This window comes from Nomascus leucogenys, chromosome 10 (genome assembly GCF_006542625.1).
Source record: "Nomascus leucogenys isolate Asia chromosome 10, Asia_NLE_v1, whole genome shotgun sequence".
Lineage (NCBI taxonomy): Eukaryota > Metazoa > Chordata > Mammalia > Primates > Hylobatidae > Nomascus > Nomascus leucogenys.
In genome coordinates, this window is record NC_044390.1 from 9,073,067 (window position 1) to 9,361,424 (window position 288,358).

Below are 288,358 nucleotides of genomic sequence, written 5' to 3' on the forward strand. Positions count from 1 at the left end.
TTTTTTTTTTTTTTGAGATGGAGTTTCACTCTTGTTGCCCAGGCTGGAGTGCAATGGCCCGATCTTGGCTCACCGCAACCTCCACCTCCCAGGTTCAAGCAATTCTCCTACCTCAGCCTCCCGAGTAGCTGGGACTACAGGAATGTGCCACCATGCCCAGCTAATTTGAACCACACCCAGCCAAGAAAATATTTTTATGTAACAAATTTACTTAATAAGATGCATTTACAGGCTGGGTACAGTGGCTCACACCTGTAATCCCAACACTTCAGGAGGTCGAGGCGGGCGGATCATTTGAGGTCAGCAGTTTGAGACCAGCCTGACCAACATGGTGAAACCCCATCTCTACTGAAAATACAAAAAATAATTAGCTGGGTGTGGTGGTGGGTGTATGATCAGGTTTCAGAAAAATTGTCTCATACCGCTCAAACCCCAAGAGCCTGTTTTTTGTTTGTGTTTGGTTTTGGTTTTGTTTTGAGACGGGGTCTTGCTCTATTGCCCAGGCTGGAGTGCAGTGCCTCTATCATTGCTCACTGCAGCCTTAAATTTCTGAGCTCAAATGATCCTCTCACCTCAGCCTACCAAAGTCCTGAATTACAAGTGTAAGCCTCCTCATCTGGCCCCAAGAGCATGTTTGACATGCTCAGCTACTCAGGAGGCTGAGGCAGGAGAATTGCTTGAACTCGGGAGGCAGAGTTTGCAGTGAGCCGAGATCGCGCCATTGCACTCCAGCCTGGGTGACAGAGGGAGACTCAAAAAAAAAAAAAAAAAAAAAAAAAAAATGGCGGGGGTATGGGCAGTTATTATACAGAATAAATAACTATGTATTATGATAGTTCAATAGTGCTTTCTTGGTAAGAATTAAAATTATATGTGGCATTATGTTTACAGATATCTACTTATATCGCATGTAGCTAAAACTGAAAGAGCAAAAAGTGCTTCTAAGCTTAGGTATCCCTTGGTTTGATATGCTTTGCTAGAAGGTAATGAATGTGAAAGCCAGATTGCTTACTGAGCACCTTGATTCTGGCTCATGGCAGCTAGCAGAGAAAGAACTGAAAAAACAAAAACAAAAACCAAACTTTTATATTACATTATCCTAAGAATTCATGAGACAGTGTGGTGGTTTTGTTGTTGCTATTGTTGTTTGTTTATTGTTTTGTGAAGAAGATTTAATCTGAAAAGGCTGGAATTTTCCAAAAGCTTGTATTTGCCCTAACACTTCCCATCCTGAAACATCTCACAAGGCTTCTAATTGCATTGCTAGGCACAGGAAGCCACATGTAATGTAAGCCTCATACTTTTTAAATGGTCAAGTTGAATTATGACTTGGAATAAAGGAATATTAGGGAATTAGCACCTTTGCCAAATAAAATACTCTATTCTGAATTTACTGACATTTCATTTATTATTCTGAATTAGAACATGGAGTAACTTGCAATTATGCCATTTCTGTTTTGCAAAAAAGTGCCATATCTCAGTTCAATCATTTTCTAATGCTTATCTGTCATATATGGGTTGAAAATTTTAAAAAGAAATTTTGTTATTCCCTTTTGGAAACCTCAAAGGTTCTAAATTACTTAAAATGGTAGAGAGTTACTTCTTCAAGTAAAAACTCTAATTGCAAACAGAACCTTGAGACTATAGTACACATGCAGTGTTTGGCAATGCATCTGGTTTTTCTGCTTTGATGAAGAAAGAAGCTCAACACGTCACTATGTGTCACGGCTGTCTATAGCATCTTGCATAAGCATTAAAGTCCCTGCCAATAGTCCTGAAAGATGTTTTACCTATAGCTGCAGATGTCATCAATTTCTCCAGATCCCAGGCTTTGACTCATTGGTGTTTAAAGAGATTTTTGTCAAGAAATAAAAGCAAAGTACATGAATAAGGTAAGGCTTTTGTTCAGCATAAGATCCTGAGGTTGCCATTTTGGAAACTGACCAGAAAAAAAAAAAAAAAATCCATGAGTCCTTTTGGCTAAGTTGCCACTGTGGGAGAGGAGATTGGGAACAGACAAATATGAACAACTTTTCCACGCCAGAGGATATTCTCCTGGCTCTGTTTAAGAGTGATGAAACATGTTGATTTCTCACAAGGTAGAAATCGACAGACTTCCGGAAACACTGCATAATACTTCTAAAGGTTAAACTAGTTTGACCTTAAAATTGGAATAGTGATTTTAACCATTTCCTTGCTGACATATGCAACATAGATGACGCAGACTTTGCAAAGATGACCAACTTTGTAGATGTGAGGAAATGATGCAACTGCATTAGCTTGAAGCGTCCTAGAGAAATCCAGTGCATCTGGACTTAAACCTATTCATTTGCGACAACATACTTTTGCCAATCTGGGCTTTCTTACATTTGTTGCTATCAAAATTGATAGACTTATCACAAATGACAAGCATATTACCATGTAAGACTATGCTGTAATTTCTTCTCAAGTCAAGTAATGGCAGCCTTCATGTTGAAATTTGCTTTGGGGAAGAATTTTAATTTTTTTCTTTTGTATTTGCTCACTGAATTTATTTTAGATTACTCCATTTACGTGAATAAACAAGAATGAGAGAAGAAAATTTTTTATAGGATTTTTTTTCTGTGTGAAGAAGTCAATTTCTAATACAATAAGATAAAGTATGTGCCAAAATTAGGGGGGATGTTTATGTGCATTTTTGTGAGAAAGTGATTCTTATCTTTGATCAGGTCAAAAGAGGTGAATGACCCTCCCCCACCAATAAACAGGTTTAAGAATTGTTCGTTTAAACATCCACTTTAGGCTGGGAACAATGACTCACACCTATAATCCCAGCACTTTGGGATGCCAAGGCTGGAGGATTGCTTGAGTCCAGGAGTTTGAGACCAGCCTGGGCAATACGGTGAGACCCCATCTCTACAAAAAATACAAAAATTAGCTGGGCTTGATGGCATGCACCTGTTGTACCGCTACCTGAGAGGTTAAGGGGATCCCTGGAGCCTGGGAGGCAGAGGCTGCCGTGAACTATTATCATGCCATTGCACTCCAGCCTGGGAGACAGATGGAGACCCTGTCTCAATAAATAAATAGCGACTTTATTTTATAGTGAATAAGCAGAGCCCCTGGAACATCAAACATTTGCCTAAGGTGACACAGCTAGTAAGTGTTAGGACTGGAATTTGAACCCAGTTATCTTATGTCTAAGACACAAGAGACATGTACTATATGTACTACTATACATGTAGCCATTACATTTCCTCAGTGGGGCATCCCATAGTGACATAAGAAAGTTATTTGGAACCAGACCAAATCAAACCAAACCAAAACAAAAAAACAACCAATAAAACAAACAACAAAATTATGCGAAAGTGAAGTCTTTTGTTCCAAACGTGTGACTATCAGATTTTCTCAACCTTGACTTCCAACCTGTCCAAACCTGCGCTGCCAGCTGCTTGGAAAATCCATCTGCCACCTACCGCATCTTGTTCCTGCTTGTTTTTCTTCTTTAATGACAGATGTCCCAGTTACAAATCCAATAGCAGATTTAAGCATCTGAAATAACCAACACCAGCCTTTACCTGGGTGTGTCTCTATTCTCAAAACCCAAACTCTGGCTTTTCCTGTCACTTTGCCATTGTCTGAAACTATAAATATAAAAAGTGTCACTTTGCCATTGTCTGAAATCTGCATATAATACTTTATACTAGAGTTTGGTGAGTTCTTGGGGCTAGATGTTGAAATAGACCCATTGCTTTAAAGACAAAAAGGTACAGGAAGCTAATTTAAAGCTTTTTTAATTTTCAGGTATAAAAAAGTCATACATTTTCACATTTAATTCAATAAAATATCTTTTCACAGCCTGAATTTGTTTTTTTGAGTTCAAGAATTTCTTTTTTTTTCTTTCTTTCTTTTTTTTTTTGAGATAGAGTCTCACTTTTGTCGCCCAGGCTGGAGTGCAATGGTGAAATCTTGGTTCACTGCAACCTCCGCCTCCCGGGTTCAAGGGATTCTCCTGCCTCAGCCTCCTGACTAGCTGAGATTACAGGCATGCACCACCATGCCCCGCTAATTTTTTTTGTAGTTTTAGTAGAGATGGGGTTTCACTATGTTGGCCGGGCTGGTTTTGAACTCCTGACCTCAGGTGATCCGCCCGCCTCAGCCTCCCAAAGTGCTGGGATTATAGGTGTGAGCCACCGTGCCCGGCCAAGAATTTCTTTTTAATTGCTGATCAAAACAACAAAACAAAGTTGAGATTTTGACTCCTGGTACTTCCTGTCTGCCATTTTGAAGATGGGGTAGGCTATTTGAATTACGTCTGCTGTTAGTATACGAACAATAAATAACAATATTAGCTATCAATATCAATATGGTGCTGTGATGCTGAGAACTATATAAGCATGGCTCTGGCCTCCTTTCAACCACTCTGCAAAGCAGAAAGTATTATCCCAATCTGCAGATGAGAAAATGGAGATCAAAGAAGTTAAGTGACTTGCTAAGTAGGAATACACGGTTATAAATGACAGAGTCAGATTTGGAACCCAGGAGTAAATATTTTTAAAAAATTCATATTAAGCCCAGCATGTGGACGAAACCTTTCTTTTCATGAATGAGTATAATTTAAAGGTAGTCTAGGAAAAACAGGTACCTACTGCTGGGAACCCCAACGGCCTTTGTTAGTTCCCAGTCCAATTTCCCCACTGTAAGCAGGAATCCTTTAGTTTGTAGCAGCAGTGGGTGAAATCAAGGTAGCTGGTTTGGGAGGATAAACTAAAATGGAAGTCCCATCTGGGAAGTTAATAGTATCCAGGGAAATGGTGGCAGAGGCAGCCATCCATGTATCTGATTTCTCACAAAAATGCACATAAACACTCCCCACCCCCAATTTTGGTAAACACTTTATCTTAATGCATTAGAAATTGACTTCCTTCATATAGAAAAAAAATCTTAGAAAAAATTTTCTTCTCTCATTTTTGTTTATTCACATAAATGGTGTAATCTGAAATCAATCCAATGTGTGCAAACACAAAAGAAAAAAATTAAAACCCTTCACTCAAAGCAGCATGTGCAGACTCCACTTGCATGAAAACACTGTGGTATCCAGCAATGGAGAAGGGGAATTAAATGATCTAAATGGTAGCTGACTGGGCAGGACCCCAGCCAAGGATGGCACTCCTTCACTCCAGTGACTCCTAGGCATGTTTTGGGAAAGACTTTGCAGGGAGATAGGGAAGGTTCACAAAACACAGGTCACAGAGTATTAGGCAGCCAACAAATAGAATAATCATGCAGACTCTATAGCAACAGGAACAAGTATTTATGATAATGATAAATGAAGAACATAATACAAATCTACCTGTATACTATTAAAACATATATGAATATGAAATAAAGGCTAAAAAGAAATATTCCAAAATGATACAAGTTACTGTGTTGGAGTTGTAAAGTTACGGGCAATTTTCTTTCATTTCTAAATTTTTTTATGATGTTGTTAATGTATGCTTTTAAAAGTGTTTACCCAAAAAAGATAAAAGGGAAGAGATAAATTAATATTTTATATTATATGAGAAAAGTAGAAAGTTCTTAATAACCTAATGACTTTTTCTTCCATTCTTCCTCTATCATCTTTTCAAAGTCTACTTAAAGCTTCTTCTCATTCCAGTTCATTCTCTGTTTTGAATAAAACTCATCAGTCCCCCTCAGGCTCAATTCCAGCATAGCTTGAGCCTGTTGTATTTTGCTAGCTTGGTGTCACTTGTGTGAACCATACAGACTTGTCTCAATCTGATTTGGAAGTACGTGACCTGCAGGAAAAAGCTGAGATATTCAGTTTGCAAAACAGCAAAAGGCATGAATCAGATACAAAAAGAAAGGCAGTGTTACTCAGGTAAGCAAATAAAAAACCTTGGATGTTGTTTTACTGTTAATAAACAATTAACATTTGAAGTAAATATGTCAAAAGCTATAGAGCGAATAGAAATAGGTTGACTTCCTTGCAAATTCTGCTTTGTGCTAAGATATTTGGTCAAACTACATATTTTGCATTCATTGAGGCCAGAGATTGCCACTTAAGGCACTGCTGCATTCTCTATAGCACTCAATGCCTGATTCCTAATTAGGCACCAGTAAGTGCTCGTTGACTTGTCTCTTAAGCAATGTAACCTGCTTTGATTTCCTACTACTTCTCCCAGCTAGAAGTCCCCCTCTTCTCCTGAGCAGCATATTCAAACTTTTATCTTAGGCTCTTAGCTCTTTTTAAGTTATGGCCAGACCTTCTTCACCCCGATAGACACTAAGCCCTTTGAGGACCGGGACACTGCCTGTGTCATGTTTCCATTATTTACAGTGCCTGGTTCATTGTAGACATGAAATATAAATTGTTTGAAGGAATTCTTGAAGGAAATGGTAGTTGAAAAGTATATATGAGGCCAGGTGCGGTGGCTCATGCCTGTAATCCCAGCACTTTGGGAGGCCAAGCCGGGGGTGGATCACTTGAGGTCAGGAGTTCGAGACCGGCCTCGCCAACATGGCAAAACCCTGTCTCTACTAAAAATACAAAAACGAACTGGGCTTGGTGGCGCACGCCTATGGTCTCAGCTACTTGGGAGGCTGAGGCAGGAGAATAGCTTGAACCCAGGAGGTGGAGGTTGCAGTGAGCTGAGATCCACCACCGCACTCCAGCCTGGGCAACACAGCAAGACTCTGTCTCAAAAAAAGAAAAAAAAGTATATATGACAGTTAGATAACTTCTAGTTTCCAATCCTAAAATTGTTTGAGTACCTCCGATAAAATAAATTTAGATTTATAGCTGTACTTGTAAATACAGGGTATAGAAAGCAGGTAAATAAGAATCTGTGGTTCATGTGCTTTGGTCCCCTTACAGGAGAATCTTTTCAGATCACAAATGACATGTATTTTGTTCACAGTAGCTATTACTGACCTTCATATTCCGAATGTTAGGTAATACTTATGATGAATAATACACTAAGAAATAAACATTGATTTTTTTTTTTTTGGCCTAAATGGGGCTGCAAATCTTCAAGCAAAAAATGTTTATTTTTCTGCTTTACTTTTTTCTAAATATTGTAGTGCATCTCCATAGAAGACAGATGACTTCTTTTGAGCATTATAAACTCTGACTTCCTAGATGCATTTTCATCAAAGTATCTTTTTCCATGACTTTTGCAGTCATGGTGTGCGGGAGTGGAAGGAAGAACACTAACGTTTATTCATTGCCTATAAAGTGCCAATTACTGGTGGGCACTTTTATATTTGGTGTCGTGTTGAATCCTCATGAAAGGCCCTATGAGATATGAACATTTTACATATGAAGAAACTGAAGCTCAGGAAGATTAACTGTCTTTCTCAATATCTTACAATTAATAGTGGAGCCAAGATCTAAACCCAGGTTCAGGTTCCTATCTTTTTTTTTTTTTTTCTAGAGATAGAATCTCATTCTGTTTTCCAGGCTGGAGTGCAGTGACACAATCATAGCTCACAGTAATCTTCAACTCCTGAGCTCAAGTGATCCTCCCGCCTCAATGTCCTGAGTAGCTGGGACTACGGGTGTAAGCCACTGCATCAGGCTAATTTTTTTTCTGTTTTAGAGACCAGGTCTTGCCATGTTACCCAGGGTAGTCTGGAAGTTCTGGCCTCAAGCGATCCTACCACCTTGGCCTTCCAAAGTGCTGGGATTACAGGCATGAACCACCACACCTGTCCCACTTTGAATTCTATATTCTGCTGCATCATGCTAAAATTTTTTAGAACATTTATGTGAAATAAAAAAGGCCTGAAATATTTTATTCCATCCTGCCTAGCAGTTGATAGAAAGTAGTAAAGGAGTAAAGCATGATGCACAGAGAGGCACTGACTACCTTATCAGTGGGTTCATTTAAAATGATGTGAATGACCCCAACATGTAAAATAACTTTTTATTTTATTTTATCTTATTTTTTATTTTTTCATTACACACGATGATTCTTCAAAAATCTTTTAAAACAGATTACATTACTAAGTGTTTTTTCTTAACACTATAAGAAAATGATCTTGTAAACAACACAAGTGGTCTTTGGAAATGTCTTTGCATTTGCAGAAGACATCAGCACTTCTGATGCCTTCCAATCAAACTAGAATTTGAGGATAAGTAATTGTTACGAGCTCAAGAAAACAATTTTAATTGTGACTTATCTAATGACTTTGAGTATCAGGGTGCTCAAAGAAATAGGATAGCCTACCTAATGGCAATTTTCTCCCTGCCTAGAAGGAAAGCACCTTTAATTGCACAGATGATCTACAGTTCAGACTAGGAATATAAAAAGAGGAAAATTTACATTAAATAAACACATGAGATGAAACAATATCTCAAACTTTTCAGATTATTTCCACATTGAGGAAGTAGAGGGAGAAGGGAACTGACATTTATTGCATATTACAGTCTGCTTTAACAGGATATCCTGGATTTACCAGGTCAATATTTTACATAGAGTTAAGTAGGTTTCAGGCATGCCTCACTAACTGTTGTCCACTGCTACACTCTTGCACTACAGAGATAAAATGTCAAGAAAAATATTTTGGCTGGGCACGCAGTGGCTCACGCCTGTAATTCCAGACTTTGGGAGGCCGAGGCAGGCAGATCACGAGGTCAAGAGATCGAGACCATCCTGGCCAACGTGGTGAAACCCCCTCTCTACTAAAAACACAAAAATTAGCTGGGTGTGGTGGCAAGTGCCTGTTAATCCCAGCTACTTGGGAGGCTGAGGAAGGAGAATCACTTGAACCCCGGAGGTGGAGGTTGTGGTGAGCCAAGATCATGCTGCTATACTCCAGCCTGGTGACAGAGCAAGACTCCATCTCAAAAAAAAGAAAAAAAAAGTATTTTTAAAGTATATTTATAGCTTATATTAACCTCTTCTTTGACCCTGAGTCTAGAAACCAACTATGGGTTAAGTGATGTGACTTCTATATAGATATACTTACAGAAAGCCCACATTTTTAACACTGTGTTTTGAAAAATTCAGGCTTGTACAGACAGGTCAGATAATACAGTGGTTTCAAATGGCCATTAAACAGCACAGTGTTTTGGATCCCATTCTCTTTCTGTTTTTAACCGAAAGATTAACATGCAATAAACTGCACATCTTTAAAGTGTCCAGTTTGATAAGTGTACACCCATAAGGCCATCACCACAATCATTTTAAAAAGAGAACACATTTGTCATCCCTCACAAGTGTCATGCGCCTTGGTAATCCTTCCCTCCTTCAGACACAGGCAATCACTGATCTGCTTTTTGTCACTATATTTTGCATTTTCTATAGTTTTATAACAATGTAACCATACAGTGTGTGCTCTTTATTTGGTCTGACTTCTTTCACTCAGCATAATTATTTTGGGATTCATCCATGTTGTTGGATGTATCAGTAATTCATTCCTTTTTATTGCTGAGTAGTATCCTATAGTATCAATTTGTTTATCCCTTCACTTGTCCCTTTTTTTGGTTTGCCCTCCTATACTTGTCAAAATTTATAGTTTCTCTGATTTTCTTTTTTTCTTTTTTTTTTTTTTCGAGACGGAGTCTCGCTTTGTCTCCCATGGTGGAGTGCAGTGGCGCGATCTCAGCTCACTGCAACCTCTGCCTCCCAGGTTCAAGCAATTCTCCTGCTCAGGCTCCCAAATAGCTGGGATTACAGGCGCCCACCACCATGCCAGGCTAATTTTTGTATTTTTAGTAGAGACAGGGTTTCACCATACTGGCCAGGCTGGTTTCGAACTGCTGACCTCAGATGATCTGCCCATCTCAGCCTCTCAAAGTGCTGGGATTATAGGCATGAGCCACTATGCCCAGCCCTCTCTGATTTTCAATTTCTGATTATGCCCTTGGCATTTACCCAGGTATAGTGGACACCAGTGGTTTCTGACTGTCCTGCATTCCACCCCACACCTGTTACTTCTGCTAGAAGCACCCTCCAATCCTTTGGACAACTGCGTCTTCCCCATTCCATGTAGTCTGGTGGTACCCTTCTGATTGGTATGACCCAGGCCAATCAGAGTCTTTCCTTGGAATTTTCTAAATGGACCTCCTTCCCCTTGGATTAGGAACTGTGAGGGCGTGATCTCAGAGCTGTCAGTGAACTTATAAAGAATGAGGTTCGCATAGAGACAGAAGCCCAGATGAGAGACAATCCTCCTGAATCTGGCTGGTGATAAAGCCCACTCATCCCTGGCTTTCTGCATTTTAATTAAGTGGGTGCCCCGCATCCACCACCCTAGTTACAGTAAGAGCACCTGTTTTTTGTTTTGGGAGAACCTCCCTTCCCATACACTCAGCACATGTGATTCAGCTGAGGCAGACTCCACCCTGTCTTTGGGGTTAAGCGTATGTCCAGGCCCTAGCCAATCACTTATCTGCCTTGGCCACAGTAACAGTCAGTGATTTAAGCTGAGCTAAGTAAAGCTAATATTTGTGCTACTAAGAATGTTACTCCCTTTTTCCTGTGAGACTTGAACCTAGAAGCTTGGAGCTATAAATATTACAGACATCTTTTGACCTAATGGGTGGAGAGCCAAGGCCACGAAAAGCAGAACTGAAAGGAGAGAAACCAGGTCCTGATGACAACGGGACAGCTGTTGGCTAAGATGACCTTAAAGTCTGCGCCATCCCTAGTCTTTTTTTTTTTTTTTTTCTTGAGACAGTCTTGCTCTGTCACCCATGCTGGAGTACAGTGGCGTGATCTCAGCTCACTGCAACCTCCACCTCCCGGGTTCAAGCAATTCTCCTGTCTCAGCCTCCCGAGTAGCTGGGACTACTGGCGCCTGCCACCACGCCTGGCTAATGTTTGTATTTTTAGTAGAGACGGGGTTTCACCATATTGGTCAGGCTGGTCTCGAACTCCTGACCTCAGGTGATCCACCCACCTTGGCTTCCCAAGATGCTGGGAATTATAGGCGTGAGCCACCATACCCAGCCCCTAGTCTTTTCAATCACACAACAACAAAATCCCTTTTCTGTATTGTTTGAGTTGTTATTCATATCACTTACAACAGAAAAACTTGAGATACAGCGCATTACATTCATTATCTTATTTAATCCCTACAACCTGGCAAGTAAACTGTTAACCCAGTTTTACATATGGAGAAACTTTTAGTTAAGTAATTTAGCAAAATCTCCTGGTGACAAAATTAGGACTCCCATCCAATCCAACTGATTGCAAAACTATGCAATGTTGCTTCAGGGCTAGAACCCTGACCTGCTTAATTTATGCTTTTCTACTCTTTCTTTCGTTTACATGAAGTTTAACACTAACAACATCTGCAGCTTTCTTATTGCTGAAATAAAACTTGTATAAGACTTAATTCTCCCTTTTCCCTGCTTCTTACCTTTTTTGTCTTCTTTCCCCTCTTCCTCATTTTTTATTTTTCCATTTTTCCAATATCTATATTCCAAATATTTGTTCTAGTCTTCTTCACAGATCATATCAATTCTAGGATGGTCCTGGGAGTCATGTAAGCTTGGGCAAGGCAAAGTTAGCTTACTGAAATTTGTACTTCTGAACTAACACTAGAAGACTACAAATCAGTCCTATTAGCTTACCTAAAAGCACATCACTGGGCCAGATTTCAAAGATGACAAACCATCCCTCCCTTCTCCCATTAAAAGGATGAAAAGGGCTGGGCACAGTGGCTCACACCTGTAATCCCAGCACTTTGGGAGGCCGAGGCAGGGGGATCACCTGAGGTCAGGAGTTTGAGACCAGCCTGACCAACATGGAGAAACCCCCGTCTCTACTAAAAATACAAAAATTAGCCGGGCATGGTGGTGGGCACCTGTAATCTCAGCTACTCGGGAGGCTGAGGCAGGAGAATCTCTTGAACCCAGGGTTGTAGTGAGCCAAGATCGCGCCATTGCATTCCAGCCTGGGCAACAAAAGCAAAATTCCATCTCAAAAAAAGGAAAAAAAAAAAGGACGAAAAGGCCAGGTGCGATGGCTCATGCCTGTAATCCCAGCAGATTGGGTGGCCAAGACGGGCGATCACCTGAGGTCTGGAGTTCGAGAGCAGCCTGACCAACATGGAGAAACCCCATCTTTACTAAAAATACAAAATTAGCCGGGGTATGGTGATGCATGCCTGTAATCCCAGCTACTTGAGAGGCTGAGGCAGGAGAATTGCTTGAACTTGGGAGGCAGAGGTTGCGGTGAGCCGAGATTGCACCATTGCCCTTCAGCCTGGGCAACAAGAGTGAAACTCTGTCTCAAAAAAAAAAAAAAAAAAAAAAAAAGGATGAAAAAAGGCCAGGTGAGGGGGCTCACGCCTGTAATCCCAGCACTTTGGGATGCAGAGGTGGGCGGATCATTTGAGGTCAGAAGTTTGAGACCAGCCTGGTCAACATGGTGAAATCCTGCCTCTACCAAAAATTAGCTGTGCGTGGTGGTAGTCACCTGTAATCCCAGCTACTTGGGAGGCTGATGCAGGAGAATCACTGGAACCCAGGTGGCAGAGCTTGCAGTGAGCTGAGATCACGCCACTGCTCTCCAACCTGGGTGACAGAGGGAGACTCAGTCTCAAAAAAAAAAAAAAAAAAAGATGAAAAGATGAAAAAAGATAATGATAATTCCCACAAGCCCCTGGGGAAATGGCCAATTGCCACATTCTTCTTCTCAACCTGCTTAAGAAGGGAGAATCTATACTGCCCCAGTTCCCACTTTCCAACTTTTTTTTTTGTTTGAAGCAAGACATTTGTTAAAGCTTAAAGATGACTTCATCACACCTGTAATCCCAGCACTTTGGGAGGCTGAGGCAGGTGGATCACTAGAGGTCAGGAGTTTGAGACCAGCCTGGCCAACATGGTGAAACCCCATCTCTATTAAAATACAAAAATTAGCCAGGCGTGGTGGCGGGCACCTGTAGTCCCAGCTACTCTTGAGGCTGAGGCAGGAGAATTGCTTGAACCTGGAAGGTGAAGGTTGCAGTGAGTTGAGACTGTGCCACTGCACTCCAGCCTGGGTAAGAGAGCGAGACTCCATCTCAAAATCTCAGAACAAAACAAAAACAAGAACAAAACAAAAACAAGAACAAAAAACGATGGCTTCATGTTATGCTTCATTTTTTTCAAAAAGCTCAAATAAACTTTAAATGTATTGTATTTGATTAAGACCCACATCTGGTTTTTCTCAGAGGCAGAATATCAATCTAGTTAAGAGGTATTAATATTACATTTAAAAAAGAAAGGAAGAAAAAACTAGTTAATCCCATCTTAATCTCATAATAGAGACGTGTATGCAGTCTTACTGGAAGCCTGGAAACTAACTCTCCCTAAGCATTTTGTCAGCAACTAGAGAAAACTTTCATTTTAAAATAAAATGTTTGAAAATTATGTCCTCCTTAACTGCCAAGATTCAGTTTGGTTCCTGGATTCATTTCCCTTGTAAGGACACATGACGTCACTCTGCTGAAAGCTTTTTATAATGCTCCCTGGATGAGACCAAATGTCTCAGATGTTATTCATCCTCTAGGGTTAAATCTGGTACACCAAATTTGAAATTTTACATGTAAATAGGGAAGAAATTTCCCTCCCCAATTTGTAACTTGTAAATCTATGGAGGTATTCTGATAATCTCAAATAGATCTGCTCTGTAAAATCTCTACCGTTAAGCTTTAAGTGACAGGATACAACTGTATCATTATGCAATGGTATATAGTTGTTTTGCAGGTGTTGGGATGGTACAAAATATTAAAAATAAATGTTAAGGCCTGGCTAGATGTTTCATTTTTGAAGCAGGTTTTAAAAAGCCTTTGACGAAACTCCTTTCGTGCCTACAGCTTCATTTTTGCCAAATGTAAAATTATTTTGCTATTGGGGGAAAATTGTTGATTGCTGTCCTTAGCTTAATTTGCTTTACTCTTCTTGCAAAACAAACAAACAAACATACAGACTTCCTATATGACTCAGCCTAGTAAAATAGGGAATGAACCCAGACAAAAAGTGCTTTTTCTATTTGGTCGGTTATCTAATTTCTTTGAGAATTTTTAAGGAATATGAAATAATAATTAGAAATAGTCCAGAAATTCAGACATATAGAAAATTGTTTTGTAAATAAAGCTACGTATTGATGTTGTATAGAGCAGTGGTTCTCAAACTTTATTGTTCAGCAGAATCTTAGAAAATCTTGGTCAACAGTTTGCTGGGCCCCACCCTAGAGTTTCTGATTCAGTTGGTCTGGAGTGGGAACTGAGAATTTGCATTTCTAAGAAATTCCCAGGTAACACTGCTGAGAACCACTGATGTAGAGCAATTGAAAACCAGCTTAAGTGTTTCTTGTTTGTATCTTATCTGAAAGTTTCATATTTGTTTTCCAGACAGTGTCATTTTCAGAATGTGAATCCCAGCAAAGATTTTCTGGACTTACCACCTTTAACTCTCTTTGTCCAAAGTTCAATGACCTTCAAAATTTTCTCCCCTCAATATTTTTATATATGTCACGTGATATAGCTATTCTATGGTGAAAACATTTTGGGATATACTTGTTTCACTGGAAAGAAAACTATTTTTCAATCTCAGAACTTCTAAGAGCCTTAAATATGTAAATGTATATTGTGAATTTCCAAAAGGGAGATAAAGTATGTGGCATTCCTCAAGTGGATTTGATCTTGGAATTCTTCCTCAATCTTTCTCCTCCACTAAGCACTATGGAATATCTATTAATTACAGTTAGGGAAATATTCTAAGTAAATAATTTTATAATTTAACATAGTTTTACAAGGTAAAAAAAAAAAGCCTATATTACAACCTACGGAAAAAACTACTAACAGGCTCACAATATTACATATAATTTTTTTTTTTTTCAGACGGAGTCTTGCTCTGTCACCCAAGCTGGAGTGCAGTGGTGTGATCTCAGCTCACTACAACCTCCACTTCCTGGGTTCAAGCGATTCTCCTGCCTCAGCCTCCTGGGTAGCTAGGATTACAGGCTCCTGCCACCCCGCCTGGGTAATTTTTGTATTTTTAGTAGAGACAGGGTTTTGTTATTTTAGCCAACCTGGTCTCGAACTCATGAGCTCAAGTGATCCACCTGCCTCAATCTCCCAAAGTGCTGGGATTACAGGTGTGAGCTATGGCGCCTGGCCAAATTTTAAATCAGTTTAGAAAAGTAATTAAATAGGCCAGGGGGCTGGGTGCTGTGGCTCACCCAGCACTTTGGTTCACTAGAGCTCATGAGTTCGAGACCAGCCTGGCCAACATGTCCAAACCCCACCTCTACTAAAAATACAAAAATTAGCCGGGCGTGGTGATGGGCACCTGTAATCTCAGCTACTCAGGAGGCTGAGGCAGGAGAATTGCTTGAACCCGGGAGATGGAGATTGCAGTGAGCCGAGATAGTGCCACTGCACTCCAGCCTGGGTGACAGAGCAAGACTCCCTCTAAAAATAAATAAATAAATAAATAAATAAATAAATAAATAAATAGGCCAGGGGTGGTGGCTCCTGTTTGTAATCTCAGCACTTTGGTAGGCTGAGGTTGGAGGATTGTTTGATGTCAGGAGTTTAATACCAGCCTGGGCTATCAGCATAGTGAGACTCCATCTCATTTAAATAAATAAATAAATAAATAAATAAAAATAAAAAGTAATGAAATAAATATTGTGCAATCTGTAATTTTTTTTTTCATTGAAAGAACAAATCCTCCAGGGGCGGTGGCTCACGCCTGTAATCCCAGCATTTTGGGAGGCCGAGGAGGGTGAATCATCTGAGGTCAGGAGATTGAGACCAGCCTGGCCAACACAGGTGAAACCCTGTCTCTACTAAAAATGCAAAAAATTAGCCGGGCGTGGTGGCAGATGCCTGTAATCCCAGCTACTTGGGAGCCTGAGGCAGGACAATCGCTTGAACCTGGGAGGTGGATGTTGCAGTCATCCGAGACCACGCAACTGCACTCCAGCCTGGGCAACAAGAGCAAAATTCTGTCTTAAAAAAAAAAACAAAAAAAACAGAAACAACAAACCAATCAATCAAATAATCACCTAAGTTTTCATTATGAATTCGTCTTTTTTTTTTTTTTTTTTGAGACGGTGTCTTACTCTGTCACCCAGGTTGGCGTGCAGTGGCACAATCTCAGCTCACTGCAAACTCCGCTTCCCAGGCTTAATGGATCCTCCCACTTCAGCCTCCCAGTTACGAATTCTTTGTTATGCTAATGAAGACGTAGAAAGAGGAGAGGTGCTTTGGATGAGACAGAATAATCTTTTTATTTCTCATGGAGTAATTTTAATCTAATGGTATGAAGGTATAAGTATTAGTGCTGAAACTCAGAATGCCATTTCATAGACTCCCTTTTTTGGTGATTTTTTGATATTTACTAAAGTACTAATTTAGATGAGGCAAGTATATGAAAACCCTTGCATATAAATAGGCCTTGTATAAATATCAGTGTTTCTCTTTAACTTAAAAAGAACTCTGAAAATGATGCTATGTCTTGCTATATTATAAAGTTCCAAGTTTGGCTTGGACAAATCTAAAAATCCTCATTAACAGTGCTTTTAAACAAAGCGCACTTGTTCTAACGGAAAGCTTGTTATGTATATTTGCATTCTTGGTTGGTAAACAAGTGTTAAATACGTGTAGAGCATAATTGTTGCTAATTTACGGGTCCTGGTAATTTTAGAGGCATGGGAAAAGCCTGATTGACACGTACGATCGTTGGATATAACTGTAGATGCATTTAACTTTGCCAAACAAAATAAGAGAAAGATGTCAGCATACAGCATTTTTAAGGGGGAAAGGATTCATCCCTAAATCCAAAAAGATAATTCTCCGAAGTTCTTAACACATAATGTGATTTGAAACTTCAATGCAGCTTCTACTTCCGGGTGTTAACATGGGAACAAAAATTTATCTCACTTCACAGGACTTTTATGTGGTTTTTTTTTCTTGTTTATGTTGTCTACATCCGGTCCCTACTCTCTTCTTTCAATCCTCTCATTATCTCCCTCTAGGGGTTTAAGTTTAACTTTATGCTTTTATCCTTATTAGTGGAAAAAAGTGGGTCAGTATTACTTTAGTTTGTCTTCACTGCCACTCTGCTGTTCATTCCTGAACTAGCTTTTAGCCTCTGGGAAAGGAGAAAGTACAAACAGTTGCAGAAACTGGGCCAACCTCTCGCGGCCCGCCTCCCCCAAGAAAACAAAACCTAACCTGTGCAACAGTAGTCCTTTCTGTTTTCATAGCACCTTGTATTTCTCCGCTCATAACGTTCAGATTTTTATGACAGTTATTGATCATCTTTCATTCCAGCTAGACTCTCCGTCCTTAGAGGACTCAGCATATTGCCTGGCACATGATAATATATACAAAACACTGTACTGTAGTTTAAATGAATAGATGCTGTGTGTGTGAGACTGCGGCACTAGTACCCACGTACCCACACACAACAACGGAGAAAAGTTGCAGCCATCAACATCTTTCAGTGTGGGGCCTTTGACATGGACTCTCTCGAAAGCCAGTGGAGAACTGTGGCATGGACACCTTGTACAATAATTACTTGTATAACTGAAGCACGAGTTTTGGTTTGGCAGCGGGAAGTTGAGGGGCAGGGGGATGTTGGAGGGGTTGAATTATTCACATAATTTCTCCCACAGTCGCTGCAGACAGGCACTCATTCCGGTGGGGTCCCCTGGCCCCCTCCGCCGCTCCCCCCACGCGCGCACTTCGGAGCGGGGAGTTTCCCGGGGACACCCGCCCCGCCCTGCAGGCCCCACCCCCGGCCGCCGGCCCCGCCTCCGCCTCCGCCGCCGCCGGCAGGGGTCGCGCTGCCCCCGGCGAGCCGCTCAGGCGGGGGTGGGGTAAGTTCCCGCGGCCGGTCGCTTTTCTCCGCCGCCGCTGGTTGGATCGTTTCAATAAAAGTCTTTTTTCTCTTGCGCTCGCTCTCCTCCGGGGAACAGGCGGAGGCGTCAATCCGCAGCCGCCGAGTGTGAAAGCGACGCACACGCAAGGAGCGAACGCGGCCGCCCGCAGTCTCCTGAGCTCCCCGCGGGCCGCCGCAGAGCCGCGGAGAAGAAGGAGCCAGCGCCCGGCCAGACCGTCTCAGCCCGCCGTCGGCGCCCGCCCCGCTCGCGCCCGGCTACTCCGAGGGGATTAGTGGGCCGTCCGCGCGGCTTGTCGGCGCGGGAGCCATGTTGACCGAGGGACTTGGCAACGCGTGAAACACCCGCGGCCCCTCCCGAGGCTCCGGACCCGCGGCGAGAGCCGGAAGGCGGCTGTGGCGGCGGAGGCCTGCGCTCGGAGGCGCCTCACGTCTGCCGGCCGCTGAGACCCGGACCTGCATCCGGTCGCCGCGGGCGTCCGCGGAGCAGCTTCCCGCAGCGCCTCTCTTCGCCTCGCTTCGGGACCCGCGGTCCCCGCTCTTGCTGGTGAGTTGGCGGCTGGCGTCCGCGCCTCGCTTTCCCCCGGTGTCGGGTCGGCCGCGGGGCCGGGAGGCTGCGTGGGACAGAGGCGGGGGCGGGGGCTACTGGGGGCGCGGGTGGCTCAGGCCCGGTCGGGAAGTTGAGCGAGGAGGCGCGGCGCGGGGGGCTAGCGTGCGCCTGTCACCTCTGCGGTCCAGCGAGGACCCTGGGTCGCCCGGGGATTTCCGGGGCTCGGGTGGGGTGTGAGTGTCTGCGAGTTGCCTCCCAGGAGGCGCCGACAGATATAGACGCCGCCGCCTCCGGTGCTCGCTGCCGCTTTGGTCTGCGGGGGAGGCCGGTCTCCCCGCGAGGCGGAGGAGGGGAAAGAGGCAGAAAGTCCCCCGAGACACAAAGGTCCCCTCGGCGGGGGTGGAGCTGGAGGCGCGGGCGACGCTGCCCGGGAGGGGAAGGAAGGGGCGCGGGTCCGCGGTAGGTGGGCGAGGAGGCGGCGGTCGCGGCGCCTGCAGCTCCTTGGAGACGCCGGGGCTGTGCGCGGGTGGGGAGCGCGGAGGAGGAGGAGGAGGAGCCCGCGCGTGGGGAGCGGGCAGAGACAAAGATCAGGGCAGCCTCCTGCTGGCGGGTCACACCCCGGAGTGTTGGTCAAGAGCGGAGGTAGAGGGAATGTGGGAAACCCAGCAAACCGATGGGGAGGGGAAAATGGGGGGAGGAGGGTGCCTTGTGCTGTCGTCTCCGTCGCAGTTGCTTTTCTCAGCATTTTTGTGCCCGATGCTATGCCCGATGCTTTTGCTCCCCAACTCAGCTGGATAGCTCCAGATTCCCTCCCTCCTGTCACCCCCACACTGCCACATTGACTCTCCTGTGGTTTTCCCCTCATTCTCCCCCTACTTTTCGCCCACTCCTTTTCGGGTAAGCGGTATTTTGCGTTCAGCTTGGGGAACGTTTGTTAATGACAGGATGCCTGAGCTTGTTCTGACCCTGAACTGCCTTGAACTCCTCTCTCTTCCTCCCACCCTTTCCTTTTCTGGGATCTATAATGTCACATGGCCGTTAACAATTAGCTTTTCTTTTGCAAAAGTGGCAAAAAGCATTTAGCTGAAATCTGTGGCTCTCGCCTCCTTTATATGAATATGTCCACCAAAGACACCTCGTTGGTCATGTTCTATCACCTCTTCGTCAAATTGACATCAGGTCCTAACAGGTCACTTTAAAGATACAGAAGAGGCAAATTTTGTTTTGAGACTTGGCCGTTCCTAGGGTCAGCAAAGTGTATTCCTGGCAGCCAGACCTTCAGTCACTTATCAGGAAATGCTTGACCTAAAGACAGACAATTCTTCCCCTAAACTTTGCTGTTTCTTTTTTGAGTCTTTGTTGAAAGATTTCTTTTAAAAGGCGTTTGTGTGAGAAGATCACGGTAACAAATCTGGCTTATTCTGTTTTAGACTTACTTTCTTAACTCTTGGGCAGAAGAAAATAAATGAGATTTGAAGACCTTTGATACCTTGAGTAGACAGAGCTTCCGTTGAAACTAGAAATAAGACGAAACTAAATTTTAAGGGGAAAAAATTTGCTAGTGGTAATATAATTGGTTTTGTTTCTTTTTTTATGAGTCTGAGGAGTTGACATTAAATGTTGGGATGTTGCTTTGTTAATGAAGTTATTTCAGTTTTTGCAACTCTTAACATCTGCATGCTTCCATAAACAGTGGGTTGGAACAAAAGAAAATGTGACTGAGGGATATTCCTTAAATTCTTTTTTATGTTATGAGAGAGAATATTGGAATATAAGGAATGTTACTTTATCTGGTAAACCATCCCATAGGCCAGAAGCACTAACAGTTTGAATGGTTGGCTTAAAAAAAAAACGGGAGTCTTTGAATTTAAGCTTATGTAAAATTACTATGCAGATATAGGTTATTATTTATTTTTACAGTGAAAATAAAACATTATTGAAGTATAAATGGAAAGAAAATAAAAGCAAAGCCTGTTTTAATGTAGAGACATTAAGTACGAACAGTCATAGCGTGCTGCTCACTGCCATTAAAGGGTTGACATATAAACATTGTGGAAGAGATTTCAGTTTCAGGACTAGTGTCTGAATTATGGGACTCCCTACCCCCCCAGCACTTAAAACATTTTAGAGACTTTTGTGAAACTAACAGGTCATATAATTAATAATTGTTGTTTTATGTACATTTATTGAAAGGCCATATTTGAGGATACACTGATTTTTTTTCCTGCATATTTATCAGTATCGAATTAGAAAATTGAACCTTCAGTGTTACTAGATGGAAATCTACCAAAAAGTAGCAAGGTTTCCGAATGGTGGGATTTATTGGTGATTAAACATTTTTTTTCCTGTATTTTACAAGTTTCACGTTACATTTACAATGAGAAAAAAATGTAAACGTAGAATTAAAGTTTTGTTAATATCGTAATTTGCCTATTGCTGTGCTAAAAGAAGCTTCTATAAAATGTATCATTCTCATCCTTAGATTCAGGCCCGAAAGTAACTTTCAGCGTTAGGTATTTGAAATAACGCAGCCTGTCATATGTACTCTGGTTACCAGAATGAAAAAACAAAAAGAGATACATATATAGTAAGGAAACATGAAATTGGAGGAATTGATCCCTATGTGTATTGTAGCTTCGTATACCAGTAGTCTCTCATAAGTGATTGTTTTCATTTAAAAAAAAAAAGAAAATTTAAATTTTATTTGCCCTGTAGCACAGGATAGCTGTGTTGACTAAGCGCAGATTTTAACGTGTATGTTTGTTGATACATTTAGTTTTCAGATACTAGTTCAGTCCTACAATTATGGTGGAACTAGATGACATATAAAATCATTTTGTTTGCTTTGTCGAGGCTTGTTTTTTTCCTTATTTTCAGCAATATTTTCCTTCTTTCCTTTCACTGAAAAACAATGCAACTATTTTATTTTGAACAATGGAAGCTGTAATGGCAACTGGGGTAGCTATTCAAAAGTGGAGATGACGATGTCCCTTAATATTATAAGTTATCTGTGAACACAAAAATTTTTACCCTATGATTTTCTTTGTTATTGCCTACTAATGCTGAATATTTATAAGACATTACATTTTGAATCTTTATTGATGTTTCCTAGTCTTTAGAAAATTTTACCGTCATGGGCTGGCATTCTTTTACATGGCATCTAGATTTCCAGAATGTTCTTTGTATTTTTTGTTTGTTTTATTTGTTTTAGACTTTGAGGATGGATACTTTATTGCTATATTGTAAAAATTATATTCTTTAGGGAATTTTACCTATTTAAAAAATTGTCTCAGTTTTCATACATGGGAAGGATGAATAGTTTTAGGTTCTTTTGCATTTTGAATGGATAATTTTTGCCTAAACTTTAAAATAGGAAATCGGCATTTAAAGTATATTTCATAAAGTGATAATGGCATTTTGCATTTTAAATGCAGAAGATAAACAATAGGTTTATGGTATTTAAAAATGTGCTTTATATAGCATTTTTGAAGTAAAAAATGCCTGTAATAGCGAACCTAGTGTAGTTCACTAGCATTCAATCTACAATGTTGGCAGTTTCTTTGAACTGTTGGGGAGAGGACCAGTTAGACTGGCTTTTAAGAATTTTTATTGTCATCAGTGGATTCTTTGTCATTATTTTGCTTTCAGTATAGTTAGTTGGTGGTTACTTTTGATATCTGCAAAATATTGACCTGGCAAGAGGAATTGCCAAGGGCCAGAGAAGTGTATTGAATATACCTGAGTGTAGTTTATTGTTCCTAGTCTGTCTGCCTCTCCCTGTTAGCCAACATGGAAAATCAATAGACATCTACCAGTAAATCTAATAAATAATGTTACCGTGTTCTGCAGTAACCTGCAATACTGAATACTGTTTGAGGATGTAGATTTACAGATCTATGGCATATCGGGATGAGGTGAAAATTATCTTGCTCTCCAAAGTCTCCTTTTGAAAATATTTTTGATATCACCTTATTTTACTTGGGCTACTATAACAAAATACCATATGTTGAGGTGGCTTAAAACAGAGATATTTTCTCTCAGGTCTGGGGCTGGAAGTCTGAAATCAGGGAAGCACCTGCCCTCTCAGCTCTCTTCTTCCTGGGCACTTTTAAGGCCTTTCCTCCCTGCCTGCAGGTGAAGTGGGAGGGAGATAGGAGGAGGGAGAGGTGAGGATGTCTTTTTCTTTTCTACTTAAAAGGGCACAAATCCCGTCATGAGAGGGTCTCACTCTTAGGACCTAATCTAAACCTAATTACTTCCCAAAAGCCCACCTCTAATAGCCATCACACTGGGAGGTTCGGACTTCAACATGTGAATTTTGGGGGTACACAGATCTTCAGTCCATAACATAAACCTTGTGAAAGAAATTAATGTTAATTAATTACCATCTCTACTAGGCACTATGCTAAGTATTATTTTGTGAAATCTTCACAATAAGCACTTCATATAGGTATTCTGCCTGTTTCAAATGAAGAAACAGACCTTAGGTTAAGTCATTGTTTCCAGGGACCGACCTCTGTGGTAACATTGACATTCCAGTTTAGGCATTCAAATCACTACTCTACACTGTCTCCATGAGGATGAGAAGTTAAAAAGTCAGTGTTACTGTCTGCACTCTATAAACAGTGAGTGAGAAATTAGAAAAGTCATCAAAAGAAGATTTAAAGTACATCGAACTGGTTTTACTACATTAAAAGATTGTAGTATATAAAATATGTAAGGTAGAACAGGTTGCTCATAATGATTTAAAAATCAAGATGCTAAAAAGATTTAAAACATTTATATGGGTCGGGCCTGGTGGCTCATGCCTGTAATCCCAGCGCTTTGAGAGGCCGAGGCGGGCGGATCATGAGGTCAAGAGTTCCAGACCAGCCTGGCCAACATGGTGAAACCCCGTCTCTACTAAGAATACAAAAATTAGCTGGGCGCGGTGGTGCATGCCTGTAATCCCAGCTACTCGGGAGGCTGAGGCAGGAGAATTGCTTGAACCTGGGAGGCGGAGGTTGCAGTGCGCCGAGATCGCACCATTGCACTCTAGCCTGGCGACAGAGCAAGACTCTGTCTCGGGGGAAAAAAATTACAGATTTTTTGAATAAATAATAAATAAAAATAAAATAATAAATAAATAAGTGTTTTTTGTCTACTTTTTTTTTTTTTTTTGAGACGGGGTCTCTCAGTTGGCCCAGGCTGGAGTGCAGTGTTGCAGTTGCGTGATCTCAAGCTATTCTCGTGCCTCAGCCTCCGGAGTAGCTGGGACCACAGGTGGTGTGAGCTACCACGTCCAGCTAATTTTTGTATTTATAGTAGAGATGGGTTTTCACCATGTTGGCCAGGCTGGTCTCGAACTCCTGACCTCAGGTGATCTGCACACCTCGGTCTCCCAAAGTGCGAGGATTACAGGCGTGAGACACCGTACCTGTGCTTGTCTGCCTTTTAGTAGCACATTTTTGTTTCTTTTTATGCATTTGTTAGTGTAAATATATTCAATAATTCTCTAAATTTTGTGTACATGTTTGTAAACAAGGGAAAAGGACCCAAAGATAATTTCTCTTTCATTGTATTCTAGTTTAGTTACTAACTTTGGCCTTCTCAAGTCATATTAATCCTACTGTTCTTATAATTCATGGGTAATGTTTTAGTATGTGTTAATATTCATAATGTAAACAAAGTTGGTAAAAGTTGATATTAATACTTGTGAGAATTTTTTTCTTTTTTTTTTTTTTGAGACGGAGGCTCACTCTGTTGCCCAGGCTGAAGTGCAGTGGCGTGATCTTGGCTCACTGCAACCTCCGCCTCCTGGGTTCAAGTGATTCTCCTGCCTCAGCCTCCCAAGTAGCTGGGATTACAGGCGTGCACCACCACGCCCAGCTAATTTTTGTATTTTTAGTAGAGACAGGATATCACCATGTTCGCCAGGCTGGTCTTGAACTCCTGACCTCGTGATCCACCTGCCTCGGCTTCCCAAAGTGCTGGGATTACAGGTGTGAGCCACCGCGCCAGGCCTTAAATTAGTTTTAAGAAGTGGTCCTTTATGGCTCAATTTGGGTTAATAAATGTAATTTTTCAATTCAGGTGTGCAGTTGGTAAGTATTTTTAAAGTATTTGTTACGTCCTCAATATTGTATTAGCCATTATCTGTGTTGTAACAATATAATTTAATGTGGCAATAATGTAACATATAAAATAACAGCAATGTTGGTTGTCTGAGTGTTCTGTCCACAGCCTTCCTTCCAGGTTTTATGTGTTCCTGGCAATCTCATCTATATTTAGGGCTTTGTTCTCATCACCCATATGCAATAATCTCCACCTCTTTATTTCTAATCTAGACCTCTTTTTCTGAGTTGCATTCCAGCTTCCTACTCGATATTGCCTTAGTGCTCCCTTACCTAAACTGAACTCGAATCCCCTACTTCTATTCCCAATCTCAGTGAATGCTACCACTGTCAGCCTAGTCACGTAAGCCAAAAACTTTGGCAGCTTCTTTCTTATGCTTTTCTGTTATGCTCATTTCCCCTTAGTCCAGTTAGTCACACCAAGTCCTGTTAATTTGAATTCCTAAATATCTTTTAAATTTATTTTTTCCTGTGTCACTTTCTTACATAAGGGTTTTGGAATCTCTTATCTGATTTACTGGCTCCAGTTTTGTCCCATTTTAATCTAACCATATTCTTTCTTTATGTTTATATATGTATCTTATTTTATCCTTTTTTCCGTACTGCCATCCATTCATCCATCCATGTCTGAAGTACCTGCCTACTCTATACTAGACACTATAGTAGGGGCTAGGATACAAAGATGAAGAAACTGGTATGTTGATATTACAGTGCTGTGACACTTGTAGAGAAATTCTCATTTTTGAGCCCAAACGTCGCTTCCTCCAACGTGATCTTTGTTCCATTCTGACAGAGTTATGGTGGTTCTGCTATATAGTATTTATGTATACTGTAGTACTTAATATGTTGTATTGTAATTAATTATTTTCAGGTCTCTCCCTCTTTTGGCTGGCTTTGTGCTCCAGAGAGGCCATGTTTTTTTCATTTCTGTATTTCTTCCCATATTATCATACTATTAAATTGAATGAAGTGATGGAATTAGGAGAAACAACACCGAGTTGGTAAATTAAGGTCAGAGTAGGCTTAGATGCAATCAAGAATACATTTTAATATAGTAGATAATAAAAAGTGTAAAAGGTTTCGAATATTGGAGCTATTCAGTTTTGGTGGTATTTGTGTGACAGCAATCTAGAGCAGTTTGTAGGCCAACTTGGAGGGACAGTAACTTGGCATTGTTGAGACTTTTTAATTGCACGTGAGCTGTACTAACTTGTTAGTGAAAATAGAAAAGGGGTGTGGCCTTCAAAGATTGTTGTCTTTTAGACAAAATGGAAATATAAAATTATAATGTTAATATGTAAAGAAAGTACTCATTTCTGAAGGTCTAAAAACATTGGTCAATATATCAGGAGTAAAATTTGGTTTAACCGAAAAAAACTGGCCTGCTGGCTGGGCGCAGTGGCTCTCGCCTGTACTCCCAGCACTTTGGGAGGCTGAGGCGGGCGGATCATGAGGTCAGGAGATCGAGACCATCCTGGCTAACACGGTGAAACCCCGTCTCTACCAAAAATACAAAAAAATTAGCCGGGCATGGTGGCAGGCACCTGTAGTCCCAGCTACTCGGGAGGCTGAGGCAGGAGAATCGCTTGAACCCAGGAGGCAGAGGTTGCAGCGAGCTGAGATCACGCCACTGCACTCCAGCCAGGGCGACAGAGTGAGACTCCGTCTCAAAAAAAAAAAAAAAAAAAAAATGACCTGCCACGGTGGCTCACCCTGTAATCCTAGCACTTTGGGAGGCCAAGGCGGTCAGGGGTTCGAGACCAGCCTGGGCAACATGGCGAAACCCCATCTCTACTAAAAATACAAAAAATTAGCCGGGCGTGGTGGCGCAGGCCTGTAATTCCAGCTACCTAGGAGGCTGAAGCACGAGAAAATTGCTTGAACCCAGGAGGTGGAAGTTGTAGTGAGCCGAGATCATACCACTGCACTCCAACCTGAGTAACAGAGTGAGACTCTGTTTCAAAAGAAAAAAAAAGAAAAAAAACACACCCCCCCCCCAAAAAAAAAATCATCCCTAATGAAATCTAGCTCTTTAGCTGTGTAGTATTGGCTTAAATGCGCTTACTGAAGTGCAGAATTGTACTGAAAGGATCAGACAGTGCATTTAATGTTATTCATGCTGCTGTGGTAATTTATGTGTACAGTTGACTAGAAGCTTTGTTTTTCTTTCTTTTTTTTTTTTTTTTGAGATGGAGTCTCCCTCTGTCGTCTAGGTTGGAGTGCAGTGGTGCAATCTCAGCTCACTACAACCTTCACCTCCCGGGTTCAAATTCTCCTGTCTCAGCCTCCCGAGTAGCTGGTATTATAGGCGTGTGCCACCATGCCTGGCTAATTTTTGTATTTTTAGTAGTGTTGGCTAGGCTGGTCTCTAACTCCTGAGCTCAGGTGATCCACCCACCTTGGCCTCCCGAAGTGTTGGGATTACAGGCGTGAGCCGCCACGCCCGGCCTTGTTTTTAAATGGAATTACAGTAATGAAATAAAAACTGTTCTGTGGTCTACTTTTAAACTTGAAGGATTTTTTTTCTTTTTCTTTTTTTTTTTTTTTTTGAGATGGAGTCTTGCCCCATCGTCCAGGCTGGAGTGCAGTGGCGCTATCTCTGCTAACTGCAACCTCCATCTCACGGGTTCAGACGATTCTCCTGCCTCAGCCTCCTGAGCAGCTGGGACTACAGGTGCACGCCATTGTGTCTGGCTAATCTTTGTATTTTTAGTAGAGAGGGTGTTTCACCATGTTGGGCAGGCTGGCCTTGAACTCCTGAGCTCAGGTGATCCACCCACCTAGGCCTCCCAAAGTGCGAGGATTAAAGGCGTGAGCCACCGCGCCTGGCCAACGCTTTTTTAAAATGCCTGTAATCCCAGCACTTTGGGAGGCCTAGGTGGGTGGATCACCTGAGCTCAGGAGTTCGAGACCACCCTGACCAACATGGTGAAACCCATCTCTACTAAAAAATACAAAAAAATTAGCCAGGCGTGTTGGCACGTGCCTGGAGGGAGGAGAATCACTTGAACCCGGGAGGTGGAGGTTGCAGTAAGCTGAGATTGCCTCACTGCACTCCAGCCTGGGCGACAGAGCAAGACTCCATCTCAAAAAAAAAAAAATCGAGTTTTAAATTATACCTCTTTCGGCCGGGCGCGGTGTCTCACGCCTGTAATCCCAGCACTTTGGGAGGCTGAGGCAGGCGGATTATGAGGTCAGGAGATCAAGACCATCCTGGCCAACATGGTGAAACCCCGTCTCTACTAAAAATACAAAAATTCGCTGGGTGTGGTGGCGCATGCCTGTAATTCCAGCTACCCAGGAGACTGAGGCAGGAGAATCGCTTGAACCTGGGAGGCGGAAGTTGCAGTGAGCCAAGATCACACCACTGCACTCCAGCCTGGTGACAGAGTGAGACTTCGTCTCAAAAAAAAAAAAAAAACCCTCTTCTATAGTAGATGTGTTATAAGTAATTTATTTTAAACAGTAGTTCGAGATTATGGCTTGGTAACATCTTGTTTGAAGTGTGACATTTAAAATGAATTTTCATAATTTGTGGGAGTCAGTGCCTTTTTAAATTCTCAACTTAGTCTTCTTAAAACACTTTTTATATTAAGCTTTTGAAATCATGGTTTATTAACCAACATTTATCATTTCAGAAACAGTGGGGTATTGTGTGTTGCAGTAATTTTTGCCCAAAGTTGGTGAGCATGGATTTTTTTGTTGATCCCTCCGTTCTCTAGATATCATTTACATTTCCATTTTGCTCTGATCCCCTTTCTTCCCAAGAAGCTATAAAATGGTTGAAACATTTATTTCAGGTACAAATTTTTAATTTTTGGAAAAGATCTGCAACTTAGGTTTCTATTGTATAAAGTTTAGAATTGGTTATATGTTTTCAGTTTTCTTTTCATAAAGGCTACTTCAGTAATAACTGATAATAACCATATTACCATAGCTCGTTACTTTAACTCTTGGCTGGGCAAGGTGGCTCATGCCTGTAATCCCAGTATTTAGGGAGGCAGACTGGGGAGGATCACTGGAGCCTAGGAGTTTGAGGCCAGCCTGGGCAACATAGGGAGACCCCATGCCTACAAAAAAATTAAAAAAAAAAATTAGTTGAGCATGATGGCACATGCCTGTAGTTCCAGCTACCCAGGAGGCTGAGGCAGAAGGCTCTCTTGAGCCTGTCTCAAAAAAAAAATAATAATAATAATAATAAGTGAGGCCTGGTGGGAGGTATTTGGATCATGGTGCAGATCCCTCATGAATGGCTTAGCACCATCCCCTTGGTGAAGAGTGAGTTCATGTGAGATCCGGTTGTTTTAAAGTTTGTAGCTGCTTCTCTGCTCTCTCTTGTTCCTGCTCTCACCATGTGACATGCCTCCGCCCACTTGGTTTTGCACCATGAGTAAAAGCTTCCTGAGGCCTCCCCAGATGCCAAGCAGATGTTGGCATTATGCTTGTACAGCTTGTGGAACCATGAGGCAATTAAACCTCTTTTCTTTATAAATTACCCTGTCTCAGGGATTCCTTTATAGCAATGTAAGAACAGCCCAACACAGCATGTAAAACATTGATTGTTTTTGCTGCAACTCTTTATAAAATAAGAACTATTGGTAGTGGTAATAAAATTGTTTAATCCATTGCTTCATGTTGAAGGAATGTCTAAATCAGTGATTCACAAAGACAATTGAATGAAAATCATCTCTGGCTTTTTGAACTTTGCATATTTCCCAGATTTTCTAATATGCCTCTACTCCCACCAGATTTGAGTGTAACCGTAGCAGTGAGTTTGCATTATTAATGGGTGTGTGTTGCATCCTTCTTGTATGTTTGGGGGTGGAGGTGGCACATATAGACATACCTGTAGACTAAACAGTCTAAGATGTGCATTGTTGTTTCTAATCTAATGACCATTAGGAATAAATAGGCCATAATCTTTTGTAAGAATATCTTTAAGCTTTCCTTAGGGCCAACCACATGTTTCTTTGAACCATTTTCCCTGTTCTGTTCCACTTCTTTTTTTTTTTTTTTTTTTGAGACGGAGTCTTGCTCTGTCACCCAGGCTGGAGTGCAGTGGCGCGATCTCGGCTCACTGCAAGCTCCGCCTCCCGGGTTCACGCCATTCTCCTGCCTCAGCCTCCGGAGTAGCTGGGACTACAGGCGCCCGCCACTGCGCCTGGCTAATTTTTTGTATTTTTAGTAGAGACGGGGTTTCACCATGGTCTTGATCTCCTGACCTCGTGATCCGCCCGCCTCGGCCTCCCAAAGTGCTGGGATTACAGGCGTGAGCCACCGCGCCCGGCCCTCTGTTCCACTTCTTTAGGCCTGTGCTTTATCATTTACTTGACATCTTAATAGTCTAGACAGTATTTGCTTTCCTTGTTAATGACTCTTGTATGTGACTCTAGAGTTTTTCTTTTCTTTTTTTTTTTTATATACAGATGAGATGTCACTATGTTGCCCAGGCTGGTTTCCAACTCCTGAGCTCAAGTAATCCTCCCACCTTGGCCTCCCAAACTGCTAAGGTTACAGGTGCGAGCTACCACACCTGGCTGATTGTTTTTCTTTTTCTCTTTTATTTTATTATTATTATTTTTTTAGAGTAACGGTCTTACTTGCCCAGGCTGGAGCACAGTGGTGCAGTCCCAGCTCGTTGCATCCTCAACCTACTGGGCTCAAGCAATCCTCCCACCTCAGCTTCCTGAGCAGCTGGGACCACAGGCGCACACCACCATGCCCAGCTAATTTTTTACTTTTTGTTTTTTTGGTAGAGACAGGGTCTCACTATGTTGCCCAGGCTAGTCTTGAACTCCTGGACACAAGTGATTCTTGAGCCTCAGCCTCCCAAAGCGCTGAGATTACAGGTGTGAGCCACCATGCCCCGCCTCACGTTTTTCTAAAATCAAAATAGAATAACTGGTTATAAAGTTTACCCATCAAAAGAAGAAACTGACTTTGCATTTTATTCTTCGTCATAAAATCTGCCTGGATGCTTAGTATTACATTATTGTTTACTATTATATGTTGTTCCGGAGTAATGGCTTTAACCTGAACTTCAGGATCATTCTTGTTGACTAAAATAAGAAAAATCTAAAGGCATGCTTGTATGTATGTAATCTCAAACCCTGTTTCTGAATGAGAATCTCTGGGTTTGGGTTTTTAATGTTTCAGACAATTTTTGATGGATCCTGGAGTTTTAGAAACACTGTTCTAGGGTTTAGCATAGTGTTAAGGGAAGGAACGACTCATAGATTAAATTTAAAGTAGATTCATACTTCTAGTGGGTTGGTCGGTCCTTGGTTGCTGGATTCTGTGTGCTATTTGACCCAAAGAATGACGGCACTGCTAGAATGAAGCTCATGAGATTTTTGATGAAATGATTCATGAAACTGTAACCTTGAATTGAAAAGTGGAACACAAGTCTATGGAACAGTCACAAGTGTGGATATCACTGTGAATACACATCTTAAAGTGTGAAAATGACCCTGAAGACAGAGAACCTGCACAGTTGGAAACACAAATTTGAGGAAGTAACATTAGATATTTTACTCTACCAGACAGTTTACCTCTGGATACACTACTTGTGGATGTTGAGCCTAAGGTAAAACCTAAGAAAAGGGAAGCTGTTTGTTGCAGGAAGAGGCCAGTGCAGAAGTAGAGGTAGAGGAAGAGTACATGGCCATGGCAGAGGAAGAGGGGGTCCTAGGTGGTAATGTCTCTTCAGATTACTGTTTCAAGGTAATATGTAATTTGAGACAATTTTCTGTACAGGTTTTCTTCACTTATGTCAATTTTTATTTTTAAATTTTTTTCTATCAAAAAATTTACCATTATGCAGTATGTCCATGTAATATGTCAGTTTTTTTGTTGTTTTGTTTTTCATTTTGAGACAGGGCCTCTTTCTGTCTCCCAGGCCGGAGTGCAGTGGCACGATCTCAGGTCACTGCAGCCTCTGCCTCATGGACTCGAGAGATCCTCCCACTTAAGCCTCCTGAGTAGCTGGGACTACAGGTGCTGCCGCCATGCTTGGCTAATTTTTTAAAGATTTTTGTGGAGAGTAGAGATGAGGTTTCACTATATTGTGCAGGCTGGTCTCAAACTTCTGGGCTCAAGTGATCCTCCCACCTTGGCCTCCCAAAGTGCTGAGATTGCAGGCGTGTGCCACTGTGTCTGGCCAGTATGTCAGTTTTTAACAAACATAAATGTGTGGAAAATTTTTTGAAGTAAAGGCAAAGTGATTAAACCTTTCTATGTGAGTGTGGTGGCTCATGTCTGTAATCCCAGCACTTTGGGAGGCTGAGGTGGGCAGATCACCTGAGCCCAGGTGTTTAAGACTAGCCTGGGCAACATGGCAAAATGCCATCTCTTTAAAAAGTATTTTAAAAAAAATTGGCCAGGTGTGGTGGCACATGCCTGTAGTCCTGGCTACTCCTCTGGAAGGTAAAGGCTGCAGTGAGCTGTGATTGTGCCGCTGCTCCCCAGCCAGGGTGACAGTTAGAGACCCTATCTCAAAACAAAACAAAACCAAAAAACCTTCCCATCGTTCCATCTTATTTTTCCCTCCCTTTTTTTGTTCTACTTGGAGCCTTTTAGTTTTACCAGGAGTTGGCAGTTTTCTTAATTTTATGTATAATTGTCTTTTGTTTCAATTATTTTATGTTTTTTCCTTTAGTGGATGTTTTTGTCTGACTCTTTTAGCCTGTTTCTTATCAGTGATACTGTTTCCTATCTGTATGGTCTCAGTTATTAGTTTTAGAAAATTATTTTTAAAATGTGAGAATGTATAATCATATAAAAATGTACAGTGTACGTTTTCTAACATGGTGGTTATTATCTTCAAATATTATCTTGGCTTTTCTCCAATATGTTTTGTATTTTTGTTTAAGATCCTTTTTATGTTTTTTTTAAGGTACCAAATAATTATGGCCGTTACTTTTAGTGTTTGCAAAAGAGGCTTAACCATTTCATGTTGTTTGATAATTATTACTTTTTGTTTTTCATTGTTTTGTTTTAAAAATAATTTCAACCTTTATTTTTGATTCAGGACATACAAGTGCAGGTTCGTTACATGGGTATATTGCGTGATGCTGAGGTTTGGGGTATGTATGGATGAGCCTGTCACTCTGGTAGTGAGCATAGTATGTGATAGGTAGTTTTTCAGCCCATGCCCCTATTTGCCAACCCCTTCTAGTCATCTCCAGTGTCTGTTGTTAACATCTTTTTTTGTTTTTTGAGACGGAGTCTCACTCTGTCGCCCATGCTGGAGTGCAGTGGCACTATCTTGGCCCACTGCAACCTCCGCGTCCTGGATTCAAGCAACTCTCTTGCCTCAGCCTCCTGAGTAGCTGGGACTACAGGCGCCCGCCACCACGCCTGGCTAATTTTTGTATTTTTAGTAGAGACAGGGTTTTGCCATGTTGGCCAGGCTGGTCTTGAACTCCTGACCTTAAGATCCACGCACTTCGGCCTCCCAAAGTTCTAGCATTACAGGTGTGAGCCACCGTGCCTGGCTTTTTTTTTTTTTTTTTTTCCTTGAGAAAGGGTCTAGGTCTCACTCAGACTAGAAGGCAGTGGCATGATCATGGCTCACTGCAGCCTTGACCTTCTGGGCTCAAGTGATCTTCCCACCTCAGCCTCCCACATAGCTGGGACCATGGGCATGTACCACCACACCTGGCTAACTTTTTGATTTTTTGTAGATACAAGGTCTGTGTTGCCCAGGCTGGTCTTGAACTCCTGGGCTCAAGCAGTCCTCTTGCCTCAGCTTCTCAGAGTGCTGGCATTACAGGCATTAGCCACCCTACTCAGCTGTTCCTATCTTATGTCCATGTGTGCTCAGTGTTTAGCTCCCAAATATAAGTGAGAACATGCAGTATTTGGTTTTCTGTTCTTGCAGTAATTTACTGAGGATAATGGTCTCCAGCTGCATCCATGTTGCTGCGAAGAGCAAGATCTCATTCTTTTTTTATGGCTATACGGTACTCCATGGTGTGTATGTACCATGTTTTCTTTATCCAGTTCACCATCAGTGGGCACCTAGGTTGATTCCATGTCTTTGCTATTGTGAATAGGGCCGCCATAAACCTATAAATACATGAGTCTTTTTGATAAAATGATTTGTTTTCTTTTGGGTATATACCCAGTAATGGGATTATTGAATTGAATGGTAGTTCAGGTTTTAGCTCTTTGAGAAATCTCCAACTGCTTTCCACAGTGGCTAACCTAAGTTACATTCCCACCAACAATGTATAAGCTTTCCCTTTTCTCTGCAGCCTTGCCAACATCTGTTATTTTTTGACTTTTTAATAATAGCCATTCTGACTGGTGTGAGATGGTATTTTGTTGTGGTTTTCATTGCATTTATCTCATGATTAGTAATGTTGAACTTTTTTTATGTTTGTTGGCTGCTTGTATGTCTTCTTTTGAGAAGTGTCTGTTCATGTCCTTTGTCTACTTCTTAATGGGATTTTTTTTTTCTTGTGGATTTGAGTTCCATATGGATTCTGAATATTAGTCCTTTGTTGGATGCATAGTTTGCAAATCTTTTCTCCCATTCTGAAGGCTGTCTGTATACTTTTGATAATTTCTTTTGCCATGCAGAAGCTCTTTAGTTTCATTAGGTCCTGCTTGTCAATTTTTGTTTTTGTTGCAATTGTTTTTGGGGACTTAGCCATAAATTCTTTGCCAATGCTGATGTCTGGAAGACTGTTTCTTGGGTTTTCTTCTAGGATTTTATAGTCTAATGTCTTTAATTCATGTTGAGTTAATTCTTGTATATGACACAAAGTGGGGGCCCACTTTCATTCTTCTGCGTATGTCTATCCAGTTATCCCAGCATGATTTATTGAGTAGAGAGTCCTTTTCCCATTGTTTATTTTTGGCAACTTTGTTGAAGATCAGACGGTTGTGGTTGTGCAACTTTATTTCTGGATTCTCCATTCTGTTCCATTGGTCTGTGTGTGTTTTTGTATCAGTACCATGCTGTTTTGGTTACTTTAGTCCTACAGTTTAAAGTTGGGTAGTATGATTCCTCTGGCTTTGTTCTTTCTGCTTAGGGTTGCTTTGGCTATTTGGGCTTTTTGGTTCTGTATGAATCTTAGAAGAGTTTTTTGTTTTTTTTTTTTCCCTAATTTTGTGAATAATTATATTGATAGTTTGATAGGAATAGCATTGAATCCGTATATTGCTTTTGGCAGTATGGATATTTTAATGATATTGATTCTTCTAATTAATGAGCATGGAATGTTTTTACATTTGTTTGTATCATCACTGATTTCTTTCAGCAGCGTTTTGTAGTTGTTATTCTAGAGATCTTTCACCTCCCTGGTTAGATGTAATACTGGGCACTTCATTTTTTGGGGGGCTGTTGTAAATAAGACTGTTTTTAATTTGGCTCTCAGCCAGAATGTTGTGGTATAGAAATGCTACTGATTTTTATTCATTGATTTTGTATCCTGAACCTTTACTGAAGTTGTTTACAGTTCTAGGAGCCTTTTGGCAGAGTCTTTAGGGTTTTCTAGATACATAATTGTATCTGCAAAGAGAGATAGTTTGATTTCTTCTTTCTCTATTTAGATGCCTTTGATTTTTTTTTTTTTTCTTGCCTGATTGCTCTGGCTAGGACTTTCAAGTACTATGTTGAATAGGAGTGGTGAGAGTGGGCATCTTTGTCTTGTTCCAGTTCTCAAGGGAATTGTTCCAACTTTTGCCCATTCATGAAGGGATGCTGGGTTTTATCAAAAGCTTTTTCTCTGTCTGTTGAGAAGATGATATGTTTTTTGTTTTTTAATTCTGTTTTAGTGGTGAGTCACATTTATTGTTTTCATGTGTTGAAGCAACCTTGCACCCCAGGAACAAAGCTTACTTAATTATGGTGAATTAACATTTTGATGTGCTGCCGGATTCCATTTGCTAGTATTTTGTTGAGGATTTTTGTGTGTATGTTCATCAGGGATATTGTTCTGAAGTTTTCTTTTTTCATCGTATCTCTGCCAGATTTTGGTATCAGGCTGATGCTGGCTCCCTAGAATGAGTTAGGGAGGAAACCCTCCTTGATTTTTTGGAATAGTTTCAGTAGGATTGGTACCAATTTTTCTTTGTACGTCTGGTAGATTTGGCTGTGAATCCATCTGGTCCTGCACTTTTTTTGGTTGGTAGGATTTTTTATTTTTTTTAATTACTGATTCAGTTTTGGAACTTGTTATTTGTCTGTTCAGGTTTTCACTTCCTTCCTGGTTTAATCTTGGGAAGTTATGTGTTTCCAGGAATTTATCCTTTTCCTCTAGATTTCCTAATTTGTGTGCATAGAGGTGTTGATAGTAGGCTGAATATCTTTTGTATTTCTGTTTCCACTATTTTAAATTGGTGCTGTGACAAACTTGAACATGAGATATCCCTTTCCCACCCACCCCCACCATTTTGCATTTCCTTAGGGTAGATAGATGTCTAGAAGTGGAATTCCCAAACCAAAGTCTGTGAACCCTTTTCTGATATTCTCTTTTGTACCAGTACCACGAATAATGTGCCACATCTGTTTTTAGTGATATGATTATCTAAAATGTTTGCTTTTGATCATTGGTTTTAGAAAAATATATTTGAATTTCTTCGATTTCTGGGATGTTGGTCCTCCTCCCACCCCCATTATCCCTACAGATTGCTAAGGAGGAGACTTTGCTCCCTGAATCCTGGCATCTTCTTTTTTTTGTTGTTTTTTTTTTTTTTTTTGAGACGGAGTCTCGCTCTGTCGCCCAGGCTGGAGTGCAGTGGCGCAATCTCGGCTCACTGCAAGCTCCGCCTCCTGGGTTCATGCCATTCTCCTGCCTCAGCCTCTCCGAGTAGCTGGTACTACAGGCGCCCGCCACCATGCCTGGCTAATTTTTTGTATTTTTTTAGTAGAGACGGGGTTTCACCGTGGTCTTGATCTCCTGACCTCGTGATCCGCCCGCCTCGGCCTCCCAAAGTGCTGGGATTACAAGCGTGAGCCACCGCGCCCGGCCTGGCATCTTCTTTTTTTAATTTTTTCTGATATTTGGTTTCTATCAAATTGTTATATAATAAAAAAAAAACCTAGATAACTTGTTTTGGTGATCCATCTCTTTTTATATTCATTCAGCTTATTTTAATTATCAATGCTTTGTAATATATTTTAATATCTGGTATGGCAAAACACTTAATTTTTTTCTTCTAATAATTTTGATATTCTTATATATGTATTTTTAATTCTACTTTAGTAAATGGCAGGCAAAAAAAATGTAGATCTACAGACAATAGTAAAGTTTATGGGAGGAAAATTGCAGATGATGCTTTCAGCTCCCTAGAAGTCTCTATTTTTTTCTTCAAAACTGGTCTCCCTATTATAAAATTTGAACTGTAGGTATGTCAGTATATCTATAAGAGTTGCATCAGGAATTGAAATAGACTTCCTGTTACCCGTTGTCTAGGTTGTACCCTGTAAAGAACATCTTTTTTATTTTTGTAGGAAAAAATGGTTTTGTACATGGGATGAAACAATATAAACTCAAAACTTACAGATAAGGGTTAGTTCTATCACTCATCTCTTTAAAAAGTTTATATGAATATCCAGTCAAAACCAACAAGGTATCGCCCTTGAAATGTTATCTATATGGATTTCCAAGGAGATTATAGGACTGTATACTGTCTTGGAATGTCCCCAGAAGGCTTAGAGAGCATCTTGGTAAAAGGTTATGTGGTTTATGATAGAGTGTATAGTTTATTTGTGTTATTACCACAGATGAACTTATGGTTAAAGATGAATTTAGGATTAACATGAAGAGGAGAGAGTAACATTTAGCTGAGGGTATTAAGTAGATGTCTCAGATGAACTGACGCTAAAGGTAATTATCTTTACAAATAGAGAGATGAGAGAAGAGAACCACTTCCTAGGTAGGATAAAAGAACATGTAAAAAAGGGATATGAAAAAAATTTATATTCCTTTAAATATGCTATTCTCTACCAGCCTAATGAGTATTTCCATGTGATAGAAATAAAGAGATAAAGGTTGCTCATAGAGGTAGTGGCAGGAAATGAGATCAAAGAGGGAGATATTCCAGTAAGGAGGCTGTTGAACACTTTTTAGGCAGAATATCATTTTTTTCTATAGTGAAGCCATTGGGAAAGTTGTGTACAATTACAAATGAACTTCTGCAAGTTAAATGGACAACCTTTTGTGGTGTTGGTGCTTCAGAAGTACTCTCAAAGGGTTGCTTTCCAAATATTGAAAATGCTAAAAAAAATGGCTGGGCACAGTGGCTCACGCCTGTAATCCCAGCACTTTAGGAGGCTGAGGCGGGTGGATCACGAGATCAGGAGTTCAAGACCAGCCTGGCCAAGATGGCGAAACCCCGTCTCTACTAAAAATATAAAAATTAGCTGGGCGTGGTGGTGGGCGCCTGGGTGCCTGTAATCCCAGCTACTCGGGAGGCTGAGGCAGAGAATTGTTTGAACCCGGGAGGCAGAGGTTGCAGCAAGCCGAGATCGCACCACTGCACTCTAGCCTGGGCAACAGGGCAAGACTCTGTCTCAAAAAAAGAAAAAAAAAAAAAAAGGTAAAAAGAGCTACTTGTGCCTTTTTTGGGTAATTTTTTGGTTCACCTCAGAGACATGAGAATTACCGGTTTTCTTTTTCGGGTTGTTGTTGTTTTTTTTTTTTTTTTTTTTTTTTTGGGACAGAGTCTGCCTCTGTCTCTCAGGCGAGAGTGCATTGGTGCTATCATGGCTCACTGCAGCCTCAACCTCCTGGGTTCAAGTGATCCTCCCACCTCAGCCTCCATAGTAGCTGGGACTGCAGGTGCATGCCACCATGCACAGCTAATTTTTGTATTTTTTGTAGAGATGGGGTCTCACTGTGTTGCCTAGGCTGGTTTCAAACTCCTTGGCTCAAGTGATCCTCCTGCCTTGGCCTTTCAAAGTGCTGGGATTAAAGATGTTAGCTACGGCGCCCAGGGAGAGTTGTTTTACTGTCTTTTAGGAGCACTTGGAAGTGTGTGTTTAATTTAGAAATTCTGCCATTTTTATCTTCCGATGAGGAAATCTTTCGATATGTTAGAAATTGGTTTCACCGTTTTGTTTGGGGAAATAAGAGATATAAATAGTAGATTTACTTCTGGACATGGTGGCTGATGGCTGCAATTCCTGCAAATTTGGGAAGCCAAGGTGAAAGGATTGCTTGAGCCCAGGAGTTTGAGACCAGCCTGGGCAACATAGTGAGATCCCCATCTCTACAAAAAATGTTTAAAAAAATTAGCCAGGCATAGTAATGTGTGCCTGCAGTCCTAGTTACTCAAGAGGCTAAACCTGTGGAAGGATTGCTTAATCCCAGGAATTTGAGGTTGCAGTGAGCTATGATGGCACTGCACTCCAGCCTGGGGGACAGACTTGAGACCCTGTCCCAAAAAAAAAAAAATTAGATTTACAAAATGTAGAAATGATAGATGCTTTTGTTTAACTATAAACATCAGCATATCTTATAATCAAGAATATAAACGTTGTTTCTATGAATTATTTTGCATTTCTTCAGCCTTTATCTCCCTGCTAATATAGGTGATCATAAATCACTTTATATTTAACAGTAATTCAGTAAACTTACATACAGGTTCTGATAATATGTTAATTTTAGCAGCTGTACTGCATTTCAGCACTTTAAATTCAACTGAGTTTGACTTGAAATACCTCCATTTTACTAAACTTAGACTTTTGGTACATAATTGTCCCTAGGTTCGAGCTACTTTGTCTCATAGTATGTATTTACGCTTCAGAAATTAATACCTTTTTCTTTCTCAGTATTTGAACCATTCAGATTCTTCCACTATTGTAACCATTTTAAGTTCTTTTTAAAATTAAACTTATTTTTTGGGGATAGATAAAACTCAAGTATGTAGAAAGATGTACACAAAGTCTTATTTCTTCCTTTGCTTGCTACTTTGTTTTCCTCCCACAGTTTTTGGTATCCTGTTTATCCTTCCAGTGTTTTCTTTTTGTAATTACAAACAAATGTATATTTTATTCTGGAGATCTTTCCATATCTAGATGAAGATCTTTATTTTTAATAGCTTCATAGTATTTTATTATGTAGATGTACCGTAGTTTAGTCACTCAGTCCTTTGTGGCTATTTGTGTTGTTTTCTATTTTTTGCTGTTACAGTGCCAAATGAATAACAATATACATGTAACATTTTCTGTTTGAACAAGCAATTGTAGATCTTTAGGTCACATATTTTCCTCCTCTGTCAGCTGAGAGAACCTAGAAGCAATGATATCCCTGTAGCAGTGAGCACACATGGTGCCCAGATCTTGGTTTCTATCACCATTCTTCAGTAAAAGGAACCAGGCCTCTGTGGAGAAATGGCTAATTCTAGGACTGGGGCAGGCAATAAAACTGTAAGATCAACCTGGAGTATCTTGTAGTGCTGGAAAGGAAGGAACTATTCAAACAAAAACATGAACGAGTTATGTCAAAGGGACACAGCCAACTGAAAGAGTTCCCAGTAGCCAATACTGGAATAATTTGAGCAACAAAAAAGTAATATTGAATTATAACCCAAAGTATAAAATAATATCCATGAGTTCATACTGATAGAAATAAATGATTGACTAAATAAATAAATGGGGGAAGAATAGACAAATCTGTGCATAATTAGATACACAGCCCTCAAGGAAGTATAATACAACTCCCCAGTCTTCAAGTGTGAGCTACATGAGGTGACTTCTTGCCAATGAGTACCATAGTAATGTAAGATCTTACTAGCGGAAACTGAGTGTGTGGTCTAAGGGAACTCTGTTTATGATTTTTCTGTAAATCTAAAATGATACTAAAAGTTCACTTTTAAAAAACTGCTTCTGGGCTGGGCGCGGTGGCTCACGCCTGTAATCCCAGCACTTTGGGAGGCCGGGGCGGGCGGATCACGAGGTCAGGAGATCAAGACCATCCTGGCTAACACGGTGAAACCCCATCTCTACTAAAAATACAAAAAATTAGCCGGGCGTAGTGGCGGGCGCCTGTAGTCCCAGCTACTCGGAAGGCTGAGGCAGGAGAATGTTGTGAACCTGGGAGGTGGAGTTTGCAGTGAGCTAAGATCGTGCCACTGCACTCCAGCCTGGGTGACAGAGCGAGACTCCGTCTCAAAAAAAAAAAAAACCTGCTTCTGTAATTCTGATACTGCCAGATTGCCATTTTGTACTACCACCTAAATGTGCAACAGGCCTGTTTCCCATAACCTCAGCAACTGAATGTGTTGTCAGACTTTTTGAGTTTTGCATTTGATAAACGAGAACTGGTTTAACTCGTGTTATTGTATTTTTCTCATTATCAATGACATTGTACATTTTTTTCATATGTTTAAGGGGCATTTTACGTTTTTTCCCTTCTTTGAACTCTCGTGTCCTTTATTTTTCTCTTAGGTCATTGGTCTTTTTGTTTTCAGGAATTTTCTGTTGGGAGATTAGCCCTTTATTTGTGATGTGGGTTGCAAATACGTACATTTTAGATTACGTTTTTTCAAGCATAACTTTCGACTTTTATATGGTGAAGTAATTTTTTCTTTTATGTCTTTGGATTTTGAAATATATTTAGAAAAGTCTTCACCACTCCAAGGTTATAAGGAAGTTCATCCACATTTTCTTCTAATACTTGTAGTTGTGTTTTTCACATTTGGATTTTAAAATTTGGATCCTTCAGTTCCTCTCAATCTTTGAGGCATTTTAAATGCTTACCCCTTGCTTTCTAGTTATACCTGCATCAGCATGGTTGTGGCCATATAGGTGATTTAAATGACTTATAGTAAAAGAAATACTTAGGCATTTACTCTTGGTAAGAAGTCTCAACTTTCTGATTACTGATAATGATTATTATAGTAAATGGAAACTCCTTTAGAATTTCTTTTCACTGTTAAATTGCAGTATATTTCATAGTATTTTTTCTACTGATTATCAATATTGTGGATTATTCATATATCCATTGGTTTTTTCCTTATTCTGTTTCTCATAGGATTCCTTTTTAGATTATTAAACCTGTCTGTGATCTGTTTCTCATCTTCTTTAGAACTCCTACTGGTTTTATGGTCCTCTGATTACTAAACTCTATTTTATAGTCTTGAGAAGTTTAATTAGTAGGCCAGTTTGCTGTTTTAACTCATTAAGAAACTGGCCAGTAGTGTCAGTGGATACTGCCTAATATAGGGTGATGATTTATCTTAGTCTTTTATAACAGTATTAATATTTTCCCCACATTGCTTGTGATGAGACTAGTGTCACTGAACTGAGCTTGTAACAGACATTTGGGAAGCTGTCTGGTAGTACTGTGGAATTTTGGCTCCTGGAAAATACCACCAAAAATTATCTGTTGAGTATATTGCTTATAAGCATTTGTAGGGGGCCATGTGGGTGTTGATAAGAATGGCAAACCAGAAAGGAACATCAAAGTTGGAGTGTTTATTATTGACGGTTTGGAGTCTGGTTTAAGTATTTCAAAGCTTTATTAGAATTAGGTGAGGATCATGATATAATAGTTTAAGATTGGAAATGATGTAATAGTTTAAGATTAGACAGACATACCAAGGCAAGAGTTTTGAGGTAAGCTTTTTCAATGTCTTAGAAAGTGAGCAATCATTTGCTACTATTTATTGAAAAATTGAATAGTCTGATGTTGGTTTATATGGGTTTTTTGGGAAGTTCCTGAAATGAACAATGAAGTTTTTCATAACTCTTATCTGCCTGAGCAAGAGTTTCCTGGAATAGCAAAGTCATGTTGTTGAAGACAGCTGTATAGTGATAGTTAATATAGATTGTAAACTCGGTGTAGACAGTTTCAGTTCTCAGTGTCCATTTAGAACCACAAGAAACTTGAACATGTATTTGTAACAAGTCTGATTCTTGGGCTCATTTGCAAAGACAGTGCATTCTCTTGGTGAATAGTTTGACTTTCAATTTTTTCCTCTGGGGAATGAGGCCTGACTTTAACAATTAGGTGTCAGACATGCCCAAGTAGGCAGTTGGATAGGTGAGTCTGCAGCTTAATAAAGAGGTCAGGATCACTGTAATACCAGCAGTTTGGGAGATCAAGGCAGGTGGATCACCTAAGGTCAGGAGTTTGAGGCCAGCCTGGCCAACATGGTGAAACCCCATCTCTACTAAAAATACAAATATTAGCCAGGCGTGGTGGTGGGTGCCTGTAATCCCAGCTACTCAGGAGGCTGAGGCAGGAGAATCACTTGAACCCAGGATGCGGAGGTTGCAGTGAGCTGAGATCGCGCCATTGCACTCCAGCCTAGGCAACAAGAGCAAAACTCTGTCTCAAAAAAAAAAAAAAAAGGTTAGGATCAGCGATGGAAATTTGGGACTCACTGTGTGTAGATGTTGTCCACCCAGAATGAGCTTGCCTAAGGAGGAAACATAGAAGAAAAATGCTTGTGCCAGGACTTAGGCCACACTGGTGTGTGTGTGTGTGGCTGAGGGTGGGGAAAAGGGGTGGAATAAATCTGCAAAGGAGTGGCCAGAGAGGTTGGAAGAAAACCAAGATATTGTTATAGAGAAGCCAAGGAAAATGTTTTTAGGATAATGAAGGACCGGTCAAACTCCTATAATTATAGGCAAGGAGCTGTGAAGATAACTGGTGTAGGTTAGTTCAGGAAATTTTTACCTGAAAGCTCTATGTTTAACTCATTTTTGTGTACATATGTATATACACAGGCACACAGTATGGGTTACGGAAAGGGTCATCAAAAAATTGTGGCTAGTGGAGATGGTTTGAAGTAGACATTGGGGAGAGTAGGAGACCAAGCGCAGCAGAGAAATATAGTAAGATTATTGGCCAGTGTTGAGGCCCATTTAGGTTCGCTGATCAAACTGCTGTTATGTGACTGACTGTTCAGCAGTGCTGCAATGAACTGGTGCTGATGTGGAGAAAGTCTTAGGTGGATTAGGATTGGGATGGACAAGGATATATTTGTGCATTGCAGTAGACCCAAGTATATGTACCTTTCTGCCTTTGGAGTGGCTGTAGCGTTGTGTTGTTTCATTTATTTCTGATGGACTCTTCTCATGACCTCACTTGCTCGAAAGCTTACTGCTTGACTGGTATTCAGCCCATCTGAACTTATTTTACTTCTGGGGAGAAGTAAATTAGTTCCCCCATTTTCCTGGTTTCCACAGAGTCTTGAGATCTCTGGTGTTGCTTCTTAGGAAGAAGGGGCATTTGACTAAATTTATAAAGGAAGTATAAGAATTTGCCAAGAGGTCAGAGAATGGGATGAAGGGGAAGGGGTTAATTGTTCCTGGTAGAGGAATATGCTTGTGCAAAGTTAAGAGGCCTGAGCAAAACACCTTAAGGGAATAGAAGCTACAAATAATTTCTTTGAGGCAATGAAGCACTCACTGTATATCTCTGGAGATGGAGCTGAAAAGTAATGGGGTCAGAACACAAAGTTCTCGTAAGCCTAGGTGAAGAATGACCTGTTGGCCCCAGAGATTAATTTTTACTTAACAGTTTTTCTACGCATGTACAAAATAACGGCTATTCACAGAGCTATTCAGTTCATGACATTCTTCAACTAAGAATTGCCTAGTGGGAAAATCTGTTTGCAGATTAGTTATCTGAATTTGATAATATTTTCATAGAAATAATTTTACCAATTTGGTTGCTGTGTTGCTCCATAAAAGTTACTTAATTTCTCATTTTGGCTGTTAATGAGGAAAGAGGGTTAGTGATATATAGCTTGCAATTTTATATACAGTACATAAATCGGATGTTCATAATTTGGGAGTATACAGTGGCAAAAATAGTGTATGTTAAATGCTTACTGTGTGCTAGGTACAATACATGCATTCTGATTTAGATCTCACATCCTTTTGGAGTAATTGTTTTTTGTTTTTTGAGACAGAGTCTTGCTCTGTTGCCCAGGGTGGAGTGGTCTCACTCTGTCACCCAGGGTGGAGTGCAATGGCGCAATCTTGGCTCACTGCCACCTCCGCCTCTCAGGTTCAAGCGATTCTCCTGCCCCAGCCTCCTAAGTAGCTAGGACTGCAGGGGCACACCACCACGCCCAGCTAGTTTTTGTATTTTTAGTAGAGACAGGGTTTCACCATCTTGGTCAGGCTGGTCTTGATCTCCTGACCTTGTGATCTGTCCGCCTTGGCCTCCCAAAGTCCTGGGATTACAGGCGTGAGTCACTGTGCCCAGCCATTGAGGTAATTGTTAATTCTTTCCTCTCTCTCTCTCTTTTTTTTTGAGATGGAGTTTCACTCTTGTCACCTAGGCTGGAGTGCAATGGCGCAATCTTGGCTCACTGCAACCTCCGCCTCCCAGGTTCAAAGTGATTCCCCTGCCTCAGCCTCCCTAGTAGCTGCGATTACAGGTGCCCGCCACCACGCCCGGCTAATTTTTTGTATTTTTAGTAGAGACGGGGTTTCGCCATGTTGGCCAGGCTGGTATCCAACTCCTGACCTCAGGTGATCTGCCCGCCTAGGCCTCCCAAAGTGCTGGGATTACAGGCACTTTAGGAGCCACCGCAGCTGTCCTGTTAATTACCTTCTCTGAAGAGAAAACTAAATGCAGTTTTCTCAGTGTCATACTTCTCACTGTCTCTCCAGTGTTTAAATGAAGGAATCAGGATTTGAACCTAGGTTAGGCTTACCCTAGGACTTATTCTCAGTTTCTCTTAAAGAAAGTGAACTTCCTATGTACTATAAACTCTTTATCACTAGTGCCAAAGTTGTGTGTACCATAATTAACATTTCACTGCAGGTGTTAATTAAATGTCGGGATGTGTTAACCTCTAAGCTTTTGAGAAGGCTGAATAGGTAGTAAGCAATAATGAAGCAAAGAGAGAATCTAGGCTCATAAAGCCATCCTTTGGTTAACTAGAATCCATTTAATTCACCTAATGGAAAATTCAGATAGCCCAAACAATATCCTGTTTGTCAGAATTCTGGTTAATTCAAATATTACTGTTTTAAAATGTTTTTCTATATCTTCATAGGAAATCTTTCAACATTTTTTAAAGGCTATCATTTGTAATGTATATGCATATTTTACCCTCTTTTTCTTCACTTTGTGTTAATTTAATACTTTATTTTTTCTATTTATAATATACTGAGGTTTCCTAAATAAGTAAAATTAGAAGAATAGAGAGTTCTACAAATAAAAATGAAAACCTCTGAAAAAAAGTGGCTGTGTAGTTTTTTTTCAGTTGATTATTCAGCAACACCCTTTCTTACTGTTTTGGTGAAAATCTACAACTTGGCCTTTACCTTAGATCTTATAAAGATGATAGAGTATGCTTGGAAATTGGCTCATTGTTATGCTCCCTTCCTGTTAGGATTGGTATGTGAGCAATTTCTAATTTTCCACTTAGCAAGTAATGTGATGGAGGATTAGAGTGCCTCCCACCCCTCACCAAATCACAAAAAAAGCGTTTCTGAAGATAATGGTAGTTTTATAGTTTTGAGATCAATTGATTCGGCCCTAGGAAGTCTCTATTTTGAGGCCTTTTCAATATCTTTGAAATTAACTGGCCATAGAAGAAGGGAGATTTTTTTTCCTTCACAGCTCTTCTTCCCCCAAAGAAAACCTTTACCAGAAGATTGAAGAATGCTGGCATTTTTAATATGTTGCCAAGTCTTCTACTGTTGCCATGGAAAGTTGGCCACTACTTAGTAGAATTTGTCTTATAAAGGCTTTAATAGTGTTAGTTTTTAAAAAATGTGATAAATATTATTGTCATAAATCATGGAATGATAAAACAGCATTTGTCCAGTTCAGATGCCTCTTGGAGAGAAAGACTAGAAAGTTGTGTACACACACACACACACACACACACACAGTCTCTCTCTCTCTCTCTCTCTCTCTTTCTCCCTCCCCCCTTTTTAACATGATAAGCAAATTCATATTTACCTTGTGCCAAGTACTCTAAGAACATTCTTAATGAAACCTACGTGAATATTTAGAAAGTAGGTGATTTTGTGAGATTTGCAGTTTAAAAACATAAAAGGCAATACATAATACTCTTTGATCATGATGAAAAATATGTCATGTGATAATTCAGTTATTTTTGAAGGGAAGTGAAATTTCATTCTTTTTATTTTTTTGAGACGGAGTTTCGCTCTTGTTGCCTAGGCTGGAGTGCAATGGCCTGATCTCGGCTCACCACAATCTCCGCCTCCTGGGTTCAAGTGATTCTCCTGCCTCAGCCTCCTGAGTAGCTGAGATTATGTTGGTCAGGCTGGCCTCGAACTCCCGACCTCAGGTGATCTGCCCACCTCAGCCTCCCAAAGTGTTGGGATTACAGGCTTGAGCCACTGTGCCCAGCTGAAATTTCATTCTTACAGTAGCTGTCAAATGTGGCCTTTTAAATATTTAAATATATATTTAGTTCTTCCTATTAAAATGATGCCCCTTAAAATGCTGTTTTAATTTTTTATTGTTGGAGTTAGGAGGTGGACAATTAACTGGGCTTCACAGGGTATCTTTACGTCAGTGGGTCATGATATGTCACCATGTGGTGAAGTCTGATCTTTTCAGCTTTGTTCGGTGACATTCCTCTTCAGTTCATTTTGAGATAATCTGGTATTGTAGAATCTCTTATGCTAATTAGAGGATAAAGTATAATGTTAACTTAGAAATACACAATGAGGAATAATCTGGCTTGATATAGCAATGTTTTAAGCGGGGGATGTGAGTGATGCAGTGGGGGCAGGGAGGGACACAAAGATTTTTAAAAAATGTTTCTTCCCTTAAGGAGTTTATGATACGGTGAAACCCAGGAAGTTTTTATTTGCATAGCCCACTTGATCCTGGTAAGTAAACCGATTTAGAAGATCTGATTTCAGATCTGAGGGTTGGTTGAGAATAGCTTTAGGGTAGTGAGTTTTCAACCTTTTTGGTCGCAGGACCTCTTTATACTCTTAAACGTTACGGAAACAGAATACGAAAACAGAAACTTTAGGTTACAAAAAATTGTAATTTACTTAAAAATAAACATTACGAAGTTAAGAAATCTTAAAAAACTATTTTCAAAAATATGAGAATAGCATTGTTTTACATATTTGCAAGTCTCTTTAATTTCAAACTAAATAGAAAACAGCCGGATTCACACATCTGCTTTTGCCTTTTAGTTTATTACAATATTCAGTGTAGTCTCTGGAAAACTCCATTGTACACTGGTGAGAGAAGTGTAAAAAAGGCAAATAACTTAGTATTTTATAAAAATAGTTTTTACCTCAGGATGCTCCCATAAAGGTTCCCCAGATCACACATACTTGGAGAATCTCTGCTTTAGAGCAAAATGAAGTGGGTTGCTTATCCTACTTTTGATCTTGCTCTGAATTGCATATTCTTACAGGCTGTTTCTGTCAAGCTGTAGTAACTCATTAAATTCCATTTCTGGAATCTACTCACAGGTAACTTCTACTATGAATAGTTGGAGCCATAGGCTTTGATTGGAAATGGCAAGGCTTGCTAGCTGTGTCATTTCAGGAAAATGTATTCACATTTTGGAATGCTTCCTCTTTTGTAAAATGGGTAGAGTAATACCAACTCATAAGACTTCGGTGTGAACCAAATCAAAAATTAAAGCAATATACAGTTGCTAATCAAATCTTGCTGTTAGTAGGAGTTGGAAGAAAACATTGCCTGACACATGTTCCAATTTTCTCACATACATTTTGGTTAAATTTGCAGAATATCCTAAACACCTGATAAGATTTGTGTCTTCCTTGTTACTCTGCAGTGACTTTTTTTATTTTTAAAATGCCCTCCGTTCCGTCCTGTCCAGCTCTTACACTCGCGGCTTCTTAGAGCCAGTTCCTTCACAAATAAATGGGGATTTTAAAACAAAAACAGCAAAATATCCTTCCCTGGGGTGTTCATAATCTTGTGCTTAAACTAAAGAAACAGTTAAGGAGTTTCACCGTATTGGTCAGGCTGGTCTTGAACTCCTGACCTCGTGATCCGCCCACCTCAGCCTCTCAAAGTGCTGGGATTACAGGCGTGAGCCACCGCACCAGACCTATTTTATTTATTTATATTTATTTATTTATTTTTGAGACAGAGTCTCGCCCAGGCTGGAGCCCAGTGGCCCCATCTTGGCTCACTGCAACTTCCACCTCCCGGGTTCAAACAATTCTCATGCCTCAGCCACCAAGTGTAGCTAGGACTACAGGCATGCACCATCACGCCTGTATAATTTTTGTATTTTTAGTAGAGACTGGGTTTCTCTGTGTTGCCCAGCCTAGTCTCAAACTTTAGACCTCAAGTGATCTGCCCACCTTGGCTTCCCAAAGTGCTGGAATTATAGGCATGAGCCACTGTGCCCAGCCAACCTTATTTTTTTAAAAAGAAATCCTCACCACATATACATGAGATGTATCTATGACATTATTAATAACTAGATGGGCTGATAGATTGCTCAACACAATTTTCATTTATAAGAAATACTTAATTTGTTTTTTTCCTTTTTCTTAGTGTTGTCAAGTTTTTTCTTTACTTTTAAAAAAATCAACCAGAAATGGTACAGACTGTTGGTTTATGTAAAGAATTCCTTTCATGAATACAGGCCTTCATCTCACAGCAAAAAATAGTGCATTTGAGTGTTTTAAGTTAACATGTTTAATGTACATAGTTGTAAAGATATGTATATAGATATATACTTTTTTTTTCTTTTTTGTGATTGTTTGAATTACCAATTTGATTAGTGGACTGGTCCTGAGTTAGTTGATTCACCAGATTCTTGTTTTTTTAGTGAATACACCTATCACAGGCCTACTTTTTGAATTCTAACTCGAAAGTCAGTAGTGGGACTGAAGCCCTTTTTCAAACTTTAACATGGATTTTGTAGTAAAATTGGAATAATACAGCAATTTCATAGTACCACTTGTAGCTTCCAGCAACTATCATGACATTTTATATTCAAACTGTTTCTTTAAAGAAGCCGTTGTAGTTACCTAGGGTTTGGGAGTCTATTGTGCTCCTTTCCAGCCTTATTCATTGTGCCCCCCACCCCCTGTCTGTCTTAGAGTAGCTTCTTTCTAAATTTCCTCTTCCAAGGAATCAGCTGATGCTTCTAAGGCAGACTCTGGAGCCAGTATTATGGTTTCATATCAAAGCGTCAAAATACTTCATTTTCTGGTGAATGTTAGACGAAAATGTGGAACACTTCAACAATTGGAATATTAAAAAGAGGGTATTTCCTACTTAGATTTATTTTACTTATTAAGGAACTGAAAATGCTGTTTAAGAATGAGGGGCAACAAGATTGGCCTGTGCTCAAATTTTAGGAGGCACGGTGCCCAGAGAGGGCTCCAGAGCTCTTTTGCTGGCTGCCTCCTCTGGAGCAGCTGACTGGCCAGCTGCAGAGCACATTGATCTGGTCATGATTGCTTTCATCCTGGAGTAGAGCAAGTTCACACAATTTAAATCAAGAGCCACATTAGAAGCTCCTGACCTCAGGATAACCTCTCATTTCCTACCTTTGAAAGAGGAAACAAGAGGGAACAGTTCAGTCACTTCCTAACATCTAGCCACAAAAATACTTGGGAAGATATAGCCACATCTAAAGATTGTGATCTCCTGATTTTCTTTACAACTTACGTAGATTCAGAATACTATCTACCAGTTATCCCTTGGAATAAAAGGAACATTAGTCTTAATCTACTGTTCTGTGTTGAATAGAGAAATAATTCCTTCCCTTCCACACACTCATTTTTTTTCCTATTGAACTTTTCCTAGGCCATTCATATAGATGCAGTCTAGATGAAATAGACTTGGGCTGTTTGTAAACTCACCCTTTTCCTAAAATATCATACCGGAGTGTGACATTTCTTACCCGTGTTATATAGCAGACCAGTGTTTCTTGATGCATACATTTTTAAATGCGTGCTTTCTTTTGGTAAATTTAGGCCTCCCATTATTCTCTGAATATCCCTACCAGTCACTATAAGTGATTTTTTTTGTTTTTAAGTAGAGATGAGGACTTGCTGTGTTGTCCAGGCTGGTCTTGAACTTTGGGCTCAAGTGATCCTCCTGCCTTGGCCTCCCAAAGTGCTGGGATTATAGGAATGAGCCACTGTGCCCAGCTCATTAATATAAAAGTCTTACTGAAGTTTATTTTCTAGAGATTTCAACTTTGCTTCTGCTGTGACTCATATGCCAGGATAGGTAATTTCACATATGGAACACTGTAAGTTACTGGATTGATAAGAGGGACTAAGAATTGTGAGCAGTTCTCACTTCTTAAGTTGTAATTATACTCTTTTCTCCCATTCATAACTGAGAGTAATATTAAATAATAGTTCTGAATCTGCTCTAGTTCATTAAGTATAATTCACATTTTCTTATTTCGACTGTTAGTAACAAATTCTAATGCTCAGAATGTGAGCACTAAATAGTAATTGAAGAAATTAACCTCAGACTTGAGAACTATTTTACTTTATACGATTTTTTTTTTTTTGAGACGGAGTCTCATTCTGTCGCCCAGGCTGGAGTGCAGTGCTACAATCTCGGCTCCTAGGCTCAGGTGATTCTCCCTCCTCAGTCTCCCGAGTAGCTGGGACTATAGGCACGCGCCGTCACACCCAGCTAATTTTTTTGTATTTTTAGTAGAGACGAGGTTTCACCATATTGGCCAGGCTGTTCTTGAGCTCCTGACCTCATGATCCGCCCGCCTCTGCCTCCCAAAGTGCTGGGATTACAGATGTGAGCCATCGCACATGGCCATAAAATTTCTTAATAACAAATGAACTACTACTTTGCTAGAAGTCTCTGTGCTTGACTTGGAGGACATACTGAGTTACAGCGAAATAAGTAAGAGCAAAGGTCTTTAATTAGAAATGTCATGAAACGAGGAAAGAAAAGGAAATAAGGAGGTTAAAATATGCATAGGTGTTTTATAAGTATTAAAATTTCACTGACTTATGTAGTCGATATCTTTCTACTCAGAAAAAAGAGAAAAAGATCCAGATATTTAAGAGAAGTCACATATGTTTGTGTACCTTCCTGATAATTGATGGTATTGAGCTATCTATAATCTTGGTTAAATCCTTATAAGGCCACTGATAACATATTAATATTTACTACCTCCGATTGTCCAAAGTTATGGTTATGTCACTGGTTGAAAATCTGACTGATTTATACAAAAGGATCAAACTGTGGGTGTTAGCCTTAGTCAAACAATTTAAACAAGCATGAGGTACTACGAACTGATTTTTTAAAAAATTTGGGACAGTGCCGTTTAAGCCGCTTATAATTTCACTTGTTTTTCAGAGATAATTTTTGCTTGATGTCTGTTTGTCCTAGATACTGTGATACACTAGATATAGTAATATATGAGATATATGATAGCAGCTGTGATTTATTATACCTAGAACTAAGGGTGGTTTTCAGATGGATATTTTACTTTCCCTTATATGAGGGACTGGGTCATACTGCTTACAAAAGAAACGACTAAAATGGCCTGATGTGTAGGAAGGGTAACATCTGTGTTCATATAATAAATGGATGTAGCCGAGTTCTGTGGTGGAATGTCTAACACTTGCCAGTACCGTTCTCAAAAAGAGTTTGTTAATAATTTTAAATAACTTGATTTCATTTAAAAATACATGGCCAGTCTAGGAAAGGGGGATAGCAATGGAAGGTATTTGCTAGAGGCTTTGTGGCCTTCCCCGTGTCTGAGATCTCTTCTCAGAAGTGTTGAAATGTAACCAGGAGTAGAAAAATTTTCCTTACTAATTGTGGAATTGAGTCTGGAATTTGTCTTTTTGATTCTGCCAAAGGAGAGAGATTCACAGGCCTACCAAAGGAGGAAGGAGGAATGCTTATAGGTCTCCTGTAGAAGTACTATTTATAGTATTATCTGCTTTATATAAACCTAGTTTTTAAAAATAAAAACTTTTTTTTTAATTGAGACAGGGTCTTGCTATGCTGTCCAGCTAGTCTTGAATTCCTAGGCTCAAACAGTCTCCCCACCTCAGCCTCCCAGGTAGCTGGGATGGTAGGTGCATGGCACCATGCCCAGCTTCTATAAACCTAGTTTAAAAATACATAAGAGAAAAATCAGATAAATTGACCTCATTAGGAAATAATTTGTCAAACACATTTTGGTAGCATAGTAAGTGAAATTTGTTAACTTTCATATAATTTGATATTGCTAAAATTGCTTTTAGGTGTAGTTTTTCTTTTGAAAAAGATTATCAAGATGGTTCTGACTATTCAAGAATATTGCTTAATTTCACAAAAATTGAAAGGAAAGGCAGTTTGTGTTTCCCTCATAATCTACACATCAACCAACTTATTTGTGTGAGGTTAGTGAAGGAACACACAGGATTTGCATTTTGTCTTATCAGGGTTTACTAAATAGTGGCTCTTGGGTGAATCTTAAGTTATGAGCTTTTATTTTCTCCTTTATATAATAGGAATGGTAAATTATCTTTTTTTACTTCATAGAATTGTTTTAAGAGTCAAATAAAATGATGGATGTAAAGACTCTGTAAACTCCATAAAGCTAGGTATATAGTGATGTTATTCACGTTATTTTTAAATTGATGAATGATTATCCACTTCGTGGAATAATTATTTTACTGATTGGCATAGGGAAGATAATGTACCATTATCAAATATCTCATCTTTGAGAAAAAAGCAATTTTATTTTTATTTAACATTGAATATATATTTAAGGACAATTTAACTCCTTAGTTTTTATGGATAAATGTACAGAAAATATTAATACAATGTATAGACATTCAGAAATTATTAGATTGGCAAACCTATTTGTAATATATATAAACAGACAAAAGTTCAGTGTCTGAAAATTTCCTCGTAACCAAGTAATGCTTTTGCCAAGTTCTGCACCTTTTTTATATACCTTGATCCTGTCTCATATTTGCGAGTTCTTCCTGAGTCCTTGCATATACTTTATTGCTTTTCCATGGTGCTTGATGAAACTAAAGGTAGGACCAAATTGCTAGCCCAGTGATTTTGTTTTCAAGGAAATTGTTGAAGTTCATTTGTGAAACATAGAGAAAAATATTTTCTGTTTTTAGGGACTCAAGTAAAGAGCAAGCCTATGGAAGTGATTTCCTATAGTGTGTGCCGTCTTTCTTGATGGTACTCAGCTGAGAGTGGTTGTTGTAAGGAGGATATATTTAAAGCACAGAGGAGAAAATGATGGGAAAAGAACAGAGCAGCCAAAAACCAAACAGAATACAGCCAAATGATTTAACATAAGTATGATTGGAGTTCTCAATGAAATGGACAAGGGGAAGGATATGAAAAGATGATTGGCGACATTAGTCACCAGGAATATGCAAATTAGAATTACGGTGATACACTATTCATCAGAGTGGCTAAAATTTAAAAGGTAATACTTGTGTTTATGAAGATCTGTATCGCTGGAACACATTTCTAGTGGGAATACAAAATGGTGTGGCCATTTTGGAAAACCAGGAGTTCTTCAGAAACTGAAACATATATCTGCCATGTGACTCAGCAGTTTTACTCAGGTATTTACCCAACAGAAAGGAAGACATTTGTCCATAAAATGATTATACAAGAATGTTCATAGCAGATTTAATTACAGTATTGAAAAACTGAAAACAACCCAATGTTTGTTAACAAGCAAATGAGGCAAATGAGAATGTGTCATATCCATATAGTGGAATACTCTTAGGCAATAAAAATAAACCACTGATACACAGAACAACATGGATTAATCTCAGAATTCTTACGCCAAGTAAAGAAGTTGCATGTATAAGACTACATATCCTTATGTGATCCAGTTTATGTGAAATTCTGAAGAGGATTATGCTGTAAGGGACTGAAAGACGGAAGTTGCTAATGGGGCTACTTGGTTGCCTTCTCGCACTGTGAACCTCTGGCATTTTGAGATGTGTAAAGTTCAAAAAACAGTGTTTGTTTGTTTTGAGACGGAGTCTCGTTCTGTCGCCCAGGCTAGAGTGCAGTGGCATGTCTCAGCTCACTGCAACCTCCACCTCCCAATCAAGCAATTCTCCTTCTTCAGCCTCTGGAGTAGCTGGGGCTACAGGCACGTGCCACCATACCCAGCTAATTTTTTGTATTTTTTTTTAGTAGAGACAGGCTTTCACTGTGTTAGCTAGGATGGTCTCGATCTCCTGACCTCGTAATCTGCCCGCCTCGACCTCCCAAAGTGCTGGGATTACAGGCATGAGCCACCACACCTGGCCCAACAATATTTATTTTTTAAAGTCACAATCTCTTGAAAAAGTAGCACTTCATGGAATACTAGAGTTCTGTGGAACCCCTGTACAGGAGGCTCTAATTTTTTTTTTTTTTTTTTTTTTTGAGACGAAGTCTTGCTCAGTTGCCCAGGCTGGAGTGCAGTGGCCCATCTCCGCTCACTGCAACCTCCACCTCCTGGGTTCAAGCAATTCTCCTGCCTCAGCCTCCCAGTTAGCTGGGATTACAGGCGCCTACCACCACGTCCAGCTAATTTTTGTATTTTTAGTAGAGACAGGGTTTCACCATGTTGGTCAGGCTGGTCTTGAACTCCTGACCTCAGGTGACCCTCCCGTCTCGGCCTCCTAAAGTGCTGGGATTACAGGCATGAGCCACCATGCCTGGCCCGGGGGGGGGGTCTAATTTTAAAATGCTAATTGATGAACTGTTTTCTTATTTTCATAACTGGAGGTGGTATGAACTTTGATTAGATATATAGAGTGTTATATCTGTGAGTCATTTCCATAATTATCTTTGTCCCTTCAAGTATTTTTTTAAGGTGAAAGAGCTCATGAATTCTTGATAAATGTGTGAGGTCTTTCTTCTTTCATCACTGTACCTTGGATACTGAGAAGACACGTCTAGAACATCTGATTTATGGTGTAGAAATCATTTTAGTCAGTATCGAACCCTCCATCCCCCTAACTCCACCAGCAGAATGATAGGTGAAATACATTCCTCCAAGACCAAAACTGCTTTGATGTTTGGTGTCCTCTCATTACTATCATCATTGCTGTGATCTATATTTGGACTGCTTGCTTTCCAAAATAAAAAAATTGTATGTGGTTAGAGCCGAGGGCCAAAGATATATCTCTGGAGCTAAGAATTGCTTTATATTTTTGAAGGTTGCTTAAAAATACTTAACAGAGACTGTATATAGCCCACAAAGCCTAAAATATTTACTGTTGGGTCATTTACAAAGTTTTCTGACAACTAAACTTAGAGAATCCTCTAATATAGTTATGTTCAAAACCAAGATTTTATAAAAATCAAAGTGGAGGCTGGGCATGGTGGCTCATACCTGTAATCCTAGCTTTTTGGGAGGCTGAGGCGGGCATGTCACTTGAGGCCAGGAATTTGAGACCAGCCTGGCCAATGTGGTAAAACTCCGTCTCTACTAAAAATAAAAAAGTTAGCCAGGCATGGTGGTGTGTGCCTGTAATACCAGCTGCTCTGGAGGCTGAGGCAGGAGAATTACTTGAACCCAGGAGGCAGAGGTTGCAGTGAGCCTATGTAGGGCCACTGCACTCCAGCCTGAGTGACAGTGAGACTCTGTCTCAAAAAAGAAAAAAAAAAAATCAAAATGTGCTGTAAATATCTTATATTCTATTAGTTGTTTTATTGATTTGAGGAGGCAGAGTTTACAATAAAATAATTATATTAAGCCTTTATTGGCCAGGTGCGGTGGCTCATGCCTGTAATCCCAGCACTTTGGGAGGCTGAGGCGGGCACATCACTTGTGGTCAGGAGTTCAAGACCAGCCTGGCCAACATGGTGAAACGTCGTCTCTACTAAAAATACAAAAATTAGCCAGGCATGGTGGCAGACACCTGTAATCCCAGCTACTTGGAAGGCTGAGGCAGGAGAATCGCTTGAACCTAGGAGGCGGAGGTTGCAGTGAGCCGAGACGGCACCACTGCATTCCAGCCTGGGCAACAGAATGAAACTCCATCTCAAAAAAAAAAAAAACAAACAAAAAAACCCCAAAAAACTTTATTGACACAATTTATGTTCTATAAAGCTCACACCCTTAGTGTGTATAATTTAATGTTTTTAGTATATTTATAGTTGTATAATCATCACTATAATCTAATTTTAGAACATTTTCATCACCCCTAAAAACAGCTGTGTACCAGTTTCTCTCCATCTTCCTTCCATTCCCCTATGCCTTTGATCCTGTAAATAATAAATGAGGCCGGGTGTGGTGTGGCTCATGCCTGTAATCCCAGTACTTTGGGAGGCCAAGGCAGGTGGATCACCTGAGCTCAGGAGTTTGAGACCATCCTGGCCAACATGATGAAGCCCTGTCTCTGCTAAAAAAATACAAAAAAATTAGCTGGGCATGGTGGCGGGTGCCTGTAATCCCAGCTATTTGGGAGGCTGAAGCAGAATCGCTTGAACCCGGGAGGCAGAGTTTGCAGTGAGTGAAGATTATGCCATTGCACTCCAACCTGAGAGCCTCCAGAGGAAGACTGTCTCAAAGTAATAATAATAATAAACTATTTAGTCCACTAGTTTGAAATTAACAGAAGTGGACTAATCTTTTTGCTCTCTCTGGAGAAAGGGGTTTGTTGAGTAAATAATAAGGTAAACAAAGCTACCAGAAAAAAACAGAAATTTGAAAAACCAAAATATTTGTATGCACTCTAAAAATCAATGTAGCAGCAATTGGCAACAAAATGTAATCAAAACATATCCTGAGACAATATCCCTTAGCAATGCATTAGGTTATTAATATAGGAGAGTTCCTTGACTAAGTTTTAAAAGTCCATGAAAGGACACATGAAGTCATAGTTTAATTTCCAGCATTTTTTCTTTCGTTTATTCAGTAGTGCTGTATTCTGTAGATTTGGTGAAATGTGGCATGTTTGATTAAAGATAAATATTAATAAAAAGTCAACTACAGAGAAAGACTCAGAACATCTCAGGCAATAAAAGTATCAAAATAAATTACTAGAAGAAGATTTGGTCTAAAGAAAAAAGCTATTTATATTTGAAAGTAATGAAATAGCATTCATCTAAAATTTTAGCAATCCAGTCCTTTCACTAATCCACGTTAATCTTCTCTTCTGATGATTTTTGAATAAGTGAGAATTTCAAGTTTTCACATAAATGCCAAATTTGGGCCTTAAAATTTTTTCCATCTAAGTATGCATGGGTGTGGGAAAAATTTTTTTTCCCCAATTCTTAAGGTCTTGATTCTGTTTTGTAATATCTGTATATTGCCTTTATTATAGAGGACAGAAGGGTCATTCTCTCAAAGTTTGGTGTATTAAAATAGATAGTGTTATTTTGGTATTGATTATTTAATTTCCTCATAAGTCATGAGAAAACTCAAACAGCCTAGTTTAACTAGATTTTATAACTCTAAATATTTGTAAAATATTACCTTAAATATTTAAAATGGAGAAATAAAATCATGCAGGTATTAAGCTATTTTCCTTCAGCTTCAGACTTACCCATTGAAACTGCTTTGTGAGGTTAGAGCTGGGATCCTACAGACTATATTTCTCTTTTGTAACTAGTTTCCTGTTACATTTTGCCAATAGATGGTACCAATGGAGATAGGAAAGTAAAAGAGGAGGGACAAGGGACTTTTCTCCTTTTTGTTTACTTCCTCTTCCTGTTCATGTCTCCACAGCAATAAAGCTTCACCCTGGTAGGAACAGGAGTGGCAAATGGTTCCAATTTGCAGTTTTTCCACACTCATAAAACCATCTCCATCACATCCCCTCAGAGATGCCAGCATCAACTAGCCATTTCCTCCCTCTCAAAAATCTGGGTTCCAGCTTTGCAGGGTTCCCCCTCCAAGCTCTTGACACGTAGTTTTCTTTTCAGAGGTCTGGATCCCAGTTGCGTAGGGTTGCTCCTTCAAGCCTCTGAGTTTTCATAATTCCTACGACTTCCCTTTGTTCCTCTCAGCTCTGGTATTGATAGTTGCTTTTTGCATTTACTATGTCTATGATACATGTCTGTCCTCCTTTTTGCCTTTTCCGTTCTCCAATTTTCCTGGTTAGCAACTTTTATTAAATTCTCTGTTAAAATTACAGGTGTAGTTTCTGTCTCTTGACTGAACCCTGCCTAATACACTAGTCAGAATACTAGGCCTTTGCCAGCCAAAGTCCAGGAGATCACGTTAATAGCTACTGAGCCTCTGCAATGTGCTGAGCCTTTCCCTGTTCTCAGTATCCCGTTGGATGTCTTCTGTGGTCCCAGAGCTGCCTTGGTATACATCATTATCACACTGCATTGTTGTCTGCTTTTCTGTAGTGTTTCTCATCTTGAGGCCAGTGCTGATGTCTTTTGTCTTTCTGTCCTTAGTTCCTAACACAGGATTCATATAAACTAGGTGAGTCATGATAAAATTACCTGATGAAGGGAGGGATCTTATTTTTATTTTTATTTTTATTTTTTTTGAGACAGAGTCTCGCTGTCGCCCAGGCTGGAGTGCAGTGGCGCGATCTTGGCTCACTGCAGGCTCCGACCCCCGGGGTTCATGCCATTCTCCTGCCTCAGCCTCCCTGGAGGGATCTTATTTTGATAATTTTCGGCATCTAAAGTTCTTCAGAAAATGAGATGTTTAAACCAAATCTTAACCTGGTATCAAAGATTATGTGATACCCTCCAGAAGTCACATACCTGAGGCTTGATTAGGTTTTTCGAGTTCAGTTGTTAACAAGATTGAATATGCCTCATTCTCACTGGCATATCTTACCAGCTCCTGTAAAACTTCCTGAGAAGAATGTAAATCCATCTATCAAGATACCTTTCAAATGATCAGGCCTCTGCCCATCAACCCTTCCACCTCCATTACGCTTGTAGAGTGAACCCTGTTTCCTTCAATGTACTTTCTTCATTAGTACCTAAACGTATGCTGGATGCAGGGTCATGCTGAGAGTTTCCAAGACTTCTAGATACTTTGATTGCAGTATACTTTCCTCTCCATTATTTAGTGGGGTCACCTTGGCCTATATAAATCCCACTTCCAGACCCCTTCCCCCATCATAGTGGGTGTTATAGGCTCCTGTGTCATTTCTGTCTTAATGCCTTTTAGCGTAGGTTACCTTCCCCTAAGTATAATTAAACAAATCTATAATTACTATGTCTATTCCTGCTTTATTTCCTTTACAGTGGAGATTTGTTGACTATCGATAGCTTGAATGTCTTGGTTTACTTTATACGGATTTTTAGAGGAAAATAAATATTTCTTTGAAATTTCTATATACTCGTTAAGGGATATAGATAATTTGTTTTCTGTCTTTCAGAATTTTGATGGGGATTTGGTTTAAACTTTTTCTTTATCTGCTGTTTGAGTTTTATAGTATAAATATCTTTTAAAGAAATTGTGTTTATTTTTGTTTACTCTTGAATTTTAATACATCATAGTATGCTAATTAATATAGTGTTTGTCTCCAAATGCCAAAATGTTGTGAAATTGTGAAAATTGTTTAGATATATTCTTTTTCTTGGGGATGTGATAGGAATTGCTGCCTACTTGAAATTAGGCATGGCCATGTGACCTGATTTAGCCAATGAAATCTGAGCAAAAGTAATATGTAATACCCCTAGGTGGACACTTTAAGGGTGAGTTTGTATAGCTGGTACTTTGCCACTGTTTATCCTCTTGCCATAGTAGCAGCTCCTTCAGCCTAGATCCTTGAAGACTTGGAGCAGAGCCTCCAGTCAGTGCTCAGTGGATGTATAACATGAAAGAGAATAAAATCTTGGTTATTATAACCTAGTCAAATCTGACTGTTACAGTTGGTATTAATTAATGTCTTCTTTAAAGGAACATTTATCAAATAAACACATCTCAGATAAAAACAGTTGTTCTCCTACGGTGTATGTATCTTCATGTTTGTCCTTAGTGGTTATAATAATCTGTATAAATTATGAAGAGAATCTGCTGGAATGATTAGTAAGGTGCTTTATTTGTGGGCCAAATAGTAGCAGGTATTAGATATGTTGGTGGGCCAAGAAATGAAGGGAAGCCAAGAATGGAGTGATACATCTTACAAAAGAGACCAAATTTCATACCCGATGACATCAAATTTTATACCTAATGATGTCAAATATAGGCCATTTGTTTCAGGAAAAAAAAAAAAAAAGCCATCTGACCAGTCAGTTTTGGAAAGTGATCTGTTGAGAATATACAGTTACCTAGTGGCAGGTCTGGGAAAAAGAAATTCACTCTTTAGACTCCAGCCATATATCCTTTTTTTGGGGTGGGGTGGGGGGGTGCGGAGGCCGAGTCTCACTCTTGTCACGCAGACAGGAGTGCAGTGGCTTGATCTCAACTCACTACAGCCTTCGCCTCCTGGGCTCAAGCAATTCTCCTGCCTCAGCCTCCCGAGTAGCTGGGATTACAGGTGTGTGCCACCACACCTGGCTACGTTTTTTTGTATTTTTACTAGAGATGGGGTTTCACCATCTTGGTCTGGCTGGTCTCGAACTCCTGACCTCAGGTGATCCACCTCCCTCGGCCTTCCAAGTGCTGAGATTACAGATGTCAGCCATGTGCCCGGCCCCTGTATCCTTTTTATTATTAAAATATTTGACCTTGCACACTTACTAAGAAACAGGTAAATATATGTATACATTTTACTTTCTTAAAATCTACTTTTACTTTTTAATTATGCTTCTGTTTTTATTCTTTTTTTCCCTAAACTTTTTTTTTTTGCAAATTTGCACAGAGTTCTGGGCTTATGACAGAATCCTCACTGGTCCCTGCATAATCTGCATATCTGTGTGTGTATGTAGTTATACAGCAATAAAATAATTAATATCTGTGAACCCAACTTCTTAAATATTGTCAGTAACTTAACTTTTTATGTGCTCTTCTCCTTGCCTGTCCCTAATTTGTAACTATCATCATAAACTTTATTTTAATCCTTTGTATTTTTAAAAAGCATTATATATAGTTTACCTAAACAATAAATATATTATTTTTTTTATTTTTATAAAAAATACTAAATCTAGTCTTCTAGGACTTCTTTTTGTTAAAGATCACATTGCTAATATTCGTCCTTGTTGCATGTGGTTGTAGTTCATTCATTTTTACTGCTGTATAATAATATTCCATTCTATGAATTACCGTAACTTGTTACCTGTTGTCTGGTCTGTAATAGACATTTAGGTTGTTTCTAGTATTATGCTATTACGGACATGTTGCTGTGACCATTTCTGTTCATAGTTTTGGGTAAATGTGTTACAGTTTCTCTTGGATATGTACCCAGGATTAAAATCTCAGGATACCTTTCTCAGGAAGAATTTGAATTTGCTGGCCTAATATTATTACTGGTTAACTTTTCACCAGATAGTGTAAGTTGGATTGCTCTCATGGAGAATGTAGGGCATGTACAACCCAGAGGTGTAACCTCTCAGTGCTTGCTTTATCAGTTAAAAAGGTTGGTTTTCAAATGACTGCGTAGGGTAATTTGAATCTCAGAATTATCAGTAGTCTACTATAACCTTTCTGTAGTTGTACTTTGAGAAACGCATTACTTATATATGCAACGCATTACTTATATATTATATGCAAACTCACGACTGGGAGTGTTCATCACATAACTGAGATGTAAAATAATTGCCTTCTTGTCTCTCCTGTTTTTGTTTGTTTTTTGAGACAGGGTCTCACTTTGTCTCCCAGGTTGGAGTGCAGTCACAGCTCACTGCAGCCTTAAACTCCTAGGCTCAAGCGATTCTCCTGCCTCAGCTTCCTAAGTAGCTAGGACTACAGGCACATGACACCACATCTGGCTATTTTAAAATATTTTTTTGTAGAATTAAGGGTCTCACTGTGTTGCCTAGGCTGGTCTCAAACTCCTGGCCTCGAGATGCTCCTGCCTCAGCCTCCCAAAGTGCTGGAGTTATAGCCATGAGCCACAGTGCCTGGCCTGAGCTTCCTTTTAATGGGCTTTTTTCCCCTTTTGTATATAACCATTTGTATATCAAAATGAGGCACTACCTCAAGTGGTTACAATTGCTCTCTTGGTTCTATTCTGAGTAAGACCATTATTATCAAAAGCATCAGATGACATTTCTAATAGATCACTTTCTGAATTCTCTGAAACTGAACAGCTGTTTAAAACAAATGCCCTTTCTGTGGGGATTTATCATCTGCAAATCAATTTATTATTCATGATGGAAGTATCTACATTCCGAGTGACATTTAAATCAGATTTTAATTATATTTTGAATTTTAATTTATTGCCCAACAGACAATGTATACAAAAATATGTTTAAAGAAAATAATGAAAATAAGTTTCAGTTGAAAAATATTATCTTGTAAAAGCAGAGGGATCTGGGGGATTATTTATACAAATGATGGTGTTGAGAAACAACCTTAATAAACCTGTTCGAAGCTTCTCAGCTACTGGTTATTTTTGTCTAAGTTCTTACTGAACTCAGGAGGTAATGGGTAGGGATGTCATTTCATGTAGGGGTTCCAGTATAGTGAACTATAATGTCTTGATCTCTACAAGCTTAATAAAGGCAGCCAATTAAATTTTAAAACTTAGCACAGTGGCTCATGCCTGTAATCTTAGCACTTTGGGAGGCCCAGGTGGGAGGATTGCTTGAGTTCAGGAGTTCAAAACTCCATCTCTACAAAAACAAATATTAGCTAGGTGTGATGGTGCATACCTGTAAGTCCTAGCGACTTGGGGGGCTGAGGCAAAAGAATTGCTTGAACCTGGGCAGTGGAGGCTTCAGTGAGCCATGATCCCATTACTGCACTCCAGCCTGGGTGACAAAGTGAGATCCTGTCTCAAAATAAATAAATAAATTTTATGTATGTTGTCACATGCCTCAAACAGTTTTCATGTAAAGTTCATTTTGAGTATGTGTGCTATTATTTGAATTTTTGGCCTTTGAAATAATTATGAAAACATTTATCGTTATTATCCTGGAGTTTCACTCATTTGCAGAATAACTTCATTCTGAAAGTGATATAACACCTCCCAAGACTAAGTAATATTAACAGAGTTAATATTTTATCTTTTTGCCCTCAATGACTCCTGTATTGCTGGGGACATGATAGGGCCTGTGTGTGAATGTTTGTTGAAATTAATGAATATGCTTTTTAATATAGAAGAGAAAACCTAAACACAGCAGTTTGTGTGAGACCGTGATCAGAAACTTTGCCAGTTAATAGATTGACTTCAATCAGGGAGACAGAGCCTAAGTCAAAAAAGATGACTAATCTCTAGTACTGTGTTAGTATTTGCTATCATTCATTCATTCTGTAGGTATTTATGAGCACCTGTTGAGTGTCAGGATTTGTTCTAAATGCCGAGGATACAATAATGAGCAAAATATATTAATTCCTCGTTCTTAAGGAGACCACATTCTAGTGGAGGTAATCGACAATAGACCAATATATGCCGGGCACGTTGGCTCACGCCTGTAATCTCAGCACTTTGGGAGGCTGAGGTGGGCGGATCACGAGGTCAAGAGGCCGAGACCATCCTTACCAACATGGTGAAACCCTGTCTCTACTAAAAATACAGAAAAAATTAGGTGTACATGGTAGCGCGTGCCTGTAGTCCCAGCTACTCTGGAGGCTGAGGCAGGAGAATCGCTTGAACCCGGGAGGCAGGGGTTGCAGTGAGCTGAGATCACGCCATTGCACTCCAGACTGCACAACAGAGTGAGACTCCATCTCCAAAAAAAAAAAAAAACCAATATAGAATGTTAGACAGCAGGACTGTGGAGAAAATTAAAGCAGTTAAGGGGAATAGAGTATTAGCTGGGTGTAGAGTTCTCACTGTTTTGTACAAGGTGACCAGGGAAGTGATATTTGAGTAGAACCTGAAAGGAAATAAGGAAATGAGCCATTAACATCTGGAGAAAATGCATTCCAAGCAGAGGAAGGGCAAGCGCAAAAAAAGAAACAGAGACTGTGCTGCTATAGTGGAGTGGGTGGGAGCAGAATGGCAGAAAACAAGGTTAAAAAGGAGATGGGCAGGCCATTTATGAGGCTTATCAGGACCTCATAAGCCATTTAAGAACTTTGAGTTTAACCATTGAGTAAGTGCCAGTCATTGTAGGGTTTTGAAGAAGAGTGATTATGTTATTTATGATCTAATATGTTTGCTCTGGCTACTATATAGAAATACACTATGGGCAGTGGGGCAGGGAGGGCAGAGGTGTTGGGGTGGGAGCAGTAAGACAAGTTAGGATGCTCGAGATTTTTTTTCTTAAGAGTTGGGGTCTCACTGTGATTCCCAGGCTGGAGTGCAGTGACGAGATCACAGCTCACTGCAGTCTCAAACTTCTGGGCTCAAGTAATCCTCCTGTCTCAGCCTCCTGAGTAGCTGGAACTTTAGACATGTGCCACTCTGCCTGGCTAATTTTTAATTTTTTTTTTAAGAGGAGGGGTCTCACTTATGTTGCCCAGGGTGGTCTTGGAACTCTTGGCCTCAAACAGTTCTCCCGCCTCAGCCTCTCGAGTCACTGGGATTACAGATGTGAGCCACCATGCCCAGTTGGATGCTCTAAACATTAAATTCTAAGCAAAGAGATGATGAGGCTGGGCTTGGATCAGGATTTGAGCAGTTCATGTGGTCAGACTTGATACATTTTGAAGGCTTTGGTGATGCATTGATAGTGGAATGTGAGAAAAGGAAAGAGTAAATGTTAGACTGTAGTTACCATCCATTTACTGCCATGGTGAAGACTGCAATAGGAGCAGAGTTTGAAGGAGTAGAGATAAACGTGCTATTTTCTTCTCGAAATCTGTCTCTCGTGCTAGATTTTAATTCTTCAGTAGTTAGCAGGTAAGAGTTGCTTCCTAACTCTGGAAATGTGCTACTGTGGAAAGAAAATTGAGTTGGGATCCCTAAGGTGAAATTTTAAGACCTGACTCTCACTTTCAGAGACTTGGCCAGATCACTTCACTTTTTTGAGCCTCTACAGGCTCTGTTTCTTTAATCATAAAATAAATTGCTTGGCCCAGGTTGTCTCTAATGTTTCTTCAGTTGTCAGAATTGATGTCTCTATCCATTCTGTTTGGAACTGCGTTGATTACACTTGGCCCTTGTCTACTTGTTAACTTTAAGTATTCCTCAAGTTTCTGACCTTGCCTCTTATTACACATACCCCCTTCCTGGCTTCAGTTGGTTTTATGTAAGTGCAATTCTCAGACTGACACTTTAAACATTGACTTTTTTTCTGAGGTCTAGATTAAATTTGTTCCAATAGGTTCAATCCTTAATTTACTTTTTTCCCCCAAACTTACTTCCTGTGCTCAGCAATTAGTAATTTTGATTATGGTTACTATTATTACTAGCTATTACCTTTCTTACTGAATTATTAATGTTCTGTTTGCTAAGATAGGTTAATTGAAATTCAGCTTGGGAAACTAACCTAGCAAATCTCACAGTGTGATTTGTGATCCTGAGACCCTTTCAGAAAGCCCACAAGGTCAAAACTTAATTTTCATAATACTAAAATATTTGTCTCCCCCTCCCCGCCGCCTTTTAAACTCTGTTGACATTTGCCCTGGTGGTACATATGCAATGTGTGTAAAACTTCTGGCTCCTTATTTCAAAATCATGACAGTGGCATTCTTTACTTCCCACATACAGGGAAAGAAACAGAAACAATTTCACTTAAGAATGTTCTTGATGAAGGAGTAAAATGTATTAATTTTATTAAATCTCACCATGTCTGTCTTAATGTCTGTGTGATGAAACCCGAAGCATAAGACATTTCTGCTACATAGTATAGCCATACAATGGAATAGTAAACATCCATTTAGAAAGATGATGTATAGCTACATTTATTTATATAAATGGATCTCCATGAAATAGTTGAGGGGAAGTAGCTGAAATGTGATACTTGAAGGGAAAACAGCCTATGAAACAGCATATATGGCCTGATGGAATTCATGTGAATGTTATTGATATGTGTTTTTTGGAACATTAGGTTTTGTAAAGTGTTAAAAGTGTCATTGATATTACATGGCCAAATACATTTGGAGCGTCAGTAATACTTATTAGTATATTAAGTCTCTGCAAAATTTTATAGTTTTTCTACTTTATTCGATTTAGCTTTCCAGATTTGACCAAACTATTAATAGTAGTGGGACAGGTGGCTTCTATGTTGTATGAATTCTGTACACCACTTTTAATACCTTCGTATGGAAAAACAAACAGTATTCATTACCAAAAACCTGTGTCTGATCCAATTCAACTATTTCGTAAACTCTAATACTTTAGAAAATTATCATCTATTTGAGTAGCAAAATAGCTGTAATTTGAAATACTGTCACTGAAAGACTTCATATTACATCTTTGCTCTTGATTATGGGTCACATTTTTCTGTTTCTTGGTCTCCGATTTTTTATTTGCTGTCAGACATTGTGAAAAAGGACAGTACAGACTGAAGTATTCTGTCAGGTCACTAGTGTTAGGGGCTGACTCAGTTCAGTTTGGGATGGGACCTTGTTGCAGTTTTAGTTTTCTTTAGTTTACCACTGATAACAGATGTTGTGAAGGTAGGATGAGGACACTCCCTTTATTAGAGTTTGGGATCTGAGCACCTGTGAGATTCAGGCAATCACGCCATCCTTTATAGCCCACCCCAGCCTTTATAGCCCAGTTTGTTGTACTGTGGGAGACCCCTCTTTGTTTCACAGCCAGCTGTTGGCATTTGGAGCAGCTGGGACATGTTTTTTTTTCTCTAGCCCTACTTCTGGCTTCAGTCCTCACCTCTGGAGAGAGCACTAAACTAATACCCTGCCACCTTCCTTTGGCAGGCATGACCTTGCACTTAGTGTGCCCCTTGAACAGGGGTTTCTCTCAGCTCTCCTGCCTTGTCCCCAGCATTCTGTGGTCTCATCGCCTCACCTTCCCTTATTCAGCTTCAATACTTGGAAGGGATCCTATTGGGAAAGTGCAGATTTGCTTTGTGAGTGAGATTTCTGAGATTTTAATCTATCTTGCCCCCGTGTTCCCCTTGAAAAGTCTGTTAAAATTTGGCTAGTTTCCCCCTCCTATTGCAGGTTCACTTCTCCTTTCACCATGATCCCAGCCCTGTTTTCTTTTCCAGAAAGGGCTTGTTCCTCTAGAATTTAGTTGATTTATTTTCTTTGCATCCTCAGCTTTCTGAGTTTAAAAAACTATGATTTTATAGTTTGTCTGGCTCATTCTTACTGTTAAGCTGGGAGCAACAACAGTCTTCTGTGAGCGTCTACATCATAACCATAAAGCGCTAATCCTGATACACTCTGTTGTGTTCAGCATAATTGGTATAGGTCATATTGAAATTATTTAGCCAATTATTTCAGTAAAGCTCCACTCAAATGAAATATTGACCATATTTAGGCTTGATGGAAAACTGATATAAATGCCTGCTAACATGATAGTTAAAATGTTTTTATTGTGATAACATATACAAAACAAAATTTACCATTTTAGTTATTTTTAAGCATAAAGTTCAATGACAATTAAGATCGAAATTTTGTGTAACCAGCACAACTATTTCTAGAGCTTTTTCATATAAGTAGAATCATCCAATATTTGTCCTTTTGTGTCTGACTTAGTTCCCTTAGCATAATGTTCTCAAGGCTCATCTATGTTGTAGCATATGTCAGAACTTCATTTCTTTTTATGGCATTGTACGTATATGCCACATTTTGTTTATCCGTTGATTGGCAGGTTGTTTTCACCTTTTGGCTGTTGTGAATAATGCTGCCATTAACATTGGTGTACAAGTATCTGTTTGAGTCCCTGTTTTCAGTTTTTTTTTTTTTTTTTTTTTTTTTTTTTGTATATCCCTAGGAGTAGAATTGCTGGGTCACATGATTATTCTGTGTTTAGTTTTTTGAGGAACTACCAGTTTTTCACAATGGCTACACCATTTTACAGTTGCATCAGTGTTCCAGTTTGTCCACATCCTCACTGACACTGCTTTCTGTTTGATAGTAGCCATCCTAGTGGGTATGAGGTGGTATCTCATAGTGGTTTTGGTTTGCATTTCTCCGGTGAGTAATAATGTTGAGCATCTTTTTATGTGCTTATAGGCCATTGGTATATCTTTGTTGCGATGTGCATTCAAGACCTTTACCCATTTTTAAATTGGGTGTTTGTTTTTTGCTGTTGAGTTGTAGCAGTTCTTTCTGGATATTAAACTCTTATCAGATATATGATTTGCAAGTATTTTAACCCATTCTGTGGGTTGTTTCACTCTCTTTACTATCATTTTAAATTTAAAGTCCAATATGTCTGTTTTTTGGGGTCTTTTTTGTTGTTGCCTGTGCCTTTGGTGTCATGTTTAAGAAATCATTGTGAAATCCAATATCAGGAATATATCTTCTAAGAGTTTTACAGTTTTAACTCTTATATTTAGGTCTTTGATTCATTTTGAGTTAACTCTTGTATATGGTATAAGGTAATGGTCCAGTTTCACTCTTTTGCATGAAAACATCCAGTTTTCCCAGCACCATTTGCTGAATAAACTGCCCCCTCCCTATTGAATGGTCCTGGCACCTTTGTCAAAAATCAGGTGTGAGTCTGTGTTTGGGTTCTCAGTTCTATTCTATTGGTCTATATATATCTATTCTTATGTCAATACCATAATGTTTTGATTATTGTAGCTTTTTATCTTTTTATTAAGTCTTGACATGAGGACACATAAGACCTCCACCTTTGTTCTTCTAGTTCAAAACTATTCAAGGTTTCTTGGAATTCCGTATAAATTTTAAGATATCGTCGTCGTCTAGCCTTTTTTTTTTTTTTTTTTTTTTTAAATTTGAGACAGGATCCCACTATCACCCACGCTGGAGTGCAGTGGCATAATCATAGCTCACTGTAAACCGGAACAAATTTTAGACTATGTTCTTTTTATGCAAAAGAGCACCATTGGAATTTTGGTAGAGATTGCATTAAATCTGTAGATCATTTGGATAATGTTGACATCTTATTAATATTAAGTCTTCCAATCCATGAGTATGGGATATACTTTCATTTATTTAGGTTTCTTTAATTTTATTCAACAATATTTTGTAATTTTCAGCATATAAGTCTATCACTGCATTGGTTAAATTTATTCCTAAGTATTTTACTGTTTTCGATGCTATTCTAAATGGATTCTTTTTAAAATTTCCCTTTCATACAGTTCATTGCTAACCTATAGAAATACAACTGATTTCATCATGGCAGTTTTCTCTCTACATCTTAAGGAAATTAGTTTATTAGCTCTAACAGGGTTTTATTTGTGGATTCTTTAAGGTTTTCTTCATATAAGATCATGTCATCTCTAAATAGGGATAGTTTTACTTTTTCATTTCCTATTTGGCTGCCTTATATTTCTTTTTCTTGCCTAATTGTTCTGACTAGAACTTCCAGTAGTGTATTGAATAGAAGTGGTGAAAGCAGGCATCTTTGTCTTGTTTTTTATCTTAAAAGTTTTCAGTCTTTCACCATTGAATAGGATATTAACTGTGAGTTTTTATATATGGCCTTTTCATGTTGAGGAAATTCCTTTCTGTTCTGTTTATTGAGTGATTTTATCATGAAAGGGTGTTGAATTTTGTAAAATCCTTTTTTTTTTTTTTTTTTTGCTAAGTCAGTTGAGAAGTTCATGTGGTTTATCTTCATTTTGCTAATGTGATGTATTACATTAGTTGATTTTCTTTTTTTGAGACAGAGTTTTGCTCTTGTTGCCCAGGCTGAAGTGCAATGACCCAGTCTCGGCTCATTGCAACCTCCCCCTACTGGGTTTAAGCAATTCTCCCACCTCAACCTCCTAAGTAGCTGGGATTACAGGCATGCACCGCCATGCCCGGCTAATTTTGTATTTTTAGTAGAGACGGGGTTTCACCATGTTGTCCAGGCTGGTCTCCAACGCCCGACCTCAGGTGATCTACCTGCCTTAGCCTCCCAAAGTTCTGGGATTATGGGCGTGAGCCACTGCGCCTGGCTACATTAATTGATTTTCTTATGTTGAACCACCGTCGCATTCTTGAGACAAATCCTAGTTCATTACATACCCATTTGGTATAATCTTTTTAATATGCTACTGAATTCAATTTGTTAGTATTTTCTTAAGGATTTTTGCATCTATATTTATAAAGGATACCGACTTGTAAAATTTTCTTTTCTTACGATGTCTTTGTTTGGCTTTGGTGTCAGGGTAATGTTGGCCTTACAGAAGTCAAGAAGTGTTATCCCCTCTTCAGTTGTTTAGGAATAGGTTGTTAATTCATCTTTAAATGTTTGGTAGACTTTACCAGTAAAGTCATCTGGTTCTGGGCTTTTTTGGTTGGAAGTGTTTTATACTGATTGTCACCTGACTTCTTAGGTATATTTTGGTTGTCTGTTTCTTCTTAAGTCAGTTTTGCTGGTTTGTGTGTTTGTAAGAGTTTGTCTATTTCATTAAGCTATCCAGTTTGTTGGCATATAATTGTTCATAGCATTCTTTTATAATCCATTTTATTTCTGTATAATTGGTAGTAATGTTTCCACTTTCTGATTTTAGTCATTTGAGTGTAATCTCTTTTTGTTAGTCAGTCTAGCTAAAATTATTTCGTTGACTTTTTTTTCTTTTTCTTTTTTTTTTTTTTTTTTTTTGAGATGGAGTCTCGCTGTGTTGCCCAGACTGGAGTGCAGTGGCACGATCTCAGCTCGCTGCAACCTCCATCTCCCAGGCTGAAGCAGTTCTCCTGCCTCAGCCTCCCGAGTAGCTGAGATTACAGGTACATGCCACCACATCCAGCTAATGTTTGTATTTTAGTAGAGATGGGGTTTCACCATGTTGGCTAGGCTGGTCTCAAACTCCTGACCTCAGGTGGTCCATCTTGGCCTCCCTGCACCCAGCCTATTTTGTTGATCTTTTAAAGAACCAACTTTCTGTTTTATTTTGTCTCTGTTCTTTTTCTATTCTCTATTTTGTTTATCTCCAATTTGGACTTTATTATTTTCTTCTTTCTGCTAGCTTTGAGTTTTGTTTGATGTTCTTTTTCTAATTCTATAAAGTGTACCATTAGGTTATTGAGCTCTTCCTTTAATGTAAGCTTTGATAGCTATAAACATCCTCTTTACACTTCTTTAGCTACATCTCATATGCTTATGTATGTTGTGTTTTTGTTTTCATTTGCATGAGGGTCTTTTTTATATCTCTTGTGGTTTCTTCTTTGATCAGTTGCTTGTTTGAGAATATGTTGCTTAATTTCCATATATACATGAATTTTCCGGTTTTCCTTCTGTTCCTGATTTTTAGTTTCATTCCATTTTGATTGGAAAAGATGCTTTTTATGATTTTAGTTTTTTAACGTTTATTAAGACTTGTTTTATGGCCTGCCTTATGGTCTGTCCTGGAGAATGTTCCATGTGTGCTTGAAGAGTGTGTATTCTGCTCGTTAGGTGGAGTGTACTATGTATATCTGATAGGTCTAATACAATAGGTTTATAGTGCTGTTCAAGTCCTATATTTCTTTCCTCCCCTTCCCCTCCCCTCTCTTCCCATCCCCTCCCCTCCACTCCCCTCCCCTCCCCTTTCTGTGAGACAGAGTCTCACTCTGTCGTCCAGGCCGGAGTGCGATCCTGGCTCACTTCAACTCTGCCTCCCAACTTCAAGCAATTCTCCTGTCTCAGCTTCCTGAGTATCTGGGATTACCCGCATGCACCACCACACCTGGCTAGTTTCTTTTGTATTTTTAGTAAAGACGAGGTTTCACCGTGTTGGCCAGGCTGGTTTGAAACTCCTGACCTCAGGTGATCTGCCCGCCTCTGCCTCCTAAAGTGTTGGGATTACAGGCGTGAGCCACCACACCCGGCCACGTCCTGTATTTCTTTATAAATCTGTCTGGTTCTTCTGTCCAGCACTTAAAATAGGATATTGAAGTCTCCATCTATTATTGTAGAGTTGTCTGTTTCTTGTTTCAATTCTGTTTTTGCTTAATATATTTTTAGTTTCTGTTTTTAGGTGTGTAAATGTTTATAATTGATATAGCTTAATATCTTGAACCCCTTATAATATATGATGGCCTTCTTTGTCTCTTGTTATCATACTGTTTTGTCTGACAAAAACATAGCTACACTTGCTCTTTTTTGGTTACTATTTGCATGGAATATTTTTTCCTATCCTTTCACTTTCAGTTTCTTAGTGTCTTTGTGTCCAAAGTGCTTCTCTCTCTCTTTTTTTTTTTTTTTTTTTTTTTGAGACAGTCTCGCTCTGTCACCAGGCTGGAGTGCAGTGGTGTGACCGGCTCACTGCAACCTCTGCCTCTTGGGTTCAAGCTATTCTTCTGCTTCAGCCTCCTGAGTAGCTGGGACTACAGGCACCTGCCACCATGCCCAGCTAATTTTTGTATTTTTAGTAGAGATGGGGTTTCACCATGTTGGCCAGGATGGTCTTGATCTCTTGACCTCATGATCCACCTGCGTTGTCCTCTAAAAGTGCTAGGATTACAGGCGTGAGCCACCGTGCCCGGCCTTTTTTTTTTAACGGAGTTTCGCTCTTGTTGCCCAGGCTGGAGTGCAGTGGCGCAATCTTGGCTCACTGCAAACCGCGCTTCCCGGATTCAAGCAGTTTTCCTGCCTCAGCCTCCTGAATAGCTGGGATTATAGGCGCACGCCACCACGCCTGGCTAATTTTATTTATTTATTTATTTTTTGAGATAGAGTCTCACTCTGTCACCCAGGCTGGAGTGCAGTGGCGCGATCTCAGCTTACTGCAACCTCCACCTCCCAGGTTCAAGCGATTCTCCTGCCTCAGCCTCCCGAGTAGCTGGGACTACAGGCGTGTGCCACCACACCCGGCTATTTTTTTGTATTATTAGTAGAGATGGGGTTTCACCATGTTGGCCAGGCTGGTCTTGATCTCCTGACCTTGTGATCTGCCCACCTCCACCTTCCAAAGTGCTGGGATTACAGGCGTGAGCCACTGCACCTGGCCAATTTTTGTGTTTTTAGTAGAAATGGGATTTCACCATGTTGGCCAGGCTGGTCTTGAACTCCTGACCTCACGTGATCCACCCACTTCCCAAAGTGCTGGGATTACAGGTATGAGCCACTGCACCCGGTCTCTTTTAGACAGCATTTAGGTGGATTGGGTTTTAAAAAAAATCCACTCTGACAATCTCTGCCTTTTAATTGAAGAGTTTAATCCATTTACATTTAAAATACTGATAAGGAAGAACTAATTTTTCTAGTTAGCTATTGTTTTCTGTATGTCTTATTTGTTTCTAACTCCTTAATTTTTTTATTTTTGCCCTTTTATTGCACTTAGCTAATTTTTAAAATAGTGTCCCATTCCAATTCCTTTTTTTCTTTTTCTGTAATTTTTGTAGTTAGTTTTTGAGGATTATAGTTAACATCTTAAAATGATAGTAACCTCATTTAAATAATACCAACTTAGTAGTATATAAATAGTCTGCTCCTGTATATCTGTCTTCCTTTTTATATTGTTATTGTCACAGATTACCTTTTTATATTTTATGTGCCCATCAGCAGATTTATAATTTTTTTTTGCCTTTTAAGAGAAATGCAAATCAAAATCACAATGAGATAACATATCACACCAGTCAGAATGGCGATTACTAAAATTTCAAGAAACAACAGATACTGGCAAGGTTGCGGAGAAGGAGGGATGCTTTTACACTGTTGGTGGGAATGTAAATAGTTCAACCATTGTGGAAGACAGTGTGGCGATTCCTCAAAGATGTAGAACCAGAAATACCATTTGACCAGCAATCCCATTACTGGGTATATACCCAAAGGAATATAAATCACTCTGTTACAAAGATACATACATGTCTACATTGCAGCACTATTCACAATAGCAAAGACATGGAATCAACCCAAATGCCCATCATTGATAGACTGGATAAAGAAGATGTGGTACATGGACACCGTAGAATACTATTCAGCCATAAAAAGGAATGAGATCATGTCCTTTGCAGGGACATGGATAAAGCTGGAAACCGTTATGCTCAGCAAGCTAACGCAGGAACAGAAAACCAGACACCTCATGTTCTGACTTATAAGTGGGAGCTGAACAGTGAGAACATATGGACACAGGGAGGGGAACAACACTTACTGGGGCCTGTTGGAGGAGGGCAGGGGTAGGGAGAGCATTAGGGAAAAGAGCTAATGCATGTTGGTCTTAATACCTAGGTGATGGGTTAAGTGCAGCAAACCACCATGGCACATGTTTACCTGTGTAACAAGCCTGCTCATCTTGCACATGTACCCCAGAACTTAAAAAACGACAATAAAATAATTAAAAAAACAAGAAAAGCAAAAAGAGTTAAAAACCAAAAGTGCGTTAATACTCTCTTTTATAATTACCTGTGTAATTATCTTTACCAGTGTTATGTCTTACGTCCTTTCATTACAGCCTGAGGGTTTCCCTTTATCTTTCTTGTAGAGTAGGTCTACTGGCAACATACTTCCTTGGCTTTTGTTTATCTGGAAATTTCTCCTTCATTCTTAAAGGATAGTTTTGCTGAATATAAAATTCTTAGTTTTTGTTTTCTCTCTAGATTTAAAATATGCTATTCCTATTGCTGCCTGGTCATCACAGTTTATGATGACACATCAGCTGTTAATCTTACTGAGGAGCCTATGTATATGTCTAGTTGCGTTTCTCTGGCTGCTTTCAAGATTCTTTGTCTTTGAGTTTCTACACTTTGGATATAATGTGTCTGAATTTTGTATCTCCTTTGAATTTATTCTTGGATTTATTTGAAATTTTTGGATGTATATATTCATATCTTTCATCAGGTTTGAGAAGCTTTTCACCATTATTTCTTCAAATATTTCCTCCTTTTTTTATCTTTGGGGACTCCTATGCTGTGTAGGTGGGTACACTTGATAGTGTCCCTGTCCTGTAGGTTCATCAGGCTCTATTCATTTTTCTTCATTCTTTTTTCTGTGTATCTCTAAGACAGGATAATTTTAATTGCCTTGTCTTCAAATTTGCTAATCATTTTTTCTGCCTGTTGCAATCTGATGAACCACTCTAGTGAATTTTTTAATTGTAGTTATTGTAATTTTTAGCTTTGGAATTTTTGTTTGATTCCATTTTATAATTTCAGTCTCTTTATTGATATTCTTGTTTTGCTCATACATTGTTTTCTTGATTTCCTTCAGCTCTGTGAGCATATTTAGGACAATTGATTTAACGTTTTTGACTAGCAATTCCAAATTCTGTGCTGCTTCAGGTTTCTGTCAAATGCTTTTTTTCTTAATGGGCCATGCTTTCCTGTTTGTGTGCTTTGTGGTTATTTGTTGAGACCTGGCCACTGTACTACAATGTGGTAACTGTGGTTATCAGATTCTCCCACTCATCAGGCCTTTCTTGGCTAGTTGAAGGCTGTTGTCATCCCTTTGTGACTTTCCAAAACCATTTTTGCAAACTGTATTTCTTGTGTGTATAGTCACTGAAGTTTCTATTCCATTATCTCTGTAGTAACTCAGTGACCTGACAATGATATAACAATATCTGGTTTAAAGAAGAAGGTGCTGCCTTATTAGATCTTCCAGTAGATGCAGGTGTGCCTCCCCTGTCCAGTAGCCCCAGAGGGCCTAAATAAAGGCAAGCATCTGCCTCTGTGCCTGTCTCTCAGTGATCTGCCAAACTGACCAAAATATTCGAACTTGAATTTTTGGAGGACAAAGTTCTTCCATTGCCTGCTATGGCACTAATAAGTTGCTCCAGAGATGGGGGCTGCTATTCCTTACTGTTGTGGCAAAGCTGAGAAATGGTAGCTACTGGTTTGCCCATGTGAGTCTCCTATCAAGATCAGCAGCCTCTGCATGAAGCACTTTCCTTGTTGTTGTAAGTGTCTAATTAGGTTCCATACTTGGAAGATAGTTGATTCTTGTTGTTTTTCCAGTTTACTGGTTGTTTTTGATACAAGAACCAAGCTCTAGAGCATTCTTCTCTGACATTTTACACCTCAAGTGTCATAATAAACTAATATTGTCTTTCTTATGATATTTTTGAATGGAGGAAAATCTTTGGTACATTTCTTTTTTTCTAGTTTGTGTGTTTCACTATTCGTACTATCAAAAGAAAAGAATCAGCTCAGATTTGAACACATCAAGGATTAATTTTTTTTTTATACGGAGTTTCTCTCTTGTTGGCCCAGGCTGGAGTGCAGTGGCACGATCTTGGCTCACTGCAATCTCTGCCTCCTGGGTTCAGGCAATTGTCCTGCTGCAGCCTCCCGAGTAGCTGGGATTACAGGCATGTGCCACCACACCCAGCTAATTTTGTATTTTTAGTAGAGATGGGGTTTCCCCATGTTGGTCAGGCTGGTCTCGAACTCCCGACCTCAGGTGATCCGCTTGCCCTGGCCTCCCAAAATGCTGAGATTACAGTTGTGAGCCACCACACTTGACCAAGGATTAACAATTTTAAGTGTTTGTGTAAAAAACCTGTAGCATGATTGAAATTTTAATTCAGTGCTCTGTCAGTGTTTTGTACAATCACTTCATGGTTTTGTTTGTTTGTTTGTTTGTTTGTTTGTTTGACATGACGTCTCACTCTGTCACCTGGGCTGGAGTGCAGTGGCATGATCTTAGCTCATTGCAACCTCCATCTCCCAGGTTCAAGCGATTCTTCTGCCTCAGCCTCCCAAGTAGCTGGGATTACAGGTGCATACCATCACGCCTGGCTAATTTTTGTATTTTACTTTGTGTTTTATGCAAATAACAACATTGTCTCTACTGAAGAAAGTTTAAGTTTTAAACATTCGTTATTCCTCATTCTGTATGATTAGCTTACATGTCCTAGAGTGTGTTCGGTATTTGTCATGGCTTAATTATTGTGGGGAAAATAACAGAATATTTGCTTACATGCCACCTAATGAGTTCACTTTTTTACAATAGTTTTTATTTGTGGTCATCGTTGCTGAAAATGTTATGAAGAAATAAATCTGTCTTTATCTCTTTGGTATTTCAGAAAGACTGACAAAAGCAACATTATGTGGAAAAATCTTAGCTTCCCGTATAAATCCTAGATTATATTCTTCACAATACTTGATTTGTTCTACATGTACATTTTGCTTATTTACCTAAAGGAAAGTCATTTAGTCATTTAAAAACAATATTTAGCCTTTTCTTTAATATTTTGCAATTATTAACAAAAAATTGTTTTAAGAATATTTCAAAAACATAAACAGTGGATTGCCACTCTAATAAGTCCTTTTATATTAGAGTAGCTTGAATATAAGGTGAAATTGTATGCAAAGAGTTTCTTACTGCAAGTGCTGAGAAAACCACACTATAACACCATTTTTACAAGTAAAGACTCACACTAGAACATCTAGTTTGGTAGTATTTATGGCTGTTATCTTCTTTAAAAACAGTGTATGGTGTGCATATTTTTCTATTCGTAAGGCCCAAACTCAGTTGGCATTCTAGAATCATTATCTATATTCCTTAAGTAAATAGAATTCTTACCTTTTCAGGATAAAAGAAACATAAAAACTTTCCTTAATTGTATAGCAGATAATCCAAGAACAAGTTTAGCCCAAGGTGAAGTAAGATAACAATGCATTATATTTGCAAGTTCCTTTTATGTACTTATTGTTGAAAACTGATTTTTGAACATTTTCAACTGTCTTTAAATGGAGAGTTATATGCTGTCATTCTGTAACCCTTCACTGCCCTTTTACAGTTTTAAATTTGATCTAAGTATTACAAAAAGCTAGAAGTGTTTTTGACATCTAGAAAAACATTAGTTTTGCAGTACACACACGTACATATATGAGACGTGTGTGTATATACATATGCAATGTGTGTGTGTGTGTGTATATATATATGATAAGTGCTATGAGTAGAAACAAAGGATAGAGGAATAGAGAGAGTCAGAAAAGGGCTCTCTGAAGAATGACATTTACACTGAAATGTGAATATTTAGTCATTTACCATTAAGTCACACTGTTTAATCTATCTTAACATTCATAGAAACAATAGTGTAGGATGATGGCCTCCAGATTCATCCATTTATTCTAAGCAAACTAATGTAGGAACAGAAAACCAAATACCACATGTTCTCACTCGTAAGTGGGAGCTAAGCAATGAGAACACACGGACACAAAGGGGATCAACAGACCCCGGGGCCTACTTGAGGGTGAAGATTGGAGGAGGGAGAGGATAAAAAAACTACCTATTCGGTGCTATACTTATTACTTTGGTGACAGAATAATCTGCACACCAAACCCCCATATATGCAGTTTAGCTGTATAACAAACATGTTCATGTACTCCTGAGCATAAAAGTTAAAAAAAGAAATGATAGTGTAAAGATCTTAATAATCTCAAAAATTTTTATTGAACTGATAAAATATTTTAACCAAACTGTTGAGTGTTCCAATTTTAGATAATCAGTAATTTAGCACTGCCCTATTATAGTAAATATTAAAGATTAACCTTAAAGCCAATGTAAGTAGTAGTTTTTACGTCACAAAAGGTGTTTTTAGTTTAGCATATGTGCCTTTGTTCTCAGCTAACGAAAAAAGTTAATATGCACAGTTCTACTTAAAGATAATTAGAAATGTCAGGGAATCTATTTCATTTGGGAATATTTTTTCTTTAATAATGATCTAGGCTGTGGTAATGAAATTCTTTATTATCTGTGTTTACAAATCACTGTAACTTAATTAAAATTTTACAATTACACCACAGATTAAAAATAGGAACAATTTGAAGATGTGATTTTATTTGAAAATTTTATAGTAAGGTTTAGCTTTATAAGTATTTTTCTCTTGCTTTTATGAATTAGAAATATCTTTCTTATTCCTGACAGAATATAAAATAAGTATAGTTAAAATTATTTTATAGACCAGGATTTTCTTCACTCTTTGATGATGAAATAAGTGCCATGCATATTATTCTGAGTTAGAAGAACATAGAATATCCCCTGATACATTGTTCAAATGCACTATATGAAGAAAAGGTTAAGGTTTATGTGATTCTATTTTTTTTTCTCCTAGACTCACTTAAAACCATGCTGATATAGAGCATATAAAATGCATTTTATATGCTCTTATTATAATCATCTATAAAATACATTTTATATGCTCTATATCAGCATTGTCCAGTAGAAATGTAATGTGCACCCCATGTGTAATTTTTAAGACTTTTGTAGGCATATTTTTTGAAAACTTTTTAAAAGGCAGAGTTAATTTTGGTGATTTTTTTTACTTAAACATCTAAAATATTTTTCAACATTATTTTATTTTATTGATTGATTGATTGATTGAGACAGAGTCTCACTCTGTCATCCAGGCTGGAGTGCAGTGACATGATCCTAGCTCACTGCAACCTCTGCCCCCTGGGATCAAGTGATTCTTATGCCTCAGCCCAAGTAGCTAGGATTACAGGCATGCACCACCATGCCTGGCTAATTTTTATATTTTTAGTAGAGATGGAGTTTTGCCATGTTGACCAGGCTGATCTTGAACTCCTGGCCTCAAGTGATCCGCTCACCTCGGCCTCTCAAAGTGCTGGAATTACAGGCATGAGACACTGCGCTTGGCCCTCAACATGTTATTAATATAATAGTTACTAACTTTTTTTTGGTGAGGGATAATAAATGTTATTGTCTGAAGCCACTAAGGTTTTTTTTTTTTTTCAATTTTTAGAAAAGTTGTAAAATACACATAGCAAAATTCACTATCTTTACCATTTTTAAGTGCAGTTCAGTGGTATTTATTTCATATTGTTCTGCATCTGTCACTATTTTCCATCTCTAGAATTCATTTCATCTTGCAAGATGTAAACTCTCTACCCATTAAAGAATAACTTCGCATTCCTGTCCTTCCCCCAGTCCCTGGCAGCCAAAGTCCACTGTGTATTTTACAGTTGCAGCACAACTCAGTTTGGACTACATACTTTTCAAGTGCTTATTAGCCTGCTGTTGGCTACAGTTTTGGATAGCTCACTTCTGTGCTGTAATAGATACTGAATCCATTTATAGTTAGTCTATGTTACAGAATGTTACTGTGTTATGTGAATTAATTCTGTAGTAACATTTCTATAATACTTTGTTATTTTTGTCCTTATTTGTCATCCAGAACAATAGGCAGGTCTCCTGGTCAGCAAAATGTTCATTCAAAAATGGTGTGGCAAGATTCTGAAGTGGTTATGTCTGTATAGTTGGATACTGCAACTTTCTCCTTTGCTTGGGAAGTGCATATATTATCTCATCTAATCCACATCAAAACCTCCATTTCTGCCTATGATGGAGTAACTTGTAACAGACTAAAACTGCTGAAAACTAGAAATGCTAGAGGAAAAAATCGTTTTGAAGGCGTTGTAAAGCTTCTCAGTGAAACAACACTTGAAGAGTCAAGATTCAGGAGAGAAGGGAGACAGACACACTCTGTGCTGGTTTTCCTCTTGATCCATTTTCCAACTCTTAAGCTATTGGGAGTAAGAAGATAAAAGCTGAGCAAGGCATAAGAGATGAGCAAAAAACGACTGAGGAAGTTGAATGGAGCTTTCAATAGTTTGTTGTTGTTGTTCTGGCCCTAGGTTTACAGTTGGAATCTGTTGAAGAGCCACACCACAGAGTGAGGACAAATCAGAGGCCTACCAATCTTGGTAGTGTCTGAAACTCAGTCTCAAGTGAGCTCAGTCCCAATTGGATTGCATCAGTCTGCTCCTACAGAGTTAAAAAAATAAAAAGTAAATCCTCTCTGGAGGAAGGTAACATCATCTGGAGGCTCTACATTATTTCCATATACATTTGCATATGCTAACTCACAACGTCTTACATACAATAAAAAATTACTAAGCATACAAAAAGATGAAGAGAAGAAAATTGACAAGAGAAACAGATCCATAGATTGTTCAGACTTTGGAGTTAAAAATGGGCTTTAAAATACTGTATTTGGTTCATGAAAATAGATGCTGAGGTGGAGAATTTCACTAGAGAACTGGCATCTGTAGGAAAGAATCAAATGGAAATTCTAGAGCTGAAAAATATAGTAACTAAAACTAAGAGCACAACAGATGGGTTTAACTGCAGACTAGACACAGCTGAAAAGAGGATTGTGAACTGGAGGATACGTTAGTAGAAAACATTTAGGAGCATAAACTTGACTTTAAACTGAGCTAAGGAATAGAAACTTTTCAATATCTCACCAAAGTATGTCTCTTATTTTAGAGCGTATGGGTGAAAAGAGTCCTTATTAAAGTGCAGTCGCAACTCTTGCTATTTTAATGTGTATTTAGTATTTTTTGGTATTTTTATTTTAGTGGATTTAAAAAAAATTATTAAAAAACATTATTTAAAAGCATCTCATTCTATCACTCAGGCTGGAGTGCAGTGGCACATTTGTAGCTCACTGCAGCCTCAAATTCCTGGGCTCAAAGTGATCCTCCCACCCCAGTCTCCTGAGTAGCTGGGCATACAGGCAGATGCCACCATGCCTGGCTAATTTTCTTTGTTTTTTTCAGTAGAGACGAGTTCTCACTGTTTCCCAGGCTGGTCTTAACCTCCTGACCCCAAGAGATCTTCCTGCCTTGGTCTCCCAATATGCCAGGATTACAAACATGAGCTACTATGCCCAACTGGTTTCTATGTTAAAATATAATAAATATATAATATGAAAGTGGTAAAATATAAAATTATTACTTATAAGTTTATTTGTGATACCTCTCCCCCCCAGCTTTTGAGCAAACAAATTATTCTATAACTAATATGCATAGGTTACCTGTTCAGTAAACGCAGTTACTTAGAATAAATCCTTAGAATGAGAAAATAAGCAAAACATGTACAGATATAAAATAGATATCCGGAGCTGGATGGTAAAACCCCTGTACTTTAACATAGAGGAGTTGTACGGCCCTTACTCTTGGTTGGGACAGTGGTTATAGTGTGCATGGCGATCTGGTAAGCCAGCTCATCATAGAAATACCAAGTTAGAAAGGAAGTTGTGGGTCAAGAATTTGGGTTTGGCATAAGTACCTTGTTTCATCATATCCAAGACTCTACCATGAATTATACCATTAATTTATGTACCTGTAAGAAAAAATACTGTCAGTTACATTTTGATATCACATTAATTGTGAGATACATTCTGATTTCAAAGATGTTAAAGTGTGGAGGAAAAAGTAAATAGTAATTCTGGTTTTAAATCTCAGTTCTGTCATTTATTTGTTTGACATGAGTCAGGGAACTTCTTTGAGCATGTTTCCTCGTGTGAAAATGGGATAGTATACTCTACCTTTCAGAATTAGGAAGACTGAATTAGAGATATGAAAGTGTCTGCTGTGTGTCAGGCATTCAGTACCCACTAATTTGGCTTTCGTTTCTTCCTTCTAAAGCTTGGTTCTCTTAGGATGAAAGAGACACTTGAAAGCCTAACAAGTAAAAACAACACCGAACTCTAATGTACTGGCTGTGTAAGAGCATAAAAAGGAAAATTTCTTGTTGGAGCTGTTTGTCAAACATTGTTCTTTGTCTTCCTCCATTACCTCACCCGCTTCCCAGTTATATCTGAAGATATCACTGGCTGGTTCCAATATGATGATTGATATTTATGTTATAGAATCTAAGCATCAAAATAATGTTGATATTTTACTATAATAGTTTTTAAAATACACATTTTAAGAAAATCTCCAGTCCTTCTAAACTTATTCGTGATGCTTAAAGTCCCACTCTTTAGTTACATGGAATTCCTGCTCTTCTGATGATGCCAAATAAATACAGCATTATTCAGAGTAGGTGAATCTTTTTAAAAAAGGGGTTGGATTTGGTGATGTTTGGCAGAAGTGAGAATTCCTCATTATATTCCTATTTTAAAGATTTCCAGTAAACCCAGGCGGTATTTTTCTTTAGTGGTAAAATATTTATAGCTTTAGTTTTGTGTTTATTCTTTTCTTTCAGGATTTTTCAAGCCACATTCAATTGATAGGATGAAAAAATTTAAGAGAAGGCTATCCCTCACACTCCGAGGAAGCCAGACTATTGATGAATCATTGTCTGAATTGGCTGAACAAATGACTATTGAAGAAAACAGCAGCAAGGATAATGGTAAATATTTGGCATAGGGGGAGATCCTTCCTCCTTTTAATTACTTTATGAATAGAATGTAAATTTACTTTTTAGATAAGTTCATAATAGCTTCCCTTTGTTTATTTCTGTCTCATTCCATGGTTTCTTAGGAAATTGAAGACTATATAACTTTTGTTTGCTTACTAACTGGAATATATCCCTCTTACTCCAACATTATGATACCTGGTCTCAAACCCTGATGAATTGTTCTATTCCACATATCCTTCCATTTTTCACTAGTTCTTAAATAAGAATGCATTTTATAATATTATCTTGATTGTTAAATAACTATTAATATTTTTGTTATTCTTATAACCCAAGTTAATACAGGTTAAAAGTGCATAGGAAGTCTGTGAAATTTCTGTTTGTGGCTTCATCATAGTTTCATAATGTTTCATGCATTTGACAGTGCTTTTTGCAACATAAAGTAGTAGTATCCAGATGTTAAAATAAAAAGAGCTTGTTAAATGTATTAAATACAAAATCCTGGTGAAATTTCTGGAGGAAGGCTACATATCGAAATCTGAAATAGCCGTAGGGATGTCATAATGGTAACTGGGAAGGAACTTACGTGACTGGCTTTCAATGTGTCATGATGTGCAGAGTATCTGGCAAATCTTCCTTACCTGTGCCTGAAATTCCGCTGTTAGAGATTTGTGGCAGTGGTTGGAAAGCATGGACACCTTTACCCCTTCCACTAGAATGCACATACTTATGTTTTGAGAGAGGAAAAGGTATAGTGGAGTGGGCTCTGGACTTTTTAAAGTCATAGGTTTGGATTTTGGATACACTTAAACACTTCCTAGTTGATGACTCTGGGTAAGCCATTTATTCTACCCAGGCTTCAGTTTTCTTATTTACTTTACTCAGAAGGGTCATTATTTGCTCAAGGTTACCCAGCTCCAGAACCAGTACTTTAGAACCCAGGTTTCTTCACTTCAAAGTCTACAACAGTGCTACTGTTCTGCAAGGACCCCTTCATTCGTTAAGGTTTTCCTTGATAACATCTACCTTTTTTTTTTTTTTTGAGACAGAGTCTCACTCTGTTGCCCAGGCTGGAGTGCAGTGGCGCAATGTTGGCTCACTGCAACCTCCGCCTCCTGGGTTCAAGTGATTCTCCTGCCTCAGCCTCTTGAGTAGCTGGGATTACAGGCATGGGCCACCATGCCCAGCTAAGTTTTTTGTTATTTTTAGTAGGGATGAGGTTGGGGTTTCACCATGTTGAGCAGGCTAGTCTTGAACTCCTGACCTCAAGTGATCTGCCTGCCTCGACCTCCCAAAGTGCTGGGATTACAGGTGTGAGCCACCGCGCCCGGCCTCGTTTTGTTTTTGTTATGGCGGGGAGGAGAGAGGGATAGGCTCAGTAGGAAATTTAATATAATAATTTGGATATAATTATATGTAGGAGGGGAAAATTGTACATTTGGGTCAAATCTCAAACATTACTTTATGATTTTACTGTTGTTCCTCTTGCCAGAGGACCTATTCTAGATACACAGAGCAAAATCCTTAATTCTCTTTTAGACCCCCTCATTGAATTTTTGGTGGGACCCCCCCATTGAATTTTTGGTGGGAAGCCCAGTGTGCCTACTCTTAGGATAGAAGGGTCTTGCCAATGTGTTTGCCAGTGATGATCAGGAATAAAATAAACACAGTATATATCTTAGTGGATGGTTTCTGGGACATATTTTTAGTATTTGACTACAAGACAATCCTCTTTTCCTAAAGAAAAGGTATGAGTCAAAGAAAATGAACGTATGTTTTAGCTAATATTTTAGACCACTTGCATATTTTCTGTAGTATTTTGGTATTAACTATCATAAAACATGCTTTGTTTTTAACAAATGGTGAAAGATTAAAAATATTTGTTTTTTCAAGTTGTATATGATTTTTAAAACTTATTTTATTACAGTAGTAACTTTTAATAGGTAGTAAATAAGGGCAAATAGGCCATCTATTGAGTTTCTCCTTGACCTGACTTACTTGAAGTAATACTTGAAGACGTTGTAAGAGACATCGATTCCTCTTGGGTTACAAAGATTGCTAGTAGCATAGGCTACCATAATCTACTATTGCTTATTTTCTCTGTAATAGCACATGGATTTCACCAACAACTTTCACAGAGATTCTACACCTTTTTGGTCACCTGTCAGTGCCTGATAGCTGATTCCAATGCATTCTTTTTTTGTGGAACATATTTTAGAGTATAAATGCTGTTAGATAGGTCACATACACAGACACAGTCCATGCCAGAATACAGAGAATATAGCATAATGAATGACACATACATACTTTTTAAGTGATCTTCTCACATACAATGTAAGCAGTTTATGAAGCAAAAGTGAGCTTTAAAGCCAAATAGTAGCATAATGCTAGCTGAAGGAGTAGGAGGAATATACAGTCATGCATTGCTTAACAGTGGGGATGCATTCTGAGAGATACATTATTAGGCCATTTCATCATTGTGCAAACATCAGAGTATACTTAACAAAACTAGGTAGTACAGCTTACTAGACACCTAGCCTACATGGTACAACCTGTTACTTATAGGCTACAAACCTGTACAGTGTATTATGGTACTGAATACTGTAGGTAGTTGTAACACAATGGTGTTTGTGTATCTAAGTACATCTAAACATAGAAAAGGAAATGCATTGCACTACTATGTTACATCGGGTACGGCATCACTGGCATCACTAGGCTATAGGAGTTTTTCAGGTCCATTATAATCTTCTGAGACCACTGTTGTATATGATGTCTGTCATTGACTGAAACGTCACATGGCACATAACAGTAGTTTATAATTTCCCTGAATAAACTGCCTTTGGACCAATTTTTGATCACTTGTCTCTTGATTAGTCACAGGCATGATCACAGTCCTATTACTCTTGCATATCTAGGCATGTGGCTGTCATGCATACTCTAGATCTAGAACACATTAATTGGGGGTAATACTATAAACATGTTGGAGAAATTATGTGTATGATGCATTTGGTTATAGTTATACCCATAATCTCACTCATGCATGTTCTACCTCTATCCAAACAGAATAGAATATCCAAAATGAGATATTATCTCTCTCATTTAGATAACTGAGTCATACTATGAAGGTTTTAACTCAGTTATAAATCTATAATATAATTCACATTACTTTGTCTATTTATGGAAACTATGTTTGCACATTGACAGGTGGGTTGAACCCAAGGAATGATGAATCCTGAATTTGTATTCAGTATGTTAAAAAAAAAAAAAAAAAAGTTGAAAGTTTGCCAATTTAGTTCATGTTAGCATACTGGCCTTAACTCAATACACCTTTCCCTAAATATGAAATAAAATTTTTGCACAAAAATTTACAAACTGAAATGTACAAAATATTTTTTTCTGTAGTGCCTGGAAGAAAAAGAATTTTGAGCCCATCAGTTTTCTTTTTACTAACTGAGAAGTGTTTAATGTTCAATTTTTAAAAACCTGTCAAGGCCAAGCATGGTGGCTTATGCCTGTAATCCCAGCACTTTGGGGAGGCTGAGGTGGGCAGATCACTGGAGGTAAGGAGTTCTAGACCAGCCTGGCCAACACGGAGAAACCTCGTCTCTACTAAAAATACAAAAATTAATGGAACGTGGTGGCACACGCCTGTAGTCCCGCAGCTGCTCAGGAGGCAGGAGAATTGCTTGAACCCAGGAGGCGGAGGTTGCAGTGAGCCGAGATGGCGCCCCTGCATTCCAGCCTGGGTGACAGAGCTAGACTCCATCTCAAAAAACAAACAAAAACACCTGTCAAAAATTAATTTACCTCAGTTCTTCAAAAAGTTAAACATAGACTTACTATATGACCCAACAATTCTATTCCTAGGAATATACCCCAAATAATTGAATCAGGTAATCAAAGTCTTGTACACAAATATTTATATTTGTAGCAGCACTATTCACAACAGCTAAGGTGGAAACAACCCAGATGCCCATCAACAGATGAATGGATAAACAGAATGCGGTCTGTCCATAGAATGGAATATTATTCAATACATAAATGAATGAAGCGCTATGTGCTATAGCATAGATGAACTTTGAAAACTGAAAGGAGCCAGACTCAAAATACTCTGTGATTCCATTTATATGAAGTATCCAGAATAGGTAAGTCCATAGAGACAAAAAGTAGATTAGTGGTTCCCAGAGGTTGATAGGGAGAAAAGACTGAGGAGTGACTGGTTAATGTGTATGGGATCTCCTTTGGCGATATGAAAATGTTTTGGAACACAGGTGATGGTTGTACCACATTGTAAGTATATGAAATGCCACTGAATTGTATACTTTAAAATGGTTAATGTTATAAGAATTTCATCTCAATAAAAAATTCAGTTCATCTGAGCTACAGCTTTCCCTCATAAACACTCAATTTATTTGATGTCTTTTTTTTTTTTTTGCTGTCACTGCAGCAGAACAGATGTTTCATAAGTCTTAATTCTATTTTAAGACTTATCACAGAAAGTTATATTCAGAATCTTGTGTTTACATAGCCTTGAACTTATTTTTTCTTGTAATGGGACGATATATTGAGATTATTGAATTTGATGAGAATAGGTGACAATTTAAATGTGAGGAAGAGAATAAATCACAGTTGTAGAAAGGTAAAATTATGTTTTATTACACATATACTACTTGAGACTTCTTGACCAACTGAAGTTCTTCAGCTAATGTACATGTTCCCAAGAAGTGTAGTCAGATAAACCTAACAGAATGTCACTTAACATGATTATTTAGGATTAGAAGTAACACCAAAAAGCAAAGATTAAAATGACCTGGTTTTCCTGATACTCCAAATTGTCATTCTTAACTGCTGTGTTTGTACACTGGAGCAATTTGTCATGTTTGGAGTCAACAAATTCCATTTTTATGGATATTGTGAGCCTCTGTCTTTCACCTAGGTCTCTTTATCTTGCTTATCTCTTACTGTAGCTATGACAGTTTGTCTTTGACAGTTTGTGGTTACATCATAACAGTAACTTTATTACAACAGTAGATAACATAGGGAGTTTAAGGAAGACTAACTCCTACAAATAGCCCAAGTTCCTTGAAAGGTTGACGCTGAAGGCATAAACTCCATTAGATAATATGTAGGATCTAGAATGGGATCAGGCTAGTAATAATGTTTAAAAGAGCAGGATTGGGAGGAGGGAATGGCTTAGGCTACAAGTTGGGCTATGAAATTGCATGTTCCTGATCATAGTTCACGTAATGAAAAGATCCAGATAAATAAGATGCCAAATAACGTTTTTTAGTGGAATCATAATGATTGCCATGTTGTGGTGGTAAAAATCATTGGAAATCCTTACTTGAAAATAATTACAGAGTATTAAAGAGCTGCAGTTTTTCATATAGATTTACATTACTTTTTAAAAGTTGTGGTAAAATATATATAACACAAAGTTTAACATTTTGAAGTATGCAGTTCAGCAGCATTAAATACATGTGTATTTGCGTTGTGTAACCATCACTGCTACCCATGTCTATAACTTTTTTATCATCCCAAACTGAAACTCTGTACCTATTAAACAATACCTCCACATTCCCTCCTCTCCCCAGCCCCTGGTAACCACCATTCTACTTTCTGTCTATGAATTTGCCTATTCTAGGTACCTCATATAAGTGGAACCATATAATATTTGTCCTTTTGTGTCTGACTTATTTCCCTTAGCATATTGTCTCCAAGGTTTCCATTACTTTTTAAAATACAGAGTGTTATTGTCTTATTGAATTGGCCAGTTAATTAGTTTCAAGATCTGGAAGTGTTAGAATATTTTATTCTGTTTTATTGTGGCTCTCTCATGGGCCGCAATCTCTTCTCTGTCTATACCCTCTCCTTGGGTGACCTCCAACCCTACAATTTCAGCTACCATATATATGTTGACTACTCCTAAGTCTGAATCTTCAGTTGGGATCTTCATCTGGATCTCTAGATTCATATTTAAATGCCTTTTTGTCTTCTCCACATGGATGTGTAATGGGAACCTTAGACTTCATATGACCAAATCAGAATTCTTGATTTCCTTTCTCCCAAATCTGCCTCTACTCAAACTTTGCTCACTTAACCAGTTACTAAAATTAAAAATCTAGGCGTTGTCCCCGATTCTTTTCTCTCCTTTACTTTCCTGTTGTCTCCTCCCTGCCCCCAACCCCCACCATTGTAGCTTCCTATTTTTTACCACATAAATAACTTTTACAAACTCATGATTATGATAGTCATCTGTATCAGTGGTCTCCAGCCTTTTTGGCATCAGGGACCAGTTTTGTGGAAGACAGTTTTTCCACAGACTGAGGTTGGGGGGATGGTTTTAGGATGATTAAAGCATATTATATTTATTGTACCCTTTATTTCTATTATTATTACGTTGTAATATATAATGAAATAATTACAAAACTCACCATAATGTACAATCAGAGCCCTGCCCTTGTCTTCCTACAACTAGATGGTCCCATCTGAGGGTGATGGGAGACAGTGACAGATTATCAGGCGTTAGATTATCATAAGGAGCATGCAGCCTACATCCCTCACATGCACAGTTTACAACAGGGTTAGTACTCCTATGAGAATCAATGCCGCCACTGATCTGACAGGAGGTGGAGCTCAAGCAGTAATGTGAGGAGTTGGGGACCCCTGATCGATGTGACTGATAGACAATTCCAGTTATAGTCCATTAACGTATCATATTTCATATATTTTTAACAGTTGATCTGGTAAAGATTTAAAAATATTTTGGAGCTAGGCGTGGTGGCTCATTGTAATCCCAGTGCTTTGGGAGGCTGAGGTGAGGAGGATCACTTGAGCCTAGGAGTTCGAGACTAGCTGGGAAACATAGCAAAACCCCCATCTCTACCAAAAAGACACAAATTAGCCAGGTGTGATGGTGTGTGCCTGTAGTCCCAGCTGTGGTGGGGAGGATGAAGTGGGAGGACCACATGAGCCCAGGTGGTTGAGGCTGCAGTGAGCTGTGATTGCACCACTGCACTCCAGCCTGTGCAACAGAGCAAGACCCTGCCTGGAAAAAAAGAAAAAAATCTTTGAATAGATGTTTTTACTATAAATGCTGACTAAAAGCTGGGTGGTAGGAGTGTGTGTGAAACTAATTTAGCAATCGTGTCTGCTGGCCTGTTGCTTCTGCCTTTGTAATATGTCCTAAATCTGCCTGCTTCCCTCCATCTTCAGTACAGCTACCCTAGTTTAAGCCACCAACATTTGTTACTTAGGGTACTATAGTAATCTCCTCCTTTTGCTGTTGATTCCCTATTGCCTGTTTTTCAAACAGCAACCAAAATGATATCTTAAAAAATTATTTTCAATAATTACAAATTAAAAGGAAGTTACAAAGATAATATAGAAAGGACCCATACTTGTACCCTTCTCCCAATCCCCCCACCATTGGTTCCACCGTATGTAACTATAGAACCCAGGAAATAGATACTGGAATAAAGTCTAAATATAGTTCTGTGTCATGTCCTCACCTGTGTTGATTTGTATAACCACTGCAATCAAGATAAAGAACTATTTCGTCATGACAGGAGATCTCTCGTGTTACCTTTTGTAGTCATCCGTACCCCCTTACCTCCTACTATCTTTAACCCTTTACAGTGATATTTTTGAAACATGAATCAGATCAGATCACTCCCCTGCTTTAAAGCTACCATAACTACTTCCAATCTGAGAATAAAATTCAAACTTTTATGGTGAAGTATAAAATGTTGAATGACTTGTTCCCTCCTTACCTCTCTGGTCTCACCTGGTACCACTGTTCCCCTCACGGTTAGGTACTATAGCTACACTTGCCTTCTTTCTAGTGCTCTAACACAGTGGTTCTCAAAGTGTGATCCCTGGACCAGCAATGTCAGCAGGACCTGGGAATTTGTTAGAAACACATATTTTTAGATTCCACACCAGACCTACTGAACCAGGAAGTCTGTGGGTGAGACCAAGCAATCTTGTGTTTTACAGATCCTCGATGATTCTGAAGCATGTTAAAGTTTGAGGACCACTGTTCTAACAAGTCGAACTCTGCCATATGTCAGCTTTTGCATTAGCTTTTTTCTCTATCTGGAATATCCTGTTATCCACAACTTACCCATATTCCCTGACTGGCTCTTTCTTGCATTTAAATTTCTGTTAAAAATATCTCAGCAGAGAGAACTTTCCTCAATATACAGTGTAAAATAACTAGCTACTCATTTCCACATCCCTCTGTTTTAGTCTTTTGCATATCGCTTATCATTACCTGACGTCATGTGTGTGTCTTTTCCCTATTAGGTTTTATGCACTCTGAGAATAGTACTTTGTTTTGTTCACCAGTTGATGCCCAGTGCCTAGAATAGTGTTTATCAAATAGTATGTCCTTATGATCCCCATTTTTTTTTTTCTATATTCTCCAGAGCAATCAAGCTGTATTCTCCAGGACAACTTTACAGAGCAACTAAAATGTTGTCTGTAGGCAAAATATTTGCATAATTTGTTTTTAATATTTGAATATTGTGATATTTCACACGTGAAATAACCTAGAAAGAGAAAAAAAATCTTCATTTTTCTTTTCTCTTTCTTGAGACATGGTCTTACTCTGCCACCCAGGCTGGAATGCAGTGGCATTATCTTAGCTCACTGCAACCGCAAACTCCTCGGCACAAGTGATCCTCCCACTCTAGCCTCCTGAGTAGCTGGGACTACAGGTGCACGCCATCACGCTTGGCTGAGAAAAATCTTATTGTATGCCGTAGCCTGTATTATCCCACATTGTTTGTAATTATTTATGCATTTATATCAGATAGCCCCTCCTCATTCATTATTAAATCATTGATTATTTTGCCAGACTTAAGATCCCCAAATTCTGTATCAGTTAGGTACTGCCAAGGAATATACAGATCACAGGAAACTTCAGACACATGTTCTGTATTACTAGGTAGGCATTTGCCCCTATCTCCAGTCTGTCTTTGGCCCAGATTAGATAGCTTGGACCTTGGGTGAGCCTTCAGGCCTTTATGCCCCATCCTTCCTCTACACTTTCAGGCAACCACTATTAGTAGAGGCTCAGGCCACATGGCCTTCTTGGCCCATTTCTCTGGAGCCCATACCCTGGTCCTGTTCTGCGGATCCTAAGATTTTCTTGTGAGAGAAGGCTTTCACTTTAAGGCTTGTAGCCAACTCCTCCTGTCAACTTGTCCTTAGTTGAGAAACCTTACTTAGCTGAGAAACAGGTAGAGGAATCCCCTGATCAGGAGGTATCCTTATGCCTGATTGTTAACTACAGAAGAATAGTTGGCTTCATTTTAAAAAGGAATCCCCTGATCAGCAGGTATCCTTATGCCTGATTGTTAGCTACAGAAGAATAGTTGGCTTCATTTTAAAAAGAAGGTATTCAGAGCAGCCCAGTTCTTTTTAAAACTCCTTGGCTGCTATCAGTAAAAACAAAATTCTAATATAGAAGACTAATTGTGTATCACAAGACTTGTATCTTTAACCTGTATCACAGCTCTTCTTTGGAGGTGGAAAGGAGTCATGAGATTCCTGATAAACATTACAAAACAGTTTCTCCCCCATGCATAATTAAATAGCTTTTAAGTATTATATTTTTTAAATGTTTCTGCTTGGTTATGGGTCTGTGATTGTTTAAAAACTCTTTATGTCAATCCCAAATTCAGGGGAATAAACTTGGAGCCCTCTGTATTGATATGTATTTAGGTACTTTGGTTTTATTCACTAATTGACATACCATTTTGAATGTCCAGCAAACAGGGATGTAAATTCCTTTAGGCCAGGACCATGTCTTTTGTATTCTAAAGCACGCTTAATTTCTTTTTATTTTTCTTTTTGAGACAGAGTCTTGCTCTGTCGCTTAGGATGGAGTGCAGTGGCACGATGTTGGCTCACTGCAACCTCTGCAACCTGGGTTCAAGCAGTTCTCCTGTCTCAGCTTCTTGAGTAGCTGGGACTACAGGGCATGCCACCATGCCCAGCTAATTTTTGTGTTTTTAGTAGAGATGGAGTTTCACCATATTGATCAGACTGGTCTCAAACTCCTGACCTCAGGTGATCCGCCTGCCTCGGCCTCCCAAAGTGCTGGGATTACAGGTGTGAGCCACACACCCAGCCAAGCATGCTTAAAATAAGGCACACAGGCAGTCAATAAATGGAGGAGTGGTATGGAAACAATCTTGGGATACACTAAAATAAACAAATGGATGAAAATTTGGTTGGGTATATTAGTAGTTTTGTGGTTCTTAGCCACTTTCGATTATATAAGAAATGGATGGTTATTAGACCAACTTAAAATATTCAAGTATTTTCTTAAGTATTTTTTCAGAGAAACTGTTTTAATTTTAGTACTGTGTATAGTTAAGCAAAGCAATGAGGCTAAATGTACTAATCTCTGTTACAACTTTTTGTTTTGCTTTCTGAATCCTTCTCATGTGATCCTGGATCTTGGACTGATGATGGAATGATTTTTGAATACTATGAACCACAGAGCCTATTGTGAAGAATGGCAGGCCTCCAACGTCTCACAGCATGCATTCCTTCCTCCACCAGTACACAGGATCTTTCAAGAAGCCCCCATTGCGGAGACCACACAGTGTTATTGGAGGGAGCCTTGGCTCCTTCATGGCAATGCCCAGAAATGGAAGCAGATTAGGTAATTTGATTACTTGTCTATTGTGTTTACCTTTCTGATTATACATCACGTACATAGTTAAGTTTTAGTTGTGTAAAAGTCAGCAACTTTTATTATCTCCTTTCTTCTGTCAGATAAAAATCAAGTTAAGATCAAGAGGAATAGCAGAAAGATGGAAAGTTCTAGAGAGGTAGTAGTGCTGACAGTACAGAGAAGTAATATTTGAAAAACCTGTCCATCAGGAGGGAAATGAAACCCATAATAAATGGATGCAGTATTTCAAGATGAATGGCAGTTTGGGATGGTGTTTATTTTAGGGTCATGCCTCAGTAACTTTTCAGATCATCACCATATAAAGCCTAGTGCAATGATTAGTATATGTGGTTATCACCTGAATTGTTTCTTCTTCTGTCATTATGTCTTTAAATATCCAAGAAAAAATAATTGCAAGTTTCTGTTTGTTTATTTTTCTGGCCTTTTTTGATGATGTCTTATATTTTTATTTTTATTATTTTTGAGACAGTGTCTCATTCTGTCACCCAGGCTGAAGGGGAATGCAGTGGTGCTATTGAGGCTCACTGCAGCCCTGACCTCCCAGGCTCAAATGATCCTCCCACCTCAGCCTCCTGAGTAGCTGGAACTACCTGTGCTTGCCGCTACGCCTGGCTAATTTTTTTTTTTTTTTTAGGAGATGGGGTCTCACTGTGTTGCCCAGGCTGGTCTTGAACTCCTGGACTCAAGTGATCCACTTGCCTCAGCCTCCCAGAGGGCTGGGATTACAGGCATGAGCCACCACACCTGGCGGATTATGTTTTGATTTTTAAAATCACTTTAACTATTTTATAGTCTTCTTAGATAATTATATTTACTGAAGCTCCTGGGGTTTTATTCTACTGCTCGTTTTATGTGCTCACTCTTGGAATAGTATATTATTTCCAAATGTGTTTCTTTAATTTTGGGAGTATGAGCTTATCTACAGTGAGGTTTTTTCTATGAGAACTGCATATAGTCTTTATCTGTGTAGGTGTATCTCTACAGAGTGGTATGCTGGAGTTGGCTCACACTAGTTCATGAGAGATGACTTAAAGTTTCAGGAACTTTGCAAACTGGTTGTTAAACATAGCTATTAAATTTTGAATTATATAAGTTTACAAATAAGTAAACTAAATTAAAAACAAAGATAATGAATACACAAAAGTCATTGCTTTCTAATTTTTTACCACTTCTAACTATTACCTATGCCACAGGGGTTATTTTTTGCTGTTCTGTCTCTATAGTCAAAAACACTATATAATGGTATGCTACTGCACATTTCTTCCCAACCATATGTTCAGTGTTGTCATGTTGATAGCCTGAAGTTGTCCATGGAGAGAGAAGTCAGAAAACACTATAGATCAGGCCTTGGCTTATTGTTTTCTTGTTTGTCTAGACCAGGGGTTTTTTTTTTTTTTTTGTAAGGGGGCAGTTAGTAATAAATGTTTTAGGTTTTATGGGCATACAGTCTCTATTGCATATTCTTCTCTGTTTAATAATCCTTTAAAAATACAAAAAACATTTTTAGCTCATGGGCCATATAAAAAGAAGCCACATTTGTTCTAGACCCTTGTTCTAGAATTAAGATAGTGTATTGAAAATGTTAGTAATGCAGATTAAATTTAAAGGGTATTGTGCTGGAGGAGAAAAGTATATTGTATCTGCAGCTGTTACATTACCTGATCAGCAGAGATATCCCTCTCCCCCCCGACAGATGAGTAAAGTTCTGACAAGCCTTCATTGTTTCACGTTTGTCATGATGGAAGTGAAAATACCAACTGGTAATCATGTCAGAACTATACTTGTTTGTTAATGACGTGAGTAATTTCTTGTTTGGGTCAGATGGTACTCAAGTATTTATTCATAGTCTGAGATTAGTAAGCTTTGTCATCCAATTCCTCGTGCAACAGGACAGATTTTTTTTAAGTGTACCCTTTAAGTCTCAAAAGTGTAGCACTTTGGGAGTTGAGCCTTACTCTCACTTGTAACTCAAAAACCCAGGGCTTCATTTTTTATCCCAATGTGGAAGGTAAACCCAGGGACCTTCTCATGAACATCAGCAGCCTCTCCTAAGACAGTGATAGTCAATTTATGTATAACAGCTTTGGGTTTTCAGTCCTCTTTGTTTTTGCTTCCTAGGTATTACCAATACATTCTTGCACATTCAGCTGTGCATTTTAAAGTATTATATTTTAGTCAACATTATCTTGAGGAAAGGAAGATTTTCATATCTCACTAGAAATGGAAGGCATGATTAAATTAGTTTTAACATTTTGAAGGTGTGACAGAAATGAATACATGACCTCAGATGTGTTATATACCAAATTTTAAGAGGTTAGGAATCAATCAGCAATACATTACTTTTGCTGCCAAATTAATGTTTTGTTCACATATCACCATAAAATTTCTCCAGAAATCTCAGCATAACTGGTGTATTCTTAGATTACATATTGAGCTATTAAAAATCATTACCATTTGCAACTGCTTATGAATATTAATTGGAGTTTTCTTAATACTGAGTTAACCAAGACAAAAATACAGACCTAAAGTGAATTCTAAGATAGAGTTGATACGAGACCCTTGAGTTCAAATTTCTCCTTAATCTAAGCAGTTCTCATAATTTTATATATAAATATTATTAAAAGTTAACATTTATACTTGTAAAATACAATTGTCTCACACATTGATATTTCATATAACTTCATTTGAAAAAGAGATCTAGTTATCTAGGCCATTCCTTGATTGTTAGTTAATAATATGCAGTTCCCTTGAATACTTGTTAAGCACCTTCTGAGTGCCAGACAGTTGGTTAAGTTCTAGAAATAGAAAAGTGAACTAGCTAAATCCCGTCCCCAAGGATCTTATAAAACCACATGCACCATAAAATGTTCTTCAGTGTAGTGGGTGGGGGCACAGTAGTCAACTGTGTCTGAGATTAGAAAAGACTTCACTGAGTGTTGACACATGAGCATAGTTTTGAAGACTAAGCCTGATCTCACAAAGTTGATAAAATAGGAAAAGGCATCTTTTAAAAATGAGAAAAAATGTGTGTTAAAGCACTGCAGCATGAAACAGCATGGTTCCTTTTGGAAAATGAATACGTGTATAGAAAGTAATAGTGGCAAGAGAGGAGTTCTAGAGATCTAGCATTTGTTTCCTAGTACACTCTTTTTGCTAGGTTATTAGAGAATGACTGACAAATGCAGGTGTGTAAGTATACAACTTGGCCGGATGTGGTGGCTCATGCCTGTAATCCCATCACTTTGGGAGGCCAAGATGGGTGGATTCCTGAAGTTGCAGTTTTTTGAATTTTTGCGATCAGACCTTGGTGATGACCTTGAGCAGTAGGATATAAGTAACTCCCACATGCTTAGCGTTCCAATAATGGAACACTAGGCATAAATGGCTACAAGTTCAAGATGAGCCTGAACAACAAGGCAAAACCTTGTCTCTACAAAAAAACAAAAACAAAAACAAAACAAAACACCAGGTGTGGTGGGTGCCTGTACTCCCAGCTACTTGGGAGGCAGGAGGATTGCTTGAGCCTGGGAAGTAGAGGCTGCAGTGAGCCATGATTGTACCACCGCACTCCAGCTTGGCCAACAGAGCAAGACCTTGTCTCAAAAAAACAAACAAAAAAAAACCCAAAAAAACCCCAAAAAACAGTATATGTCTGTTTTTAATATTTTCAAATGGAATTTATCTTCCTCTCCCTACTTCCATTTAACTTTTTTTTTTTTTTTTGAGAAGGAGTCTCGCTCTTTCACCCAGGCTGGAGTGCAGTGGCGCGATCTCGGCTCACTGCAGGCTCCGCCCCCCGGGGTTCACGCCATTCTCCTGCCTCAGCCTCCCACGTAGCTGGGACTACAGGCGCCCGCCACCTCGCCCGGCTAATTTTTTTTTTTTTTTTTGTATTTTTAGTAGAGACGGGGTTTCACCATTAGCCAGGATGGTCTCAATCTCCTGACCTCGTGATCCGCCCACCATTTAACTTTTATCTCTATTAAACATATCATAACCCACCTTTATTGTAGTATGCTTTTGCTCTGAACAGATTTTTGAGTATTTGAAGATCATAAACTTGTTTTTGTAGTTCTGGTACAAAGTAGTCAGTGAATAATTTTTTATTGTTTTATTTTTAACATTGGGGGTGCAGGGAGGAGAAACTGCATTAGAAGCTTTTAAGAGGTGTTTTAAAGAATATTCAAAGAATTAGCTCCATTTGACCATAGATCCAGTGATACATTATTTAATGGAAAGAATACTAAATAAGAGGCAAATGACCAGGTGTCTATTCCAGCTCTGCATCTAAGCTTTGTGACCTTTTGAAAGTCATTTAACCTTTCAAGTCTCAGTTCCCAGATCTAGAAAATGAAAGAACTGGCTCATTCTCAGAGATACTATTTCCGGTTTATAATTTTATTACTCAGCCCTTGAGAATAATTTGAATGTTAATTTTTTTTCATAATTTGAAAGTGTAAAAAGATTTCATACTACTATTTTAAGACATTTGAGTCATGTTTTCATCTATTAACTGCATACCTGTGGCACCAGAAGGTAAATGACTTTTTATGCTGTGATTTTTACTTGTTGGCCTTTTATATTTTACCCATAGTGATAATAAATTATATATTAGTATATAATGTATCTCTTTTAATGTCTCATTTTTTGATATAGATATTGTTCATGAAAATCTAAAAATGGGATCAGATGGTGAGAGTGACCAAGCTTCTGGGACATCATCTGATGAAGTCCAGTCACCCACAGGTGTTTGTCTCAGAAATCGTATACATAGACGGATCTCAATGGAGGTAATCATTTAAAAAATACAAATATACCTGTGAATATTTGTGCTGGTATATGTTAATACACATACCTATGAAGTGGAGTAAATGTCCATTTAAAAATTTTCATAAACACACGTGACACTTGTAAGAACGTTACTTCTTTGCATTCATAAATTGCAGTCTGTGAATATTTCCTCTTTTTTGATTTTTATCCCAATATGGATCGCATTCTGTGAAACATTTTATTTTAATTTTTTGTGAAACGTTATTTTAGGTTCTCCATTAAGGAGAAGTGAATTTTCAAAAATTCTGGAAATACAGAATAATATATTAGCAATGTCTTCTTTTTAGAAAATATGATTTTAATTATATTTTTGAGATTCATCTGGGTAATTAGCATTTTATTTTCTCTATTTCAAATTTTAAGAGGTATAAATAAACAGCTTTTTTTCTTGCATTATATTATAAAAGTGGGTGTCCTTTCCTTTGTGGTTCGCTATACCTACTAATCTCTGAAGCACATTTATTTCTCTGTGTAAAAGGATGAAGAATTCATTTTCTTTTCTTTGTAAGTGTTGTGGTATAACCTTGAGAACATAAGTTGATTGTGACTGTTACTTCAGTACATACTGTAAACTAAAATAGGTTTCTGCAAAAAAAATTGAACATGTTTTGAAATAAAAGTATTGTTGCTTTTTTGGTGCTGTTGAGATGATGATTAGGGTATCTCTCCTATTGGTTGATTATATTTTCATTATAAAAGGATTGCTTCTTAATCAGTTAAGGAAATCTTATCAGTTTTCTAAATGATAAATTAACATTTTCAATTGTTGAAGTCAATGATATGTTTATATGACACAATGCTAATGAAAATATTTCTTATTTTTCTTCACATTATAGATGATTTTTTAAAATCATTTGTTTTATTTAGTATTAGGGTCTATATCTGGAGTTTCTCATTCTTCGTTGAGCTATAATTTGTTTCCCCACCACCAAGGAGGCACGCTCTAGATTATATTCTTTTTATAGTATATGTTTTTTTCTGTTTTATGAGACAGGGCCTCACTCTGTCACCCAGACTGGAGTACAGTGGTGGGATCTCAGCTCACCACAGCCTCAACCTCCTGGGCTCAAGTGATCCTCCTGCCTCAGCCCCAAGTAGCTGGGACTACAGGCATACACCACCATGCCCGGCTAATTTTTTTGTAATTTTTGTAGAGACAGGGTTTCACCATACTGGCTTCCCAAAGTGCTAGGATTACAGGCTTGAGCCACTGTGCCTGACCTATAGTATATTTTAATATCTAGAAAGACTTCTTTCTGTATCCCTCCCCCATATACACATACATTCTTTCTTATTTTAGAATGTTTTTGGATTTTTTTCTGTTTATTCTATTGATACATTTTAGGCATTTTATTTTGTTCTAAGAATAAGCTTATTGTGATTTCTTAGTGGTTATGTAACTTATAAAATTAATATGGGGATGACCAGTATCTTCTCATTACCTACTCTTACCATTTGGTGGCATTGTATGTTTTTATACTTAAGTCTTATATTTCTCAGTAAATATTTATGCAGTTCCTATACCTCTGCATTCCGTTTCATGGTTTGGCTGCTGCTGTGAATAGGAGGAATTTCTTTTTATACGGCTTAAATTTCTTGATGTAATGATATAGGCAAGATTCTTTTCAAGTTTATCCCAGCTCACATTGTATAATTAAATAAAATAGAAATGCCATTAACATGGCAGTAATAAATATAATTCTCTTTCCCCATGTTGCATACAAGATCATATAATATCTACTTGGTTAGTTATTTAAACTGACCACAGAGTTTGTGGTAGTGTTTGCCTATTGTTACTATATGGTATAATAAATTTAAAGTAAATTTCAAGTTGAATTTACCAGTGAAAGGACTCAAAAATTACTGAGGTTGCAAAATTTCATTTCTGTAACACTTCGCTGTATACTTTTGCTTACAGTAAATGTTTTTGCCATGAGTATATTACATATAATCAATGTAGGTAACTTTGCAACTGCAGTAAAACTTTACGATTACTTATCATTAAGAAATAATATGTTAGAGCCTGTGAATACAAAAGCCAAATTTTGCTATTTTTACTATTTTTGATTACCTTTACTATTACTATTTACTATTTTTTACTATTTTTGATTACTTTTTTTTTTTTTAAGGATTTAAATAAGCGGTTATCGCTGCCTGCAGACATCAGAATACCTGATGGATATCTTGAAAAGTTGCAGATAAACAGTCCACCATTTGACCAACCAATGAGTCGAAGGTCTCGTAGAGCTTCCTTAGTAAGTTTTTGGTCTCCTATACCTCCACTATCAGTCAGATCTGCTTGTTTGCTGCTTCTGGGTGTAAACATTTTAAATTAATTTTTATATTTAACTTTAGAATAGCTAAATTTTATTATATTGCCTTCTCGATTTTTATTATTTTCCATTCTTAAAGGTTTATTGGAGCCCTTAAGATGCATTCAATAGGATGCATATTGGAATAGGATTTATAGTATATTTTATTTTTGGTAAATGCTATTAATACATGCTAGATAGATAAATACGTACTAGATATATAGATATACTAGATATGTGCTGGATAGATAAAAATATATTAATATATACCAGATATACAGAGAAGTACACAAACCATAATTGTACAGCTCAACGAACTTTTGAAATGTTAATATACCTGTGTAACCAGTACCTGGATCAATAAAAGAAAATTTCAGAAATCCCAGAAACCCCCTTCTGCTTCCTTTCTCTTTACTTAAGATTCCTCACTTCCTCAACTATAGCCATACTCTCTGCCTTCTGATGCTAAAGATTAGTTTTACCCAGATATGTGACACTGTTCTGATCATACTGTTTTTATAGTATGTTTTGATATCTGGATCTTTTAAAATCCCATTCACATATATTCTTATTTTTTAAATGTGTAATATTCTCTTTCTGATTATCCTTATTAAAACATCTGAGCTTTGTGTAATTATGAATATGTAATTATATTAAAATATATTTTATGTAAATATACAGAATTATATACTTATATGAAGTTTGTATATATATATTGCACAATATGTATCCCAGTATGTATGGAAGTTATACAGTATGTATTATTTTTGTTGTTAGCTTCTTTTGTTCAGTGTTACGTTTGTGAGTTTCAGCCCTATTTTTGCATGTAATTATAGATAATTCGTTTTCATTGTTGCATGGTATTCCATTTATGAGTGTACTGTACTTCATTCTCTTATCGATGGGCATTCTGGTTGTTTTCGGTTTTTGGCTATTACCAAATAATGCTTCTATCACCATTCCTGTGCACGTTTTTTGGTTAACATGTGTAAGCATTTCTGTTGAGTACTTACCTAGGAGTGGAATTGTTGCATTATATTCTGCTTCCCTAGATACTGTCAACAGCTTTCCAGAGTCATTGTACCAACTTATACTTACATCACTAGCATATAATAGTTCTGGTTGTTCTCCTTGCCAACTTTTGATAATGTCTTTCAAAAATTATTATTTTAACTTTTCTAGTGAGTTGATAGTGGTCTCTCGGTTTTGTTTTGCATTTCTCTGATGACTAAGTTGAACACCTTTCTATGTGTTTATTATTCATCATGTGTTTATTATTAATGTTTGTATTTAGATATTCTCTTTTGTGAATTAACTACCCAGGTCTGTTTTTCTTCTCTTTTCTATTGGGTTTTTCTGTCTTTTCTTATTGGTTTATACAAATTTTTAAGTATGCTTTGTATACAGGACCTTTGTCAGTTACATGTCTTACAAATATATTTTCTTAATATTTAGTAATTAACCCAGCACTGTTTATTCAAAGGATAACTTTTCTTATTGCAGTATTACTTTAACGTAAATTCAGGTGATTGTTTATGTGAGAATCTCTTTTGGATGACTATAGTCCTATAGTAGAGATACATACAAAGTGCTTTGGGACAACAAAAGAGGCAGCAAGTAAAATGCCTTGGCAAATCACAAGCTTACAGAGATAGCACTTGAGCTGGTCCTAGAAGGATGGGCAGAAATTTGTCAGTTAAAAATGGCCTATGAATGAAGGGTGTTCTAAGCAGAGGAAACTTCATGTACTAAAACTAAAACCCAGAGGTTTGGGTGTAGATGTCATGTTTGGGAAATCAGAACTGATATGAAGGGTAATATGGAATAATATAAAAGCTATGGCTTGAACGGACAGGACAGATCCAGAATGAAAAGCCTTAGAGGTCAGGCCAAGAAGTCTGGACTTCTTCCCATGTAATGAGAAGACGTCAAAGGTATTTATTTAAACAAAGGCTGACATGATCACATTTTTGTTTCATAGCAATAGCTTTAGGAGAAGTACAAACAATGATTTAGAGAGAGAGAAAGACTAGAGGCAGGGAGAATTAGGAATTTATTTAAAATTAAGGCTGATGTGGCAATCAGATGGAAATAGAAAGTAGAACATAAATCCTAGGGACCAGGAAGGGATAAAATACCACCTAATACCCAGTTGGACTTTGCACCTGAAGGAAGAGAAATTGATGATGACTCTTGGATTGCTAGCAGTTGTTGTATCTCCTTTTTTACATTATTATTATTATGATTATTATTATTATTATTATTTTTGGAGACGGAGTCCTGCTCTGTCATCCAAGCTGGAGTGTAGTGGTGCAATTTTGGCTCACTGCAATCTCCGCCTCCCCAGTTTCAAGCGATTCTCCGGCCTCGACCTCCCGAGTAGCTGGGATTATAGGTATGCGCCACCATGTCCTGCTAATTTTTGTATTTTTACTAGAGATGTGATTTCACCGTGTTGGCCAGGCTGGTCTTGAATGCCTGAGCTCAGGTGATCCACCCGCCTCGGCCTCCCAAAGTGCTGGGATTACAGGGGTGAGCCACTGCATCCAGCCTTTACATATTATTATATAATGGAACTATTTTCTTTAGAGACAAGGTCTCACTCTGTCACCTAGGCTGGAATGCAGTAGCATGATCATAGCCCACTGTAATCTTGAACTCCTGGCCCCAAGCAATCCCCACATGTCAGGCTCCTGAGTAGCTAGGACTGCAGGTGCACACCATCACACCCAGCTAATTAAAAAACATTTTTCTTTTTTCTTGTAGAGATGGCATCTCACTGTGTTGCCCATGCTGGTTTCAAATGCCTGGCCTCAAGCAGTCCTTCTGCATTGGTTTCCCAAAGTGCTAGGATTATAGGTGTGAGCCACCCACAGCATCTGGCCTCTGTGGGCCAGTTTAGATATTCTAGTTAGATATTCTAAAAAATATTTTGGTTACATACTCTAAAAAATAAAATCACTTTATGCTGTATATACCATGAGCACATTGTTATTTGACATTCACCAGTATATAAATATGGTGAAAAGTATAACACAAACTTGATTTTGGTATAAGTATATGATTATCATAATTTAGCTTCACTGCTTAAGACATTTTGTGTGTGTGTGTGAGAGACAGAGTGTCACTTTGTCGCCCAGGCAGGAGTACAATGGCACAATCTCGGCTCACTGCAACCTCTGCCTCTGGTTCAAGTGATTCTCATGCCTCAGCCTCCTGAGTAGCTGAGATTACAGGCATGTGCCACCATGCCTGGCTAATTTTTTTATTTTTAGTAGAGACAGGGTTTTGCCGTGTTGGCCAAGCTGGTCTTGAACTCCTGACCTCAAGTGATCCACCTGCCTCAGCCTCCCACAGTGTTGGGATTACAGGCGTAAGCCACTGTGCCCGGCCAAGACATTTTTATTGGGATGATTTTGCCATTTGATTGTCAAGTCAAAAGTTTTCTTTGGCTATCAATTTTTATCAAAGATTGGTACTTAGGATAAATTTTGAGGTTGTATTTGTTCCATTTGGGAATAAAAATGTGATTTAATCACCATGTAATTTTTTAAGCTATCCTTTAGCAGCTATCTTTTACAGTCTACATGATATTAAGAAAAACAGTGCCCTCTAATGAATGCTAAGTGATTAGAGATTTTATTTATGGTTAAGTGTTCCTACCTACCTCCCCCCCTTTTTTTTGAGACGGAGTTTCACTTTTGTTGCCCAGGCTGGAGTGCAATGGCATGATCTCGGGTCACCACAACCCTCGCCTCCTGGGTTCAAGCGATTCTCCTGCCTCGGCCTCCCGAGTAGCTGGGATTACAGGCGTGCGCCGCCACGCCCCGGCTAATTTTGTGTTTTTAGTAGAGACGGGGTTTCTCCATGTTGGTCAGGCTGGTCTTGAACTCCCCACCTCAGGTGATCTTCCTGCCTCGGCCTCCCAGAGTGCTGGGATTACAGGCATGAGCCCCTGCGCTGGCCTGCCTACTTCCCTTTTCAAAAAATTCTGAAATGGCTTATAGATTTCAGATAAATCATGCCGGCTATGTTTTGGATTTTACTGATGCATCCATTTCATTATTCATCTACCTTACTAAAGAATACTTTTTGGAAATACATTAAAAATTATTCTTCAAAATGAAAATCTCTACCCTAGGTTTATATTTGAACATAGGCAGGGAAGGAGGGCATGTGAAAGTTAGGGATGGATGGAAAAGGAGTGGGAAAAAGAAACTCATTTTTTTACATGTATTAGAATTTGTGTATCTATGGATAATATATTCTTTATATACCTAAAAAGTAAAAGTTTTTTCAAAGAGATCAGTTTTTCAGCATAGAAGTCTGGACCCTAGGTTTATGTGTAAAGGAGATGGGTAAAGATTAGGGATGAATGGAAAGGAGGTAGGAAAAGAAAAATATTCTTCACATGTACTAGAGTTCATTTTTCCATGGATAATATACCCTTAATCTAAAAAATAAAATATTTTTAAGGTAAAATTTAGCCTTGTCTTCTAAAAGTTTTAAACTTTCAATGTGTTGTTCTCATATATATATATATATATATATATATTTTGTTTGTTTGTTTGTTTGTTTGTTTTGGTTTTTTTCAAATTATTTGTAGAGACAGGGTCATACTAGGTATTATCCAGGCTGGTCTTGAACTCCTGGCCTCAAGCAGTCCTCCCGCTTTGGCCTTCAAAATCACGGACATTACAGGTGTAAGCCACCTCTCCTGGCCTATTTTCATATTTTCTAATGGCAATGTATAATAAGTAGAGTAGTAAAAATAACATAAAACCTTTGCTTGAGTAGGAATTAAGAAACAATTCATTTTTCCTGGAGAAGGTTATACAGTAGGGCTGAATGGGTCTAATATAAATTTATGGTCATCAACCTCACATAGATCCCCAATGTTGCCTGGCTACCCCACTGTCTTTCTCTGATTAACTCTTCCTCTCTTACTGTAAGCAGATGATCTCTCTTCCTACATCATAAAAAAGAGAGAGGGCCAGATGTTGTGGCTTATGCCTGTAATCCCACCACTTTGAGATGCTGAGGCAGGAGGTTTGCTTGAGCCCAGGAGTCCAAGACCAGCCTGGGCAACATAGTGAGACCTACATCTTTACAAAAAATTAACAAAACTAGCCAGGCGTGGTGGCACACCTTTGTCGTCCCAGCTACTCGGTAGGTAGGAGGTGAGAAGATCACTTGAGCCCAAGAGGATGAGGTTGTGGTGAGCCATGATTGCACCGCTGCACTCCAGCCTTGGCGACAGAGTGAAAGACCCTGTCTCAAAAAAAAAAGGGGGGCCATTAACCAGAAACCCCCTCCTTTTCTGTATAACAAACTTGCAAACCTACCTATACATATACCCGTTCTGTTCTTTTTTGTTTTTAATCTTGAGAAGTTGTACCTCTTACTATCCCATCTTTTCAGGATGCTTAAGACTATCCGTTATCCCTATAAACTCATGTGTGTTCAGTCTCCCATTTCTTACCTTAATCCTTTCCATTGACTTTTTATTTACATAAACATAATTTTAGTTTTAGATTTACAGAAAAATTACAAAAATTATATAATTCTTATATACCACATTATATACCAGTTACCATATTATTAACATTTTATATATTATTTTGATACATTTGTCACAACTAAGGAACCAACATTGGTACATTACTAGTAACAAAACTCCATACTTTATTCAGATTTCACTAATTTTTTGTCAGTGTTCTTTTTCTGTTCCAATACCCCCTCCAGGATACCACATTACATTTAGTGATCATATGTCATGTTAAAAATAGTGGCTATTGGATTGGGGAAGTGCTATTTAGTAGTCCTTTATGATTGATAAGAAAAAATATTCTCAACATATTTAGTTAATTATTAGAATAGTGGGAAAGCCTATATGTAGATAGTCAGGATTCGTCAGAGCTTCCTTGCCCTTAAAATAATGGTATACCCAGTGGAAGTTTTGTGAGACTGAGTGCAGCTTCAATTAGAATGAAGGTCATCCATATATAAAAATTTGTCTTATTGTATTCAAATTATAGGTTTATACATTTTAAGAGCATATGCCTTCCTAAACAGTGAATGTTTGGATTCTTCATTCCTGGTTTTACCAGTAGACCATATAGACCTTTCTTAATTCTCAGAGCAATCAAGTGAGAAAATACAATCAAGTCCTTACATCTCTCAGTAATTAGAAATATAAGATGGAATGTGGGAGTGAGGTTCAAAGTCCCACAGAATTTACCTTTAGCATATTGTGTACAGGAGTACAGGATTAAGGTGGTATTGTGGTGATGATAATAGCAATTTTTGTAAGACAAAGTGGCTGAGTAGAATAGAGATTCTCAATCTCTCCCCCTGCCCACCAAGTCTAAGGGATAAAACACATTTCTGTCATTAACAGTAACTCGGTAATTCCCACAGGGAGGGAAATGAATGTTTGAAAAAGCCTCCCTCTTCCCCTGCTGTTTCTTTTTTTGTTGTTTTTTGAGACAGAGTCTTGCTCTGTCACCAGGCTGGAGTGCAGTGGCACGATCTTGGCTCACCGCAATCTCTGCCTCCTGGGTTCAAGTGATTCTTCTGCCTCAGCCTCCCGAGTAGCTGGGATTACAGGTATGCACCACCACACCCAGCTAATTTTTGTATTTTTAGTAGAGTACAGGTATGCACCACCACACCCAGCTAATTTTTGTATTTTTAGTAGAGCTAATTTTTGTATTTTCACCATGTTGGCCAAGATGGTCTTGATCTCCTGACCTTGTGATCCGCCCTTCTCGGCCTCCCAAAGTGCTGGGATTACAGGCCCGGCCCCGTTTCTTATATATTAATACATACTCACTCTTAAAATGTCATCTATGGATCCTCTGTACATACAGAAGCTTCCCCCTTTATCTGTAGTTTCATTTTCCACAATTTCAGTTATGTGAGGTCAAACACAGTCTGAAGATAGGTGAATACAATGCCAATAAGATTATTTTGAGAGCAAGAGATAGAAACTGCATTCACGTAACTTTTATTACAGTGTTTTATTATAGTTATTTAATTAGTTGATCTCTTACTCTGAAAAATTTATAAATTAAACTTTATCTTAGGAGTGTATTAATATGTATAGGGAAAAACCTAGTACATATAGGTTTCAGTGCTGTCTGCTGTTTCAGGCATCCACTGGTGTTCTTAGAAGTATCTCCTATGGATAATGGGGACCTCTGGTGCTTCATTTGTTTTGAAGCTCAGCTAGAACAGCATCTCCAGCATGTGATAGAGTAATTATGTTGCTAAATCCAAAGTAAACAAAAAATTTCCCATAAGGCTTGGTATTGCTTACAAGTTACACTGAATTCTAGGAAGACTATTATAAATTATAATTTAATTTATATATATATATTTAGAATTTTCACGTGCTTATACTCTAAGAGCCATCTGAATAGGAATTTGTTTGGGGCTGCCAAAAAGTGAAGTATTTTCTTAGAACAGTGAAATATCAGAAAAAATTATCTTCATTTGTCTGGAAAGCAGCATTAAGGGGGCTTTTATATTACATGAAAATATAAGCTTTGAGCAGTGATAGTATCATACCCGAGGTTTATCTAATGCACAGTTATTGCTAATTGAAAATTTTCCCCAAATACCCCACTATGACGACTTGCGATATAGTTGGCATTGGCAATTTTCGAGTTTCTACAGAGACTGAAACAACATATACATTATAAAGCTTATCGTGCTATTTCTTTAGCTATTATTTCTGTTTCTGTGAAACTTTTAAAATATTCTAAAATAATCTAGAATGGAACTCAGTCTAGATTGTGAACTCATGAAAGTGGGAATCATATCTGTCTTCTCTAGCACCTAACATTGTGCTGGGTAAATGTTGAATAAATGAGCTTTGTCCTCTGTCCTCTGAATAATTTCTGTAGGAGAGCACGTCAACAAGCTAGTCATTATATCTATTGTTAATCTTGTCGTGTTCAGCAAATAAAAATGCAAGCAAAATTTTCTAAAAATTTTATTTAAAGATTCAGTAAGCACTATTTTGATGTAATCATTAAATCCTAAGTTGAAGATTACTAAAATGGGGCTCAGCCTTTACTTTTTGAATTAGGATCTGACAGACAATTCACTAGTGTAATTGTGTCTTTGTCTGAATTCTCTGCCTGCCTGCCTGCCTGCATGGGTGGAATTCAGTAGTGTTGTTTATTTTATAGAGTGATTATTCAAATTTAAACTTAACCTCATACATTTTTGTCTTTACAGTCTAATTTGTAGTCCATTTACATAGTCTTTAAAGCAAACCTCGACATTTTGTCATAGTAACCACTGGACCCTAGTGTATTTGATGTTTGAAGAACATGGTAGTATTCATTCATTTAAGATAAAAGGATTAATAAGAAAATTTCTCTACTCCTGAGAAGAAAAAATGCCTAGCTTACAGTCTTATTTCCCACGTGCTTCTCATTGTTATAATGACGTTTTAAATATTTTTTTCAGGAATATTCGTTCTTTTGTTCATACTAGTTTGCATTTATTCTCAATATAGTGTTTTTCCCCCATAAAAGATGACACAAAACTTAAAATTCATGGCAAAAATGCGATAGTTCCATATTCATGAATTTAAGCACCTAAATTCCAGAGATAAGTATCAGAATAAAGATATTTTATTAGTTTCTGTGATCTTGGCAAGTAGCCTTTTTTATGAAGTAAAGTATTTAAGATCATATATAAATAGGCTATATAAAAACATATATAAATTAAAAGATTTTCATAATCAGACTGTCATGTACCAGATAGTGGTCTATTTGCCATGTTTTTCATACTGATTTTAAAAACTTCACTTGTATTTTAAAAATATTATCTATTGTAGTTTTACTTCTTTATTTTGCATAGTTATTGATACTAGAAAGTGAAGGACTTAATACTGAGTCGTGTACAAGACAATACATGGATGAATAGTGTGTGATGGTTGTAAAACTTCATTTTTAAAATTTACTGTTTTATGAAAAACGTCATATATAGGAAAATATCAGAGTGCAAAAATAATTTTTCATTCATTCAATAATACCTGTGACCAAAGTTTTAATTAGTTTACTAAAATTGAATTAAGTATGATTGGATGTGCAATTTTCCACATGGCTTTTAATATGATATATATTATTGTAACAAAAAGATAAAAACAGTTCTTTCGAGGGGCCTCTGCTACTTTTGGCCATTCAACTTCGGATAATTTATCCTATTGTCTGAAATGGTAAGTGATGCAAGTCTAATTATCAAGGATTATTTTAATTTTATTCCACAGTTCCAAGGAAAATTGCATATTTAGACCTCTAGAGTTTGACTAAATCACAGCATTTAATCAGCTGGCATAATTTATACACCGTTGAGAACTGAGATTATGTATTAAAAAACTTTTAATACCGGCTTTTTGTTTAAGGGCATTAGAACCATTCTAAGCAAGTGAATCTTTCTTTAGATTATCATTACCTTTTCCATTATCTACAAAGGGGTACTAGAAAGCAACTTGAAGAAAATTCTTTTCCCATTCTGTTTTACTTTTTAAAATATTTCTGCTCTCTCAGTCTCTAGTTTTCAATCTATCTAAAAAAAAAAATTTCCTAAATTTTGTGTTAAGATTTTTTCTTTTTCATTTTAAATATTGGGTTTGTATTACATATTTAGGTATATTTCATCTACTCTGTTTATCATCTCCATACACAATAGGCAGGCAAGCTCAAGTTTAAAAGCAAGGCTTTTGAGAACTCACTTTTAAAGCATTTTCTCTTGTTGTGGGTTTTTTTGTTTTGTTTTGTTTTTTTGGCCAGGGGGTGTAGCCAGAATTAGACTTACATTGCTGCTTCTATGTTTGCCACTTCCTGATCCATTGTAGAGCATGATTTTCAGTTGTCTTTTTCATTGTATTTTGATTGGAAAGCCTGAAACAAATAGTATTTTGTTGTTTGCAGGACTTCCTTGGGAATTCAGATTGGTGAGGGAAAATATATAGGAAAATTATTTATTTTGCAATTTTGTTAAAAAGGAAATCCCAAGTAGTTATCCTTGATAAGATTCTTTAGTATCTTAAAATGCCTGTGGTGTCTTAGAATAAAACAATATATTTTTTATGACAGAATGTTAACTATGTATATAAAGGTTGGGTTGACAATTTTGATTGTGAACTTTGATATTTTTGAACCTTTGAATGTTCCAATATTGGGTTTATTTTAAAACTTGATAGATATTCAACCATTTTATTATAATCAGATTTTTCTATTCTTAGTCATTCTTTAGAGTGGGAAAGTTTCAGAAGTTGAGGAAGAGATGAATTGAAACTTTAAGAATAAATACGAGGCTGGGTGCGGTGGCTTACGCCTGTAATCCCAGCACTTTGGGAGGCCAAGGCAGGCAGATCACTTGAGGTCAGGAGTTCGAGAACAACGTGGCCAACGTGTTGAAACCCTGTCTCTGCTAAAAATAAAAAATTTGCCGGGCTTGGTGGTGCGTGCCTGTAATCCCAGCTGCTCCGGAGGCAGAGGCAGGAGAATCACTTGAACCCGTTGAACCCGGCCGGGAGGTGGAGGTTGCAGTGAGCCAAGATTGTGCCGCTGCACTCCAGCCTGGGCGAGAGTGAGACGACGCTGTCCCAAAAAAAAAAAAAAAAAAAGAATAAATACTAAATTTATCATTGTTTTACCTTTTCAGTCAGAAATTGGCTTTGGAAAAATGGAAACCTACATCAAATTGGAAAAGCTTGGAGAGGTAAGTAAATATTTATTTAAAAAATGTAAGACATTTTTTTCTTATTCATCGTTCAAACTCTGTTACTCCACAGTTTTTGTTAACCTGGAAAAAACATAAATACTGATGTCAACAAGATTATATACTTGTTCTGGAAAGGTAACAGAGTTTCTAGGAGTTAGGGTCTTCAATTCTTGAAATTATCCCATCAGTTTGAGAGGAAATGAATTTTTTTTATAGCTTTGAAATTTTTATTGAAGCAGAAAGTATTATGTTTTCTTGATAACAAAGTAGGCATTTGTCACTTAGTCTACTGGCAGTCTACTGTCTGTGCCACCATGGGAAATTGCATGAGTTCAGACCCGTGAAAAATCAGAATAAAGATAAAAACACATTTTTTAAAGGTTAAGGAAATTCTTAAGATCTTGGTTTTCTTGAACTTGCTACTAGTACTACTGATTCGAAATGGCCTACCTCCTATAGTAGGAAAGGGCAAAGAAAATAATAGTTAATAGGGAACCCTTAAAGGAGCTTGAGGGCTGTCCTGGCAATAATAGAAGAGATCCTTGTTTTTTAAAGGAGAGTTAATGTACAAAGATTCTGAAAAGTCTAGAAACATGGGTAAAATTTTTATGATTGCCGGGCGCGGTGGCTCACGCCTGTAATCCCAGCATTTTGGGAGGCCGAGGCGGGTGGATCACGAGGTCAGGAGTTCGAGACCAGCCTGGCCAACATGGTGAAACCCCGTCTGTACTGAAAACACAAAAATTAGCCGGGCGTGGTGGCAGGCGCCTGTAATCCCAGCTAATGGGGAGGCTGAGTCAGGAGAATCGCTTGGAACCAGAAGGTGGAGGTTACAGCAAGCCAAGATCGTGCCACTGCACTCTAGCCTGGGCGAAAGAATGAAACTCCATCTCAAAAAAAAAAAAAAAAAAATTTATGATTTAACAATATGTACATTACATTTTCATTTTTCAGCTAATATGTTCAATTAGTGTCCATCAGTCTCCATATACCACTGCAGGTAAAGCACCTTTGATTTTAAAGCTATTGATCTAATTGTTAATCTGAAATAAAGTACAAAAAGTAAATATTTTGTCTATGTTTTTATACTGTTGAGGCACTCTGTAATGTTACAGAAGTATGGAAGCTGTGCATATGAACTGAAAGTCCTGTTTACTGTAAGAAAAGCCAAGGCTGATCATTGTGTGTTTTTCTTTTCAAGATGGAATTTAACAATGCTTAGAAACTAGACATTCAGGTAGAGCTCTTTATTATAAGATGGTATTAAATAGACTCTTATACTTTTGATGTGTCCTTTAAAAATATATTTTATAGGGTACATATGCAACAGTATATAAAGGAAGAAGTAAATTGACAGAGAATTTGGTGGCATTAAAAGAGATCCGATTGGAACATGAAGAAGGTGCACCCTGCACAGCTATAAGAGAAGGTATAATAATTATACAGAACATTTTAAAATCAAAGTGGTGGAATAAGAGTTTATTTTTTATAAGTAAAAAGAGCTCAGATATACAAGTAATGACTGGAAAATATTAAACCTTTGAAAAGCTAATTTCTAAAACATATTCAAAAGAAAGGGATTAATTATATTAGTGTATAACTTAAAATGAAATCTGAATTCATTAAAAATCACTATCATAGACAACTATTTGTCATAAGGAAATGTTATATATTGGTACATGAGGAACATGGTAACTATAAATTAACCAGATAAACTAAATAAATTAAAAAACAGTGTGTAAACATATTTATATCATAGTACCATTTTATAAAGAAGATTATTCAGAAAATGGCTTGAGGCAACTGATTAGTAATGTGGAGGGGAAAAATGGTTCCTTGTACTTTATATCTAAATTAATCCCAGAAGTTTCAAAAGTTAACATTTAAGAAAAATACAGAAGATGATATGGAGAATATTATAATATTGGGGACAATTTTAAGTATTATAATATCAAACCCAGTAGTATAAAAGAAAAAGTTGATTTCCATGAACTGTTTTTTTTTTTTTTTTTTTTTTCTTTTGAGAGGGAGTCTCGCTCTGTCGCCCAGGCTGGAGTGCAGTGGCGAGATCTCGGCTCAGTGCAAGCTCTGCCTCCTGGGTTCACGCCATTCTCCTGCCTCAGCCTCCCGAGTAGTGGGGACTACAGGCGCCTGCCATCACGCCCAGCTAACTTTTTTTTGTATTTTTTAGTAGAGATGGGGTTTCACCATGTTAGCCAGGCTGGTCTTGATCTCCAGACCTCATGATCCGCCTGCCTCGGCCTCCCAAAGTGCTGGGATTACAGGCGTGAGCCACTGTGCCCAGCCTCCATGAACAGTTTTACAACCAATCCTGTTGGTAAATTATTGCTTTGAACTTAAGAGAATCTTTTTTTTTTTTTTTTTTTTTTTTTTTTTAAAAAAATAGCATTGTTGCCCAGGCTGGTCTTGAACTCCTAGGCTCAAGTGATCCGCCTGCCTTGGTCTCTCAAAAGTGCTGGGATTATAGGGGTGAGCCATCGTCCAAGGCCTAAACTTAAGAGAATCTTTTAATCAGTTCATATGTTCAACTTACTTCAGATTTTTATAAAGACTGCCACAGACTAAACAATTGTCTTTCTTTTTCTGTTTTGCAGTTTCACTATTAAAGGATTTAAAACATGCAAATATAGTAACCTTACATGACATTGTTCACACAGATAAATCCTTGACTTTGGTGTTTGAGTATCTGGTAAGCATCTCATAAAAATTCGGTATTTAACTTTGCTTTAGAAAAACATAGTAAATTGGACTTTTAGTTTGTTTTTTATTTTTCTTTAAACTGCAGCTGTGCTTAGATAAATTGGACTTTTTAACAGCCCAAGGGACTTTATTGTTTAGTTATCAGTTTTTCATTAAATTATGTGTACGGTGCATCCAATATCTTTTCTTGAAAAACAACTTATTTTGAAAAACACTATTAAGTGAACCAGTCACAACATTCTGAAAACGGTGTGTCACATAGCAGAGTGCTGTGTTTTTCCAGGATAAAGACCTGAAACAGTACATGGATGACTGTGGAAACATCATGAGCATGCACAATGTAAAGGTAGGTTTTCTTTCGTGTGTAATTTTTAAATTTTGTTTAAAGCATAGGTGAACCATTATATAATGAAATGTACCAGCCTCATAACTCTTCTTCAGGGTTTTCTGTTTGGCCTTTTAAATAGGTTATTGTCCTCTGAACGTGCAGTATTTACCCAGAACTTCTGTTTACTATACTATAGCTTTCTTAGGATCAGACCTTTTTGTAGAACCACTTCATTCTTTTGACATTTCACATTACAACTGATTGTCCTAATATAGAATATATGTACAGGTGTATTCTGCTTTAAAAAAAATTCAGAATAAATACGAATGATGGGTGCATTCTGTGAAAGGCCTTCTTTAAATAGTGAACTCCCTAAATAAATGGTATTTAATTGTAAAACAACAACTTTTCAGGACTAATGAATAAGGCCAGAACATGCAGGTTTTGTGAACACTAACTATGCTGGAAATACCAATCTGTACTGTCAGGAAGAAGAGTAAGATAATTGGTGTGATTTCTTACTACAACATATTTAAAAATTTAATGCTAAAAAAGTTTGCCATAAAATCAGTGCCAGATGATACCCAGAAGTTATTAACTGAGTAACAGCATCCAGCATAGTTTGTATTCTTATAGTAGGTTTCTTTGACCTGAGTAGTGTATCCAAATTTAGCAAAGATTTATTTATCCAAACTTAGTCAACAATATGTAAGAACCTATTCTGAAAATAGGCTGTCGCAGCTGTGTGCTTCAGACATTTCTAATTCTGTAGGTAGTAATTTTAAACTTACATTTTAAAAAAATAGTAAGTTTGGTGGTTATACAGGAGAGCCAGTTTCTGTTACTAAAAGACAGCTCAGAACATATGGATAACACATTGCTAAGGATTTTTAAAAAGGGCTTTAAATGTACTTCCATATATATTCTGTCAGGGTTGTTTTCATCATATTTTACATTTTTTGTTTGCAAAGTGTTATAACTGTCATTTTGTATCTTTTTTGGTTTTAATTTTGTTTTACCTGCTTTTTTTATTAGCAATAATTTGAAAATAAAACAAGGTCCTTAATGATGATAATTTCACAAATGTTGGGACGTTTATTTCTTTAATGCCAAGTTTACATGATTAGCTTAAGTTGGAAAGCGTTTTATTATTTATTTGTTTAAATGGCCTTTATACTTTCAAAATACAAAGTGTAACAGGAATTCATTTAAATAGTAATTTTAGAGTTTTAAAAACATAATTATGTAGACTGCAGAGACTCTGGCACAGAGAATTCATTCAGGCGTACCGTTGACCTGCTGCCTTGGCTGCCTCAGTGTTCGGATGCTCTGTTTTTCACCTACAAATGAACTGAGGGGAAACTCTTGAATCCTCTGTACTTGGGGTTCTTTTTGTTAACCCCAGAGAATCAAAGGTCTTATGTGTTCCATAACCCTCTTTCTACCAAAATCTACAACAAAAACTCTACCATTAGCCTTACAGGAATTGCTTTTTTCAGAGTCATTCAGAACACTACAGTGCTAATGCCCCTTTGTGAATCACAGTAGATTTTGAAGGCTGAGTAGGAGGTGCTGAAAGTAAAGTACCCAAGAGATGAGTGATAGAAGCTGGTTTAAGTTATTTTTATAGTAAGTAATTTGCCAGAGCTATGCAGCAGCTTTCTCTTTGATACCTCAGACTTTTCATAAAATCACCAATTCCAATGCCTTACTTTAAAGACACTGCCCCAGATCAGAGTTTTTGTTTGTTGTTTTTTTTTTTTTTTTTTTTTTTTTAAGGAGAGATGGGTGGGAGGGGGGTTGGTTGGTTGTTGTGCCAGAATTTTATAATTAAACTATGTAAACCTTAGTAGGCCTGTAAGTTTATGAGGATTTTTTTTTTTAAGTCATTTTCCACAGTAAATCAACTGTTACTGCTAGGAGGAAGTTTCATTTTAAAAAATATTTCCATAGATACTGTTAGACTAAAAGAAATAGGTAGATGCTTCAAATAGAATAATAAACTATTAAATTCAGAAAGCCACTATAAAAGGAAAAAGACATTGTACTTAAGGGTGCAATTACTTTCTTTTTCCTGTTACAATGTTCTAGGCCAGCTGCTTTTCTGTTACCATCATTTATGCTTATACTAAAGCATGTCTCATCTGTAAGACTAATTTTTATTTATTTGTTTCTACAGCTGTTTCTATACCAAATTCTACGTGGTTTGGCATATTGCCATAGAAGAAAGGTATTGCATCGAGACTTGAAACCACAGAACCTCCTCATTAATGAAAAAGGAGAATTAAAGCTAGCAGATTTTGGTATGGAATGTATGAGATATTTATTAGTACTTCCAGGTTCTTAAATGTAAAAGATCAACCACTGTCATAATATGCCATTGCTTTTATGTGGGTGTGGAAATTTTCTCGGTAGCCCACAGAATAAGATATTTGACAGAACTTTGATTGGTGATTTATGTTGGTTATTAGCAGCAAATTCTAAAAGGCACAGGCTGTTCTTGGGTGTGGACAAAGACCCCTAGGGCTCCTGAGACCCTTGTAGGAGGCCTCTAGATGTAAATATATTACCAAAATTGTACCATCTGTTCTTTGCCTTTTTCACTGTGTTAATATTTGCAATGATGATCCCAAAGTAATAACGCATAAAACTATACACTATGCATCAAAGAGTAGTGGCACCAAAATATATACTGTATTCTTTTTTTTTTTTTTTTTTTTTTTTTTTTGAGACAGCATTTTGCTCTTAAAGCCCAGGCTGGAGTGCAGTGGTGTGATCTTGACTCACTGCAACCTCTGCCTCCTAAGGGTTCAAGTGACTCTCCTGCCTCAGCCTCCCAAGTAGCTGGGATTATAGGCATGCACCACCATGCCTGGCTAATTTTGTATTTTTAGCGTGACCAGTGCCATGTTGGTCAGGCTGAACTCGAACTCCTGACCTCAGGTGGTCCACTCACCTTGGCCTCCCAAAGTGCTGGGATTACAGGTGTGAGCCACCATGCCCAGGCCATCATTGTATTCTTTACCACTACACTTACGTAAAGGAAAAACTGTCAGTTACACTTACATGATGAAGCAATAAAATTTATTAATTATATTTAATTTCCATCCTTGACTGCATTTCTTTTTAATATTTTATGTGATAAAATGGGAAGTGTACATAAAACTCATTTGCTGCACCCACAAATAATGCGATTACCTCTCAAGGAAAGGTGCTCATGTGATTATTTGAGTGCAAATTGAACTAGCCCTGTTATTTGAAGGGACACCATTTTTACTTAAATGACTGAAAGACAAACTGTTATTCAGACTTAGGTATTTGGCAGACATTTTCCTGACAATGAATGAAGGAAGCCTGTCATTTCAAGGAAAAGAACTGTCACTATTTCTTGCCAATAAAAAAATTGAAGTTTTCAAGCAAAAATTAGAGTTTGGAAATTTGGATCTGCTTTGAGTTTGATGGCTTTTCAATACTTACAGACTTCTCTGATGAGACCAATGTTGATGTTAACAAACACGATTTTCGATATGCTGAAAAAGTGTATAAACATTTGGAATGTATAACTCAGGGAACCACTGTTTTCCAAATGGCTAATGCATGGTATTACAGAATCATGCATGGATAAAAGACCCATTTAAAGTACAAGGTCAATGAATTTTAGTGCAACAAAAGCATGAGAGGTTCATCGTTATAGTTTTTGTTACCACATAGCTTTTAAGAGACCACTTACTTTCTAGTTCTGATGTAGTGTCAAATAAGACTATTCACATTTATCAGAAAAGGCTATTAAAATGCCCTCCTCTTTTCAACCTCATATCTGTGTGAGATTTGATTTCCTTCATATATATATATGTATGTTGTGATATGTATATTTGATCCATTTTGATACATATTGTGATATGTATCAAAGCACCATATCACGAAACATCGAATGCAAAAACAGATGTGGAATCCAGTTGTCTTCTATTAAAATAGACTTTAGGCCAGACACGGTGGCTCGGGATGTAATCCCAGCACTTATGAGGCTGAGGTGAGAGGATCACTTGAAGCCGGGAGTTTAAGACCAGCCTGGGCAACATAGCAAGACCCCATCTCTACACCAAAAACAAGACTTAAAAGAGATTTACAAAAATGTAAAAGAAGGCCATTCTTCTTACTAAGTTTTGTTTTTATAAAAAAAAGTCTTCCATAAAAATGTCATTCATGCTACATATAATGGGTGGTATTTTTAAAGAGAAAATAATATTTTAAAATTTGCTAAGTTTTAATTTCTAATGTGGCAAATATCAGTAAATATATCCACAAAAATAAAAGCTCTTATTAGGTCTTTGATAATTTTCAAGAGTATAAAATGGGTCTTGAGAGCAATGAGTTTAGAAGCAACTACTGAAAGGAGTTCCCTTAATATACCTGCCACCATTACTCTGTATTTATTGTATGCTCAGTAATTTAATTGCAGCTATTTATCTATTTTTTTTAGGCCAATCTGGTTTTAAGGGAATTGAAAGTAAAATTAAATGCTCTTTTTGCTTCTAGAAAGTAAACTTTCATGTTGAAGGAACTTTGTAGAGTAGCTTTGAATTTTTTGTGTCCCCCATTCTGAGAGTTTGAATACTCTTGGAGAACTTAGTTTTTAAAAACCCATGCAGTTTTCCATAACTAAATTTATAATTTTTTTCATAAATGATTATGGTAGTTTTTTGTTTGTTTTGAGACAGGGTCTTGCTCTGTCATCCTGGCTGGAGTGTAGTGGTGCAGTCTCAGCTCACTACAACCTTCGCCTTCTGGGTTCAAGCAATTCTGGTGCCTCAGCCTCCCAAATAGCTGCGATTACAGGGGTGCCCACCACGCCCAGCTAATTTTCGTATTTTTAGTAGAGATGGGGTTTCACCATGTTGTTCAGGCTGGTCTCAAACTCCTGGCCTCAAGCAATCCTCCTGCCTTGGCCTCCCAAAATGCTGGGATTACAGGTGTGAGCCATCACACCTGGCTTTGATTATGGTAGTTTTGTTTGGAGTATTTCATTAAATTTGATAAATACGAGTGTTTCAAGTATTACTCTTCACTGTTATTAAATGGTGAGTTTATTCTGGAAATTCCTATACTTTTGCTCGTTTAGTACTTTGCCATTTGAAGAGTAAATTACTTTTTGCATTTCCTTCCTTAAAAAGGAAATATGTGGGTTACCTGTGTTTGAACAACAAATTATAAGCTATTTACATATGCTTTCATAAAGTCTCTTCTTGGGCATAGTTTATGTTGTTATTTCCCTTATAATAATTGTTACTCTCTCTTTCTCTTTTTTCTTTCTCTCTCCTTCCCCCAGCCACCATTTCCTTTTCACCCTTTTTCCTTCTCCTTGTCTTTCTTAGCTAACCTGCATGTAATGCTCTTTATTCCCAATCCCAAAATGAATGGCGGTGAAGAGAAATACTTCAGGAGGCCAAGGCGGGTGGATCACATGAGGTCAGGAGTTCAATACCAGCCTGACCAACATGGTGAAACCCTGTCTCTCCTCAAAATAGAAAAGTTAGCTGGGCATTGTGGTGGACACCTGTAATCCCAGCTATTTGGGAGGTTGAGGCAGGAGAATTGCTTGAACTCAGGAGGCAGAGGTTGCAGTGAGCCAGGATCATGCCACTGCATGACAGAGCGAGACTTCATCTCAAATAAAAAAAGAAAAAAAGCAAAAGGAATGTCAAGGACTATAAAAAATTTGCCTTTGGCTGGGTATGGTTGCTGATACTTGTAACCCTAGCACTTTGGAAGGCCCCGCAGGCGGATTGCTTGAGCTCAGGAGTTCAAGACCAGTCTGGGCAATATGGCAAAAACCTGCCTCTACAAAAAATTAAAAATTATCAAGGTGTGGTGGTGTGCACCTCTAGTCCTAGCCACTTGGGAGGCTGAGATGGTAGGATCAGTTGTGCCCGGGAGGTTGAGGCTTCCGTGAGTCATGATCAAGCCACTTCATTCTAGCCTGGTTGACAGAGCAAGACCCTGTCTCAAAAAGAAGAAGAAAAAAACAGCAACTACTTTTATCAGGGAATACTCTGAGTGCTTTAAATTTTGCTTCCAACCTCACAAAGCAAGCCAGGCAAATTTTACCCACAAGGCAACAGGAAATTCTGATTATTCCATGAGGTAGTATATTCAACTCTGTCTCTATTTCTTCCTTTTTCTTTTTTTGGTTGCATAGTAAATATGACTTCATGTGAAGGAGGGTCATATAACTTTGAGTATTTATACTATAAGTTGTTCTCTGTCCCTCTGAAAATTCTACCCTTTTCCCATGATCAGTGAAAATCAGAAGTCTAGGAAGTAGTGATATAGACAGATATTTTCACTAATGATAGAAAATGGCTTGAATAATAATGCCATATCACATTTAATTACTTTGGTTTAGGAGAGATTGTTTCATTTCATTCCAATCATTATTGAAATTCTAATTGTGAACTAGAAGTCCATGTAGACAAACACCATAGTTCGGAATCCTCTCAGGAGTGGGAGAGTAGGATGCTGAGGAAACTATAACTGGTAATTTGCGTTGATACGGTATGTTACAGGATAAGCACGTTTGCAACCCTGTCCTTTGCCTTCCTATAACCCACTTCTAATATCAAGAAGAGAGGTCAGAAAGCTACCTCCATCTTGTTAATTAATTACCAAAATTGGTATGAAAATAATTTGTTGGACTTACTTCACCAAGTTGAGATGCTAGAGTAAAATTTGTAATTAAATGAAATAATGTCAACATTGTTCCAGTTATAACCTTTCACCATTATACTGAACTGAAATAGTATATGAGTCCTGCCTAATTAAATTTCTGAGATTGTTTCTGTAACCTTATTCAGTAAAATAAAGTATTGATTTTTTATTTTGTGACATTTTTCTTTAATATTTTAATCAGATATACAAAGTTATATACAACAGCAATCTCAGCCTAAAAAATAAATTCTTCCTTGCTTTGGCAAAATAAATTTATAATTTTCCAGATATTTTTTAAAGTTGCTTCTTCAGGTCATAATTTAGAGGCTTCGAGGTAGTAACTCTCACACTAGTGACTCGAGATAAAGTTGTAAACTCTAGCCTTTATTTCTGGATTATCAATAGATTCCATATTAAATTAGCAAAGGAATGGCAAATGTTTTATATCACTTACACCAAGCTTGTCCAACCCATGGCCCATGGGCTATATATGGCCCAGGATGGCTTTGAATGCAGCCCAACACAAATTTGTAAACTTCCTTAAAACATTATGAGACTTTTTTGCGATTTTTTTTTTTTTTTTTTTAAGGTCACAGCTGTTGTTAGTGTTAGTGTATTTTATGTGTGGCTTAAGACAGTTCTTCTTCCATTGTAGCCCAGGGAAGCTAAAAGATTGGACACCCCTGACATAAACAGCAATTAATAATATCCAAGGACAACGAAGTCTGTCTTACTCCAAAATCATCCATGTAACTTAAAACCTAAAAAGGGAGTACAGAACAGCATTGTAATTTTATTCCAAGGAAATTGTCCCTAAGTCAATTTCTGCAAAGAAATTGTCAGTAAATCTCAATGAGATTATGGACCAATAACTTTACAGTTTTTGATAAAAAATGGTATAGCAAATGAAAGTTGTAATCAGGTTAAAAGGTGACAAAAGCTCATAGCTGTTAGAAGTAAAATTGTGTTATCTCAATGTCATTGGCCTATTTTGGATTAATTTAATTGCAGCTGAGAAATAATTTTGGCATCATGATTCATGGACAGAAGGAAAACATCTTAAGTTTAGATTCACCCAGAATACTTCACCAGGTGTATTCAAACATAAAAGTAAGCATAGTCTCTGGTTGTGGAATTCTTGTTTAGTTCAACTATGTAAGGATTTGCCGACTTAGGGCCACATGCACTCAACAAATTCATAAAGTTAACAGTGGTGAAGCCTCAAGAAGCTACGAGTTAACCATCTCAGGCATCCCTTTGAATGGAGTCATGGTGAGAACAGGGTCTGAGAGATCCATTAAAGCTTTTTCATAACCCTTTGTTTTATTTTCTCTATGAAGGACTAGCCCGAGCCAAGTCAGTTCCCACAAAGACCTACTCAAATGAAGTTGTCACACTATGGTACCGGCCACCTGATGTGCTTCTTGGTTCCTCGGAGTACTCAACACAGATTGACATGTGGTAAATACATACAGATATCACTGACATTTATTATTTTGAAAGAATGTAACTGTTAATGCAGGATGTATTGATAAGTATATACTTTTAAGGAGGTATTATTTTAAAGAGCCATAATATAACAGTGATTAATGAGTTCTGGCATGGGAATTAGATTACCTAGGTTTAAATACCAATTCTGCCATTTAGAACTATGTGGTAACTTTATTCAAATTACTGGCCTTTGCCTCAGTTTCCTCATTTAAGGAAATGGGAATAGTAACAATAACTACTTTGAAGTGTTGTACATGATGTTAAGATTAAATGAACACTCAGAAGAGTGCTTTATGAGACATTCAAGAGTATCTGATACATAGTAATTTAAAACAAAATTATCATTTTATCATCATTTAATATTCACCAAAATCTTTCTGCTTTAACTTGAACTAAAAGTAATAATTAAAATACTGTAGTCATCTTTCTCACACACCACTTCGATCTTGACACTCTTCTACTCAAACACCGTTACTGCCACCCCCTTCATTACCTATAGAATAAGGTACAATTAATTCCTCAGTCTGATACTTAAGGATTTCCATAAGATGTCTCTAAACTACCTTTTCCAACTTATTTCAGACTGTTTCTCAACACATATGTTCCCTTTTAACAAAATGGCCTACTCACTATATCTCAGGAATAATGTGGACTTTCCTAGCTTTGCTCTTGGTGTTCATACCAGTCCACCCATCTGGAATGCCCATTCCGGTGCTCTAACTTGGGCTCATTCCTAGTAACGTTCAAAACACAGCTTTTCATAAATCCTTTCCTGAATATACTCTAGCCTCTGTTGGCAGTTCCTTCCTCTGAACTGTGGTTGCATTTATTTTCTATGTTCTTCATGTGGTAATAAGTCCTATACCTATTTCTGTTGCTATCTTGAACAGTTATATAAAATGTCTCATACAACTTTTTTAAATTAATTTTTAATATTGTAAAATACTCATAAAATTTATCATTTTAACCTAAGTGTACAGTTGTGAGACATTGAGTACATTTATATTGTTATGCAACTATCACCACTATCTATTTACCTCCAGAATCTTTTTCATCTTGCAAAACCAAAACTCTGTACCCATTTAACAATTTCTTCCTATTCCCCTCCCCTACCTCCAGTTTCTGGTAACCACTGTTCTATATTACTTTCTGTCTCCGTGAATTTGACTGTTCCAAGTACCACTTACGAGTAGAATCATGCAGTGTGTGTCCTTTCGTGACTGGCTTATTTCATTTGGCATAATGTCTTTAAGGTTCATTCACATTGTAGTGTATGCCAGAATTTCCTTCCTTTTTAAGGCTAAAAATACTCCATTAAATATATATTCCACATTCTGTTACCCATTTATCCATTGATGGACATTTGGGTTGCTTCCACCTTTTGACTATTGTAAATAATGCTGTTGTGCACATGGGTATACAAATACCTTTTCAGGACCCTGCTTTCAATTATCTCTCTCTCCTTCTCTTTTTCTTTTTAAGAGACGTTGTCTCACCATGTTGTCCAGGCTGGTCTTAGAATCCTGGGCTCAAGCAATCCTCCTGCATTGGCCTGATTTCAGTTCTTTTAGATATATACCTAGGAGTTTAATTGCTGGATCATATAGTAATTCTATTTTTAATTTTTTGAGAAACCACCATACTGTTTTCCATAGCAACTATATCATTTTACTTTCTATATAACACTTAATATGTAAAATTAACTTTTATATATAGTTGCTAGATTACGAGCCCTTTAATGGAAGGATTATGTCTTAAACTATGTGTGTACATACAGCTCCTAGATGACTATTCTAGGAACCACCATTTTATCTCTGAACCACCATCCTTTTCTTTTCCTTCTCTTACACACACCACCTTGTACCAACATGTTCTACCTCTGCTTCCTGCATCAAAACGTCTTGAATCATTTGTTTCTCTCCATTTCTCCTGCCTAGCTTAGGTCACTGTCATCTCCTAGATTACCATAATATCTCTTCAGTTGTTTTTCCCCACTCCTGTCTTTGCTGTTCAATCCATGGTCTACACTATTGCTAATACAAGGATTCAGTGAGATAATTGGTGCACTTAAAAAACATTTCTAACACATAGTAAATCTTCAGTCACTGTTGGCTTTGTTATTCTTCAAGGATTATGCAAAGGAGAGTTGGATATTTTAAGTGGGAAAAATGGATATAGCAATTTAGAAATTGAGACAAATAGGGTAAAAGTGAACAAATTAGTTAGACCTAAAATATCTCTTCAGGAGGTTTTCCAACAGGCTAGTGCAAAATTCTGCAGAGAGGCAATCTTAAGGAAAAGATTCTTGTGCTTCATAATATGTAAATGAATTGCTAAATTATTTTCATGATCTATTTTAAAGGGGTGTTGGTTGCATTTTCTTTGAAATGGCTTCTGGAAGACCTTTATTTCCAGGATCAACTGTGGAAGATGAACTGCACTTAATTTTCCGACTGCTAGGTAACAGAAGAAATCTTTTCCCAGTGATTTTGCACCCACAATTGACTAGCTTGATAGGACTGTATCTCTAAAATACATATTTTAAAATTTGATACTGAGACTAACATAAACAGCTGTTACTTAGAAAAGTTAGAATGGACACTATGAAGATAGATTGTTCTAGGTAACTTCATCTGCTAAGTTTTATCTTTGCGACAAAGATTTTATGGAAAAACAGATATAATTAGTATGGAAAATTGGATGTCAGCATATTATTAAGGAATATTGCTAACTTTTGTGGTATCAACTGGATAGAAAAAGGGCCAGGCATCCTTTTTACAGTATCATTGCAAAGTCCAAACAAAAAGTCCATGTACATTTATTTCTGTCATTTCAATTGCAGTTGAAATAGTTAAGTCATCTGGTAAATGTAAATTGTTCTCTAAGACACTTTGTTATATATATGCGTATATAATTTTTATATATAAATTTTATATATATTTATAAATATAATTAAATTTTTTTTTTAATTCAGGAACTCCATCTCAGGAAACTTGGCCAGGTATTTCTTCAAATGAAGAGTTCAAGAACTACAGCTTTCCAAAATATAAACCACAGCCTCTAATTAACCATGCACCCAGGTATTTTTTTTTTCTTATGTGAAAGGGGAAAACACATGATTCTTTTCAATCTTTTGAAGGATTAGTCACAGTAAGGATTCAGGAAAAAATACATAATACACATAATCCTTATATATTTTAGGATCTTATTTAATTTTGAACTGTACATGTATTAGAATTCTACAGTTTATGTAGATAGTTACTTTTCCCAGAAAGAAGACATTGATTAATGCCTTATTCCATACCACAAAGATTATGATGAAATTCCTGTTTTGCTTTCTACAGAATTATTCTGTATTTACTTAACAAAAACCTAAGAAAGGGTTATGTAAGTAAAATTTTGACTCTATAACACAAGGTAACCTATCAGTATTTTGACCAGTGTTAATGATGTAATTCATATTTGAAGAATATAAACTCTGTCCGATTCCTTAGCAAAATATAACATCTAAACGTCAGCCATTCATTTAAGTTTCTTCTTAGACCTACCCCAAGATCAATCCAAGGCTCCCAATAAAATTTGAGTCAGAACATTTTTACTTGTAGAATGTATTACATTTTCAGGAGATAACATAGAATAACCCCTTTGACTGCATTTTCCATCTCCCTGCCCCCCATCCCCCCCAAATTTTGAAAGTCACCAAGATACCAAATAAGGACATCATTTATTTTAACCCAGAGCCATTCACATTGCTCACAACATAACACACTTGTTCTGCTTCCTTTTATTTTCAAGCTAGGGAAGGAAGAGCAAAATAGTTATGACACCAAAAATATTTTTAAAGTATTTATGTGAGTTGGTACTCTTATTGTTACTATAGCAACTAATACCATTCTAACTAGATTCTCTTAGGAAGAATAATAATACGTGCTGGGCTTTTTTTGCATGTCTCTCCCAAGTAGCATAAATTCTATTTTTGTCCTTTAATTATTTTTTGGTAATGTTTAGTGTAGAAGGTTGAAGCTTTTCTTTGAAGCAGAGTCTCCATAACTGTAGTGCCTAGTTTGTGCCCAGGGAACTCTGGATATGTGCTAGAATGGCAAACTACATAGAATGTCTAGACTGCAGCATCCACAGGACCCACTTGAGAGCACTTGGAAGAAAATGTTACTTTATTCATAATTGTACTTCTACCAGTGAAAGGCAGTGTAAGATAGAACCTGTTACTTCTGGTCAAGAGATTATTCCATTAAGATAATCCCAGGCTGGGCACAGTGGCTCATGCCTGTAATCCCAGCACTTTAGCGGGGCCAAGGCAGGCGGATCACCTGAGGTTGGGAGTTTGAGACCAGCCTGACCAACATGGAAAAACCCTGTCTCTACTAAAAATATAAAAAATTAGCCAGGCGTGGTGGTGCATGCCTGTAATCCTAGCTACTCGGGAGGCTGAGGCAGGAGAATCGTTTGAACCCAGGAGGTAGAGAGGTTGCAGTGAGCCAGGATCACGCCTTTGCACTCCAGCCTAGGCAACAAGAGTGAAACTCTATCTTTAAAAAAAAAAAAACAAACATAATCCCTAACCCTACTACCCCTAGTTATACTAATTTCATCTTTATTATATCATTAGTTTTATATCCGTTATTGATGAAGTTTTATGAAGTTATTGTAGCATATTTAAATTGAACTCAATACCTTCTAATACCCCGTGCTAAGCAGACAACTGTAAAAATTTGTTGAATAGCTCATTTCTGTGTTTGTCTTGAACAACAGTGATACATTTTGGCGTCACTTGTCTCTGTGTTTTCATCTATGTAATAGGAAAATGATGCTCTTATATATTTGAGTTTAGTGAAAGACTGCAAAAAGTGATACAATATTTAAGCTTTCTTAATACTAAAGTTACTTTGTTTTGAGACAGCATGGTGATTTTTTAAATTCTTTAATTTGTTCTTGGATATTGAAAATTCAGATTGAAGCCAAGTTATTTATGGCTTATCCTTAAACAAATAGCAAGGCCAGTCTTTTAAGACTAAAACAGATCTGAGTCTATTTGAAGGCAACAAGAGTGACTATTTTAGGGCATTTAAATTTAGCAGATTAAAACACTTAGAAAATAGTTTTATCTGAAAAGTTTTATCAGCTAAGAGAGGATAAATTTTCACTTGTTCTTTGTTGTTTCTAGGTTAGACTCTGAAGGAATTGAGTTGATAACAAAATTTCTTCAGGTAAGTCAGATCTTACAGTAATTGTTAAATAAGTTGTTAAGCCTCAGCTTCTTCATGTGTAGAATGGGGTCAGTAGAGCTTCTTCAGTATTGTTAATGACAAATAAAATTATCTATGCTTAAGGCACATGTTTAAGTAAAAACGAAAAACAAAACAAAAAAAAAAACCATGGTTTCTCCTAATGTGTCTGGGTCTCTTGTCACCTACAACAGTCTGAGGTAGTTGGTTACTGGCATTGATCAGCTGTGTCAAGGCCTCATTCTCTGCAATTAATGCTCTCTTATGTTCTCTTTTCCTTATACCTGCAGCCTTTGGAGGATGCTCTGCCTCCAAATGCCATTCATATTTCCCTCCAAAGCAGGAATTAGGGGGGACGATAAGGGTAGTACCAGCCACATTAGTCCTCTTGAAACTTGGAAGCAAAAGCTTTACAGAAACCCCTATGAGGTTTCTTTCCAAGTCTTATTGGCCAGAACATTAATTGTAAGAAAGACTGGGAATTGGGGAGCAGGATTGTCATAATTAGCCTAAATTTAGAACAGTTATGATTCATGATTCATCTATCAGAGTTGATGGACACCTTGAACAAACCTAGGTTGTATCATCAAAGAAAAAAGGGAAATGAGTATTGGATAGGTAATTAAGAATGGCTGCCATAAAATTACTGGGTATATGTCCACCAGTCCTTTGGTGTTCATGAAGAGAAGTAACTACACAGGTCAAATATTTTAATTTTTCTTTGCTTCAGAAAATACAAGCAATGTAAATTCTTGTTTAAGATCCAGCCTTATCTTAGAACTGTGGAACTGAGATGTTATTACACAATCTCAACAGTGACTCAAATTAGAGTATAACTGGAGTATTCCAAATTGTTGGTTGAAAAATAGTCATCATATTAAATAATCAAGATTTTTTAAAAGTAGCTCTAAATGCTAATTTGCCCATCTCCTACTTTTTGCAGTAATTAGAGAAAAAGCTAATGAAGCAGTTCTTTGCTTTTTCACAGTATGAATCTAAGAAAAGGGTTTCAGCTGAAGAGGCCATGAAACATGTGTACTTTCGAAGTCTGGGACCAAGAATACATGCTTTACCAGAAAGTAAGAGAAATCCTGAAGTGTTTTCCCCGCTTTATTTTTATTTGTCCAAGGTTAGGGACTGGGGTGATTGGGGAGATGGCTATTGATTTTTAAGCCTAAGATTCTAGTCTTTTCTATAGTTAGATTAGAATTTCTTGAAGGGAGGTGTGTGTCTTATTTCCCTATGATTTAGTTATTTCTTGTAACACTGAGCACATTGTCACTCCTCTGTAGGAAACCAATAGTACTTAGGCAAGGATCATTAATCTTATTGGACTTTAGTTGAAACATGCCATCTGATGACAGGCATTGTCCCTAGGCCCAATCTAGCTTCGATTTAGCGTTGTTAAAAGTGAATTTCAAACAAAAACTAATGAAGCATAACCAAAACATAAATTGTTTTCTTGTGAAAATACACAAGATACAAAGATGATTTTCCTTTATTGTGGTCACTCTGACTTTACTATCCCCATGACAGCAGTGAGCATATTGTCAAAGTCACTGTAATAGCAGATTTCCCATGCCTGAGTAACGTTGATTTTACTTGTAACATTCTATTTTTAGATTACCACAGTATTTTACTTTAAAATAGAGTAAGGTGAGTAGGGAATTAGAAGAATGTTTGGGAACTAAGATGCCAAAAGCTTTCATTAATTTCCTATTCTCATTTATTAGACAATATTGATTCATCAAAGCTTGTGTAGCAGTCAGTGACAAAGCTAATTGGAATAAAAAAATCCTTAATACTTTTCAACTTTACTGGATATATTTAAATGAAAGAATACCTCTCTGACAGAGATTGGAAATGAAAGAGATAAATTACAAGTTTTCTTTTAAAGATATTTGTATTTCACTGGGCGCAGTGACTCATGCCTGTAATCCCAGCACTTTGGGAGGCCGAGGTGGGCAGATCACAAGGTCAGGAGTTCGAGACCAGGCTGACCAACATGGGGAAACCCTGTCTCTACTAAAAATACAAAAATTAGCCGGGCGTGGTGGCGCATGCCTGTAATCCCAGCTACTTAGGAGACTGAGGCAGGAGAACTGCTAGAACCTAGGAGACAGAGGTTGCAGTGAGCCGAGATCATGCCACTGCACTCTAGCCTGGGTGAGAGAGTGAGACTGCGTCTCAAAAAGAAAAAGATATTTGTGTTTCATTATTAATACCAAGTTTTACTCTGAGGTAGGCAGTTATGGTTATACAAACCTTTTCCTTGTTTTTTGCTAAAATTCCGAAGATAGCTTGAGGGCCTGATACCTTCATGTCATTGTAAGGAGACAGAGAGAAAGGACAGAGAGAATTAACACCTAGTATAATAATATATTTTGACTGGGTCTCCCAACCCCAGAAAGTCCTGGAACAGACAGTGTATATTCTCCTCAGAGAAACACTTGCTCACAGCCTGCTCTGACACAGAGTTGGGAGAAGAAAGGTTCTAAAGGTGGATTGCTTCATTCATTTAGTTTTCTCCTCAACACATTGGGACAAAAAGGAAAAATTTCAGCAGGGCTATCACCTTGTAAAAGGGTTTCATATTGAATCAGTATATGCTTTGTAAACATTTGTTGATAGTTGGGTTATGTTTGTTTTAATGTTAGACCTTCACCTAATAATTTTTGTCTATGCATTTTAGGTGTGTCAATATTCAGTTTGAAAGAGATTCAGTTGCAAAAGGACCCGGGTTTTCGAAATTCTTCTTATCCAGAGACAGGTGTGTTTGTCATAAACCATTTCACATGTCGATCGTGAATTTTTGCGCGGAACCAAGCTTTTGGTTTATAAATTGATCGGTAAAATTATTGATGTAAAAACCAATGTACAGTGCATTCCACAACTGTTTATGTTTAGCATTGCACGTACTCACTTTTCTGTATGATGTGGGCAGCTCAGTAAATCTTCAGAGAAAAATCTGACTCAGTCAAGTCAGGGATCCTGAAAGCTGCAGATGGCACAAAGACCTTTTACAAGTGACTTGGCTTGATTACTGCACACGCCATCCCTGGTACCTGAGGCAGAAGACACATCTTGTGCTTCCCTAGTCATCAGGTTCATCACTTCGAAGCATAGAAGCTGTAGACTGACCCCATCAACAGAAGGGTCATTTAAGACAGTGCTGATCACTCTTACCATGGAATATTAGCTTTTGCTGGTGGGAACATTAGCTTCCTAGTCACCAAATAACTGTATGTGGGATAAAACTGAACCTTGAACTGCCTCATAAAATGACTTTATATTTTAGGACATGGGAAGAACAGAAGACAGAGCATGCTCTTTTAAGTCTGATAACATGGTTTCAAGCCCAGCCCCCAGCCTTTCTTACCAATCAAGGACTCAGAACTGAAGGCAATTATTTCTTTTGGTGGACTTGGAATCTCCGTTTGTCTACACTGTCCTCTTCACAGTGGAGTCTTTTTATTTCAGACCTACAGATTGTTTTTATATTTGTTGTCACAGTGTGACAATTTTTTGTACAGTCGGTTTTAAGGTCTTCTCTGCCATTAGAGCCAGTAGGTTACAGCTATTGATGTAACTGTAGCTGCAATTTTTGTGCAGGACTGAGAAACACAGTGCATTATTTATTGCGGAATCATTGCTGCTAAATAACTACTGTCTGTTTATTTAACACAACAATTGAATGCCTGAAGAAGTTGCAGTGGCTTTATTATATGTGAATGCATCTGTTTCTCCTCACGAATTGTTTTACTGCTGCATTTTTTGTTTTTAAAATTAAACTGCAGTGTTTCCTGGAATGTAAATTTAGCTTTGCTTAATAGTAAAATAAGTGAGCCATCTTGAACACTTTAAGTTTATACTATATAATTTCTTAATGAACATTGGCAAATAGAGTAGCTAAGAGATTGACAAGCACATTATGTTTAGATAAGCATGTGATGCAGAAGTTGATTCAAGCAAGTGAATCCCTGACATTTTGAGGATCTCACATTAGACACCAACAAATTAAAGCTCCAAAATTATTTATTTTTTACCTGTTCCTCACTTTAGAAACGTCTACTGCATATTACTGGATATTTGTATACTAATACACTTAACCTGTTTTACATTGTGTTTTAAATTTAGTTAAAACTTAACCGTGGAAGTCCGTTCAAACACGAAAGGTCTTGCTTCGTTTGTTTTAAATACATTTATTTTATTAGAAAGGATGATACTTCATTGGGGAACAGTTTCTTTCATTCGGGGGCTATGTGTTTCAATAACATTCACTTGGAATCAGCTGAAAGCTGTAATATGTGTTTGAAATGAGCCATGATAAATTACAAACAAGAGAAATGAGAACTTACAGGATTGCTTGAAATTATTGTGGGTATTATCTGTTTACCAGAGATACTAAATATTAGTTTAATTATGCATCTCTTTGAACATCATAAACACACTTTGGTGTTGGTAACAGTATTTTAAGCATTTGTGTTCACTTTTAAGGACTATTTGTTTAGTGCATCTTACAAACTATAAATCTTAATTGGTATATTTTGAAATGGTCATGTAAATTTTTGCCTTATATATCATGAAAATAGTCATAACTTAATTTCTTTTCCTGAAATTCACTGTAAAACATTCAGGGGTCCTACCATTTCTCTTCAGGAAATCTTGTAGTTTATTGTTGTTATTTAACAGTATTAAGTGGATTTTTGTATATTTCATTTTAACTTTATTTGTGAATAGTGATTGTGGCATGTTTGGGGTGTTATTTTAATATTTCATGATACTGAAATTTTAATTTTTAAAAAAAAAATTTCTGGAAGAAACAGATTCATGTGTAATGGTGAATATTGGACCACTACTGCTTTTCACATTTGTAAATTGGTTTTATGTTAAACCTTGTAGCCTAACAAACTGCTGTTCTTTCTAACTGACAGACATGTATTAATATTGTACTTTGAAGGTTATAAATATGTGGAAATTCCTTCATTTTGTTTTGAAATTTATAATAACAAAATCTCCATGTTGTTAAATTGAGTCACAGTTCTTTCTTGGGGTTGAAGGCTGTGCTGAGTGGGGCCCTTTTCTTTTATGGGTCATTCTTAAGATAATCAAGTCTCACTGTGCTAGAGGTATTATTGTTTTTTGTTTGTGCCAATCATTTGCTTAGTAATGTCTGCTAGGTTTTTTTTTATAGCACTCTCAATTATAAAGTATCAAATTTGTCATTTCATAGAATGTATATTTGATTTGTTGCAAATTTGACATACAGTTTTTTCATAGGCTTAATTCTTGTGTATAAAGGGTGAAAATATATATCCATTTGTTACATAAATTGTTTCTTCCTAGGAATTCCTAGGGATATTTCTTCATTTTATTAAGGAATTTGGCAAGCAAACGAGTGTTTGTTTTTTTTGTTTTATTTTTGATACTCGAGCACCATTCAGATCCTGAAAACATTGCAGTGAAGGGAATTGAAACTCCGAAACTTGGAACTTTGAATACCTGTGATTCCTCTTAAACTGATAAGGTTCTTAAAGGTAAGAGAAGATGCCTTTTATGTTTTCTTTCCAAGTGGTACTGTGAACACACATTGGATGTGTCATTCTAGGTGTATAGAGTGGCTACATTCTGAGGCTTTATCAGCTTTCATTTGAAAGGCTGTTTGTTAACATGTTATAATCTGTCTTTTGGACTTGGGACAATTTATGTAGGTTGTTTTTATCTTTTAAAAATTGTGGTGATATATATATATATCATAAAATTCGGCATTGTAATTATTTGTATGTGTACAGTTCAGTGGCATAATTATAGCCACAAAGTTGTATAACAGTTACCACTATCTACTTCTAAAATTTTTCATCACTCTGAACAGAAATTCTGATTTTACCCTTCCCCGCAGCCCCTGGTAACCGCTAATCTACTTTGTCTCTGTGAATTTGCCCATTCTAGGTATTTCAAATAAGTGGAGTCATACCATATTTGTCCTTTTGTGTCTGGCTTATTTCATTCAGCATAATGTTCACAGTTCATCCATGTTTAGCATGTATCAGAGCTTCATTTCTTATCATGACTGAATGATATTCTATTATTATTATACACATTTTGTTTATCGATTTATCTGTTGATGGACACTAGGATAACCCATCTTTTGGCTTTTGTGAATAATGCTGTGTGAACATTGGGGTATAAGCATATGTTTGAGTCCTTGTTTTTAATTATTTGGGGAATATATACACCTAGGAGTGGAATTGCTGGGTCATATGATAATTCTGTGTTTGACTGTTTGAGGAACTGCCAAAATGTTTTCCACAGTGGCTGTACTATTTGATATTTGCAGTAGCAATGCATCAGAGTTCCAGTTTCTCCTCATCCTTGCTAATTCTTTTTTTCCTCTTTTTTATTACATTCATTGTAATAGGTTGAAGTGGTATTTCATTGTAGTTTTTATTTGCATTTACCTAGTGCTTAGTGATGTGGAACATCTTTTCATACTTTTTTGGCCATTTGTTTATTTGCTTTGGATAAACCTTTATCCAAAGGTTTATTCAAGTACTTTGTCCATTTTAAAAATAGGGTTGCTTGTCTTTTTGTCAGTAAGAGTTCTTTATGTATTTTGCCTGTTACACCTTTATGAGGTATTTGATTTGTAATTATATTCTCCTGTTCTTTGGGTTCTCTTTCACATTCTTTGGTGTCCTTTTGTTGCACAAAAGTTTTATTTTATTTTTATTTTTTATTTTTTTTGAGACAGAGCCTTGCTCTGTTGCCCACACTGGAGTGGAGTGTTGCAATCTCGGCTCACTGCTACCTCTGCCTCCCAGGTTCAAGTGATTCTCCTGATTCAGCCTCCCAAGTAGCTGGGATTATAGGCATGTGCCAGCATGCCCGGATAATTTTTACATTTTTAGTAGAGATGGGGTTTCACCATGTTGGCCAGGCTGGTCTCGAACTCCTGACCTCGTGATCCGCCCATTTCAGCCTCCCAAAGTGCTGGGATTACAGGTGTGAGCCACCACGCTCAGCCAAAAGTTTTTAACAACATCCATTTTATCTCTTGTTTGTTGCCTGTGCTTTTGGTGATTTAAGAAAGTATTGTCACGTTTCAAAGGTCATAAATATTTGCTCTTATATTTTCCTTTAAGAGTTTATTATATTTTTAGCTGTCAGATTTAGAGCCTTGATCCATTTAAATTTTTATATGTGATATAAAGTAAGGGTCCGACTTTATTTTGCATGTGAATATCAATTTTTTTTCCAGCACCATTTGTTGGAAAGACTGTCCTTTCCCCATTAAATGGTCTTGGTGCCCTTCTCAGAAATCAGTTAACCATAGGTGTGAGGTTTATTTCTGGGCTGTCAGGTCTGTTCCATTAGTCTGTATGTGTGTCCATAAGGGTTTGTAGCAGAACGTTTTGATTACTGTCTTTAGAACGGTTTAAATCAGAAAATGTCAGTCTTCCAACTTTGTTCTCTTTGTGAAGATTGTTGTAGCTATTCAGAGTCTCTTGAAATTCCATATGAATTTTAAGATGGGATTTTCTATTTCTGCAACAACAACAAAACACCATTGGGATTATGATAGGGATTGCATTAAATTAGAATCTATAGATCACTTTGGGTAATTTAATAATATTAAATCTTCCAGCCCATGAACACAAGATGTCTTTCTATTTAGTTAGGTCATCTATAATTTTAGCAACATTTTGTAGTTTTCAGTATACAAGTCTTTTGCCTTCTTAAATTTATTCCTAAGCATCTTATTCTTATTGATGTTATTGTAGATGGAGTTGTTTTCTTAATTTTTTTGGATTTTTTCATTGCTAGTGTATGGAAATACAAGTAATTTTTGTGTGTTCCTTTTGTATTCTGCAGCTTTGCTAAATTTGATTATTAGCACTAACAGGCTTTCTGTGGAGTCTTTAGGGTTTTCTACACATAAGATCTTGTTACCCGCAAGGAATGATAGTTTTGCTTCCTCCTTTATAATTTGGATGCTGTTTATTTCTTTCTGTTGCCTAATTGCTCTGTCTAGGACTTCCAGTACTATGTTGAAGTGATGAAGGAACATGTCCTTGTCTTGTTTTGATCTTAGGGGCAAAGCTTTCAGTCTTTCACCATTGAGTATGCTATTAGCTGTGTCTTTCTATGTATGGTCTTTAACGTGTTAAAGAAGTTCCCTTCTATTCCTAGTTTATTGAGTATTTTTATCTTGAGAATATTGGGTTTTCTTCAAATGCTTTTTCTCTATCAGTTAAGATGATCATATTGTTTTCTATATTCTATTGATGTATATTACATTGATTTTCATATGTTAAACCACTCTTGCATTCCTTGGATAAATCCCACTTGGTTATGGTATGTAATTCTAATAGGCTGCTGCATTTAGTTTGCTAATATTTTTTGAGTATTTTTGCCTATATTCATAAGGTATTTGGCCTGTAGTTACTTTTCTTACAGTGTTTTTGTCTGGATTTGGTATCAGGGTAATGCTGGCTTAATAGAATGAGTTAGGAAGTGTTCTCTCCTCTTCAGTTTTTTGGAATAGTTTGAGGATTGGCGTTAATTCTTCCTTAAATGTTTGGTAGAATTCAGCAGTGAGGTAACCTGGTCCTGGCTTTTCTTTGTTCAGAGGTTTTGATTAATGATACAATCTCCTTGTTATATATAATTTTATTCAGGTTTTAAATTTCTTGTCAGTTTTGGTAGTTTGTGTGTTTCTAGGAATTTGTCCATTTAATCTGTTATAACCAGTTTGCTGACATAAACTTTTTCATAGTAGTCTCTTATAATCCTTTTTATTTCTGTTATTGATTTCTAGTTTCATTCCATTGTGGTTAGAGAAGACAGTTTGTATGATTTCAGTTTTTAAAAATGTATTAAGAGTTGTTTTGTGGCCTAACATATGGTCTGTTCTGGAGGATGCTTCGTGTATGCTTGAGAAAGTATGTCTCATTCTATGAAAAATGTTGTTGGGTAGAGTGTTTGGTATGTGTCTGTTGGGTCTAATTGGTTCATAGTGTTCAGTTCCTCTCTTTCTTTACTGATCTGACTCTTTTGTACATTATTGAAGTGGGAGCATTGACATCTCCAACTGTTATTGCAGGATTGTCATATTTCTCCTTTCAGTTCTGTGAGTGCATGCTTCATATATTTGGGGGCCCTGTTATGGGGTGCATATGTGTTTATAATTGTTACCTATCTTCTTGATGGATTGAACCTTTTAGCAATATATAATGTCCTTTGTCTCCTGTAACTTTTTTTTGATACTTTAGTCTATTTTATCTGACAAAAATATGGCCACCCCATATCTTTTGGTTACTATTTGTATGGAATATTTTTTCCATTTTTTTTATTTTCAGCCTCTTCAAAGTAAAAATACAGTGTCTGTGTTTTTAAAGTGAGTCTCTCGTAGATAGCATATTGACGGATCATTTTTTAAATCCATCCTGCCCATCTCTGCCCATTAATTGGAGACTTTACAACATTTACATTTAAAATAATTACTGATAAGGAAGGACTTCTGCCATTTAGCTGTTTTCTGTATGTCTTATGTGCTTTTTGTTCTTCAGTTTCTCCATACTGCCCTGTATTTGTTTTTTTTTTTTTTGGTAATGTACCATTTTTATTCTTTCTTTGCCTGTATATTTTTAGTTATTTTCAGTTCCTATCATTTTAAAATATTTATCCCCAAATGTAATCCCTTTGAGTTTATTATTTATAATGTCAGTGGTTTTATTTTTAAAATATTCTAATCTAGATTCTTACATTGATTCTTTTAGATTGACAAGTTCATCCATATCAGAATTTTAAGTGTTAACACAAGCCCTCAAGCAAGGCTGCTGAAGAATTTGCATACTTTTCTATGTTTCAAACTTGAAATTTCCAAAGTTTTTAATGCATTACTTTAGACCCAAGAGAAAGGTACAACATTTTCCCCTCTTGCTCAGTGTAAAGCTGAAACTATTTAAAAATTTTTTTTTTTTTTTTTTTTTTTTTTGAGATGGAGTTGTGCTCTGTCACCCAGGCTGTCACCCAGGCTGGAGTACAGTGGTGCAGTCTCAGCTCATTGCAACCTCTGCCTCCCAGGTTCAAGCAATTCTCCTGCCTCAGCTTCCTGAGTAGGTGGGATTATAGGTACATGCCACCATACCCGGCTGATTTTTCTGTTTTTAATAGAGATGAGGTTTCACTGTGTTGGCTAGGCTGGTCTTGAACTCCTCACCTCAGGTGATCCACCTGCCTCAGCCTCCCAAAATGATGGGATTACAGATGTGAGCCACCACGCCTGGCCTGAAACTGTTTTCTAATCTTAAATTCAGATTCTGGACTTAGTCAGATAGGCAGGAGTTTCCCTGAGCTGTCATCATTCCCAACTGAAGTTATTACAATAATCAGTTTCCATCACTGACCCAGAAAACCACTGAAGTTACCAATTTTCTGTTAGACTCAAACAGAAAGAAGGGGACCAAGCCACTGATTATAAAGCTACTTTGATTAGAAGAGAATATAAAATTTCAATCTGTGATGATGGGGAGGATTTTTCATTGGTGGCTTCCCCCTAAGAGAAGTGGGAAAATTCCACTAATTTGAAAACCCATTTTTGAAAGATTACCATTTCAAAGGCTGTAAACTAAACCTCTGTTGAGTAGAGTGGGTGTGGGGGCTAGATGTGCAGGTGTGCATCTGTGAGAGGGGGACAGGGAGAGAAAGACTGAGGCTGGAATAGGAATCCTGATGGCTGCTCTTGCTACTCTCTCCCACCTTAACTCTGCTGCAGTAGTGATGCAGAGATACCTGGGCTGGATCATAAAGATGTGAAGATGTAGCTGGTGACCCTTTGGATAATATGCAGCACCTTTCAGAGGGTAAGGGAAACTTAGCGTCTGCCAAGAGTCTTGTATGTTTACCAAAGGATGGCTCCACTGGGCTCTGATTGACCTATGGAATTTTAGTGAATAGACTTGGGACTTAACGCAAGACTCCCTTGGGACTCTTGAGTCTTTCCTAGAATAGTGCAAGTTGAAACAGTGCCACTCTCCAGCCGTTTCTCCAGCTGTATTGACAATAGTTCCACATTCAAGCAGTCAAAATAGTCTTAAGGATCATCTTTATCTTGTTATTTTCTTCCTCATATATGTATGCAGCTGAGGTTGTCAAGTGATGAATGGGTGACGTGGTGCTGTTACTGGCTGTGTAGCTCATCTGGATGATGATGATGGACTATTACTCCAGAAACACTGAAAAAGTTTATTTTTGAGGGCCCCATCCTGCCATCTTGCTCTTCCACAGAATCGTAGCTAATCACTGTGTCATTACTCCTCAGGGATCTAGAAGCGTTCCTCCTTCCTCCCTTTTCAATTTCTACTCTATTGCTACTGGTATCTACATTACTATCTCATATGATGATGAACTATATAGGCTTTGTTCTCTGTAAGGGTAAATCCAGCCATATTGATCTTTTGAGTTCCTCACACCTCATCTCATTGTGAAACATCCCCTTTCCTCTACTTGTTCCATCTATGCCTCTTCTCTTTGTTACTCTTACTCATTCTCAATGTAATTTTTTCTTCCAGAAAGCCTTCTCTGCCCCACCTACCCTACCATAGACTGGGTTATGTGCTCTGCTGCTTAACTGCCTTCCTTCCCAATAGCATCCTTATACTTCACTCTGCAACAACACTTAACACGTCATTTCCTCTCACTAATCCACAAGCTCCATGAAGGAAAGGATTGCATTTTGCTCACTTCTTTATCCTAGTACCTGATACATTTTAGGGGAACAGTAGTATTTGCTGATCAAATTAAGGCACACATGCATGATGAAACTCTCAGTAATTCTAAAAAATCTTTTGTCAGTTATGTAATATCAACTTGGATTCGTCCCCTCTGAGTCAACCAAAGACAAATGTAGCTGTCAAAAATTGGTGATAGCAACTTTCTTCCTAGCTGGCTAAAACATGTGAGTCTTTAAAATTTTAAAACTAACCTATAATCAAACTGTTCTCAACACACACACACACAGATATGCAGGTACACACGCACTACTGGGGAGTGGGTCTAGGAATAGTCAATACTAGAGAAATCTAGGTAGGGCCAGCTTCTTGATGACAGAAAATCTGCTTGCTCTCCCAGGAAACACTGATACAGCAAACATGTCTGAAAGGTTTATATGCACCAGGTACTGTTCTATGTGAAGATGTAAATTGCTAATTTACATTCGTTGGAAGTCCTATAGATTAAGATCATGGCCTCTCAATCAAAATGCTCAGTTTGAAATCTGGCCAATTCTGTGACCTTGAGCCAGTTCCTTAATCACTCTAGGCTTCAATTTCCTTATCTGTAAAATGGTATATAATAGTACTTCTCTCATAGGTTTATTAGGAAGCATAATCAAGTAATCCATGTAACATGCTTAGAACAGTGCCTGGCATGACAACAACCTTACAAATGGTTGCTATCATTAACTGAAATTATGCCATCCAGTAATGAAATAAAAACATGTTTTAGAGATCTGACTCACCTGGGAGAGGGTGCCTAAACATAGTGTATTCTTCAGTGCCAATCCTTTAGGCAGGGTCATATAATCTCAGGTAACATGAAGGGGCGGGGCAGATCCCTCTGAGTATTTAAGCATAAAAGGGCATTTTACGAAACTGATTTGGTTGAATTCTTTTTTTTTTTTTTTTTTTTTTTTTTTTGGAGATGTAGTTTCGCTCGTCACCCAGGCTGGAGTGCAGTGGCGAGATCTCGGCTCACTGCAACCTCCGCCTCCCAGATTCAAGCGATTCTCCTGCCTCAGCCTCCCGAGTAGCTGGGATTACAGGCACTTGCCATCACGCCCAACTAATTTTTGCATTTTTAGTAGAGACGGGGTTTCACTATGTTGGCCAGGCTGGTCTTGAACTCCTGACCTCAGGTGATCCACTCGCCTGGGCCTCCCAAAGTGCTGGGATTACAGGCGTGAGCCACCGCTTCCAGCCGGTTGAATTCTTATGTATAAACATAACCAAGCAAATCTATTAACCTTTTTGAGAACAGGGATCAGGTTTCCACCCCCCATTTCTAAAATGGCACCTGGAACATAGTTGATTTTTAAATGTTTCTTCAGTAAGCAAATGATTTCCTACCACCACCTGTGTTATACTACATGCAGCTATGAGTTATCTGTGGCCTTTTGGCACACTAGTGATACTGAATGTGTTTAAGGACTGCATTAATCTGCTCTTTCTCCCTGCATCCCCTCCCCTCACACCAGTCTCCCTGTATCAAACCCAGAGTGGAGACTGCTTTGAATCACCCATGAAAACCAGAGCCAGGTCAGCCTGGAATTGAGACCAAGAGAAATAATAACCTTTATCACCAAGCCTAGCAGTTCACATTCCCCTGAATCAACAAAATGGCTAAAAGAATAAACGGTAGCTTTGATTTTTCCCTACCTTCTCATCACTTTCTCCTCCTCAATACAGAGCAGTTGATAGAACTTATTCAAATAAGATCAGGGGTCTGCTTTTCAATCCCATTCCATTCTCCCACAAGTCAACCTCAGTAATTACATTTATTTCTTGAAATACGTGTATGTAAAGCACTTTTTTTTTTGGATGTGTTATCTTTAAGGGTAGGTGAGAAGACTCATTTTCCAACTTGTATCCATATGGAAAAGTGGTTTGGGTCACCCCAAGCAAATGGAAGTAAGCCAATCCAGTTACTTCCAAACACCTTTTATCACAAAGTTTTTATTGAACAAAAATAATATGACAGTAAAAATGATACATATATGAAAAGTGAATGAAGATTTGCAGTCATAGAAAAGATGTGTACAAAGAGACCAACATTCAGGTTATATAGTTCTATAAAACTTTTCCCATAGCAGTTTAACACTGATTAAGCAGACATAAAAAGGAAAAGAAAGTCATTAATGTTCTTTGAAACCTATTTTCTGAGTAAAATACTTCTGCTAACACACACAACACACACACACACACACAGAATGAGGCAGAGCTATACGAGTTATTCTTCAGTTCTCCATTCTCTATTTGTGTTACAGGAGTATTTTCATCCATCAAAAAGTTGTAGTATTTTTGCATTTCTAATAAATGGATCTAGGGCATACATTAATCCCAGTTTCCTAAGGAAAAGAAAGTAAGAATCAGATCTATAGTCATTTAAATATTTCCAATCAGCATTTACATAAACAAGTATACTAAAAATAGTATTTTTGGTTGAGATTTTTGCACATTAACTTCCTTTATCTATAAGAATCATGCATTTTGGATGTGTTCTCTTATCTGACAACACAATTTTAAATGCTCTGTCTTTATCTGTTTTGTTTTACTAATAACACATAGTTTTGAACCAGTAATTACTTACAGCTAGGCATGGGGGAGACAGAATTGGACTGAGCACCAATCAGTTTTACCTTCAGTGAGCTGTGCAGCCTTAGGCAACTCCCAGCTTCTGCTGTGCACCTGTCTTGAGCTGGAAACAGGTGGTGGGAATCATTCTCAAAGGCCCCTTCTAGCACTAACTTTGTATGTTCAGTAAATATCAGTTCCCTGGACCAGCTCCTTTTATTCTGGTACAGAATTATTCTTAGCCTATGGGGTGGGGGTAGGGGGACAGTAGTGTCTATTCGTGAATTTTGGAACCAGTGTCATTACTTTACAGTCAAGCAGGCATATTAGAGTGTTTGGATTTTTATCCCTTGATAAGGGCCCACATCCCCACATACAGAGATGCTCAATTCCAACTGAAAAACCTCAGAATTTCTAAGTATCAAAGCAATAGTCTAGATTTTTTTCTGAAAATTCAAGAAATGTGTTTTCTCAAACCTCATTTTTTTATCCTTTCTTTCTCATAATCCTGCCACTTAATGCCCAGTTTGGATCAGTTATTTAGTCACATTTCAAGTTAGTTTTTATCACTTAAGGATTATAATTAATCTTGAATTTAAAGCTTGGTGCTTTTCAGTTTTCTTGTATTAGAACTTTCCTTTTTCATGTACAGGTGTGGTACCTTTGGACTGGTGCCTGCTGATTTTCTGATGGAACAGAAAATATGTCTGTATTATCACTGCTCCAAATTACATTACACAACAGAATTTACTGGAGTGTTCCAAGTTGTTATCAGTTCAGTTCCACGATGATGAGGTTCCTGTAGAATTTCTCATCTGTCAGATTTCCTTCATTCTCCCCATAACTTTAGTAATACGTAAAGCAGTGTATCCTCTCTCAATTTCCACAAGCAAGGCCTTTAGTACCTCCAGTTCTCTATTTGTATTACAGCAAGTTTTTGATCCATCAAAAATTGTGAATAGCTACCTACACCGATGAAGATACCCAGTGTTAAAAATGGTTTCTTTGTTGTTTGTTTGGGTTCATCACCACTCTGTGAGCTTCTTCTAAAGCATTAGATTTTTTAAATGTTAATTATAGTTCCGGGGGAACCCCAACTTGTACTGACACAGTAAATACATCAGATGTTTGGGATTCCCTATGGAAAATTGAGAAAACCCGGGCTAATTTTTTGAAATAAGAATATGCTAACCTAGGAGATATTCTCGGGCCTGGAATAGGATGAACTTGATGTAGCTTTTCCATCTCAGATTTTTGTCTGGGAGGCATCTAAAAGATACTGTAAACAACTAAGGAGGCTAGCCTTTCAAGGTTCATTCTTTTGAAAATGTACTTTAGAACATTTTCTTTTATCAATGTTTATTGTCTAAATATGGCTTAGTTTATTATAAAAACATTACTTGGACATTTACTGAATTTCAGTTCAAAAGAGGTTCTAAGGCAATTCTTATACAATTGAAAGTAAAGAAAACGTGATATGAATATGCTTTCACTGGTGAAAAATAATGAAATTCTACTAGAGAGCTGTTTGATACTAATTTTCATCTTTCAAACATTTCCTCTTAATACTAAAAAATATATAAATCATTTACATTAAATGCAAAGGAAGGCACAGCTGGTTATAGTCTATATAAGCACACAGTTTAGCATACTCAGAACTAAAGAGAAAAAAGCTTCACATCCTTATTAGTTATACTGAAAACCATTAAGAAAAGTTCTTCACTGTCAACAGTGTTCAACACTTAAGAGCTAAAAGGATATAAAAACAAAAACATTAAAATTCACTTAATGCAAAACAGATTTTCATATATACTTGAATATATCAAAAACAGTTTTTAAAATGCTAACATAAATCTAGACTATCCATGTTATGAAAAGTGCAAACCAAATTAACAGAGTTTCACAATGTCCTTCTCATGACACAGGTAAACTAGCCCATGGGGACAAATTTGTTTCATCAGTTAATGAGTCCTTAATTGTGGCCAGACGTCATCAGGATTTCTGAGAGTTTGAAGAAAGCAGTACTGGAGAAGCAGCTCTGTCCAGACTGGGGATTGGCACTGGCATGTGGCCATTAAGCAGTGTGGGGAACTGTAGGGGACAAAAGATTTTTACAATAATTATTGCAAATCCATTGGGAAGAACTTAGGTTCTTTACATTCCCATACAGTCCATAGCAGTCCACTTCTCTCATCACCCCTGTGATAGAGATTAGTTGCCAGTGTATTTTACAGAATAATTGGAAGATGACAATGAGATCAAGATTACATAGAGCAAACAAAGTATAAGGCCCAGAAAATGTCCCTAATTATTCTATATGCATAGGCTACTAGGAAAAAATATGTAATTTATATGTTGCTAAAGCATCTTCTAACACTATTTTTTAAAAGTTCTAAGCTACCCAGGATGCTGATAATGCTATAAATATTAAAATAACGCTTAATATTAAATATTAAAAGAGTGTTTCGAAAACCATAGACTCTTTACATGTGAGTCAGTAATTTCTAATACTATATTTTGAAATTTGCCGTCAGTTTTTCAGGGTACTACAAAGATGATTATTGCAGCATTTATTCTAAAGTAAGAAATGTATTTAATCTTAAAAGATTTAGAATAGATTATTTTGTAGCTAAGAAAGTATTCTTTCTAATTAGAATATCACACTTAGATCACTCATAAGTGACAAAGAATAAAATTTCTGTATTGTTGTTAACTAAGATGATAAATAGTAGGATGACAGTATATGCTCTGATAATGAGTTTCAGGTCTGAAACAAATATGTTAGTTGCAATCCCAACTGAACAAGGCCTTTTAATATGTGACTACTTGCAACTAGATTTTCATTGTTTAGGATGATGTGTCAAACAGATCTCCTGGGCTGTCTTTTCTAGCTTACTTCCTATTTAGTCCAGGTAAGTTAAATATTAAACTTCAGCGCCAAATATCAAATTATGGAGCCTGGCATATGTTAGAAGTACAACAAACACTTTTAAGTAAGTATGTTTTTGCAATTTTCAAACAATTTCAGTAACTTGTGTCTAGTACCTTAGAGTTTATCAAGGCTTGTCATTTCATTTGATACCTAGGAGCTGTAACATAAGTTTTGTTGTCCCCATTTTACAGATGAGAAAACAGATTTCAGATAAGTTCTGTTGGCTAAAGGTCACACAGCTGATAAGCAACACAGCCAAGTTTTAAACAAATCTTTCTGTACTAACAAACATTGCACAACTTTTTATTTTGGTAGGAGTTAGAGGGTATCTTTAATTACTGTTTCAATTTCTTTAATGGTTATTGGCATATTCAAGGTTTTTGTTTCTTTTCTGAACTTTAGAATTTTAACTTTTTCTAGAATGTTATCCACTTCAACTGCATTATCAAATCTATGCACATATAGTTTATACTCTTGTTTAAAAGGTCCGTGCTACTAACCACTCTTCCCATTGAGTTAGAGTGAACACTGGAAGATGAACAGATTTTAAATTTTCATTTTTTTTATTTATTTAGAGATAGGGTCTGGCTCTGTCACCCAGGCTGGAGCGTAGTGATGCAATATTGGCTCACTGCAACCTCCACCTCCCAGCCATCCTCCCACTTCGGCCTCCCAAGTAGCTGGGACTACAGGTGGACGCCACCATGCCCAGCTAATTTTTGTATTTCTGTTAAATATGAGGTTTCACCATGTTGCCCAGGCTGGTCTGGAACTCCTAAGCACAAGCAACTGGCCTGCCTCAGCCTCCCAAAGTGCTGGGATTGCAGATGTGAGCCATTGTGCCCGGACTGCATTTTCATTCTTTTTGTTTATTTGCATCTTCTCTCTCTTTGGTGTACCTTATTGGTATTTTCAGGAGAATCAGTTTTGGTATTGTTCATCTGTTTTGCAAAATAAATTACTGATTTCTGCCCTTATTATTTCTGTATACTCAATGGACACAGTTTCTCTTGATTAGCCTGGCTTTTCTAACATATTTTTTTAGTCATCTTTATTAGGCTCTTCTCCCACGACACTCCCCTATTTTAAACTGCAACATTTCCCAAACTTTTGTCCCCAGCCACCTTTTCTCCAGTACCATGCTTGGACTTGACAACCATTTCCATTTCAGACATCTCCAACCAATGCCTCTTTCCCACAAAACCCGCCCTTCTTCCATTGCTTACTCCAAGTCAGTGAGAATGGTGGCTGGGACCACAAACTTCAACTTGAGTCAGGGCTCCACCACTTAACGAGTGTGTTATCTTGAATAAACTAGCCAATATCCCTGTGCCTTAGTTTCTTATCTTTAAAACAGAATTACTGGGAGTATTAAATGAGAAGCCACCAAAAGTGCTAAAAACAATGTCTTGCACACAATAAGTCATCAATCATCAATAAATGTTAACTATTGTTATTTTTTATCTTTATTTTTTCAGTCAGGTTCACTCTGTCGTCCAGGTTTGAGTGCAGTGGCTCATGGCTCACCACAGCCTCAAGCTCCAGGGCCCAAGCAGTGCTGCCACCTCAGCTTCCCTAGTAGTTGGGACCACAGGCACACGCCAGCACACACGGCCAATTTTTGTATTTTTTTTTGGAGAGACAGGGTCTTGCTATGTTGCCCCTGACGGTCTCGAACTCTTGGGCTCAAGTGATCAACCCATGTCACCCTCCCAAAGTGCTGGGATTACAGGCATGAACCACCATGCCCGGCCTTAACTATTGTTATTTAATAGCATTTCCAGTATGTTAATCACTTAGTAATCTTTGCCTTTTCTTAATTTTCACTACGTACTTACTTACTCCTCAGACCCATCTCAAAGTCTGCCTCTCTCAAGCTCACCTCTAAAATGTCTTCTAATTATATCCTGTGTCCACTGTTTTAATCTCAAAGATGATTCTCCCTTCAATATTTGTAGTATCATTTCCTCTAGCCAGGTATGGTCATTGACACCTGTAATCCTAGCCCTTCCTAGGAAGCTAAAGCAGGAGGTTGCAGTGAGCCAAGATTGTGCCACCGCACTCCAGCCTGGGCAACATAGCGAGCTCGTCTCAAAAAATGAAAATAAAAATTTCCTCTTATCTTCCTGTTCCTTCCACTTTCTCTTCAGTTCTTCCTCCACACTAATATCAGTGATTGTTCTCTAAAACAGAGATCTCATCCTCCTACCTCCAGCTTAAAAAGCCTAAACATTTAACAGATAAAGGGAGCAACTCCTAAGCCTATATTCAAGGCCCACAGCTGCGTTTCCAACCTTATCTCCTATCACCTGGTCCCTTCCTGAACAGACTCTCAAGTCCCTGTCATTCGGCTCTATTCATCTAAATGTACTCGATCGAAATCCTGTCCCTTCCTCCCAGCTCAGGTGCCACTGCTTCCTTGGAGCCTGTCCAGTCTCCAGCTGGAAGGAGCACGTCTGCCCCTTACTTTCTGCAGCACTTTGTTTACTCATCCACTATTCACATATTCTATGTCCCTACAGTCCTTGTCGCAGAGCATTGCAAGTATTTGCTGGGTTAGATTTGTTGAACTAAAAATTACAGCACACGTTCTTAATTGAAAACTTAATTAGCTCTACCTTGTTTCAAGACATACCTATTCCTACTAGGTATATTCCACATTGGAACAAAATCTGTTTCAAAAGTCATAGAACAGACATCCTTAGACAAGAAGAAAATACTAAACTGTCCAAGAAAAACCGAGTTCACTTTATTTATATAAATCAAGGTTCTTTGTTTATATTTAACACATTGTCTTTGGTGCCTCTCTCCTTACCTAAACATTTCTCAATTATAAAGCATACCTCTTCCAGAAAGGCGTCTTCTCTCTCCTTCCTTGGAATTCTTTAATATCTGCTGTAACCTGCTATAGTAATCATATTAGGGGCCCTTCTGTACAAAAATGCTTCAGCTCTTCAACTATTACCCCAAGGATTCTGATCAACCTTTCCAATCATAATAGGAAACTTGCCAGCATCATTTAAAATGTATAAGCCAAATCTATTTTTTTCTTCCTTTATTACATCTATAGCATACATGAAAGAGGTCTGTTGTTATTTTGAAAGAAAATTATTTTCATCAGTTTAAAAGGGATGTTGGCCAGCGTGCTGGTATGCCTGTAGTCCCAGCTACTCCAGAGGCTGAAGTGGAGGACTGCTTGAACCCAGGAGTTCAAGACCAGCCTGGACAACATAATGAGACCCCGTCTCTAAATTAAAGAAAAAAAAAAAGGTTCTTAAAAAAAGAAGAGACACTGCTGATAGTAATCTGAATTCTGAATATGTATCAATTGTAATATCTAGTTTTAAGAATCAGAAAGTCATTCCTCTACCATATTTTGTTGTTCACCGTTCTCAGAATTGCTATTTTCAACTTTTGCCACACTCAGTTGCTCTTTTCACAGGAAGACTAATAATATTTTAAAAGGCAAAAAATTGTTTTTCCTTAGTCTCATGGATCCAGCCACAAAAGGCCCAAGGCCATACAACCTGTCAGCCATCCGGAATACCAGCTTGTTTTTTTTTTTCAGGGTTGTATTCTGAATGGCTTCAGGAAAGAGAACAGGTCCACTTGGTGAAATTAAAACTCTAAGCAGGTAGCCTTTAAATGCAGTATTTTCTGATGCAGAATTCTAAATATAAACTAGGAACCTCTGGTCTGCAGTGCTTCTCAAATTGGTTCCTGGACTGGGTAGTATCACTAGGAACATGACAAAAATGTTTTTGGGCCAGGTACGGTGGCTTATGCCTGTAATCGCAGCAATTTGGGAGACCAAGGCAGGCAGATCACTTAAGGTCAGGAGTTTGGGACCAGCCTGGCCAACATGGCAAAACTCCATCTCTACTAAAAATACAAGAATTAACTGGGTGTGGTGGTACACGCCTGTAGTCCTAGCTATTTGGGATGCTGAAGCAAGAGAATCACTGGAACCCAGGAGGTGGAAATTGCGGTGAGCAGAGATCACACCACTGCACTCCAGCCTGGGCAACAGAGTGAGACTCTGTCTCAAAAAAAAAAAAAAAAAAAAAAGGTTTTTATCAGGCCCTATTCCAGACCTACTGAATCAGAAACTCTGGGAGTGGGGCCCTGCAATCTTTATTTTAACTCACCCTCTAGATTATTTTGCATGCTAACTTTGAGAACCATTGGTCTGCAGTAGTGACTGAGGACTGAAGAAACGAGGGGATGCACGTATCCCAACCCCCAGAGATCCTGATAACGTGTCGAATCACTGTATACATGAACCATCATTTACTGTTGGGAGTGTTGGGCTGGAAAAGGTATCTAAGACAAGGAATCCCAAAGAACCCCCAGCCAATAGTGCTCCATTGCTTTCCTAGGAGGGTGCCAAGGCCTGCACCAATCAGGTGGCAGAATTCCCAGTAAGGAGAGAAATGAGACGCCACTTACTATTCACGAATACCTACTGAACTCGACAGAAGCTCTGTGTTAGATTCTAGGATTAGAGTAGTATAACAGTCCCTACTGCCATGGAGTTTACTGTAACCAAACAATTGATTAATTTTAGAATTCTGCTGCTTTAATCTTAAGACTTTCAGGAAATGAGGTGTTTCTATCTCTCCACCAAAAGATTCGTATTCCTAATTTTAAACTTTCCTAATACAACATTTGCTCATTGCTTTTTGCTCACTATTTCTAGTTTCTCTTTTCCTACCCGAGCTGAAATTGTTAAAAATCAACGTGACTATAGCTCAATTTCTTGTGATGGAAATAAGGGCTGGGAAAGAGATAGAAAGCCAGTTACTCCAAGGATATGGTCACTTCATGACACCCTACCCTAACCCCACTAGGAAACCAAAGAAGCAAGATGGCAATCAAAACCTCTTTAGCTCCACCCTTATAAAGAGACCCTAAATCCCAGCATGTACAGCTCCTGGCACAGAGGAGGTACTCAGCAGACATTAACCTTGACAAGCAAAATGACCAGCTCAGATGATTGTGAAGACTTGGTATTAACACTAGCCTTTCTCAGACTTCTCTTTGTGAATTCATTTAGACAGTCAATTATTACTGAGCCTCACTTGTGTACCAAGCCATGTGCCAGATTGCTGGGGACACCACAGTGAACAGGATTCCATTCTGGTCTCGAGGGCCCATAGTTTAGTGGGAAAGATTGCCAGATCAACAGGCTATCATAATACAAAGTGCCACGTGCTAGAGCTAAATGCGATGGTATCCAAAGAGCTGCAACTAACTTGGGGTAAGCCACACTGTGGGGCACAGGATACAGGCAGGGACGATGAGAAAAGCTAGTATTAGGGAAAGAGGGAGTTTGCACTGGGTCCACCTTTTCTTCAGTCCTGTCCCTAGGATCCTTTCCACCTATACTCAACATATTCAAACAGTGACACCTCAGTCAGTGAGTAATGATCTATGGGTCTCAAGGAGGAAATACTGATTTCTCCATGATAGCAAGTGATGGTCCTGCAAGATTCTAGTGTGTGAATAAATAACGAAGGTGCTCGCCTAGTATGGAGAGTTCTATAAGATAAAGCAGCTAAGTCTTCATTATTTTTTAACCAAATGCCCTGGATTCTCCTTTTTCATTACAGAACAAGGAGAACTTAATGATAATTCATAAAATGATGCAAGTAATTTTTCTATCCCAGGATGGGGAAATTGTTTACTATTTTTATTTTCACTTTATGTCAAATGAGTTGCTACATTAACTAGGAGGATTAATATTTTAAAGTCTTTTGTGGACTGTTATAAATAATAATTTTTATTTTCATTTTATTTTAAATAGAGATGGGGTCTTGCTGTGTTGCCCAGGCTGGTCTCAAACTCCTGGGCTCAAACAATCCTCCCACCATCAACCTCCCAAAGTGCTGGGATTACAGGTGTGAGCCATCACACTGGCCTAAAGAATAATTTTTAAAGTTTTGCCTTTTCCTTAATAAATTTCCTGTTTTCATAGACAAATGAAAATATGCAAAACACTTCAAGAACTAATTGTTCCACGTATGGGTGTCTGGCATGAGTCCACAATTTCTGCCTCAATGAAAATGTCTGCCTCTGAAGGGCGTGCAACCCCACTAACATGAACCCCCTCTGGACATTTAACATTTCAACCCAACATATGGCAAAACTCACCGTTACCTCTGCAGGATTTAGAGAAACAACCATCCCTCAGAAGTTTAATGTTCAAAAGTTCATTTCCAAACGCTCACCTGGAACAGCGTGCTTGGCCCTTGCAGCCTGGCAGGACTCAGCGGAGCAACTGGACTAAGGCTGCTCCAGAAATGTATGCTGGAGAGCAGTGGACTCGGAGTCAGAAGCAATCCATTTGGTGTCTGGGAAATAAAGCAAACAGACTTCATCATACAGGTTCACCTGACTCAGGCCATGATCAACAGAGCAGCAGAGAGAGGTTAGGTAGGCTAGGCATGGGCCAGGAAACGACCTTACCATCTCAGGAAAACTGGCAACGTTATTTCTGACGGGCTATGAACAGTTTAATTTTAATTTTCTTTTCTTTGTGAGACAGTCTCGCTCTGTCGCCCAGGCTGGAGTGCAATGGCGCGATCTTGGTTCACTATAATCTCCACTTCCTGGGTTTAAGCGATTCTCCTGCCTCAGCCTCCCGAGCAGCTGGGATTACAGGCACCCACCACCGACTACTTTTTGTATTTTTAGTAGAGAAGGGGTTTCATTATGTTGGCCAGGCTGGTCTCGAACTCCTGACCTCAAGTGATCTGCCCACCTCGGCCTCCTAAAGTGCTGGGATTACAGGCATGAGCCATCACGCCCGGCTGGCTAATTTTCTTCAATGCTAATTTTATTACACTTTCATAAAGGAAAAAGGTATTGACACATGACCTTACCTATTCTGGTGGAAAATTCAAGTTTGCATCAACTTTCGTCCGAATGGTTTGTTCAACTTGTTCCCCTTCCCAGATTAAACAAGAAGGATCCCAAACAAAATGGGATCCCATAAAAGGGCTTTAATTCTTCTTATCTATATTTTCCTGTTTTTCTACGGTGGACATCTATTACTTGGGTTACAAACACGTTTTTAAATGGTCTCCATATCAACAGCCGTTAAGGCTTTGGGATTTGCTGTTAAAATACCCTGTAGTAGCCTCTTCAGAAGCTCTGAGCCGGGTTTTCCAGATTCCGTCCGGATGTGGAGTTGATGAGAATTCATTGCCCTGGCAATAGTTTGGGTGGGGGCAGGGAGGGCCCTTTCTTGTCAGATTGGGTGTAAAGCCAAAACCCTGAGTTTCCCAGGAGAGTTCCAAGGACTGCATTTGCTTGCACACACACAGCAGGAGTCCTGGCCTGCAAGCCAGCAGGAGGGCAGAAGAAACACCCGCCCAGCTGCTAAGTCTGCATGGCTTTTATTCTCAGTGGAGACAAACTCCCCGGCCCAGGATGGTTTTGTACCTTTGGTGACTAGGAGTCCCTCAGTGGTTTTGTGATGTCAATAAGGTGCTTTGTGTAAGAAGAACCACAGCAAAGGCGCCAGCCTTTCAGACTGCACCGTGCTGGATGCTAAAGTGTTATTTTTTCCTAGAATTGGCCTCCGTAGCATCATTAATTACCAACAGCATTTGGCTTAAACCTAAATTGAAAGGTCTGCTCTGTTCAGCAGAATGGAGACAAACATCCAAAGTTCCTCAAACTGTGAAGCTGCTGAAATGTAAACACATTTATACGAAATTATTTGAGTCGTTGGTTCCATGGCATTTCCTACATACTGAATGACCTATGAGGTTACTAGAATAAATACATGTTTTGAATAAGCTTCCCATTTGTTCTAGTCCAAGGCAATTTCACAAGCATGCCAGGCCATCTGGCCTAACAGTTAAAACTTAACGGCTCAGCATGAGCTCTGCCAGGGTTCCAATCTCAGAACTACTACTTCCCAGCCAGGTAACCTCAGGCAAGCCACCTAACCTCTCTCTGTCTCAGTTTCCTCATCTGTAAAATAGGGAGAATAAAAATGCCCACATTACAGGGTTGTTGGGAAGATTAAATAAGCTGATCTACTGCAAGCTGTTATAAGGTATGTGCCTGGCATATAGAAATGCTCAACAAGTGCCAGAGGCAGTTATCTGGCTAGGGACTTCATACATGTTTTTGAATGAATAAATGGATTGGTAACTAATTGAAAGTATACATGACATACTTACTAAACGTATTTCATCTATGTGAGGGAGAAATTCTCAACTGTATACAGAGAAGGACTTAATCCTCTGAAACAGACAAACTCAACTGAGTCAGCCTGGACTTGGACACTACTGTCAGTTGTGTTAGGCTCAACGCCACAAGCTCAGGTGTTCTGAAAACTAATATTTGCATGTTACTCTGGAGTAAGGTTCCAACCTCAATATGTCACATTAACACTTAATAACCAGTGTGTTCAAGGCCTCCTAGTTTATCCATCAATGAAGGCTCTCAAAGCTCTAAAGAGACAATCTTCTAAACCACAAAACACAGCTATCCTTCTCTCCTCCATGGCCATCATATGCCCATTCCTTTTTAATCCTCTGAGCAATGTACAAGGTCTAGAATTTCTATTTCTCTAGTCTAAAACGTATACCCATGTCTGGATTTGAGATGTTTGCACATTTGTTTCTTAGGAATACAGGATGTACTCAGACTACAGTAGCCTTCTGTTTCTCATCTTTAATATGTCTGAAATGTCTTCTATAATATATGCAAATAAACACTGTAAAATGACTTCATTCCCTCCTCTCCCTTCTATCCCTGAAGTTCTCCCTGAAAATCCTGTGGCCTTAAAGAACCATGTGGTTGCTTTTTTAAGGAAAGTTCCTATAACGCCTGCTCTGGGTTATCTCCGGGACAGTGTGAGACTTCACAGCCTCTCTCCACACGCTCCTGGAGTCAGGCAGAGTGGGCTGAGCCCGAGGGCCAAGGGCTAAAGAAGCCACAGCAAAAAGTGCTGTTTTCTTTCCTTCCCCAAAGACAGTCTGGTTTTAACAAGCATGGCAGATAAGGAGCTCCTGATCCCACGGCTGCCAGAAAAGGAGATGCCACAGGCAATGCATTTGCAAAGAGTAAGACCCACATCCCAAGATCCCCTTTTCATTTTCCCCACTCAGTTCATCTTCCACTTCCACTTCATAGAGTCTCCTAAAAAGCCTGCACATCTGAACTCGCCAGGGTGAGCTGGCATCCAGGCATGCCCACCTGCGCACCCCTGCCCCAGCCCGCTGCCACCTCCTCTTGCCTTCTTCTGCCCATCAAAATGCCACCTCCTCAAAGGACACTTTCCTGATCTCCCCTCAACCAGATGGGATTTCTTATTTCTGAATCTTTGTAACACTTTGTGACCATTTTTTTCTTAACATTTCACATGTTCTGCCTCCTATTACGGTGATTGGCACATTTTTCTTATACCTCTTTCCGTAGCCTTTAAGGTATCTGCTCATCTTTATTCCTCCTGTACTACTCATCTCCTAAATACCGATGAACTGAAGCCATCTGCAGCTCTAGCTGGGTCCCCCCTGGCTTATCACTTGTTGGGCATCTCCACTCGGATGCCCCACCATGCTCCAACTTCATGAAGCTCAGCACCTTTCCACATCAGTGTTTCTTAAGACTGTTCCCCTTCTGTCAACAGAACCACCGTTTAGGCACTGCCTCAATAAATACTGACCGAGAGTGCAAACTATGTTTCAGGTGCCACAGATGATGATAAAACAAGACATAATCCCTGCACGCACAGCCCCATTTACCACCCGCATCCCAGGCCCCACCATGCAAAGTGCCTTCCGGTAACTGCAAGCTCCAGACATAGCCCCTGGAAGAGTCCCACAACTCAGTCTCCTATTTATCCCTCATTTCCATTCCTGCTGCATCCAAGCCCCTATCATCTTACAGATGGCATTCCACAACAGCCGCCCAGGCCAGTCCACCTGCCTCCGGTCTCCCCATCTGTTCTGTACCCCATCGCCAAATCAACCACCCTCAAACACTTGAGTTCACTCAACATTCAGTCACCATTTCAGAAAGGATGTGATGTCCTCCTTAGCCACAATTCGAGGTTCCCCATAATCTGGGTTCACACACTTGCTAACTTCCGAGGACTAAGCTCTGATTTTTTATCTTGCCCAAATTCCTACCTAGGGGTCTAAGGAGTCATGCCCTACAAACCGTAAATTCTCATCAGATGGGTTTTATTTGACCCTATATATGGTGACTTACTTTTCAATCTGACTGTGGCATAACATTATGAAACAAGGAAAAAGTAACCCCAAAATATATTTCCTTGCCATACCTTGAAATTGCCTGGCAATTTCATGACGTCTCATGCCTCCCTAAAATATATAAAACCAAACTGTACCCCGACCACCTGGGGCACATGTCCTCAGGACCTCCTGTGGGCTTGTGTCGCGGGCCGTGGTCACTCATACTTGCCTCAGAATAAATCTCTTCAAATATTTTAGAGTTTGACTCTTTTTGTAGACACTTCCCTCCCCGAACCCTCTTACTTGCTTTGATGTGTCCTGAGCTTTCCTCATATGCATGGAGGACCAGGCATTCTAACCCAACAGCCCTACAACGCTCCCTCGGAACTTCCCTGACCACCCAGCCCAGCCCAGAGTTCCCTGGGCTACAGGCCCTCTCCACAAGTGACCTCATCTGTTCCCATGGTTTCACCACCCCTTGCATGTTGATGACTCCCTAACTTCTTCTCCAGCTCCAAAATACTCTCCCCTCTCCAGATGCAGGTGGACTTTTCCACCCGAATGTCCTGCAGGGTCCTCAGACTCAGCATGGCCCCGACTGGACGTTTAGCCTTTGCCCAGGGAGCTTATTCTTCCTCCCATGTTCTTCACACTCAATTCTGGCTCTCCCCACTCTTCCCACCCAGTCAGTCACCAACTCCTGTTGACGGCACTCCCAACATCAGATCCATCCCTCTGACCCCTCCCACCATACAGCCTTAGATACTCATGGTCTTTCGCCTGGAATATTACAATAGCATCCTACTTGGATCCAGCCTTCCCCCTTCCCAATCTCGCCAGCAGGGTGATTCCTAAAACAATTCAGACTGTCACTCATACCCCTTCAATGCTTCCTATTGCTATACCTCCCCTAATCACAAAGCTATTTCACGTACCTATGCTTTGCCTCAAGCTGTTCCTCTGCCGACAATGCCTTCCTCTCTCTGTCTACCAGAAAAAGGATCCTGCCGTAGGCTGATCCTTCAACACCCTGTACCAGTGGTCTCACCCCCTCCAGGAAGCCCTCTGGACATTCTTCCTCCATCTCAGGCAAAGTTAATACCTTCCTCCTTAGGATTCCTTTTGCAACTTGGTATTCCTTTTGTATTGCACCTGAGATACTAGATGAAGGGACTTAAGTTATGAGCTCCTAACTATCAGAGACTATTTTATCCATGTTTGTAGCCCCAGCTCCAAACACAGCAGCTTTCACATGATGGGTACTCAGTTCATGTGTGTTGAACTGAACTAAACGATCTTGCCCCTCAGCTCCTAAGGTGCTTCTCTGTGCTGCATGTTTGACTCTTGCCACGGGCTAGTGTGTGTGTGTGCACTTGTAATGCCCTGTTGTCATGGCTAGGTCCTAAGGTCACAAAAACAAGCACCTGTAGTTTTGGTGTCCTTTCTAGGCTCTGTTATTGCTCAATAATTATTTGTTGATTCTAATGAGATTTTTTTCACTTATACCTCTAGCAGCTGTTTATTTATTTATTTTTGAGATAGAATCTCACTCTGTCACCCAGGCTGGGGTGCAGTGGCACAATCTTGGCTCACTGTAACCTCTGCCTCCCGGGTTCAAGCGATTCTCCTGCCTCAGCCTCCGGAGTAGCTGAGATTACAGGCATGCACCACCACACCCAGCTAATTTTCTTATTTTTAGTAGTGGGGTTTTGTCATGTTGGCCAGGTTGGTCTTGAACTCCTGACCTCAAGCTATCCGCCCTCCTTGGCCTCCCTAAGTATTGGGATTACAGGCGTGAGCCGCTGTGCCCAGCCTCTAGCAGTTAATTTCCAATCCAAACAAGTCGAAATTCCTTAGCCAGTTCTCAGGGTTCTCCATAATTTCACACCACCCTAAATTATAACCCTATGTTATATATGCCCCATATGCTGGACAGCAACCTGTAAACTCATGAGAACATGAGGAATGGTTTCTATCTTGCTAACCTCTGTATCTCCAGGTATCTAAGCGAATGCTTAGTTTTCAATGATTATCTCCCAAATGAATGAATACATGATAAACATTTGTTACTGGACTGATTAAAGAAGATGCAGAAGTATTTGCTGATCACTTGATTTGGTGATCTGAGATACCGGTAAGTCACCCAGTCTTTAAGAAAGTAAAGGAGAGAGAAACAAGATGTCTAGCAGGTTGTACCCACAAATATCTGTAATCCTAAGCTCCCACCGATGCCAACAGAATCCACGACAATGCCATCTTGAGGTTAAAAAAAGTCCTCAAATAAAAGGTGACTGAATCTCTGGAAACTCCTAAAGTTGTCTGAATTCAATTGAAACCATGGTTTTAAGGTCTTTAAATTTAGGGGAGTTAATCCCACAGAAGTCTGTAGCACTGATCCTATGGGAAAGGGGACAAAATGGAGACTCCCATGGGGGCCTAGGGTAGCTACAGAAAGGGGCAGGGGAGGAAGCAGGGCAGAACCAGGGACAAGGAGGCAGAGTCATGAAGACTGGGGTGGCTGTGGCAGTTTCTTAAAATAAGACAATAAAGTTTGCCACATTGATTGACTCTTTTATTTATTATTTTTTTTTGTGAGACACGAGTTTCACTCTTGTTGTCCAGGCTGGAGTGCAGTGGTGTGATCCCGGCTCACCACAACCTCCACCTCCTGGGTTCAAGTGATTCTCCTGCCTCAGGCTCCCAAGTAGTGGTATTACAGGCATCTGCCACCACACCTGGCTAATTTTTGTACTTTTAGTAGAGACGGGGTTTTGCCATGTTGGCCAGGCTGGTCTTGAACTCCTGACCTCAGGTGATCCACCCGCCTTGGCTTCCCAAAGTGCTGGGATTACAGGCGTGAGCCAGCGCACCTGGCCCAATTGATTCTTCCTTTCATGAAAGATTTCTCTAAGGCATGTGATGCTGTTTGATAGCATTTTACCCAGAGTAGAACTTCTGTCAAAATTGGAGTCAATCCTCTCAAACCCTGCCGCTGCTTTTATCAACTAAGTAATGTAATGTAAAGTTATGTAATATTCTCAGTCCTTTGTTGTCATTTCAACAATATTCACAGCGTCTTCAACAGGAGTAGATTGTATCTCAAGAAACCACTTTCTCTGCTCATCTGTAAGAAGCAACTACTCACCCAATCAAGTTTGATCAATAAATTGCAGCAATTTGGTCGCATCTCCAGGCTCCACTTCTAATGCTAGTTCTCTTGCTATTTCTACCACATCTGCAGTTCCCTCCTCCACTGAAGTCTTGAACCCTTCAAAGTGGTCCATGAGGGCTGGAATCAATTTCTTCCAAATTCCTGTTAATGTTGATATCTTGACCTCCTCCCATGAATCATGAAGATTCTTAATAGCATCTAGGATGGAGACTCCTTTCCAGAAGGTTTTCAATTGACTTTGCCCAGATCCATCAGAGGAATCACTATCTATGGCGGCTGTAGCTTTATGAAATGTATTTATTAAGTAATAAGACTTGAAAGTCAAAATTACTCCTTGACTCCTGGGTTGTAGAATGGATGTTGTATGTGCAGGCATGAAAAACATTAATCTTCTTGTATATCTCCACGAGAGCTCTTGGGTGACCAGATGCATTGTTAATGAGCAGTAATATTTTGAAAGGAATCTTTTTTCTGAGTAGTAGGTCCCAACTGGGCCTAAACTATTCCATAAACTGTGTAAACAGATGTGCTGTCATCCAGGCTTTGTTGTTCCATTTATAGAGCACAGGCAGAGTGTATTTAGTAGCACTGGCTTCAACTTAAAGTCACAAGCTGTACTAAGAAGACTCAGCCTGTCCTTTGAAGCTCTGAAGCCAGGCATGGACTTCTCCAGCTATGAAAGTCCTAGATGGCATCTTCTTCCAATAGAAGGCTGTTTCACCTACAGTGAAGCTGTTTGATGTAGCCACCTTCATCAATGAGCGTAGCTAGATCTTCTGGATAGCTTACTGCAGTTTCTCCATCAGCACTCGCTGCTTCACCTTGCACTTTTATGTTATGGAGATGGCTTTTTTCTTTAAACCTCATGAACCAACCTCTGCTAGCTTCACACTTTTCTTCTGCAGCTTCTTCGCCTCTCTCAGCATTCAAATTGAAGAGAGTTAGGGCCTTGCTCTGGGTTAGCCTGAAAGGAATGTTGTGGCTGGTTTGATCTTCTATCCAGACCACTAAAACTTTCTCCATATCAACAATCAGGATGTTCCACTTTCTTATCATTCATGTTTTCACTGACGTAGCACTTTCATTTCCTTCAAGAACTCTTACATTTACATATTTATTTAACTGGTATAAGAGCCCCCTAGCTTTCGGCCTGTCTCGGTTTTGGACATGCCTTTGCTGTCATCATTCTAGCTTTGGATTTAAAATGAGAGACGCGCAGCTCTTCCTTTCTCTTGAACACTTTATAGGCCACTATAGGGTTATCAATTGGCCTAATTTCAAAATTGTTGTGTTTCAGGGAATAGGGAGACCCAAGGAGAGGGAGACACAGGAGAGCAGTTTCGACACTCACAACACTGATCAGGTTTGCTGTCTTATATGGGTGTGGTTCATGGTGCCCCAAAACAATTACAATAGTAGTATCAAATCTCACTGATCTCAGAGCACTATAACAGACATAATAGGAAAAAGTTGGACATGTTTGAGAATTACCAAAATGTGACATTGAAACGTGGGGTGAGCATGTGCTGTTGGAAGAACAGATTGGCGCTGATAAGACTTGCTCGTCGCCAGGTTGCCACAAACCTTTGATTTGTAAAAACCACCAATTATCTGTGAAATGCAATAAAGCAAAGTACAGTAAAATGAGGTATGCCTGTATGAGGTGTAATAAGGTTCCCGAGGGAATGGTAACCACGTGACATAGGCCACGCCAAGGCTCCCTTACTTCTCCCCTTCTTCCTGCCATGTTTCTAGCTGGAAATAACCAACCTTGGGAATTTGTACTTTCAGGGTATCGGGTTATTACAGCACACACAGCTTTCATCTCTCCCAAAGCCCACTGCTAAGCAAAGCTTACAGCCCACAGATTACCAAATGTTTATGTGCACACAGCGTCACACTGCACACAGCACACCCCCCACGCACAGAGAAAAGGAGAGTTTCTGTGACAAAGTGCTCAGGTAGGAGGAAAACCACTGAAGCCTTGCTGCTGCCTGTGGAAGGAACACCCTGAACCCCACAGTTGTCCTTCACTCCCGAGGCCAAAAGGAATTCCGCAGAACGCCTGGCTGTTGACAGCCATGCTGTTTCTGGCTGTCACCTGGAAGGTGAACTACTGGGCTGGTGCTGGTGCTGGTGGGTGAGTTTCTGGGGCACCCCCTGAAGCAGCTCCCAGGGGAGGGAATCTGAGAGTCCAAATCTGACACTGACATACCCTAATCCTAAACCACCCCTGGCTTCAAGATATCCTATCTGATCTCAGGGAATCTGCTTGGGCGAAACCGGCTGCAAGAACTCAGCTCTGAATAAGTAGCACACCCCTGACTCCCACCCGGGCCCCCCTGGTGTCTCCCTCATTGCCCCTTCTCTCCCTCCCTGTTGGCCACCCATGGCCATGCCAGGAGCAGAGCCCACACTCTGGGAACGTGGGGGAAGTTCAAAGTGGGGTCTGAGTCCCGAGGCTCTACCATCTCCCAGTGTAGCTGGTGACCCCCTTAGTTTTGCATGGTTTAGAGGACTGCCTGGTGCCCCTCCTCCTCCTTTGACCCGAAGGCCCTCTCTGAGCCAGGTCCCTTTACTTCCACTCTCCTGCCCTGGGTCCAGACGCTGCCCCTTGCCTCCCTCCCCTCGGGACCATTTCTGGGCTTCCTGGCACTAAATCATCACAGCCCTGCCCTCACAGCTTGGCTGAGGACAGGGCACCCTCACTGCCTGAGGCACAGGTCCTCTTGTAAAGATCCTGGCTTTCCTACGCCTTCCCACCTGGTTTCAGGCCATGCTGGTAGCTTCTGGCTCCTGGCCGTGCCCTCTGCATCCATTTGTTGGGCATCCACCCTTGATCCTTCTCTCATGCCCTCAGCCCCACCGACGGGAGACACCACTCCATCCACATTATCCACAGGGCTGGCTGAGCTGACTTCCTCTGAGACAGGGCTGGCATCTGCCTCACTCTGTTCTGAGAACGTGATCCAGGCTCCCAGGGAACACAGACACCTCAATCAGAGTTGGCCCTGGCCTGGCTTCAGACCTTTCTCACCCTGACAGTTGTAAACACACAGGAGACCCGGGGAGGAGATGCTCAGATCATCTACCCTGGCCCTGCCTCTCAAGTTACTCCCCTGAGCTACGTCAGGAGCTGCTGTTTCTGAGCCATTTGCTCAGCAGCCCTTGGTCACTGGACAGCCTTGCTTAACCGGAAGATGCCTGATTTAAGAGCACATGTGCTTACTCTGACCTATATCCTGCTCCCCTGGCCCTCCCTATCTGCGGTGGCGCGCGTCACCACCAGCTCACAGGCTTGAGCTGTCACGAAATCCCTGGGCAGAATCCAGTCCAGAGAAAGCGTGGAGAGGAAAGTGGCCCTGAGCTGCTTTCAGGTGCTCCGTGGACGGCCATCGTGATCAGGGACACTGCCGTCTCGACACTGGACGAACTACTTTACCTCCGTGCCTCATTTATCTCAGCTGGGAAATAGCATGATAATAATAGCACAGGCTCAGCATCCCAAATCCAAAAATCTCCAAATCCCAAATCCTCCAGAATCTGAAACTTTCTGAGTCCTGACATGACATTCCAAGGAAATGCTCACTGCAGCATTTTGGATTTCAGATTTTCAGATGTGGGATATTCAACTGGCAAGTATCATGCACATATTCCAAAATCTGAAAAGGTCTGAACTCTGAAATGCTTTTAGTCACAAGCATTTTGGAAACAGGATGCTCAACCTGTATCCATGTGACAAGGCTGCTGTAAACGTGGATACAGGCAATGCATGTAAAGCGTCTGGAGCAGTGCCTGGCACACGTAGGGAAGCCTGTCATATGCTGCCGCGGCTGCTGCTGATGACAACAGGGACAACTACGATGAGATTACAGAGGCAGGGGACAGGTGCAGCTCCGCGGTTAACAATGCTACCAGGTGTCCCCAGCTCACAAAGCCTGTCCACGGTCCCATTTTCCACACACATGGAACCTGGCCCAGAGAGCAACTGCCCACAGTGCCACTCCTAGGAAGCAGGGTAGCCAGGAACTGAATGCAGGTCTGTGAACCTAAAACGAATACTCTTTTAACCGCTGCCACTAAAATTGCATCCAATTTTCAAGGGGAAGGAGAAATATGGTTTCCCAGCACCTACTACGCCTTTGCGCTGCAACTGTCAGCTGGACACGAAAGGGCATCTGAATATTTGATTTAAAGGAAAAGGCTGCTTTCTCCTTGGGACTAATAACAACGAAGCCTTTTTTGGCTCTGCAAGTCTGCTGTCCTCTCCCCAGTGCTGTGGACCGGGGCTTTCTCAGAGTAGTGCTGCTTTCAGCGAAGCAGCTGTTTGGGGTGGCCCCTTTGTTTCTTATTACCTACGCTATGACCACAGCTCCACACTGACAGATGTGATGGCGGTATCAGTTGACATCTATTTTCTTGTTAACAGAACACAAGTGGCTCCTTATTAAGTGCCCCCAGAGAAGATTCGGCCGGAAAAAGTTCGTAAAGCCCAAGGGCCTCCTGAAATGTAAACTGGCCCGCTCAACTTTCCCTAGGAAATCGCTGGTGAGATCTGCTTTGTCGGCCAGTGTGCATGTTCCACTTATGGTCACTTTAGGCCACTAAAAGCAAGAAACCAATCAAGCATCCCACTAGAGTCGACAAACCAAACCCTGTCTCATGTGCACCCCTTGATCTGAGGACGGGAAAGCAGCTTCCCTTCCCATTTACACAGTGACCTCGGTACGAGTCATAGGACGACGTTTTGAGGGACAGAAGGAGGTCTCTTTAGTTGCTCTTCCTTTTTTGCTAAGCCAGTGAAGCTGGCTGTGGCTGGGATGACAGGAATGACTCTTACCTGTGCAGTGAAGAAGGCTGGGGTGAGGGATCCCGAGGGGAGGGCTGGGCTGTTGAGGGCGATGGAGCCGATGTCGGTGCCGGAGAGCACCAGCGGGGGCGCTGAGATTTCCAAGCCTTTGGGTTTTTTGGCCTTTGGGGGAAGAGATGGAGACTTGGTCTTGGAGCCCGATGACAGGTTCAAGGGCTCCAGGGAATCGGAGTCATGGCAGGCGGCCTCCAGGAAGAGGCTTCTGTGTTCAGAAGGGAGGGGTGAGTTGGGGGACAGGGACGGGGACCGAGATGAGAAGGGTGAGGCGGATGAAATACTGGCAGCGTTTGGCAACATTAAAGAGGAGATCTTGGCCGAGACGGATGAGGCCAGGAAGGCGGACGCCGCCGCAGCCTCTGACGTGGAAGGCAGGGACACCACCGGCCTGGTGACGTGCTTGTCGGTTTTATTGGTCACAAACCTGATCACAGTCCTGACTTCTTCCACGGGGGGGCTGTCTTCAGGCGGCTCCTCCAGCTTCTCCGTCTTGATGGCCTTGAAGGTGTCTGGTGGGTTCTGCAGGGAATTAATGGTGAAGGACGAGTACAGGCCTGAGTGGATGTATTCGTTGCGGCTCGTGCTTTTGAGGGCGGCCAGGCCGTGTTTGTGGGCCTCGCGGCCCTCCGGAGATGCCTTGCAGTCGCTGTCCTGCAGCAGAAGGCTCTCCCGGCTGATCTCCACCGCGTGAGGATCCATCTTCAGGATCTCCGGGAAAGAGACAAACTTGTACACAAACTTCTGGCCGATCACCTTCTTGATGATGTTCTGCAAATACAAAAGTAGACGTTGAAAATCTGAGTGCACCCGAGAAACCATGTAAGAGCTCATGATAATGGTAAATGTCGCTGGCAGAAGCACCAAAATGTTGCTGATTTACATTCTTGGCTAAGGAGAAGTGGAAGGAGGAATGAAGATGGAAGTAGGAGAATTAGATGTGAATTCCAGTTCTGCCATTACTAGATCTTTGTGATCTTTGGCAAATTAAGTGCCACTTTGAGCCTCCTCATCTGTAAAGGAAGGAAGATGATGATGATGATTATTTCTTAGACAGGATCTCACTCTGTCACACAGGCTGGAGTGCAGTGGTGCGAACATGGCTCACTGCAGCCTCAACCTCCTGTACTCAAGCAATCCTCCTGCCTCCACCTCCTGAGTGGCTGGGACTACAGGTACATGCCACCACACCCTGCTAATTTTTATATTTTTATTTTTTGTAGAGACAGCATCTCACTTTGTTGCTCAGGCTGGTCTCAAACTCCCGGACTCAAGCAATCCCCCAACCTTGGCTGAGTGAGGATTATTCTATGTAATAACATAGTAACAGCTGCCATTTATGAAGCCCTTACTATGTGGATGGGATTATTCATACCTTATCTCATACAATCTGAGCAGCAATCCTAAAAGGAAGGTGTTGTGACTCCTATTTTAAAAATTTGGAAAATAAGCTTAGAGCGCTTCTGTAACTCACATGGCCACCTGGTAGGAAGTGAAGTGGTAGAGGCAGCATGTCCTTAACCATAACACAGTATTGTCATACCTACCTCTGGGAGTCAGAAGAATTCAATGAAATAATAATGAGAAAGCATTCTGTAAGCTGGAAAGCATTATACAATGCAAGTTATCATCTTCAAACAGTACAACGTTTTCTTAACTCAGTCATTTTTTTCCTTTTTAATTTTTATTTTTTTGCCAAGAAAGCCACTGGAAGAAAAACGAATTGTCTACTTTGGATATCTGTCACATTCACTGACAGTATTTTTAGTTGTTAGCGTCTACTTCTGGCTCTTCAGTTTATGGCTCCAGTCCTCAAACATTAGGCTATAAATGAAAAGCAATAATCATTGCAAAAGTTTCTGCAGCCCTTTGGGAGAAGGGACTTTATATTAAAGGCTGTGCTGTTCTTGAGGTTTATTAAATGGATACTTTAATTCCCTGCCGAACCCACTGGGTTCTATATTTACCTACCAAATGCGTGCTGTGTCCCTTGCCCTATGGATGAATCTTGGAGTCCGAGGGGCTCAGAGAGACAAAGATGGTCTCTCTCAAGCACAAAAACCCAGCACCATCCCATGGGAAAAGGACTCTGTTCCCTTAGAAACTGTTCCACCTAAAACCTGGGTATGAGTGAGGGTTAAAAAAAGATCATTTCGAGGAGAAGAGCTTTAGAAGCAGCTCTGATTGAGTGCCTCTCTTCTATACCAGGGGTTGTACATAAGGTACCTCATTAGATCCCCACATTAGCCCTGATGGAGGTGGAGGATGTCATCCTTCTGACACAAACGAGATCCCAGAGATGGGGAGTCATTTGCCCAAGAACCACCAAGATCGACAGATTCTAAAGCCTAAGTTTTTCCACATCCCCACACAAATTTAGGGGGAGAGAATCAAAGATCCCCCAACAGACATGAAATTCAACTGAATGTTGATGTCCCTTTTGAAATCATAATGTGGTTCTAAAAACATGTTTGCCTGCCATCCTTTACATTATGACATTCTTTTTTTTTTTTTTTTTTTTTTTTTTGAGACGGAGTCTTGCTGTTGCCCAGGCTGGATGGACTGCAGTGGCGTGATCTCGGCTCACTGCAAGCTCCGCCTCTCGGGTTCATGCCATTCTCCTGCCTCAGCCTCCTGAGTAGCTGGGACTACAGGCGCCCGCCACCACGCCCGGCTAATTTTTGTATTTTTAGTAGAGACGGGGTTTCACTGTGTTAGCCAGGATGGTCTCGATCTCCTGACCTTGTGATCCTCCCACCTCGGCCTCCCAAAGTGCTGCGATTACAGGCGTGAGCCACCGCGCCTGGCCCATTATGACATTCTGATTTGCCTTTTCCCCCCTTAAATGATGGGAGCGAAGGGCACATTTAAGGGCCCCGTTCAGCACAGGAGATCTCATACACAGAGTCATGGAGAAACCTCACTGAGCACCAGCATGCAGGCTGATGCCCAGGGCACCTTAGAGTCAAGGCCAAACAACAGTTCCAGTGGCCGCGGCCACCCTGCTGCATCCTGGAGCTCCCACCTGCAACTTAACCTGCAGGGTCCCATTTACGCCAGCGACCTCACACTCACACTGCTACTTGAAGCTGAACAGTCCTTAAAAACCTTCAGAGAAATTTGGGAAACTAAGATGTTTTCCACCTGGGCTTTGTTAGCAGTGTCTCTGCCGAGTGCCCTGGGTCAGAACATGCTCAGGAAAATCAGCTCCCAGCAGGAAATAAATTAAATAAGGGTGTCATTGGACCCACCTGACCCAGGGTCAGTTCCCATTAAAAAGAAAGTGTGCTGGCCTGGTGTGTTAACGCTTCCTTTGCTAAAATTCTAAGTTATTTTTAGTTTTAGCTCATAATATTTTCCTCCCTGGGGAAAAACTTTATTTTTTTCTCTCAGCGAGTGTGAACACTCATCTAAACTGAGTGAATTTTTTAGAGCCTAAATAATTACACAAAGGACAAACTCCTATAAATGTTTTATTTAGAGCCAAAATAAAAACACAGAAGAAAAATGATCTTTATCATTTATTCTAACAGGTCTTAAAAACTAATTGTTTCTTCTTTTCCAAAAAAAAAAAAAAAAACTTAATTTTCTTATAGGTTTGGAACATCATGTCTAAGTTGGGATTACATTCATGAGCACATCAAGAAATAACCAAGGGCTGTGATAAAAATGACAGAAAATGTCTCTCCTGCTCAAAAAATGGTTGGGAACTGAAAGGCAGCCTCAGACAGATCATACGGCCTTGCTGTGTTAAAAAGAACATGAGGAACAACCCACCTGTCGACCAACCAGCAAAAGGATAAATGAAATGTGAGGTGTCCTTACAATGGAATACTATCCAGCTGTAGTAAAGAATGAAGCTCTGCGCCAAGCCTAGAGTTCATTATTTGAGGAATAATGAATTACTAGACTATGTAAAGTAAGGAATAAACATAACATAATGGGCCTCAATGTCATTAAATAGAATCATAGAATTTTTTTTTTTTTTTTTTTTTTTTTTTGAGATGGAGTCTTGCTCTGTCACCCAGGCTGGAATGTAGTGGCATGATCTCGGCTCACTGCAATCTCCGCCTCCTGGGTTCAAGCGATTCTTCTGCCCCAGCCTCCCAAGTAGCTGGGATTACAGGCACCCACCATCATGCCCAGCTAATTTTTTTTTTTTTTTTTTTTTTTTTTTGAGATAGAGTCTCGCTCTGTTGCCCAGGCTGGAGTGCGGTGGTGCAATCTCGGCTCACTGCAAGCTCCGCCTCCCTGATTCACACCATTCTCCTGCCTCAGCCTCCCGAGTAGCTGGGACTACAGGCGCCCGCCACCATGCCTGGCCAATTTTTTTTAGTAGAGACGGGGTTTCACCGTGTTAGTCAGGACGGCCTCGATCTCCTGACCTGGTGATCTGCCTTGTCTCGGCCTCCCAAGGTGCTGGGATTACAGGTGTGAGCCACCACGCCCTGCCTAATTTTTGTAGAGACAGGGTTTCACCATGTTGGCCAGGCTGGTCTTGAACTCCTGACCTCAGGTGATCTGCCCGCCTCAGCCTCCCAAAGTGCTGGGATTACAGGCATGAGCCGTAGAACAGAATATTCTATTCTATGATTCACTGCAAAGTGAATGTGGCCAGATATTATATGATAAAGGTCACATATGATTCTATTTATATGAAATGTCCAGAATCATGAAATCTATACAAAAAACCAGAAAGTAGAGTATGGTTACCTAGGGCTGAGAGAGGTGGAAGGAAGGAGGTAATGAAAATGTTCTAAAGTGGGTCACGGTGATGGGTGCAGTTCTATACTCAGAGCCACTGAACTGTACATGGTAAATGGGTGAATTGTGTGGTACGTGAATTTTATCTTAATGAAGCTGGTTTTTAAAGAAAAGAACATATAGAATCTTAAGCATTTTATGTGTTTAAGTGGAAGACAGTGGGAACTTTCTATAGCTAGAAGCGACTGTCTTAACATGCTAACCCCTACTCGGAATGTAAAAAGGGAGATGCTGGGAAGGGCCCTTCGGTAGCTGCTGCCTCTGCCGGGGGAGCAGAGAGGACACCAAGAGTTTTCTGGGGAAAGGTTACGCAGTGATGGGGATGGAGACAATTTACTAGCTGGCCAAAAGGAGGAAGTGACAGCCACTGGAAAGAACCGAGGCAGGTCATGCTTCTCTAGAGACCAATGGGAAAGACGGATTCGATCTGGCTACGTGGAAACCTGCCAGGGTCGAAGGCTGAGAGTGGAACTGGGAGGGAAGAGGGCAGGGTCGGGTACAGTAAGTGGGTCAGAGCAGTGCAGCCCAGCAACTCAGCACTGGGGACATGTGCTAGACGAGGGGAGCTGGTAAGGAAAGCCCCCCACAGCGGTGCCCGTGGCTAGAGGATTAGGAAGAACCTGGGCTCAGAGGACGTGTGTCCCTGCAGCTGCACTGACAGCCCCTTCTTCCTTACCTTCCAGGGCTGTCCCCAGGAGCAGCGCCATGTATGTTTGAAGATCTCTCTGTGGCTTGCAGAGGGAAGTTTCCTTCCAAGACAGTTTGCTGAGAAGACTCACTGTCAGGAATAATACAAGCTAGTATGTGCTGAGCACGTATTATTTGTCAGGCTATCTTCTAAGAACCTGACAACCATCAACTCACTCAATCCTCTCAGAGACCGGAATGATGATTATCCCCATTTTGGAGATGAGCAAGCTGAGGCTCGGGAAGTATAAATTATACACTGCTGGAAGCTTGTACCTGGAGAGAACAGATGGCACCCAAGCAATCTGACTCCTGAGCTCTTGACTACTATAAAGGGTGACACAAGATTCAGGCCAACTTAGGCAGCCCAGGACACAAGCACACTTGGGTAAGGGCTCTTATTATGGTAAGTGATGAGGATATTTAGAAAAAATCTGGTTTCCACTCCCTTCAATCCCAGACTCACAAGTATTTGTTGCTCACAGTTGCCTGGTAACCTGAGCGATGCTGGTCTGTGTCGGGTGGAGCTGAGTGCGTCTCCAGCGTGGTTTTAGAGTGTTACACACATCCGCTTCCCTCTTACACGGGTGGGACCAGTCTCTTTGTAATTTCCCATTAAATATGTATTTGCAAAAGGGCTGCCTCTTTGCCCGGCAGGCATTCCATGTGAGGTTACGGGCAGCAAGGATGGGACCAATTTTAGTGAGAGGAAAAAGCAACATCCCCTTAAAACAGAGCCCAGTGGCAGTTCCAGGCAAAAGAGGAGGACCAGATACCAAAATTAATCCCCCTGTCACCCCGTCCAAGTTGCCATTTTGAGAATGCAGTAGTAGCCTAAAGGGCAAGTCGTCCCTTTGGGACAGGATTCCGGGCAGACTTGTGCAGAAGAACCCTTCCCAACTCACCAGCCACCTCTGGGGACCAAGGCATCCCATGACAGCAGCCCATGACAGGATCTCGTGACAGGATCCCTCAATTATTTCACTTTAACTACATAGAAAATGCCAAGAGAGCAGGTCATATTTCCATTTCCATTTCAGTGCTGTTACCCTGACAGGTTACAGGGATACCTATAAAAACAGGTATGGCTGTCCGCAGTGTGTTTACATATGTACATACACACACACACACACACACACACGCACGCACAAACACTCCACTCTGCCCTTTGAAAAGGAAGGAGTCTGTGTAAATAATCCCAAATAGTAGACAGATGAGAAATATTTCGATAAGTTTTATAATTTAAAAAAAGTATATGCAGTGCTAAGTAATGAAAAGATGCATATGGAATTAGATTTACCTTCTTAATGACGATGTTATTAGGATTATATTTAAATGAGTTAACTAAATGTTTGTTGAATGAATTACCAACTATAAGGAGAACTGACCCAGGCATAAAGCCGCAGGCGTGAAAGACACAATTTTCCACGGCTCATTCTCAGGCTGGTTAAAGCTCCCCGTGGGTGGATCCCATACATATACCTGCCTGTGCTTCTTTGCTGGCATTTTTTAACTGAAAACTCCCAGGCAGATACTAGAGGCCACATGCAAACTCCACATGCCACATACAACCTCACACCTCCCGTGAGAGCTTAATGAGCCATAATTTCACCCATCCATTTACGCGGCAAATATTTGCTGCATGTGTCTGTCTACCCACTCTGGTCTGGCACCCCAATTTTGATCCAAGGTTATGCGTCTGGAGTTCACATGCTTAGTCTTGTTATCTGATCTTCCATTTTCCTCCCCTCGAGGAGCCAGGCCTGTGGCGAGTTCCTCATCATTCTGGTCTGGCCCCTGGATCCTCTGCCATTCCAGGGCACCCTGGAAACACAGCGCTCCTGCCCTCTGATTCTGCAACTCTCCTACCTTGTTCTCAAAACTGAGAAATGTCAGCAGCTCAGTAAGCAAGCAGCATCGGTTGTGCTGAAGACTTTTCCTAACAAACAGGCCCTTCTTAACCCCTGCACTGGGTAAGGGGGACAGAGCAGGGGACCTTTCCAATAAATACCCACTTGACCCTATCACAAGGGCTGCTGCAGGGATTAAAAGGAGAGGCTCCAGAGTCACTGCCTGAGTTCAATGCCTCAGTTTCTCATCTGTAAAATGGGGGCTGATCCATCTGCCTCGTGGGACTGAATGAGACATCCGTATACAGCTTCTATCAGAACGCCCGATGCATCCATGCATGACAAACCCCATAACATATACTAGCTATTAGTATTATCATCATTTTTACACTCCCATTTAAGCAAAAACAGAACAAAACATAAATATCACCGTGTCAGCCCTAATGACAATTTAATAGACAAAATTAACCCTCATAGAAGGCTGTGCATATTCTGCTAGCTTTGTCCAAAGTTCTGGGTAACATGATCAGTCACACAGCAGGCAGAATTACATCTGGTTTACATATCTCAACTGAGCAGGGAAACATGATGTTTTTATTTAGTTGGGTTCAGACAAGAAATAGATACAAGGCTTATATTCTATTGTGCCTAACACGGCCAGCACTTGACATCCACTGTGACGAAAACCTTACACAATCCAATTAATTTGGGGGTTGGGGGGAGGTTCTAGGAGGGGGACGCAGGGAGCCGCAGATGTGAATAACTGCTGGATCCAAGTGCTCCCTCTGCTTAGATGCTGGCCGCAGCCTACAGGCGAGACGCCACACGTCAGGCCTGGAAAGGTGGTGCAGACACTAACCAGGCACCCAGCTCATCTCAACTGCTCCCCGCGGCTTCTCAGAGCAGAAACCATGCTGCCCAGACTGGGAGGGAGAAGAGCAGCCTTGCAGCGTCCGCTTGGGCTCAGGCCTCTGCTCAGGGCTCCTGGGAGAGGCCAACAGGAAGCTGCTGGCCCTGAGCACTTGTCAGCGAGACCCGAGGCAGGAACCAGCTCAGGTGCTGAGCAGACACACGAGACAATGCATTTATTTGGGGCACACTCATTTTATCATGGTAGATACCCTAGGACAGCGAGGTTATATCCAACTGTCCACCACCTGGGGGTAGGTTAAATATTGGGAGAGCCATACAATGGAACACCACGTAGCTATTTCAGGGGACACGACATTGCTAACACTCCCCCATACCTTTAAATATACATTAGGTGAAAAAAAAAAAAAAACAGTATGAATAATTCCATTATTCTAAAAATTTTCTATTGCATATATATTTATATGTTTTCTACTGTATATATGCATATATGTGTAAATAAGAGGTAGAAAAATTAATCTTAAAAGATGTATACTAACATTTAACAGTGATTTTTCATATTTCTTTTTGCTTATGTGTATTTTCACATTAAAAAATGTATATTTGATATGTATTACTTGTCAAATTAAGACTTTTTAAGAGAAAGAAATAGGAACTAAAAAGCTGACTAGCCCAAGGTCACACAGCTTGTAACTGGTGAAGCCAAAGTTTGAATCCAATTGTATCTAGTGCCAAGACCTAAGCCATTTCTGTTCCGCCACCACACCCTCTTCCAGAAAGCAGCTGCATTTGGAAGCAGAGGCTGCTGCTAAAGTAAATCCGTCAGGACCAAGGGGTCTCTGCATTCCAGAGTAATAGTGGGGTTAACTGCAGAGTGCCTGGGAAAACCAGCTCATGCTGAGAAGCATGGGCCTTGCTTGAGAACAGTTATTTCCAGCTCTTCGGGCGGAAGAGACCAATCTTCCGTAAGGTCTGTTCATTACCTACAAATAGAACTGCCTCTGCCAATCCACAGGGTAGAGAAGGTGCCTGCTTTGGAGGGCCACCCTAACATGAGGCACGGGGGACCCAGCACTCCCACTGCAGCAGACTGGACATGAGCAGCCAAACTGTAAGTGGCATGCCATCCAAGGGACGAGGGTGACAGAAAAACAACAGGAAGCTCGCGTCCACCATATACAGCCCGGTGATGGCACCCACTGCCAAGCTCCCCCGGCTGTCCCCAGGCCTGTGCCCAGCAGCAGCTCACACAAGGGCACAGGCCAGGAGCCTTGACAGGCCAGAAGTCATGTGGACCCAATGCTGGGGTGAACAGATCTGGGTTTGAATTCCAGCCTCTCTGCTTACTATGACCTTGGGAAAGTTACTGAACATCTACACAGGGCTCAGTTTGCTCACCCCTAAAATGGGAATAAAAATACCCCATAGGCTATTTTTTTCTGAAGACTCAACGCAATCAGTGCCTCACTCACACAGGTCCTTACAACATGACCCTCACCCAGTGAATCTTGCTTAGTGTGCAATAATCTAATCATACACACTGCTCATTACATCATACTTTTCATTTTATTCTGCCTTCCAGGAAAATTGCTTGGGTGGGCACCTCACTTTACAGTTTACAGAAGGCTCACACACAATCTCATGTTAGCCTCACAACACTTTGATGCCCACTTCACAGATGTGAGACCCGAGGCTCCCAGCTGAGTTCACAACCCCCACAAGTAGCAGAGGAGTATTTCCAGGCCGCGGCTTCCTGGCCAACCCATTTTCTTCAACTCCTGCTTTTGGGTTCCCATCCAGACCACAGTCTGACTCACTGCTTCCTGACAAGAAACCCGAAGTGTCCTTTCTCCAAAGTTAGAACAAGTAGTTACTGTATCTCTCCGACAAGCAAACATTCTTTCAGCAAACATTGTTTTTGTTTTTGAGAGATGGGGTCTTGCTGGCATTGCCCAGGCTGGGGTGCAGTGGCTATTCACAGGCACAACTGCTACACACTGCAGCCTGGAGCTCCTGGGCTCAAGCAGTCCTCTTGCCTCAGCCTCCCAAGTAGCTGGGACTATAGGTTCAAGCCACCACAACTGGCTTTCAATGAACACTGAATACACACTCTCTTATGGGTGGCCCCGTGCCAGGCTCTGAGGAACGGAGAAGGAGTGAAGCCGGCTTCTGTCCTTGAAGTGCCCCTCAGTGGCTTGGATGCGGTGTGACATCCCCTGCCTCTGCTCTGTCTCTGCCATTGAAGCAGAGGGGACAGTGAGCAGTCAGCTGGCCATAAGAGACTCTGCTACACACGTCTGGGGGGCAGGCTCACTTCACACCCACCCCCACTAAAGAGCATCTTATGATCCTGAACTCACGGGCTCAAGCGATCCTCTCACCTCGGCCTCCCAAAGTACTGGGATGACAAGCGTGAGCCGCCACACCCTGCTATTAAAGAGCATCTTATGAAAGGGCTCCTCTGACCCATAAACCTGAACTGCTTCTCACCAAGGCAATCTTCCCCCTCCACCCACTGCTGCAGTGAGTCTAATGTCCCTGCCAAATTCATGTCCACCAAGGACCTTAGAATGTGATCTGATTTGGAAGCAGGATTCTTACAGATGTAATTGGTTAAAGATGTCGACACGGAATCATCCTGGATTTGGGGTAGGCACTGAAGTCAATGGCTTCTGTCCTCATGAAGACACAGAAAGACATACACAGGGAAGAAGGTCATGGAACACGGAGGCAGAGACTGGAGTGAGGCAGCTCCAAGTCAAGGAACACCGAGGGTGGCTGGAGCCCACCAGAAGCCGGAAGAGGAAGGGGGGATTCTTCCCTACGGCCTTCAGAGGGAGCGGGGCCCTGCAGACACCCGGATTTCACACTTCTGGCTTCCAAAACCTTCAGAGAATACATTTCTATTGTTTGAGCCACCAAGTTTGGGGTCATTTGTTACAGCAGCCCTGAGAAACTAATACACCCCTTTCTTAAAATTGTCTCTGTTCAGCGAGGCAGAGGAGGCCCAGCCTGGGGCTGCCCCTGGGGTGCAAGCGGCCCTTCCCGCTGCGATGGTACAGGCACGGGGTTAGGTGGAGCCTGGGCTGTCCCTTGTGCAAAGTTGAACTTTGGAGCGTGTGCACACACACACGTACACACCCACTCACACCCATTCCAAACTTCTAAGAATGCTGTGCTGCCAACAAAGGCTGGAAATCTGTCTCTGAACAGGCTGACTCTGTCGGCTCCCGGGGGAGGTTTTCTTGTGGTTTGGGTTGAGGTTTCTTTGCCTTCTCTGGCATCCGTAAGCTGCAGCGTGAACTATCTCACCAAATTTGGCCAGCCTGAAGTTGAGGTGCTCTTCATCCCTGCTGCCTGAGTACACATGGCACCCTGAGGGTGCTAGTGAGAAGTGCTGGCTTGCTGGCCTGGCAGGACACCCCAACCTGGGAGGCTTCGACTGGACGTTCACAGCATTTTTCTCCCCGCCTTCTTGGCTGGGCGCTGCTGCTGGCTGGACCTGGAGTCCTGTCTCCCTTCTGGCTCTCCTTAAACACTCAAGGGTACTTTTATTCAAAGCCCTTTGAAGTGTTAATAACATAGAACGCAAAGCTGCTCAGGCAGGGTGGTGGCTCACACCTGTAATCCCAGCACTTTGGGAGGCCAAGGCAGGTGTATCAACTGAGGTCAGAAGTTGGAGACCAGCCTGGCCAACATGGCGAAACCCCGTCTCTACTAAAAATACAAAAATTAGCCGGGCGTGGGGGCACACCTATAGTCCCAGCTACTCAGGAGGCTGAGGCAGGAGAATCGCTCGAACCCAAGAGGTGGAGGTTGCAGTGAACTAAAATCTCACCACTGCACTTCAGCCTGGGTGACAAGAGCGAGACTCCATCTAAAAATAACAATAATAAATAAATAAAAATAAATAAAACTGCTCCCCAGTGCAAGTCTTTCCCTTTCCCCTGCTGGGTGGGGGAGCTGCTAACACTGACCTTGACCTTCCTGTGTTGAGTGGCCACCTCCAGCGCTGGCAGATGGCATGGCGGGGCAGTGTGTGTCATTAGCCACAGGTGGTCTGGGAGTGTCTTCTCATCCTGGCTTTGTCACTAGTTGACTTGGAAACTCCCCTCCCCTCGAGGATCCTCACTTGCTAAAGGAGGGGTATGTAGGGCAAGACGCTTTCTTGGATCCTCTCTTGAGTGACTTTCCAAGGTGACAGACTCCCTTCTGTGCCACGGAGAAGGATGCTTGTTTCTTCCTCATTCCTACTACACTTGATTGGCGCTGCCACGCCCTCGGCTCTGCAGGATGCAGGAAATGGTAAGAAAACCCAGCGTGCGGCCCCGTAAGGGAGACGCAATGACAGCAGGAGAAACCAAGTCCCTCTGGGAGGGGCCGTGGAACAGACACGGCCATCACCAAATGAGGCGCCAGCTGGAGAAGGCACAGAGAGGAGTCTGAAGGGTGGCAAGGAGTGAGCCAGGCAGGAAGGGCAGGGGGAAGGAGGGGGCCTGAGAAGATGCTGGGGTGGGGGGTGGCTGTGGGGGTACAGGGAAGGCAGTTGGGTTGGGGTAAGATGGTGAAGGGAGCTTGGACTCCTTCCTGGAGGCCGCCGGGAGCTGGGAGGCGCACACGCAGAGGAGTGCCACGCTCCAGTACTTTCCGTAGGAAGCGTGTTCTGGAAGCGTGGGGTATTCTGGGGCCACTCGAACTCACATTTTCAGCTGACTCAGATAATCTTGCCAGCAGTTTTTCCACTGTCATTTCAATTAAAAAATACCGGGGGCCTGTCTCTCCTCCCTGGCTGCCCTTGGGGTAATCATCAGCAGTACTGGGCACACAGGACTCATGTCTGGACCCAGGGCTCTGGAGCTGTGTCGCCCTCCGGCTTTGGAAGCCCAGGCATGGGCCTTGGGGGTCAACACTCTTAGTCTGAAACCTCTGCCACCGCCCTGCTGCTGCATCTTGAGTCCGTGACTTACACCTCTTGAAGACCCAGCATCCCCACCTCTAAAATGGGCTCAATATTGACCACCGGCACTGGTGCATCACAAATTGGAAAATAAGCTAATACATGTAAAAATACCTAGCACAGTGCCTGGCTTAAAACAAAATGCTGCACACACGTAAGCATCTCTTTTGTATGTTACAAATTTGGGGTAGGAACTGAGAGGAGCCGTGGAGGAGACAGGCAGGGGTGGGGGAGAGGCCGTGCAGAGGAGCAGCTGAGGCGTGGGTGGATGGCGGGTGGTGGGTGCTATGCTGTGAATGTTGGAGTTTCTGTGAGTTTGTCTACACAACCACTGAATTTTCCTGCAGCTCAAATCCCAGAAGCAGGAACGCTCATGCTGGCAAACGCAGACTCGGTGTGGGCTTGGGCCACAGCCTGACGTAAGTGGATCTGGCAAGGCCGCGGGAGCTTTGGCAGCCGAGCCCCTGGCGCAGAAGCATCCTCATCAACACAGTGTTGACGGCGCTCCCGGGCCTCTGGCTCATCCCTGTTTCTTAGCAACTGCCTTATTTTGGGGGAACACCGAGTGCCACAGGGAAGCTGGCCTGGAAGCACGTGCAAGACAGGCAGCACCTTCAGTCAACACGCAGCCCCCTGCTCCCAGCAGCCTGGCCCCGATACTAGCTGCCATCTCCCCGCGCAATGTGACCAGATTGGAAGACCTCCATGAGGCGGTTCAGCCACTCCACAGGTCTCTAAGCAGCTTCCAGGACCCGAGCTCGCGAGAAAGGCCCTGGTCACCCCCTGCGCCCCCAGGCAATCGCCCCATTGCCATCTGTTATTCTTCCAACCATCTGAGAAGCTGCTATGGTAGGAAAGAAAGACACTCAGCAAAACACACCAGGCCCTCAACACTCATACCCAGGGCTGGGCACAGAGGGCCCCCTCGATCCCTAAAACACCCCAAAGGGAGTCCAGGTCTTCCCTAGCATTCCACGACCAACAAAGGTGTTCTAGAAAGTTCTGGGATATGAATGCCTGCTGGATGTTTGTTCTTTTTCCACTTTGACAACATCATTTTATCTTTGCAAAATTTATTTTGGAGGAATTAAAGAATTCCACCAGGGCCAGGCTTCTTGGGAGAGGCAGTCAATCTGATATGTATTATTAATACTAACATTTTCTTGTCGTGATTGCACACCCAATTTAAAATGAATTATCCAATTAAGTTAAGAAGGTGATGCGTTCTAATTCCAGGAATAGGTTGCCAGTGACTTTGTCTTGACTGTTCTCCCTGAAATCCCTTCCAATTAAGTAAAGATTGTTCAGTACATCGTGAGGCTAAGCCAAGAGGTTGCTGTGGAGACGGGAGGATTTTTCATCCTATCACCATTTTCCTCTCTTGATGAGAAGGGAGCCAGCAGAGCTTTCAGCCTCCCCCGGGGTTGAATGTTCACCGCCAGCAAGGACAAAAGGTCTGCTGGACGGAAGAGGATGAGGGGTTGTGAAAGCTTCCAGGTCTCCTTCTGCAACAACAGAGAGAGCCCGTGTCTTCAGCTTCTCGTGAGCAGAAGACAGTTGCCCACCTTATGGGAATACCACAACCCATCCCTTTTCCCTCTCCACCCTCATGCTGAAGGTGTGATAGGGCCAACTCGGCCAGCAGAGAGAAATAGATTCATGGTATCTGGCCAGAAATATCAAGGCTGTATGGTCGGGTGTAAAACGATCCATGCCAAGAACAGTAAGAGGAGACACAGATTTTTTATTTCTAAAATGGAAATCTGATCATAGCACTCTCTTGCTTTTTTTAAGAGACAGAGTTTTGCTCTTTCATTCTGTTGCTGAGGCTGGAGTGCATTCATACAATAAGAGCTCACTGCAGCCTCTACTTCCTGGGCTCAAGTGATCCTCCTGCCTCAGCCTCCCCAGTAAGTAGGAATACAGGTGCACACAACCATGCCCAGCTAATTTTTTGTCATTTTTGCTTATCTATTATTATTATTAGTTTTTTGTTTTGGGGGGTTTTTGTTTGTTTGTTTTTGTAGAAACAAGGCCTCACTATATTGCCCAGGCTGGTCTCAAAACTCCTGGGCTCAAGCAATCTGCTCATCTTGGCCGCCCAAAGTACTGGGATTACAGGTGTGAGCATTCCCCGCCCCTCCCCCATCTCTTGTTTTTAACTTTTTTTAATGTATTTTTATTTATTTATTTATTTTGAGATGGAGTCTCGCTCAGTTGCCCAGGCTGCAGTGCAGTGGTGCCATATTGGCTCACTGCAACCTCTGCCTTCCAGGTTCAAGCAATTCTCCTGCCTCAGCCTCCTGAGTAGCTGGGATTTATAGGCACCCACCACCATGCCCAGCTAATTTTTGCATTTTTAGTAGAGACGGGGTTTTCACCATGTTAGCCAGAATGGTCTTGATCTCCTGACCTCATGATCCACCCGCCTCGGCCTCCCAAAGTGCTGGGATTACAGGCGTGAGCCACTGCGCCCGGCCAGCTTTTAACTCTTCATTGGCTCTCACCACAGAGTTCCAACCCTTTAGCATGATACACTCTACACTCCATTCCCCACTCACTTTTCCAACCACATCTTGCCCTCACTCCCAAGATACTCTGTGCTTGAACGGTCAAACTCATCCACACATCCCTGCCTTTACTCACACTGTTCCCTTCTTGGTATATCCCTTCCTAACTTTTTTCAGCCGGGTAAACTCATTCTCATTCCTTAAGATCCAGATCGAGTGTCTTGACCTCCGGAGACCTTCTCTCTGCCTCTACTTCCCTCCCTGCTCTCCCGGAAGGCACCCACATTTGCCATGCCAGCACTTTACACGGGGTTCTCTACTAAAATTGGTTTCATGTCTGTCTCCCCGACCAGCCGCTGAGCCCCTCAGGAGGAGGGAGGTATGTTTTCAAAGGGATGGCTGGATGGTGAGGAAAAGGCAGAGTTGAAAGGAGAGGCTGTGTCAACTGGAGGTGGATGTATAATTAAAAACCCTAGGCCAGGTGCTGTGGCTCATGCCTGTAATCCCAGCGCTTTGGGAGGCTGAGGCGGGCAGATCACCTGAGGTCAGGAATTCAAGACTAGTCTGGTGAAACCCCATCTCTACTAAAAATACAAAAACTAGCTGGGAATGGTGGGACACACCTGTAATCCCAGCTACTTGCGAGGCTGAGGCAGGAGAATCACTTGAACCTGGGAGGCAGAGGTTGCAGTGTGCTGAGATCACACCACTGCACTCCAGTCTGGGTGACAGGAGTGAAACTGTGTCTCCAAAAAAAAAGGCTTATTCAAGAAGTGGTTAATGCTGTGAATCCCAGCAGGAATTCCTGCCCCTCAGGCTTGGTCCATAAGGTGCCTGGCAGTTGTCAGGGCCAGTGACAGAAATGCTCTGGGCATTGGCCCCGCTATTCTCTCTACTCTAAGATGAAGGGTCCATCTGTCTGATGTTAAGGAGTGAAAGAGTTTTTAGCTTGTTAATAAATAAAATCTCTGAAAAAGATCCTTACTGTTACTTCAGGTTATAAAAGTACCTTCTGGAAGACTCAGTTTAAACCTAAGGAAAAAAATAAAAAACTTATCCAAAAATTCACACCATCAGAACTACAGTAACAAACCCATCTCCTAGGGCTGAAAGCGAGACCAAGGGAAAAAGCTGGCAGAGACGAAGTGTAAAATGCCCAGGCCTCAATTAAATGTCCTGTTTAGGCCTCTACGGACTCTGGTTTCTGTCCCTCACGGGCTCAGCCACGAGGGCCTCCCATGACCTGTGTGTTTCTCAAATGAAACAGGGGCCTTTCATCCATACCCGGGTTGCAAAACATGCCGCTCCCTGGACGGGGCATCACTCCGTTCTTGGAATTCTAATTGGGTTTGCCCCGTAGCCTCTGCAAAAGCTTAACTGGGGGAAGCAGTTCCCTGGCGGAACTCGGCTGCGGAACCCCGGCCCTCCAGACTTTCCCTGCACCTGCGTCACGTGCACTCCACAGAACTGCAGGTGCAGGAAGGAGCCTCTGAGCACAGTGATCAGAGCCTCCAATCCCAGCACTGCCAATCCGGGATTGGCGCCCCCGGGGTCGCCTTTTCTTCCCATTTAAGTCATCTATTAAAATCATGTGCACTTCGAGGCCAAGGAGCTGCTCAATTCCCAGCAACTCTGAATCCCCCCAAGGCAGGACTTGTCTTGGGTGGACCTGTCTCCATCCTGGGGACTTGGCTCAGCGATGTGTCTTTGATTCTAGTGTCACACCTCTCACAGTATTGTACCTGCTGCAGAATCTAGGTGCTGTGCCTGTCGTGGGGAGCAGTTTCCTTTTAGGATTTGCTGAATCGAATCATCACTTATAGAGGGAAACCAACACTGTCCTTTTAAGCGTAATTTCGAAAATCTAAACAAAAAGCCCAGCAGTGTCTGAAATACAGTCATGCATCACTTAACGATGAGGCTACGTTCTGAGAAATGCGTTGCTGGGCAATTTCGTTGTTGTGCGAGCATCATAGCATGTACTTGCACAAACCTGGAGGGTCTAGCCTATCACACACCAAGGCTATGCTATATGCTCTTAGGCTACAAACCTGTACAGCACGTTACTGTACTGAATACTGTATGTAGGCAACTGTAATATAATAGTAAGTATGTATGTATCTCAATGTATCTAAATGTAGAAAAGGTACAGTAAAAATATGGAATTACAGTCTTATGGGACCGCTGTTATATATGTGGCCCATTGTGGACCAGAACGTTATGTGGTACATGACTGTATTACGGAGGTGTTACAGGGTGAATTTTGTCCTTCCCCAACTATGCTGACGTCCTAATCCCCAATACCTGCGACTAGGACCTTATTTAGAAAGGGGTCTTTACAGATGTAACCAAGTTAAGATGAGGTCATAATGCATTAAGGTGGGCCCTAATCCAATGACCGGTATCCTCATAAGAAGAGGAAAATTGACCAGGCACGGTGGCTCAAGCCTGTAATCCCAGCACTTTGGGAGGATGAGGCAGGCAGATCACAAGGTCAGGAGTTCAAAACCAGCCTAGCCAACATATTGAAACCCCATCTCTACTAAAAACACAAAAGTTAGCCAGGTGTGGTGGCACATGCCTGTAGTCCCAGCTACTCGGGAAGCTGAGGCAGGAGACTCCCTTGAACCTGGGAGGCAGTTTGCAGTGAGCTGAGACCATGCCATTGCACTCCAGCCTGGGCGACAGAGCGAGACTCTACCTCAAAAAGAAAAAAAAGCAAAATCTGGACACACAGAATGAGGAGAATATCATGTGATGACGGGGGCAGCGATCCGAGTGAGGCCGCTGCAAGCCAAGGCACGCCAGGGACTGCTGGCAAGCGCGGGGCTGGGGAGAGGCCAAGAAAGAGTCCACCCGAGTCAGAGGGAGCACAGCTCTGCTGACACCCTGGCTCTGGACATCTGGCCTCCAGAATTGTGAGACAACACATTTCTGTTGTTTTAAGCCACCTACAGTTTGTGGTCATCTGATCTGGCAGCCCTAGGAAACTACAGGACAATAAACAAAAAGCAATGACTGCTTTTTTTTTTTAATCACTCATTAATATCAACTTTCATGACATAAATGGTGTGCATCTGAGTAGTGGACATATCAGTGTTTTATCCATTTGCTCACTCATCTAGCATTTACTAAGCAACTAATACACGCCAGACCCTGTCCGAGGTACCAGAGCGACAAAAGTGGTGCAGCCAAAAGGCCACGATGAAGGCAGCTATATACAGACGGCTACGACACAATACAGTCAGTTTTATAAATATGCATAACTGGAATGATGAGCCTTCACTGAGTAGGTGCCTGATACTGTGCTAAGCACCTTATCCACGTCATCTTATCATCTCTTTCCACCCTCACACAGTCCAACAAGGAAGGGTGCTGTTCCCATCGCCACTTTCCAGTGGGTGAACTGAGACTCTGAGGTTGAGGGACAGCTGGACTCTAACCTCGAGGGCTCTGGATACCAAGCTCCCACCGGTCACTAAGACAGTCCAGAAGGTGGAGACTGGCTCCAACTGCAGGTGCTCAGAGAAGTGCCAGAGCTTTGATTCAGAGCTGTGAGGGAGAGTCATTTAAATAAGAAAGCATCTCCACAGTTGAATTTTCAGAACAGATTAAATATATGAAAATAAGCAACTGAGGAAAGAAACTGTTGTCATCTGTCTTCAGTCATTAAAAAGCACGACAAAGTGCTCCTGATAGGTCCTACGTGCCAAGGGCCATTATACTCAGATCCGGCGTTTCCCTATCTCCACGTGCCTGAGCAGCAACACAGCAACAAAGGTTTTGATCTTTTTTTTTTTTTTTTTGATGCAGAGTCTCACTCTGTAGCCAGGCTGGAGGGCAGTGGCGCAATCTCGGCTCACTGCAACCTCTGCCTCCCGGGTTCAAGCGATTCTCCTGCCTCAGCCTCTGGAGTAACTGGGACCACAGGTGTGCACCACCACGCCCAGCTAATTTTTGTATTTTTAGTAGAGACGGGGTTTCACCATGTTGACCAGGCTGGTCTCGATCTCTTGACCTCATGATCCACCCACCTTGGCCTCCCAAAGTGCTAGGATTACAGGCGTGAGCCACCATGCTCGGTCTCTTCTTTTTTTAATAAATTGTGCTAAATTTTTTAAAAAGAGACAGGGGTCTCGCTATGTTGCCCAGGCTGGACTTGAACTCCTGAGCTCAAGTGATGCTCCCAGTTTCTAATTTTCTTCTTTGCACTGTCTGAAATGTTCAAATTAGTGATAGAGAAACTGTCATCTGTATTATTATTCTGACTCATGCCTCATTGTGCCTACCCCGTTTGGGGCCCTGTTCTCACCCCTGCACGCGTGTGAACACAGTGAATCCCACCACAGCCCCACAGTGTAGACTCTACTATTAGACCCACTTTACAGAAAAGGAAGCTGAGACTCAGAGAGATTAGGCAACACGGCCACAGTCATGGAGCTGGATTCAAACCCAGATGATCTCGGCTGGAGCTCAGGCTGTAACTACCTCACTATTATAATCTGAGAGGGGGGAAAAGAACACTCTTAGGAGGAGCAATGATTAAAGTGCCTCAGCCCCAACCTGACCGTATGGGCACAGGGACGACCCTCCTCCGGGGCCTTCCTGACCACATGGGCACAGGGACGACCCTCCTCTGGGGCCTTCTTTCTGCAAGTTTGCACACATTTTCCACTTTTTTCTCTGCTAAAAATATAACATATATAAAAATAATGATATTCTCATGCTTGTCTACTCAAGTGGGATAAATTCCCTATTAGGACAAACCCAGGAATGTGCAGTTGCAGCCAAGAGGGAAGAAATGACAGCTAGCAAAGGACAGGAGAGATGATGGGAAAAAGGACGCAGCCGCCGAGTTCAGCAGCTACCTGATTTCTGCACTGAAAGGCTCTGGATGAATGTTAGTGAGGAAGAGGAGGAGGACACCGAGAAGGAAGAGAACACTAAAAGGCCAACGGTCAGGCTGAGCTGTACGTGACGCTGAGAAACGCACGCAGTTCCGGGCAGCTCGAAGTTGAGGGTGGCACACACGGCAGTGGCCCAGGTGGCTTTGCATCCACAAAGACTCTGCTCCAATCTGTCTCTCAAGTGAGAGGCCGAGCCACTTCAGACTGCCATTTCTGTGAGTCGAAAACGGTCACAGACTGGCAATGCACACAGTCAACTTACACCTATCGTCACAGAGTGACACTGGCAAAACGGAAGGAAGAAACCCATCGAAAAATGTCAAATAGAGTGTAGTTTTCGTCATCTTTTTTTGACATGCCTCCTCTTCCTCCCTCTTTCTCCATCCCCTTTTTTCCTCTCCCTTCCATTTCCCTCACTCATCTCTTTTCTTCTCCTCATCTTCCTCCCGCTCTCCTGCTTTTCTTTTTAAACTGTATTAAGAGTCTAACTTTCCATCTTGCTCATCACTTGAGAGCATTTTATAAGAATCAAACAGCCATGTGTGCACATGTACATGTTTGCGTGCGCACATGTGTGTGCATATGGCAATGGCCACGTGTGCATGTGGATGTGTGTGCAAGTGGGTGTGTGTGCCTGTGTGCATGTGCGTATGCATGTGTGCATGTGTGTGCACATGTGTACATCTGTGTGGACACGTGTACATCTGCGTATGCATATGAGCATGGGTGTGTACATGTGTCCATCTGTGTGTGCATGTGGGCATGGGTGTGTACATGTGTACATCTGTGTATGCATGTGGGCATGTGTGTGTACATGTGTACATCTGTGTTGCATATGAGCATGGGTGTGTACATGTGTCATCTGTGTGTGCATGTGACATCTGTGTGTACATGTGCACATCTGTGTGTGCATGTGGGCATGTGTGTGTACATGTGTACATGTGTGCATGTGGCATGGTGTGTGCATGTGGCATGGGTGTGTACGTGTGTACATCTGTGTGTGCATGTGGGCATGGGTGTGTACATGTGTACATCTGTGTATGTGTGCATGTGTGTGACATGTGTACATCTGTGTGGCAGTGTCATTGTGTATGTATGCATGGTGTGTACATCTGTGTGTTGTACATTGTGTTCATGTCATGTGTGTGTCATGTGTCATGTGTGGTGGCATGTGTGTGTGTACATGTGTGTACATCTGTGTGTGCATGTGGACATTGTGTGTGTGACAGTGTGTATGTGTATACTTGTGTGTGTGTGCATCTGTGTGTGCATGTGGGCATGTGTGTGTACATGTGTACATGTCATGGTGTGTGCATGTGGGCATGTGTGTGTACATGTGGACATCTGTGTGTGCATGTGGTGTGTGTACATGTGTGCATGTGGCATGGTGTGTGCATGTGGCATGTGTGTACATGTGACATCTGTGTGTGCATGTGGACAGTGTGTGTGCATGTGGACAAGTATGTGTGCATGTGGACAGGTGTGTATGTGTATACTTGTGTGTGTGTGTGTGTGTGCATGTGGACAGGTATATCTGTAGAAGGAAAGACATGGAGCAATTTCTTCTGGTGGCCAAAGTCTACATAATACAACAGGATAGGAGGCCGCTCCTGCCCTTACTGCCAGCTCCAGCTCCGATGCTTGGGGCTGCTCAAAGGTCATGTGTCCAGCCCCCATGCTCTGCCTGGCAAGAGAGAAAGGGGCAGTGCAGGCAGGCAGGCCACACCAGCCACCCGGACTCCTGACCTTGGGCTCTACCTGATGCACATCGTTTGCTGGGATTTTTCAGTACTGAATTTGTTTCTTTCCTTTTTTTTTTTCTCTTTAAGAGACAGGATCTCCCTGTATTGCCCAAGCTGGAGTGCAGTGGTGCAATCAGAGCTCACTGCAGTCTCAAACTCCCAGGCTCAAATGATCCTCCCACCTCAGCCTCCCAAGTAGCTGAGACTACAGACACGCACTTCCACACTCGGCTGATTTTTAATTCTTTGTTACGACAGGGTCTCACCATGTTGCCCAGGCTGGCCTCAGACTCCTGGACTCAAGTGATCCTCCTGCCTCAGCCTCCCAAAGTGCTGGGATTAGGTGTGAGGCACGATGCCCAGCCTGAGGCTCTTCGTAAGAAACAAAACTTCTTAGGTTGTAATACCCTTTGGACAGCCTGACTGCCTACCTGGAACTCAAGACATTCAAAGGCAAAGGAAATGAATGGCCCAGAAGGCAGGGTGTGTGTGTGCCTTTTGGCTGGGAACCCGGGTGGACCAGCTAGGTTCAAATCCGGGCTCTGCTGCTCACTGGCTGTGTGCACCTGGGCAGGTTTCTCATCCAGGCTTCCACGTTGTCACGTGTATAAGGAGGATGATGACAGCAGCACCTGTCTATGGGGTTGTAGTAAAGTTTAAAGAAGACAAGCGGAAGAAGTGCTCAGCACAGCACCTTAGACGTGTAACAGAAAGTGCCAGAACACACTTGTTGACTGAAGGCTATGAAACTGCTCTCTCAAGAGACTGTAAAATCTGCCCAAGGGAGATAAGATGTAGTTTATACAGGAATGGCTTTGCTAATTTTGTGAGCAGTCATTTCCAGCCCAGGACATCCCTTCATGCTAAAGAGACACAACCCTTAAGCCCCCAGGCCCAGGCCAGGGAAGAGATGAGTCAAGTCCCAGACACAGAGGGAGGACTTCTTTTTTTGACACCTTGATTGAAAACAATGAAAATGCTTTTTGAGTCTCAAAGCCCAGCTTTTAGGCACTCTGCCAGCAGGCAACGGGAGTGTTTTCCTTCAGCGGCCCCAGTTCCCACCGCAGAACTTAGAACCTGGGAAAACACGCCAAACAATGAGCCATCTGCGAGGCTTTCAGACAGTGCAATTTGCAAGAAGTGCTTTTATATCTTAGTAGGACTCTGCAGTAAGTCAGGATTAATTAATGGCTACATTAAAGGAGAGCACCTTTAGCATTTCAATGACATAATCACGTGCAATTACGATCATATAAAGGAACACTTTATAATTAATGATGTCTCTACTTCCTGAAATGTATAATCCTTATGTCTTGAATTCCAAAGAGGTTGGCAGACGGCAGGCCCTAAATATAGATCGGGAACTAATATTTAAATCAGTTTTTAATTCACCTTTTAATATGAACAATAAAACCAGAACAAAAGCTTACCATTATCATGGCTCTATGCCTTTGTGTCTTAGAGGCTAAATATTCAGCAACAACAGATTCAAACTGAAATGGCTAACAATTCCAGGCTGAAATGGTTCTCCTAAATAGCAATAATTTTGCCCTAGCAAGCACATTAAAACTGCTTTTCCAGAAATGCATTAAAACTCACTCCAACTGTCCTGGTTTTGGCAACTACGCTATATTATCACTTATCAAAGAACTCTGCCTCATCTCTACGACTTAAAAATGAACATGTTTTTTCTTCCAATTAGGGAAGTTTCCCATGAAGTTGCAAGCACCACATACCAAGCAGTGTTCTAAGTACTTACCACGTAATGGCTTGGTCAGTCATCACGACAATCCTGAGACAGGATTCCTATTCCTATTATTATTCCTATGCTGATTCCTGTTTTATAAATGAGGATACTGAGGCACTGAATTGTTAAAAAAATAATCTGCCAAAGCTACCACCTTCCAGGAAAGATCCCTTTAATTGAACCACAAACCAGACAGGATAAACAGACTTTCCGGATTTTAACACGCGTCGTGTCATGCAAGCAATTCAACATGAGGAAAGCCCCAGAGCCTACCTGCATCTCATTTCTATTGTTAGCAAAGTTCTTCAGCAAACTCAGACGAAAATGCAGAAGAAACAAAATGTGACCCTCAGTAATATCCAAAGGGCGTCCAGAGGGTGGGGAAAATCCCTACAGCACAGCTTTTCTCCAAAAAGAAGGTATATACACTGCCCCTATTTTATTTTCTAATTTGATTCATAGCACGCTATTATCTTCTTTCATCAGTGAACAACGCAGAAGGGATTCCACCCTCCCCAAGACGGCCCCATGCAAGGTCGAGGGTTTACCTTGTCATAATAGTATCGCAGGGCTCTGCTCAGCTTATCATAGTTCATATTTGTTTTGTTTTTTCGGAGTCCCCACAGCTTGGCCACTTCTTCTGCTTTGAGGAGCTTGAATTCACCATCGTTCGAGGTCCAGCAGATCAAATGCTCATGTTTCTGATCCAGCAGCAACTGCAACAGGAACTGCCACAGCGTGATTGCACTCTCCATACCTGTGGGGAGAGGAGGCCAGGTTAGAGCTGCTGGTCACGATGCCGACCAAACTTGGTGGGGAGAGAGGGGGCTTCAGAATGGGCAACTCAGCTGTCCCCTCCTTCCCCCAGTGAACCTAATAAAAAGCAGCTTTCACTTCCATCTCCAGGGGCCACTCTGAACCAGGAGCTTCCTGGCTGCATTTCTGTAAGAAGCCACAATTCAGAAACACATGGAGGCCCTGTGGTCCTCCTCTATTCACCACATATGTCCCCGCGAGTGACAGCAATGCATGGGGAATGATGCGGAACAATGATTAATGACATGACCACTTGCAGAACGGGTCCGCATTCAAACCGTTCCCCACTTAACACAAGTGTCTATTCCCGCCCATCCTATCAACTTCTTTGTGGGTCCGTGGTATAGTTTGGATGTGTGTCCCCGCCCAAATCTCATGTTGAACTGTAATCCTCAACATTGGAGGTGGGGCCTGGTGGGAAGTGACTGGATCCTAAGGGTGGATTTCTCATGAATGGTTTAGCATCATCCCCCTTGGTACCACACTTGAGTTAGTGACTGAGTTCTCACGAGATCTGGTCATTTAACAGTGTGTGGCACCTTGACCCTCGCTCTCTTGCTCTTGCTCCGGCCATGTGACATGCCTGCTCCCCCTTTGCCTTCTGCCATGATTGCAGGTTTCCTGAGGCCTCCCCAGAAACCCAGCAGATGCCAGCATCCTGCTTCCTGTACGGCCTGCAGAACTGTGAGCCAATTAAACCGCTTTTCTTTATACAGCCTTGGGTATTTCTCTATAGCAATGTGAGAAAGAACTAATATAGTCGGTCTCTAACTAAAATGCTGGACCCCATACTTTATACAGGTGCCTGGAATATCTCTCCTGTGGTTGCGGTATATGTCTAAGTGTAACTGCCTTTCCTACTGTGATGAGCTTCACGAGGAAGGGACTTTGCTGCATTACTTTGTATTGCCAGCACTCTGATAACCCATACAATGCTCAAAGCTGCCCAGTCCGTGGATGCTTGTGAAACCAAACAATCACTGCCAACTGCAGAGACCTTCCCTTTCCCGGCACTCATCATGCTGCAGGTCAAAGCCCACCATCACAGGTGCACAGATGGGAAAAGCAATTTCTCCCATGAAGAGACAAAAACTTATACAATGTTGTCATTTTCCTTCAACTCTGGTGTGAACTTTTTAAATGCTATTCCTTCTGGCTAAAATGCTGTTCCTTAGCTTTGGAGTCTGGTGAACTCTCTCATCCATTGTGAACCAGCTCAAATAGGGCCTTCTCAAGGAAATTTTTCCCCACTCCTGGGCAGTTTCTCAATTTCAGGCATTTGAGGACTTTCGTGACAATAGGTATTGATTCTAAGTAGTAATAATAATAATAATCCATTTGTGTTATCAATCCTCATTACATTTTAAAAAAGGTGGTTAGACTGGCCTCAAAAGCTTTGCCACAGATCAACTGTTGTGAGTGGCACAGAGAGCTAGGGATCATCCCCTTGGATGGGAGGGAGACACTGCAGTCCTGGTGGGCGGGGGGCGGGAGACTGAACCTGGAGTGACTGCAACCCAGGGGGCAGCTCTGGGAGACCTGGAAGCCAGAATAATTGCCTTGGGGAGGGTTATTTGTACCAATATTGTCAACCCCACAACTCCTCTCAATTAAAGGAACGTAGACTAGGAGTGCTCTCCAGTTACCCACAGGGCATTTTATTTAGGGCTCTTTAAAGGGGATATTCTTTACAGAAATCAGTATTAACCACAATGGTCTGTAAGACAGTCCTTTCATTGCTGGGTCAAAACCACCTCTGCATCTCACAAATCTTGCAAGCCCCCACTTTGCTGGGATGCATGGCAGCTGACGAGCCCCAACTCCTCCTATGAACCACCCTTCTGATGACTTGGATATGAGCCACAACTTTCTTCTCTTCACTGGCACTAAGAACAGCTTACAGTTGTCGCAAATTCTTGAGATTTTCTTGGCCAAACACATCAGTCAGCTTTAACGTATCTTTGAAACTTTAAGTGCCTGCTCAGATGAATCTGCTCCTAAGGGCAGAAGGCTGCCGGTGGGTTTGGAGGTCTGCAGGGAAGGGACTGTTGGGCCTCTGCTCACATGCCAGGTGGGAAAGTGGTCGGCCACCGCCACCCTCCACTTTTAACTGACATCAAGTTCCGAATGGGACAGGAGGGCAGCAGAAACACCTATCCATGTATTTTACACTTAGCATTTCCACCTGCCTGGCCTCCTCGGAGCTTCTTGTGCATCACAGAATCACTTTTCATTGCAATCCAACCCCATGTGTCAGAGACCATGTTCTGGGCATGACTTACGAGAACGCACGTGGCAGACTTGCTAAATGTTCTCAACTGCCCTCTCCTTAGGTGACTGTGTAGCCCTGCACTGGAGTGGCTGTGGGAGGAGTGCTGACATTGGGGCTTTGCCATGTGATTGCATTTGGCCAGGAGACTGACACGGGGAAGTGACAGCATCCCATTGCTGAGCTGGGCTCTTGGAGGCATCATAAGTTGGCACTTTTCCTCCCATGCTATGCTGCCAGGAAGCTGCTACCCCAGAACGAGACACATGGAGGTGACCTGAACTCAACCGAAAGTCCGAAGCCAAGCCCCACCTGCCCATCATCTGAAGCAGCATCTGTGACACTGACTTGTGAGAAAAATAAATGCCACTGTAGGCCAGTGATCTTGGGGCAACTGGTTACGCAGCACCAATGCGGCAAAAGCTGACTATTAAAATACATGATGTCTTTGTTTAAAAAAAAAAATTCTCCCTTTGCTGGGGTGCCATTATCTTTACGCTCTAGAGCTTGTGTTCAAAATCACGAGAAAGGCTGGCTATGGTGGCTCACGCCTGTAATCCCAGCACTTTGGGAGGCTGAGGCAGGTGGATTACCTGAGGTCAGGAGTTCAAGACCAGCCTGGCCAACATGATGAAATCCCATCTCTACTAAACATACAAAAAATCAGCTGGGCGTGGTGGCCCGCGCTTATAATCCCAGCTACTTGGGAGGCTGAGGCAGGAGAATAGCTTGAACCCAGGAAGCAGAGATTGCAGTGAGCCAAGATTGCGCCACTGCACTCCAGCCTGGACGACAAGAGCAAAACTCCGTCTCAAAAAAAAAAAAAAATCACGAAAAAGTATGCTACTAGGTGTGGAGAGATTGGCTGATCACATTTTTACTCAGAGGCCACCGATGGGCTAAGTGGCAGCCATGGGTGCTATGGCCATAGCCTCAGGCAAAGGTAGGAGAGAAAGAAAAAGGACAGGTGAAAGAGTACAAAGGGAACAGGCAGAGGAGCAGCGGTGGGGATGGGGACCTACTGCTTCAGGGCCTCCCAGATTTCTGGAATAAAGGAACTCGCCTAGAGAAGGCAAGAACTGTTCACTAAGAATCACAGAAATGCCCCCACTGTTCAACCAAGCTGCAGAGCTTGGGTGGCAGCTGCAGGCACAGGGGATCATCAGAGGATTACTCAGAGGGGTTGCTATGCGCAACACCGCTCCGGCGGAGGTGACTAAGGGCTGCAGCCTCTCCTGTCTGAGGCATGCCCAGCCTCGCCCCATGCTGAGGGCCTCGTTCTCCTCTTCTCGCGCTCTCTTGAGCCACTCCTTGACCCTGGTGGATCCACCAGTTTCGATGATGGGCAGTCACGTAGCCTTCCCGGTGGAAATCCCAGCCAGACATTACTCAGAGCTGAGTCGAAAAACTACTTTCCTGTGAGCTTATCACTGCATCTACAAAGATCCGTCACTCCTGTCTACGCTCAGCAGAAGTCACTCTGGGGTATCGTGGAGCCCCCAGGCAGCTCTGGGACCCACCATCCTCTCTGGCCAGAGCCATCTGCATGATGAAAATGGGTGGCTGTCTGTGGCAGAGGTTTGGGTAGGGGGACAGGTGGGCAGTGGGCCACCAGCTGCCACGGCGCTCTCCATATTGTTTTCGTTCCACTCGATGTAGTTTTAACTATGAGATCAAGTTTCATAATTTACACAACTATTTTCACATACAATTACACTGTACATTCCACTGTGCCTCTGCCAGCTGGAAATTTTGCCCTCTGGGGTGTTGGAAAACACAGACTTTGTACCATCGTGCTGGGAGGCACGCCCTTCCAATAACCGCTAACACTACAGATTTTCGTAAACTCATCTGTATGAGTATCTCTCTCACCAGAAAAAAAATTTAAATAATTTTTTTTTCTAAATTAATTCCTTGATACCTAGAATCCTTAATGAAGTCCAATGTCTTAACAGGCAGGTACAATAAAGCCCATTTATCTGGATGACACTTTAAGGAATATGAGTAATTCAGACAGTACACTGTGGCTTTTATTAAATCAACAGTTGAAGAAAGTGGTGGTACTTGAGATTTATGTTTGATTGATTATTATGCACATGGAGGCCTGCTCTAAGTTAAAATGTTTCATCCGCCTAACTTTACTTAGCTGATTTCCCACCACTCTGAGCTTCAAAAATGTAGAACACATAAAAGAAATGCTAGAAATCTTTTTTTAAAAATTCCCTTTAATTAATGAGAAAATGCTTATCTTGGCCAGTCGCGGTGGCTCACGCCTGTAATCCCAGCACTTTGTGAGGCCGAGGCGGGCGGATCACGAGGTCAGGAGATCGAGACCATCCTGGCTAACACGGTGAAACCCCGTCTCTACTAAAAATACAAAAATTTAGCCAGGCATGGTGGCGGGCGCCTGTAGTCCCAGCTACTTGGGAGGCTGAGGCAGGAGAATGTTGTGAACCCGGGAGGCGGAGCTTGCAGTGAGGCAAGATCGCACCACTGCACTCCAGCCTGGGTGACAGAGCGAGACTCCATCTCAAAAAAAAAAAAAAAAAAAAAAAAAAGAAAATGTTTATCTTTCCCCTGCCCAGACCCCTGCTTTTTTAAGATTCAGGGGGTATATGTGCATGTTTGTTACATGGGTATATTGCATAATGGCGCAGACTGGGCTTTTAGCATACTCGCCGCCCAAATAGCGAACACTGCACCCAACAGGTAATCTTGCAGCCCTCACTCCCTCCCTCTCTCCCCACTTTTGGAGTCCCCAGTGTCTATTATTGCCGTCCTTATCAGACCTTATTTTGAATGTACAAAATTTTATCAGGTATTTTAATGCCATTCTTTTTGCAGAATTGAACTCTGTGCTTTCATACTGAGGCCCATCAGTCTGCTTTTAAAGGCATCGCTGCTCTTACAGGAAGAGGTGTCCCCTTCACATCTGATACTTTCTGGATTCCTCTGACCTCATCTCAACCTTGCAGCCTGCAGGGACTTCCCATCTCTGGCTGGCCTCTCACCATTTCTACCAGCACTGACCAGGACCATGGTCACAGGTGGCTGAGGCCCACCCACTCCTCAAAACCACCTGTTACTTGCCCCAACTCCTTTCCCTTTGTAATGTAGAGCTGTGATCTACCATGGTAGAGTGAAGTTAGACGATTTAGAGCAGCTTGTCAAATGTGAATTATATGCATACCTCCTTTAAAGGAGCAGGAGGAAAAGTGATACGTTCTCAGTGTTGACAAATGATTTTTTTTTTTTTTTTTTTTTTTTTTTTTTTTTTTTTTTTTTTTAAGACTGCGTCTCTCTTTGTCCTTCAGGCTGGAGTGCAGTGGTGCGATCTCAGCTCACTGCAACCTCCACCTCCCAGGTTCAAGCGATTCTCCTGCCTCAGCCTTCCAAGTAGCTGGGACCACAGGTGCGCACCACCACGCCCAGCTAATTTTTTTGTATTTTTAGTGGAGACAGGGTTTCACCATGTTGGCCAAGATGGTCCTGATCTCCTGACCTCAGGGGATCTGCCCGCCTCAGCCTCCCAAAGTGCTAGGATTACAGGCGTGAGCCTCTGTGCCCAGCTGAGAAATTAGTTTGTTAAAAAATAATTTTCAAAAGAGGGTTAAATCATGGCTCTCATACAGATATCAAAACGAACACGTTCGAGATTTTATTTCACTCATAATTCAGTAGGGAACCAGGCAGACGTTATAATGAGTTCAAAAAAGTATCTGAATAATAGAGGCATTTATAGAATTAGAACATTGAAATAAATGCTTAAATGGAGGCAAAACTAGGGGTGGGAGTCAATGGCACTCTGTAAGACAGAATTTGGCTGTCTATAGACGAGAATTATTTCATGATCAGTTACCTATAGTCAACAAACAGTCAACAACGTTGTAAAATAGCTTCCAAAAAATCAGAATCACATCAGCTGGAGGGAGTCTTCTCTAGAGTCAAGAATGCGGTTTTTCACTGAAGCATAATTCTTTTCTTTTTGACTAGGTCTCACTCTGTTAGCCAGGCTGGAGCTCAGTGGCACGATCTTGGCTCACTGCGGCCTCAGCCTCCTGGGGTCAAACAATCCTCCCAGCTCTACCTCCCAAGTAGCTTGGGCTACAGGTATGCACCACCACGCCCTGCTGATTTTTTAATTTTTTGTGGAGACCATCTCTGTATGTTGCTCAGGAGTCTCCAACTGCTGGCCTGAAGCAACCCTCCTGCCTCAGCCTCTCAAAGTGCTGGGATTACAGGCATGAGCCATCGCATCCAGCTATATAACTATTTTCTATAACTCAAAGCAGGTGCTAGTGAAGCACTTTCATCTATTTGGAAGGTAAGCGCACATTCTGGCACCTGACTCTCTGGGTTCAACAGCAAAGACTCGTCCTGTCTGGTTGCGGGACTTTGGGTAAGTTACTTAACCTTTCTGTGCCTCAGTATCCTCATAGGTAAAATGGGACTGATACGATAAAAGTATCACATCATACAGCATTGTTGTAAGAGTTACAGAAGTTGCTAGTAATGCACTTAAACTACATCTGGGGCAAAGTTAAGTGCTATTTAAATGTTAACTACAATTACCTTTTAAGCTACGGGGAATCCTCACAGAGCTTGCGGTGGAGTCACGCGGCCTTCCCCAGGCTGGAAGGCATTGTGTAGCTATGGCACCCACCTGGGCTCTTTGTCCATTAGGCAATGAGCCCCACACAGGCACTGAAATCCAGGGAGACTCTTCAGCCACATGGTGACTGTGGTTTGTAAGGTGGCTTGGAGTATGCTTCTGTTTTGTAGTCTATCATCAAATATGAAAGCACAAAAAATCATAAATGCTTGCAGAAAACTCAGATGCCAGAGCACAGATTCTCTGACTCCAGCTTAAGAAACACTGGTTTAAACGCTGACCCTGAGGCCTCCAAGCTGTGTGACCTCAGCAAAGAGGGTCCTTGGGGCTCTCACCTTCCCTGGGGTATATTCTGCTCCCATCTATGCGGTTTCTCTGGAGCGGGAAGGGGAGTCAAGTACATGAGAGCTGTTGGGTCAGACAGCGAAGAAAGAAAGATGTTCTAAATGACAAGCCAAGGGACGACGATGACAACACCGCTCAGAGCCGCTGCAGACGGGGCCTCACAGGAGGGCATTCATGGGCTGGTCAGGGCAAAAGACATAGAGTAGAGAGGCGTGGAGGGGCCGAGAGTAAAGCACTTGACTTCTGGCACAGAGGAGAGGGACATTTTTGCAGACTCTGAGTGATTATTTTCTGCCCTTATTCTGTTTTCAGCTTTTTGCACTTAAAGAATGCAGTTATGAACATAGTTTTGAGGCTAGGCGTGGTAGCTCATGCCTGTAATCCCGGCACTTTGGGAGGCCGAGGTAGGTGGATTGCTTGAGCCCAGGAATTCGAGACCAGCCTGGGCAAGAGTAAGACCCCATCTCTACAAAAAATACAAAAATTAGCTGTGTGTGGTGGTGTGCGCCTGTCCACCCAGCTACTCAAGAGGCTGAGGTGAGAGGATCGCCTAAGCCTGGGAAGTAGAGGCTGCAGCGAGCTGTGATTGCGCCACTGCACTCCAGCCTGGGTGACAGAGCGAGACCTTCTCTCTTTAAAAAAAAAAAAAAAAAAAGTTTTATATCCCTCTTTAGTCTTTCCGATGTTTTTAACTTTGATTCATTCTTTAATCCGACGGAGCCTCAAAAAGAAAGATGCTATTGACAGAAATATTGATCATTCTCATTATGCTGCGCCCGTCTCCGCGAGAGATGTCAGGTCACATGACACGATCCCAGCTTCAGGTGTCCCAGCTCCTCCTGCCTCCGTCTCCGAAAAGCTACCGGCCTCTTCTTGGAAGCTGACCTCCTTCCTGTCGGCCACAAGGTGGCGCCCGACGTCTTAATGTGAATAGGGGCCGCATAGACTCCTTATGCAAAGTATGAGGTTTTTGCCTCCATTCTTAGTAGTCGAAATGTACACTTATTTGTTCTTCTTTCTACTGATGGCAACCTAGCACTTCCCTTTGCATGTTCCTTGTTTCATTTTTACTGAGGTGGGAGTTGAGGGGGCAGAATTAGCTTTGATTTTCTTAAGCTTCTATGTGGTGGGAAATAAGAAACGAGGCAACTTAAAAAAAAAAAAGAAAGGCAATGAGAGCCCAAGAAAAGGAGAAAAACTTCTGGGTAAGCAATAAACAAAATAGGTGCTCATGAGGTACCTATGTCTTTTTTCGTTTGTTAAATTTTGCATGGTTAGAGAAATGAAGATGAATTTGAACACTTCTTACTGAAAATTCTGGTGAGTTCAACTCCTCTGCCTGTATCTGCTATGCATTTCCATGTCATGACACTATCATTGTCTAAGACAAAGGGTAGTAGCCATTTCATTATAGAAAATGAACCCTGTACTTCAGTCAAAGAACTGGAAGACAACATTTTATATTATTGGGGATCTGCAATAACTCAGCACAGAGTAAGTGTAAGGTATTAAGTAAATAAGGATAATATTTGGAAAAACAACTTATACAAGTTCTGAAGTCTTTATTAGTTCTGTGAGTTGGAAGACTATTAAATTTATTTTCAAAGGACATCTAAATTATTTTAATCATTATCACTGTGTATAAAAAAGGCATGAGGCCAACTTCATGTCTCCCAAGCTTTTCATTTATTAACAAGTATTTGCATTCTGTGAATATCTACAAATTGTCCATTTTAAAAAAGGTAAACAAAAGTAGGTATTGCTCACCTATTTACTTACTCTTTACAGTCTGCAATGGTTTTTGTTGTTTTTGTTGTTTTTTGTTTTTGTTTTTTTGAGACGGAGTCTTGCTCTGTCGCCCAGGCTGGAGCACAGCGGTGTGATCTTGGCTCACTGCAAGCTCCGCCTCCCAGGTTCAAGTGATTCTCATGCCTCAGCCTCCCGAGTAGCTGGGATTACAGGCGCACACCATTGCCTCCGGCTCATTTTTGTATTTTTAGTAGAGACAGGGTTTCAGCATGTTCGCCAGGGTGTTCTCAAACTCCTGACCTCAGGTGATCCACCCACCTTGGCCTCCCAAAGTGCTAGGATTACAGGCGTGAGCCACCATGTCCGGCCCAGTCTGCAATGTTTTTTTTTGTTTTTTTGTTTTTTTTTTTTGAGTCAGAGTCTCGCTCTGTCGCCCAGGCTGGAGTGCAGTGGTGCGATCTCGGCTCACTGCAAGCTCCGCCTCCCAGGTTCACGCCATTCTCCTGCCTCAGCCTCTCTGAGTAGCTGGGACTACAGGCGCCCGCCACCACGCCCGGCTAATTTTTTGTATTTTTTTGTTAGTAGAGACGGGGTTTCACCGTGGTCTCGATCTCCTGACCTCGTGATCCGCCCCCGCCTCGGCCTCCCAAAGTGCTGGGATTACAAGCGTGAGCCACCACGCCCGGCCCAGTCTGCAATGTTTCTTAAGTAACTCTTCCATCTTGGGAAAGAGAAAGGTTGCTGGGATTACACGGCCTGTACATGTTATATCTAGCACAATGCAAGGATTACTGGGTTTTTAATGAATGGATTACACGTCTGTAATCCCAGCACTTTGGGAGACCGAGGAGGGAGGACGGTTTGTGCCTAGGAGTTCAAGCCCAGCCTGGGCAACATGGTGAGACCCCCATCCCCACAAAAAACACAAAAATTAGCTGGATGTGGTGACACACACCTGTAGTCCCAGCTACTTGGGGAGCTGAGGCAGGAGGATAACTTAAGCCCAGGAGTTTGAGGCTACAGTGAGCTGTGATCACATCACTGCACCCCAGCCTGGGCAACAGAGCATGAAACCGTCTCAAACACACACAAAAAAAGAGATTTTTCAGAGGAAATCACTGACAACCACTGAAATAACAACATATGCAATTTACTGTGTGTAGGAACCACCCCTCTTTCCTTCTGAAACTATGCTGTCTCTGGCTAAATTAGAAGTAACTCAATTGGTTTGTCAGTGACTTTTATATGGGTGAGTAGTAAATGATGGTTTAGTTAACTCTGGCTGAGAAAATGTCTTACAACCATCTACTTCTTCCCACATAATTCACCGCACCCCACCCTACCACCATACAACCCAGTCCTGTGTTATCCTACATTTTCAGAGCGGGTCCACATTAAGACAGAAAAGGGCCTATTTCCATCCAAGGCTGCCTCATGTGGGTATCTCTTGATCCCTAACATTCCAAAACTTTTTAAGATTCCTGGTATAGAGTTTGTTCTTTCTGGGCTTAGAGAAGAAGAGGTGGTCAATCTGCAGCGTAAAGAAATAACTGATTGTCCCAGAAGCACACCCTATTGCTCTGTAGCACAAAGCAGCAAGGCAATTTAAATGAGATGGTGTGTGGAAACATCATGGCACCGCGCCAAAGGCTTACATATGTTTTAAACCTTCAACAAGGTTTCTATAACCCCCTTCATATATGCCTTATATGAAGCCTTCCACAACACATAAACAGCTATTTATTTTTAGCCATCATTTCACCTGCATTACCCAGCACTTCCAACACAGCCCCTGACAAACAATAGGTACTCAATTAAAAGGTGTGTAATGAATCACAATTTCTTTGGCTCTCAATTTCTCTAAGATGGGTATTGTAAGATCTGACTTCACAGACTCTTCCAAAATGAGCTAAAGAGCCTAGAAAAAATAATTTTATTTTGCTTCCCCCTCCCCCGCCCCATGGGAGAAAAATGAACTCACTCCCTTCTCCAGTGTCGTCTTCACTGAGTCCTGTATCCCACACCACGTGGCTCACCAGGTAACCACACAGAGTGTGCACTGTGTAGCCTTCAACACACACACATCTTCATTTCATCTCTTTCTTGAAAACATCAAACAAAAATTTTATTGGGTGGTTAAAGGAATATAAGCCTCCCAGATCAAAGCAGCCAACTGGTCACCCGGCCTTCCCAAATTGAGGCTGCCGTTCATTAGAGCTGCTAGGTTAACCACATCCACCTCCCCCCTATATCAACATCCCCAGGAAACAGATTTAGAAGTCCTGGAAACTGCAGGGAAAATCTTTTCAGGTAACCCTCTGTATTAAAACAGCAGACCATGTCTTGAAAGATGAGTGGGGCTATAAAAAACAGAGGTTCCTACAACCTGAGGCAGTCCCTAGGCCCCCTTAGAATCTCACACAGAAGGACGAGCTCTGCTGACAATGCTTTTTCTTTAAACAGATGGGCTGCTCCTCTCCAGACATTTTTGGACTAAAACCTGAACATTCACTTTCTTTGCAATTGTTTTTGTTGCCTGTGTTGTTTGCATTCTCTTAATTCTGGCCTGAAGCACGTCCCGCAGTTCTCATACTTGGTAACATTCAGCTTCCTCTTCTTCTGCAGGTTGCAGGCAGGAAACTGGAAAATGGGCCACAGGAAACCTGGCCTCCTACATCTGTCCCACTTTGTCACTGCAGCTCTGGTTTCATTTTGTCTTGTGTTTTAGCTCTGTTTTAACCTTCAGCACTGCAGCCCAACTCTGCCTTCTGAAACAACACTGAGGTTCTTATCACCCAAGAAAACTCAGAATTTTTGTTCCTCCCCAAAGTAATTAACACTGTGAATTCAACAGGGAAAAAATACTAAGCAGATTCTCCTAAACAGTAGTCATTTGGATCAGAAAAGTGATTCATTAGATGTAATAAAGCTATTAATAAATCCACAATGAAAATTAAAGACTGTTTCATAATACTGGACACAGAAAAGTTTTTATTTTGTATTTCCTGTGATTAAGGTCAATGGAAAAGCACAAGTTATTTTAGGTAAATACGGTTACTAGTGGTCCAAGGCTGCCTGATGAATTTTAACTTGGCTAGGCTTTGATAAATAACATACAAAAATTAGCTATAATCATATTTCATTATAAATATCACATCATGATATATTTCAAATTGTTTCATAATATCACAACTATTAAGTTGAACTGTAAGAAATTATTGTTTTTATAGATCAAAACTAGTCAAATACTAGCAATCGCATATATTCAACCTAAAATATATTTACGTACATAAAACTGATACACATACACATATACACACACACACACACAATCACATCCCCAGGGCAGTTTCCTCTTCACATATTTGGTCCATGGACCTTTTTGAGAATCTAAAATTCTCTAGGAAAAATATACAGCTATATAAAAGACACATAATTTCACCAGGATTTATACAACTCTAAAAATAACTTATAAATTTCAAATTAAGAGCACTGTTCTAAGAAAACATTAGCTATTAATATATCCTCCACCAGCAGCAATGCTGAGATCCCATGGAATTCTGAAGAATAGCGCCCGTACCTAAAGAAACCCATTACTTTATTAAATAGGAGCTTTTCTTTTTAGTGCAGTTAAATTTGATGACCACTTACTATGTACCAGGCACTGTGCTGAGCGCTTTATACATGCTGTCTAAATTTAATACTCTCAGTTGGCTATGCCCATGAGGAACTGTGACTTTGAAAGGTGAAAGAAGACGCTCACGGCCACATGGGTAAAATGGGCCAACAGAGCCTCATATCCAGGGGCATCTGGCTCCAAAGTCCAGGTTCTTAATCAACGCGCATACGCCCCCAGTAGGGGCTTCATTTCTCATATGCACACTTCACTGCTGCTAAGGAACTGTCTCATTGTAATTCGTGGGAAATACATTCCCACTAGGAATCCAATCAGGACATTTCCTTGTTCATTTCTGGTGTTGCCTCATCTGCATCTCCAGCTGCTCCAGTTGGGTTGTTTCGAGAAAGAATCTTTGAACCCACCCCATCCACCATTTTGTTAACCAGTGCCCTCCTTTCAAAGATCTGTATCGTGGTTTAAATAGGTTCAAGGTTCACCCAACACTAAATAAGCGAGGGTGGCTCTCGATACAAGCGGGACGTTGAGAAGCTGCGTGTTCTGGAAGTCGGTGCCTCCTGGACCTCCCATTCGGGGGTGTGTGTGTGTGTGTGTGTGTGTGTGTGTGTGTGCGCGCGCGCGCGCAGGGCGGTGGAACAGGATGAAAGTCGGAGGAAACAGAAGTGAGCTAGCCTGGCCCGAGAGGGGCCCCAAACACACATGCACCTCACATCACGAAACGAATCATGAGAAGCACTTCAAGTGTGAATAGGGACAGGCTGGAATCCCAGGGAAACCGTGCATGACAGGATCTGGCAAGGTCCCTAGCACCCAGCAGTGCCTCCAAAACTTTCCTTTAAAAAGAAACACCTCTAGGGAAGCCGTTTCAGGTTCTAAGAAAGCAGTGTTTAGGATTTCATGGAGGACCACAACATGCCCCGAAAAGCACAGGCTGTTCCACAGTCAGTCAAACTTACTAAGATCTTACAAACTGTCTTTCAGTTTGAGCTTTAAATTAATGAGCTCTCAAATCCCCAGTGGGCATCTGGCCCCGCCGATCCTCATACTACTTTTGATTCTTATGTTTCAGAGGCCTTTGCTTGCTTGAATGGAAAATCTTTTCCCCAAATTTTTGTACTATTAATATCAATACAATTCAATCCTGCGTACAAGAGAAAAAAGTTGGAGGTCAAGATAAACAAATTCTCATTGCAGCCAAAACCTTAAAAAGTTGCCTGATCTTCTGTGCCTTGGTCAAAGGTAGGAAAAAAAAAAAAAGGAGAAAAAGAGTCGTGTGAGCTACAGCAGGGATGTTAACTTCTGTATTTCAACCTTCTCCTCTGTGGAAGGGGCAAAGTCAGTCTTACCCTTTACATACTATCAAACTAAAAGACTTCTTAAAAGTATTTGAAAGTAAAAATATGTAATCCTTTTCATCAATACATCATATAAATGATCTTTAAAATAAGGATGGAACAATGTCTTCAGCTTTAAAGACAGCCTTGACAGAAGTATTTTCTTAAATCTATGGTTGTCAATGTAAGAAAATGTTTATTTACTTACTTTAAGATGGTTTTACAAAAATCAAAATAAAGGAAATCTTACAGACCACTTCCACTAGAATGAAACCCTAATCTTTCTGATAAACTTGAAAGCTTTTCTGTGCTAAAGAAGCTGATGAAAGTCTAAAGTATTTACCCAGTGCAATGAGAACCTTTTTGCATGGATATAAAATGATGGCAGTTTTTCCACATCCAGAAACTGAAACATTTCCTGCCAGAGCATCCTCCAAACTCTTCTATTGTGTTGAAACTGTAAAATCTTTCTAAATCAGGACTTCCTCCTATTATGCTTTAGAGGCGTCTTTCTGGGAAGGGTAGATCCAAGGCAAAAGGTAGGAATTCCTGCAGCACCACCCAGTGGAAACATTACAAAAAAAAAAAAAAAAAGCAAGATAAAATATGTTTAATAAAAGAAAATCTCATGTGTTAGCTCCTCACTCAAACTCTGGATACCACTCTTTTTGCATGGATGGCAACCTGCAATCTGTTGTGCTTACAAATGGCCTTTAACATCACGTCTGCCCTGTCTCTGTTTTGCACGTGTGCACACACGCTGCACCATGGCAGGGTCAGGAAGGATGGTGCACCCCTGGGGAGGAAGGGGTCCCAGGTGGGGTCAGGTGCGGGCTGTGACATCACCCCTTCCTCTCAGAAGGATCCCCAAGGGATCCTGGGGACCGGGAAGTCTGCACAGCTGTGCTGGGCACCCCAGTCCTGATGCAGCAATGAGCATTTCCTGGCAGAGAGGTGCCCAACCATCTGTGCACCTTCCCCTTCCCCTGGCCCAGCTGCACCTGGCCCGGGCCACCCCCAACATCTGCACAGCCATTCTACCTCACTGGTTCTATCCTGGAGAGAGTTATAGAGCCTTTTCCTCCCCTCGCAGCCCCTTTCTCCAGTCCCTGCAAAACTCTGCGGTGTGAGCATGACTTCTGCTCCCCTGTCCTAGCAAGGCCACAGTGCATCTCATAGGCTCCTTGGAGGTCATTTAAATCTGGTTGCACTTCATTTACTGCCTCCACCAAAACTTGTCTCTCCTCACCAGTGCCTGCTTCTCACAATGCATGACACATCAGGCTATAATTTTCTTGGGAACTGGATGAAGCAACAAGAACCCTTGACCCTCTCCCTTCCAGCTCCTTCACAGAAAGCCCTGGCAGTGGCCTGGAGAAGGAGAGACACCATTGCATGCTCTTCTCAGGAAAACTGGGAACTTTCTTATCTTCTCTACAGAACTTAAAACAACAAAGTAAACTTAATCATTTATGGATGGTTAAGTCACTAAAAAAAACTGCCCTCTGGCTGGGTGCGGTGGCTAACGCCTGTAATCCCAGCAATTTGGGAGGCCGAGGTGGGTGGATCACCTGAGGTCAGGAGTTCCAGACCAGCCTAGCCAACATGGCCAAACCCCGTCTCTACTGAAAATACAAAACTTAGGTGGGAGTGGTGGCGGGCACCTAAAATCCCAACTACTCAGGAGGCTGAGGCAGGAGAATCGCTTGCAGCTGGGAGGCGGAGGTTACAGTGAGCCAAGATCACACCACTGCACTCCAACCTGGCAACAGAGCGAGACTCTGTCTCAAAAAAAAAACCAAAAAACAAAAAACAAAAAACTGCCCTCTACAATCAGCCTACCTGGAAAAGTTACCTTTCTCCCTTCCTAGAGTAAATCCACTGAAACCATTTTTAATCCCCCTTTTAAATGGTACACAGATATGGCAAAGGGTAACAGTTGGCTGAGCTAGACACTGTTTAGAGGATATGATCAGTGTTAACACTTTACAGCACAACATATTTGAATTGCTGATAATGTATCATACAAAGGGTTAATTGCATTATACATCTTTTCTTTCTTTTTCTGAAGTTTAACATTTGCCAAAACATGTCAAGGTTTAGTTGGATAATACTGACATTACCCAGTCTTTGGGTCCCATTCTATACAGTATTCTTGCAAAAATGGTTATGAGTTACTGGTATTTATGACCGAGGGATCGCCATCAACATCTTTAGAGGTTTTTGAGAAGCACAAAGAGCTGCCTTACAGAGGCGGTTCCCTGAAGCAAGGAACCGGTTAGTTTCACTGTTTTTCCTTCGTGCCCTTCTCAACAAAACTCTTTCATGGTTTAGGAAATGCAAATTCCAGGCATAAACATTTATACATAAATCTGGCATGGTAATACATTCGCTTTGAAAGAGAACTATAAAAAACAGTGACTCTGCAGTCTTCACCATATCATCACCTGCTCATGTGGTGGACATGTGTGTGGGATTTTAGCTGCATCTGAAGTCACGAAGGTAGTCACTAGCCCTTGAATAGCTTTACCCTCCCCACATGCCTATGTCTCGCTCACATTTTTGTACAATGGACATCAAGTCTAGCTGCATATGATGGTTATGGTGCCAAATGCAGAGGGATTCTAAGTATACAGCACCTCTAATAAAGTTATTTTTAACAGGAAGTAAAAATACAGTGGTGTTAAAAGTGCAAGCACAAGCCCTCTCACCTCTCATTCAATGTCTTTTTAAACCAAACCCGACTTGTAGACAAACAACTGTAAGTGGAACACATTTTAAAACAGCTTGGTGTTCCTGGTGGGTACTGTTATTTCCAAAACTTGCAAAAATAAGACAGTGAGTGATTTCAAAACTTAACAGTCTTCTCATAATGCCTCATATTTAGAACAGGTTTTTAAATTAACCGTCAAGATGCACTGAATAAATAAGCAAAATAACATTACAACTGTCATCAAGGGGCAGACCAACCATTCATTCATTCCTGTCCAGGGAACGGTGTTATGCAAAGACCACCAAAAGCATCTGACGGAAGAGACTGGCTGTTGGTGGCATTAGCATCAAACATCAATCTGCACCCCAAAGCATCCTCACTGCCCTTAATTCCCATGTGGGCCTCTGCCATCCACTGACTTGGGCAGTCCCTTTTTGAAATGTCATATACAACTTATTACTCTACCTGCTCTTCCAATAATTGTTCAGCGTGAATATATTAACTGTACTAAATAACAGCCAGATCCTGCTTTAGAGGATCTTTTTTTCCCTTCTGAAAGAAAATCATGGCTCACACCTGTCATCCCTGCACTTTGGGAGGCCAAGGCAGACAGATCACGAGGTGAGGTGTTCGAGACCAGCCTGGCCAACATCTCTACTAAAAATACAAAAACTAGCCAGGCATGGTAGCGCACACCTATAGTCCCAGCTGCTTGGGAGGCTGAGGCAGGAGAATTGCTTTAACCTGGGAGGCAGAGGTTGTGGTGAGCCGAGATCACGCCACTGCACTCCAGACTGGGCAACAGAGTGACACTCCGTCTCAAAAAAAATAAAAAAAAAGGGAAAGAGAAAGAAGAGAAAGAAAGAAAAAGAAAATTGCCCCTTTCATTAGGTAAAATATTTGAACCATCTGGTGCATGTCTGCTCTTCTACATCAAGGTCCTAAAGTTTCTCCTTTCTGAAAGACAAACTACTAGGCTTTAATATTTAGGTTTTAAAAAAACACACAAAGGATGTGGCAGAGGCTGAACGAAGATGCTGTTCTTGTGGTTCAGCTCTGATTGAAATCAAAGCAGGGCAACGAGCTTGAGAGCCGTGACCCCCAATCCTTTGAGAATTCACAGTACACTTGAGTCATCTGATTCAAGATGTCTTCAAGCAGCATATAGTTTTGTCATTAAAGTAATACACTTTAAGAAAATTTTAACACTCTTCAGATTACTTCATTTGTCATCAATCCAGCATTGAGAATTAATGGTACAGCAACTAAAGGGGTGAATTAAGTGAGGACAGAAACGCCAAGTGGCTGACTGGCTCTTCTGTTTTTGCCTCAACTATCTAAGATGAAGTCAGTCCATCTATGGGCATTTTTGCACTGGGCTATGCATGCAGCAAAGATATGACAACATCTCTCTGCCTGGAGTTTAATCAGTTCTAACCCTCACTCGGGTGTCACTTGGAGCATTTCAAGGCATTTGTTCTAAACTGATTTTTCAAAAAAGAAAAGAAGAGCTGGGTGTAGTGGCTCAAGCCTATAATCCCAGTGGATTACAGAGGGGAGGCTGAGATGGGAAGATCACTTGAGCCCAGGAGCTCGAGGCTGCAGTGAGCTATGATTGCGCCACTGCACTCTGGCCTGGGTGACAGGGCAAGATGCTGTCTCTAAAAGAAAAAAAGAAAAGAAACCATCCAATGCCCTCTGGTCTAAATGATCAGTAGCTGGGGCTTGAAAAAATCTACAGGAATGTTAGCAGAAATAAATTCCCGCCCAATGCTCACGAATTCTAGTTGCCAGAGGGTTTCAAGATCATACAAGGAAACTGAGGTACTGTACCTCACATACAGTCCCAAAGATAATACTAAATGGTTTGGTCCCCTCTCTGTATGTTCATAATGGGATGTGCTGAGATGATCAGGAATCTATACTTTCTTCTTTCCTGCAAATTCTGTAATAAATCCAGGTTCTCTCTTGACTTCTCACTGTGAAACGACGATTCTTCAAGGGTGGAGACAGTTAGTAAACATTCACTTATGCTGCCACCCTCTGCACAGAACCAGGGCTTTAATCCTACATGGGCAGTGACTCTACAAAGAGGAGCAACACCAACTAAAGTCACCTATTGTCCCATTCTCTCAGACACAGACCTCCCTCTTGCAGCCTACATCTATAAAGGTGCATACACACTCCTCACCTTCCAGGGCATAGCCCTTTCATCTGTGAATCAACTCCAACAAGAATTTGCATCTGAGCCTCTAAAGGTGAGCCTTCCATACTCCAATAAGGGGATGAAGAGGGGAAGTGACATTTCCAGTTCAATGAGCGTTAACCAGAGAAATATTCTTAACTTTTAGTGTTAGGGAATCATTCTAACATTTACACCTCCTTTTCTTGCTTAATAGAATCGTATGATCTTCCTGGGCCTCAGGAGCATTAATTCTGAGGATGATGACAACCTACAGGTGCAGGCAGAGGCGAACTCCTACTGTTGATTCCCACAGAGAATTCCTGCAGTTACCCTAGAAGAAATTTCGGGCTTATTTTGATGTTGCTGCTGCTGCTGTTGTTGATGTAATCTCTCTATTCTGACAATTAAGTGCAAGGAGAAAAATCTTAATCACACATTCCGCTTAATCAAGGTTTGACTATCAACAAATTGCTCCTTGGCAAAACCCAGCTGAAATTTATTAGGAGACCTAGTCCTCCTCCACCAAAAAACAGTTTAGGTGTTTAGTCATTCAAGTCTTCATAATCACGTAAGCAGAATCTTTTGTTATCTCCAAACTCAATCAGAAACATCATTAATTTCAAAAAGGTACAGATGGAAACTACATACACAGGTTTTACTACAAGAAGGACCCTGAACTGTGGATCTTATAGGTTAAAAACTGGTTATCCAAGGGAACTACAAAAACCTGATCAACTGAAATCTTTAATAAAGGACTAATGATCGTTGCTCTACAATGATTAATTCTATAGCCATTGAGATTCTTTCAACATATCCTATCCCATGAATAACTTTACTGTTAACCCACCACTCAGTATAGTAACACTGATACCAACAATAGGGCCAAATCTTGTCCTCCAGGATACTAGCAAACTAACCTCATTTCTATGTATCTACTTTTCTTGCAAGTCTCAACAAAAAGTATGGGAAGTGGCATAGAGGAGCTTTTTGTCTGTCTTTATGGGTTTTCTTTTTGAGACATAGTCTCGCTCTGTTGCCCAGGCTGGAGTGTAATGGCACAATCTCGGCTCACTGAAAGCTTCACCTCCCGGGTTCAAGCAATTCTCCGGCCTCAGCCTCCCAAGTAGCTAGGATTACAGGCGTGCGCCACCACACTCGGCTAATTTTTGTATTTTTAGTAGAGATGGGGTTTCACCATGTTGGCCAGGCTGGTATCGAACTTCTAACCTCAAGTGATCTGCCCGCCCCGGCCTCCAAAGTGCTGGGATTACAGATGTGAGCCACCGTGCCCAGCCTGTCTTTATGGTTTAACCAAGAGATCTGCATGTTATTAATCCAAGTAACTCATTGTCTAGGAAAGAGATAGACATATGCATAGCAACAAAGGGCTTTATGAAGTCCAAGGGCAAAACAAGGTGAGGCTATATTGACAAGCTCCCCCACCCCACCCCCGCTTCAGATTATTTTTAATTCATTGAGTGCCAGGTATTATACAATACCTGCACTTGAGGAACTGAGGAAATGTGCCGAGATAATACAAAGGATGAGAAAAATTGATGCAGGCCCAGAGGGAGCTCACAGACTGATGGCACCGCAGACAGGCAGCACATGACATAGACACGCGCAGGCATCCCCCAATATCCAAATCGAACAGGGCCGCAGTTTCGGACAGTAACTTCAGATCATAAGGGATGCCATGCTATCGCATCTATTTGGTTCCTGGGTTTTGGAGAAATAGCATTAATGAATAATGAGGGGCACCAGCCCTATCTTCAGAAGATGTCTCTAAAACTGTCTAGTTCCTGGCCAGGCATGGTGGCTCATGCCTGTAATCCTAGCACTTTGGGAGGCCGAGGCGGGTGGATCACGAGGTCAGGAGTTCGAGACCAGCCTGGTCAGCATGGTGAAACCCCGTCTCTACTAAAAATACAAAAATTAGCCAGGCGTGGTGGCACGTGCCTGTAGTCCCAGCTACTTGGGAGGCTGAGGCAGAAGAATCACTTGAACCCAGGAGGCAGAGGCTGCAGAGAGCCGAGATCACTGCACTCCAGCCTGGGCGACAGAGCAAGACTCCATCTCATGTTCCTGTGTTTGGGTAACAAGAATTTGGAGGCAGAGAATTCAGGTAATGAGGCAACCTGTAAATAAAGCCTGTGGCGGCCAGGCATGGTGGCTCACACTTGTAATCCCAGCACTTTGGGAGGCCGAGGCAGGCGGATCACTTGGAACCAGGAGTTTGAGACCAGCCCGGCCAACATGGCGAAACCCTGTCTCTAATAAAAACACAAAAATTAGCAAGGTGTGGTGGCACAAGCCTGTAATTCCAGCTACTTGGGATGCTGAGGCAGTAGAATCTCTTGAACCCACATGTGGAGGTTGCAGTGACCCAAGATGGTGGTGCCACTGCACTCCAGCCTGGGCAACAGGCCAAGACTCCATCTCTCCAAAAAAAAAAAAAGCTTGTGGTAAGGGCTCTGAAGGCCAGGAGCAGATGACTGAGGGAGATCTACTCTAGGTGACAGGAAAGGCTTCCCCAAGAAAAGATGGTGGAGCTGAGTATACTAAAAGGCACTACAAATTGGTTAGGCATGGAGTCTGAAAAATAGAGGGGTCGGGGGAAAATTCTGTCAGCATTGACAAAGACCCAGTGGACAGAGGGCAGAGGACACCTTAAGCATTTGAGGAATTGAGGAAAAGCTAGTTTGGCTGGCCCAAATCACATCTTGAAGCTTGAGTTAGGGGTTTTGGTCTTTATCCTAAGCCAAAGCCACTAGAAGATTTTTCAGTAGAAGAATGACCTGGTCAGATCTGTGTTTTGAAAGGATTGTTCTAGCTCCTGGGGAGAGAAGGGATCAGAGGGGGTACAGGGGAATGTGAGAACCGTCAAGATACAGCAGTGGGGGCAGACAGCACTTTCAAAGACTATCACAAAGAAGGAGGAGGAATTTAACCAGGTGACCAAACTCTTATCTGGCACTACAGAGCACCCAACTCAGAGTCACAGATGTCCCCAAGAATGAGGTGGCTGTAGGTCATTAGAAATCAGTGCTGCCTGTCACAAACCTCAAAAGACTAGGAGGATAGGAAGCATGGCAGCTAATACTGGCCTTCCACTGGAGTGTTCCTTATTCAATAAGGGGCCAAAATGGAATTCAAGGGGAAACTTATGGGGAGCCCCCTTTTCCACCACAAAATAGCTGTTTGTTTAAATTACTGCATAGGTCTGTAAGTCAGATGTTTGGAGATGACAGCAAAAATTCATATCACACTTTCACAACTCTTAGAAGTCCTTTCCTCCAAATATAGTAGTACACAAATAGGGCTTCTGACTTGAAAGGGAGTATCTCAGCTTCTCCACTTCAATCCTTTTTTTTTTTTTTTTTTTTTTTTTTTTTTTTTTTTTTTGAGACAGGGTTTCACTCTGTTACCCAGGCTGGAGTGTAGTGGTGCAATCATGGTTCACTGCAGCCCAGACCTCCCGGGTAGCTGGGACTACTGGCATGTGCCACCACATCCAGCTAATTTTTAGCAGAGATGGGGTCTCACTATGTGACCCAGGCTGGTCTCAAACTCCTGGGCTCAGCTGATCTGCCTGCTTCAGCCTCCCAAAATGCTGGGATGACACATGTGAGCCACTGCACCCAGCCTCCACTTCAACTACTTTACCATCAGGCTAGAGAAACTGAGGTCTGGGAAGATTAACTAATATCCTCTCATCCCAATTAGTCTTAAGGTAATACATTTTTCCTAAAGCACACATATTACTTTTGGTTAAATATTTTGTGGATATCAGGTAATATAGAAAGGATTTTTCTTTTTCCTCTTACTGTATGATGAGAAAATCTACACATTCTGATTTATTTTTAACTAAGCAGATTAAATAAAATAACACAATATTTTATCAAGGTATTCTGAAGTTTAAGAATCTATATGGTAGAATCATGAAACTGCCATAACGGAATTTTGTAAATGGCCAGGGATAATGAGACCCCATTTCTACAAAAAACAAAAATATTAGCCAGAGGCCAGGCATGGTGGCTCACTCCTGTAATCCCAGCCCTTTGGAGGTGGAGGCAGGCAGATCACTTGAGGCCAGGAGTTTGAGACCAGTCTGGCCAATATGGCGAAAGCCCATCTCTATTAAAAATACAAAAATTAGCCAGGCATGGTGGCACATGCCTGTGATACCAGCTACTTGGGAGGCTGAGGCATGAGAATTGCTTACACCCAGGAGGCGGAGGTTGCAGTGCACCAAGCTCGCACCACTGCCCTCCAGCCTGGGCAACAGAGCCAGACACTGTCTCAAAAAAAAAAAAAATTAGCCAGGTGTGGTGGTGCACACCTGCAGTCCTATATGCTTAGAAGACTGAGGCAGGAGGATCACCTGAGCCCAGGAGTTTGAGGCTGCACTGAGCTATGACAGTGCCAGTGCACTCCAGCCTGGGTGACAGAACCAGGCTCTGTCTCTAAATACATAAGCCAAAAAACACTTGGGGATATGGAAATATTGTCTCTTTGGGCAGGGTTACATGTATGTATACAATAACACTTAAGATCTGTGCATTTTAATATATGTAAATCATACCTCAACTTAAAAAAAAAAGAGAGAGGGGAAGATACCAAGAGCCTCGTTTTCTTTATTGCTTAGAATACAGGAGCCCTAGCTTCATCAGTCTTAAGAGAAGGTCTCCAATAGAAGGAATAAGTCCTCGTGTTCTATAGCACTGCAGGATGCCTATAATATTATGTAGTTTCAATCAGCTAGAAGGAAGATAATGAATGTTCCCAACACAAATAAATCATAAACATTTGTGATGATGGATCTAACTACCTTGATCTAATTACTATACATGATACATATGTAAAAAAATCACTATGTACCCCATAAATATGTACATTTATATCCATTTAAAAAAATGAGAAGGTATCCAGATAAGTGTTTTATACGTATCCCATCACTCCCATATTACACATGGATATTCAGAAATTGTTTTAGCTATAGAAACTTTAAGCACATTTATGATACTATGTGCTTTAGATCCTTATTTTAGAGTGTGCAAGTAAATTCATTTCAGTCTAATTCAAATTGGAATACACTAACATAACATCATCTAAATTTCTTTAAAAATATACAAGTAAATTTCTCAGCCATGTTATAAAGTAATCTTATTTAATTCTTAGAAAAATGTAGTAATTACTTTCCAGGAAATGTAAATCAATACATAGCAATAAATAGTCAATGACTTTATTCCTAGTGGGAATTCAAACCAAATCACAATTTATTGAAATGACTAGTTCAAAGTTTATTTTAAAACTGCTGACATATATGTAAATCTCCAGTAATGGATGAAAGGCCATTTTTATTTTGGTTTCAGGCAGGAACCATGGGGAGTAGAATTTCTGCACAGAATAGTTATTTAAAAGACTGAGTAATCTACCATTTTTGAAGACATTTAGAATTTCACAGAAGGCTACACACACACACACACACACACACACACACACACACAGCTAATTTTATTTACTGGGGCTGCTCTATAAGTGGCAAAACTAGAGTTTTCATGGTCTCACTGCCATGGTTTCAACCAAAAGGCTGAATGACCTCAATTCAAAGTGGCTATGAACAACAGCAATCTTGAGCTAAAAATCAATTTAAAACACCAACTTCAAAGTGTGGAAACTCCACTGATAGAAAATGAAACAGTAATAGGAGTTGTTAAAGTATACAAAACACACCTTCCTCTCCCTTCGTAGTTGGATAATTTCAAGGTGTATTTTCAGTTTAACCTGGTTTCTCTTCTTTCATCATTTAACATTCTATTTTGATGTGTAGTGCCCTGTACTTCCTGTTACTACATCTTGATATTCTACTGCAAATCATGACTCATCCTTAAATCACAGAGAAACTCATCAAAATCCAAAATTTCACAGCACATAGGAACTCAGTCTTTCGAGAGGGCAGCATTCTTAGAACATTACTTGAACCACAGACGACAAAAAACACTGAACAAGTCTATGAAGAAATTATGTCAATCCATGGTTGAGCCAACACATTTATTAGATCAATAAATAGAAGCTCTATGTGATAATTTCGGTCTCAGTACTAATTATTCAAATGTGTTACATGATAAGTGAAAAAAGTTATAAAACAGTAAGTACAGTGTGCTTTCAATTAAAAATGGTATGTGCATGTGTGGATGTACATAGACACACATACGCATTTTTTTTAAAACTGGACAATTACACACCAAAATGTAAACAGTGGAATTATGGGAGATGTCTTTTTTTTATAGCAGTTTTCTGTATCTTTGTAAGGCAATTCACATTAATATTTTTTACAGTAGAAAAAATCAACCAACCTTTAGAAGACACTATTCTGCTAGCATGGTCTCAAAGTGTGTTATAAGTCAATTTATACAGGCAAAGAAGAATTAAAGATAACTAGGACATAAAAAACTTTCGCCTGAAACACACAAGAAAATCTGACAAAAATAGAGTCCCCTTCCCCTCATCTGTGTATTTATGTACAGAACCTTAGGAAAGGGTCAGAAGACAGTCATCTGGGCTCTACAGCCAGAACAAAGCCAGAATGGACAGACAGCCCATTTCTTTTAAACTTTAATGAGACAGCTGGTGCAGAGGTTCACACCTGTTAATCCCAGCTATTGCGGAGGCTGAGGTGGGAGGATCACTTGAGCCCAGGAGTGCAAGGCCAGCCCTGGCAACATAAACAATTAAAAAAATAAAGTTTCATGAGGAAGTCCAGGTCTGGGAAACACGGAGACGACTGAGTCATTCCTTAGAATTGGAAGGGAACAAAACTAACGATTAGTAAGCAGCAACTCACCCTCAGTGAAAAAAGACTCTACTCCAGGAAGTCACATTCTTGGATAGTTTTCTATGAAGTGTTTTGGGTTGTCATCAGGTCATGTTTTGCAACATTTCACAGCACCATATTGGTCTTCTGAATCAGATAGATATATGAATATAATTGGGTACCACAGAACACACAAAATCTAATATCTGACAGCTAAGAAGGGAATATTTTAATTTACATACACTGCCTGGAAGTCCTTTAAGGCCAATTTCAGGAAAAGATTCAAGTTCTAAAAAGTTACTACAAATATAAATTTTAATATATGACCTCAGCGTTACATGTACTGTATATAGCACTTTTGACTTATTTAATTTTTTATATAAGAAAAAGAGGAGGTCTTCAATAAATGTTTAGGTAACTTCAAAACTCAAACGGAGTTGGCAAATCACTGCTCTCCCCTATCTGGACTATGGCCATTCTGGTCTCAACAGCACTGGTACCAAGTGCATGAAGATGCTATACTTGCAGAGTTTCAGAGATGGCCTAATTCAGGACTTAAAGGGTACACCATCACAATGTCACCATCTGTATGTCACTCTATTATTGCATGTTACTGACCAAAAAGAGAAAGAGAAAATTCATGAATGCTATGTTATGTATGTGGCCAAAATTACAGATGATAACTTTTAAATGTCCTATTTGTTGACTGAATGTGTGTTAAAGAGCTTTCATCATCATCATCATTAAAGTAAATAAGATTTTTCTCAATCCACTATAGACATTTTGGGCCAAAAAATTCTTTCTTGTGCATTGTTGAGTGGTTAGCAGCAACCCTGGCGTCTACCCTCTAGAAGCCAGTGCACCCCCTTAGTTGTAACAACCAAAAACGTCTCCAGACATTGCCAAATGTCTCCTGGGAGGTAAAATTACTCCTAGTTGTGAACCACTAACATAAATGAACCTATGTGTCCCAAATAATTACTTAGAAGGAGGAATTCTAAATACTTCCTTTTTTATTTAAAGGAAATGTACTCTGGAGAGAGTTTACAACCTCCCTTCTTAAGGAACACTCATGCAAAATGTATGAGATCTTGAAAGTCTTTTTTCTTACCTATTATAAGTTTTGTTAGCCTACTCATAGCTTTCAATGCTACAATTTATTGAGCACCTACTCTGTGACAGGCATAGCATTAGGGACATCCTGTACTCATGTCCACTGACTCATACCCCGGTCGGGCTGTTCGGGCTGTTTTTAGGAGACACTTTGCCACCGTAAAAGAACTGCCAACACCTTAAAAGCAACACGTCTTTGTCAATAAAGGGGCCCCATCGTTCCAATCAGGTTCCTTTTGACCCTTTTTAGTAACTCCACACATTTCTAGGCAAAATTTAAATTAAAAAAAAAAAAAACACTTTTAGAGGGCAGAAGGCCTTTGCTATATTTGGCATAGAAAGGCCATCACTTTTCAAACTCAAGGCAGGATCATTACTGGAAACTCTAAGAACACTTATGGACAGTCTCCTTAACTGCCTGACCCATGTGCCCTCATAACACAATTTGTAATTTTATCATCCTCATAAATTGAAACTCCTAACTGACCTTTACCAAATAAATGAGTGCCATGGCGAGAGAGAAAGAAAAAGAGATCAGAGGGTATTTTGTAAGGCTCACAAATCGATTTCAGCTCAAGAATAGATGCCTGGAACATGCTCCACACCCCCCCACCCCCAAAGACAAGCACAGATGGAGAAGATGGGTGTGTGTGAGCTGCTTATCTCCCCCAGCCCCTCAACCCACATACACACGCGGGAAAGAAAAACCTGCAAATCTGAAATCCAAAATGGCCAAAGTGACTTCAAAGTTTTCAAGACATGTCCTGAAAAGGCTCGCTGGGCGGCTGCACCCCTAAGAAAATAAAGCCATAACTTGTCTCCTTCCCCAGCGCCGGGCTCCCAGGCTGACAGTGGCTGCACAAAACCCCTCCTGTGCCGAGCAGCGGAAACTCCTAATGAGATTAGTTGGTGTGTGTGCAGACATTACTTAGCAATGACTAAGGGGGCTCTCTCTTCCTGCAGCAGCCAGTGGAAAATTCAAGGAACTTTTTCCCCCTGCAGCAGCAGAATCCCTTTAACCCTCTCCCCAGCCAACTCCAAAAACAACTCAGCCTCCCCCTTCCCCGCCACCCTCAGGCTGGAGGACTGGGGTGGGGGGAGTTAAAGACCGGCCAGGGGCTTTCAAAGGAGGGAGGGTAGGAGGGGGCTGGCGGGGAAGGGGTGGGGGACCCCTCGAACACTACAAAGGAAACTGTAAAAGGCACAAATACATAAACCTGAGAAGGAGCAAACCACAGTTTCTTTGTGAGCTCCTCTAGTGAGTCATTTTCAAGATGCTGTCTGCTGCCAGTTTCAAAGCGGAAGCGCATGGCAATTAGTCTTGCCGTTTCCAGACAAGCCAGAAACTCTCCCGACACTCGTTTTTTTTTTTCTTTCTAAAAAGCCCCTTTTGCAGTTTCTGAAATAACATTTCTTGCTTCCACCTCCACCCGCCGCCTAACTGCAGCTTGTCCCTAGGATGATTCGGTTCAGAAAATATAACAAAACTGAGACCTTTTATTTTTGCTTTTTAACTACTCCAAAATCTTAATCCCGCCTCCCCAAAAGTTACAGTAGCGTCACAGGCCAACGTTGAGTTCGAAGGTAAACAGGGATGGGGAGTGGAAGGGGCCCCAAGATAATTTCTTGCCCGGTCCTTCTCCAAAACCATGCCCAATAAAAACCACCGGCTTTTAAATGTCCGACCGGGCGTGCGCCTGGGGCGGTGACCTGGGCGGGGGTCACCTGCCAAGCGAGAGTGGACGCAGCCCCCAGCCCCACACCTTCGTGACCCATGCCCTCCGCCGCCCTCTCCATCCCTGTCTTCCTCCCTGGATCCGAGCACCGGTGCCCTTTGCCCACTCGAGGGCAGCCTGACTGCGGTCCCAGCTGGAAGGTCGGCGGTGGTCCAGCCTCCAGGCACTCAGCCTGCGGCGGCCACGGTTCTTCCCAGGGACCCGAAGTCTCGCCGTCCCCCGCTCCCCGCGCTGCCTGCAGCGGGGCCCTGGGCGAGCTCCCAGGGTTGCACGCCCGGCGCCCCTTCCTCTGGGCTCGCAGAGCAGCCCCAGGGAGGGGAGCCGCGGGCGCAGGGTCCCCGCAGCCCCGGGCCCGGCGCGAGCCCGGGCGACGGCGGTGGCAGCGACGCGGGCGCAGGAGCATCCGCGGCGCCCCCTCCCCGCGGCCGGCCCTCCAGCGCGGACGCACCGCCACCGCCACCCCCACCCCAGCCCGCAGCCCACCCCGCGGCGCCCCCCGCCCCACCCCCACCGCGCCCAAGAAAAGAAAGAAAAAAGGAAAACACCCCCAAAGAAACTTTCTAAGTGTCCGAGCAACAGGCAGAAGCCCTGTTACCTACCCAGATGTGGGGAAGTCTTCTTCGGGGGGAATTTCTAGGAGGACCCGGGCGAAAGCCCCCTACTTTCCATGCTGACAGGCGTCTGCAGACGGTCTGTGGCTCTTGTAATGAGATCCTGATTTTTCCCCCTTTTTTTCTTTCTCTCGCTCCTCTTTTTTTTTCCCCTCTGGTGTGTGTGAGAGCAGGAAGTTGGAGCAGTCAGGCCGAGCCGGCTCACTTCCTTTACTGCATTATTCCCCAGGCGGTGTGCAGTCTGTGTAAACAGGCTTTTCCGCCCCGCGCCGCGCGCCCCGGCCGCGGCTGTGCGCCGGGGCTGGACGCCCAGGCCCGCGCCTCCCCCGCCGCCCCGGCCCCGCGCACGCCCCGCACCGCCCCCACCCGCCCCGCTTCCTGCGCGGCCACCCCGGGGAGGAGCCTCCGACCCGCGGCGACTCCGCGCGCCCGCAGCCCCTCCCCACGGGGAGAGGGGTCCGCCCGCAACCCACAGAAGCCGCCGCGCTTCCCGGGACGCCTGGGATCCCTCCTCACCTCAACCCCTGGGGGTCGAGCGCGCGGGGCACCACAACGGGGTCGTGCCCTGCGCAGTTGGCCCGGGAGGGGGGTCCCGAGGTGGGGAGGCGGCTGGACTCGCTGTTTCCCATCCGCTGGGATGGAAGAGTTGGGGGGCAGAGGAATCGGGAGTGGGGTTCAGGGTTTGGTTGCTCTGGGCAAAGGACTGCTTTTCCTGTGGGTGCGGGCACAGTTTCCGCCTGGGGTTGGAGATGGACACCGTTCCTGTCTGGGTTTTCGATGTTTTAAAAGCCAGCCCTCGGCCGGGCGTGCTGGCTCACGCCTGTAATCGCAGCACTTTGGGAGGCCAAGGCGGGTGGATCACCTAAGGTCAGGAGTTCGAGACCAGCCTGGCCAACATGAAACCCCGTCTCTACTAAAAATACCAAAAAAAAAAAAGAAAAAGAAAAAGAAAAAACAAGTAGCCGGATGTGGTGGTGGATCCCTATAATCCCAGCTACTTGGGAGGCTGAGGCGAGAGAATCGCTTGAACCTGGGAGGCAGAGGTTGCAGTGAGCCGAGATCGCCCCATTGCACTCCAGCCTGGGCAATGAGGGAAACTGTCTCAAAAAAAAATAAAAAAAAAAAAAAGCCAGCCCTCAGTTGTGGGGCGGGCCTGTGGGCAAAGGATAAAGATCCACAACACTGGAAGCCATGGAAATAACCAATGCCCGCAGGGCCGGAGACTGAGGCTTGAAGGGAGGCTCTGTGGTCTCAGGACTGGTCACACCTCCACATCCCTCAAGGAGGTCCTGCCTCTGAGGGCTCAGGCCAGGCTCTGATGGGAGAGCCTGCCCGTTGCCCTAGGCTGAGACAAGGTTGGGGGGGATGCCTGTTGAGGAGCCTCTCCCTTCCCAGGTCTGCGCCCCACCCTCACTACTCACCTTCCAGAACCTTCCATTCCCATGCCGCCACTTAGCAGCCCAGACGCCTGGTTTTCAAACTTGACCCTAGGGGCTTGTTAAACCACTGGTGGCTGGACCTCTCCTGGAGTCCCAGATTCAGTAGGTCTGGGGTGGTTCCCAGCCCCGGCTAATGTCAGAATCACCTGGGGAGTGTTTTGACACTCTCCAACAATATACTCAACCCAGGCCAATTAAGTCAGATTCTCTGGGGGCCGGGGGTGAGTCCTTTCAAAAGGACCACATTCTAAGAGTTCCTCCACTACATTTGTTTCTATTTTTGCAATCTCTCCTGAAAGATTATTTTGTTTACAAATTTCTCACTGCCATCAACTGTGAGCTTCTAAAGGGCACGGGGTGGGGTGTGTTTTACTGATTAGTACCACATCCCAGCTCCAAGTGCCTATCAGAGCACACAGGTGATAGGAATTTCCTTCAGGTATTTGCTTCAGGGCTTCTGTCGGTAGTCCACTGGAAAGGGTGGGAGAATGCCCTCCAGATCTCTGAGAAGTGGGAAACCCGTGGGGTATAGGGTGGGGGCAAGGTAGGCGAGTGGGGCAGAAGGAGAAAATATGGAAAACAGGGCTGCTTATCAATCCCTGATTTCCCACAGCTAATTTTCCACTTAGGGTATTATCGTTTTAATCCCCAGTCGTCTTCTTCTGTCACTCAGCAGAACACCTATGGTGTCCCTATATGATCCAGCTGTTGGACTGAGAGAATGTAAACTTACTATCCTCAGGGAAAAAAAAATCCACAGTTAAGAACTCACGTTGCTTTGCTTTAGGAGTATATGCCTGAAAGAAACCGGTCTGAAAAGGCTATGTTCTGTATGATTCCAAACTATATGACATTTTGTAAAAGGCAGTATGGAGATAGTAAAAAAGATCAGTGGTTGTCAGGGGTTAGCAGGGAGGGAGGGGTGGACAGGAGGAGCACAGAGGGCAAGGAAACTACTACTAGGTATGATACTATAATGGTGGACACATTTGTTAAAACCCACAGAATGTACAACACGAAGAATGAACTCTAATGTAAACCATGGACTTTGGGTGATAACGATGTGTCAATGTAGATTCAATTACAACAAAGGTACCACTGTGGTGGGGGATGTTGATGATTGGGGAAGCTGTACATGTGTCAGGGCAGGAGGTATATGGGAAATCGCTGTGCCTCCTACTCAGTTTTGCTGTGAGTCTAAAATCACTTTAGGGTCGGGCATAGTGGCTCACACCTGTAATCCCAACACTTTTGGAGGCCAAGGTGGGTGGATCACCTGAGGTCAGGAGTTCGAGACCAGCCTGGTCAACATGGTGAAACCCCATCTCTACTAATAATACAAAACTTAGCCAGGTGTGGTGGCAGACGCCTGTAATTCCAGCTACTCGGGAGGCTGAGGCATGAGAATTGCTTGAACCCGGGATGTGGAGTTTGCAGTGAGCCAAGATCAAGCCATTGCACTCCAGCCTGGGTGACAGAGTGAAATTTTGTCTCAAAAAAAAAAAAAAAATCACTTTAAAAAGTGAAAAATAGTGTAGGGGCCAGGTGTGGTGATATTACTCTCACCTGTAATACCAGCTACTCAGGAGGCCAAGGCAGGAGGATCGCTTGAGCCCAAGAGTTCACACTCCAGCCTGGGCAACAGAGTGAGACCCTGTTTCTTTTTCTCTTTTTTTTTTTTTTTTTTTTTTTTTTGAGACAGAGTCTCGCTCTGTCGCCCAGGCTGGAGCGCAATGGTGTGATCTCTGCTCACTGCAACCTCCGCCTCCCGGGTTCAAGCAATTCTCCTGCCTCGGCCTCCTGAGTAGCTGGGATTACAGACACGCGCCACCATGCCTGGCTAATTTTTGTATTTTTAGTAGAGACGGGGTTTCACTCTGTTGGTCAGGCTGGTCTCGAACTCCTGACCTCGTGATCTGCCCACCTCAGCCTCCAAGTGTTGGGATTATATGTGTGAGCCACCGTGCCCAGTCAACCCTGTTTCTTAATACACACACACACGAAGAATATGAAGTCTGTTTTTTAAAAAAAGTATATTCAAAGCCAAATGTATTTTAATTCAGTGATTTTTATGCTTTTATTTTTGCACAACAAATCTTTGTAGAATCCTAACATGTAAGGGAGCATGTTTTTGTCAACCAGTTTTATTGTTTTGAAGAAATACCTCATCTAAAACACTTCTGACACACTTTTGGGCAGCTTTAGGGTTTCCCAGCCCATATGAAATCCTGGTAAGTTTCTCTGGTATTTTAGATTGTCCACACGACTACTCTCAGCTCTTCACATGCATGGGTGATTCAGAGCTGACTCTGGTCTTCCTCAAAGCACAGGGCATAGCTTTTATTTTCAGGTGTCGGCAGCGTCCGTTCTTTGCATTCTAAGAGAAAGCTGCTATTTGTTTTCCATGCTTTCCTTCCCGCTATCAAAAACCAGCCAAGGCCAGGGGAGGTGGCTCATGCCTATAATCCCAGCATTTTGGGACGCCACAGCAGGCGAATCACTTGAACCCAGGAGTTCAAGACCAGCCTGGGCAACATGGCGAAACTCCATCTCTCTACAAAAAAATACAAAAATCAGCCAGGCATGGTGGTGCATGTCTGTGACCCCAGCTACCCCAGCTACTCAGGAAGCTGAGGTGGAAGGATCACCAGAGCTCAGGAGGTCTAGGCTGCAGTGAGCCGTGGTCACACCACTGCATTCCAGCCTGGGCAACAGAGCGAGACCCTGTCTCAAAAAAAAAAAAAAAGGCAGCCAAAAGATGTGGTATCTGCTATTGCATGATCCACACTCCACTTTCTATGCTTTTGTTTTGAAACAGCGAGGAGTTAAGACTGAGTAGATTTCAAGTAACAGTTCTTTAGGAGCCCTTTATAGCAAGTGACAGAGCCCAGGGTCATATATTTTGGCTGGCCAAGAAACAAGTGAGACTCTCTCAGCTTTAAAAAGAACAGCTGAGATTCTACCAGGGATGATATGCAAAATCTGTGTGTTTGAGGAATGAGAGATAGTGTGATGTTCTGGAAGGTACACAGGCAGGGTCAGGGAGAGGCAGCTCAACTCAACCCTATGTATGAAGAGTGGAAGAGGGCTAAGTCTCAAAAAATAATAATAATAATCAAAGCCTGGTTCCAAAAGAAGGGGTGTTTTAGTCAGCTTCTGCTGGGATAATATCATGTAACAAACAACTCCAAAACTTAGTAGCTTATGGCAACAAATGTGTCTAGGTTGGCTGCGCTTGGCTGGGCTTGGCTCCAGTCTGCAGGCTGAATGCATGTCGGCTTCTCATTTCTGGGACCAGGCTAAAGGAACAGACACCACTTGGGACGAGGTTCTCAAGGAGAGTTGGAGCTCAAGTTGGGGTGAATGGAAACGTGATGCTTCTTAAAACCTCTGCTTAGGACTGGCACACTGCTACTTCTACACTTTAACATCCTACAATGTATAACAGAATGGGATGCTATCAAAAGTAAAGAAAAAAATTACAGATGGGTGAGAAAACAGAGCAGGAGAAGAAAATTAGTTTTACAATAAACCAAACTAAAATTTACAGTAAACCAAGCAGAATAAATAATGTTTGAAGCTTATGAATTGATGAATTTCTGATAGAAGCTTAAAAAGGTTTGCCATCACTACCTTTGAAGACTGCTTCAATACTAGGGGGCTAGGAGGTAGGGCTGGGAATGAACAGCCAAAGCCTGATGGTAAGACAGACCACTGTGGTGGAATGTGTACATTTGGAATCAGGAATTTCGGGATCCAGTCCCATACCTGACTTGTTCTAGCTATGGGACTTTGACTAAATCACTCACCCTCTCTAGGCTGGAACAAGTGTCAGTTTTTACTGATGTTTCCTGTGAACACCAATTTTACATTAAAACAACATGTGTTATGGACTAAGATTCTTAAATGTTCATTTAAAAGCGTATTTAAAACAGTTGTATAGACTTGTAGGCAGCCCCCTGTTGGAGTCTGCGGTCTCCCTTTTGTGTTGTTAGAGGTATTTCCGGGGGACATTTGAGAAATATTGACTTGGACCATCTTTTCTGCCCTCAGACAGGCCACTCGGGGCAGAAGTTGGGAAACTACAGTCCACAGAACCCACTGCCTGTTTCTGTATGACTTTTGAGTGAAGAAGTATTTGCCTTTTCTTTTTTATTTTTAATTGTGGTTAAAAAAAATCAAATTTACCATCCTATTTTTAAGTGTATAGTTAGTTCTGTAGTGTTAAGTAGATTCACGTGGTTGTGAAGCTCACCTCCAGAATTTTTTCATCTTATGAAACTGAAACTCTATCCCCATTAAACCCGAGCCCCCATTTTTCCCTTCCCCAGCCCTTGGCAACCATCATTCTACTTTTTTGTTTCTATGAATTTGACTAGATACTTTGTATAAATGGAATTGTACAATATTTATCTTTTTGTGACTGGTTTATCACTTAGCATAATGTCCTCAGTGATCATCCATATTGATCATGCGACAGGATTTCCTTTCTTCTTATTTTATTATTATTATTATTATTGTTATTATTATTATTGAGATAGGGTCTTGCTCTGTCACCCAGGCAGTACTGCAGTGGCATGATCACAGCTCACTGCAGCCTCGACCTCCCAGGCTCAAGTGATCGTCCTTCCTCCACCTCCCAAGTAAATGGGACTACAGGTGCCCACCACCACACCTGGCTAATTTTTTATTTTTTGTAGAGATGGCATCTTGCTATGTTGCCCAGGCTGGTCTTGAACTCCTAGACACAAGCAATCCTCACACCTCATCCTCCCTAAGTGCTGGGATTACAGGCATGAGCCACTGCACCTGGCCTTCCTTCCTTTTTAGAACTAGATACTATCCCATTGTTTGTGCATACCACATTTTATTTATCCATTCATTTGTTTTGGACATTTGGGTTGCTTCTACCTCTTGGCCATTGCAAGTAATAAGAATCTACATTTTTAAATGTTTGAAAACAAGCCAAAAGAAGGATAATATTTTGTAACGTGAAAATTATGTGAAATCCAAATTTAGTGTCCCTAAGTAAAGTTTTATTGGAACACAGCCATATTCATTTATTTACATATTGTCTAACACTGTTTTTGCACCATAACAGCATGCTCGAGTAGTTGTGACAGAGACCATATGGCCCATAAAGCTGAAGATATTTACTTTCTGGCTCTTTATAGAAAAAGTTTGTCAACTGTTGGCATAGGCAAAAGAGATTCTGTGCTGTTTTTTGGTTTGGATTTTTAGCTGCATTTTCTTTCTTATTCCAGACAAGGCCCTTGCTTGCCACATCACATAAAAATCTTACGTGTCTTTAATGCACTTCACGTCCAGGAACCTCAGCTTCAAAGAAAACCAAACACTCGTGCTTCATTTAATTCCCCTTATTTGGTCTTCCGAAGAGGTGGAGAATAGCTGGCGCTCACTGTCCCAGACACTGAGATGGCATTTCAAGATTTTCTCTACAGTCTGGTCTCTGAACAGACTTGAGCCTTTGTCTGCTGGTTCCCAACCCTGGTTACACATCAGAACCATGTGCTCCAGGACCTCACCCCTTGGAGTCTGAGGTTGAGCCCAGGAAACTCTGTGTCTCCATATTTGCATCCAGACACCCTCTGTCTTCATGAAACCCTTGTAAATGTCTTACTCATTCTTTAGACATGGCTTAAACCTCAGCTCCTCCAAGAAGTCTCCCAAGATTCACCAGATGAAATGCATGGCCCATTTCTCCTACACCCCCACAGAACCGCATTTGAACTTTACAGCTTAGACTTATTTCTATGACTCGCTCCACTATGCATTCCCATCTCTATATCCCTAACACCTGCCAAGAAAGTGCTAAAAATTTTTGTTGAATCAGTCCATAATAGAAGAAATGATGGAAAATACAGTTTTGTAAATGATGTTATACTGTACTAATTGAGATATGTGAATAATCATTAAGAAGAAGAAGAATTAATGACATTTGGGGAGAATTAAAACTGATTCCAAGCTTCAGATTTTTAAATTTAAAAAATGATTGAAATTCATTAACACCCTGTACCCTCACACCCACCCTGAATCCACATCGTACCTTTAGAAAGGAAGGGAGGGTAAATATGTAGTGGTAAAATGTCACAACTCCTAAAATGGTGAGACACTGCCATAGTTTTCGGGATGAATACAAATGAGAATGTGTACCGACCAGCTGCTGGTCAAAATCACTTCCTACATGCTATAAATCTGACATGCTCAGAAAGGTACAAATGGTCTTTGGCCCTTTCCCTTTCAGCGATGCCCAGAGTTCCTGTGCATACAAATGTTTTGGATTTTAAATGTGTAGATCAAGAAAATCGAGTATTTTATCTTTTGTTTTGATCCCAGAAGGTGTTGGACAAGGCTTTGTAGGAAACTGCAGTCTTTTTTTTTTTTTTTTTTTTTTTTAATTGGGCAGCATCAGACAGTTACGGGAAGCTCAGGAAATACTGTGAAGGGCAGGATGTCACGCTGTGCATTGATGGCAAAGATGGGGAAGAGGTGGTCGGGCCTTTCAAGACCAACTTCTTAAGGGTGGAAAAAGCTAAGTCATTGGAGATTCATGATCACATTTTTAAAAAATCTCTAAAAATAATTTGAGAGCAGCAAAAGGAAGACTGGGACCATGACACTAAGTGCAAGGATGATTGTAGAGTAGGGTCTTCAGAGCAAGTAGAAGCTCCAAGGCACAAGTGTAAAATTCCTTCTCCTCAAGAATCTATTTGCATGGCTTGATAGGCTTTGTCTGGGGAGGCTGGAGCCAAAGAGGAGTTGTGGTAAAAAATCAAGAAAAAGAAGCTGTTTCCTGTGAAACTTCAGGAAATTCTGAACACAGGCACGTCTTCCCTTTGGGGGCCAGCACAGAGATGAAGAGGGCATTTTCTCCACATTGGCATGGAACCTGATGGTCCCTGCAGGCATGAAGGGGGCCCCCGAATGAGGAAACCAGAAAGCACAGAATATGAACAAACATGTTCTGGAAATGTAGGGTTCCCCAGCCCCCCAACCTCTTATTCCCTCCTGTCTCTGTCTGGAGGCATTTCCAGTAGGAACGGCAGAGGTACGTTCTCTAACTGGCAAGTTTAGGAGAAGAAACTGGCATGCTTGGCTCAGCTTCCTTCTCTCTCCTCTTTCGGAGCCAGCTTGTCTCAGGAACACATGGTCTCAGTTCTCCGTGCTAGGGGGATGCCTGCAGTCCTTTGGCTTAGCCTAGGTAGGCAAACTCAGTCTTGGGGGCAAAATGACAAACGAACCCATTGTGCCTGCAATTGGAAGAGTATCCTCCAATTTAGCTTTCGTCTCATAAGACTATCATTTTGATCTCCATCAGTCTGGCTCCTGGGTCTATCTCTCAATTGATTCCGAAATTAGACAGGCAAGAGGGAAGCCATTTATTGGGCTCCTAAACCCCCAGCCAGGTCGTGTGAGACCCCACCCTTGGCACTCTGAGAAACAACTGGAGAAGAGTGTTGAGGGTAAGGAGTGGGTATGGAATTTCCATATGAGCAGGGAGAGATTGAACAATGTCCTAACTGGCGCATCTGTGGTTTTAGGGCCTCATGTGTACCCACAGGCCAATTTAGCTACCAATGTAACCCAAGATGGGAGAGAAGAGAAACGCCATTCTGCAGGCTGTTTTTGGGAGCCATACATGGTGATTTGGTGGTAAAGGCTGTCATGCTATTGAATTCGCTTTAAATTGAGTGACTTCTGTAGGCCACTGTGAGGGTACTGAGGTTAGAAGCAGATACTGGGGTAAAAGGAAGAGTAGCATCCTCTCCCTGGAAGCATCATGGCACTGGATACTCTTAGGAGGGTGAGACTTGGTAATATTCCACTCATACCCCCTTCTCTCCACAGCAATACACATTTCTTGAATAAACGCCATGGATACTTAAGGAGAAAAAATAAAAAATATTAGAAAATACATACAATGCCACACAGTCTAAAAAAGTGCCATTAAATAGATTAAGCCATTGATCCCTGATATTATTAATCCCGTTTTATGTTTGATACGAGTGAGGAGCAGAGATGTTAAGAGATTTATCAGCTCCAGATCACACAGTTAACAAGTGATGGAGTTGGAACTAAAATCCAGGTTTTCTGATCTAAATACAGATCCTTTCCACTATTCTTTGCTGTATGACAGTAGAGGACCACAAGGAAATAAAGAGAAGAACTCAGAAAGCAGGGTCAGGGAAACTGGATCGGACTCCCGGTTCTAGCATGAACTTGAATCGCCTGAGATTTAGCCTCTTTGCCTATAAAACTGTGTGCTGAGGGCTTGGACTGGAGTGTGTCTAAGATTGTGACATGCTGAGAAGGTCCTGGGTGGTTCTCTGCTTTAGGTCACTGTCTTAGTCTGTTGGGGCTACTATCACAAAATACCATAAACTGGGTGGCTTAATTCAATGCCAGACATTTGTTTCTCATGGTTCTGGAGTCTAAGAAGTCCAAGATCAAGGTGCTGACAGACTTGGTGTCTGGCGGGGGCCCAATTTCTGGTTCATAGATGGCACCTTCCTGCTGTGTCCTCACATGGCAGAAGGAGTGAGGGGTCTAGGCCCCTTTCCTAAGGTACTAACCCCATTCATGAGGGCTTTATCCTCATAACCTAATCACCCCTGAAAGCCTTTCTCCCAATGCCATCACCTTGGGGGTTAGAATTTCAACATATGAATTTTTGGGGAACACAAACATTCAGATGCTAGTGTGTCCAGAGTTGGTTCCTGCCGGTGGGTTTGTGGTCTCCCTGACTTCAAGAATGAAGCCGCGGACCTTCGCGGTGAGTGTTATAGCTCTTAAAGGTGGCATGGACCCAAAGCGTGAGCAGCAGGAAGATTTATTGTAAAGAGCGAAAGAACAAAGCTTCCACAGTGTGGAGGGGGGAGCCTGAGTGGGTTGCCGCTGCTGGCTGAGGTGGCTAGCTTTTATTCCCTTATTTGTCCCCTCCCACATTCAGTTTTTGTCCTATCAGAGTGCCAGAGTGCCCTTTTTTCAATCCTCCCTGCAACTGGCTACCTTTAATATCCTGCTGATTGGTGTGTTTTACAGAGCATTGATTGGTGCATTTTACAGAGTGCTGACTGGTGCATTTTACAATCCTTTTGCTAGCTACGGAGCGCTGATTGATGCATTTTTACAGAGCACTGATTGGTGCATTTTACAATCCTGTTGTAAGACAGAAAAGTTCTCCAAGTCCCCACTGGACCCAGGAAGTCCAGCTGGCTTCACCTCTCAATAGTAGTCACCTCCTGTCACAGTTATTCATAGCAGTTCTGCTTAGGAAGCACATGGTCACAGAATCGGCTTTGCAGAAGGCTGGGGCATTTTAATCAGCCACCTAGAGCAGTGGATTGAAAAGGTTATCTGCAACTCACAGTAGGAAATGAAGTTTACATCTAAACCCAGTGCACACATATGTGGAACTGGAACAAGTTTCACAAAATAATAGTTTTTTTTGGTTTTTGGTTTTTTGTTTTTTTACTTTTTTGTGTTGTTTTTTTGAGACAGGGTCTCACTCTGTCACAGTGCAGAGTGAGTGTAGCGGCTCGATCTCGGCTCACTACAGCCTCAAACTCCTAGGCTCAAGCAATGCTCCTGCTTCAGCCTCCCAAGTAGCTGGGACTACAGGCATGTGCCATCATGCTTAGCTATTTTTTTTTTTTTAAATAGAGACGAGGTCTCGCTATGTTGCCCAGGATGGCCGTGAACTCCTGGGCTCAGACAATCCTTGCGCCTTGGCCGCCCAGAGTGCTGGGATTACAGGTGCACTAAGCCACTGCAATCGGCCATTTCCTTTTTTTTTTTTTTTTTTTTGAAACATTTACTATGTGTTTTATTAGTTAAAACAAACAAACAAAAAACAACTAATATTAAGAAGTAATTCCAGCACTTTGGGAGGCCAAGGTGGGTGGATCATTTGAGGTCAGGAGTTTGAGATCAGCCTAGCCAACATGGTGAAACCCCTGTCTGTACAAAAATTACAAAAATTAGCTGGGCACGCTGGCACGCATCTGTAATCCCAGCTACTCCGGAGGCTGAGGCACAAGAATCACTTGAACTGTGGTTGCAGAGTCAAGATTGCACCACTGCACTCCAGCCTGGGTGACAGAGTGAGACTCCATCCCAAAAAAACAAAACAAAACAGTTTTAAAACTTTTTTTTTTAAAGAAAACATTTACTATTTGAGTACTTTCTATTCTATTTCATTTGTTTAGAAAATATTGGTTGCAACACACCAATTTGATTTCATGACCCACAAACGGTTTAAGAGCCACAATTTGACAAGCTGGAAATTGAAGAGTGGTGGTGGGAGAAGTCCTGGGAAGACAAGGGATCCCAGAAGCCAGCTGAGGCTGAATGGGACAAAAGGAAAAGTAGGTAACTGCTGTGTGTGATTCAGTGTCCTTCCTAATATGCCCAACACTTTCACATCATCTACCATCTCACTGGGAAAGTTCTCACTTCTGTCTTCTGTAGCTAAGAATGTTCAAAAGATACTTTATTTATCACTGTCTTGATTTATCAGCCACTCAGGCAATAAGTTCCTTGAGCAGTATTCCCTGTGTCCATAGCTGGCTGCTATGCATAACAGGGTGGGCTGTGATCTTTTTATTTTTTCTTTTTAATTAACAGCCAGATTCAAGAGGGTGTGATTTTTTGAAGGGGTCATGCAACAAGGTCGGGGTGTCACCAGGGGAAGCCTGATTTGACTGATGGCCCATGGATAGCATCACCTTGGTGACAGTCTGAGCCCTAGCTTACCGGTTCAGAAAGTTGAATGGACCCGTACCTCTGACCTTGGCCACTTGGCCTTGGGCCTCACCACACAAGGCCTCTTACTTATCTCTGAAGTCATCTCCAAATGGTCTTGTTCATGTAGTTACAGAGATTGCCTGGCAAGATTGAAAGTAGAAGGCAAGCTGGGTTTGGTGGTTCATGCCTGTAATCCCAGCATTTTTGGGATGCTGTGGCTTGCTTAAGCCTAGATCAGGACCAGCCTGGGCAGCATAGCAAGACTCGTCTCTACAAAAAACAAAAAACAAAAAACTAGCCAGGCGTGGTGGTGCATGCCTGTAGTCTCAGCTACTCAGGAGCCTGAGGGAGTATCTGTCTGGGAGGATCACTTCAGCTTGGGGTGTGAAGGCTGCAGTGAGCTGTGATCATGCCACAAAATAAAATACTAAAATAAATAAATTTAAACAAGACAGTATTAATAGAAGGCTTTCATCACACATCTTTAAACTTAGATACCATCCTCCAATCACACTGCTTGAAATTCACTAATATTTTTGTAGGTCCTGTAATTATATTGTCACTAGCACAAGAATATCACATTGCATTTTGCATGTTAAATGCATCCATTGGTTCAAGATAAACACTGAAAATACATCACAAAATTTAAAACCATCTTTTAGCACTTGTTCAATTTTTGATATACACCAAACATGGCAGATACCTGAGCCTTTCTCAACTTTGAGAGGGCCCACCCAAGGAAGACCAGATTCTTGGTGACACAGTTTTCTTTCTTTCTTTTTTATTTTTTTGAGACGGAGTCTCGCTCTATCACCAGGCTGGAGTGCAGTGGCTCAATCTCAGCTCACTGCAACCTCGAACTCCCTGGTTCAAGCAATTCTCCCGCCTCAGCCTCCTGAATAGCTGGGATTACAGGCACGCTTCACCATACCCAGCTAATTTTTGTATTTTTAGTAGAGACGGGGTTTCACCATGTTGGCGAGGATTGTCTTGATCTCCTGACGTCGTGATCCACCAGCCTCAGCCTCCCAAAGTGCTGAGATTACAGGTGTGAGCCACCGCGCCCAGCCAGTGACACAATTTTCTTAGAACATCTGCAAGTGAATTCACTTCGGAGTGAAAGGAGAACATTTCTTTCTCAAAGTGACTGAAATGCCTGCAGCTCCTCTCCTGTTCAGAGGATCCTCCAAGGTAACCAGGAACCCAACCTAACCTTGGAGAATTTGTTCCTTCATGATTGACATGGTTTGTCTGTGTCCCCACCTAAATCTCATCTTGAATTGTAGCTCTCATAATTCCCACATGTTGTGGGAGGAACCAGGTGGGAGATAATTGAATCATGGAAGCGATTTTGCCCATGCTGTTCTCGTGGTAATGTATGTCTCATGAGATCTGACGGTCTTATAAGGGGAAACCCCTTTCACTTGGCTCTCATTTTCTCTTGCCTGCTGCCGTGTAAGATGTGCCTTTTGCCTTCTGCCATGATTCTGAGGCCTCCCCAGTCACGTGGAACTGTGAGTCCATTAAATCTCTTTTTCTTTATCAATTACCCAGTCTCAGGTATGTCTTTATCAGCAGCATGAAAATGGACTAATACGGTGATCAACAATGAAAGCACCTTGAGGTGAGCATCTTAAGGGCTGTTTCTTTCAGACTATGATGAGGCTTAATGAACCAACCAGTCCTGCCCCATCAGAGAGGGTCCTCTCTGAAAAGCAGAAAGCTCCCACCCCCCATTTTTCATTCTGCCGGACAATTAAGCCAAAGATGGCCTTTCTCTTTGTGCTTCTTTACTGACCATGCCTGTTCTATCCAAATGTTCTTTCTTCAGACATTAAACTCCAGTCAAGTAGCTGTTCCAGGAGACCTAAAAGGCATCTGTTTTTTCCCATCACATACAGACTCAATTTGTTTAATTTCATTTTCAGAGAGAAAACTTGCTTCCAAGCCCCCAGGTTGAACCTCTCTGTAGGCTCCACATACAACCAACATGACATGGTACAAAATAGACACCATGCCTGACTTTGAGTTTACCAAACTAACATGGAAACAAGAAATCTGCCTTAAACATATAATTTGGAGCAGAGTGGTACCATGAAGAGAAGCACAGATTCACTATCTTAGGCTCTTGTTCAAACCCTGCTGTGTGATTTTGGGAAAAACACTTCACCTACTGTCTTGAAAATAGTAGGCCTGAGACAAGGGGTGGTTCAGAAAAATCTCTCATGACTGAAACCCATTCACTTATTCATTCACGCATTCATCACACATTGTCTTAGCACCTACTATGTGTAAGGGACTGTGCCACAGGCAAGATTAGTAGAGATGAATCTTGCCTTCAAGGAACTGCCAATCTATAGCTTTCAGATATAAAATGTCATGATTCAAAACATGATGATAGGCTGGGCGTGGTAGCTCACACCTGTAATGCCAGCACTTTGGGAGGCTGAGGCGTGTGGATTACTTGAGGCCAGGAGCTCAAGACCAGGCTGGTCAACATGGTAAAACCCTGTCTCTACTAAAAGTACAAAAATTAGTCAGATGTGGTGGCACATGCTTGTAATCCCAGCTACTTGGGAGGCTGAGGCAGGAGAATCACTTGAACCTGGGAGGCAGAGGTTGCAGTGACCCGAGATTGTGCCACTGCACTCCAGCCTGGGTAACAGAGCGAGAGTTCATCTAAAAAAAAAAAATGATGATAAACAGAAAATGTATTAGCACAGGGGTGGGACGATCATCCTTGGGAGGCTGTGAGTTACATGGGGAAGGGTTAGATGGTCTTAGGTTCAGACTCAGCTTTTTGGTCTTGGGCAAGTTCCTTGATCCCTTCTAGTTTCCACTTCCTTGTCCATAAAACAACAGGCATACAAGATCCACTTTGGAGTGTTGAGAGGAGTGTAGAGCTGAATAATACAAAATACCCCACATGTACTTGGTATTCAATAAACCATCTTAATTTCACTCTCAACCCTCAACATCCATTTTCTATCCAAGCAGCTGATTGATCTTTTCAAGAATGTAAAGCTGTCATATCACTTAGAACCCTCCATGAGCCCATTCAAATACATAGTAGAGAGGGCATACACCTCCCCTGTCGAAGATAAGTTTGTCCTTGTCCAGGGCCTTTGAGCTTTGAGCTCTTGCTTTCTTTTTTTTTCTTCTCTTTTCTTTTCTTTTCTTTTTTTTTTTTTTTTTAGATGGAGTCTTTCTCTGTCACCCAGGCTGTAGTGCAATGGCACCATCTCGGCTCACTGCAACTTCTGCCTCCCGGGTTCAGGCCATTCTCCTGCCTCAGCCTTCCAAGTAGCTGGGATTACAGGTGCCTGCCACCATGCCCAACTAATTTTTATATTTTTAATACAGATGTGGTTTCACTAGGTTGGCCAGGCTGGTCTCAAACTCCTGACCTCAGGTGATCCACCCGCCTCAGCCCCACAAATTGTTGAGATTACAGGCGTGAGCCACTGCGGCTGGCCAGCTCTTCCTTTCTTGAAAAGTGATTGGTTCCTCACCAGTAGGGGCTCGGCTCAAATGTCATTTCTCCAGAGGCCTTTCCTCATCATACACTCCTTAGCCCAGTCACCTCTATCCCATCCTCCTGTTTACTTTTTATAACAACAACCTCTGATTATCTTGTTTCCTTGTGTGTTGTCTGCCCCACCTTCCTCAAGAAGCTATATTCTCCACAGGTTCATTCCTGGTCTCTCCTCTTCTGCCAAAAGCTAAGGTAGAGCCTGGCAAATAATAGGGGCTTGATAAATTTTTTTCTTTTTTTTTTTTTTTTTTGAGATGGAGTCTCACTTTGTCACCCAGGCTGGAGTGCAGTGCCACAATCTCATCTCACTGCAGCCTCTGCCCCCTGGGTTCCAGTGATTCCCCTGTCTCAGCCTCTCGAGTAGCTGGGATTACAGGCACGTGCCATTATGCCCCACTAACTTTTCATATTTTTAGTAGAGATGGGGTTTCACCATGTTGGCCAGGCTGGTCTCGAACTCTTGACCTCAGGTGATCCATCCGCCTCAGCCTCCCAAAGTGCTAGGATTACAGGTATGAGCCATCATGTCCGGCCGATAAATATTTTTTGAATGTATATCATTGTTATTATTCCTACTATCATTTGGTGGTTGGAATTTATCTAAGGAAAGATTCCTCAGGTTATATCTGTACCTGGAACCAGAAGAGGAAGCTAGTTGCATGCCTGAAATACAAAGCTGGGAAGGACTAGTAGGAGGAAGGAGGGTGTGGGCCCTGGAGGGAGTTTTGTTTTTTGTTTTTGTTTTTGTTTTTCCTTTTGAGACAGGGTCTCACTCTGTTGCCCAGGCTGGAATGCAGTGGCACAAACATGGCTCACTGTAGCCTTGACCTCCCAGGCTCAAGCGAGCCTCTCACCTCAGCCTCCCAAGCAGCTGTGCCACCATTTCTGGCTAATTTTTTGATTTTTTTTTATAGAGAGGAGGTTTTACTATGTTGCCCAGGTTGGTCTCAAACTCTTGGATTCAAGTGATCCTCCTGCCTCAGACTCCCAAAGTGCTGAGATAACAGGTGTAAGCCCCATGACTGGCCTGATGGAGTCTTTTAATGCAGTAGAAAGAACTCCAGGCCAGGTGCAGTGGCTCATGCCTGTAATTCCAACACTTTGGTAGGCCGAGGTGGGCAGATCACCTGAGGCCAGGAGTACCAGCCTGGCCAACATGGTGAGACCCTGTCTCTACTAAAAATGCGAAAATTAGCTGGGAGTGGCGGCATGTGCCTGTAGTCCCAGCTACTTGGGAGGCTGAGGCAGTGGAATCACTTGAACCCAGGAGGTGGAGGTTGCAGTGAGCTGAGATCATGCCACTGCACTCCAGCCTGGGTGTGCAGTGCGAGACTCCATCTAAAAAAAAAAAAAAAGAAAAGAAAAGATAAAGAGCTCCAGATTTGGATCTAATAGGTCTGAATTCTAGGCCTAATTTTACCACAAGCTACCTCTGTTCTTTAACTTCTCAAAACTTAGTATTTTCATACATATTTTTTAAAAAATGATTGGACTAACTTGGCCTTAAAAGTTCCCTCAGCTCTGAAATTCTATGCCTTAAGAATGAGCTGCCTCTGAGGAAGCCCAGAAATGTGTGTGTGTGAGATGCCACAGGAAAGCTTAGAAGGGAGCAATGGGTTTGCCCCTCTCTGAGCAAAACTACTCAGATCCTTGATACTCATTCACTCCAAGCCAGATCTTCCCCTCACCACACCCTTCCTCATGCTCACAGCAGCTGCTCAGAGATACTGGCTAAATGAACAAATGAACATGCCCTGGAACCAGCAGAGAGTGGAAACTGAAAACTCAGTAGGAAGGACCACTGAGTCACGCAAGCCACTTCTTGTTTTCTCAGTGTACTCCAAGCCAAGTCCTGACAGGGTGGGAAGGCAGCGGAGCTCTAGCTCTAGTAAGTCCACATGTAACAGCACTGCAAGGAGAAGGCCATCAAAGTCAAAGCTGGAGGTAGGAGGGGAGGAAATGAAACAGTCACTTAACCTTTGTTCCAGTTATCTGCAGCAAACCCTAATATCCAACTAAAAGATCATATAGCCTGATACCTTAAGAGTGATAAAATCAGTTTCTAGAGTGCCAGATATAAAAGGGGCTGTATCAATTACCTATTCCTATGTAAAAAAATCAGCACTTAATGGGTTAAAGTAGAAACCATATTATTTGCTCACAACTCTATGGGTCTGTAATTTGGTTGAGCTCAGCTAAGCGGTTCTTCTGCTGGTCTTACAGGAATCACACATGTGACTATGGTCATCTGGCGACTCAACTGGGGTTGGATGATCTGAGATGGCCTCACTCACATGTTTGGTGGTTGGTGCTGGCTGTTGGCTGAGCCTCTCTTTCCACATTATCTTTCATCCTCAAGGAAGCTAGTTTAGGCTTGTTCACATGGGTACAGCGTTGTTGCAGGAATGACAGTGGAAGCTGCAAGATCTCTTAATGCTTAGACTCAAACATAATGTTACTTCTACTACAATCTATAGGTCAAAGCAAGTTACAGGGCTAGCCCAGATTCAAGGAGAGAGGAAATAGATTCTACTTCTTAATAGGAGAAAAGGCAAAACTATGCAGCAAAGGGAGCAAACATGCAGGGATGGGAGAAGTTGTGGCCCTCTTTATAGTCAACCTACTGCCAAGACCTTGATGCTCATGCAGTCCTCTCATTCTTTTTTTTGGAGACAAGGTCTTACTCTGTCTCCTAGGCCAGAGCGCAGTGGCGTGAACACAGCTCACTGCAGCCTTGACCTTCTAGGCTCAAGCAATCCCCCCATCTCATATGCCCACAAGTATCTGGGACTACAGGTGCACACCACCACACCTGGCTAATTTTTGTATTTTTTGTAGAGATGGGGTTTTGCCATGTTGGCCAGGCTGTTCTTGAACTCCCAGGCTCAAATGATTCGTCTGCCTCGGCCTCCTAAAGTGCTAGGATTACAGGTGTGAGCCACAGTGCTTGTCCAGGCCTATCATTCTTGAAATGAGGAGACTGATACACAAATAAGTTAAGTGCCTTGGTCAAGTTCATAGAGTTAGTGGCACATCCAGAATGCGAACCTATGCCTCCTGCTTGTCAGTCCAATGTTTTGACATCTTCAAGGACCTTTTCTACCTGCAGCCTCTTTCTTCTTTACCCAAACCTAGTGACAGAACCAGTCTTTTGAGCCACTCCACTTGTCAGAGCCATTCTTTAGACTGATATAGCTTTAGGAACAGAATACCAAAGCCCTATTTCCAAGGCTGGCCACAGCTGCCTTAGTTCTATGAAGCTCCCTAACAGGAAAGGAGATTCCATTTCATCTTCTGGTCACTTGGGAGTCTATTAGGCTCCCAGGCCATAGCTAGATTGGACAGACAAATCTCCTTTTGCTGGGTTTTTAAAAGGCATTTCATAAAATAGCACTTTGTATATGAAGAAATGTTCAATATCACTAATCATCAGAGAAATGCAAATCAAAACCACAACGAGATACCATGTCACCCCAGTTAAAATGCCTTTTTTTGGCCAGTCTGGTGGCTCATGCCTGTGATCTCCAGCACTTTGGAAGGTCGTGGCAGGAGGATCCCTTGAGTTCAGGAGTTGGAGACCAGCCTGGGCAACATGGTGAGACTCTGTCTCTAAAAAAAAAAAAAAAAAGTAAAATATTAGCCAGGCATGGTGGCACATGCCTGTAGTCCCAGCTACTCGGGAGGCTGCGGTGGGAGGATCACTTGAGCCCAGGAGTTCAAGATCAGCTTGAGCAACATGGTAAGACCACATCTCTACAAAAAATTTAAAAAAATAAAATTAAAAAATGGCTTTTATCAAAAAACCAGGCAATAACAGATGTTGGTGGGGATGTGGAGAAAGGAGACCTCTCATACACTGCTGGTGGGAATGTAAATTAATACAGTTAGTATCGAGAACAGTATGGAGATTACTCAAAAAACTAAAAATAGAACTATCATATGATCCAGCATTTCTACTACTGGGTATATATCTAAAAGAAAGGAAATCAATATATTGAAGAGATACATGCACTCCTGTGTGTATTGCAGCACAAATTGCCAAAATAGGGAATCAACCTAAGTGCTCATCAGCAGATGAATGCATAAAGAAAATGTAATAAATATACACGGTGGAATATTATTCTGCCATAAAAAGGATGAAACCCTGTCGTTTGCAGCAACACAGATGGAACTGGAGGTCACTGCGTTAAGTGAAATAAACCAAGCACAGAAAGACAAATGTCACATGTCCACACTTTTTAGTGTGGGAGCTAAAAAAGCAAATCTTATGAAGACAGAGAGTAGATTGGTGGTTACTGGAGGCCAGGAAGGCCTGGGTGAGGGGAAATGAAGAGAAGTTGATTAATGTGTACAAATATATGGTTTGACAGAATAAATAAGACCTAGTATTAGACATTAATAGATCAGTAGGGTGACTATAGTTTCCAGTAATCTATTGTGTATTTCAAAATAGCTAGAAAAGGGCTGAGTGCAATGGTTCACACCTGTAATCCCAACACTTTGGGAGGCCAAGGTGGACAAATCACCAGAGGCCAGGAGTTCGAGATCAAAATAGCTAGAACAGAATTCGAATGGTTGTAGCATAAAAAACAGACAAATATTTAAGGTGATGGATAGCCCAAGTATGCTGATTTGGTTTTTACAAATTATATGAATGTATTCAATTATCACATGTACCCCAAAACCATGTACATCTATTATATATCAATTAAAATAGTGCTTTGTAGTTGTCATTTTTAAGGCAATACATCTCTAGTATATCTTGGAAGGGTAGTAACAAAATCTGTTAGCTACAATACCACTGTAAAGAATTAGTTCACCAGGCTGGGTACAGTGGCTCATGCCTGTAATCCCGGCACTTTGGGAGGCTGAGGTGGGTGGGTTACTTGAGCTCAGAAATTCGAGATCAGCCTGGGCAACACGAAGAAACCCCATCTCTACAAAAAAAATACAAAAAATTAGCCAGGTGTGGTGGTACACGCCTCTAGTCCCAGCTACTCAGGAAGCTGAAGCAGGAGAATCACTTGAGCCTGGAAGGCAGAGGTTGCAATGAGCCAAGATCACGCCATTGCACTCCAGCCTGGGAGACTGAGTGAGACCCTGTCTCAAAAACAAAACAAAACAAACAAACACAAAACCAAATCAAATTAGTTCACCAGAACAGCTTCTGAAAGTGAAGGCTAGAGGGAGTAATATTAATTATCTAACATCTATTGAGCTCAAACTACATCCAGACACTAGGCTAGGCATTTATACATATTAGCTCATTTAATTCAAATAACAACCTTGCGACATAAGTTTTATGGCTTTCACCATTCCTAAAATTGATCTCTCAAACATCATGTTTATGTCAAATTGCCAAATCCAAGGTTTCACAACTTTTAGTTTTTTTCAACTCTCTTCATCATTTGAGAATACATATTCATTCAATTGTCCATACATCTATTCTACTAAGTGACAAGAGCTGGTTTAGATATAGGAAATACAGCAATAAATAAGTCAGAAACATTTCTTATGCTCGTGGACCTTATTCCTTGTCTAGTGAAATGGACATTGACGAAGTGGCAGCCAATAGGATGGGGGTTATGAATAGGGAGGTGGAGAAGCCCTCAGAGAAGGCATCTCTTGGATTCTGGGAGTCGAAACTCTCCAAATTCTGGTTCCTATTTCTCTGACCACTCCTTTGCCAATTCCTTTTCCTCCATGTGCCCTTTAAATCCTGGCATTCACCAAGGGCTTGTCCTCATAGCTCTGTCTTCTTTCCTTTCCACCTGTTGGTGATCTCAGCCAGTTCTCCTGCTTCAGGCATGCTTGGTTTAATATGCTTTTCCTGGGAGCTCTCCCAAGCTCCATGGCTTCAACACCTGCTGAGGATTCCCAAACTTGTTCCCTAGTCCGCATTTCCAGTTCCCTATAGGATGCTGTCATCAACCTATGCAGAACCACACATCGGCCATTCAAACCTCCTTGCTGATATTTTTAGTTCGGCCATCACTTACCCTAGCCCTTTCAGCCTGCTAAAATCCTGTTCACCTTTTGAAGTCTACTCACCCTCTTCAGGTGGAGCCCGTCCCTTCCTCCTCTGAACCCCTCCGTGTATTTCCCCCTGGCTACTTCCATACTTAATCACCTTAAAGACGAATTAGCTTTTTCTGTGGCCAGCTCCTCGTGTGCTCACTGAGACTGTGTGCTCCCTGAGGGCAGGGATCAAGTCTTGTTCATCTCAAAATGCTCCATGTTTTGCACAACAGTAAATGCCCAAGTTTACTGTTTATTGTGTTGTTGAACTAAATTTGGATCTACGAACTATTTTCAACTCCGCAGTCAAAAGTAGCACATTTTGTTCCGACTATAACACTTCTTTTAGAGTTTCTATTGGGGTTAGTCAACTGCTCTTGTCTTGGTCATGAGATTGTGGGCAAATTTTATGAGCAACCCAACTCCCCACCTCCGCCCCCACATTTTGTCCTTTTTCCACCAACACCCCCAGTGCCAATCACATAAAGGAAGTGTTTGTAGTCCAGACTCATTGCATTATCTTGGCTTCTCCTTGGTAAGAGGTCATTCATTCGTTCGTTCATGTACTTATCTAACAAGTACTTAATTGAATTCCTCCTTTTTTTTTTTTTTTTTTTGAGACGGAGTCTCGCTCTGTCACCCAGGCTGGAGTGCAGTGGCGCAATCTCGGCTCACTGCAAGCTCCGCCTCCCGGGTTCACGCCATTCTCCTGCCTCAGCCTCTCCGAGTAGCTGGGACTACAGGCGCCCGCCACCACGCCCGGCTAATTTTTTGTATTTTTAGTAGAGACGGGGTTTCACCGTGGTCTCAATCTCCTGACCTCGTGATCCGCCCGCCTCGGCCTCCTTTGTGCCAGGAATTGTTCAAGGCAAAGTCCCTGCCCTGAAAGAATTCAAATTCTAGTAATGGACCTGGACAATAAATAAGCAAATAAATAAGCAAGAAAATACTAGATTGATAGAAGCTACGAAAGGCATCAACAGGGTGGTAAAACAGAATGAGAATGGGAAGGTGGCACTTTAGATAACATTGTTCAGGATCAGCTCCCCTGAAGGAGTTTGGACTGAGACTTGAGTGGCAGAAGGAACCTGGCTCTAGGCCAGGTGTGGTGGCTCATGCCTATAATCCTAGCACTCTGAAAGGCCGACGTGGTAGGATCGCTTGAGCCCAGGAGGTTGAGGCTGCAGTGAGCTGTGATTGTACCACCACATTCCAGTCTGGGTGACAGAGTGAGACCCTGTCTCAAAAAAAAAAAAAAAAAAGAAGGAACTGGGCTCTAGAAGGTCCAGAGGAGATTCCAGGAAAAAAACAGGCACATCGGAGACACCAAAGGAGCATCATTGCGTGGCATGGAACGAGCGAGTGGGACAAGCTGACACAGGGGAGGTAAGCAGAACCAATCGTGGGGGCTTAGAGGCATGTAAGGAGTTTTAATTTTATTAAAAGCAAAATGGGGAGCCATTAAAGGGTTTTGTACAGAGGAGAGACATGATCTGATTTATTTTGTAAAAATAGCTCTTTAAAAAGAATGTAGAGTGGACTGAGTGGGAGCAGAAAGACCAGTTAAAAGAGTGTTATAGTAGCCCAGGCAAGTGTACTGGTGGCTTAGAGCAGGTTGGCTGGTCTATATCCACATGAGGCTTGATTCTGTCTGCTCTTACTACCATTCTGACCCATTAGTCTGGCCAGGAAAATTCTCAGTGATGCCACTGCATCCCTGGTGCCTGTGAGAAATCCAGATGCCACGAAAGAGGGACACCAGGTTTAGCCAGCAGCCCATGGTCCGGTTGTCTATATCTCCATGATCTCTTGTATTCTGGTTCAGCCCCACAGGAGGGACAGCCCTGCTTCTTTTTTTTTTTTTTTTTTTTTTTTTTTGTGATGGAGTCTGGCTCTGTTGCCCAGGCTGGAGCACAGTGGTGCAATCTCGGCTCACTGCAAACTCTGCCTCCTGAGTTCAAGTGATTCTCCTGCCTCAGCCTCCCAAGTAGCTGGGATTACAAGTGCCTGCCACCACGCCCAGCTAATTTTTTGTATTTTTAGTAGAGATGGGGTTTCACCAGGTTGGCCAGGCTGGTCTCAAACTCCTGACCTAAAGTGGTCCACCTGCCTCGGCCTCCCAGAGTGCTAGGATTACAGGCGTGAGCTCCCACACCCAGACTGGGACAGCCCTGCTTCTGAGCCAGCCCTCCAGAGGGTTGGAGAGATTGGCAGGGCATGGGATTGCCTGAAGGCCAAGAGGGCTGTAGAATCTGGCAGGTGTGGGCAGCGGCGGCAGCGCTCTAAGCTCTCAGCAGCTGCCTGAGCTGCAGGGCCCACTCCCTGGCTCGAGGCTTGTTGCCTCTGTCTTTACTTATTCTCGGAGGATCTCTGAATGCCAAAGCACACTGTTTGTTATAGTTGTTGTTGTTTTCCCCCGGAAAAATAGAGGAGCATTTTAAATAGATTAAACTGAGTTGAGTGAACTAGAAACTTAAGAAGAGCTAAAAGGGCACTTGGCATTGGCCCCTCGTCTCCTGCAACTCCTCGCAGGCCCTTCCTGCCACTCCAGCTCAGCAAACCTTCTCCCTTCTGCCCCCGGACCAGCCTCCTTCCTCCTGCAGCCCTGCCTATCTAACCCTCCAGCCAGTCTCCGCTCTAATATCGCTTCCTTCTAGTGACTGTCCCCGAGGGCCGCCTGCCAGTCTATGTTATGTGCCCTGATTAAATGCATTCAAAGCACTAGAGACTTTCTCTTCACAGGACTCATGGTTAATTATAATCACATACTTACCAGCAGGGTGTGGACATATACACACTACAGCTCAGGTTTTTTTGTTTTAAAAAGGTCATTTACATTTTTTATTTTTATAACTGGTCTCTTCTGCTCCCACTCCTGCTGATAGTGGAGGGGAAAAGAAATTTACACTTACCAATGAAAGGTAACAGCCTCTTCCGGCTTAAAACAATCTGTTTCGCCCAAATAATCAGTTAATTCTAAGTTGAAACTTCCTATCAGGATTGCTTCCTTTTCTCTAAAGCATGCTTCCCCTGCCCATCCTCCTCAATACAGGGTCCAGCTGCAGGGAGGGGTGGGTCGGAGGTCCTCAGGGTGTTGAGCAGGGCCCAGGGGGAGCTATCATGGGATAAGACCTCCTCACGGGGGCCACCATTGCATCTACACCTGGGCTGTAGGGGGGCAGCTCTGCCCTCCAGCCCTTGGCCACATCTGAGCTTGCCGTGGCGCCATCCCCTGCCCACCAGCTCACAAGCCTGCATTCTCAGCTGTCTTGAGAGTATGTCTTGGGGAACTTTGGTGTGCCCTACTACAGGCCACACACAGGTCGAGAGGAAACGGGGAGCAATCACAGGCTCCTTTCCCTGAAAACACACCCACCACCACCATTTGGCCCCTGCTGTGGCAGCCCTCACAGTTCATGGATGCCATGCTAGACAATTTCCTCTGAGTTCCAAGCAGAAAGCAAAGCTCTGCCTTCTCTGAGCCAGCTTCCTCTCCACCACCTGGGCCATTCAACATCCCTGCTCTGATGTTTGCTCATGGCGAAGGGGCCTGAAAGCAAAGATACTCTTCTTACTCCCATTTCGTCCTCCTCCCTTTTCTCCTTCCCTTTCTGGCTGGTGGGAACGACTCTGTGGCATGGTCTCTATTGACTCACACTATAGTGTAGGCAATGTGAAGCTGTGCGGTAGGTTTCCCTTTTGCAGGTAAAGGCAAACCACTGCCCTCCCTGCCACCTACCACTTTTTCTTCATCCACTCCCCAACCAAACCTGCCTTTTAAGATTATTGTCTCATGGATGTATCAGTTATAGAGATGGGGGTCTCGCTTTTTTGCCCAGGTTGGTCTCGAACTCCTGGCCTCAAGCTATCCTCCTGCCTTGGCCTCCCAAAACTCTGGGATTACTGCAGGTGTGAGCCACCATACTCAGCCTGTCTTATGGATTTAAAAATTGAGTGTGGCCCTCAAAGCTGAGCAATGACCTCTTTCTCCTGCTTGGCATCCACCCATTCTATATCGACTCATCTACTGGGCAGGGGCTACATGGTTGTCAGGAAACAAAGACCGTCTTTGCTTAATGTTTAAAAAAACAACTTCCCATGAAGTAATTTGATTCTTTGCACAAATTCTAGCTGTACATCTCTTTTGCTCAGCACCATATACTTTGTGACTAACCTAGTTAGTACTGAGTATCTGGGGCTGCAGGCATATGCCACGACACCAGGCTAATTATTTTATTTTTTGTAGAGACAGGGTCTCTCTTTGTTGCCCAGGCTGGTCTCAAACTCCTGGCCTCAAGCAATTCTCCCAAAGTGCTAGGATCACAGGTGTAATCCACTGCACCCAGCCTCTTTCATTTTCAGTATGAATAAATGTTCATTATTTGATAGACTTTATTTTGGAACAGAAATAATATCTAGATAATGGTGAAAAAAGTAGATGTTACTATTTTGGATCAAAAATAAGATACGTGGCCTGGCGTGGTGGCCCAGGCCTGTAATTCCAACACTTTAAACGCCAAGGTGGGCAGATCACCCGAGATCAGGAGTTCAAGACTAGCCTGGTCAACATAGGGAAACCCCGTCTCTACTAAAATACAAAAATCAGCCAGGTGTGGTGGCACGTGCCTGTAATCCCAGCTACTGGGGAGGTTGAGGCAGGAGAATCGCTTGAACCTAGAGGTGTAGGTTGCAGTGAGCCAAGATGGTGTCATTGCACTCCAGCCTGGGTGACAGAACGAGACTCCATCTCAAAAAAACAAACAAACAAAATATATGAGTATAAAACAATATAAGAGTCTTTTTCTAAGTGACTCATAAATTGGCTTTGAGTATTAGCCCACACAAGCATTTGGGACAAGGAGTTCTAAAATGTTTTTTGTAGGGGTGTCATGGGAAAAGGAGCAGGTCTTCCAAGAGGACCAGTTAGATGGTGATGGCTGGCATCTGAATGCAAAGTTTCCAGTAAATGAGTTTTAAAGACAATAATGTTGGTTTATAGTAATATTTTATACAATATTGGACTTTTACAGGAAACTATTTGTAATTGCAGTGAATTTCATTTAATAACCTAGTAACTTGATTGTTCTGTACTCATGTAGAAATTGTAGGTCTTACATGATTTAGGGTTGTTGGAATCCAGGATTTTCTTCCCAATGGTTATAAGCTTTCTCCAATAGTTACTTTAAATTTGCCCATTATTGCTTTCTCTTCTCACTGTATTCCTTTAACCTGATACTTGCTGACAATTCACAAGAGAGGTGAGCCCCTTGCATACTTCTAGACTTCCTGTACATGTTTTATCAGAGCAATAATGATGACTGTTCACCCTCATTAAGGGTAAAATAAGTTAAGACAGGCTCAGGCCTAGGTTAATATGCTTCTAACTTTGACTCTAAATGAAACCTGTCTTTAGGAAGAGGGTAGCTGAGGAATCACATGTCCATAGGGGCCAGGCAGGTAACCTAAATGACTGAAGAGAGCTGGCTGTAAGAAAAGCAACAGGTAAGAAGCCGTACCATCAAGGTGGAAGCTTGAAACTGAGTCATCTGCTGGGCTGTTCTAGAGACCCCCTGCTCAGAGGCCTGCTGGTCTTGGAGTGTGGCAAGCCTGATTCCACAGGTGGAGGCCACAGCCCTACTGGGTCCTGTGAGAAACAGAGCTTGGAGAGCCAGGGGAGTCCCTCTCTTGGTTCATCATCCTTAACAGGACTCCCTGGCTCGCTCCAGCTCCATCTGATACTCAGCCTTGGATTAGAAGGGCCCTTGCTGCCTCCCTTTCATGGGAGTTGAGAACTTCCTGAAGCCCATGCAGGACTTTGGGCTCAGGTCAGCTTGGGACTCAGGCTTATTTTTCTGGAAATGTAGCAGACTCTAAAATGCTGGCTTCCAGAGATCAGGGACTTGTATATTACTGTATTCAGGACTGAGCCAGCTGGCAAGCTGTAGTGGTTACTAAAATACCAAAATGCACCAAGTGACTCAAGGGTTAACACCTGACACAGGAGCGCAGGGCCTCCAGCACAGGCCCAGCAACATCTCCAAAGTCCTCCTGAAACCCTGAAAAACAAAACTGGTGGGTTAGGGTGAAAGCCTTCCTGTTACATGTGTTGAAAATCACCCCTGATTGTTCTTCAAATGTAACCCAGTGCCTGGCACCTTCTATAAATGAATGAATACATGAATGAATGAATGAATGAATGTAAGGCTGGAGGGCAACAGCTGTTCAATACGTGTGTGTTGCATGAATGAGTCTTCACCTCCTGTTTTCTGAAAATGCAGGCATTCCTTACACACAGTAGAGCTCTCTGAATCCATCTTAAATAGCATTTTACACTGGTTTGAGAACTCGAGGTCACCCTCTTACTTGTACCTGGGCCTTTATATAACATGCTTTAATCACCTGCCTGGCAGCTGTCAGAAAAGCTTTCTGTTGTAACATATCCAGGGAAAAAGTCATATTTTGCTTTACATACTTAAGTGAAAAATTGGTCCCTGGCTGAACATAATGGAAGTCATCCGTTCTGGAAAAAGCAATTCAGGAAAAGATATCCCCGAAAAAGCTATCACAGTCCACTCAGAACTCCCTCCTCTGATGGGCTGGGGAAGATCCTTAGACTTACGAGCTATTTTGAGGGGGGTAGGGGGTACTTTAATTTCCCGTAACGGCAAGTGTCTAGGAAATCTGTCTATTAACTGTAACTGTTTGCTCCTAAAATGTGTGATTGGCCCCATCTGAGAGGTGACGGATGCTCCTCTTAGTGCCTGGCAGTCCCCATTACACCGAGTGTGGAAGTGACTTCTGTGATCCCTAGCCAATGTGAGGCCTTTCAGTCAGGAAGAAGAGTGGAGAGAAACTTCTTACATTTCAGAGTTTGCCCTTGAGAAGGCCTTTTCCCTCAAGCCCCTCTTCCCAAAACCAGGGAATCTGATAACATTTTTCTATAATTTTTTTTGTCACCCATCTAAGTAACCAGAGGCAGAAAGGAACCACTTGGTTTAGAACACAAGGCCGAGGCATAAGGTGGTGTGAGTCCCCAAAGCTGCTCCCTAGTTTCATCTAGGCCCTCTTCTTTCAGATTTAGTGATGGAATTCTCCCTGTTAGAGCCATGGTTTTCATAACCCTAAAACCAGAGCTGTGTGGCCTCAGGGTGGGCAGCCGAGATTCCTGTGGCAGCTTCTTCTGAGCCCTGGGGGGTGGGAGGACAGACAGCAAGGAGGGTGGAAAGGGACAACTCCAGCGCTCACTAGTGACTTGGGGGTGGAGTGAGGATACAATTCTCGTGTCCCTTATGGGTGAGTTTCTCAAAGCTCATCTCTGGCTGAAACTAGGGAACTGAACCAAACCCCTGCCTTGTGGGAAGCAATGATGTAGCCACTTTCAGCTTTTGTTCAAAGGCTCCTGAAAGGGAGCCTCCCTATCCCATATGGAACTTCAGAGAAGCTCATGCCCTCCCCAGAAATGACAAATGGAAAAGACAGAACAGTCTCCGGCCAGGCCAGGATACAGTCTCTGGAAAGAGGTTGTTTTTGTCTCCATTACCGTAGAAAACACATCCTTTTAACTTAATAAGTAGGGAAACAGCATAATCACACACGCTGGAGGTTACCAAGGTGAACAGAATCCAAGATTAAAATCTGCCAGTCCAGGGGTGCATGGAAGCATGGGAGGCCCAAAGAGGAAATCTAGTTTGCTGTTGGTAAATTTTTTTGGATGCTGTTTATGTTTGAACTTTTCTCTGTTTTCCTGTAGAAACTTCCGTACCCTCTTCCTGTGTCCCTACAAAAGCCTGGACAATGCAGTCCCAGCCCTGCTGCAGAACATGGGCAGGCCCCACCTTCCTCCTTCCTGCAGGGATATCCTTTCCTATAGAAGAGGTAAGAATGTAAGGTTCATGTGAAAATGTGATTATATTCCTTATCTCAGTCATTTCATGATTTGCTGTTTGGCGACAATAAGTCAGCCTGGCCACATTCACAATAGAGGTGGCCCTGGTTCCTAGTTTTGGCTCGTGCTGTTTTCTCAGCTGAAGAGGGCAACCGGCTGTTAAAAACGCTGCCTGTTTTCCAGGATCTTATCAGGAGTTCATGTCTAAGGCCAGAAAGAGAAGGGAGGGCTCCATTTTTTTTCCTCTCTCCTCATTGTTTCCAACTGAATTGGCAGGAAATGGGAGTCCTCCACCTGTCCCTCTCGGGAGCAAAATTGATTCGATTCCATTTTTCAGATGTATCCGCTACCACCAGAAGTTGGGGACATTTCCGCTCACCCCAAAAAGAATGCGTTCCTGGATTGACACAAATGACATCTTTCAGAATTGCAAATTAATCACATTTAAATGGGGAGCTTTGGGATGGGGGATTGGTGTCCATTGCCCCGCAGAATCTCAGGTTTGCTTTCTCTTCTCATTCATGCTTTTGTGAAGTGCCTTTTAGGGCTGTGGGGCTTGACTGACTCCAACAAGTTTGTGTGAATGTGGTGTGTGTTTGTGTGTAGTGTGTGTAGTTTGCATGTACCATCAATGGCGTGGACACTCAGAGAACTGAAATCCTTTGCTCAGGGTCTCATAAATCAAAACAGTTCCCTTTCACAGCTGCCTTAGAGCATATGTTTCTGGCAGGGTAATACAGGATCCAGACAGAAGCTAAGTCCATTGCTCTAGACTCATAGCATGTTTGTGGTTGACCTAGTATTTTCCAATTAACCCAGTTCAGCCAATTCAGCCAATTTGAACAAAAATCAGGGTCCGTCTAGATGCTTTATTTCATCTAAAAACAACCCCAGATGATGCTATTTTGAGGGGATCAATCATTTTACTACATAGAGAAAAAGCTTAAACATAGGAATTATATAAACCACAGTATTCCATAAACAGAAGGACCTTCCTACTCAATGTCAACACTTCATCTGGAGCTTAGACTCAGAAGCTGGGCAGTTACTAGATGGAGCCCTGAAACAATCCATTTCCAACTACCCTCAAGAGCACAAGAAGCAGAAACAGCACTTTGATTCCACCCTAGTGGGGTCCTGGTTTCCCCAGGTCACATTATCCTCAATGTAGGGTCCTGACTAAGATCAAAGAGGTCATGCTTCTGCCCCATCTTGTTTAGGAACTCCAGCTCCTCACAGCCACTGCAACCATGGTGGCTGCCTGTGGTTCTTCTGCTGTGTGAGGATATTTGCAGGCAGGGTGAAATGTTCCAGACTCCTTCCTCCCTGTGGGTCCAAGGGGACCCATGTGGTATCTGTGCTCCCAGACCTCCCTGCTTCTTGACCCCCTGGGCTGTATTTGACGGGAGCCACCCGCCTCTGCCCTACTCATGCTCATCCTTGGGTACCCAACTGATGTTCTAAATACGGATGTCAGTAGATGGGCCAAAAGCCACATAGATAGAAAGAGTGTTTCCATGCAAGTGAGACAACCAACTTAAAATCAGCCTCTCAGAAATGAGATCTGTGGGAGAAAAATATTTTAACCTCCTTGTACTGTATGAACCAATGCTTTCCTTCAACCCCAATGTTTCCTTTCTCTCCTTGGTGCTTGCCCAGGTCCCTGTGCCCTTTGAAGCAGTTGGGCTCTTCTGCACTGACTACCTCAGAGAAAGGATGTTACAATGGAAAACAGAACCGGGAAAAGACTTCCTGACTTTTGAGTTTCAAAAGCTTAGTTCATTAGGGAAATGGAAAAGACTCAGAAAGGATTAAACACTGGGCAGAAGTATTGTGAGTGAGAAACAAATTCCTTACTAGCCCTACCACCTGAGCTTCAAGGAATGTGGATATCCAGTGGGGAGGAGAACTAATGGAAACTGGGGCGAGAAGGTCAGATCTGAAGAAACTCCAGGGGCATGAGCAGACCCAGCATCCATGGACAACGCAGTATCCACTCACATGAGCCTGTGCACCACCCACGCATCAGGGCTGCACTGGTTGTCTTGTCCTTTGGCATCCAGTGAGGACTTCCTAGGATGGCTGTTGGCATTTCCCTCACTGACCGTTTAGCAGGAATAACAACTGTCTTTGCCTCTAAACCTGGCTATGTTGTAGTTGAGAAGACTGATTCCATGCGGTCAACCTAATATACAATATCTCATGGTGCTTGTAAGCCCCCAAGAAGGAGGATGGGGCCTTTGTTTACCTGGCAAGGTAGTGCCATAGAAAGAAAAGTTTCTGAGTCTACAATTGAAGGCAAATGGAACCAGCTCAAGATTTTCCTCAAAGAATAACAATGGTCAAGCCCTGCTCCCACACCAAACTCTCCTTATTGTATGATCCTCTGGCCTTCTACAGAGTGCTACATTGCTCCTCCATGTTGAAAAACTTTGAACTATTTCCCACAGAGCTAGTGCAGTGGTCTATTTTGGTGATTCTACTCTGTGTTGCATTTCTAGTCTCTGACCTAACCTTGACCTTGACCCTGATCTTGGGTACTTGCTTGGTTTTCCAGGTTCTCCCACCCCTCATCACAAACCATGTCCTCCCCAGCTCCCAGGCCAGACATATAGCAGCCTTTATCTCCCCTTCTTTACTGGGGTGTCAGTCTCAACGTCTCAGCCACCCTACATACCTGGAGGTTCCTAACCTCCATGAAACCCTCAAACCACACCCTTCCTCATTTTGTCTAACATGAAGTGGATCACAGGTAACGTGGCACCCTCAGGGTCACACCATAAGCACCAGAAGGAGAAGGGTTTTGCCTGGGATGAGTCAAGGTATTACATTAATGGGACCAGGTTGGGCCAGTGACTGGCTGGGATCCCTTCTCGTCACATGGAATCCCTTCCTTACGCTCTTTCCTCCCATGACTGGTATGGTATGGGGACAAACTCACCCTTCTCTTCACTAGAGGAAGGGTGGTGGGAGAGGAAATAACTTCTTCTGCAGCCTAGAGGTAAGACCCAGAGGACCACAGGAATGGGCCTGGAGGGCAAGTGGCCATAGCTGAGACTTTAAACCAGAGAAGAAAGAGGGCAAGGAAACCAGATCAGTCACCAATGCTAACATCTTCTGGGCATGTCAACACTGAGAAGATGAAAACGGAAAACATGAAGAGGAAGTATCACTTCTGGCTTATGTTATGTACTTGGCACAGTGTTAATTTCCATCCTTGCACCTTCCCCGTGCCCTTCTCTGCTTCACAGGGGTCTAATTAACATTACACAGTGTCCTATAGGCCTCAGATGAAAGCTATTATAAAAATGCAGAAACGGTCATCATCACAGACCCTAATTTGCTAAGAAATTCCTTTCAGCCTGAAGTGAGTATTAACTATATTCGAAAGTCTAGGAATGTTGTCAGTGTGTGTTTCAAAGGTTACCACTACCTGGGGGGAAGAAATGCACCATGAAAGGAGATTTTTCATGGTGAAATTATAAAAGTATTTAGAGTTGAAAAAAAGAAAAAAACACAAACATCAAGAGATTATGAGTGACAATGAAATCAGACTAGTTAGCAGAAACAAAGCAGGGCCTCAACCAGGTGACAGCAGGACTGATTTTTACTTAAGGTTTTCAGGTCAAGTCTATTAAAGGAACAGCTGGGCCCATGAGCTTTCATTGCGGTGCTATTTCTTTGCATTGAATCCTGGCTAAAATTAATGGGGCATAGGATAGGGCTGGAAAATTTTTATTAAAATAGAGAGGCTTTTGTGGTAAATTACGGTAGCTAGGGGTTTAAGGTTGAGGGGAGGGGAAGGTCCTGGAACATTTCTTCTACCAATTGCCCTAGCAATCCATCTTTGGAATCTTAATGCCTGGCTTCTAATCCCAGGTGAACTTGGAGCAAGTGATTTAACCTTTTTGTGCCTTAACGTCCTCTTTGTCAAATGAAAATAGTGAAAATGCTGGCCGGGCGCAGTGGCTCACACCTGTAATCCCAGCACTTTGGGAGGCCCAGGTGGGTGGATAACCTGAGGTCAGGAGTTCAAGACCAGCCTGACCAACATGGAGAAATCCAGTCTCTACTAAAAATACAAAATTAGCCGGGCATGGTGGCGCATGCCTGTAATCCCAGCTACTTGGGAGGCTGAGACAGGAGAATCGCTTGAACCCAGGAGGCGGAGGTTGCCATGAGCCAAGATCTGTCCATTGCACTCCAGCCTGGGCAACAAGAGTGAAACTCCGTCTCAAAAAAAAAAAAAAAAGAAAAGAAAGAAAATAGTGAAAATGCCTACCTTATAGGGTTGGTGTGAGGATAGGTGAGTTCATATATGGAAAACACTGTCACATAGAAGGTACTGCTAGAGTACCTTCTGCCCTGGGAAACCTCTTGAATAGGGAATCTATTAGAGCCTGAATGCACTTTACACGAATCCCAACGCAGGTCTAAGGACCCAGGGAAAAGAAAATTGAGAAGAAGTAGAAGGAGAGTAAAGCTTCTATGAAGATTTTCTTGGACAGGTTTTCACTGTTTTCAAAAGCTTTTTCACACTATTCCACCACCTTCTACCTTACCTGTAACCCTTATCAAAACGCCCTGACCCATGGAACCAGGCTGTTTCCAAGCATATTCAAACCCTGCCTTTAGCCCAATATTTTGAAGCAACATTGGCTACAACAACATCATTTGGCCCTTCTCTCTCTTAGTTGTTGTGGGGTTTTCTCAGCATATTTTAGATTGATTTTAGATTAAGATTTAGATTTTAGATGTGCCCTTCCTTTTGGCATGTGACAGGGTTACACCTCTCACCCACCTTGGGGGGTTGGTTGGGGTTAAGTGACTAGTTCTGGCCAATGAGTTGTGAAAGCCAATGAAGTGTGTCACTTGCAGGCTGAAGCATTTAATGGCCAATGCAGTTGGAGAGGGCAACGGTTCCATCAGCCTGCATCCCTCAGTGGCTTTCATAATTGAATGGTAGAGGTGGTATGACTCTGTTAATGTTACTAAATATATTTTATATTCATAAAACTTCTGGAAGGATATTCACTAAGCCCATAGTAGTGGCTCTGTCTATGGGGGTAAGATTGCCGGGATGCAGGGAGGAACTCTTCCACTTTCTAGTGTCTTGCTGTACTTCTTATAAGAAGCATTCATTATCTGTGTGATAATACTAGTAATGGCTATTGTTCATTGAGCACTTACAAAGTGCCAAGGATGCCACTAAGTTCATGTGACAATCTTTACAATGTAACACCAGGAAGAAGGGTTTTTTTGTTTGCTTGCTTGTTTGTTTTTGTTTTTTGTTTTTTATCATCCCTATTTAATGGATGAGAAAATGGAAGGACAGAGAGGTTAAGTAATTTGTCCCAAGTCACAGAGCTACGAAATGTCAGACTCGGGATTTGAACCCAGTTAGTTTAGCTACATGATGCATGCTCTTAGTCACTGCACTACAATCTAAATAATAATGATTTTTTTTTTTTTTGAGATGGAGTTTTGCTCTTGTTGCCCAGGCTGGAGTGCAATGGCGCGATCTCGGCTCACCACAATCTCTACTTCCTGGGTTCAAGCAATTCTCTGCCTCAGCCTCCCGAGTAGCTGGGATTACGGGCATGTGCTACCACACTCAGCTAATTTTGTATTTTTAGTAGAGACTGGATTTCTCCGTGTTGGTCAGGCTGGTCTCAAATTCCCGACCTCAGGTGATCCGCCTGCCTTGGCCTCCCAAAGTGCTGGGATTACAGGCGTGAGCCACCGCACCCGGCCAATAATAACGATTTTTTAAAGCCTGTTCTTCCTTCAAGGCACAGTTCAACTCTCACTTTTGTGCTGCCATTTCTGACCACACCATGCATTCAACAAACATTCAGTAAATACCTGTTATGGGCAAAAGGCCTATGTGCAAAAAGTATGCAAGTCAAATAAATTAGAATCTTTGCCATCCAAGAGCTTACAGTCCATCAGGGGAGGATAAAACCATCTCAAAAACTAGAATGAGAAGTGCTGTACACAGCAACAAAGCCCTATGTGGGTTCCGAGAAAAGAGAAGGCACTTCCAACTTTGGGAAGCAGAGTTGAGCCTTGAAGGCAAAAAAAAAAAGTGTCAAGAAAAGCAGATCATTCTGTTTGCCTGCAGTGAAGGCGAGGAACAGACAGAGCTGCTAAGATGGAGTCGGGGAGAGCTTGACAACTTGCTAGGGCTGTTCCTACTTTGGTAGGAAATGAGACTCCATGAAAAAATGTTGCGTAGACCAGTCATAGGACCAGAAGAGCAACTTAACGATAATAGCCAATGTTTATAAAGGGCCAGACAGGGTGCTAAGTATACTTTTATATTTAGCTTAATTAGCTAGATATAAAATATAGCTTGTGTTTATATATAAAATATTTAAGTATACATAAAATATATAAGCTATACATATAAAATATAGTTAATACAGACTAATTCCTTTAATCCTCTGTGCAACCCTCAGGGGAATGAACTAGCACTTTTCTAATTTTACAGAGAAATAACTGTCTAGTTGGGCAGCACAGTTGGGTCTTGTACCCAAGCATCCGGCTCCAAAGTCTGCCTCTTTAACCACTTAGCTACATTACCTTTTGTTGGAGGCATGGTCTCTGGTGCCACTACATGGGGTGGCTTGGGAAAGAGAGAGCCCAGAGAGGCAGGAAAGCTGGTTAGGAGATTATTGCAATACATCAGGCCACCATCCCCTCCTACAGCATTTTATTCAAAAGACTTTTGGTCCTTCATTCTGTTAGCTTTTCACATTGTATGGGTGTTCTTATCTCAAGTAAATGGGCAGCAACCCAAAGCAGGAGCCTTATAATACAAGTACTCACACACACACACACACACACACACACACACACACACATCACATCACACAAAGGGGTTTGGATTAATCTTTTTTTTTTTTTTTTTTTGAGACGGAGTCTTGCTCTGTCGCCCAGGCTGGAGTGCAGTGGCACGATCTCGGCTCACTGCAAGCTCTGCCTCCTGGGTTCACGCCATTCTCCTGCCTCAGCCTCTCCGAGTAGCTGGGACTACAGGCGCCCGCCACCTTGCCCGGCTAATTTTTTGTATTTTTAGTAGAGATGGGGTTTCACCGTGGTCTCGATCTCCTGACCTCGTGATCTGCCCGCCTCGGCCTCCCAAAGTGCTGGGATTACAAGCGTGAGCCACCGCGCCCAGCCAATCATTTTTAATAATTAATAGTTTCTGTTTTGATTCCAGGAGCAGATCTGCTTTTTGTTTGTTTGTTTTTGTTTTTTGAGACGGGGTCTTGCTCTGTCGCCCAGGCTAGAGTGCAATGGCACAATCTCGGCTCACTGCAACCTCTGCCTCCCGGGTTCAAGTGATTATCCTGCCTCAGCCTCCTAAGTAGCTGGGATTACAGGTGCACGCCACCACGCCCAGCTAATTTTTGTATTTTTAGTAGAGATGGGGCTTCACCATGATGGCCAGGCTGGTCTTGAACTCCTGACCTCAGGTGATCTGCCTGCCTCAGCCTCCCAAAGTGCTAGATTATAGGCATGAGTCACCACGCCCAGCCAAGGAGCAGATCTTGACAATAATTACAGTAACCAACTACAATATATGGTGCCTTATAGTTCTACACTTTCCTGCAGAGAATCATTTTTTTTCTTTTTTTTTTTTTTTTTGAGACGGAGTCTCTCTCTGTCGCCCAGGCTGGAGTGCAGTGGCACGATCTCGGGCTCACTGCAAGCTCCGCCTCCCGGGTTCACGCCATTCTCCTGCCTCAGCCTCTCCGAGTAGCTGGGACTACAGGCGCCCGCCACCACGCCCGGCTAATTTTTTTTGTATTTTTAGTAGAGACGGGGTTTCACCGTGGTCTCGATCTCCTGACCTCGTGATCCGCCCGCCTCAGCCTCCCAAAGTGCTGGGATTACAAGCGTGAGCCACCGCAGGCCGAATCATTCTAATTCTGACTTTTAGGACAACCTCCTGAGGGGAAAGAGGAAGCATTACTTTTTACAAAGGAGAAAAGAGATTAGGTGAGGTTAAGGGACCTGCCCAAAGTCACACAGTGCCTGAGCACTAGAATCTGGGCTGAAACCTAGGTCTCCAATTCCAAGTCCAGGGCTCTTTTCAAAGCCAAAGAAAATTTCAGATTCCCTTTGACAATGCACTCCTAAAAGCACACCCTAACCTTCATGCTAAACTTTGCTTCTGAGAAGCTCAGGGTTTCAGAAATTTCATTCGTCATTTCAGGCTTTAAAGTGGGTGGGCAGATAGGCCTGACCCTGGTTTTAAGGTGGCTAAACCTTAGCACAATTGACTGGCAAGTGCTGGAGTGCAGACCTTGACAGGAGCCTGTCACCACCTACCACGTCCCTTCACGTAGCAGCTTCCTACACCTCGCATTTTAAGGCTGCATTAATTCCACTGCCCTTGCATTCATCCATAAACACTTTGATATGGATTTGGGTATGAAGTCACACACTGATTCACTTTTACTTCAAAGAAACTAATTATGAATGAATTCACCCCAGGGATGTCAAAACCCTGGAAATCATTGACAGGTCTCTACAGGAAACCTTTCTGGACATGATGGTATAAAAATACTGCCTGTGAACATGTCTAGCCAGTGCCAGGCACGTCTAGTCACTCAAGAACCACTCATTTCTAAACACCACCTGAGCCAGGCTCTGTTGTAGGTGCTGGGAATAGAGTAGTGAACGACACGAGTGAGGTTTCTGTTCTCAAGGAGCCTAGTTGGGGGAGATGGAGAATGAATGAGTACATAGACAAGAAGGTGTATTGGGTCCTGAAAAGTGCCATGGAGAAAATAAAACTGGTGGCATGACGGAAAGTGGCTGTGGAGTGACTTTAGATACAACAGTCAAGGAAGGCCTCAATGAGGAGGTGTCTTTTAAGGGCCAGTCATCCAAAGGGCTGCAGGAATGTCATTTGGACAGTGGTGCACAAGGTCTTAGCTTGTAAAGGACTGAAAGAAGGTGTATGTGAGTGGAATTTGAGCAAGAGACAGAGAGACTAAGACAGAATTCTGAAAATGAGATTGATGGCCAGATCACAGAAGGTCTTTGTAGGCTGAAGAAAGGAGGGTGGGTTATATTCAAGAGAAATCAGTGGGGAAGTTAAGGCAGAATGGCTTGATCTCACTTGCATTTGTAAAAGCTGACTCTGGCTGCTGAGTGGAGAGTAAAGTGTAAGGGAGTATGTCTTGGTCAGCCCTGGTGGGGATCACAAAATACCATCCACTGGGGGGTCTTAAACCACAGACATTTATTTCTCACAGTTCTGGAGCCTGGGGAGTCCAGGACCAGAGCGCTGGCAGATTCAGTTATTGGTGAGGGTTTTCTTCCTGGCCTGCAGTCAAGTGTCATCGTGCTGTGTGCTCAACAGGACCTCTGAATAAACACACGGAAGGGGAGCTCTGGTCTCTCCTTCTTCTTTTGAGACAGAGTTTTGCTCTTGTCACCCAGGCGGAATGCAGTGGCACGATCTTGGCTCATTGCAACCTCCGGCTCCCAGGTTCAAGCGATTCTCCTGCCTCAGCCTCCCAGGCAGCTGGGACTGCAGACACCCTCCACCACGCCCAGCTAATTTTGTATTTTTAGTGGAGATGGGGTTTCATTCACTATGTTAGCCAGGCTGGTCTCAAACTCCTGACCTCAAGTGCTCAGCCTTCCTCAGCCTCCCAAAGTGCTGGGATTACAGGTGTGAGCCACCACGGCCGGCCTCTCTCTTTCTTCTAGTAAGGACACCAATTCATGACCTCATCTAAGCCTACTCCCCTTCCAAAGGCCCCTCCTCCTGATGCCATCACATTAGGGGTTAGGGCTTCAACATAGGAATTTCAAGGGGACACAGGCCAGGCGCGGTGGCTCACTCCTGTTATCCCAGCACTTTGGGAGGCTGAGGCGGGTGGATCACGAGGTCAGGAGATCAAGACCATCCTGGCTAACACGGTGAAACCCCATCTCTACTAAAAGTACAAAAAATTAGCCGGGCATGGTGGCAGGCGCCTGTAGTCCCAGCTACCCGGGAGGCTGAGGCAGGAGAATGGCGTGAACCTGGGAGGCGGAGCTTGCAGTGAGCTGAGATCACGCCACTGCACTCCAGCCTGGGCGACAGAGCGAGACTCCATCTCAAAAAAAAAAAAAAAAGGAATTTCAGGGGGACACAAACATTCAGTCCATGACAGGGTGGGTGGAAACTGAGAGGAGGCTGCTGCAGGTCCAGGTGAGAGATGGGAGGGACTGGTCCAAGCTGAGTGGAACTGAGGGGAGAGATGAGGGCAGATTCAGGTTGTCTTTTGGAGTTGGAGCCCACAGGACAGGCCCTCAATAAATGTTTCCATGTGTGTTTCCTTTTCTTTCCTCCCTTCCTCCCTTGCTACCTCCTTGCTGCATTTCATTTGTTGAGCTCTGGCATAAGGTATTTCTTAGGTAATCTACACCTTTCTCTCTCTCTCTTTTTTTTAGACAGGGTGTCGCTCTGTCACCCAGGCTGGAATGCTCTGTAATGAACACTGCTCACTGTAGCCTTGACCCCCTGGGCTCAAGCGATCCTCCCACCTCACCCTCTTGAGTAGCTAGGACTATAGGCACACTCCACCACACCCAACTAATTTCTTTTATTTTTTATAGAGACAGGGCCTTAAGTCATCCTCCTGCCTTGGCCTCCCAAAGTGCTGGTATTACAGACATAAGCCATGGCGCTTGGCCTTACATCTTTTTCTTTAAATGCACCAATCATAATTACATCCAAAGCCAGGAAGATTCAGGTCAGTTCGACAAAACTTTGTTGAGAAGAGAATGTGTAGTGTGGGAAATGCCCAGCCCCACATCAGATGCTCTTTCTATGCCTTTCAGTTCAACCATGGGCTTTGATTGGTGGTTATGAGCCCCGCACTGTGATTGGTTCTGGCAGTTCAGATGAAAAAACACAGCCCTAGTCCTCAACCATCTCACAGTGCACTAATGGAGAAAGACAGGCAAGGAGACAAAATGCAATACAGGGAGACGAGTGAAACACAGACATCTGTAAGAGGGAGGGCACTGAAACAGCACAGGAGACAGGGAAGAGGAGAAAGCTACCTGTAGCAGGTGCCTGCTGGCCTGGGTGTTAGGGGAGGGACAGTTCTCTGCTGGATGGGGAGAGAAGGGCATCTCGAGCAGGGGGGAGCAGCACAGGCAGATACATGGAGGAGTGAAACACCATGGTTCGAGGGACCACTGGCCACTCGGTGTTGCTGCAGCAAATGTTACAAGGGAGGAGGGTGAGGCTGACAATGTAGGCGGAACTAGATCATAACGGGCCTCGTTAATTATGATGACAAGCTTGTGCTGTATCTCATAAGTGATGGGGACTCAGAGAAGGGCTTCAAACAGGAGAGACCAGCAGATTTCATCAAACCCCACACACTCACCAAGCGTGCCTTTAAAATCCACAGACACATGTTACTGGGGAATATCTGTGAGGGAGGAAAAATTACAGCGGCCCGAGGAGGGATTCTCGGCCGGCTTCCAGCCCCTAGGGAAAGTTCGACATGGGAAAGGCGGCCCACGTGTTATGTCTGCAGGCGTCTCAGGCAGGCAAGCCCCACTCCTGCACAGAACGGGGCGATTCATGCCGACTGTAAAGATGAGAGGTGCCCATTTTCCAGGGGCTGCAATGCCAATTCCAGTTGCAGTGAGAAGGTGGCTGGGCCAAGGTACATATTTCCTGTGGGCACACCATTAAGGCATCTAGTAAAAAATCCTAATTGTGCTCAAAGGACTTTCACAGAGCTTGGCAGCTTGAATAGAGGCGTGGAACCTGCAGTTCCCAGGCCTGGGTGAGTGGAGTCTTGCTGCGCCTGGGAGGGTATCGGGGGATGGTGGTATGAAAGTCTGCACCAACGCAGAAAAACAATGTTGATTTTAATTCCACTTTGATATAGATGACACATAAAACTTGGTAAAGGGAGTGCTGCGAACTAAAGTCACAAGAGGGTGGCATTACTCTGTGATGTTTCTCCCATCCAGAATAAATGGGGATATCAAGATTTTGACTTGGGAAAATTCACGCAAGATTTCCAAAAGTTGTTGGAAAAAATTCCAAAAATTCACACAAGATTTCCAAGAGTTGTTGGCTTTTGGCTTGCTTGTATAAATTGTAAGGGGGCAGCCTGGGTCTTTGTCGTGGATATAGGAGCAAGTCTGGGCCCAGGGCATGGCTAGGAAATGAGGTGGGAATTGTTGTATTATTTGGAGTTAGAATGTCCACTTATTCCCTATTGTCAGCTGCCACAAAAATCTTATAACTCTATGCAGCCCAATAATCGTATCAATAGCTCTGCTGTTATTTAAACTTCTTCTTTTTTTTCATATCAATAGCTCTGCTGTTATTTAAACTTCTTTTTTTTTTTTTTTTAAGAGACAGAGTCTCACTCCGCCCCCCTAGACTGAAGTGCAATGGTGTGATCACAGTTCACTGCAACCTCAAAATCCTGGGCTCAAGTGATCTTCCTGTCTCAGTCTCCTGAGTAGCTGGGACCACAGGCATATGCCCCCATGCCTGGCTAATTTAAGAAAAAACTTTCTGTAGAGACGAGGTCTGGCTTTGCTGCCCAGACTGGTCTCGAACTCCTGGCCACAAGCAATCTTCCTGCTGCCGCCTCCCAAATTCCTGCCCTAAGTTTAAATGAGCTAAAATTAAATAAAATTTAAAATTTAGTTCCTTGATTGCATTAGCCCCATTTAAAGTGCTCAATAGCCACATGTGGCTAACGGCTGCCTTGTGGGAGAGTACAGGTAGAGAACTTCCCCTTCCCATCAGGAACTTCTGTTGGACAGGGCTATTGGACACACCAGCTTCTTGGTGCCTTTTCCTCAGACCGTAGACTCTGAGCACTGCTTCCTATGTAATTACAATGAGAGTAATAATTATGTTAATTGTCATGGGCCATGTTATTGAGCTCTCACGCTGCCTGGCACTGTGTTAAAGCCTTTCTGTGTCTGGCAGGTTGAACCACTGAGAAGCTAATTTTCTCATTGCATTTTTCCTCTCCCAACCTCAAAATCCAAGATGTCTGAGGCCATCAGTCCCTGTGTAAGGAGAGGTTGGTGTTGCAGAGCCAAAAGCCAGAGTCGACTGAAAACTTATCTGCTTTGTCTTTTCTAAGGAAGCTAAACTCATGGATTGTGCTGGGCCTCATGGTGGGGATGGGGGAAAGCAGGAGAGAGGGAGAATGGGGCAAACTCCCCCGGCTTAAAAGGGGGCAAGGGTCAGAACGTCCTTTTGGTAGTGGAGAGAATATCTGCCCCACGCCTTTGCAGCTGAGCTCCCGGTGAGATTCCCAGAAGGGAATGTTTGTTGCTGCCCCCGGGGAGTCTGGGCTCAGGCCCTGCGTTTGCAGCCCGTGTAGAGGATTATTTGTCCTGAGCGTGACACAGAAGCCCTGGAGTGGCTGAGCTTTAAGGGGCCACCAGCTGGGCCACCACTAGCCCATATGGTGCCTTTGTGCTAATTAGAAATAGGTACCCTCTTCCTTATTTAAATAATTTATTGTTAGGTTAGTATATTCCTGATATGGGCTGAATTACACTTTCCCAAAATTCATATGTTGAAGCCCTAGCCCCCAGTACCTTAGACTGTGACTGTGTATGGAGATAGGGCCTTTGAAGAGGTAATTAAATTAAAATAAGGCCAGGCATGGTGGCTCATGCCTGTAATCCCAGCACTTTGGAGGCCGAGACGGGCAGATCCCTTGAGGCCAGGAGTTCGAGATCAGGTTGGGCAACATGGCAAAACCCCATCTCTACTAAAAATACTAAAAATATGCCAGGTGTAGTGGTGCATGCCTGTAATCCCAGCTACTTGGGAGGCTGAGGCAAGAGAATCGCTTGACCCCAGGAGGTGGAGGTTGCAGTGAGCCAAGATCGTGCCACTGCACTCCAGCCTGGGTGACAGAGCAAGACTCCATCTCAAAAAAAAAAAACAAAAAAAAAGTTAAAATAAGGCCATTAATATGGGCCCTAATCCAGTCTCACTTGTGTGCTCGTAAGAGGAGGAAATTTGGATCCACAGGGAGACATCAGGGACATGCACGCATGGAGGAATGACCTTGTGAAGAGGCAGCAAAGAGGCTGCCATCTGCAAGCCCAGGGGAGAGGCCCCAGAGGAAAGCAACTCTGTTAGCGCTTGATCTCGGACTTCCAAACTCCAGAACTGTGAGAAAATAAATTTCTGTTGTTTAAGCCACCCAGTCTGTGGTGCTTTGCTGCAGCAGCACAAGGAAACGAATATAATTACCATACAATCGGAACAGCTCCCACGGGGGGTCTCTCCAGAACCTTTGCAGGGCAGCAGCCCTGATCCCATGCTTTCAAGCTGAGATGCTCTCCTATTCACACGCAAAGTGTATACCTGGACATGTGATGCTGGTAGGTAAAGAGGCCCTTTGAGGTTTAGAGGGAGGGACGCGTGGGAATGAGGTCTCCAAAAGCTGTGAATGGGGAAAAAGGACATGACCGCTGAAGCGAGGTGGGGCAGGGCGTAGTCCTGTATCCTTCAAGTGTGTGTGCGCATGTACTTTACTGAGTGTATGCATAGCTGTGTGTACCTCGCTGCTCTAGGACATGGGGTGAGAGGCCTGGGACCTCCATGCCCACCTGTACCCTCCCATCAACCCCGGTCTAGTTCTCTGCTGTGAATGGTGTCCCTGTAGAGGAGATGCTGTTGTGTGGCGTGCAGCTTGACCTGCATATGGGCTTGGACCATGAGGAAATTGGGAGCAGCAGCGAGTTGCTCTAGGTAAAATAGTACCGTTCCCTATTCTAGCAACACCCTAGACAAGAGAATGGGGTCAGTATTTCCCACCAACCCAGTGGAATGGGAAACTGGAGGGAAATTTAATTTTATTCAACAAAAACAGATGACGTGACCCTTCTTGCACCTTGAAGTTTGTGAAATAAAATTCCTGTTTTATGTGTGATTCAGAAGCAGTCCCAGCAGGAAATTGATGGCATGCTCAAATGGAGTGACTGGAGAGGGATTCATGGGACCATTTGCAAAGATGTGGGCAGGGTTAAGGTGAATCAGCGAGAGATGAGGGGGAAGCCTGAGCGAGCAGCAGCTGAAGTGGTTCCCTCCCTGCACCTGAGGGATGGAGAAAGAACCAGAAGGACAAACAGGAAAATCCAGCACACCTTCTAAACATGCCTCATTCCATCTATTTTTCCAGCGGTCCTCCAGTGAGGTCCAATTATCCCCATTTTATAGCTACAGAAGCTTAAGCTTGGGGAGGAGTTTAAATTATTTATCTCAGTAGATTTTAGAATGCAACCTCTGTGAGGGCAGTGACCTTGCCTGTCTTGTATCCAGTTGTATTCCCAGTGCCTAGAAAAGCGCCTGGAACATAGTAGGTGCCCACTACATGTTTGTTGAATGACTGAATAAGTGAATCCCTCCAGGATCACACAGAGTCCACACGATAGCGCTGGATTTGAACCCAGATTGATGGCAAAGCTCACAGTCCTAATGGTCACAACCATGTTCCTAAACCAAGGCCTGTAGATCCCTGTAAGTCTAAGACCTTGGCCGAGGTAATTTTTAAATTTTGTGATTTTTTGTATTCATTTCAATGATAGTCTTAAAAAGTTAATATTTGCATATGCTGGCTCACCTATGATCACATATCCCATAAACAGGTACAGTGTGAGATTTTCAGGCCCAAGTCTCTGTTTCAATTCACTGTCCTATTGGCTCAAAGTGGTGCCACTGTAGTTATCTCGAGCTAATGAGAAAGGAACATGGGTGGACTTTTTTTTTTTTTTTGAGACGGAGTCTTTCTCTGTCCCCCAGGCTGGAGTGCAGTGGCGCGATCTCGGCTCACTGCAAGCTCCGCCTCCCGGGTTCACGCCATTCTCCTGCCTCAGCCTCCTGAGTAGCTGGGACTACAGGCCCCCGCCAACACGCCCGGCTAATTTTTTTGTTTTTTGTATTTTTGGTAGAGACGGGGTTTCACCGTGTTAGCCAGGATGGTCTCGATCTCCTGACCTCGTGATCCGCCCGCCTCGGCCTCCCAAAGTGCTGGGATTATAGGCTTGAGCCACCGCGCCCGGCCGGGTGGACTTAATTCTTAAGTGATTCATACATGATGCCTGTGAACGCCAAATGACATCATGGAGCGCTGTACAAACAAGAAAAGTTAGGGGCACCAGGGAGGTCACAGCATAGTCTCCTTGTGGTCACCATTAATGCAAATGCCATTTCTCACATCAATGCTATTGTTCTGATTTGTGCTTATTATGCATAGGTTTTTGTTTTGTTTTTTTAAATTCAGTTTTTTTTTTTTTTTCTTGAGACGGAAGTTTGCTCTTGTTGCCCAGGCTGGAGTGCAATGGTGTAATCTCGGTTCACCACAACCTCCGCCTCCCAGGTTCAAGCGATTCTCCTGCCTCAGCCTCCTGAGTGGCTGGGATTACAGGCACCTGCCACCCCACGCCCAGCTAATTTTTGTATTTTTAGTAGGGATGGGGTTTCTCTATGTTGGTCAGGCTGGTCTCAAACTCCTGACCTCAGGTGATCTGCCCACCTCGGCCTCCCAAGGTGTTGGGATTATAGGCGTGAGCCACCGCGCCCTGCCCAGTTTGCTTTTATAGTTGCATAGCAGTTTAGGTCTAATTTTATGCTTATGTACGTTTGGGCAACATGTAATTTAAACCAACCCTTAAATGCCTTTTCTTTTCCTTTAAAATATGCCCAGGCATTACTCAAGTGTATGAAATGCTAATGTCATGTTATGAAAGAGTAGAGTATGAACTGCTTGCAGCAGGAACCTAACAGAAGCAGCCTAGATATAATTAGGGTTATCTGGGAAAAAAAAGGAAAATCTTGATCTTTTTCTCCTAAAGCTGGAAATAGTTATTACTTATTGAGTGCTTACCAGTCACAGCACTGAGTTCTTTTCTTCTTCTTCTTCTATTTTTTGAGACCAAGTCTCGCTCTGTCAGCCAGGCTGGAGTGCAGTGGTGCGATCTCAGCTCACTGCAACCTCCACCTCCCAGGTTCAAGCGATTCTCCTGCCTCAGCCTCCCAAGTAGCTAGGATTACAGGCGCCCGCCACACCTGGCTAATTTTTGTATTTTTAGTAGAGATGGGGTATCACCATGTTGGCCAGGCTGGTCTCCAACTCCTGACCTGAAGTGATTCACCCACCTTGGCCTCCCAAAGTGCTGGGATTACAGGTGTGAGCCACTGCACCTGGCCAGCACTGAGTTCTTTATCTGTGTCATTTCAAATCCTTCTAACTTTGCAATGTAAATATTATTTCCCCATTTCACAGAGAAGGAAGCTGAGGCTCATGGAGGTGTGTAACTTGTCTGACACACACAACTAGAAAATGGAGAACAAGGAATCAAGACCAGTCTGTCTGACCTTAACAATGACATTACTCAGTCTTTCCTAGCATCAAAATAATTTTTAAGACTGTAGAAGGATGGCAAAACACTCTTGATATGAATTCCATTTTGAAATATGACTAGTTTCATAAAAATAAATAAAGGTTCGTAGATTTTTTTTAAAAGTCCTCTACCTTCCAAGTCCATATTAATAGGTGACAAGGGGTATTCTATCATCTACAGTGACTGTCAGGCTGTTAATAGTGATAAAAACATTTCCAAGTCCTATGTGGATACTGTCTAAAACTTACCTCAACTTTGTACTGATCTATGGACCATTTCTTATTAACATGAGTGTTAACTAGGGTGAAGCTGATAGTTTGGCTCTAATTATATTAAATGTTGAGCATCTTGGAACCTAGCATCTCTTCCCACTGAAAAGCATTCCTGTGTGAGCAGAGTATGGTATTTGCTGAAAGTCTCCTAGAGTCACACGGCTGCAGCTTGGATGAAGGAGGACTGGAGGCTCTCAGCATGGCGATCACAGAGCGCTGGGGCTACTCAGGGTACTCTAGCTCCTTGTGGAGCTTTACCAAGTCAGCGGTGGCTCATCCAGGCCAATAGACAGCATTATGGGTCACCCTCAACCACAGAAGCAATTAAAGGCACAAGCAAGCCCTTTAGGTATGTGGAAAATTCACATACATCAACTCAGGTATACTTCACTTAGGGGTATGATCCTCAACTTAGAGATGAGAAAGCTAAATCTTAAAAAGGCTAAATGATTTGTAGACTGTTTTTTTCTTTTTCTTTTTTTTTTTAAGACAGAGTCTCACTCTGTCACCCAGGCTGGAGTGCAGAGGTGCGATCTTGGCTCACCATAATCTCGCCTCCTGGCTTCAAGCAATTCCCATTCCCCAGCCTCCCGAGTAGCAGGGATTACAGGTGTGCACCACCACACCCACCTAATTTTTGTATTATTAGTAGAGACGGGATTTCACCATGTTGGCCAGGCTGGTCTCAAACTCCTGACCTCAAGTGATCTGCCCGCCTTGGCCTCCTGAAGTGCTGGGATTATAGACGGGAGCCACTGTGCCTGGCCGATTTGTAGAGGTTTTGAGTTCAAGTCTTTGGACCAACTCTAAGTGTAGTGCTTATTTTTACAATTCTGTTGGTTTCTTCAATTTGGGGGCTGTAGACTCCTCCGAGGCCGTGGTGTGCTTGCAAAGGAATCTGTGCCAGCATATGCTTGAATTATGAGAAATGTAAATTACACGAGGGCGGGGGTTTCCAGTTTTTTAAGAGCTGGAGCTCTGGACCTAGGTGGCTAGATTCAAATCTGAGCTCCATCATTAACTAGCTGTGTGACTTGGGGAAAGTACCTTAACCTCTCTGTGCCCTAATTTCCTCATTTAGAAAATGTTTATATTGATATATGATATGTAATTTATATAAATATTAATGGCATCTACATTATAGAGTTTTAGGAATAAATTAATGAGTACTGTACACATAAAACCCTTAACATAATGTTTAATACAATGAGTACATGAAATGCTCTCAATATCTATGACTATAATTATTAGTGCTTACCCCTGAATTATTCAGCATACAAATGCCTGATACATAGGGTACCCTTCAAATATTTGTTGACTGAATTAAATAAATATATTTAAAAAATTTTTTTTACCATAATCCAGAAGTCATTACATAAATAAATATTTTATCAGAGGATTCTAAAAAAAAATATTGTGGAGAGGGATCCTTAAAACATTTTCACTTTAAGAAGTATTTATCATATCCAAAAGAAATCTCATCCTGGGACAATGACATCTAATTTTGAACTTATAATATTTCTAGAGGACTTCAAATATCGGGAAGAAAATTCATTTTAAATCACTTTCACTTAAAAAAAAATAAAAACACCAGTGGCTAGCACAATTGGAAGGCACACAATAGGCAATAAATATTTGTTGTTGATGATGAATATAATATTTTGTGGCTGTTGTGGGCAGGAACAAAGAAGAGAGCATCACTCTTCCCAAAAAATAATTTCTGCAGAGCTGGCAAAAGAATCACAAGGGCTGGTCCCAACATGACTGCTACTTTGAACGTTTCTTACTGAGTGTCAATCTTTATATTAGGAGAGGTAAACTCTACCCTGAGAACAGAATTTCAAGGGATTTTTTCCCCCCTTCCTAGACTCAAGAACTCTGTTTTTGTGTAGTAATTTAGGAATCAGGAGGGTGGAAATAGAAGTGGTTTTGCACCCAGGCAAGAAGCCCAAGGCTGGGCATGCAGTATACCTGCATACCCTGTGCAGCAATTTACACAGAAAGCTCTTCAGCGTCAATTTTCACCATTCAGAAGAGATCAATGATCCTGGGTGCAATTGCTAGCCAGCAGGCTGATAGTATGACAGCGATTTTTCTAATACCAAGAAATTTTAAGCCGGGTGCGGTAGCTCACATCTATAGTCACAGCTACTAGGCAGGCTGAGGTGGGAGGATCACTTGAGTATAGGAGTTCAAGGCTGCAGTGAGCTAAGATTGCACCACTGCACTCAAGCTAGTCTCTGGAAAAAAGAAAAAAAAGAAAGAAATTTTGCTGCTTAGGAATTTGTGGGTTTGCAGTATGCAATTTCTCCCTTTGCCACCAACTTTGCTTCCCCTTTCTTATTAGACATTTCAACTTTAATGCATTTACTTAGAAAATTACATTTTCAGAGCAACTGGAATTCCTCCTTCCAGGATGGAGTTCACCCTCTTTCCCTCCCACACTGGGAATTTTTCCTGAGACAGGTTTCCGCAAAAGTACTCTGAGTCTTTTCGACGTGGCGACTGTTCACAAGGCACAATTGTTTGTCTTCAACTCGGAATTCATCTCCATTGAGTCAGGAACAAAATCAAGGCGACAGAGGCTTTAAAATTCAGACAGGAAGTTCTGCCCTTTTGACCTGGGAAACTGAAAGGAAGGTGAGGAGGAAGATGATAAAGAAAAATACCAGGGGGAGGTTGGATATGTGTGCCTCTTATACACATTCCACATTTTCCAAACATTTTTTTTAAGGTAGAAGCAGTCTTTCCAAAGACTATTGATGAGCAAACTCCAAGTGAGCCAGGAGACAGCCCACAACCACCATCCAGCAGGCTCCTTTGCATACATCCTTTTGCGCAGATATAACGAAGGCAAGCAGTTCTAAGAGAGAGGTGGGGGAAAGAAACCTTGAAAAGAGTTGTGCCCTCCCAACAGAGATGTACTTTCAACACTTAAGTCTGCCCTTTCCCACTCTGGTCTCTCCCTCCCCATTTTCTTGCCTTTGTTCTTCCTTCCTGTTTGGTTACTCCTGCCTCTTGTCTATTTCTGGCTTGCTTTGACCTGTTCTCTCCTGCGGTCCTTGGTGCATCCTTCCTCTTTCTGCTCTGCCCTACTTATCCCCCAAAACAATCAATTTCTCTTTATTTTATTTATTTATCTTAGAGACGAAGTCTTGCTCTATCACCCAGGCTGTAGTCCGGTGGCATGATCATAGTGCACTGCAACTTTGACTTCTGGGTTCAAGCGATCGTCCCATCTCAGTCACCATGCCCACCTTATTTTTAACTTTTTTTTGTAGAGACAAGGCCTCCCTGTGTTGCCCAGGCTGGTCTCATACTTCTGGCCTCAAGCGATCCTCCCATTTTGGCTTCCCAAAGCACTGGAATTACAGGTGTGAGCCACCACACCCAGCCCAATTTCCTCTTTATTTAAACCACTTTTATCCCATTTCCTTAATTTCTACCATTTATTCTTAACGGGATTTTGAGAAACAGCCCCTCCTCTCTGTGTGTCGTATCAGAGGCTGCTTTACAAATTGTACAGTATGTCCAGGAGTTACACATCTCAGTTAATGTTCCACTGACAACTGGGACTAAACTAGGCTAAAACTAAATCCGTCAGCCTGTCCAGATTCCTCTCACTCCCACTACGACTTCTTTGGTCCTCCGTTGCCTCATCTATGGTAGAGCAGACTAGATCCCACTCTCTTCTCCTTCCCCAAGGCCTATTGATTGATATTACTACAGTGTCTTTTTATTTTTTTAACTTGAATGTTTTTTAAAGACAAAAGTCTCCCTATTTTGCCCAGGCTGGGCTTGAACGCACATCCTCCCGCCTCAGCCTCCCCAGTAGCTGGAACTACAGACGTGCACCACTGTGCCCGAATTGCAGTGTTTTGTTTTGTTTGTTTGCGTTTTTTTGAGATAGAGTCTCGCTCTGTTGCCCAGGCTGGAGTGCAGTGGTGTGATCTCAGCTCACTGCAACCTCCACCTCCGGGGTTTAAGCAATTCTCCTGCCTCAGCCTCCTGAGTAGCTGAGATTACAGGTGCACACCACCACACACGTCTGATTTTTTTATTTTTAGTAGGGATGGGGTTTCACCATGTTGGTCAGGCTGGTCTCGAACTCCTGACCTTGTGATCTGTCTAACAGCCTCCCAAAGTGCTGGGATTACAGGTGTGAGCCACTGTGACCGGCCTGCAGTGTTTTTTAAATGTTTTCCTTTCTCTCTCCTTCCATTGCCCTAATTCAAGCCTTCGTCATCCTCACCTGAACTGTTTATATACATTCTAATCCTGCTCTGGCACCTTCCACTCCTCCCCTTTCCCGTGAGATTTGGTTCTCTAAAACACAGATATAATCGCATCACTTCCCTTGCTTAAAAACCTTCAAGGTTCCTAGCTCCTAAGGGCAAGTCCACATCCTACAACAAGACGTTCAAGGCCTTTCACCACCTGGTTCAAATCTACTTTTCCAGCCCCAACTTCCTACCATATGCTAGATCCTTGGCCACCGTGCACTGAATAAAAAAAAATGGCTTGGTTTGTCTTAATGTTTTGTCCCATGCTTGTAGTAGCTGGAGTTTATTGCCAGGGCCCCAAAATGAAAACACACTGGTTCTTGACCAGGTAAATGCAGAGGCATGGCTACCCTGAGTTGTCAATCTGGGTCCTACAAAGGATCCCAAATACTGACTAACTGTGTGAGCTGTGGTCAGTCCTGGGGGTCACCTCACTTCTTCAGGCCTAGCTTTCCTCATTAATACCATGAGGCTTAGATGACTTCAGGATTACCCTCCAGCATTAAAGGATGATGGATAAGATGTGCAGACTCACCAAGCCAGACTCCATGGGCTGTGGAACCTTGGTGCATTTCCCCGGTACTAACTTACCTCCCAGTTCTGTCTGTCCGGAGCTGTCATTCTCATCCAGGGATGACCTCAGATCCTGGGAGAACTGACTCATACTGCCTAGACTCGGACAAGTCAGATTTGTTCCGGAAAGCTCTTTTATTAGTATGCAGTAGCAGGAAAACTTTCATATGCTTTCCAGAACGACTTTTCCCTAGATTAATGCTATATGCCTGTTCATATACTCTCTAGATCTTTTTTCCTCTTGGTAAGTCAAATGAGTTATCAAGATATTATATGGACATATAGATTCAGAACACGAAGGCCTCGTGATCCAGAGGCTATTGTTTCCAGGCTGTGATCAGGCCTGATGAATTCCTTTTGTTCTATGTGTCTGTTAGGAGGGTTTGATGGCAAGCAACAGAAAATAACTGGCTGCTTAAGCAAGAAGGAGGATTCTTGTGAAGATTATGGGCAGCTCGTGGAGGATTTCCCTAACCACCCTGTCTGGTGTGGCCTCCCCAGCTGGGCTCCATCACCTACTTTGCTTCTTTCTTTCACAGCTCTTGTGTAGTCTGTAACTGCCTCGTTCACTTGTTTGTCATCAGTCTTTCTCCTTAGACTACATACTCCATGAGGGCAAGGACATTGTCATTCTTGCTCATTGCTCTATCACCAGACTTAGGACAGTGCCCAGCACACATGGTATGCTCAGAAATATTTGTGGGATGACTAAATGAGTAGAAAGGAAGAGCTGAAATGTTAAGCCCTGGAAATGATTGGAGATAAGCAAGATAGTAGCAGGAACTCCTGGACCATCTTTTTAGGCGTTGCCATGCCATGACTTAACTAACTGCACTTGTCCCTCTGTGTTTCTGCTCCAGGTTTACATGCCTAGAATAGAGAATTAGTTGGCCCAGATGAGCATCATGTGCCCGCTCTAGAGGCCATGAGGTTGGGGTCTTGGGAGGGGCTGCAGAGCACAGCCTCACATGGAAGGTAGGAGGTAGATCAAAGAAATGGCTATCAGGCAGATGTCCACTGCATTCCAGCATAGTGGTCAGTTTTCTTAGATACCTGTCCGTTGGATACAGCAATTCTGCTCCCTAGATAAATCTCCGTAAAATGTGTCCATGGACTCAGTTTTCTTGTCTCCATGAGTTCCACCTAAATGGGTCTCACCTACTTAAAAGGTCTCCCTATTTTGCCCAGGCTGGGCTTGAACTCACATCCTCCTACCTCAGCCTCCCCAGTAGCTGCTCAAAGAAGACAGCCATGCTCAGGGCCTGCTGACATGATCCAAGCACTCCCTGCCTAGCATATCCCACTACATCTTTTCATACATTTGTTTCTGATTTTCTAGCTCATGAATAAAACATATGACTACTTTACATTTGAAAAAGGTATGTTTTCACTTAACCCAAATTCCTTGTTTTCTGTAAACCCACATTTGGATGACTTTGTTGTGGCTGAGGCTCTTCACTGTCTACCCAGTGGCCTCTCAGGGCTGCCACTCACTGAGCCCCAGGGATGAATCATAAGGGAAGCCTGTTACTCCTTTGCCCACGGCTAGACTAGAGGTAAGACGTAACCCAGCTCTGGGATATGAGAAATCATGGAGAGTCTGCTGAGGGCTTCTGGAAGGATTTTCCTCCCCGATGAGAGAATCATATGGAGAGAAGGGGTTTTTGTAACTATCCCTTCTTCTTCCTTCATTCTTGATAGGGTTGCCTGCATGTGAGGATATGATATTTTTGGAGCTGTGGCAAATATGAAGTAATAAACATGGGAACAAAAGCCAACATGTGGAGGATGGCTGAGGTGGAAGAATATAAAGATCTGGGTTTTTGGACTTAATTAAACTAAAAAGCTTCTGCACAACAAAATAAATAATCAGCAGAGTAAACAGACAACCCGTGGGGGAAAATCTTCACAATCTATAGATCTGACAAAGGACTAATATCCAGAATCTACAAAGAACACAAACAAATCAGCAAGAAAAAAACAATCCTATCAAAATGTGCACTAAGGATGTGAACAGACAATTCTCAAAAGAAGATATACAAATGGCCAACAAACATATGAAAAAATGCTCAACATCGCTAATGATCAGGGAAATGCAAATCAAAACTACAGTGTGATACCACCTCACTCCTGCAAGAATGGCTATAATAAAAAAAAATAGATGTTGGCATGGATGTGGTGAAAAGGGAATACTTCTACACTGCTGGTGGGAATGCAAACTAGTACAACCACTATGGAAAACAGTGTGGAGATTCCTTAGAGATCTAAAAGTAGATCTACCATTTGATCCAGCAATCCCACTACTGGGTATCTACCCAGAGGAAAATAAGTCATTATATGAAAAAGATACTTGCGGCCGGGCACGGTGGCTCACGCCTGTAATCCCAGCACTCTGGGAGGCCGAGGCGGGCGGATCACGAGGTCAGGAGATCGAAACCATCCTGGCTAACACGGTGAAACCTTGTCTCTACTGAAAATACAAAAAATTAGCCGGGTGCGGGAGCGGGCGCCTGTAGTCCCAGCTACTCGGGAGGCTGAGGCAGGAGAATGGTGCGAACCCGGGAGGCAGAGCTTGCAGTGAGCCGAGATCGCGCCACTGCACTCTAGCCTGGCGGACCGAGCCAGACTCCATCTCAAAAAAAAAAGAAAAAGAAAAAGAAAAAGATACTTGCACATGGATGTTTATAGCAGCACAATTTGCAATTGTGAAAATATGGAACCAGCCCAAATGCCCATCAATCAGTGAGTGGATAAAGAACATGTGGTATATATACACCATGGAATACTACTCAGCCATAGAAAAAGAATTGAATAATGGCATTTGCAGGATCCTGGATGGAATTGGAGACTATTCTAAGTGAAGTAACTCAGGAACGGAAAACCAAATATCACATGTTCTCATTCATATGTGGGAGCTAATCCATGAGGACGTAAAGGCATAAGAATGATACAATGGACTTCAGGGAGTCGAGGGAAAGGGTGGGGGGTGGGGAGGGCTGAAAGACTGCACAGTGGGTACAGTGTACCCTGCTCGGGTGATGGGTACACCAAAATATCAGAAATCACCACTAAAGAACTTATTCATGTAGCCAAATACCACCTGTTCCCCAAAAACCAATTCAAATAAAAAAACTAAAAGAATTTTTTAAATAAAGAAATGGGTTCTTGATGACTTTTTTTTTTGTCTTTCTTTCTTTCTTTCTTTTTTTGAGACAGAGTCTTGCTGTCACCCAGGCTGGAGTGCAATAATCTCGGCTCACTGCAACCTCTGCCTCCCGGGTCCAAGGGATTCTCCCGCCTCAGCCTCCTGAGTGGCTGGGATTACAGGCACACTCAACCACGCCCGGCTAATTTTTCTATTTTTAGTAGAGATGAGGTTTCACCACATTGGCCAGGCTGGTCTCGAACTCCTGACCTCAGGTGATCTGCCTGCCTTGGCCTCCCAAAGTGCTGGGATTACAGGTGTGAGCCACCATGCTCAGCCTTGATGGCATTTTTGAGGCACAGAAATCAACTCTGGATTTATTAAGTGAGGGATGAGTGTCCATATGTCTTAAGTCATTTTGTTGAATTTAACTGTTCCTTGTAGTCAAAAGCATTCCTACCTGTGAGACCTGCAAAGAACCACTCCTTTTTTATCTTAACTTTGACTCCTTTGCCTTGTCACACTAGAGATGCTTCTACTGCCTAAGAAGAGGGGTTCTACTGAGGGTGGATGTGAGAGTAGGTCTGAGGAAGAGCCTAAACATTCACTGTTCTTCGTTATAAACTCTCCACTGTTTATAGCTTCTTATCAAGTGATCATTATGAATAGCTACTTGAAAGAATACTATGACTATTCATATAAATCTCTTTGATATATATTAATATGTTATCTAACTTCAAATTTTTTTCACATTACAATTTAATAGACTCCCATCTGGTGTGGTTTTACAATTTCTATACAGAAGGGACTTACAAGTGGCAATTAAGTGGGAAGTGAGGGTGGGGTCTTGAAACTGCTCTGTACTTTTAAGATTGAGGGCTGGGTGCAGTGGCTCATGCTTGTAATCCCAGCACTTTGGGAGGTCAAGGCAGGAGGATGGCTTGAGCCCGGGAATTTGAGATCAGCCTGGACAACATGGTGAGACCCTGTCTCTACAAAAAATAAAAAATGAGCTGGGCGTGGTGGCGCATGTCTGTAGTCTCAGCCACTCAGGAGGCTGAGGCTTAAGGGTAGCTTGAGCCCAGGATTTAAAGCTGCAGTGAGCTATGATTGTGCCACTGTTCTCCAGCCCGGGCTCCTGTGGGGGCCTGCCTTCACTCCTCCCTATCCTGTGATAAAGTCAACTGAATACTAAGTGCTTTTCAATCTTTTTTTTTTTCATAAATGATTTCTTTTTTACTACCCCATCCCATGATAAGGATAACTAAGTGCTTCTCAATCTTTTTTTCTTCATAAATTATTATTATTAGTGAGAAACAGGGTCTCACTTTGTTACCCATGCTGGTGTACAGTGGTGTGATCATTGCTTACTTCAGCATCAAATCCTGGGCTCGAGTGATCCTCCTGCCTCCCAAGTACGTAGGACTACACGCACAAGCTACCACTCCTGGCTAATTTTTAAGTTTTTTGGCAAGATGGGGTCTTGCTATATTGCCCAGGCTGGTCTTGAACTCCTGGCATCAAGCTGTCCTCTGACTTCAGCCTTCCAAAGCACTGGGATTACAGGCATGAGCCACTGGGCCCAACCCAAGGTATCAATGTTGATGGTTTTATGGTGTGAGCCTCCAAGATTGGAAACTTGGTAAAATAATATGGTGTTACATCTGCATTGTCATTGCTGCTGTCTGAATCACTTTACCTTGCAACATTAGAGTATCACTGGCATTTAACTTTAAAAGAAATTCAGGCTCAGCAGGCTTAAGTGACTGTACAAAACACACAGATAAGCAGCAGAACCAGGTCTACAACCTTGGTCTCCTGCTCATTACTCTTCCCACTGCATCAAGTTGTTCTCAGCTTAGAGATGGAGTCTTTAGGATCTGGAACAGTGTGGCTCAGAAGGAAGGTTCCTGGTACATTAAAAGGAGCCTTTTAACAGCATGAGCCTTTTCCTGCCAGAGAAGAGGAACAAAAAACTGGAGGGTTTGGGGGTAAAATGAGTCATCTCATCACTCAGTGAATCTGAGTATCTAGCTCCATGTTATGACAGCATATTTATCCAGAGTATGAACTGGCTTCTGCCCTACATGTGCCTGATACTGACCAGTGTTAACCAGGAAGAACGTTAGATCTCTGAGGAGGACAGAGAAGAGCTAGGCATGTCCTCCAAGTCTCCCCATACAAGTGGTTTGGAAGAGAATGTCTTCAATTTCTCAATAGGCATGTGATCTCAGAAAAAAGGTCCTGTGTCCCAAAGAAAGAGAAGAGTGCCTGCAGGAGCAGGCTGGCAGGCCAAGTGAGTGGAGGGTTTCAAGTCAAAGGCAGTCCTGAGTTTTCCAAGCCCAAAGGGAAACCAAGCTCGAGAAGAGACATGGAAAGTTAGAGCAAGGCCAGAGTGGGAGTGAAGGGGGAAGAAAGCAAAAGGAAAACTCATGTTGACAGACTGACTGACTAAAAAGGTTCATACATAAATGTGAAAAGAAGGCGAGTCTGACTTCTCCACTCAGGACCAGGGTAATGATGTAATCAGCGTAAGTGAGACAGAGTGGTCTGGCAAACATGCCAAGAATGCAGGCTGGGGGGGCCTGGGTTATTCCAGGTTGCCATGGTTTTTAGCCAAAAGTAATAGGGCCAGGCAGGGAAAGGAGGCAGCCTTATGCCTCCAGGATGTCAGTGCATACTCTGAGGTCCAGGACAAAGGAGTCTTGTTTGTTCCCTTACCATGTTGGCCAATGAGCACAGCTAGGCATAGAGTACAGTGTTCAAAGGCACAGGATCTGGAATTGGATAGCCTGGCGTTCAAATCCTGGCTCCTCGATTTACTTGCTGTGTGATTTTGGGCAAGTAACTTAATCTCTTGGTGCCACACAGTGTTCATCTATAGGCTAATCAGAGCACCTAACTGATAGGGTGATTGTGAGAATTAAATAAGATCTAGTCTGAGAGATGCTTAATCTAATGCCTGGTACAGAGTCAAAGCTCAATCTTTACCTATTCTTTTTCATAACAAAGTATGTACTGGGGAGAAACCAGAAAGACTAAAAGAAGTAGGAGAGTAGTCAACACTGATTTTGTATGTATCATAAAAATGTATTGAATGAATGAATGGGGAAGATGTGAAGACTAAAAATAGAGTCTGGGCCAGGCACAGTGACTCACAACTGTAATCCCAGCACTTTGGGAGGCCAAGGTGGGAGAACCATTTGAGGTCAAGAGTTTGAGACCAGCCTGGGCAACATAGTGAGACCCTATCTCTACAAAAAATACAAAAAAATTAGCCAGGTTTGGTGGTGCTCACCTGTAGTCCCAGCTACTTGGGAGGCTAAGACAGGAGGGTTGCTTGAGCCCAGAAGTTTGAGGTTATAATGAGCTATGATTGCACCACTGCACTCCAGCCTGGGTGACAGAGAAAGACCCTCCCTTTAAAAAAAAAAAAAGAATAGTTTGTACCATCAGTCTCAGAGAAGAAAGCAGATGAAGTCATCTGGAATACTTTCACCAAGGAAATGTTTGGTTTGAGTTGGGTCAGGATGGAGTGAGAAATTTTGAGCCCCCAAACTACCACCAGGAAAAAGGAGACACTCGTGTGACATAGATTTTCTTTTCTTTTTTCTTTTTTTTTTTTTTTTGAGACAGAGTCTCACTCTGTCACCAGGCTGGAATGCAGTGGTGTGATCTCAGCTCACTGCAACGTCCGCCTCCCTAGTTCAAGTGATTCTCCTGCCTCAGCCTCCCGAGTAGCTGGGATTACAGGCACACGCCACCAGGCCCAGCTAATTTTTGTATTTTTAATAGAGACAGGGCTTCACCATATTGGCCAGGATGGTCTCGATCTCTTGACCTCGTGATCCACTCACCTTGGCCTCCCAAAGTGCTGGGATTACAGGCGTGAGCCACCGTGCCCGGCCACGTGACATAGATTTTCAAATAAATGTTCATACGTGGAGACAATACCTTTGGTTTTTTTTATTTTTTATTTTATTTATTTATTTATTTATTTATTTATTTATTTATTTATTTATTTATTTTGAGATGGAGTCTCACTCTGTTACCAGGCTGGAGTGCAGTGGCACAATCTCAGCTCACTGCAACCTCCGCCTCCCAGGCTCAAATGATTCTCCTGCCTCAGCCTCCCGAGTAGCTGGGACTACAGGTGCCCGCCACCACGCCCAGCTAATTTTTTGTATTTTTAGTAGAGACGGGGTTTCACCATGTTGGCCGGGATGGTCTCGATCTCTTGACCTAGTGATCCACCCGCCTCGGTCTCCCAAAGTGGTGGGATTACAGGCGTGAGCCACCATGCCCGACCAATACCTTTGTTTTTAAAAAGCAGCAACTGTCACATTATAAAATATGACTCCAGAAAGGGCTGTGCCATTTACTGTCTGACCTAAGGCAAGTTGTTAAACTTCCTCACGCCTTTCCTCATCCGTAATCATACAGGGAATAATAATCATACCAACTTCACAAGGTTGTAATGGAGATCGAATCAATTAATCCGCATCAAAGTCTTAGAAAAGTGGCAGGCACAGTGTCACCTCTGTTTATCCTAGACCACAAAAGCCACCTCTGTGTGTCGTGCCAGTGTCACCAACTCACCCACCATCTACCACTTCATAAGAGCCGCCTTTAATATTCCACATATCTTCTTCTGATCTTTCCCCATGCAGATGTAGTCATAAAAACATTTATTTATTTCTCAGAGAAAGGCTTCCTCTGTAATAGTTTCTTATGACCTGCCTTTTCACCTAGCAAATTATGGCAAAGCGCTTCCCACTTGTCTGTCTCCAACACCTTCAGGGATCATGGTCACCCTCTCTGAGGATTCACTTTGGGTCTCAGTAGGGGTAGCCCGTGTTTCGGCAGATGCTTTCCATGTCTCAGCTGCTGCTTCTCACTCTCCCAGCCGTGCCTGCTTGCATGCCTGCTGCTCCCTTGCTGGCTCTGCAGGTCTGCAACCCTTCGGTGTGGGGCAGCTGCACCATGCTAACTCCCACAGAGGGCTCAATCAGGGAAGTTTTACTTTCTTCTATTGCTTATCTCTCAATTTTCCAAAATAGCACCAACCAAGACTGTGCATGCTTAACAGACTTTCTCAAAGGGTTAAGAGTAGCTGGGCGTGGTGGCTCACGCCTGTAATCCCAGCACTTTGGGAGGCCAAGGCAGGCGGATCACCTGAGGTCGGGAGTTCGAGACCAGCCTAACCAACATGGTGAAACTCCGTCTTTACTAAAAATACAAAATTAGCTGGGTGTGGTGGTGCATGCCTGTAATCCCAGCTACTCGGGAGGCTGAGGCAGGAGAATTGCTTGAGCCGACGAGGTGGAGGTTGCAATGAGCCGAGATTGCGCCATTGCACTCCAGCCTGGGCAACAAGAGCAAAACTCCATTTCAAAAAAAAAAAAAAAGAAAGAAAAGAAAAGAAAAGAAAAAAAAGGGGTGCCCCATGGCTCACACCTGTAATTCCAGCCCTTTGAGGGGTGGAGGCAGGAGGATTGCTTGTGTCCAGGCACTCGAGATGAACCTAGACAACATGGCAAAAAAACATGAGAAAAATAAAACCTTAAAATTTGTTAACTGTTTGTTGAATCCAAGTGGGTGAAAAAAGTATGCCCTTCCTAGGAAGTCATCTCATTGGCATACCCCAGCCTCATTCCTGCTTCCCAATTTTGGGGAACTTTCTCCTAGTCTCCCTCTGCCATATCCACGCCATTACTCAGGCAAAGTGGCAGCCCTCAGGAACAATTCAACCATCACAGGTAATTTGGTCAATAAGGTGCTTCAAAAAGATGTTTTCTTTTGAATGAGTTGTCATCATTTGAAAACCAGATTTTATGTATAAACCTAGATTTCCAGCTTCTGTTAAATGATGAAAAGCTCTGGCACATTCCTGTATGGCAGCAATTTAGAGGCTGAGCAGCTCTTGCTCCACATAGATGGGACATGTGTCCACCAGGTGGCCTTGGGCTCCACTGGTCTCTGGCATATGGCACTGGGTGGTATCACTTGTTTTTCTACCTGCCTGGCTCCTGTAGAAATTTTTCTTAATTTTTTTAGTATTTTGGAGACCAAGTCTTGCTTTGTCACCCCGTCTGGAGTGTGGTGGCACGATCTCAGCTCCCTGCAACCTCCACCTCCCGGGTTTGAGCGATTCTCCTGCCTCACCTCAGCCTCCTGAGTAGCTAGGATTACAGGCACCTGCCACCCTGTCCAGCGAATTTTTTTTTTTTTTTTTTTAGTAGAGACAGGGTTTCACCATGTTGGCCAGATTGGTCTTGAACTCCTGACCTCAAGTGATCTGCTCGCCTTGGCCTCCCAAAGTGCTGGTATTACAGGTGTGAGCCACCATACCCGGCCTCCTATAGGAATTTGAGTACATGCTTTCAGCTCCTCACATTCACGGAGAACCTGCCTTTCAATGCTCCTCTCCACCCAGATGGCTGCCATCCTCTGGATGAGCTTATGCCCATGAGGGCTATCTATAACCCACCTAAAGCCAAGGCCAGCTGGGTGAAAGCAACCTACTCTGGGGTGGCGTCCAAGAAGGAGGGTGCTGGGGAGGAGGACTCAGTTGAGAGAATCTGAAGATGTCGTACTGGGATGGAAAGGTGGAATCGTTGTGGGGCCCAGTCAAAGCCATTACTTGAAAGGGAAATAAAAAGCATGCAGGAAATCTAAGGAAGGAGGCAAGCAAAGGAAGGAAGCTGGTGAAATCGATGGCTGGGAGAGTTCGTGGAGACAGGATTTGGGGCAGGCTATGGCTCAGGTCATCTACGTCTTATTCCTGGGACAAGGCTTTTGAGGTTTTACTCACTATATGTGAACATCAAAAATCAAACTCCAATCTCGAGGCTTCAGACCACAGATGTGTAGCCTTTCTGCTTTCTTGTTGAGAATTTGAACCACGTCTACTAACCCCCTTTGCTTCATGAACTATCTTCCTGCTCACAGCCTGGATTCCACTGGTTATCAGTTTGCACTTGTGTGCTCTGCTCCTTCACAGAGTTCCCTTCCAACACCTGCCTCCAAACCTTCAACCTTCACTCACACGATAACTGCCTTTTCACCTAACACTTGGTCACCAAGCACAGTGGAGCCAACCAATGCCTCCCCCCATGCCCAGCATCACTAAGTCTGCTCCTGCACTGAGACTGGGATCTTAAAATGCTCCCTTGACCCTGCCTCTGATACGGGAGCTAGAAAGAAATTATTTAGGCAGACAGTAAGGGCAACAGAGCCTTCAGCAAGGTTTCCCTCTTAACAAAAAGCAGCTTCCAAATCATTTCCTTTTTAACAAAGAGCAGCCTGAAAAATCAAGCTTCGGAATAGATAAGCAAGCTGGAAGCTTGCACGGGTGAATGCTGGCAGCTGTGCCAATAGAAAAGGGCTACCTGACATGGAGGCTCCATCTTCCCTTTTCTTTGTCACCACATGTACAGTAAAGAAGCAGGCAACATGGTGCCGGCCAGGTACAGAACCTGTCTGCATGATAAAAGATTAGGGTGGGCAGCCAGCTTTTTCACGTGCTATGCAAACGGCACAACTAGTCCTAACCAGGTCTTCCCGTGCTATGCAAATAGCACACCTGGTCTGACCAATCTTTCATGCTCTATGTAAATCAGGCACCGCCTCCTCAAGCTTATCTGTAAAATTTCCTGCATTTCACCATGGAACTGGCAACCCATTTTTTCTGGGACCCCTCTCTGCAGAGTGCTCTTCTCTTTCTTTCGCCTATTAAACTTCCGCTCTTAACCTCACTCTGGTGTGTCTGCATCCTAGTTTTCCATGACCGTGGGACAATGAACCTTGGGTATTACCCCAGACAAGTGATGCTGCTTCACCTCCACCTTGTCTACAACTACATTCATCTCATTTCTGTCCCTCTTATCTCAGAAGGTTCTTGCTTCTGTTCCCAGGACCTCATCTTCTCTTATCTCTCCTAGGACTTTGCTCTTTCAATAATCCTTTCTGTCTCCTACATTTTCAACTTTACCCTCTCTCCTGGGTCCTGCCCAGACCATAAACATATCCACATTTCTCTCATCTTTGAAGAAAAGTGCCCAAGAACTTCGGTGGAAATGACCACAAAATGATAACATTCAGGGTTCTAAGGAAGGAAGGAGAGAAATCAGCAAGATAAAGAAAAATGGGCTGCAGGAAAGTAGACTTTCATGAACTCAGGGTTTTGGCAAGAAAAAGCCAATGGGAACGAAATCTGAGGGACAAAGGATCCGAGTGAACAGGATGCCCTTTTCACATCCTATGCTGAATTTGTCATGCTACCCTTCTCGTGTATAGGGCGGTGTCGCTCACATGGAATGTTTCTTCCAAATCCCACTGCGGTCCAGTGAGTTAGGCAGGGGTGAGATTGGGTGGGTGAGCAGGGGCTTCGGGGACTCCAGGAGGAGCTGGCACTGAGCTGGGGGGAGCCCGACAGGCACCTCAAGAAAGAAGGGAAAAGATATCCCCAGTGGCTGTGGCCAGCGGGGGAACCAGAGAACGGACAGAGTCTCAAGGTGTCTGCAGGAGAGATCATTTGCGTGGGAAAAGTGCGGCTGAAACAGGTTTCCTTAGACCTGGGAGTTCCTGTAGACAGAAATAAACTTATCTTTATGCATAGGGATCATTGAAAGAAGAAAATGATGGTATTAGCAAAAAGTTTGTGAGACAAAAAGGAAAAAAAGCCAGTCTTCAGTTTGTAAGATCAAAAGAGAGGACCTCGGGAGCCAGTCTTCTCCAGGAAATGTTGAGACAAAAGCACAGACATTTTATGAAAAGAAGTCCAGGACCATCTGAACAGAGCAGAAATCCCTCTTGATGAAGCTCTGGAGGTGAGGCCAGTAGGCTTACCACTACTTACAGGCCTTTCCCCGCTATTTACCAACTGAGTGATCTAGAGCCTCCTGATACCTTTTTGTTGTTGTTGTTGTTGTTGTTTGTCTGCTTTTTGAGACAGGGTCTCATTTTGCTACCCAGGCTGGAGTGCAGTGGCATGCTGCAGCCTTGAACTCCTGGGCTCAAGCAATCCTCCTGCCTCGGCCTCCCAGAGTGCTGGGATTATAGGCGTGCACCACCATGCCTGGCCTACACGTTGGTTTTCTTCACCTCCATAGTCCACCAGCCAGGCTCTCTTGCAGGCATAACAGGAATCAAATGTGACAGCACATGGGAAAGTGCTTTGGGAATGGCAAAGCCTTAAGCAGCTGTAAGCCACTGACACTGACAATGGTGGGAACTGGTAAAGAACATTCTAACAGCCCCCGCACTCAGCTCAAAAGGGCCATGTGGGACTAGACAGGAAGATGGTGAGTCCGCCCAGCAGGGTGAAGCTCTGAAGGCTAGGGGAAAACAAGGAACAGTTTTTTAAAGCTGCACAAGGGAACTACCATCTGCATTAATAACATGAACCCGGATTTTTCTTTCTTTTCTATTTGTACAAATTTGTGGGGTGCATGTGCAATATTATTTACATGCATTGATTGCGTAGTGGTCAAGTCAGGGCTTTTAGTGTATCCATCACCTGATAAATGCAGATTTTTCAAGGTGGACCTTGTCAGGGGATTCTCCACTGGGGATTTCCTTCTTGGTCACCTCAGAGGACCAGGGTTAGATTTTATTTAAAGAAGACTGCAGAGTTCTTACAAGATGAAATCTCCATCTCATCAACAGGGAAAGGATGACTCAAGTAATTACAAATCTACTGTGCATATAGAGAAAAGGCTGCATTTGATGATGGAGAGAGCACAGGCATGACATCCTAGCTGACCTAGGTTCATATATGCCCTTTGGTAGCTATGTGGTGCTGAATTCATAGCTCATCCACTCTCTGCCTATCAAATGGGGGCAATAAAGCTGATCTCAAAGGATGAAGCTGCACAGCACAGACAGGGCTCCTCAGTATCATACATGCCAAGTCCAACAGTTCCTGGGATGCTGGGTAGTGAACAATGAAGCTCTGTGATGAGCAAATTTTCTTGAACCAATTTAATTTCTGTCTGGAGAAACAAGACCAGAGGGAGATCATGCATCTGGGATGGTGGTTCTCAAATGGGGGTGATTTTCTCCCCCAGGGGACATATGGCAATGTCTAGAGACATTTTTGTGACAACTTGGGGGTGGTTGCTACTGGCATCTAGTGGATAAAGTCCACAGATGCTGCTAAACATCCTACAATGTGCAGGACCGCCTTCTACAATCAAGAATTATCTGGCTCTAAATTTCAATAGTGTCAGGGCTAAGAAACCCTGGTTTGGCCTAAAGCAGAGTTTTTGTTGTTCTTCCCTGATATGGTTTGGCTGTGTCCCCACCCAAATCTCAGCTTGAATTGTAGCTCCCATAATTCCCACGTGTTGTGGGAGGGACCCAGTGCGAGATAATTGAATCATGGGGCTGGTTTCCCCCATACTGTTCTCATGGTAGTGAATAAGTCTCATGAGATCTGATGATTGTATAAGGGGGTTTCCCTTTTCCCTTGGGGCTCTTATTCTCTCTTGTCTGCTGCCATGTTAAGACATGCCTTTTGGCTGGGTGCAGTGGCTCAGGCCTGTAATCCTAGCACTTTGGGAGGCTGAGGCAGGCTGATTGCCTGAGGTTAGGAGTTCGCAACCAGCCTGGCTAATATGGTGAAACTGCGTCGCTATTAAAAATACAAAAATTAGCCAGGTGTGGTGGCGCATGCCTGTAATCCCAGCTACTCGGGAGGCTGAAGCAGGAGAATCGCCTCAACCTGGGAGGCAGAGGTTGCTGTGAGCCAGGATCGTGCCATTGCACTCCAGACTGTGAGATAAAGCGAGACTCCGTTTCAAAAAAAAGATGTGTCTTTTGCCTTCCGCCATGATTGTGAGGCCTCCCCAGCCACGTGGAACTGTGAGCCCACTAAACCTCTTTTTCTTTATAAATTACCCAGTCTCAGGTATGTCTTTATCAGCAGCATGAAAACAGACTAATACATTCCCACAGTATCTGTCAATAAGCCAAGTGGACCCAGCTGCATATGTGGAGTTGTTCATGCTCTGAAGCAGTCGGTAAGGAGAAATATTCACTGGTGATTCAGATGTTAGCTTAGGGGTGTTAACAATCCCTGTCTGAGGCTGGAGTAATTAATTCAGAATATGTTTATTGGTCACAGAGGACACCAAGTTGGGAGGACTTGTTAGCACACTGGAGGAAGGAAATCATGTCCTAAGTTACCTCGACAAACAAGAGAAGTGGTTTTCTAAGAGTAGAATGAAATTCTTAGTGGGGAAAAACTGGTTGAGACGTTAGGGTCATAGGAATGACCTGATGGCCACCAGAGACTAAAACATAAACATGGCCCGTGGTCTAGACAGTGAGAGACAAAGGTTGAGACTGAACCTTTCAGTATTCCTCAGACCCAACGAGGCCGTTTTAAAGTCTTCAGTGTAAGGCCCTGCATTTTAAGAAGAGACATGGAGAAATCCACAGAAAAGCCAGAACAATCTCTGGAAAATAAAAAGATCTTCCGAAAACAGACAAAAGAGTTTGAGTTATTTAACGTGGAAAAGAGGTTAAGTGTGCCTTGATTTGAGCATGAGAAAGATTATCACAAAGAGAAAAATGGCCAGCTGTTTTCCATCTCCATGGAGGAGCAAATTATACGAAATAGGCTGTGATTGCAGCACAAGGGTGGTTATGAATAAGAAAGCATTCCTAATTGGAACGTGGAACAGACTTCAGAGGAAGATGGTTCAGTTCCCTTTACTCAAGTTTGCTTTTTAGCAACTTTCGTGTATTTTTTATACATGAAGTGTTGACCTGACCACAGACAGGAGACTGGACATAACTTCCTGGGCCCCTAGTTTTATCGTTCTTTCTGCCTATGTCTTCACAAGGCCCAATTAACTAGCTGATGAGTGAAAAATTCAGTTGTTTTGCTGTATGGCCTTATACAAGGTAATTGTCTAACAACTCATTGATAGATTTTCATCTATTCGTTTATTAAATTGACTAGTTGTTTTAGGTTCATTTTGACACAGGCTATAATTTTATAACATTCATTTTACTCACAGAACTTGGACATGAACCTATAAACTATATTATGCTTGTGGGTCATCAAGTAGACCTTGTATTGATCTTAATATTAAATAGCTCAGTTTTATAAGCCAGTAGATTCTTGGATGCTGATACCAGTATGCACTTGATATGGTTTGGCTCTGTGTCCCTGTCCAAATCTCATGTTGAACTGTAATCCCCGGTGGTTCTAGTGGGAGGTGATTGGATCATGGGAGTGGATTTCCCCCTTGCTGTACCCATGATGGTAAATGAGCTCTCACTATCTGGCTGTTTGAAAGTGTTGGGGCCGGGCATGGTGGCTGGTGGCTCACACCTGTAATCCCAGCACTTTGGGAGGCCGAGGTGGGTGGATTCCTTGAGGCCAGGAGTTTGAGACGAGGCTGGTCAACATGGCGAAACCTCATCTCTACTAAAAATACAGAAGTTAGCCAGGCTTGGTGACGCATGCCTGTAGCCTCAGCTACTTGGCAGGCAGAAGCAGGAGAATCGTTTGCACCCTGGAGGTGGAGGTTGCAGTGAGCCGAGATTATGCCACTGCACTCCAGCCTGGGCAACAGAGGGAGACTCTGTCTCAAAAAAAAAAAAAAAAAAGAAAGAAAAGAAAAGAAAAGAAAAGAAAAAAGAAATGGCTGGGCGCGGTGGCTCACGCTTGTAATCCCAGCACTTTGGGAGGCCGAGGTGGGCGGATCACGAGGTCAGGAGATCGAGACCACGGTGAAACCCCGTCTCTACTAAAAACACAAAAAATTAGCCGGGCGTGGTGGCGGGCGCCTGTAGTCCCAGCTACTCGGAGAGGCTGAGGCAGGAGAATGGCATGAACCTGGGAGGCGGAGCTTGCAGTGAGCCGAGATTGCGACACTGCACTCCGGCCTGGGCAACAGAGCGAGACTCTGTCTCAAAAAAGAAAAAAAAAAAAAAAAAAGAAAAGAAAAAGGAAAAAGAAAGTGTGCAGCACTTCCCCCTTTGCTCTCTCTCTCTCTCCTGACATGTGAAGATCTGCCTGCTTCCACTTTGCCTTCCACCATGATTCTAAGTTTCCTGAGGCCTCCACAGAAGCAGAAGCCTGGACAGCCTGCAGAACTGTGAGCTGATTAAACCTCTTTTCTTTATAAATTACCCAGTCTCAGGTAGTTCTTTATAGCAGTGCAAGAATTGACGGATACTCACTCTGATGTAATCTGAACCAGTCATTCAGACCTGAGTAAAGAAAGTGAAGAAATAGTTCCAGGCCTTTGGGAGGCCGAGGCGGGTGGATCACGAGGTCAGGAGATCCAGACCATCCTGGCTAACATGGTGAAACCCCATCTCTACTAAAAATACAAAAAATTAGACAGGCGTCGCGGTGGGCGCCTGTAGTCCCAGCTACTTAGGAGGCTGAGGCAGGAGAATGGCGTGAACCCAGGAGGTGGAGCTTGCAGTGAGCCAAGGTTGCACCACTGCACTCCAGCCTGGGCGACAGGGTGAAACTCCATCTCAAAAAAAAAAAAGAAATAGTTCCAGGCTTTCAGTTTGCTCCAAGAGTGTGCTCTTTGTATCAAGAATATATTATCGTATTAATGTTGAAGCCAAACATCTGAGTTTGAATGTGGCAGGTGGGGGGTTGCAAAAGAAGATGTGATCCTGCTGTTTCTAGCATTGTACAGAAATCAATCTATTCCATATTCAAGCGAATTTGCTGAATTGCTGATCAAAAAGGACTAAATCCATTAAAACCTTATGTCCTATGCTGCAGGGGCATTAACCTTGTGTGCTTCCTGGGATTCTCTTGTGCATCGATTTTAACTTTTTTATGTGGACACCCTAAGTGGGAACTGGAGCATAGATTGGCATCATCATCCATTAAATGTTTAGCTTCTTTGTTAAACAATGTTCCCCTGCAAATGTTCACATTGTAAACACCAATAACCACTAGATCCCTTGTGTTCTTAAAAGGCATAGAAAATTGTAGAATTTTTTATGTGAATACAAAATGGCTCACATTCAAAGAGCAATAAGCCTTATCAAGGCAGAATTCTACAGAAGGTCTTTTTACTTGATTTTGTCCCGGTAGCAGTAGAGCAGGTTATCCCCTAACAGCTGATCTCCATTTCTTTGTTTAATAACATAGCCTCTGAGTCTTAGCCAGATCCACGACTGTTCCACTAAAGACTATTTTCTAGCCTCCCTTGCACTTGGTTGAGGTTAGAAATACATTTGAACTGATGTAGGCACATGTGATCTGGGAAAAAGTGATAAGTACCACTTCTGGTCCATGACCTTAAAGGAAAAGGATAACACCCTCATTTCTTCCTTCTCCCCTTTCTGCAGGCTGGGATACAGCTATGATGGCAGGACCTGGAGCAGCAATCTTCAACCATGAGGTGGAAGACTTCTGTTGAGGATAATGGAAAATCAAGGTGGAAGAAATTTGAATTTCCATGATTGTGGAGCCCCCGCATTAGCCTTGGACTGTTGATGCTCTGAATTACAGGACAGAAGATAAACTTCCACTTGTTTAAGCTACTGTTATTCTAACCTTTCTAACAGTAGCCAAACTAGTATACTAACTAATATCCTAACCCTTTGGGCACTAAAATCTTAACTTTAGTAATTTGCATGTTCTTTTTTTAAATTTTTTTAAAATACATTTTTTGTAGAGATGGGGGGTCTTGCCATGTTGCCCAGGCTGGTCTTTAACTCTGGGCTCAAGTCATCCTCCCACCTCAGCCTCCCAAAATGCTGGGACTACAGGCATGAGCCACTGTGCCTGGCCCTAATTTAGATGTTTTTTCATTCAGTAGAAAAAATATGTTGTTCCAGATAGATAGACAGACAGACAGACAGACAATACACACACTCATACAAACACTTGAGAGATATATTAACTAGGGACTTAGAGGATCACTGCAGAACTGGTTGTAAAGAACTCAACCCACACTCTGCAGTGTG

At 41.7% G+C, this 288,358-nt stretch overlaps 2 protein-coding genes, 1 non-coding gene and 1 pseudogene across 3 annotated transcripts; 3 read left to right on the forward strand and 1 right to left on the reverse strand.

Annotated features, from left to right (window-relative positions):
- The first annotated feature begins 17,758 nt into the window (after positions 1-17,758).
- On the forward strand, positions 17,759-133,576 carry CDK17 (cyclin dependent kinase 17). The gene is made up of 17 exons (XM_030819794.1): positions 17,759-18,377; positions 83,307-83,453; positions 93,973-94,137; positions 98,827-98,960; positions 101,130-101,255; positions 111,999-112,055; positions 113,373-113,487; positions 114,674-114,768; positions 115,063-115,125; positions 117,287-117,410; positions 123,153-123,273; positions 125,666-125,763; positions 126,278-126,383; positions 128,486-128,528; positions 129,535-129,625; positions 131,239-131,316; positions 131,845-133,576. Exons 2-17 carry the CDS (start codon positions 83,336-83,338, stop codon positions 131,880-131,882), a joined length of 1,572 nt encoding a protein of 523 aa, XP_030675654.1. The 5' UTR covers positions 17,759-18,377; positions 83,307-83,335; the 3' UTR covers positions 131,883-133,576.
- Positions 30,525-31,222, forward strand: LOC115836914 (annotated as a pseudogene).
- On the forward strand, positions 108,859-108,995 carry LOC115837189. Its single transcript, XR_004032206.1, has one exon. It is a non-coding gene; the product is annotated as a U4 spliceosomal RNA (small nuclear RNA).
- An 8,683-nt stretch (positions 133,577-142,259) lies between the features above and the next one.
- ELK3 (ETS transcription factor ELK3) lies at positions 142,260-218,372 on the reverse strand. The gene is made up of 5 exons (XM_030819795.1): positions 218,042-218,372; positions 188,665-188,873; positions 164,059-164,853; positions 152,060-152,182; positions 142,260-144,988 (listed from the first exon to the last, which is right to left on the reverse strand). The coding sequence occupies exons 2-5, from the start codon at positions 188,869-188,871 to the stop codon at positions 144,890-144,892; spliced, it is 1,224 nt and encodes a 407-aa protein (XP_030675655.1). The 5' UTR covers positions 188,872-188,873; positions 218,042-218,372; the 3' UTR covers positions 142,260-144,889.
- Between the last annotated feature and the right edge of the window lie 69,986 nt (positions 218,373-288,358).

Bases quoted from the DNA above. Each gene is read 5' to 3' on its own strand.
- CDK17 (XM_030819794.1), top strand. From the start codon at position 83,336: ATGAAAAAATTTAAGAGAAGGCTATCCCTCACACTCCGAGGAAGCCAG. The intron at 101,256-111,998 runs GTAAGTTTTTGG...TTACCTTTTCAG, and splicing joins GGTCTCGTAGAGCTTCCTTA to TCAGAAATTGGCTTTGGAAA. The intron at 113,488-114,673 runs GTATAATAATTA...TCTGTTTTGCAG, and splicing joins CTGCACAGCTATAAGAGAAG to TTTCACTATTAAAGGATTTA.
- ELK3 (XM_030819795.1), bottom strand. From the start codon at position 188,871: ATGGAGAGTGCAATCACGCTGTGGCAGTTCCTGTTGCAGTTGCTGCTG. The intron at 164,854-188,664 runs GTAAACCCTCGA...TTGTATTTGCAG, and splicing joins TGCGATACTATTATGACAAG to AACATCATCAAGAAGGTGAT. The intron at 144,989-152,059 runs GTGAGCGTTTGG...TGTCCCCTACAG, and splicing joins GGCCAAGCACGCTGTTCCAG to TTCCCCACACTGCTTAATGG.